This window comes from Rhamphochromis sp. 'chilingali' (genome assembly GCF_963969265.1).
Source record: "Rhamphochromis sp. 'chilingali' genome assembly, chromosome: 12".
Lineage (NCBI taxonomy): Eukaryota > Metazoa > Chordata > Actinopteri > Cichliformes > Cichlidae > Rhamphochromis > Rhamphochromis sp. 'chilingali'.
This window is the reverse complement of record NC_137939.1, coordinates 5,610,684-5,860,110: the sequence shown is the minus strand read 5'-3', so window position 1 is coordinate 5,860,110 and position 249,427 is coordinate 5,610,684. Positions and strand designations below refer to the sequence as shown.

General features: G+C 40.5%; 2 protein-coding genes and 2 long non-coding RNA genes across 16 annotated transcripts; 1 reads left to right on the top strand and 3 right to left on the bottom strand.

Annotated features, from left to right (window-relative positions):
• Window positions 1–56,019: 56,019 nt before the first annotated feature.
• chl1a (cell adhesion molecule L1-like a) lies at window positions 56,020–107,513 on the bottom strand. Of its 13 annotated transcripts, none has more exons than XM_080898166.1 (30): window positions 92,771–93,029; window positions 89,492–89,654; window positions 89,019–89,127; window positions 88,732–88,919; window positions 88,507–88,629; window positions 86,370–86,540; window positions 85,991–86,029; window positions 85,732–85,843; window positions 85,445–85,626; window positions 85,173–85,307; window positions 84,507–84,647; window positions 82,699–82,810; window positions 81,503–81,666; window positions 81,021–81,186; window positions 80,550–80,674; window positions 80,277–80,381; window positions 78,048–78,245; window positions 77,838–77,908; window positions 77,506–77,728; window positions 76,568–76,683; window positions 75,941–76,145; window positions 75,616–75,738; window positions 73,662–73,847; window positions 67,780–67,842; window positions 67,217–67,330; window positions 66,772–66,933; window positions 66,272–66,448; window positions 65,227–65,299; window positions 64,974–65,043; window positions 59,468–59,600 (listed from the first exon to the last, which is right to left on the bottom strand). In XM_080898166.1, the coding sequence occupies exons 2-29, from the start codon at window positions 89,571–89,573 to the stop codon at window positions 64,974–64,976; spliced, it is 3,735 nt and encodes a 1,244-aa protein (XP_080754292.1). In that variant the 5' UTR covers window positions 89,574–89,654; window positions 92,771–93,029; the 3' UTR covers window positions 59,468–59,600. The 13 variants fall into 13 exon arrangements, with proteins under 13 accessions (XP_080754287.1, XP_080754288.1, XP_080754289.1 ...); XM_080898168.1 differs by having other exon boundaries at window positions 66,317–66,448; window positions 92,771–93,028; XM_080898161.1 differs by lacking the exons at window positions 64,974–65,043; window positions 92,771–93,029 and adding an exon at window positions 107,313–107,513 and having other exon boundaries at window positions 56,020–59,600.
• A 14,913-nt stretch (window positions 107,514–122,426) lies between these two features.
• Window positions 122,427–245,877, top strand: cntn3a.2 (contactin 3a, tandem duplicate 2). Its single transcript, XM_080899718.1, has 23 exons — window positions 122,427–122,940; window positions 125,542–125,681; window positions 126,413–126,548; window positions 216,546–216,721; window positions 218,539–218,634; window positions 218,796–218,999; window positions 219,848–219,950; window positions 220,627–220,811; window positions 221,681–221,817; window positions 222,832–222,961; window positions 223,434–223,584; window positions 223,870–223,997; window positions 225,271–225,440; window positions 226,798–226,915; window positions 232,617–232,775; window positions 237,697–237,846; window positions 237,950–238,020; window positions 238,659–238,893; window positions 239,374–239,483; window positions 240,910–241,096; window positions 244,008–244,120; window positions 244,248–244,416; window positions 245,274–245,877. Exons 2-23 carry the CDS (start codon window positions 125,627–125,629, stop codon window positions 245,369–245,371), a joined length of 3,081 nt encoding a protein of 1,026 aa, XP_080755844.1. The 5' UTR covers window positions 122,427–122,940; window positions 125,542–125,626; the 3' UTR covers window positions 245,372–245,877.
• LOC308407821 lies at window positions 189,142–191,123 on the bottom strand. Its single transcript, XR_013973730.1, has 3 exons — window positions 190,894–191,123; window positions 189,904–189,990; window positions 189,142–189,545 (listed from the first exon to the last, which is right to left on the bottom strand). It is a non-coding gene; the product is annotated as an uncharacterized lncRNA (long non-coding RNA).
• Window positions 193,160–195,399, bottom strand: LOC308407822. Its single transcript, XR_013973731.1, has 3 exons — window positions 194,747–195,399; window positions 193,757–193,843; window positions 193,160–193,398 (listed from the first exon to the last, which is right to left on the bottom strand). It is a non-coding gene; the product is annotated as an uncharacterized lncRNA (long non-coding RNA).
• Window positions 245,878–249,427: the final 3,550 nt, after the last annotated feature.

Below are 249,427 nucleotides of genomic sequence, written 5' to 3'. Positions count from 1 at the left end.
CTCTATCTTTTCTTCCAGACAAATAAAAAGAGAAACAACGCTTAAATAAAATACTGTCTTGAATCATAAGCAATGATACTTACTAGTATGTACCGTATTGTTAATGTTGTTAGTATATTTTGCAATAACAGGAACATAGTGGTGCAGCTGTTTTGCCAATTTATGCATTGTGATGACTGGGAAGGTGTGAGGTATAGATTTGTTTCATAATTTTCACTTCCCAAATAAACCAATTAAAAAAACAACATTTAATTTATCTAAATTCTTGTATCTTGTATCTGCTTGATCTCTGAGATTTAATTTGTTTGTTTTCTTGTTTTAAAAAAAGGCAGTAAGATAAGATAACCTTTATTCGTCCGACACGTGGGAAATTTGTTTTGTCACAGCAGGAAGTGGAGAGTGCAAAAGTTATGAAGCAAAAATTAGAATACAATAAGAATAAATACAGTAAACAACTGTACAGAATAGAATAAAATAAAATGCTATGTACAGTAGAATAAAATAGAATAAAATATACAATAAAATAAAAATAGAATACAAATGCTATATACAACTGAGTAAAAATACAACGATGCCAGAAAAGATTATTGCACATTAGTGTTATCGCACATTTGTGGATGTGTGTGTTTGATCAGTTAAAGTTAGTACTTTCATCATTAGCAAGTACTGCCTGTTTCACAACATACCATTTGTTACTTGAACATAAAAGCAACAAAGAGAAAAGAAATCATGTGTGTAGGCTGTAATCTAATTTATGTCTCTTGCTGTTACTTCAGAATTCTGCTTATTTCACAATCTTGTTAAATTGCATTTTGTTCAGACTTTTTGTGCTTGTGTGAAATGTTACTGAGGTGAAAGCAGATTTGAAGTCTCTGTTAGAACAATATTACTGCAACAGATGGTGGATTGGGTGTGCAGTACTGACTTAGGGCAATCCTCCTTGCCCTTGTCTCGGCATGATGTCACTCAGTTTGAATCAAATGCAGGACAGCCAGCATCTCAAGCAGCTGCTCAGCAATGCAGACAACACACTGGAGTTTTTTTCTTAAGGCCAAAGGATGTACAGCTAAAACCAAGACATATACCTTGTGTCAAGGTACTCTCTCATACTTACCCCCAAGTTGTTGTAATGCATTACAGTGCTTGTAAGGCATTTTACTACAATGGGTAGAATATCCTACTTGATCTGTTTAGATTTTCATCTTTATTTTATGCTGGTGACAGCAGAAACCTGAAAGGCATCAAGTTTCTATAGTTATGTATGGAGTAAAAGCTACAAAGTGATAATTGGATATGATAGAAAAGGCTGTAGGCACTGGACAAGCATTTTGGTACTAGAAGCTTTCCATTTGTCAGCTGACTTCTATTAATCAATCACATTTAATCAAACTGTCTGCGCAGGCCTTTAAACCTTTGGCTATCATCTGATGTTGACTGAAGTTCATGTTTGGATGTTTAAATCTCCATCTGACTGCACTCAAACTCACCAGATAGTCCACATCTGCCTTCCAAATAACCTGGCTACACGTAAAACCATAAAAAAATGGACTGTTGTCCCTACAGGCTTAATAGTTAGCAGTTAGTGTAGTATGTGTCTGCATGTGTGTATTCATATTAATTGTATTTTAAGTTTATATTATATTTTATTGTAGTTATCCCTAGCTTTGAAAGCTTTAACCCGCAGTGATCAGGCTTTTTAATTCTTATACAAATAGCAGATGAGCCATGTCAGACATATGAATTTCCATCTGGGATCAATAATTATTTTTATTATTATTTTGATTATTCAGTGCTTTGTGACTGCATGTCTGTGAAAAGTGCTTTGTAGATCACCTGTACTTACTCACTTGCAGCAGATAGCATGCAAGAGTGCATTTGAAACAGCAGGTTGGTTGCTAGAAAACACTGTAATGCAAAGTGCTGAAACAACCAGTTAACTACACAATTTTTACTATACAAAAAAAGTTAAAGTGTTTTTTAAACAGAAAAATTGCCCATTTCAGCTTCTTAGATACGAAAATTGGTTGCTCTGCTGCTTCTGCTGTAGACCAGCTTACAGAGGATGAATCATGAAAACTGGGGAAATGAAAACAAATGGTGAACACTCACTAGTCATTAGTTACAGGCATAAAATTCTCTTATTTATAGTTCAAGTCAAAGACACAGTGTACTCATCTTGACTTTTCAGACTTTTTAGTTTTTTTGGAGCTGACACCCATTGTTCATAAAACTGTTTATTAACAGAAGAAGCTGGATGGACACACTAGGACATATATGCGCTGATGTACAGTTTGAGAGCAAGAAAACACACATGGCTGTTCATCTGTTCTTGTAGCCTGGAGTTTGACAGGTAGCTGCCTTCAAACTGTCAGATAGTCCTATAACCGCCCACTCATTGAGGGAGCAATGCACAGCTGCAACACATTGCCGTGGAGCATATTCAGGGTAATGCTGTTGAAAGCACAGGTCCACAGATGGGATTCTGGCAGAGAAACAAGGAGCAAAAAAATATAGGCTGGTGTTGACTGTATTATTCAGCTGGGAGATGTAGGAAAAGATGGGCTTGGAAACACAGATCTATATCAGGCTTTGTTCTGAAAAAGGTGAACGCCAGGGGTCCGTAGTCACAGAGGTACAGAATGAGAGTGTCCTTCATGTGTACGCAGCAATAGCAAAAAATACACTTTATTTTAAAGTAAAAATTGATTATGGGCAAATGCAGATACTACAATCAACACGTGTTCAGGAGACAGCACAGTTGCTGTTTGGCCTCCGTCGCGTGCTGATGCTTTAAACCTAATCCAACACATTTTGAGTCTTGAGTGCTGCTTTGACTTGTTTCAAGGGGGGCGTCATTGATTTGCAACATCAAAGTGTTTACACATTTTGAGGGGAAAAGAACCACACGTGGACTACAAAAGACATTGACTGTGCACTCTTGCATTGACTTTCGAAAAAATGTCAATTGTGAGGGAAATAATATAGGTGTGTGCTGCTGTAATGAACATGAAATGTAAAAGTAGTGCTTATACATTCACTATTAAGAATGTTTCTTTATTATATTGTAAATGAGCAAAAGATGGTTGATTTTTATATTTTAGAAAGCACGCACCTGTCAAAGAGGACACGCCCCTAATAATGAAATCTTCTTTTTCAGTTTGTGGGGATTCATTTGCTTTTGGAGCCAGCATCAAGTTGCCAATCTCGTACCTGAAGTTTTTGAAACTTTTTTTTTGCCTTCATTCTTTAACCCTGGAGATTTCAGGGTTGGAATCTCCCATTCATTGCCTAGCACCACAAGTTTAAAATGACTCCAGCTTATTCAATCAACCTGAAACTTGACACTTAGCTTGCTCTGCCACATAAATAAACTCCCTTCATCCAGGTGGATTGGATAAAGGGTTATTGAGAAACATGAAGAACACACAGACACATGTACTGAGATTCCTTGACTTATAGCTGAGATGCACCTGACGTAGATCATGTGATAAGCAAACCTAAAGGAGTCACATTATTTATTAGTTTGTAATTTGCTCATAACTATTGAGTTAACACGCTGAAAGAGTACACCTGAGCTCCGTGGCAGTCTTTATGAATGCAGCCTGACTAAAATGATCTTAGTTTGGCAACATTAGTCTTCTGACAGGCATACTTGTTATCTAATATAGTACCAAGCAAGTACTTAGAAATAAGTCAATGAATGCACTTGACTCTTATTCTGTAATTAGTCCTGTTAGTTTGAAATGGTTTAAGGGCTTTCAGATTGACTTGTGACTTGGCTCCATGGGCCAAATTGTCTGTGTGGGAGTTATCTCGTAGAAAATCAAGAGGTAGAGGCTTTCTCTCTGGCCACCAGCCTTCGGTTGCTGCACACTAATGACCATCTTGCCAAAGCATTTAACCTTGAGCCAATCTGTCTTCTCACTTAGAAAAGCTGAGTTCTTGAACCATGAAATAGAGGTAGTTGTCCCTGTGAAAGGAGGTTACAACCCAGACTACTTCAAGATTAATCAATTATTGCCATTGCAAATGTCACGAAGGATAGAATCATTATCAGAGTTTAGTTTTGGTTTTTTTTTTTATACCGTAAATGTCGGGCTATAAGCCGCTACTTTTTGCACAAGCTTTGAACCCTGCGGCTTTTAGTCAGGTGCGGCTTTTCTATGGATTGTCCATGATTTTTGTCATATCGTAAGACGATTTGTTTTGTGTGTTCCGCTGTTGTACGGCACTACGTTGCCTGGCGGAAGGATCGGGGTTCAAGAGTGGTATGTTAGTCACATGTCCGTCCGCCAGGCAACGTAGTGCCGTACGAAGTAGCGCGAAAAACAAACTTCAAAGTAGCGCTACGCATTCAGCGGGAGGCGTGGATGATGAGCGGCGATAAACTTGCAAGTTATGCCCAAAAAGCAAGTTATGCCCAACTCCACCGGTGGATTCTGACAGCGTGGAAAAGTGTGAAAACATCCACGATCACCAACGGATTTTGAAGGGCTGGACTGCTGCATGATGGAGAGGAGGACACCGCCACGGCCCTTCTGAGGGTGTTCGACTCTGACACTGACAATGAGGATTTCTTTGGTTTTGAAAGTGACAACGAAGGAGAGAAGAAGAGTGGATGACGAAGCCATCCTGAGCCTGTTTGTATCCGACACTGGAGAAGAGGACTTTGGTGGTTTTAGTGCGCAGGAAGAAGAGAAAGATGGTGAATGACTGACTTTTCTTCTTGTTAAAGCTGTGTCACTGCACCTGAGCCTAAAAGGTAGTCCGAATCTATTTTTCTGGTGTGCTGTAGGCTACTGTTATGTACTACATGTGCAAATATGTACCCATAACTTGTTTTTCAAAATATTAATAAAAGTGATGTCTCCAAACAGCCATCTCTTTCCTGACAATTCCCTTTGTGCATATTCTCTTACATATGATAAGTCAACATTGAAACACCTGCGGCTTTTGGTCAGGTGCGGCTAATGTATGTACAAAACAGGATTTTCCCCTGATTTTAGCTTGTGCGGCTAATATTTAGGTGCGCTTTGTAGTCCGGGAAATACGGTAGTTGTTGTTTAAGTTTTTTGTTTTTTTAAGGTTTACTTTCAAAACTGTATCCTTACATGAAGAAAACACTAGGCGGAGCTAACTGTGATTTAAAGAACTTTAAATGAAATGTCCCGAAGCTGTTGAAACACAGTTGATGCAGTGACAAATTAACAGTTTAGTTCATTTTACTTTAGTCGTAAAATAGTGGGAGCATGAGATAGCTGGAAATATGAAATGTGGCAAATCACTGATGGTAACTCAAAGTGAACCTGCATGAAGACGTTCTCTTAAAATTTTGAAGTGTGCAAATTAAACACATTGCCCTCAGTTTGCATATGGATTTACATGATACCCATCCCCTTGAGGTTTTTGTCACTCTGGTAGGTAAGTAATACAGATTTGAAGTGACAGATACCATTTCAAAGAACAAACTGACACTGACAGAATGACAACTTCAACCTTTACTGAGCATAAAAAATGTGTGAGTGATTCCCTTGAGGTGTTTTTACTGATCTGTAAGTATTTGCTATATATGTTTTTGGATATATGCCAATCTCTTGGAGCATACAAAGGGCACCCACTTCCTGGAACATTTTGTATAGGAGCAGCATGAATAATATGTTCACACACTGTATTTAGCCTGAACTTAATGAGCTTAGGTGACTTCAAACTGAATACAAAATAGATTTGTCTGCTGTTGTAGTGAATTAGCTACATGCTCTGTTTTTGATTAGATTTCTTCTTCTCATCTCTGAGCTTAAAATGGAGCTATTGGCAGGGCAAATTAAAAACTGCTGTGATAACACCTAGATTCAAGCAGAAATTATGTCAGTCAACATAATTACGTTAAATAATGCTATTTGATGAGATTCAAAGTTATATTTTATTTTTTGTTTTGTTTTGGGGGCTTTTTTGCATTACGTTACCCACATTAAGTCAGTATACTCTTCAGGAGTGCAGCTGAAGAGGATGTTTTATTTCCAACATCCTCAGAAACTCTGCCCTCACACTAAGCAAGCAGGACAAAACCCAAAACACCAGGAATTACAATATTCTGGTGATTTAGGGAGTCACATGGCTAAGCTAATTCGTATTGTCTAGTATAGCTCTGCAATGGCAGAAGTCGCAAGTGTCTCTCTTCTGTCTAATGAATAATGCACAATAAGACACCCGGAGTTATCCAAAACCAAGTCCTTGTTATCCCTGTTTGAGTGGATTGATTTCCTGGCTCTCACGAGCATCTGCGGAGGCTCAAAGACTGCCCTTGTGTGTGGAATAGGGGAATAGGGGAATAAAAGAACAACAGCAACAAGGCAAGCATCAAGCTTGTAGTGCTCTCGTGGATACTCGGGAGTTCATTACCTGCTGTTCAGATGAAAGCAGAGGCCACGTCATCAATGCGCTTATGGTATCTCTAATTAGAAATTCAGCTGTACAGATCTTGATCCTGGCTAAGCCCCAGTTTTGCTGTGATCATTTTCAAAACAGCTAGCTGACCCATGGCCCTGCTGTGGCTTAAGATATTTAAGTTGAAGGCTTGCAGTAAATCCTGTGTAATATTCTACTGGCACCCGGAGAGAGCTTTTAATGAGCTTTGGACAAGAGCGCTGAAACAGCAGATGAAACCAATTCTCATTTTTCCACAATCAGTTACGTTGCTCACCCAGGAGAAATCATTACATGTAACATCTATTGCAATCATAGCACCATATTAGTGAGAATAAGAGCAGCTTGTTTGTTTATTTGCGAGATATTAGAGCTACAAAACTCTATTTGGTCAGAAATGTGTTTAAAGATAATGAAATCTTATATCTTCTACTCTAGGTCAGCAATTTCTAGCAATATCATTTATTGTTGATTTAGTTCAGTACTCTGGGAACCCTGAATATTGTCCACAGTTTCAATATGTGACAGAAATGTACATAAAAAGGACAAAGTAGTGCACAATTACACCTTGTCTACGACTGCTCCTGGTCTCTGTGTCACATCGCTGTCTGAGGAATGCACTTTAATAGTCTACAGAAGCCTTGCCTCTGTGCAAAAAGGCAGACACCAATGTATTGTAACAGACAATGCTGTCAGAATTCAAGGTCTTTCTACTGTCACCGTGTGCCCTATATTTAACAATTTTAGATTAAATCAATAATAATCTTCTGCTGACCAAAAGGGACGTCACTGCTATTCAAATAAACCAATCCAATTTGATAAGAAGCCAGACTATTTGGATAAGCATTGCAAGAAAATCAGAATGAGATACCCTCTTGGAGATTGTCTATTTTCTCCTTATCCTTGATTGCTTTAAAGGACTTTTTGCTCTGGGAAGTAAGTTTAGTGAAGTTTCATCTCTACTAAAGGGACAAGTCATAAAAGAAAGGCTTGCTGAATACTGAAATAACTGAAATGTTAAAACAGAGTATAGGGTATATTCTAACCTCTCGAGTCAAATTACAGGAATCAGAAAAATGATGAGTGGCCTCCAGTAACGCCCCATATAATCCAACTCGAGAGAACATTTTTCACTGTGTTCCAAAATGTATAGAAATCAATATTTAATCAGCACCAAATATTGGACAATGCACAAAAGAGCCTGAGATGCTAAATGCAAGACAGTTACAGCGGTTTGCTGTCAATGGAATGACTAATCTTTTAGAAAGGATTAGAAATAAACATTGCGCCTGGAAATGCATCACTGTAATATTAAGTGGATTTCTGGAATACCACCATTTGCGTTTACAGTAACTCAAGATCTCCAGAGCCCCACACCCTCTGTAGTAAGCAGAACAATGGGCCTGCCAGTGAAAATCCCATAGATTCCTCGCAGTTAACAAGAAATACATTTTCCAAGTTGTACAAAGAATCACAATTGCAGACAGCCTAATACCACATCCAGACTTGGCTTGATGAAGGTGACCCCAGCATTAGACAGAACAATAAGTTTGCGTGACATAACGACTGCCGTGGGTATGATCAGGATGGTAATTCATGCCTGCTTTGTACAACGTCTTGTCTCCCTAAAATAGGTTTGGGTGTGTTTGTGTATGTGCATGTGTGTGTGTGTGTGTTCTCAGTTCACAGACTGAGGGATATGTCTTATGCTTGTTCTAATAGGCTTTGCACCAGTGAGTGCAGGGCTTACAGGTGTACTTCCTCCTAAATACACACATGCATGTGCGCACACACACACACGGTCACATTAGCTTTCATGAGTCACCTCGCTTTTCTAATTTGCATGTCACTTAGTTTTTCCCTGCCTCTAAGAGGAAAGTTGTTTTTACATTCCACAATATGCTTTATTTTGAAATACACATTCTTTTCAGGAAACAAATGGCGTGTTGTTTACGGTTTCCATGAAGTGTTACTAGTGATATGATTCCACATGAATGATTACATATGTATTAAATATTTTTTTTAAAAATAGCGCACAGTGCTAGCATGATGCTGCACTGGTGACCGCTTCTCTGTTTGACCTATTCAGATCTTCAAAGACACAAAAAAATAGGTAGGCGATAACTCACCTTGAGCACACAAAAGCGCGCCCACCAACCAGGCCACATGGCAATCCACCTGTCACAAATATCTCTCACGCCTCCTGGACGCAGTAACAGAGTGAGCAGGTGAACCCAGACCACAGAGCTACCAAGGCCCTGCATGGGCTTCCATTTCTGACAACACATAAATCTGTTCCTGAGCATTTTTTTCCATTAAAGAGCAGGCAAAACAACATTTAATGGCACAAATAAAAATGTGCTGTTCTTACAGCGAGCAACGTCAGCATAAGCAAGATTATGCTTCCGTGAAACCACAGTGTGATCTTCATTCTTCAGATTAATAAAACAGCTGCTTTATCTTGGCAAGAAAGATGTTGTCATGGAAATGCATTGGTGAACCCTTTCAGATATTCTTCCTCTGAATAAAGGAATGTGCTGGCAACATTTCCAGGCCTGTCACCTACAGACACAGACCCAGTGAGAGACAGACAGCCGGCCACACAGTTGGCCATAGCATCATCTAGCCAAGGTTAGCAAAGGTCAAAGTCACCACATGCTTCTTAACCAGAGCCATATCAATGACGCACCTCCAAAATTCCACATTATGCATAAGTAGGCCATTGCATATTGTTCTATTGTTTCTGTCCTTGATTTTAGCAAACTTAATGTGACTATTTATGTTGCTATGTCAATGTTCAAGATGGATATGTAATTATAGGCTGTATGTCATTTGGTGGAATAATACTTTTAGTATATATCGACGTCTGCCCAAAGCCATGCCTGACTTTTCTTGGAAGATCATCATTATGAAAAAATCACAGAAGACCCAAAGCGTTAATTTTTGAAATCTGCAGGAGACTTTCTCAAAGCCCAGTACTGCTAATGAACACTTAAGCCCCCAACAGACTCTGTGACAGTGTGTCTCTGATTGCCCATGGTTTAATATTTCATGCATATTAGTCCCTTACATTTTAGAAGGTACTAATTTACATTAAGCAGCAGGCCAATACGTGTGTAACACTCAGGTTTTTTTTAAGGATTAGTTATTCATGCACTTTAAACTATAGCTGCTGCATATATAATAGAAATATGTATCACAATATCATTTGATTTAAATAGTGGAAAAGCACTTGCCTCTTATCTGGTAGTTTATTTTGTCACAAAAATGACGAGAAAAGATCTCCACTGGACAAATTTGCAGCAGATTTGTAAGGTGTACCTGAGATTTATTTATCTATTTGTTTATCTTTACAAGGTAAGTTATTAAAAATGCCACTGCACCACACTCTAACCTTTTTGTTCTGTTCATACGCGACTGTACAAATAAGCTGTGTAATTCTCAAAATATTTGTTCTTAATCATATTTTAAGCATCGTTCTTGCGTCGTTGTTAGTTGTATCTTAGGGTTTAATGTTTGCTTCAATGGCTGACTTAGATAAAGGAAGCGCTAATAGCAGTAATACTCTTAATTCTTAATTTTCATCTTTCTGGTAGTCATTTTGACCTCGGCATATTATTAAAAACTATTTTGCACTTTTAAGTAGTTTATGTTCCTTAAAAGCTTCCCAAAAAAGTCTAAAAGAAACAGAAGGGGGGTGGGGGTTCACTGGAGTGGACAATCAAAACGCAAGCGCGGGTCAGCACAAAGATCCTCCCGTCGGCTACAACATTCAGCTAAAGGTGGAGCACTCATTGAGGAACATTATGTCAGTGCCAATGATTCTGCTTGAGTTGAGAACAAGAGGGGCGAGAGTGGCTTTAGACTCAATAGAGCAGAAGAATGGCTGACAGAAATGGTGGTGGTGGTGGGTGAAAGAGGCACACTTGTGTCGTGGTGCTGTACTCTAAGTGAGGCTGTATTGAAAGGGAAGTCAGTGTGTGGTCGAGGGGAAAGGTGTGTGTTGGGCAGAACATCCCTGTTGATGACCTCATTACGTGAACATCAGCTAATGATTTAATGGTATGTAATTAAACAGATGTTGTTTGGGGATTGTGTAACACTTTAGCTCGCATCGATGAAGCTGTGGTGGTTGCTGTGGTGGCAACTGTTACTGGGATGGATTCATATTATCATTGTCTGGGCGTAAAATGTCAGATGCATCCTGTTTTGTTTTCATTTCAGCTGGAGCCACAAAGAAGTCATAAGATGTGCTTGAGTGCATAGCAAAGGCACAGATTTGGTGTTTATCCCAATAACCTTCCTATTTGACCCCATTCAGTCCGATCAGCTGTTAGTTAAACCAGGCATGGGGCGGAATAGCCTGAAGGCTCTGCTGTGGGATCACTAAATTGACCTTGCAAAAACATTACAGTGAACAATATTTTTTGAATTTCTGAAAATATCCGAACCAGGCATTTAAACTGAAGTCTGCAACATATGTAGACAGCAGTGTTTTTTAACATGTAACAAACATTTGCCTTTTCACATGTCCAGCAGTTGTTTTTGCTACTTGGATAGGTATTCATATTTTTTTGCTCTGTTTTTAGCCATTGCTAACTCTGAAAGGACCTATCTGGATCTTTTACAAACACCCCTCCCCATCTCCACTGACACAGCAAGAAATATCTTATTGTAAATTGTCCTGAGCGAGAAGGAAAAGTAAAAGTCTCTTGGATGTCAGTGTGACTGCTACAGTTGGTCACAACATTTCAAAGAAGAAAAATTGGATAGCTGATTTGATGTTTTCAGTCCTGCAATGTGAAAAGGCAGAATAATTTGTTGCATATGATTGTGGTGTTGGAGGGCTGTTGTGTTAGCTACTCTGAAGAGGTTGCACCTGGCCACTTGAATTGGCCAGGCTTAAAGTTAGACACACAGTCAAGGAAAGTGGGATCAAACAGTGAATGATAAAAACATCCAAGAAGGATGCGGAGGTGTTTCCTTTGAGTGGATTGCGTCTATGCATGTGCACACGGCACGAGTGTTCATGAGTCTAAGAGTGTGAAATTGTATGTTACTCTTGGTGTTCTTGTTTCATGTAACCCGCGGTGCAGATGTAAATTGTTGCCACACCTCAGCAGCTGTTTTGGTGTCATTTGGTTTACTTGTCTCAAACATCTTGCCCCAACAGCTCCATTAGTTTTCAAATGCAAAGCTGTAGGACGCATGTTGTTTTGCTGTTCAGCAGAGATTGACCAGCATGTCTCTTGAAAATTACTTTGCAGCAGTAGCAGCAGTGGCCACCGGTTTCCGTCTGTTCTTTTGTGCAGTTAAAACCAGTGAGGCATGGCTAATGTAGAATTTGTAATTTACATTTGTTCTCCTGCTTGCAAAAAATTGCCAGTCTTCACATCATCTAAATGAGGTGAAGCTCTGTTGTTAAGGTGAAGTGAGTTATTCCAGGATTTTAACCTTGTCTTTCACAGCAATGAGCTTAATCAAGAATAATTTAGCAGAACAATCTTATTGAGAACTGCTAATAAGGTGCTGATGTTTTGGCAGTTTTCTAAATTTGCAGCATTCAGAGATGTCTTAACATAATGCCACAATCTTCCCAGGAGTGAACTTTCCAGCAAATTGACCCTAAGGTCAGACAATGCTCAGACAAATTGCAAAAACCCTAAGAGCCACATCTCAGACTCTACAGATCTTACATTTAGCATGTCAAATGTTAAAATTCAACTCTTCCAAAAAAAATGTGGCTTTTTTTTGGAAGGGTTTCCAGCACATGTCAGACCAAAACCATGGCAGCGCAGCTTAAGTTTGCAAAGCTGCATATGAACAAAACCTTCTGGAACTATTTCCCGTCAGCAAACAAGACCAAAGTGGATAATGCACCGTTCCATATTTGGGCAAAACACAACACAGTATACTGGCACCAGCAACCGTTAACTGATAAAGCCCAGTGGTGGAGGAGGTGTTAATCATGGCTTGTTTTGCAGCCACAGCACCTGGGTTCCTCACAGCTATTAAGTCAAAGATGAACCTTTCTGTATACCAAAGTATTCTCGAGTCAAATGTGAGGCCATCTGTCCCATAGATGAAATTCAGCCCACATTAGATCATGCAACAGGACCCTGATCCCAAGCACAGAAGTAAATGCCGACAAAATGGCTTAAAAAGGCAAGTCAAGATGCTGCAATATGACCGAGTCAAAGTCCAGACTTCAACCTGATTGAAATGGTGTACAGGGACCTTATAGGTTAACAAATGAACTCCAAACCTCAGCGAAATGAAGCAACAAGAAGAGTGGGCCAAAATTCCTCGACAGTGATGTGAGAGCCTGATAAAGTCATACAAAAAGAATTACTTCAAGTAACTGCTGCAATAGGTGGTTCTACTGAATCATGGGGTGTATTTAGTTTTTTATGGGACTGCAGAGTCAATGGCACTACAGTAAGCTACATCAATAAACCCCAATAACAGTACAATTAAATTGGGGAAAAGATATTTTCTAGTAGCCTTTTAACCTATTCTTCAGCCTCTCATAGAAAATTTAAGATCTTTTCATGGTAAACAGTGTAAGATGCCAAGACTGAAAGCCTTTGAAATCTACATAGGTATCCAATCTGGTTCACTCCTGTGCAATCATCTGTTGCATAGGAATGACAGGAACTGTATTAAACAGAAATTTGTTACCCAATAAGGAGGTTAAAGTTTCAGTGTTATAATCTTAAACATTTTGTGGAAGAACACAAGATGGAAGAAATTTTACATTCCTTTTTTCAGTCTACCCAGAGTCAGTTAGGTTTATGGAGAGAGACACTAGTCATGTAAGCACTAACTGTTATTATGAGATGAGAGGTGATCTAGCTGTCTTGAAGGCAAATGGTTATAGGCCTTCCATCACCCTGTCCTTCACACCCTTATTTTCGCTGCGCTACAAATGTCACATTACTTCCCACACTGGATTTGACAGTTGGCACTGAACATAAATAACTAATGTACAATATCTGCATATTTGGAGCCTTTGGTAGAGTCTTTATACAGTGCAGCACATGCTGCTTTTTCTTTACTTTGAATATTCTTTATAGAGAACTCTTATAAGCAAATAAAAATAGATCAATTTCTGAAATATAATTACTGCATGGAATTCAAGTGCCTATCAAGTGCAAGTAAATAACCTTAGATGATTGTTGATGTCAACTATGAAATCTATTTGGAAGGAGCAGGGCATTTTTTTTATTTGGATGAGGGCCTGATATATAAAGCTAAACTACAAATATATTCATTAAAAAGGCTGGAATGGAGCTTTTTTTGAAGTATCTTTTTCTTTTCTTTTTTTGCTTCGTGGATTACTCGGAAAGATGGTAGGAAAAAATTGTAGTGGAAAAAATTGTTTCAGGTCACAAAAAAGGAAGCACTGACAGAAAGCAAAAAGGAGCAAAGTAAAAGTCAGAAATGCACCCACAGGCGATATTACACAGACTCAGCCGTGGCAGTTCCAACAGAGCTTGGAATGGCTAAAATGTTCAAAACACAGTGGTGACACCACTTCAGCAAAAGTCATCTCCGCCTGTCAGAGTTAATGATAGTCATCATGTCACAGAGTCGCTAAACAACTTTGAGAACGACATTTGAGAAATGAAAATGTGTATTTTCGTTGATGAGCGAGAGAAATATCTGGCAGTGCTAATTTTCTACAACAAGCTGAACACTAGCATGAATGGATAAAAATGATGGAAGTATGCGTAGCATTTATGCTTGTTTTATGTAGTATTTTAATACAATATGCGCTCTCTTCTTTCGAGCCTTATGCGCTGAGCTACAGCATATGATATGATAAACTGACAAAGAGGAGAAGCCAGTTACTGTTTGTTTCTTTCGTAAGTCGAAGATTTTTGTAAGTTGAAGCACCCATCGCGCCTTTTGAGTGAACGATAGGCTATAGGTTAATTGCTAACTGCAACAACAATACGTTGTTGTTCCAATGCACAAGGCACAAGGCATTGTGGCCATTGTAGGCTCAGCCAATCAGAGCCAGCGGATTTCATACGTGGGCATTTTGCCGTAACACGGGCAGAAATATTGCTGTTAAGTGCCTTCGTAACTTGAATTTTTTGTTAAATGGGGTATTCGTAAGTCGGGGTTCCACTGTATTTACAACCCCCCCCCCCCCCCCCTTTTTCTTTTTTAGTTTTAGAAATACAATATTGATTATATGTCTGAAATTAAATACAATGAGAACATGATAATAATAATAATAATGGATTGGATTTAATTTAACACTCAACAGTGTTTTATTTAACACTCAGAGGTGTGGACCCATATAGACACTCTCTAGTGTTAATTTAACACTGGAGATTTTGCTGTGTAGAATTATTCTCGTGTTACTCAAAAATTGGGAAAATGGTGATTCAGCTGAAGCCAAATCACATCCTGGATAAATACTAACCTAAAAAAAAGACCACAAATATTACATTTACAGAAGTCTCTTAGATCTGTCTGGTTATGACTCATATGAGTCTGACAGTACATTCCCAGTGCAGGTTTAAGGCTGGTGAAATGTCTCAGAGTTCTGACAAGCTCATAGACCCTCATGTGCAGAACCAGAGGAGTCCCCCTACAAGCCAGAACAAACAAACCTGCAACAGCCCCACCAATGGCAGGAGTGACATAATGAGGACAATGAGAGCACTTCTCTTACAAGTTCTCTTCTCTTATCTGCACCCGTGAAACATGGTTGGAGTATTGAAATCCCATCAGCTGACCTTCACTGTTTTCAAAAACAATTGAAGTGCAAATCAGACACCATTTGTGCTAAAGTGTGAGTAGTAAAGTACTGGCTTGAGCCTCTGTCTGCTTTTGAAATATGACTCCTACAAATGCTCAAAACATCTGAGGTTCAAGATTTGAGAAATTACAGGCATTGCGGTCATAGCTGCCAGTGGGTTTGCACCTGTCCCAACAGTTTAAAAGACTGGAAAAAGAACTTTTGTGGGGCTGCTGGGACTTAAAATATATGACAATTAAGGGACTAGAACTATCAGTTTTGGGGTCAGTTATTAAAAAACAAAACAACAAAGGTACAAATTACACACTCATTACTTCAAAATAAAATCATACGTTATACTATTTAACTACTCAGTGGGGAAAATAATATACTTGTTATATTACTTTGCTTTGTAACACCGACTGAAATTCACAGGTACATAATCAGCAGCAAACCTTGGGCTAGAGTGCCACTAGCTCACACAAATCCCTACACTAATGAAGAAATACTTTCTTTTAGTGTTAAAGGTTGAAATCAAAGCCAACAACACAAAGTAGAGTTGAAAACCAACCAAAGAGACTTCAACGAATCATCCCTGCAATTCTACTGTAGAAACAAGTGCAAATAGAAAAATGGAGGTTAAAATGCTATAAAAATGCATCTATTAAGGCTGTTGTCATTTTAACTTGTGGAAATGCTTCTTTTTTTGTTTGTTTAATATAAACACACCCCCTAACAATAATCAGTGGTCACTGTAGCCCTCTCTGGCTTTTTATTAGCACTATTCATGTGCAACACATCTTTCAGCTCAGTTTTTAAAACAACTTACAGTAGACTATGTGCACCTCAGCATATGCTACTTCCGGTGGGGAAATTCCTGTAGGGCGCTTTGTTTCCGGTGTGATATTCGCGTCTTGTTTACGGTTGGGTTTTCAAAAAAAAAGTCAACCAAATTGACGAATCAAGTGGCGAATTACATTTCTCAAGATGCCTTGGGCATTTACCGAATATATCTGTAGATGATGTTCATCATTTTTCCCTCGCGCCTCAGAGCAAAAGAGAGAGAGGGTTGACATTTCTCAGTATTTGTATATAGATTTCCCGCGTTTATCGCGGGTGTTATGTTCTAAAAATAACCAGTGATAGGTAAAATCTGCGAAGTAGCCAGCTTTACTTTTTAAAAATATTTTAAGGCTGTAAAACTCGTCACTAAACACTTTATACACTTTTCTCAGACAGGCATGAACAGTTTCACACTTTTCTGTCTTGTTTAAACACTCTCAAAGTTCAAACCTTCGTAAAAAAAACTCTCAGTATATTTGTTTTTCTATAAATAATAATGACAGATTTTAGAACTAATGAATTTAACTTTAAGCTTAATTGCTTAATTTAAGCTTAATGCACCTTATAATCCAGTGCGCGGTATGGTAAAAAAAAAAAAATACGGTAACTTCTACCTTCCTTTGGCATGTCCAGAAGTCCAAGTTTTTGTGCATGGTGCTACCGCAGGTGCCTTTGACGGTGTAAAACGTTTCGTTGACATTGTTGCGTTTGTTGGGGAGAAAACTTACAAATAGGGCTGGGCCATATTATACCGTTCACAGTAATACCGGTATAATGTTAGGCAACGATAGGAAAATGAAATATCGCGATAGAATGGGAGTAAAACGCGCGTGCGCAGTGCCTTTGTTTTCATACGCACATGGCCGATTGTTGAGTGAAACAGATGAACCAGAATTGGTTTGTAAAAATGGTGCAACTTCCGTGATGTGGAACTGGTTTGGTGTTTGTCCGTCAGATACACAACAAAGCACATTTTTTTGCAGAACATGCAAGCGGCCGTTGTTATTGTCATATTTGTCGGACTAAGATGCTCTTAAATCTGGGAGTAATCTGGGTCCTAAACTCCGTATGCTTCAGGTCAAACAACACTGCAGCATCACTTAGAGTTAAAAACTGTCTAAATTCTTTGATCTTTAATAAAACGATCAGCATTGCTGCTTTACCAGGTGTAACTATGAAGTTTAACTTCCAGGCATCCATGAAAACAAAAGTTATTACATTTAACGGAGTTAGAAGTTAGCAGGAAGCTAGCGGAAGTTAGCTCGCTAGTTTCGCTAGTTACCTAAGCATGATATAGCATGTTCTGACTGAGAGATTTCTGAAAAAAATCAAACGTACAGCTCTGCTATCACTTCCAACATAAATGAAGACAGGAAACTAAACAGCAGTGACGTTTGTAGGGTTACTGAAGTTGGGCTAGCTGGTATATAATGATGTGCTACGTGATCGCTAGCGACACAGCTATGTTAGCATAACATAAACAGTGAAGCTGGAGGACGAACACTAACACTTTTCCACTTATAAAAGTTAACGTGAAGGTTCTTCATGGTTAGAGACAAATGCAATCGCATGGCAGGATGCTGTAAACGGACCAAACTTCAGTCAGGAGAACAACTGAGATAATCCATCCACAATACGAGGTTAGTCATTAATATACTGCAGCAACATGGGAATAGAGCAGCTGCCAGAGAATTCAACATTAATGAATCAATGGTACAGAAGTGGAGGAAGCAAGAAGAATGAGTTTAATAAAGTTTGATTTATCTGACTGCTTTGTTTCACTTAATGTGCCTTATAATCCCGTGCACCTTATGGTCCGAAAAATGTGTACTGCACACTGCAGTTTAATGTTGCAAAGCACCTCTTTTTAACTTCAGTGGATATTATACATGGTTATGCTCAGGATATGTCAGCCCATTTCTACTGGAAATGCCTTTTGGTTAAACTTTCAGCAAGGAATTTGCATTTGCACTGTTATATTTTTATAAAGCTTTAATGTACATAAAAACCAGCTTCTTGTTTAAGTGAAAATAAATGGAAGGTTGTCTTTTTGCGCTAGTAATGTTGTGGAGTTGTATTTTGTCTCGCATCAATTATATCGTCGGTTATATCGTTATCGCAAATTTTCAAATATATATCGTGATGAATATTTTTGGCCATATCGCCCTGCTCTACTTACAAACATACAGTACAGCACTTCAGAGTCACACTGCTAGTGATCGATGTAGCGATTCTGTACTGTACAGGAGAGCACGGCATGGAGGAGATCGACAATGATCTACAGCCGATCGGGATGCAGAACACAAGGCGCTTTAAAAACAAACAAACATGCAAACTTGCACTAAAATAATCCGCAAAACAGCGAAGCTGCAAAAGATGAACCGAGTTATAGCGAGGGACCACTGTAATTGTGAAGATAAGTCACAACATACCCTTCGTAAATACTAACATATAGAGACCCTTACCCGCAATCATTCATTTTATTTTTTTTTAACCTTTTTTTCACGGTTTGTTGACATGCTGTGTAGGTGTGTACTGATATCGACATAACGGGGAAACATCTGGCTTTGACTATTTTTCACCTGTAGTTTGAATGCTGGACATTTTCCTGCTTAAATCATAACAGCTGTCACTATACAGAGATGTGCTTCTGAATGTGGACGATGTGTCTTCTGCATGCAGTGATGCAGTTCTGCTTGTGTTGAGTGATATAAACAAACAATCGATCTACGCTCTTCAAACATCAAAATTGATCATTTGATTTTTTTATGACACAGCAATGGTGAGTGTTCCCACCCTCTGCTGTTTTTAACTCAACGTAATCTTTCCGTTTTTGTATTTTGGACATGATGTTTGAGTCCACCTTCGCAGTAGCAATTGACTGCAAAATAAAGCTACCGGAAATGTACAACCCTACATCCAGTCTTTAAACAGGAAGTTAGCGTTTTCTCGTGCACAGGGTCTAATTGAAATTTTTTTGATAACATCCTATTTCATAGTGCAATCTTCATGTGCTTTAAGTACCCGCTAATTGTTTTCACAGTATTCATTCACTGTGTCTTTAGAGATTTGCTATCTTTTCTTAGCTAGTAGCTGCCTCTCTAGCAACACGGCCTCTTCACCTGTTCCTCTTGCACTTTCTTGTTCATTGTGTCAGATGTTTAGTTACTCCTCGGCCTCCTTTAGCAAAAATGATACTTGTAATAAATGTAGTCTATTCACAGCTCTGGAGGCCAAGATCACTGAATTGGAGACTGACAAAAAGTTAGCTCTCTGTTGAGCCAACCATTCCTTTAACATTAACCAATAATGACTTCATGAATTTCTTCACAAATAAGATTTTAACCACTAGAGAAAACATTACTCATAATGATCTCACAGGTGTAACATTATGTCGGCTACTTTCAGTACCACTGACATATCGTAAAACAGCTAGCTAATCATCTGCAGAGAAATGGCTTATTTGAAGAGTGCAGCATTCAATACTGTTGACCATAATATTTTATTAGAGCGATTAGAACATGCTGTAGGTATTACAGCTACTGCGCTGCAGTGGTTTGAATCATATCTACCTAATAGACTCCAATACGTTCATGTAAATGGAGAGTCCTCTTCACACACTAAGGTTAATTATGGAGTTCCACGGGGTTCTGCGCTCCTTTAGGCAGCATCATCAGAAGGTATAGCATATATTTTCACTGCTATCCAGATGACACATAATTTTATCTGCCCGTGCAGTCTGCTAAAACATACTAATTAGTTAACTTGCAGAAATATCTTATAGATATAAAGACCTGGGTCTAATTTTCTGCTTCTAAATTAGATAATACTAAGGTTATTGTACTTGGTCCTAAAAATCTCAGAAATATGGTCTATAACCAGATTCTTACTCTGGATGGGATTACCTTGGCCTCCAGAAACAGGAATCTTGGAGTCATTTTTGACCAGGATATGTCCTTCAATGCACATATCAAACAAATACTTTTATTTGCGCAATGTCTCTAAAATTCTAAATATCCTGTCTCAGAGTGACATTCAAAAACTAGTTCATGCATCTATTACTTCTAGGCTGGACTACTGTAATTCATTATTATCAGGATGTCCCAAAAACTCCCTGAAAAGCCTTCATTTGATCCAAAATGCTGCAGCAAGAGTACTGACAGAGACTAGAAAAAGATATTTCTCCAATATTGGCTTCTCTTCACAGGCTCTGTGTTAAATCCAGAATCTAATTCAAAATCCCAGCAGTGCTAATATGCTGTGCAGATAGTAAGTATTGACAACCTACAGAGCAAGAGGTGACATGATAGTAGGAGCTTAGTGATTTTGTTTGTGTTGGTTGAAAGGATGTTGGTATAGTTCAAAAGTTCAGATGCTTGCCCTGTTCCCAAACCTGATGGCAAAATTCAGGCTGACAGCATCAGTTCAGAGTTGGGACTCTAATGCACCTGGCAATATTTTTAACCTTTCTCTTGAACTCGTGGGCATAGAATTTCTCCATTGCTAACAATCTAGACTTCATGTTGGCCAGGTTGTCCTGTTCTTACGTCTGCATTTTAATTTTGCTGCTGAGGTGCAATGCCATTGCATTACAAGGTGGTCAAACATTCTGTAAGTATCTTCCTAATGGTGCATCAGTAAAAGTTGCACAGTGTGATTTGTTCATTTAAACAGGGACCACTGACTCATTATCGTGCAGACGATGAAATGAGTGAGGAAAGGACCCCACTAACATGAAGTCAGGATTCTGAAGCTGCTGACTTGTTCCTCTAAAATCCAAAATAAGGGTGTGCCATCCTCTATGTAAGAGTGTGTGTGTGTGTGTGTGTGTGTGTGTGTGTGTGTGTGTGTGTGTGTGTGTGTGTGTGTGTGTGTGTGTGTGCGCGCGCGCGTGTGTCATTTAACTGCAGCCCTCAATAAGCACCTTGGAGGTTGTTGTCATGGCACATTGAAGTCTAGGGTTTAAGTTGTAGAATATCTGTTTTTCAAGGTCGTGACAGTGCATTTAATCATGGCATGTGAGTTGCGCATGTCTGTGCAGTCATGTGTGAACGGTGAGTACAAGATGGGGCTGAGGACCCATTCCCAAAGGGGATCCAGCATTGAGAGGCAGCGCTGAGCCAGTGGAGCTGATCAGGGAGGACCTGAGTCCCACATGTTTAAAATTTTTTGGTGTCGCCTATCATAATTTTCTGTGTGTGTGTGTGTGTGGGGGGGGGGGGTAGTAGATTAGGGTTCCTACGTTATAAGTTATGTAAATGAAAATCCACTTATTACTGACCTCTGGTGCTTATGCAACAACCAATTCAAACATGCGTCAATACATTTGACATCACAATGACTATGTGGCTGCTGTGGTAATGTTTCAAGAATAGATGCTACTGAATAGTGGGGCTCTTAAGCCTTTTGTAAAGTTTTTCTTTAGGGTGAACTTTCCAGATTGAAATGATGGTTTAGTTTGTCATTGATGACAAAGTGGTCTAAGAGTATAAAGAACGACTGAAAAAACGATGTGATTATAATCTAATAGAGGAATATATCTGTGAAATCTTTACATATTACAGAACAGGCAACTCTTCTCATCTTCCCACACTTATTGGAAATGCTATTAACAACAATAGATTTCTTATTGCCGGAGGGTTCTTATTCTTATCTTTTTTTTCCAGTTCGTTAAATTTAATGTAATTTTGCATAAAACAAGAAAAAAAATCATTAACTTCCTAGACTGTTTTCCAATAATTTATAAAACATCCCTGTGCAAAGTTTTGTATTTTTGATGAGATTACAGCCAGTCTGTTCACACAGCAGATATATTCACAAGACATTAAAGTACAACATATCTCATACTGATAAATCGTGCTCAATTTACAAACTGCAAGAAAAATATACTCCTGATGCATAATGTATTTGTGCTGCCTTGTATCAACAAAATGCCATGGACCTGCCTTTAAAATCCACATATTTTTTGTGTCAATCCTGTAATGTTCTGCAAAAAAAAGCCTGCAACATAGCCAAAAAGAAGATACTGTTGGATCAGGCAGTGGTGTGCACACAGAGGAAAATCAAACACTCATCTAAAGCATGGCTACTTTCTTCCGCACTTTGCTCTCAGTATGTTTATGAGCTTCTGAAGTGAGTGAAATGCACAAGGCTGTGCAGGTTAAAGCTCGACAAGGCAGGATTTCATGTGGGGTTACAGGAGGGAGGAGAGGAAGCAGCAGGGTGAAAGTTATGTTGTCAGGGAGGAGAACAATGGGAGAGGACAAGAGAGGCACAGAAGGTAAGAAGCACAACAAAAAGCATCATCTGTTTGTGAGGATGCCTTGCTGTATTGGTTTTTTCATTTCTTCAGGCAGAGCTAAGGCAGCAGAGAGTGAGCACACAACAGAGCAAGTGAACAGCCTTTCTGTGATGTTTGCACCTATAAATAACTTTTTTTTCAATCTTGACATCTTTGTTTTTATCTCTAAATCCTCCCCACGGTGCAAAAAATCTATGAGATGTAACCTAAACATAATTTACACTGCTAATTATCATATCCTCAATATACTGAAAATGTGCCTGCCTGTGTGCGAACTCTGATTTAGTATCCAGCACATCTAACCTTTAATGCACAATTGCCATCATTAAAGTCTCCAACCAAGCCCACATGAGACCATTTGAATGGGATTAAAGTGGCGATGTCAGTTTTGGTTTCAAGGGAGGATGCCTTGACTTTGTGTGGGGCAAATTGATGTCAGGAATGGTGGGGAGGAGAGGCAGTGGGGGGGTCTCCTGATGCATTCTAAAGTGGCAGTGAGTGGACCAGCATCTATTATTTATCCCCCCTACCCACCATTAAGCCTGTAATGAGCTGGTTTAATTCACTGGGCAAACAGGCTTACAGCAGTCATGTATCAATAAATGTTAATTATCCTGGCTCCTGGTCGCATCTTCGAGTGCCCCAACACTGCAGTCTTGGCCTGATTGCTCCAGCATGGAATCCAATATGTTAGATGTCAATGCGGTATCAACTGAGGAATGTGGGGTGTGTTGTTTAGACAATTACTGCTGCCCTCCCAAGTCTTGGGTTTAGCATAATGGAGCAGGCCCTGTACTGTTAGGGCAATGCTGGCTCATCTGGATTCTCTGTCAACAAAGCTATTGATCCAGCATTGGAACAGTGTCAAATCATTGTCTGTCTTACAGCACTAAATCATCATCATCATTTGCAACCCATAACAATGATCTAGGTAAAGTAAGTGGGAAGCAATGGAGATTTGATTCAAATGGATAGGAATGGTTTTTTTTTTTTTACTAATCAGATGAGAAATTACAATTAAAATTACCAACTTGCAAGTGCTGTTTTTAATGCCTGTGGATCTTAATTGGGAATACAGTCTTATACTTTAAGAGGTGTTCAGTGCTTGAACAAATGAATTCTTAAAACAGGCCTATCTAAATCATTGTAACTGTAGCTTTAAGGAGTAAAGTGTCTCTGGTGAACCAGGCCAAGCCACCTGTCAGCTCATGGTTTAACCAGTGTAAGCCGACCCTCCTTTGTGACTTGTCTCTAAAAAAGAGTATGGAGTGAAACCCGCTTGAACTGGAATCCCAAACAAAAATGCAGATGAAACATCATGAAATTTAACCCAACTTCAGAAAAAGATTTAAATAATAATACGAGCATTAATTTACTTTCATCCATGAAACAACAGCGCAATAACCTCATGCCAGGAAACCAAGAAATTGACGTTTAGTCAGAATTCTGACTTTTTTCTCAGAATTCTGGGGAAAAAAAGACGTCCTCACTTCTTTTTTTTTCCCAGTGGCCCTTATCCTCTTCCATACATTCTTGATGCTGTTCAGTTGATCACTTTTTCGATGACCAGCAAAAATAATGTGATATGTCTGTGCCCACTTTGCCTCTGTGAAACAGAATCAGCAAGGGTGGCCACAGTGAGGAAAAAACTCTTTGGGATTAAGAAAGCACTTCAGAAGGAATGACATTACTAAAAGCCAAGCATATCCATTTGGACAGTACTGCTAGTTAAGCCAGCATCACAGCACTTTAATGTCTCTCTTGTCCCCCTCCACACACACACACGCACACACACACACACACGCACACACACACACACACACACACACACACACACACACATACATAATTTTCTTAAGACACGATTTGGTTCATCTGCTTGAACTGCTTTATTACGTTTTTTTTCCAGTTCAAGTACAGTTCAGTCCTCTGATCCCCTCAGCAATCCCTGGGGTACAGCCGGAGAAGGACGCATGACATGATTAATGGGCAGCAGAGGTGGCTGATGGGACATTGGGAGAGGGTATTTGTGTGGTAGGGGGATGTCAGTGGGCACGCCAATATTGAATCATTGCAAGCAATTGTAACATTTCATTTTAAATGAAATGGATCTCTGAGTGCATTTGATGCTATCACCTGTAGAAAACAGTGACATCATGCAGATGGATTTGCTTCTATAATCATGAAATGCCTAAGTCTCAAAATAAGATGCATTGTAGGAACCAGGTATGACAAGTTGTCTCTGGTTCTTCGGCCTAGATTTGACCATTTCCAAAAAGCTGTCCTTTATTATAATGGTACAGAAATACAAAAGTGGCTGAAAAATGTATAAAGCACTTGGTTGAGGTAGGTAAAAGTTAGCAGTATGTGAAAATGAGATTCTGAGGTTAAACACTGATATCCAGACACTCTGACACTAAACCACTTTGGCCTTATTTTCTGCTGTTCCACGTTTAGTATGGGCAGAAATCTGTGCCATCAGAAACTGAATTTGAATAAGTTCAATTTGAATTTGAATTGCTCCGATTGAATCTGAATTGTAACTTGAATAAATGCTTTTGAAAACTGAATTTGAATTAGTCTAATTTGAAATTGAATTTATGGTTTGAAAATGATCATCACTAAATTGAAATTGAATTTATATTTTGAAAATGAATTGATTTGCTTTGAAACTGCATTTTATCCTTTAAAAATTCAGCTCTCGAATAATTTCAGTTTCACTTCTCACCATTCAGTTTCAGTTCTACAATTCAATTTCAGTTCCAAAATTCAGTTTTTTGGAACTTACATCCGGTTCCGGTTCAAGCGCAGATTAATAGAACTACGTTTTACTAGTGGACCGAAAGTGTTACCGACGGGAATCTACAGCGTCTTGAGCTGAATTAAGACTTCAGAAGTCATTCGTCATGTCGAATGACCAGCGGATAAACTCTCAGGTTGGTAATAAATGTATTACATGTATAAGAACAAGCGTCATGTTAACAAAAGATAGCCGTAAGGTAACTGTTATGCTTATTGTAGCTGTTAGCTAAAAACGCTAATTTAGCGTAGTTTGCCCTGAATTCAGCTTTGACAACAAATATGATCGACTGTTTCTAGTAGAATTCCAAAGTTGTCATCTTGTACCCTCTCAGAGTGCCCCTCTGTATGCTTGCAGAGACCCCTACAGTAGGGAAACATGCAAAACGGTGTCCAAACCTTTGTGTTTTAGCTTTATTTATGTCTTACACAGCATCCCAACTCTTTAGCTAACTTAATAACTTTAGCTAAAGTGAATAGTTAGTCTAATTCATTAGTGCAGCATTACTGGATCATCTCTGTTTGAAGTGATATAATATGATATACAACTATCACTGTGTTTAACTACCATAATAATTCTTAGGGTACTGAGTGCATGCTTAATTAGATATATTTTTTAAACATGCTGCTCCATTACTATGTTTGACAGGCTGAAGTTGTCGGGTCACCTCCTAAATCGACCATCTTTTACAGGTGTTTTGTGCCAGAAATGGAGTGTCCACTGAAGACTGAAGATACTGAATCTCTACGCCTTGCCATTGATCCCTATTGTGCCTTCATCTAGACAAGAGACATTAACTTAACCACTCTCATATGCTCTGTACCTACATCACATTCCCTGACAGTCGTAGCTTGGCTTATCTGAGGGTGAAATTATAAGAATGTGTTATTTTGCAAAGTGCTCTCTAGTGTTCCTAAATAAAATATGGCATTGAGGTCATTTCTTTTGAATTAATCCCTTCTTCTGAAATATAAGAACCTCTTCTGGTTTTAATGGCACTTTGGATTTCCTGACTTTCCGTTCCACTTCCAAACCCAAATAGATGCTGACAAGCTGACACAGTAACATGGAAGAGGGAAAGACGTTGGAAAGGACTACTACAAATAAACCTAATGCCTAACCATGAAAAGTGTAAAATAAGAACAACAATAATAATAATAATAAAGATAAAAGATGAAGTAACAAGTTTTTAGTTTATTCCAAATGATCATCCAGATGTCTGTGACATGTGATGACAAACACCATAATGGAAGGCCTTAGTCATCACATGCTTAAACTCATCATATATTTTTGCATATGCTGAGCAGGCAGTCAGACATGCTGTAACTGTGGGGTAGAAAACAGCATGAACACCATACGGCAGGGGTCTCAAACTCCAGTCCTCGAGGGCATGGAAAAGTTGCATGACTCCAGTCCACCCTTGAGGACTGGAGTTTGAGACCCCTGTCATATGGAATATGACAGGTGTGGTTGAACTGCATGAAGACTCTGAAGTTTGTCTTCTCTTCTGGCAGGACAGGAATGTGGCCTTGTCCTGTGAGCCACAGTAAGGATGTACTTAGAGTAGAACTGGACTGTCACCGGCCTCAGGCTCTTCACCCTTTTCAAAGACAAAGCAGTCATTTAGATAAAATATTAGATATTGTTTACCTGTAAATGCACAAAGAGAATTTAGAAATGTAATTATTGTCAAGAGTGAACAAGCACTGATAGTGTAATCTACAGCTGTGGCCAAACGTTTAGAGAATGAGAAGTGTTGTTTGCTTATTTACAAAGTTTGCTGTTTCAGTGATAGTTGTATATCATATTATATCACTTCAAACAGAGGTGATCCAGTAATGCTGCACTAATGAATTAGACTAACTATTCACTTTAGCTAAAGTTATTAAGTCAGCTAAAGAGTTGGGATGCTGTGTAAGACATAAATAAAGCTAAAACACAAAGGTTTGGGCACCGTTTTGCATGTTTCCCTACTGTAGGGGTCTCTGCAAGCATACAGAGGGGGTACTCTGAGAGGGTCCAAGATGACAACTTTGGAATTCTACTAGAAATGGTTGCTCGTTTTCCTTTTGTTTGCTTTGTTCATTTGTCTCTTTTAATTCTATTTTTTTTTTATACTTTTTCAACATGTTCAAAATAAAGATTCAATCAATCAATCAATCAAAACAGTCGATCATATTTGTTGTCAAAGCTGAATTCAGGGCAAACTACGCTAAATTAGCGTTTTCAATTCAAATTCAAATTTAACTTATTCAAATTCAGTTTCTGATGGCACAGATTTCTGCCCATAGTTTAGGGCTCATTTTTTTCTAATGGCACTAAATGTAATCTGACTGTTGATGCACGACTGGTTTGAGGTTTCTCTGTTTCAGACAAAACATAACATCATTGTTGGCTTGGACCTGCCAGTTTTATAATCTTGCTGTCATTTAGCTCCATTATGACAGTAAATACAAGAGCAGAAGCAGATACTTCCAGGGTAAAAATTCGATGACCTAACTTTTCAAAGCCTGACATGAAATGAGGCCATTTCCTCTAAAATGTCATGATATGGCATATTTTACCAGTGCCTCCTGAAACAAGCAAAAGCAAACAACAACAAGCAGGTATTATGGTGGAACTGGAGTTAAAGGTAATTTCAGTGTCTACCTGTGAACGCTGCACAGTGTTCCTCCTGACATGTCACTGTTGCTTTTGTGTGCGTGTGTGCACGCATGCCTGCTCGTGCGCGTGTGTTATATGACAGAGAGAAAGAGACAAGGGTAGACAAAATGTGCCCCTCTAGCCTTTGTAATTATGTGCCAATTTTCTCCCCGTCAGTTGCCTTTATCATCCCTCTTAGATCTCACCTAGGGGTCGGAGACTGTCACACTCTGGCACCTCCATCTCTCAATGTGTACCGGATGAAATGTAGAAGTCCTCCCATTGACCTCTGCCTGCCAGCTCCCGCTTCCCTCTCCCCCTTATTTGTTTCCTCGTAACAGGAGACATTTGGAGATAAGAATAATTATCAATCAGCAATCTCAGCAGCTTTTTATGCAGCCACTGAAGAGGAGACAGTGGATGGGTGTTACTTTCTGACACTGACTTGAGATGCCATGATAGATAGTCGCTGTCATGGCTGCACATCTCCTGCTCTCAGAAAATGATCTGTAAGAGATTTCAACATGAGGACAAACAACATTAAACTTATTTTTTTATTAAAATTGACTAAAATGCATGCTATAGGAAGTAATTTTATATTTATATTTTAATGACTGTGAAATATGTAAAAGAAAAAAAAATAACATTTAGGCTTCAAATCACCAAGAAACCTGACATTTTGCAAGCAGACCCTTGGGTTAAATTGATGTCAGTGGCCTTAGTGTACACTCATGTGACATGATGCTTCACCCTAGCATGGAAAGAAAACTAGTAATAACAATCCCCCATCATATGTGACATTTGGGCAAGCAAAACTATAGGATAGGAGACAAGAATAAAGAGCATATCACTGGGCTGCACACAGCCTTCCACCCTAACATGCAAGTTACGGTTGCACAAGAGAAGGTAATCCCACTTAAGCCTTAATTGTCTGGCATTCCTCATTTTTAAAATGTCACAACTCTATTGCTCAGAGAACATTTCTGTCAGCCCAAGGGGACAAGGCATAATTAGAAAATATGTTCAACTCAAGGAAAACATGATTGAGCTTAGATGCCTCTCAAGGTTTTCAGCATCACTTGTTTTCTAAGCCACGCGCGAGGAACATTGTGTTTTATACAGCAGTGAATTTCCATGTTGGAGGCGGCTCTGGTTAGTTCACTTTCTCATTTGATTCTAATATAAAATAATAAAATAACTTGCCAACGTTTTGGAACCGTGAGGCTTTCTCTCGGCTTAAAGTGAGACAAATTGTGGTTTTCTGATAATAGACATTGACATGCCAATTAGGTCGGCCCCACTGCGTGGTCAACCAAATGGACCCCAGCTGTCCCTATTAAAGCAGATTGATTCCTGCTTTAGCTGAGTAGAAACACCAATTGAGTTTAACAGTTTGTTGTTGTTGTTTTGGATTCCAAAAGCAGCAATCCATGTGAGATAATAACCACTGGTCTCATCTTTCTTTTCAGCAGACAGTAAAATATCACATTTAATCAAACTGTATGCAATCTGCCAACTGCAGATGTCAAATTAGGCCAGTGTGTCTGCATGGTCCACCTTCTCATTTACTGAGTCTTACAACATGGTGAATAACAGATATTTTCCAGTTTTCTGCAATCTTCTAACTTTCTCATGCAAGCTGAATGATTGATTAGCCATGTTTAAGTATAGATGTGGTTATTAAAAACCTACCTCGCTGCCTTTCAGGTAGAATTGCCTGTCTTGACACTGAGACTCAGCTGGACATTTGACAGGTCGGTGTAGTTCATGCATGGGGGTGTTATTTCTCCCAGAAGTTAGAGCTGCATCCACCTACGCCATTTCAAGTCAGGGTGACAATAGACTCGATCCTGGTGGCAGAATTCTGTTTTTTAATTTCGTCTACAGAGTTTGTTGAAAGAAGGAAGTTCACAACTTTCAGCTTTAGGGACCTGGTGTCAAGATGTTTCAAAGCACTGAAAAAACAAGTTTTTAAAAAGCCTCTAAATGTCTGTAATCACAACACAGTAAATGAGTAAGTCTGTACAGTAAGCAGTAATTGTTTGCTTCTCTCTCTTTTTTTAATTCTTAATCTAGCACCTCATTGCTTTGTTTTCGAAACTGCTCAACTAATGATTATGAACCTTTTTTTTAAAAAACAGACTAGCAAAACACATTGCTTAATTGTGTTTTTGCCTTAATTGCCAAACAAAGAAGTGCTTAGCATGTGAGTAAAGATGTTTTTAAACTACGCTACAATGACCCTGAATTTTGAGGGTCTATTAAAACATGATTCCGTACCCCCGGTGTACAGCTACAGCCTGAAGAGCTCTGTTGTCTCCACATTGTGTCATCACCATCTGTTTTTACATCTGGGACCCCATTTCCCCACAGAAAAGCTGTCGAACATCATCTCATCTATATTTAGTGAGGCTAATATCAACTGGTGTTGACATTCCCTTCTCTCATTACACTGTTATCACAACCTTGCAACCTTTGAATTAATTAGCTGCTGCAAGTCAATTAGCCTCCCCAGCAAATGCACCCTTCAAAACCTTGAGACTCCAAGAGTTTTAAAATAACTGCTTGGGGTTGAATCTCGCTTGTTGGCAATTGTCAGCTCGGCTTGCATCAAATAAAGAGTAAAGCTAATAGCTTTTTATCTTTGATGAACCTTCACGCAAGCTCAAAAACTGTTTAATGACTTTAAATTGAATTTAGGTCAGATACCATTTTGCTCACAGTTGTTTTGCAGGCTATATTTTGGGGCATTATGCCCTCTAATTTTTTCTCTCTCTACAATATGACAGCATGCCAACCAGAGCATGAGAATGAATGCTTTATTACTCACTGGTACTTTTACTTTGCCTAAATCCAAAAGCATATCATTGCAGCATACATGTACTGCACAAATGTAATTTACTCACAAATCACATTACACATTAAATCATAAATGAATACATATAGTCTCGTGTGTAAATGTTCAATTCATGTTAAATTCATTTTAGATGATAGCTTCCAGCTGGCATTTTTGTCCGTTTAGTTTGTTATTTATATCATGTCCGTTGTTCCACTTTTATTTATAGTACACCAATATTACAATCAAGCCAAAACCTCCGAGACTGAAAACTGCAGCAAGAATGTAAGTGCCAAAAACATGTGTTTGATTGGCCACCTGAGGTTGGCTCCAAACGTGAGTCAGTTGATTTTAAGATACCCATTTTAAAAATAAATACATTTAAAGGTTGGTAGAAAAAGTAAACATCCTGAGGTTAGTTGGTAACTTAGCATCCTCCTGTCCAAATATGATCACCTTTTCTTCCACATGACCAAGATGTCACTGCCTCAAAACAGGACTTTACAGACTAATGGCTTATGCTGGGTTGTTGCATCTCTTATTAACATATGTAAATGTATTTTTTCTATATTTCACTGTGTAAACTCATTGAAGTTTGCAGACATTTGTTCCTGCCACAGCATTTCAGTCTGGTTGAGAACTAGACTTTGACTGGGCCACTGCATCACTTCAGCCATTCTGTTGTAGATTTGCTGCTCTGCTTAGGAACATTGTCTGGTTTCTAAACCGAGAAGGATAATTGTGTTAGACGGATGGATACAATACTTTGGTATACAGAGAAGGTCATCTCAATAACAGGAAAGTGCCCAGGTCCTGTGGCTGCAACAAAAGCCCAAATCATCACCCCTCCATCAACATGCTTGACAGCTGGTGTAATGTGTTTGTGCTGATATGCTGTGTTTGGTTTTCTCCAAATGTTGTGCTGTGAATTATGGTCAAACATCTCCACTTTGGTCTGATCTATCAAAGGTTACAGAAGTCTTGTGCTTTACTCAGATTCAAGTTTGCAAACTTAATCCATAGTAACATGTTTTTTTCTAAGTAAGAAGGTTTCCTCTTGGAAACCATTCCAAACCAGCCATACTTGTTCAGTCTTTTTCAGTTGTGCAGTCATGAACTTTAGCATTAAAGTTGCAAACTGTGGGCTGTAGAGTTGTTTTTTGGAGTTTCTTTGAGCACTTCATGCTCTGGCCTTGGGATGAATTTGCTGGAACGTCCACTCCTGGGAAGATTGCGGCATTGTATTATCATCAACCTGAATGCTCCAGGCCAGCAAGCTGGCACAACTTCTGCTTTTAGAGGTGATGATACTACTACCTACCCTCTCATTACTGTGTAGGCAGTAAGAGTTTTCCACAAGACTTTATCCATTCCTGGGAAAACTTTTTTTTTCACAGGAGTGTAAATTATACTCTAAGAATATTTGCTGTGCTCTGGATCTTAATGAATAATGAAACAAAACAAAAAGTAGTTGTGGTCGTGGTCGACATAGTGATGAATATAAAATGTAGCCTCACATTTTGATGTTTCCACATGGGCTCTTGTTCCTGCTGTGAGCCAAATTTTATCAGGTACTTGCTCCTGAAGTGAAACAGAGGACTCTATTGATTAACTGTGCCCTTAAAGGCACATTTAAAAATAACTATTAAAAATGCATATTAAAAATGGTGCTCAGCAATCACCTAGTTTCTCTGTTGTTAAAAATAAATAAATAAATAATAAAATAAAAAAAGAGAAAGCTTCCATTTTGTTTTATTTATTTATTTTTGGTTTGCTTTGTTTTGTTTTTCAACTGACTAGACTGTGATTTATGCTGCTTGTATAGAATGACCTCAAAAACTCTCTTTGAAAAGGTTTTCAGTGAGTCATTTATAAATATAATGATGTCAAGGGCGTGTGTCTGCTGTGGGCACGTTTTTTGTTTGAACTCCTATTTGTTTGTGTTTATATATTCATATATATTCACATTAACCCCTTCTGCTGGGATTACATGCGCAGGAGCGTTCCAACATTATATAAGGAGACACTGTCCAGCCACATTATTAGGTACACCTTGCTAGTACTGTTTGCTAGTTTGCAATTTGCATCATAACTGCCTTAATTCTTCGTAGCATAGATTTAACAAGGTGCTGAAAAGATTCTTCAGAGATTTTGGTCCATATTGACACGATAGCGTCACAGTTGCTCCAAATTTGCCGCTTGCACATCCATGATGGGACTCTCCCATTCCACCATATCCCAAAGGATCCTCATTAGATTGAGCTCTTGTAACTCTGGAGGCCATTTGAGTACAGTGAACTCATTTTCATGGTCAAGAAACTCGTTTGAGATGATTTGAGTTTTGTGACATGGTGCATTATCCTGCTGGAATCAGAAAAGGGTTCATTGTGGTCATATACGGATTTACACAGTTAGCAATAACAATGCTGGTAGGCTGTGGTGTTTTATTTGAGTTACTGTTGCCTTCCTATCAGCTCGTCTGGTCAACCATTCTCCTCTGACCTCAGACATCAAGAAGGCATTTTTACCCAGAGAACTGCCATTCACTGGTTATTTTCTTCTCTTTTTTGGGACCTTTCTCTGTAAACCCTGCAGATGGTTTTTTGAGAAACTGTGCCACATTCAGAGTCATCAAATCACCTTTGTCCCCCATTCGGAAGCTTAGATTGAATTTCAGCATGTGTAATCATGACTACATGCCATGTGACTGGATTAGATGACAATCAGTTGAACAGGTGTACCTAGTAAAGTGACTAATTAAATAAGTCTGTGGTAAATAAATGGCAGAGGTGTTGGGGTGGGAATAAAACCAACCAGGGAGCTGAAACTCAAACCATGAACTCCAAATGCAGGCAAGGTTCCTCCCAGATCTTTTAGGGGCACTGAGTGGCTGCTCTGGGTTTCAGGTCATGCTTGAAATGGATTTTTCTGGCTGTTACAGTCACTGAGAATATGCCTCAACTGCCAAGAGGTAGATGAGAAATAGAGTTGTTAGACCTACAACAGAAACAATTATTTATGTCCCTGTGAGTTTCGTGGCTGGATTTATGATTCTTTTACCCGTCTCTTGAAAATGCAATGCTATCTAAAACTAAGATATTATAAAAACACTCTGCACTCTGTCTGAAGTCCCAGATCAAAGTTATACACACACACTTTTTAGTGATGTAAAATTGCAAATCAAGTTTTTTAATTGTAACTTTTTCTTTTTCCTTTCATGCACCTTTACATTACATCTTGTTTTCATTACATTCTACTCTGTACTACTTCGATTTATTTTTTTCACAGAGAATTGAGTAGAACATGTTTGTTGTTCTGGATCCCTTCTACTCGGTAACGCAGTTTAACTTGCCTTTGTGCTTTTGTGTTTGAAAGATGCGGTACAAATAAACTTGCAGTGTTTTGCCTTGGCATACAGATAGTTTATCACTTAGAGTAAAGGGAAATATAGTGTGAAAAACAACAGAGGGAGTGACAGACAGTTAGAGGTATTGATGCATTTCGGCAAAAGCTACAATAAATCTTGACCTGCTGTCTACCTGTCAAAACAGTGGTGCTTTTTCTGAGAATCGCTTCTGTAAAGATGTGAAATTCAATTTAAAGCAAACCGTTTTGTTTGAGCAAATTCAGTGTTTGTGTGGTGTATGATTTGTGGGATTTCAGAAATGATATACCGACTGGCGTAGCCTTGCATATCCAGGTTTTATTTTTCCATGCAGCTTTTTCCCAAGCACGTGCCTCGTGTTGCTTTTAATCAAAAGCATTGTCATGTAGGATTCATATTCATTCCTTTTCCACACTAGCGGATGCAATCGAAACGGCGCCTGTGTATAAACAGCAAATCTCTATCCTGGAATATAGATCAACACGGGGAAAATGCAAAAGCACATGGATGAAAAAATGGCGGGGGAAAAGAGATAGATTGAGTCATGAATTTGAATAAGTGTGGAGGGAAATGGCACAGGTTAATAACAGGGATAAATCATATCTTTCTCACGGCTTGAGGCTGTGGCTTGTCAATCCTTCTTTGTCGTTAGTCATCCTCTCTCAAAGACCTGACAGAAATACAAACGCATAAATAGAGGAGACAGAAATCTCTAGCAGCAATTCTGACCTTGCTTCTCAGAAAAATCAAATGAACAAAGTGACTTAGATTCAAAAGCAGACAGTGCAAAAGCGCTTTGCTCATATCTTTACACCAGTTTCGTCTGTTTTCAAAACTCAAGAACACACACTTTTTAATTAATTATTATGGGGATGCTCAGAATGAATACAATGCATTCAACCACCCCCCCCCAAAAAAAGAAACGTATCTATGAGACAATTCTATTCTTGTGAAAACGGTGTATGAAATACATCTTTACATATAGTATGATGTTCCAAACTTAGCCACTACCTAGGTCAATATTCAAGTCGCCTATTAATTTTTCATGACCAAGGATTCACAGGTAGCAAATTTCACAGCTCGTCATTGGAACGATTGTGTTTCGAGCAGGAGTTAGCCTGAAACACAATAGCTCCGAGGATACCCGAGCTCCTCTGGGGTAAACTGAGGTTAATAACAATAATATGCAGTGGCTTTCTTGGGTCTTGAGGTCAGACATTGTGTTCTCACAATGTTAGGTTCCGCTAAACATTCATAAGCCCAGTGAAAATTGATTGATACGGGCATATAGCCAATAGTTCTCCTGTGGCTGATGCAAAGAAAAGCTTGGCTCATCCATTAATGAAAAAGGAAAAGCATGAACAAAATGTTAAAATCCAATGTAATGATTTCAGATAGTTAGTGTTTCTTTGGTGAGGTTTAGCGCTGTTTTCGCTAAGATTTTCCCACTCGATAATTAAGTGAGATGTTGATATTTTTGAAATGTCAACATTACTGCTGTAGTTAAAGGAAAAGAAGAATGAAGCCAGGTAATGGCGCATCAGTCAGCACAGGAAATGTAAGAAATTTCTATCAAAGATAACAAAGCAAGAGCGTGAATTACACAACCTGGGGAACGTGTTAAATAACATGCGCCGTTGCAAAACGTGTGCGTGTCTGTAGAATTTGCACTCGGGCTAGAAGGAAATCAGGAACGCTGATTGGTAGCGAGAAGAAGAATGGAGATGAGGCACAAAAGTAGCTGAAACTTTTAACAAGCGAGCAGTGTGATAAGATGGGACTCCAGAATGATGTTTGAGCCATTATGCCTGTGAGACAGACTTTCAGTCACACACACTGATATGCACAGTTTCCATAGCGACACACGTTTTTTTTGTGCCGAAAATATTACTTTTTTGTCCGATAAAATAAAACATAAAGGTTCAGTCAATGGGAAGGATTGCTGAATTTTAAATGTGTGAGTGTCAAAAAGGAAGTATCAGTCCAACTTTTTAACTCAGATGGATTTGCCAGATGTCTCACTTTGTGGCTCTGAGTGTTAGCTTTGTTTTCTCAACTTGCAACACATCACAGTTAATGTGACAGAAAAATATTCAATTATGCAGCAGGTATATATTTTCTGAAATGTTTTTGTATATGGACTATATTTTCTTCTGCACTCACAGGTTGGGACACATCCTGCACTTCTCTTGCCTCTGATTTTTGGCAGTTAAGAGGAGCTTAACAAAATTTATTTTGAGTGTTTATGAGGGAACCATGATAACTGGTTTGAGAGTAACTGGCTTAACTATTAAAACAAGTGTAAAACCAGACAGGAGTGTAAATAGTACAAAAATAAAATTAATCTACATAAAATTGACCCTTTAATGAATCAGATATCAGTTGTGTGACTTCTGTTATGTTGCCTGGTTTGTGAGTGCACACGATTTTACACACTTTCGCCCAAAAGTGTCATCTCCAACTAACAAACACACAGAGACCCGACTCTGCAGATGTTCCTCCAGAGAAGCTGCTTGTCTGTTTGTGCTGCTCAAATATAAACTGTGTGAAGGCTGACAGCGACTGGGAACATCCACGGCGCCACAGTGAAAGTATTTTATTGCCACTTTAACTTGCTGGACAGTTGGCCCTTCTGCTTTGGCTTCTTTTAGTGATCACTAGAGCTAATATTTCTACAGATACTTAATTTTTGATCATGGGGTTGCACAAAGACAGCTATCATGTTATTAGAGGAGATGGCAAAAGTACACAAGTAGAAATACTTGTGTTTAAAAAATACTCTAGTTAAAGTTGAAGTGCTGATTCAACATATTTATTCAAGTAAAAGAGGAAAAAGTATAGGCTCTGAAATTTAGCAGACACATTTAGTAAGAAAGTTGCTCTCTGAAGGGCATTTCTACCAGCTAGTTTTATCCAAAGCTAATCCAACCTGATGCTAAATTAATATAATAATAAAATAATATTAGTAAAAAACTTTTTTTCTCTTTCTTTTTACTGTGCCTCCACACTTCAACAGTACAGGCTGTGATCAGCTGACCTGCTCTTACTGCTGCTCTGAGGTTTACTGCTCTTTATTGATTTACACAGCTGAATTTAGCAAGATGTAACCCACTATTTCAATTAGTATCAAGCTCGGCTTGCCAAAAAATATATCCAGCAAAATTACATGGTCGGTGTAAATGGCTGCATTAATAATAAATGAGTCTGGAAAATAATACACAAAATTCACAAAATATTCACATAAATAAATAAAGTGTCCCGGGTACTTAAATTTAATAATCGAAATTTTAATCATATACGTAGTAGCTTAAATATGAATGTTGCAAAAACTTATTTTTACTCAATGATTATTTCTCATATAGATTATTGTTTGACATCTTGGTCACTTGCTTGTCCAACAACACTTAAAATTATTGAAAATATTTATAAAAGAAGTTTAAAATTACTTAACAAAAAATTGACTTCCTATCCCCACTGTCATGTGTTAAAAAACATAAATTATTGAACTTCAATAATTTAGTGAAACTTAAAAGAGTGTGCTTAATATATAAAGTTTTACACTCCCTTGCTCCACCACCACTAAAGGAGTTCATTAGGCGTAAAGAAAGCTTAGAAAGGACCACTCGAGCCACAACCTGCTGAGACTTGTTTATACCCCACAGACGGACAGCATTTGGGCAGAACGTCCTCTCTATCCAGGGTGGCCACTGGTGGAACAGTCTTCCTCAATCCATTAGAGAATGCTCTACATTCAAATTGTTTAAGATACAGGTTAAAAATTGGTTATGGACAAATCAAGTGTGTGATCATGTATAAGTTGTATAGTTTTAATGTTTTACTTGGGAATAGAATGGTATGTATGTGTGAGTTTGGTGATGGAGTTCTTATTATGTATAAATTATGAACTTTTTTATGAATTAATATGTCCATTTTCTGGACAACAGATGGAAATTAGCCTTTGGCTATAATCTGGTATGTTTACATTCATGTAACTTCTTTTTTACATGTATGTTCATTAACATCCACTGTCCCAAATAAATAAATTAAATTTTATGTGTCCTGTGTGTAAAGGCCTTAAGAATTAGCCAGCTATTGTGACTAGCTATGCTAACCTGCTGCACTCAGTTTATTATGGTGCTTTAAAGCCACACTGCTGCAGAGACAAAGGAAATAAACAACCACAAATATTTTCATCACCTCCAAAAGTAGGAAGAATAAAATACACATGAGCAAAGACAACATTTTAGGCACTAACAACAGATACTCAGCACCACTGTAGTTAGCATCTGAGGGTAGTTGTTACAATAGTAATAGCCTACATAATCAACAGTGTTGGGGTCTTTACTTTAAAAAGTTGTGTATTACGTATTGCTTGTTGCCTTATTATTATAATACAAAACGTAAAACACATTGCAAAATAATTTATTACACTACTTTCATGTTACTCTGTAACACTTCATATCAATTACCACTTTAATTGTACAAACAAGTACAGATACTGCTCATCGTTGCCTTTGTTGAACATCATGCTGAGCTGGGGTTGGCATGCATTCACCTTTAACATCACTCTGGATTCTTGGTCAGGTTTGTTTTAGCATCCTGTCTGTGCAAATGCAAATAGCTGATCCTGTATTTGCAGTGTAATGCAGTTGTTTCTGTCTTGGACTTGGTTTGCACTTCACTGTCACAGCAACAAGGTAATGTTCATATATCCATGATTCAAATGTTACAGACTGCTCCTTTTTCCTCCTACCTGGCAACACACTGAACTCTGCTGAATAGAAAAAGCATGGCTGATGTTATTTTTGTTAGTTTTTTTATTTCTATATGCCCAATCCTGCAGATAAATGGATAACCTGTGTAACACAAGTAATGACATAATAACTGTATACTATATAATTACTGACATAATAACGGTAATCTGATTGCTAAATTTAGTACAATTATCTGTTACAGTACTGCATTACTGAAAAGTAATCTATTGTTGTAACATATTGTAGCATATTACACTCCACACCGCTAATCAAAACTTGCTTCCAACCACTGACCCATCACTGTCAGTCTGAGTTACTCTGCAATTAAAGGGATCATTGCAATCTGGCCCACACACCAGTGCTAGGTTCGGTTTTGAAGTAGTGTATTTGCATGCAGCGACATACTCTAATTTTGACAGCAGCTGTGAACAAACAGAGTGGCTAGTCGTTCATGCAACGTGCTGAATTCATATTGCATTTGGGCGAGACAGACCTTACAAAGCTAACTGGCAGACAGAGTAAGAAAACCTTGTATTGCCCACTAAGTCGGTGCTCCTAAAAGGACGTAACCTCATGTCAAAAACCATGAATAGCCTGATATTTAGCATGCAGACATGAGCGTGATATCCATCTAACAACTCTTAGCAAGAACACAAATCATCATATCAAAGTGGTCCCTTTCTAAAAAGCATTCAAAGACATCAACAGGTACAGTTTGAATTTTCCAGAGTGAACAAGCTATGAAGCGTGACAACGTGAGTGACAAGGATGTGATAAATTCTGTGCAGTGATGTTTGATTAAACAAATGAGAGGAATAAGACTGCAAACAGAGTGGCGGTTCTTTTCCAAGCTGCTATTTCACCTCATGAATGTCAATGAGGAGGTGGTGCGAGGTTATATATAGTCGAAGATTGAATGCTGGGTCTATCCCTCTGCCTGATAATGCCCCTCTGTTTGTCTTCATGTGTAGATGGAGAGATGTTTACGCTTACAGCTACAGAGCCCTAGCATCACGCTCAGCTCTCCCATACAGAAAGAGGCAGAAAGAGTAAAGAGAACGAAAGGAAGGTTTAGAAATAGAAGGACAACGAGCCTGAGTTATATTTGTAGAAAATGCCTGTAGCAGGCACGCAGACACAAATACACTCACATGCAGATAACTCAGTAGACAGTGTGTGGGCCATGCCCTTCCTGTGACGCCAGCTCAGTGGACACACACAGCATGCAGGAGTCATCCCTGGCTGCCATGGATAATTACCATAATGACTGTAAAGGCCCAGACCTCCAGACCACTGTAAAAATAGCCCACGAGCATATACAATACCAAAATACTAACTGATGTCTTATTGAAATAAAAATTAGACAAGTGAGGCATTGATGTGTGGCATCTCACTAATCCCGCCATCTTTTTGACATTGTGAATATTATTCATGGTCAGCAGTCAGAATTAATGATGATGAAAAAGCCTTCCATAAACTGTATATAGTACAGGCTCATATACACAAAAACTTGTATTTCTTCACAAATGCTGAGATATTACCTCAGTGCTCTCTAGGACATACCTGCAATTGCCCTGCCAACGTTTTTCAAAGGGTAAATAATCTTGAAGCTTCACAGATCATACAGAGCTGCTGAATAATGCATGCTCAAAATTACAGTTGCCGCGATAGCCGCCTCAGTTGTATCACCGCACCCTCTCTCTCTCCTATTGATCACGGCCCATAATTCCCTCTGTCTAAAAAGCGGGATGTCACAGGAAAGACTCCGATAGGATATTCTGCTTTGTCATCCTTGGGAGAAAAAAAATGAGTCCCCCTGTCTGCAGTCGCACTGCAAGTGAGCCTGTGGTGGGAGTGGGAGTGAGCCTTCAAGAGAGTGAACACCAGGAAAGCAGCAGGACCAGACGGCATCCCAGGTCGTATCCTAAGAGACTGCGCATACCAGCTAGCTCCTGTGTTCACTGAGATATTCAACATCTCTTTATCTCAGTCGGTGATCCCCACATGCTTCAAAGAGTCCATCATTGTTCCTGTCCCGAAGAAACCCCACCCTGCTTCTCTCAATGACTATCGCCCTGTAGCCCTCACCTCAGTAGTGATGAAGTGCTTTGAACGCCTGGTCAGAGACTTCATCATTTCTTCACTACCAGACACACTGGACCCACTACAGTTCGCTTACCGTCCAAATCGTTCCACAGACGATGCCATCTCTCATCTCCTCCACACATCACTCACTCACTTGGACACTAGAAGGGGGAATTATGTTAAAATGCTCTTCATAGACTACAGCTCTGCATTTAACACCATAATTCCCTCCACACTCACCACCAAGCTGGAGCATCTGGGACTCAGCTCATCTATGTGTCAGTGGATCTCCAACTTCCTAACTGGCAGACCACAGGCAGTAAGGATGGGCGGACATGTCTCAGCCTCCACCACTCTCAGCACTGGAGCCCCCCAGGGGTGTGTTCTGAGCCCCCTGCTGTACTCTTTGTACACATATGACTGTGTGGCCACTACCAGCTCCACCACCATCATCAAGTTTGCTGACGACACCGTCGTGGTGGGCCTGATCTCTGATAACAACGAGACGGCCTACCTGAAGGAGATTAGGAATCTGGAGAACTGGTGCCAGAGGAACAACCTCCTTCTAAACGTCAGTAAGACAAAGGAGCTGATAGTGGACTTCAGCACTAAGCAGGAGAGGAACTACCAGACCCCCGTCATCAACGAGTGCCCAGTGGAGAGAGTGGACAGCTTCAAATACCTCGGAGTTCACATCACGCAGGACCTGTCATGGTCCTGTCACATCAACACCGTGGTGAAAAAGGCCCGACAGCGTCTCTACCACCTCAGACGCTTGAGAGACTTCCAACTGCCCTCCAAGGTGCTCAGGAACTTTTACTCGTGCACCATAGAGAGCATCCTGGCGGGAAACATCTTAACCTGGTTCGGGAACAGCACCATGCAGGACAGACGAGCTCTACAGAGGGTTGTGCGGTCAGCTGAGCGCACCATCCGCTCCGAGCTCCCTGACCTGCACTCAATCTACAGCAGGCGGTGCTGGACCAAGGCCAGGAAGATCGTGAAGGACCTCAGCCATCCCAACAACAGACTGTTCTCTCTGTTGAGGTCAGGAAAGCGATTCCACTCCCTGAAGACCAACACAGAGAGACTGAGGAGGAGCTTCTTCCCGCAGGCGATACGGTCTCTCAATCACACCACCACACAGTACTGACCCACACATATGGTTCTTACACACACTGGACTTTCTGGACTTTGGTTTTGCACAACACTGGTCACTATATTCTTCATTTCCGGTTAATACTTGTACAGCTGCTGTTATTGTGTATATATTTATTTATATTTAGATTTCTTCATACATTCTTATATAGTTCTATATTGTGTATTGTGTATTTTGTTGTACAGTTATTTTATTTTCAACTTTAATTTATATATTTATCTTTATCTTATTCTTCCCAGTTAAATTTACCCTTCATTCTAATTTGTGTTGTACAGTTATTTCATTTTTAACCTTAATTTATATTTTATTCCTTCCTAGTTAAATTTACCCTTTTTAATTTTTCATATTTATTTCCTATCTTATTCATAGCCTTTTCCTTTTTTGTTCTCTTTAGGTCACGAGCAGTTGTCCAAGCATTTCACTACATATCGTACTGTGTATGACTGTGTACGTGACAAATAAAATTTGAATTTGAATTTGAATTTGAAAATTGCACACTCCACCAACCCAAGGATACGAGCTTTGGAAATAATGCCCGTGGAAAAGCCTGAAATAACACTCGGAATACATACGTACCTCTGCTTTGGTGATTCTCTGTGTTGAACCATCCTCATTGCTTGGTTTACTACACATTACTTGTGTCCACGGTTTTCTATAACCCTCAGCAGGATGAAGTCCATAAACAAAGCCATTATTTATGACTGTGGGCAGCTCACGACCAGTTCAAGTGAACATGGAAACTCCCCAGTTTATTTAAAAAGACCAACTGATGATGATATAGCTTGAAAAATAGCTCAAATCCAACTAATTCCCATAAAATATAAATTATTTTCATGATGTTTGACCTTGTTTTTATTTGTTTGTGTCAAAAACGTTTCAATAACATGTATTTTGCACTTTTTTTTAAATGCACAGTAAGCTTCCTCTTGAAATGCCTGAAATTAAAAGGACTGTGTGGTAAAACATGGGGTGGCTTTTATTGTTAAGCATTCACTGCAGAAGCAGTGGGGTTTTTTGTTGTTTGTTTGGGGGAGATTAGCAGTGAAAGGTATTTGACCAAACTGAAAAGAAAAAAATTGCAACCATTTTCAGAATCTTTTTATTTATCTTTAATAAATGTTTTAATAATAATTGTAGGAAACTGCATGAAGGATTGGAACTCCTCAGCAAAATAACCAACCCCCTTCACTGTGCTCTGCTGTTGTGTGGAAATCGGCTTGCACTGCGCAGCAATTATTGATCGACTTCTTTACTAATACTGTGAGTTTGTTCGGTTGTCTTGTAAACCGATACAGTACTAGTTCTTCTGTTGTATTCTGACAAATCAACTGCTTGCAGGGATTGTTTTCTGCCTCCAGAATTGCCTTCTGTTGTAGCTACCACAAACCACCGGTACTGCTAAGGGATTATTTTAACTATGACTTTGACTGTGCTTAGACATTTCAAGTTGCTAATAAAAGAAACTTATTTATGTACTGTCATTTCTGATACAATTACCAAAAAAAATAAAGAAGTCTTTTGATTTAAGCCTTTCAACTATTACATCAGATTTTTAAAATTGCTTTTTTCTCAGTAACAATGCTGGAGATTTACAAACCTACCTACCTGTTGACAACACATGTAATACTTCGTCTTCTTCTTTTGGCCTTTAGGAGTCGCCAAAGTGGATCAGCTGCCCCCATCTCAGCCTATCTCTAGCATCTTCTTCTGCCACAACAGTCCTCTACATGTCCTCCTTCACAACATCCTCAAGTCTTTCTCTGCGATGGTCCTATTTTCCTCCTGTCTAGTAGCTCCATCTTCAGTATTCTTTGTCCAGCATGTCCAGTATCCCTCCTCTGCACATGTCCAAACCATACATCACATCAGGTCTCACTTCAATCTTGTAAACCTTCCCTTTCACTCTTGCTGCTATCCTTCAGACACAAATCGCTCTTTGCACTTGTCTTCATCCACTCCACCCTGCCTCCACCCTCTTCTTCATCTCTTTCGTACACTATCACTTCTTTCGAAGGCGTCCATTTTTTTCACTCTCCCTGTGTTTATACACCACTTTGCATTTAATCATTTGTTACTATTAATTTCTGTTTCCCTTTTAAAAGGGAGTTTGTCCGTCCCACTATTCCTTCACCAAGTTATTGCAATTTGGTGCCATATAAATAAAACTGAAGCAAATTGAATTGAGTCCACCTCCCTCCCTCTCATTCACATATATTCTGTCTTTCTACGTCTGACTTTAATTCCTGAACATACCTCCACCTCCACAAAGACTCCTGCCGGCTCTCGTCTGTTAACCTGTACCCACGTTTAATTTAGGTAACATTTTATGCCGTATGTTCTTCCAGACACAACCATTCCCATATATCCCAATTCAGATATAGTACTACAGGTGCTGAATCCACTGAAAAGTTTTCCCTTTACTCTGCAGAACACAAGAGAGCACGACATCAAGTTTCTCCCTGATAGAATTGTGATTTTACGATCTGCTGTGTTGTTTTCTGATTACACTCCCCACTGTGTCATGGATGCCTTCCAAAAACTTTATATACCACTGAGCTACCTACTGTCTGGGGAGACAGAAACACATGGTCCTTCAATAAAAGATAATAGAAGTGACAATAAGATTTACCATCTTCATTCATCTTGTTCATTACCATCTTCAGGATACTGGAAAAAAGCCAAACCACAAACCCTCAAAGCCCACCAGGTATTCTGGAATAACGCTTATGTGAGGCAGCTGGTAATTCATTACATGTAATAGGATGCTACAGTGTAGTTGTGCTTCAGGGCTACTACTTATTCAGTCTTTGATAAGAGATATAAAACCTATTCCTTATAAGTTTCTCTGTGAAAGAAGCTTAAAGTAAAAACTCTGAAGAAGGGCTTCTATAACAAATACACCAGATGGACAATAAATCCAGTATAGAGGATGCTTACACAATAAAATAAAAATACTTCCATATAAATATATACTTTCATTCTCTGTGTGTGGTGCCTGAGATCAGTGTCACCATAGAAGCTCTTTTTTCTCTCAGACTGCAGTGAAAGGCGAAAATTGGTCTCTAAGGACAAAAGTAGTATTAATATACTGTAACTTTAAAAAGGTGTCGAGGTACGGTGAAGTAACTTTTTTGAATGCGTGGCCCCGTTGAGGTGTTATTAGCCACATAAATGTCAAGCAAGTGCCTTACCGTGGAGCTTTGATCCATGTCTGAACATGCTGCCTCCTTGCAGGAATCATAACAAATTAATGATTACACCACGTAGATGTGAGAGTGGGGCTCTTTACTGGGGCGAGAAGAGCTCACAGGGCAATGAGATCAATAATAGTCTATGAACAGCTCATGACCCTTCATTCCCTTTTAAGCTTCACTCCCTTGATAGGGTCTGTTGGCTTCCTATCATTACTTTGCATGCTGTTATCAATGTGGAGTCACCAAAACAGCGTGGTCATTAGATGTTTATACACATTTTACTTTTTTCCTTTGCGGGAACAAATATAGAGGAGGAAAAAAAATGACTGACTGGCTGAAAATTGCTGTCCCAATGAGCAAAGTTCCATCCAAATACAGCAAACGACATATAGAAAAGAGTGAATTTCACACTCCGCCTTCTATAGAGGCGAATTAGGCTCCATCACAGCTGAATAAGTATGATGGGAAAGCACAGTGAGAGGCTTTCTAGTAATCGTGCATGTCAGGAGAGATTTCTCTCAGGCAGAAAATATGGAGTTAAGAAGAAGAGTGAAGTGCAGATAAATGAGGTAGGCAAGGCTTGATGGATTCCAGAGGAGGATGACTGACCACTAATTGAGGAAGAGGCGCCCCTGTTGTGTCTTACTGCATGTCGCTGAGACAATGTAGGGCAAATTAGGTTTCTCTGAAGACATACAGGAGATATAAGGCGTGATGGAGTATAATGGAGGCAAATGAAATGAGGTGATTTAGACTGAAAGATGCAGAGGATGCAGCTCCTTAGGGGAGCTTGCAACCACTGGAGTGTAAAACGTTATAAGAACTTAGGCATTATGAGTGCCGACAAGTCAAACTTCTTATCATAGGCTGTAGAGATGTCAAATCCAACAGCGCAGGTAAAGTTTGACATGGAGGCCGATTTCACCAAGTTCACGCTATGTGAACATCGGAGGATGAGCCATGAATATGTCATTGAATGTGTACGCTTGTATGTGTATGGAGTGAATGTCAGAAAGTCAGGTTTATTTCTGTTGTCTCCAAAACAAATGTGGGATTCTGTCACAGTTTGAGGGGTTTTGTAATCCTCTTGTTAGCCATTTTTGGTTCCAAACACTGCTTCGGTTTCTAAAATGAACCAAACGCTGAGGGACCACTGATTGTTAAAAATGTTTTAAATTCTACCAGCTCCATTAAAATGATCAGTATCCATGAAAAAGAGGATTTATGAGGTTTAGTGGAATTAGATGTTAGCAGGAAATTAGCAACCTAGCTTCCACTTAAAGATAATATATAGTGTTTTTACTGAATAATTTCTAAAAAAAAAAAACCAAAACAAAAAATACAAATCTGCTGTAACTTTGCAAGTAAACAAGGAAGAAAAAAATGAAATAGCAGCAAAATATGAAGAGCTAGGGAAGTTGGATTAGCTGACATACCAACTCCGGAAGACGATCAAAGCAGCCAAACGTGAGTACAGGGACAGGGTGGAGCAACAGTTTGACAACCCTCGGAGTATGTGGCAGGGACTAAACACGATCACAGACTTTAGAGGGAAAACCAGCACACCGCAGACCACGGCCTCTCTATGTGAGGATCTAAACGTATTCTACGCTAGATTCGACACAGCGAACACCATGAGACCGGACAGTGTGCGCACCGCGGATGACGTCAGTGCGCACACTGTGTCTGAGGAGGATGTGCGGAAGTGCTTCAGGAAGGTGAACGCACGCAAAGCTACTGGTCCGGACGGGATTCCCGGCCGCGTCCTCAGGTCATGCGCGGCTCAGCTGGCTGGAGTGTTCACGCACATCTTCAACCTTTCCCTCTCTCTGTCTGTAGTCCCAGCCTGCTTCAAAATGGCCACCGTCGTCCCTGTACCCAAATCCTCCACCATCTCCTCATTGAACGACTGGCGACCTGTAGCCCTGACCCCCATCGTAAGCAAATGCTTCGAGAAGCTGGTCAGGGACTTCATCTGCTCTGCACTACCCGACTCACTGGACCCTCTACAGTTTGCATACTGCCACAACAGGTCCACTGATGATGCCATAGCCCTGACACTACACACTGCCCTGTCACACCTGGAGAAGAGAGACACGTATGTGAGGATGCTGTTTGTAGATTACAGCTCAGCATTCAATACCATCGTTCCCTCGAAGCTGGACAGGAAACTGCAGGATCTAGGACTGAGCAGCTCCCTCTGCAGCTGGATCCTTAGCTTCCTGTCTGACAGACGCCAGGTGGTCAGACTGGGCAGCATCACCTCATCCCCCATCACACTGAACACTGGTGCTCCACAGGGGTGTGTACTGAGCCCTCTCCTGTACTCACTCTACACCTACGACTGCACAGCCACTAACAGCTCCAACATCATTGTGAAGTTTGCGGACGACACTACAGTGGTGGGTCTTATCACCAACGGTGATGAGACGGCTTACAGGGAGGAGGTCAGCGCCCTGACCCACTGGTGTCAAGACAACCATCTCACCCTCAACGTCGCAAAGACAAAGGAGTTGATAGTGGACTTCCGGAGGTGCAGAGAAGTACACACCCCCATCACCATCAACGGCGCTGCTGTGGAGAGAGTGAGCAGCTTCCGGTTCCTTGGAGTACATCTGGCTGAGGATCTTACATGGTCAGTACACACAAACAAAACAGTGAAGAAGGCGCAGCAGCGCCTCTTCTTTCTCAGGAGACTGAAAAGATTCGGCATGAGCCCCCGCATCCTCAGGACCTTCTATCACTGTGCCATTGAGAGCATCCTCACTGGATGCATCACCACCTGGTATGGCAACAGCACCGCCTACAACTGCAAAGCTCTCCAGCGAGTAGTGCGGTGCTCTGAACGGATAATTGGAGGTGAGCTTCCCTCCCTCCAAGACATCTACAGGAAGCGGTGCCTGAGGAAAGCGGGGAGGATCATCAAGGACTCCAGTCACCCCAGCCATAAACTGTTCAGACTGCTTCCATCAGGAAGGAGGTTCTGCAGCATCCGGTCCCGTACCAGCAGACTGAGAGACAGCTTTTTCCATCAGGCCATCAGACTGCTGAACACGTCATAGACACCTCAGCTTCACTACTGGAACTTCAACATTATGCACTCCACACTGTATATAAATGCCACTTGTTTTGCACATATTCAACTCTGTATATTTTATATATTTTATTATTATTATTATTATTATTATTATTATTGTTTTTTTTTTGTTTTTTTTTACTATTTAATTTGTAAAAATGTGTATACACACACACACACACACACACACACACACACACACACACACACACACACACGTAGGAAAATATTTAGTATACACATCCAGAAATGCATACACTATTATATATTGTACATATATTTATTAGTTTCAGGTTGGCCATTCTTGTATTTTGCTCGTTTGTGTTGTTGTGTTTGCACATCTCTGTTGCTTGTGGGGCTCGCACACAAGAATTTCACTCGCATGTGCTGTGCCAGTGTGCCTGCACATGTGATGTGACAATAAAAGTGATTTGATTTGATTTGATTTGATATAATGATGTGCTATCTGGTGGCTAGCTACGTAGCTGTGATTATGCTAATGTGAACGCATTTGCACAGAGATGTTATGAGTTACCGGTCAATGACCATTGATGGTCCCTGATGGGCACAGCCAGATGCCATCACATAGCAGGAAGAAGACGCTGAAAATAAACCAAACCTCAGCCAAGAGAACATCTGAGATGATCCATCCACAACCAGAGTTAGGTGTGATGTATTACAAAGTAATCCCGTAGTGTAATCACAGCATATTTTTCAGTAATACAGTAATGTAATGTGATACTGTACTAAACTGAGTAATTACATTACATTTACAATTATGCCATTGCTTCCATTACAAAGGCTCTTCAGTTATAGAAAACTAACAAGCTCTTTTTACATCCTGCTAGCTTGTGCAACAATCAGCTGATTTCAGTTTGTGTGCCTGGAGGAGAAAAACAGTGGAGTGGCTACAGATTCTGTAATTCATTTTATTACATTACTTTTATTTTTATTGCATACAAGGATAAGAATGTGATGGTAAAGTGCAAACTAGATCCAGGACAGAAACTATTGAATTATACTGCTAACACAACTTTAGGTCTCAGTAAGCATCTGCACACATCGCATGCTAACAAAAATAACCCAGAGTGATGTTAGAGCTGAGTGCATGCCAACTCCAGCCTAGCAGCCAGTGCCCGATCTTCAACAGGTAACAGAGACAATTAGAAGCAGTCAGGCTTGCAAGATTTTTGCCTCAATTTCTGCCTGTTTCTGCGGTAGAATCACTGTGTCTCTTTGGGCTTGTTTCTATCTTTGCTCTGTTTTGCTAGTTTTGTGTTTATATGCAAAAACTAAAAGAAAGATCCTATTGGATGGATTTGCGTTGGTGTGTTTAGCTATAGCGTTATGTTTACTTTGTTAATTGGTAGTTATGTGTATGCCTTTGAGATCATTTTAATAAGTAATGCGCAAGTATTGCAACAGCTATTGTAACAAATTACCTTCTCCAGCGTGTAATTAAATAACATAGTGCATTCCTTTTAAGAAAAGTAAATTACTTTTTTTAGTAACAACCCTGACACGGTCCACAACACGAGGCTAGTCATCAGTATGTTGCTGCTGCCATATTTTTGTGGGGCTCGTTTGTATTAACTAAAACGAAAGCACAAGACACATTAAAACGATGACAGCCTCAATGAACACAGTAATCACTTAGACCCAGGATCATCACATATCCAGCAGATAATTTTGATTGTTTTTTTATATGTCACAATCATCATTTCCTTTATGTTTCACTCTGTGCTTTCTGTTTTCTGTGCCTTCCTCTGTTGTCTGGGTATGGCTCTGTGCTCCATATCTATCCATTTCTTCCTGAAGAGTCTTTTCTTGTGTGGCTTGTGTTTTCCTTTCCTCCTTTTGTTCTTTTTCCAGCCCTCATTAATGTCTGATTGAGTTCACCTGTTCCTGATTACCCTTCTCTCCCAGATGAGTATTCAGGCTGTGTACCTTCCTCTAGTCTTTTTCAGTTCACCAAAATGCCATTCTTCTGCCTAGTGTTTCCCTTTATGTTCCCACAATCTATCAGTGATTACCATAAAATATTATCAGTATCAAATACATGATCTGTAAGTATACCAGAGCATACTGACACCTGGCTTATGTCCTCCACATCAAAAAGTGTTTTGCTAAACAATAAATCTTTTTCTGGATGGTTTGCTCTAATTCCCATTCTGAAGATGCATGCTGCTGTCATTTCGAGCTCTGTTACATCCAAAACATTACAAATTATCCGCAAGAAGCAAGGTAAACAGAAGGCGCAAGTTTGTCAAAGCAATAACACTGTCACTGCCACTGTCACTGACAGTGGCAGAGAAAAGGACATTAAAGAAACTGATGGACATTATGGACAATGCTGGGCATCCTCTGCACACGGCCATAAACAACCAGAAGAGTCTGTTCAGTGACAGGTTGCTTCTCCCCAAGACAAGAACTAACAGACTTAAAAACTCCTTTGTCCCACACGCCATCAGACTGTTTAACTCCTCTCTGGAGGGGAGAGGGAGGGGAAACAGGAGGACAAAGGAGGGGGGAACAACTAAGCTGTAGTGCCTCTGCACCTCACTGTACAATACCTTGTGCAATACTTTTTGTAAATAGTCAACAGTGCAATAGACTCAATACTTGAAATGTGCAATTCACTTGTATTTTTATTTTTTATTCCTATTTATTCTATTTATCCCCTTTGTATATTTTATTTATATTTGTCTCTGTATTTATGTGTGTGTGTGTGTGTGTGTGTGTGTGTGTGTGTGTGTGTGTGTGTGTGTGTGTGTATATATATATATATATAACAGTTCTGTAACTGTAACTTTGGTCGTTGCTGTGCTTTTTTTGGAAGTCGAATTTCCCAGAGGAACCCACCCGAGGGATTAATAAAGTTCTATCTTATCTTATCTTATCTTATCTTATCTTATCTTATCTTATCTTATCTTATCTTAACATCTAGTACCACTGAGCTTGTATCCTAGAAGTGTTTGAAAGGTGCCTTCAAGGGAGATCACATCATTATAATAAATGTTGTAATAATGAAAAACACATTAAAAAGAATAGAAAACCCAGTAAACACATAGTACCCATCTGTGCTCATTGCACCAGTATGTGACTGTGTGTGTACGGGCATGCGGTTGAATTCTCAGTGGTAAACATAGCATGCAAAAGGATCAAGTAGTTTCATGGTGTAGTGCTGAAGTGTTGAAGGGAATTGAAGGAACCGAACATGCAGCCTTTTCTGTTCGTGCTCCAGCAGGATTTGGAGTCGATTGTGTGATTATGTCTGGCCAAATGATGCCTTTTGCACCAGTTTTATTTGCCATTTTCATTCATTGTGATGTTTCTCAGTTTCACAGTGAATTGAGATATTAAAGAGCAGCACAACTGGGAGGGTGAAATGGAAATCACACATGTATATTGGGCATTACCCCTGGGATGTAACTTTAATACACGTAACATGAATGGATAGGTCGAATCCACAATTGAATAGTTCTCTGTCTCTCTGTGTTAGCTTTGCAGCGGACTGGTAACTGTCCAGGGTGTACCCCACCTCTCGCCCTACATCTGCTACCCACACACAAAAAGCTCAAACTCAGCAGATTAGAAATAACTAATATGAACACAGTATCAGCTATTAATAAATAAAAACAAGATAATGTTTTTTATTCATTTGAGCATTGGGCCTTTTAGATGTTGTTTTCCTATTAGATCAGATCTTAGATGGAAGTATATGGTTCTAAATATTTTACTTAATGAAAACCTTATTTATTATTATGTGTGAATTTGTTCATATGTCTGTCCTGATTTTTGGGGCAGCACAGTGATGTGTTAATTATTTTTGTTACTTCAGGCAGAGCACAAAAGCTCATTATCGGTGTGTGTTTGAAAGGAGCAATAACAATGAATGGGGCCATTGTGCAGAAGTCGGCTTTCACTGCGTGTATGCATGCATATTTTATTTAACTTCTATGACTCTTCAGATTTGCCTATATGGAAGTATCTCACTATTTTGAAAACATGGAAAATAAATTTAGGTCTGAGCAGAAGGAACAGCCATTGTTAGCACGCTATGTACTAAGGACAAATTAAAGGAGAATGTAACATAAAGCAGTGCAGTAAGGTTTTAGGTCACCATGATATACCAGAAGAACTACAGTGTTCTTTGGCATTTACTATACAAATCTCTCTGTAAGGGATAAAATCCACTATTTCTAAAGATAATTTGGCATTTTATTCATAATAGTGCTAATAAAAGTGTTGGATTGAAAGTGTAATTGTGAAGATCATAGCATGTGATTCACATCATTTTCATATGCCTGGAACACACCACCTTCGCAAGGATAAAAATGTTTCCTCACAGAGCACCATAACAACTTGATTAGTGCTGATTAGTGACCTTTCGCTTCCTGGAAGAAAGTGGACCTAAACATGCTAGCAAATTACCGAGCTTGCAGCTCCTATCACTAAAGAAATCAAGTATTCATTTGCTATGCTGTTGGTGTACGTTACAAATCCACGCATCCACTTGTCAAGAACAGGGTGAAGCTTGACTCATATATTATATACTCCATATCGCCAAAAGTATTAATTCATCCACCCAGATGTTCCAATCACTTGCCATCAGTCGCGTTGAAATATTCCTCAATCGACTGTTAGTGTGTCCCTCAGATTAGCCTACGAACAGTGAGTAGAGATCTTCATGGAATGGGTTCCCATGGTCAAGCAGATGCATCCAAGCCTTACAACACCAAGCGCAATGCTAAGTGTCGGATGCAGTGGTCACTCAACTCTAGAGCAGTGGAGACGAGTTCTTTGTAGTGACAAATCACGCACAAAGCCAAATCCAAAAAGACATGAATGAGCGAGTTTGGTGTGGAAGAACTTGACTGGTCTACACAGAGTCCTCACCTCAACTCAATAGAAGACCTGCGGGATGTGGGAAGACTAAGTCAGGCATCCTTATCCAGCATCAGTCTCTGATCTCATAAATGCCCTTCTGGAAGAATAGTAAAAAATTCCCATGAACAAATCCCTAACCCTTGTAGAAAGCCTCCCCAAAAGAAACTGAAATTAAAACTGTTATAGCTGCAAAGGGTTCGCTGACATCCTCTTAAATCCTGTGGATTAAGAATGGGATATCACTCAAATTCGTATCTGTGCACTTTTGGAAAAATACTCTATATAAGCTATTGTCATTATGTTGAAGTAAATGTTAACAAATGTTCTTGCTGACAGTATGCTCAACATGTCACTTTAATCACTATTCATGCTGAAATACAAGCCAGCTGAGCGGTGTTTGTGGCTGAAGCTCCTGCCATCTGCGCCACAACAATGTATCCTCTTCCAAAGTCACTAAAGAGCTTTTCCCCCTTGCCACAATTTAATTCCTGCCACAGAGCGTGATTTGATGTTAACTGTTTAATTGTACCGTGGCGTGCACCTGTGTGGCAGAACCTGCAATTATTGTTTCTTCACTCATTTATTCAGGATTTTCTTTTAATTTTCCTCCACCATCAGCAAGTTGTTTTAGCACTGTTGCTAAAGCTTGTTTTCAAGTACAATATGTGACATTACTTTAAATTAGCAAGGCGAACCTAATGCACCCACAGAAACATTTCCCCAGTTAGACACAGTATTAATGAAGTTCATCTGTAACTGTGTTTTGGGCTCAAAGAAAAGTACTTACACCTGTCTTTCGTGCATCTTTCCACAATTCAGTCTGTGCTCATTAGATTTATTGTCGCAACCAGAGACCAAATGCAAGCAGCAGACTTAAAATGTGATGGGTAGGTGGCAGTCAGGTCAGGTCGACATGGGATTGAGGAAAATTTGCACAGTCATTCGCAACACATCTGGAAAAACACATTTGCCAGACAACAGTCACTGCCTCCATCAAAATAGTTAAGAAAAATAAATGCTACAGCTCCTCCAGTGAGACGGTAATGTCCCCACGACTCATCACTTCTTTATCATAGTTATTACACCACAGGGATCTTCACTGACCCACTTACATCTCATCGTTCAAACTTTAAGCCCAATAACGTTTATTATGAGATTGCTTTTTTCTTTTTCCTTTTCTTTTTTGAGACATTTAAAGACTTCCATGTTAGTGGTCCAGTTAAATTACTTGACATGTACAACAGGATCAAAAGCCCTAATGCATCTTACGCGGCCCCGGTGTGTTATGCAAATAGAAGTGTTTTAATGAAGGCATCATGAATAATTCAGGAGTGGTGTTCCACAACAAATACACCACAGGAGCAAATTCTCAGGAAAAAAAAAAAAGGATTGCTTTGGAAAAATAAAAAGTGAAGTATCTCTGGCTTTTGCTTCATATCCACAACTGCTCATCACTTTCTTATTAACAAATGTCAGCAAATGGAAATAACTCATTTAACTGCTTTGTAAAGTGCAACAGATGCACTCGCTGCATCCACTCAATTTTTCTCTCGCTGCCACCTGCCTTTTTGAGCATTAATTTTAAAAAAATGAATGTAAGGGCAAAGCTTCAGACTCAATTTGTCTTTTCGCAGTGTTGCTTGTATAATACCAGAGTGTGATTACTGCCTGCAAAGCAAAGAAAAGAGGGACGCTCTCCAAGCGAACTGAATGATTATTAACAAGCTGCTGGCGTCCTAAATATAACACCAAAAACATCAACATTCAAACAAGAACAAATTTTTAAAAAAGACACGTTTGTTTTACCTGTGCTAGTTAACGGCTTGGCTTAGCTGGACAACACATGCTTCAACCATGTGACGTGGCTGTGTCACATGGTTCCAGCAGGCTATTGTGTACGGATTGTCTTTGATGCCAAGTTGTTGCCTTGACAGCCCTGAGCTAAGCAAGAAAGGTGAGAATTATTCTCCACCCACACAGCACTTAGAAGTCTCTTATCTAATACTCCAGCAGTAATCAAGATGAAATCCTTCTCTGGATCAAACTCAGGACATGTTGACCTAAAATGACCGGGGCCGCGTTCTTTAATTTCAAATTCCGCTTCGTCATGCTTCGTTGTTTTTTTTAATGTGTTTTCATTATCTAAACGACAGCCAGCGTGAGCATCATTTTCTGCATCTCCACCCACTGCCACTTCGCTGTCGCTCACAGTGATGCGGACGCACCGCAAATGAATATCTCAATGTCCACTATGACCTGTGCAGATGTCTCCGCCAAAGCGCCCCCCTGGTCAGTGACATAGCCAGGCTGACTTTGTAATCATATTACTAATGCATGTCTCATTAGTTTGTGCCAAGGCTGAGTGTCTCTGCTTCCTCCTGCTCTTCTCATCCTCTCTCTCTCTCTCTCTCTCTCTCTCTCACACACACACACACACACACACACACACACACACACACACACACACACACACACACACACACACACACAAAACCACACACAACCATCTAGTCAATTGCTGGCTGGCATTTGAGAGTGTCTGGGCTTGCATCTAAAGCAGTTTACTGGGGAAATAATAGCCCTCTAAATGGATTCTCTGTATGCAGAATCATCCCATTCTATTTGAATTCTGGTGAGACAAATTAAATTTTGCCAGGTGAGTCTTGCACCATGTTGAGACGACAAAAGAATGAGAGGCAGGGGAGGAAAAGCTAAATTAGACGAGAGTTCTGGGTGCGACTGTGACAGATCTTGTTTGAGATATCGATGCATTTAGATTTGATTTATTTTCGTTCTTTCAAAAGTGAAATCAATAGAAGGTATGCGTTAGGAAACTTAATGAAAGACTGAGAGAGAGACAGACAAAATGCATCTTCAACTATTCCCATTAGTTTCTTGAAAGCGTGTCGAAACGATGACTTGCTCCACAGCTGTTCTTTTTGTCTCCTGTTAGTTTGCATTGGATTTTGGTAAAACAGTAAGCATCCCACATCCTCCTTAAAAAAAAATTCCGACCTGGGGAAGGCCATTACAGAAAATATTACGCTGTCATTTGTCATGAGCTGCCTATCTTAGCTACTTTTCTCCCCCTGCACTGTTGCTGAAAGATGCTTGAGTGAAAGTAATGTTGCCAAGGAACCTTCAACGCTCGCCCACCTTTCTTTACTTTTAACCATTTTCTCAAGCAAACCTCTCACAGATTGAACATGCAAACTTTTATGTGTTGCTTTAAATAGGTCCGACTGGATCTAATGCTGAGTTAACTCCTGATATTGATCCCATGGAAAAAGCTTTAAGTGCATTCCTTCAAAACAAAAAAGATCTTCCTTAAGAGCATCTTCAGAAACAACTGTCACTACTGCCCTTTCCATGAACCACACAGCGTTCAATATTGATGAGATCATTCTTTTTCACTTGGTTTTTGTAGCATAACTGCAATATGTGGCACCCCGAGAAAACGACTTGTTTTCGCACAGCATCCTGTCCTTGCAGCGTCAGTCGGTTTAAAGTTGGTACCATGCCGAGGCAAACACGCAGCATGCATGAGCATACTATCAATTTCCTCCCACCAGGCAGTTTCCAAGGCACTTGGCCTAAATATCAACTCCAGTCAAATCGACTGAAAGGGAGTGATCTGCTTCGGGCTGTGATCTATAAGTTTGTGTGTGAGTGTGCTGCACTCTCCAGTGATAACAACAGCAAAATGCTTTACAACAAGTACTGGCAGTCCTTTGAACGAGGATTTGAATGATACTAACGGCCTGACCTGTAATCGTTCCAAAACAGAGCTAACATAACTTTATTTGCAAGGGTCACTTATAGGTCCTCAAAATAGATTTAGTAAAGCCCAAAAAAAGGAAAAAAAAGCTGGCTGTGTGACACTCGGAAGAGCTTTGACTAGAATAATCTTCTGTTGTTGTTTAGAGGCTTTAACGTTTCACTGAGAAAGCAATTTTAAAACGGATGAGGGCGTAATCCCTGACAATACTGGGATTATCTCTTTAAATGACCTTTATCTTGCCATGAGCATAGAGTGCTTTTCAACTCCACTATCCCAAGTCTGGTTTGATTACAACATGAATGCCTCTTTAAAATCACAAGGCTGTGGACAGGCTATATAGCTGCATGGAACCTGTGCATTCAAAAGGAAAGATAAGGGCATCAGGTGTATTTCAGAGATATGGAACAAGCCAAGTGGAGCGCTGCTCCAAAATAATAATAATAGAAAAGTTTACTAAATGCTCAGATTGTGACTTACAAAAATGTGTTACTACTACCCATCTCGCTGTCTTGTGAATTTTAAACTCACATTTGAAGCTGTTGATTTTTTTTTTAGTTACTTATTTTTTGATTTTGAAACAAACAAATATGGTAAATACAGAAGAAAGCTGTTGGCTGTTTTTTTTTTTTTGTTTTTTTTTGAACAGCTCAAAAATAACAGAGTGAAGCAGAGGGGTAGCTGGGCTGAGTGATTTAAAGAGGCTCCCACCAAATGACAGATTAGTCGATCATCTCCCATCTTCGTTAGTTGGAATTTCTGCCTCATCAAAGGTGCAACATTTTCCCCTCAGAACTTGAAGGGAAGTGCAAGTATCGCTTTGGTTCAGATAATTGGAGCCTTGGGACCTGGTACAGTAATGGGAAAGAGATTGACTAAAAAGTTGACTATATTTCACAACTTGTGTTGTTTTTAAGTCTAAGGCTCTCTTTATTATCCACTGTTCTTTTCTCATGTTCTTTAGTACGTGTGCAAATGTTTGTCTTTAATATATTTGAAATAGTTGCAGTTCTATAAGTATAGGTATGTAAGTGATATGCTTTCCACAAGGATCTCCTTTAGTTTTCAAATGGTCTTTGTACCTTAAGAGGGTTCAAAGGTTAATCTTGCACCTAAAAACGAGCATCTAACCAAAGAAACCTTTAGCACTGCTGTATCCCAGTTTTCTTAGTTCTGCTTATCGAATAGGTCAAATTTCAACTTTGAGTTATATTCCTAATGAATATTTTAGCAACATGCATTATGCATGTGGCGATTTGCAGCACGTACTGCAGAGATAACGGGAAAAATATTGTGGGGATTTAGAGTGTGTTTGACCTTTCATAAAGTCGAGCTTAATTCAGCCGTGAGTGTATCATTTTTCAGTGTTGCTTTGTGAACGAAATTTCACAAAGAATGGGTTTCCATCATGTATTTCCATCCCTCGTCCAATGAGAGGACATCTCTCTTCAACTTCAACGGGATTTTTTCTAAGTTGCCAAAAATGAACTGATGCTGATGAGTCACCAAGTGGAAAAAGAAGAGAACGTACCCGACATTAAGAATTTGACAGGGAAAAAAAAGTCTTGCTTCCCGGTAATTCTTCGAGGATGTAGAGTGATTCATCCTGTTATATCCTGGATATTTAAGGCACATAACTGAAAAAGTCCCAAAAAATTACAAATAGGTTTATGACAAATTGTTGTGAGTGCTGAGGGCTTGAGGTGAAACCTTTTTTTTTTTTCATGATTGCACTCCACTGCAAATGCAAGAAGATAACTCATCTGTCTTTCTAAAAACTAATAACTGCTGCTGAAACATTTGTCTGTTTGATATGTAAAAGCAAGAAAGCACACGTTTGATATATTGACACAAAAAGAACATCAACATTTTGATTATAAAAAAATTACAAATGATCAACTTTGACATTTGCATATTAACAACCAAACTGTACAGTAAAAGAACATTATTGTAATCATAAGAGTGATTCTGTCTTCAATAAATATGACACCCTGCGTTGAACTATACGGCATGAATATGTAAACATGCTGCAAACACATAAGCATATCTACTGTATGTGTTAGTTTCATCTGCTGTGTAAAAAAATGTTTTGACGTTTAAATGCACACTTACTCTGTGGAAAGTGATTTATCTTATGCCTTTGTTACAGTAAAAAACAAAAAAAAATTAACAATGTAGATGTAAAACTGTGGCTGAAAGGTTAAAAACACTTCATCATTAATAAAATTATCAAACTTTAAAATCTTACATTAATCACTTTTCATACAGGATGTACAAAAACACACTTTCCCCCCTTTTTTCTTACCATTAAAGGCTGTGGGCAAAACTTCTACCCGCTTTTTTTTTTTTGCTTGAGTCAGTTCCCTTATTTGGGTGTTTGAGCTTTACTGAATGTTGGGAATCTGAATGAAAAAGTATCCTGAAAGGATCTCAAGTAGAAGTCAGTTCAGTTGGAGCTCGGCTTTTATACGTTCACAAGACTGGGTCCGTTGGGCTCGCTAACAGAGCCTCTATGCCTGTGTCCAGAGTACTCCCCAATAAATGAGCCGTCCTCATTGAACTCTCTTCCACCGTCTGCATAGTCGCCTAGGGTGTATCTGCTGACACTGTCCCCAGTTGCATCATCTCCTTTCAGGGAACACAGGCTACCGCCCTTCAGTGGCTTTTCATCGCTGTCGCTGTCATTAAGAAGAACAGAGAAGGATGGCTGAGGTCAGCGGTGCAGTGGGTAAAATAAACTCGTGGTATAGCACATCAAACAGTTTTGAGCGCAAAACATGTCGCCTTAAGAGGCCGTCTTTGACACGAGCACACTGCACACTATGTATTTCACACGAAATTAAAAGCTACACACACAAACACCAGCAAACAGAGAATAATCAGCACATATAGCCTGCCAAATACTTGCTAAGAGAAACACGGGCTCATGAAGCAAGTTCTTATGGTTTCAATACATCACTAGAGGCAGTAGGCAGGGGTGGATCCAGCGGCTGCACAGCAGGAAAGGGAGCACAAGGGAGGCAGGAACGGGTTGGTACAATCACTTCACTAATTGCTAATTGCCAGGGCTTCAGGACCGAAGGCAATTTCAAATCTATTTAGAGCCAGCAATGGAAATTGCCAGAGAGCAGTGAGAAAGAAGCCGAGAGGGAGGTGTGTGTGTGTGTTTGTGTATTGGGGTGGAGGGCGGAGTGGAGGGTAAAGGCTGAGAAAGGGAGAAGGAAGAGAGGAGTGGAGGTGGGGCATATGCAATCCCAGACAAACAGCCTGTCATTCGTAGTATTCCCATGGGCCCACACTCCGGCTGAGGAGATTAGATGCCAATTTAAGGCTGGGCAACTGGCCAACTTGCAGGTGTCTTGCTACAAGACGTGGGGGTCACCTCAAAGCACTGAGGATATTTTTCCTCCCTGTCTTTCTTTTCAAATTCCCTAAACGATCAGTGTTTGGCAACACCTCTATCCCTCTCTCACGCGCGCGCCCGCTCTCTCTCTCTTTGTATTCATAACACAGAGCGTCTGCGTTGCTCAGGTGGCACATGCATGATAGCGCCATTTGAGGCATATTGCAGTTGACACCTGTGTCAAACAAAAGCTCAACATTTTGAGCAGGATTTTAGCACAGAGACCCGGTTCAAGCTGAGATTTTAAAATGGCTCTCCTTCGCAGGGATTTTTTAATAACAAATCTTATCTGCCCGTTTTCATGAGGCCGTTTACAATGCAAGCCACATAAGGTCCACATTTCAGCCCTTATCAAACCTTCTTTCTCTGACGACTCTAGAGTGCTGCAGATAAGTGGCTGTTATCTAAGAGCAGTGGAATGCCACCGCCGCTGCAGCCCGCCCACAGTGACTTTGAATGCCATGATAAATTGGGGCTGAGTGCTTTTGAGCCCCTCACTCAAAAGCTACAGGTGGAAAGGGGGGGGAGGTAATTAAATTTGTCTTCCTGTTGACCTATGTTGACTTGGTTTTTTGGGGTTGGGTAGAGTGGGGGCAGCAAAACTTCAGGTGCAAGGTGTATTTTTCCCGATCGTGAAGCTGAAGTTGTTTGTATTCTAGTTTCAAGGTGTCTGGAGAAATAACTTCCCTGCATCTGCTGCCTTCTCCCAAATTGCACATAAAAATATGAGCAGTATGAGAACATGAGAGCTTTCACCAGGCTAGGAAGGGGAAAAAAAGAAAAAGAAACACATAAACCGGCTGAGGAAAAAATTGCATCACACGCTTGGCTAACGGCCTGCTCCAGCCATGACACCTGCTGTTCTTGCAGTGGACAGAGGGGCAAAGCAATAGAGGGCTGTCTACAAAGAGAAATCATCTGAAGCATAATTACCACTTGTCAGCTCCCCAGACACGTGGCATACCGGTGGGTGGTCTATTGCCTTTAGAGATTCAAAGGGCACTTCAGAGCCCTGAATCCAGCTCTAAAGCCAGGAAAACAACATCATAGTAAGGCTAAGGGCACTCTGGGGGACAGTAGTCAGAACAGACTCATGAAACTAACCATGAGAAGCATTCTAAACAGATAGTTGCAGCAAAGCATCTGCACTGGCTCACAAACAAACACCAGGGTTTCTCCTGCCCTGCGAGCTCCGAAATAAAGTTTGTCAGAAAGAAATTCAATATCACAGCATTCTCCGTTTTTTGCCAGTTCTTCACATGTGGAAAAAAATAAAAAATAAAACTTGGGCACATTCTTGAGACTTTCTCTACCATTTCATCAACCTTGCAGAAAATAGTACTTTACCAAAAGGATGCCTGGAAGTCTTGCAGCACCTATGCAGAATCGTAGCCACCACTTCATTTTTTCTTTTTTTTTAAAGCATGCAGCCCTAAATGAATACATGTAACCTATATTGAGCCAATTAATGCATAATACAGTCGCAAAACTACTAGAAATGAGTCACTCAGAGGGTGTGGACACAGTTATTTCTTGCTTGCCCTCACTGTGTGAGCGTTTCTCTTTCAGAATACAAAATCTTCAGAGTACAGAATCACACAAATGTGATTTATTAAAGTTTGTGGCTAGCAGTTTACTGCACGTTGCACCATTTCTTATCTGGCAGCTGATTTGGCTGCGATAGTTGCTGCTAAGAGTGTTAATTTATTTGGAAAGTCAGGGGGAGAAGTTATGAGAATGAGCATATAAATAGGACTGGTGGATGGCCCAAAGCTGTGAGTGCTGTGCCAAAGCTTTGGCTCTGTCCTCTACCACTTCACCGTGATTATTTGGAGCTGTGCCCCAACATATTTGTGGTCGTCAGTAATACTGCTACTTTGATTCAACAGAGCAGAACTTCATGTGGAGCATCAGGAGGAGAACAGCTGTCCAGGAAAAAAAAAAGAAATTTAATTAAATTTTAAAAACGCATATGTGCCAGGTACCTTTACAACTGTTTATACTGACCCTGTAATAGAGGTGACGTGTCCACTGCATACCTTGTCTCTTGCCCTATGATGGCCAAGAAAGGCCCCAGTCTCCCATGAACTGGATAGCAGGTGAACCAGGGCTGTTAAACATAAGGCCCGGGAGCCAGAATCGGCCCACCAAAGTCTCCAATCCAGCATGTTAAAGAGCTTTAGAAAATGTGAAGGAGTGCATAGATTTAGCACTTTTAAGTATATTTTTTACAGTTTTAAGTTTTACAGTGTTTCCTGACAAAGACTGCTCCCTTACACCAAACACTAACAGATAAACACTGAAATAACAGGGACGTTCTTGTTTTCCTACTATTACAGTAAAATGAATTTTTACTCGTTTTTATAATGAATTTTCTGTGAATTAATGAAAACTTTATATTTTATAATTTTTATAATTACAGGCCAGCTGTGGAAATGGAGTAACATAGTTTTCTGTAAATTTACACATTTATCATAAGTGGGTCCCATATGTGGCGCACGTTGTAAATTGAGTTTGACAGCACTGGGTTAAAAATAAATAAATGGATGGATAGTATCAAAAATGTCTCTAGATGCTCAGACCTGGAGCAGGTTAGAATATGTCCTTGTAATTTTAACTGTAATCTTACAGAAAGTGATTGTTCCCACAGCTGGCTGAGAGTAAGATTCCTTGATTTGACTTAATAAATAGCTGCAGCTTCACACGGCATGCACGAAAAAACAAAAAACAAAACAGGGATGCCTACTCTGGATAAACACTCCGACTGAGCGATTGGATTTACCAAGAGAACAGCTGCCACAGCCTCTGAGACCCCACAGGCGTTTCCCCTTGCTCCAGAACGAACAGCTTTCTCAGGAAACGCATGGATGGCATTTTTTCTTAGTCAATTTCTTGCTCTATCATCAGGTCCGCTCATTTTTGACCTGCTAATTTACACGTCTCTTGCTAATTTGTTTTCATTACTGAAACGAACCGACTGCATCTGTTCATTTAGTAGATTTCCTGCAACACTTTTCACTCCCATTGGCACTTTTTATCACAATTGCGACATCAAGCAAATCTGAGCCACAAAGTAACTGTGGTCCGTAATACAAAAACAGGGTCATGGACACTGGACAATCCATTCTTTCCTGTTTAACAGAATTACAGTCTTGGCAAGAAGCACAGGAACGCAATTGGCAGCAACCACACAATTGTGAGTAATCATGTTCTGAATAATACGATGACAAGAAGAATCAAAGCAGGCAGAAGAGGCTATTTTAGGTGCTTTCTGCACAAACAAACACACCATTGTCACACAGTTGCCGCAATGCTGTCAAGCAAAATAGGATTCGCTCGATTCCCCAAAATTATCACCGTAGCAGCTAAACAATGCAAATTCAACAGCTATTATAAAGTACAACAGCTGCCTGCCTCGGGCTCAAAGGCCTGGTTTTTCACCGTATATTTTCCATCAGCAATTATCGTGTATCCAGAATCTGTGCGTGTGCAGTAGGAGCTTCCTCTTTTTTAAAACTACTTAAAATTATTTAAGTAAATCTGCATCTATTAAGTTCCCAAGTAAGCTGAGGCACTACAGACAGGAACTAGTTATGTTTCAATAACCTTTATTATCCCTAAAGTCATCTTTCCATGTTAAAGTTTGCTAAACTATTTTATATATACATATGAGCAAGCACTTGGCAACAGTGGGAAGGAAGAACTCCCTTTAAACAGGAAGAACTATTAGTGGGTCTAAGACTTAAAGCTAAACTGAAATTAAAACTTCCTTTTGTAAAAACAAGAAGCATGAAAGAGAACAAGACTTGCAAACTAAACGAGCTTCCTGTTTCTAAGTGGAATCCAGTCTTAACAGTATGGCGTGTCTTTCACTATGCGGCCGACTGCAAATGTCTAACTTTTTACGCAACACAACTGTATTTGAAAGGAGAACTTTGTCAGTAACACAGGCTCATGTCAGTAGTGTGAGACTGCAGTGAAATCACAGTTTAATTGTTGTCTAGATTTACCAAAAAAAAAAAACAGTTTAAATAGCTGGTATCAGAGCTGTTGTCTGAAAAAGATCTTTTAAAGACTGATCATATCTATAAATATTTTCTCTGTTGGATTTTGAAGCCGTGCAAATGCCAAGTAAACAAATGCATTTCGAGGTTTGTTGATGCCTCCAGCCTGCCCCAGCTGCAGTCAAGGGTGTTTGTTAACTTTTTACCTGAGAATTTTCATAAGGGAGGGCAAAAACTATGGACATTAGAAGTCTATGGAATAATTGTAATATTTAGACCTTTTGACTAAAATTTGCAGCATTTATCTCAAAGAAATATATGCAGTAAGTTGCGTTACATAGAATGACAGCAAGTTAAAAAAAAAAAACACCAATAAAACACTCAAACGCACACACAAAAGGAGGCAAGCAGTGCACAAATATCCCCCCCCCCCCCCCCAAAAAAAAATATTAATGTCTATATAAAAGCATACACAGACTAGCACACAAATGGCCTACTGATGCCTAAAGCAACTACGTGACTTAAGCACTTTGCAGAACAGACACATGCACGTCATCAGGAGTAAAAGAACATAATTCCAACTAAAAGGGAACAAAGCTTGTGCTGTGTGTTAACCACTACTTTTAACTACACCGTGTGATTACCTAGCCCATTAAATGACGAGAACACTGGCTTCTAGGTTCATCCTGGTAAAGCTCATGAATGCGTGGTTTGCTTTTAGGTTGGGAGGGAAAGACATCACAGTGATACATGACAAAAAAATTATTTTTCAGCCAGAAAACATTTAACATATGCACAACATATTAATTACAGCATAGTGATTTTTGAGATAATAAAAAATAGATATTTCTCATCAATCTTTGGTACTGCAGCGTGCAGAAAAGGGGTATAGCTCACCTGTAGTCACAGAAGGTGTCATCATTCATTTTCTGTGACTCCGTGTCAGAGTGGGGCTCTTCCTTTTCTTTCACTGCAGAGAGGGCAAGACAGGCACTTCAGCACCATTGTTAGTGCAGCACTTTCACACAAAGATGCAATCACATTTTACTCGTGTGTGCATCCATAAGTCTCCAGATTCAGATTTATTTTAGAAGATCTTGTCTTTACCATCCTACAAAGGGAAAATAACTCAAACAGCAGTATTTCTGGAAACTGCAGAAATGTCAAAACTGGACATATCTAAGCTTAAAAGATCCACTTAGCGATACGCAATCTCAACACTGTAAGATTAGAAATTGAGAAGTCACGACCAAAAGCATCTGAGAACAGCTAAATCTGTGTAAACATTACATTAAGTCTTTACATGGAAACCCTCTCTTCTGCGTGTCTAGCACAAAGTGCTAGATGTCAGCTCTTTGTGCAAACAACACTTTGAAAAGACCAGTTGCGTTTGAGAAAGCTAAAAGAGGGGTTCCTTGAAAAGAACTGGATGGGCAAAAGGGGGGAATCCAAAGGAGCTGATGAAAAATTCAGTACTTTTTGTCTACAGCTACAGCAGGCAAAGAAGTGGAGTAGGCAGAAGATGGGGAAGCATAAAGGTTCAGAGGAAAGAAACAGAGTGAACAGACACTTTGCAGGCAGGCCCATTGTGAGACTGAATTTGACTCTGATACATGGCAGCACAATAGTGAGATGGAAGAGCTCGGAAGGTCTCCTCAGGTGAGCAGTGGAGAGGAGTGCAACAAAGGCAGCTGATTCCCGCTTGTCTGTCTTGACAAGTATGAAATCAGCGGTACTAAGACAACTAACACGGCCGCACCAATTGTTTGCAGCTTGTAGCTGCTGTGCAAAGGTGACCCACATGCATAAACAGGTTTGAGCTCAGGGTTGAGGCCCAAGTTATAAAAAAAGCATCATCCTGATAAATTGGTAGTAGTTTTAGGATTTCAATTTTAGCTCAAAATGACTTAGGGGACTCAACCCTGGCTAAGGACTAACTGACCTTTTTCCATGGCGAGATTTTCTTGTCGCTGTGGCGATGGCGTACCTGCATACTTGCCACCTTTGTTTTTCCGCAGAAAGCAGGCAATGACCACAACAAGGGTGAGCAGTGCCACAGCGCACATGGTCCCAATCATCCAGCCGTGGGTTGAAAAGCTGCTCTCCTGACTTGCAGCACCTGAAAACAAGTGAAAGAGAGCTCAAGAACCAGCTTTACACACCGACTCTATTAGGTGGGCCCAACCACTCGAGCACTCTCAAACAACTTGATCTTTGATTGAAAAAAAAATGTGATGAGCTCAGGTTTGATGTCACACTGACTCTTTACTCAGATGTTAGACAGGAAGAAGACAAAAGCAAATGTGCATGGATTCATAAGAAAGAAATGAATAAATTCACACGTTCAGCACAGTCAGTCACTCACTCAGTCAGTTTGATAATGATATGCTGGTGTTGTTATCACTAAAATCTACTGACGCTGACAGTCTTTGCTTCTCTCACCTTTGGTGCGTGTCTCGATAACGTCTTCGAAAATACTAGCGTTATCGAGCAGCCTCTTAGCCATGAGGCGCACAGTGTACACCGTCCCCGGTTCGAGCCCGTCAATTATGTGGAAACTTTGAGAAGCGTTTACAGCCTCTGAAATCCGCCAGTTCCCATCACCTACACAGCCAAGCACAGGAAGTGCACAAGCAGCAAGTCTGTATTAGCAGAAGAGGATGTGCTGTTGGCGACTAATAAATGGTTCTCCAGTATTATGGTTACACTAAATATAACTTAAACACATCTGAATCCATTTTTAAAGGGAAGGGATTGAAGCAACCAAGGAGGCTTACGCTATATTTTTTAGGTGTTAATATAAAACATCCCTAGGTGTACCTGAACATGATACAACCTTAAATTCCTATCAATTTTTAGCAAGGCGGGGACAGGAAAAGTAGCTTACGGTTATTCATATAAGCCACATAAAGCTGCAAGCTCCGCTGCTCTTCTCTGGCAGTCCAGCTGATTTTGGCAAAGGTGTCACTCACGTAAGAGCTTATGTTCAACAGGGCTGGAACTGATAAAGAAAGAAGAAATAGGGGGAAGTAAATAAGGAGGAAATGAAAACACAGACAGGCAGAGAGAAAAGGAGAGAGAAGGCAGGAAAAGAGGATTAGCAGAGGCAAATAGGATCCCCTGCAGCTTGAGAACAATCCGTCTAGCAGAAACCCTTCAAAAAGACAGTTCAAAAGGCATTTCCCGGCCCCAGACTTAATTGAGTGGAGTTGGATTTGGGCTCATAAAGGGTAGATATATAGATCGTGGGCGGGAGTGACATCTAGTTTTCCCTCTACGTTAAATAAAGATGGCATTTCGTGGCGCACCCCCCACCACCACGAGTAGATATCAGAGCAGATTGAAACAACTCCATGCCTCGAATACTGTTGTTACTTGAAAGTTCAAGTACATCAAGACGAGCTCACAGGCTTAATATTGGCTGTGCATGTGTGAGTGTGAGCTATATACCTAAAGGAGGATGAGTAGAATTGCCTGAGATAGAGCTGGGAACAGAGAGAGAGCAGTTGTAGCCTGGAATGAAAGAGAAACCTCAGATGTTAGATTCCTTCTACAAAAGCTGTCAAGTCTAATATATTGTGCAACAAGCGAGACTACATAAAGGCGGAATTTGTTAGAGCGACTGGGAAAACTGCATTAATGGCAGTAACTGCACAAGCACAGCACAACTTATACCGCGGTAGACACCCTGTAACTGCAGCACAACAATAAATCTGACTTGCAAATTTAAACCACAACTGTCACTTTCCGGCAAATGATTTGCACAAAGAAATGTCTTTCTGTCTCTCCCGAAGTGGTATACAGGACTCACCCAAATTATATTTGTACAACTATAAAGGACATGTTTTTGCTGAGGCTATGGAAAGCTACTTGCTACACCAACACGCCTACAACCTCGTCTGTCTCTACCACCACTTCTATGTTGGCTAGCTACACCAGCTGCAGGCGGTGATACATACTGCTCTGAGCAGGGGCCACAGCTGGAGTCTGGGACAAATCTTCAGAGGGATAAAAAGAAATCGAAGAAGCAGAAGATTACATGTTTATGAAAATCCCGCTTTAAGGTTTATAGACCAGGCACACAAACACATGCTGACACATTTGCAGGGCCACCGGAGAACAAAAGTGCATTCTCACAAACATATACAAGCTCTGTGTGTGTAGCTGCATCAAGTGCTGTTTGGATTTGAAGTCTGGTTGACATCTGCACCACTAGAGGGCACTGTGCAACCAAAAGATGACACCTATGTTTTTTTTCTGACAGTTACCTACGGAAAATTACTAATAACCTTATTCTAGTGATGATACGTGCATATATAGCAAATAAAAACAAGAAAACACAAATATTTTTCGTTTTTTAAAAATGACTGAATTCCTGTTTTTTGTCTAAATTTGATCTGGTTTCTCTAATTCGTCATTTTAAACAAAGCGCTTGCACATACAAACATAAAAAATTATTTTGGTAATAACCAGTGTTATAATTTAGTCCCTTATATTGAGGGCTGGTCTTCATACGATGAAGCTAAACATGTGCTACAGAGGTGTTTCCATGGAGAACAGAGAAGAGGATAACATCTGGAGAGGTGAAAAGCACCAGCAACAATACCAGCAAAGTATATAATTATAGCTAGCAATATAGTTATTGGTTAATTGAGGTTATTTAACAATTTTGACATTTTTCACCCTTTTATGTCTGAAATGCTGCATTGTTTATTTCAGAGCTGTTTCTTTAAATATATGGAATACACAGATGCAGATGCTCAGCCTCAATTAAAATGACCTGTCTTTATTTATAGCCAGCTAAACTCTTCATGTGTTTAGTGAAGCAATTAAGTATTAAATGTAGGATATAACCTCAAACTAAGCTACAAAGAAAACGAAGCTGCGCCTTGTGTTTGTGGGGTAATTCAAACTCCTCATCATCAGCTGTCAGGTAATGAGTGATGTGTCGGCATGTATGATGGGATAGTCGACAGCCGCACATCACCTCAGCAGGAGAATAACAGTGATTGCTGAATGGCATCGAAAGGGTTTATCCCGATTCAGCTTGAGCCCAAAAATTTAAAAAGGAGGGAAATGAAGATGAGTAATGTGTACAGGGTAAAGGTAAGGCATTTGTTAACAATGTAGATTCGCTTGTGAGGTGGAAAGGGGAGCTAGTGTTTGAGCCGCCTTGCTAAAAAAATGTCAGCAAGCAGACATGTTGTGGATGATAAAGGCTGTGTTCACAGTTACACGCGGTTCCTTTTAAACTGCAACATAAACACTGCTCTGCCTGTGGTTTTACTACTTGCACTTCAAAACAGATGCTCGTTTATTGCATTTTAATATGCTATTTTGTTTTCATCTTGTGTTGCCGTCCGCACATTTGCAAGAACGCTGGTTACATTTTCATTCCAAGTAATGGTTTCATTTAGTTTGTGTTCATCTGGACCACAGCCCAGTTTATTTACTTATTGTTTTATTGTTTTCTCATGTTGAAGAATTTCGTTTCTTAAATTTAAAAGAATAACAATAATTTTTCTGATTAAAATGCAGCACCTGGAGCCTCACAGTTTACCTTTTATTATCATTTTCTCGGTCAACCGGAGATCGTTGAATTTAGATTTACCAATCTAGCCGCACCCCCCCCCCCCCCCCCCCCCACACACACACACACACACACATCTTGCATTGGGCCCACCAAACAGCTAGAACCAGCCCTGCATGTTTACATTATTCATAGTTATATGAATTTAAACAAGGTTTGAATTTCTAACTGGGGAGGAAAAAAGGTATCTTTACCTGTGGCACACATATTACCTCATTTGTGAATGCGGTGAATTCCTGAATGTATTATCTCTCACATCATTTGGTGCGAATTAAGTGTGCCGCTACCTGAGCTTACATTAAAATATCCAGGATCCAAAAACAGAGCGCAGCATGCAAGCAAAAGATTAAATAACAAGAAAATCTGCAGACTGAACACTGGATAGCCGGGGGGGGGGGGGTGTACATAGATATCCGAGGTATAAGTTCAGACTGTGATTGTTTTTCTAAAGAAACTCAAAGTAAATAAATAGATGCGTTCGAGCCATTAGCAAATTTGTTGCCGATAACAACTTAGGTGTTCAAGTGCTGTGTCGGGGAGCAATAATTTAATCTCCAGAGAAACTGGTTATTTTTGTGTGACTTTTGAGGCATGTGCTCCTCTGTGCTTTTTGTCAAGTTTGCAGCCTGCTTTATCTTTGCTCCTTTGTTATCTCCTGAGACCTGATGGAGAAAAATAGATATTTCTCCTACTGTGTGCCACGCTGTTCTCTGTGGCTGTTAGCTTTGTTTTTTTCTCCCGTTTTTTTTCCTGCTCGTGTTTCTCATGTTTCAACACATTCTTTTACCCTTTTTTCCCCCCTTTTTTTGGCTTGCCCTCCAGAAACTCACTGGCATTGCAAACTTTTCAAGCACAGACATGTGGACGCGTGCACGGGTCTGCGTAATTGTTGTAGTTCAGACATGTCACTCTGTGATTTGTCCAGAATATTTTCAAGGCAGGCAGCTGTTTATCCTAGCTAAATGGTGAGAGGCATTAAAAGCTTATTCAGTCAAAAAGGTGAACTATAAAAGGACTACTTCAGCGCCTGACCTCACTAGCTCCCGTGCATTCATCTTTCTTTTTTGCCCTGCTGTCACTCCATCACTCCCCGTTAACGTCTCTAAATTCACTCTGCCCCTGCTCTGTGCTGTTGGTCTCCATAAATCTCCTCCACTGCATTGTGACTAACGTGCCCCGAGGACAGCTCTCTCAAACAGAGCTATTTTTTCTCCGCATCGAGCCTCTACTCAACCATATTTACAAACAATGCATCTAATGGCTCTCGGGCCGGACATCCACCTACAAGATGCAGAGCTTCTCAAAGGAAGCATAAAAGCTCAGGAAGACTGAATAACTTTTATCAAAATATGCAGAGCCAGCAAATGGATGCTAAGCACTAGAAGGAGGAGCTCGTGGAGAGGATTTTATTCAAGATATAAATTAAAGCCACCACCATCTGTGTAGTTATTTGTGAATTAGTGAGCATTTTTTGTCAAATATAAGCTTTATTATGCTCTCATGTGACTGATTTGCTTCTACCTGACATCAAGGCTAAGCAAGTGATCTGCTCCAAGTCTACAACTTCTGGCTCCTCTGATAAATTCATTTGGTATAACATGAGTCAAGTTAGCCCTTAATTCTAAGACTTTTGTGAGGGTGCAGGCATTTCTTAGTTAGCAAAGTGGCACCAGCTTAATTCCTGCTTTCACTTACAGTCTCTTTAATCACATTATTGTAATTTCTCACATCGCTTTATTTAAAAGAGTCTTTAAAGCATAAAATATTTGCACACGTCCGCCGCCAGACTTCAAAACAAAGTCAAAAAGAGGAACCACAGCGCTCCGGTTTTAAATGAGCTGCACTCAATATGCTCAGCGTATCCTTTCAAAATTTCCAAATCGTCGTTTTGCTTTTAAACTCTAACTGGCTCAAGACTAAACCGCAGACTTGGAGGTTCACTCGGATCCTCTGCTCGCAGGTTTGTTGAATATTCACAGCCGCTGTCACACGAAAACTGGAGATGTACCTTTTTATATGCAAACTGCGGAAAGCATTTACAAGGACATTAGGGAGGCAATTTCACCGAGCTTTTTAAGGCAGCAGCTTGACACTTAATTTGCCCGTTTCGGTTACAGTAGCTCCCTCATCTTATATATATAATTTACAGTCTGAGGGGGCTTGTGAAGATACTTCTATTTTGCATTTGCTTCGCGTTCAATATAGCTTTTCTCATTAAAAAATGATATGAGCTTATAAATTTGGGTAAAAAGTTTAATCTTCAAAACATGTACATAAATTCTAGAATTCTGTAATATACTCAATGCTCTGCCCAGCTTTTGCTTTAATGGCATTGTGCACTTGAGCTGGAATGGACAAGCTGGTGCAAAGCCTGATAACCTGGTATGATTCGATGCTCCATGGCTTTTGAGCTTCTTTTAGTATTCAAGTAGTTCTACAAAGCTTTGAGTTGTGTTGGGCTCATTATCCTTCAGTGGTATGAAGCCTTCTCCACAAAGATGCAAACCACAGAGTACAGCATGTCATGCTGGAGTGCTACGTCATCTGGAGTTGATGCAATGCAGGTGCGGGTTTGATAAACTGCTTTTTCATCCTCTCTTCTCTTCATACATACACATTTCTGATTGAAGTGGGATTCATTAGCAAATAGGATTTGTTTCCAGTCATCCTCTGTGCAGTGCTGGCACATCTTAGCCCACCCCAAGTATTTGGCTTCGTTTCCCCTCCTGAGAATTGGTTTAGAGACGCATTAATGATCCACTAAGACCACAACAAGACAGATGTTTTTGATAGGACTTTTCTGATAGGGGTCTCGCTTTCTTTAGTTAGCAAATGTATTAATTCTCATTTTCTCAGTGAACAAAGCGTCGTGTATTGATCCTCTGATGGTGTGGTCTCTTTTGGTCTGCCTGATTGTGTTTTGGATACATCTGAGTTCAAGCAGTGTTTTAGCCCCTTTAGAAACATTTGCTCTGAATAACAATCTGACTTCTAACACTTTTAGTTAGTTACAATGTCATGTTTCCCCCTATCAAAATACCAATTAGTCCTTGAGCCACAGACATATTTGTACATTTCTGCCCTAGACAAGCACATCAAACCCACCTTAGTATCTTGAAGGACATTCTCAACTGAAGGATTTGTACAACAGAGCTAAAAATGTTGTAAAATTGCCCTTTCGTTTTATTGCTGACCTTGAAATTGTTACACCTTGTGTTTTTTAATGATTTAAATGTAGTTGTTCTCAGCTTTGCATGAAAATATCACAAATTTCTGATGTGATTTCAAAGTGGATTTTACTACAAATATTACTATATTCTGCTGAACTAAACAAAAACTGGTGCTAGATTGTTAAACAGTGTCTGACAAACACTCCTATTAGAGAGGTTAAGCTGTGATGAGTGAGGCTCTAGAGAGGAAGTAATATTTCAACACACAGGTTTTTTCCAATCTCATCTTTCTTAGATGGTTTCTAAGTTCAGTTAAGTCCAATATCACTATCAGGACAATCCCTTCTTTTAAAACACAGCTTGTATGCACAAAAATGACAGTATGACCTCTTCAAAGTCTGATCTGTACTCACTTGAATTATACAAAGTAGTTTTGGCCTTAATAATGATGTTTCTCCCTTGTATGAATGAATACATCACAGCAGTGCTGTGTTTTATCTGTGGGATTTTCATATATTAATCCAATAAACAGGCACACTACCACCCAAGTTAAATGCATTTCATTAGCTCACCTGGCTCTGGAAAATCAGTTCGGCTCTCTTCGGCCTGTGGAGGCCCACAACCTGCTCGAGTGCACGCTCTGAGGTCGAAGCGGTAAAGGCTGTCCCCCTTTAATCCCTGAAGTGTCCAATGGTTGGTGTCAGCCCCGGTAATGTTGATCTCTTTGGAATCAATCACCTCGAGTGCAGTCTCATTAACTGTAGACGAAGAAGAAAGATGGTCAGGTCGGTTCACGTGCTGAGAGCGAGCCTACGATGTATCGATGCAGAAAAAGTCATCGCAGCTGGGTCGTGTGGGAGGTTAGCGTAACACGGCTATAATGAGGGTCAGCGGTCGAGGGAAGGAAGAGATGAAGAGATTTTATGCTGTCTCATGAAGGAAGTGAATATAGCAGATACATGTTGTGACAGGTAAGCTGAGGAGGAATACATTATGAGGAAAGAAGAGAGAAGATGAAAGAGGGAAATAAAGAGCTCAAGAGGAGGGGGGGGGTGTAAACAAGTGGCAGGGCACGGATGAAAAGAGGAGGTGGAGAAGATGAGAAAAGAGAAAAGTAATAGGAAGTGGTAACCGAGCAGAGACTATGAAGGGATTTTTTTTAACTCTGCGTAAAAGGAAGAAAAAATTACAAAAACAAGTGATGGGAAGGAAGACAATGAGGGGGAAGAATGCATAAGGAAGCAGTAGAAGGAAACCAGAAGAGCTACAATCACAAGTAGCACAACATATCACCAAATATGCATTATAGATCAAAGTACAGTATGTGTGCACTGCTGAAAGCAACACTTCTTTTGAAACCTCCCTCAGTGATGCCATTACTGTGCCAATACCGAACCACAGGTGAGAGCTGATGTGCCAAGCCCATTGTACCACTTTGCAAAAACAATGTTTGGGTTTTTTTTTGGGGGGGGGGGGGGGGGGGGGGGGGGGGGGTTGCAGCGGCAGTAGAGAGCACAGGATATTTTACGTTGTCGACAACAGATCACACAGTGCTGTCAGGAAACCAAAGGATACTGCACATACAGCGCAACATATATTGTTTATTCATAGGAACCAAATTTTCATTTAAGTGATATGGTGAATCAGTTCAACTAAAAAAAAAAAAAAACAACACACCCACAGATTGCAGTGTGTGGGAATAACTGTGTAAAGTCTTACATCTGATATGGGAAAAAAAAAGGCAGAAATAGAGGGACAGAGTGTATTGAAGAGCTGGCCAGACTCTGTGGGTGCTGTTGGAGGCGGCACAGGGCTGTCTCTGCCTTCACATTTTACACAAAAGACTTCAGAAATGTCAGCCAACGAGAGTGTAGGCTTTGAAAACAGAGAGTGTAATGAAAGCCCCTCACTCACTTGTCCATTCTTACTGTACTACAGCATAAAGGTGCTTTTTCTTTTTCTTTTGCAAAAAGAAAAGCTTCTGAGTGATAAATGCAAAAAAAAAAAAATACAAATAAAATAGCACAAGAGGCACATAGAGCACTGGTTTAAATGCTTCTTTTGGGAGGAAACATGCAGGAGGATATGAGATAAGAAACACAGAGGAAAGTGTCAAGCCACGGGCTAAAGTATCTTGAAACAATTAGGCCGTTGCAGACTGGAGGAGGGTTCAGTGTCACACAGTGCCACCTACTGTCTGGGACGACGCCACACGAGATTAGAAGGGAAAAGGTGATGTGCAGATGATAGTGTATGCAACAATGTTTTTTAAATCGAAATTAAACCTCCATATGTGTAAATCGAAGCTGTAGTATCACATATCCACCCCCTCTACACCTCCTTCTCTCTTTAATAATCTTTTCCTCTCTTGCGTCCCCTTTACCGACGCTGCTGTTGAACGACTGTTTACACTTCGCCCACTGTAACACTACAGACAAAGCCCTGAGTTACAGCAGAGACAACTCTGTTATGATGGAAAACCTCATGTAGGTTCAAAGGTCTACAAAGTGTGGTGTGTTTACATACTGAGGTGGTACTGCAGGAGGTAACTGGTGAGGATGCCATTTGACTTTGGCGGCTGTGCCCATTCCAGCCTAACTGAATCTCTCTGGATGATGGAGGAAGTAAGGACGGTAACTTGCTCTGGAACTACACAAACAACAACAGTGGTAAGATAAGCACACATTTTTTTAAAAACTGGGATGAAAAACACACTGATCTAAAACCGATCTTGTCACAAGGATGCAATTCATTTTAAAGCTGAATTCATAGTTTGTACAGTTTTCAGCACGTGTGCATAAACGCCTGAAACATGGATTGTTTAGCGTGTGTGATCACAGTATCACCTCACCTCCCTCTGGTGTATTAAAGGTCACCGGATCACTCTTGGGTCCATTGCCCTTCTTGTTGAAAACATAAACAGTGAGTTTGTATTCAGAAAAAGGTTCGAGTCCTGGCACAATGACATGACTTCTGTTTCCAGAAAAGGACATGGAGTGACTCAAATCTAAAATCTTGTCGGGATTCAGGAGACTTCTTCTCCTCACCCAGTGAACCTGTGAGAGGGTGGAATATAAAACAACAAGAAGGACAGTAAGATAATGAAAGAGCTCCTTTACACACACATCTTTTTGTCACTCTTTTACTTTGCCACTGTGCATCCTTCAAACTTTCAACACAAGTACAGCATTAAAACTCATTAAATGATAAATTTGGGTATAATTTTTTAAAAAATGTTTAAAAATTATATCCAACCAAAAGTAAAACTCTCAAAATGTGCTGTCACGATGAGAGTACATGCAGAGATCTCATTTTAGAGTTTGTCCTCCAAATGACAAAAATCATTCCACCAGAAAAAGCGCGCTATTCAGAAAGCAGACATTGGAGGATTTTCAAATACCGAGAAAAACACGCTGCTGTTTGAAGTTCCTTTGCTGGAATTGAAAATGCAGAGATGTTTGAGAAGCTGACAACTTACATTATAACCACCCAGGCGACCTCGCACCGTGGCAGGCGGAACTGGGGTCCAGCTAACCCTCAGAACAGTGGTGTTGATCACCTCCACAGCAATGTCCCGTGGTGCCGCAGTAGGAACTAAAGACGGTGGGAGGAAGTTGAGAAACACAGAAAGTCTGTGAACAGCAGACCTTTATTCCGACTTTTTTCCCAACATATTGAAAATAAAATGTTTGTAGTTGCAGAAAGTTACAAAATACATCAACCTTGTTAGATTAATACAGTGTTTTAAGCTGAGGAATGGTGTTCTGTTGCTTGATGAATTGATGAGTCAAAACATTGGTGCTGGTATAAAAAGCCAAGAAAGTGCACAGAAAATATGCTGAGCTACATGCAAAATGAAGCAAATTAGCTACTGAAAGCAGGGGGAAAATCCACACCAGACACAAAATGGCACTGTAAATATTTTCTACTCTACGCGTTACTGTAACGACAGGAGCACGGCAGACACTGGAAAGTGAAGCAGCCCTCGTGCCTCAGTAGGCCTACAGCGCAAAGCGTGTCGTGATCTATCAAATCCCCAACAGCTTCTGAGACAGAAGTGGAAATTTGACATCCCTCTCCTCTACAAAGGTTATCTGCCACCTGCTAGCAGTGGTGTTTTTTTGTTTTTCCTTTTACAAAAGGAAGGAAAAGTCACTACTGCACCACCTGCACAGGGTTAAAACCTTGGGTAAGTGGAGGGGGGGAGAAAAAGAAAAGAACTTAACCTGACACATTTTCCCGCAGACAATGCCAAAAGACAACTGAGAACACGGTAAAGAATCATAACACGAGAAGTTCAGAGTTAAAAGAAAACCAACAGACAAATATGCCAGTTCAGCTTTGGGGTATGTTGTAATGAAGTCAGTTGCAGGTAATTATATCGTACGCTGAAATATATTAATACATACTACTCACCATCTTCCCCAGAGTAACCTGTAACAGGCTTAGGCTCTGGCCCCCAGCCGTAGCTGTTTCTGCTCAGGATTTTAATCTCGTAGGGGACAAAGGTGGGCGTGTTGTTCACGAGAAACACAGATCTGTTGACCATGTGCTCCGTGAAGCTATCTTCCACCCCGAGTTGGCGGTACTTCACTTTGTACTCAAAGCCTGGGCCGTTGCGCTCAACAGGTGACAGCGGCTACAATATGACAGTGCAGAGAAATTGTTACAATCCTATAACAACTTCTAGTGAAAATTCTTACAGATAACAAGTCTTTTAAATTTAAATGAATAAACAATTCTCATACCTCCCAACTGATTTCCATTTGATGAGGATGATGGCCTTGAATTTTGATGTTTTCTGGGTTCCTATCGGGTGCTTTGGAGACATGTGTGCATTGGTATAAATCATTTTTTGCAGAATAAAAAAGATGCCATTTTTAATACTAAAACTTGCATGCTTTGACATGTTACACATAACCAGAGAGACATTTTTAATAAATAGGAGCTGGTCTCACCAGCAGGGGGTGTTTTGTGTCGTTCAGTCGGCTCACTCGGGGGTCCGGGTCCAATGGCATTAACAGCATACACTCTGAACTGGTAGTTAAGGTTCCCGTATAGTTTTAGCTCAGCTGTTGCTTGGTTACCGGTGACTCTCTGTAGCTCCTTCCACCTTCCAGGCTCCCAGCGGTTCTCTTCATACTCCACTACAAATTCTGTGCTCACAAAGAGAGAGGACACACGCAGTTGTGACAATGACACTGATTATTAAAAGCATATATTAGGCTTTTATACTTTTGCTTAGATTATATCATATAGAGAGGTTATCTACACCGCCGATCAGTATCTATGAGTGCTGATTTACCCCTTCCTTGATAAATGAATAATTCAACATTATCTTATATGAGTGTTAAATGAGATTACCAATACCACTCATGCATTTCTAATTATGAACCTGGAGGCAGGGACCATTAGTGTAGTACAATGTGAGTAAGAAAAAAAGTACCAGGGAGAAAAGGATTTCTGGTGGTATTATGAATTCTCAGATAGACGATTCATATTAACCCCTTTTATCACCCTTTCTGTGCCACGAAACTTCTAGGATTAAGGGTTGTGCTACCTTCTCTAATTTGAATTTATTAAATTAAGAACTGACAGTGGTATTAACGCTAGGGCCAGAGCTGAAGGGGATAGTGAGAAGGCGCTTTACCACGCTGTCATTAACAGCGATCAGAAGGACAAATTGGCACATCACAGAAAGAGCTAAAAGCCTCCTGTCCATTGTATATTTTTGCGCTTCTGATTTTGTTATCTTCCTAAAGACTAATTATGTTCATTACTTTACAGTTTTCTTTCAATCCTATATTTTTGGTTATGATGTTCATTAGCATGCACTTAAATAAACTCTGTATAGATATGTAGTATATAGGTTTTTTTTACTGCTAATGTTTTGTGTGTCTTTTGAAAGCGCCCCCATGAGCCTGTGGGTGACTTTGTAAATAATCTGGGGGTTTTTTGTTTTGTTAAAAAAAAGGCGTTATGTTGTTCCTGATCAACAGGTGGTGATTATGTGCCAAAAAACCTAGAAATGATACAAAAAAAGAAAGAAAGGAAGAATGAAACTAGTAAAAATGGCTATAATGAAAGATTCTTCTAAGAAAAAATGCTGTCATCCTTGTTAAATATTAACACTTATTGATGAGTATCACGGGATTGAAAATGCTTTTTGTTCTAAAAGATTTATCTGATTTCCGTCACAAAAAACAGCCATTTTTTCCCCACTGTAACAACCATCACAGCTAAGAATATTAATAACACAACACTGATGAACCCATACAAGTTCTTACCACCAAAAATAATTTCACCCTCCCTTTTGAAGCCTAAATGAGAGACAAGCTCCCCTGCTGGGATTCTCAGCGCTTTGCAGCTTTCTTCACTTGTTTAAGTGATCACAGCATCAACTAAATCTCTTTTTCACACGGGAAGCATGAAAACGCTCAGTGATTTGCAGTAAATCACTTGAAAGTTGCATCGAAAAAACAATTTCAGTTTTTAATAATAACCTGCAGACTTTTTTCCAACTGTGAAGCAGCTTTAGTCCGCATACTCGGGCTCTGGTCAGTGCATGCACGTACAGCACAGGTGTGCCTGAATGCTAATTTCAGTTGCTCCCTTGTCACAAGGGGTCGCAACATCGAATCGCCCTGGATGTTTTGATTTGGCAGAGCTCTACACTGGAGGTGTTCCTGACGCAATACCAAAGGGTTTTGTGTCTTCAGCTAGAATCAAACAAGTGACCTTTCTCTTACCAAGCAAAAGTGCAAACTACTACACTATGGAGGCACTACAGCTGTGTGCATGCATTTTATATGCTTTGTTTACTGATTATGCATTATACGATTCTTTTTCCCAGTGGCGAGGCTAAAGAACTGCAGAACTAGACAATGATATTGGACTCTCATCTGATGGTTGGGGTTGTGTTCTAACATTGCAGGGTCTTTACTTTAGAGCATGAAGTGCCTTGAGGTGACTCTTATTGTGAATTGGTGCTATGTAAATGAATAGTATTGAACTGAATTGAATACTCTGTTCAGTTAGGGTGTGTCTTACATGTAAAAGTAACTAATAAATGAAAAGTATTCAGTCACGTTCCATTTTTTTGTTATCCTATCTTTATTAACAAGTATTTACAACAATACACAAAAACCTTCTTCCAGGCTTTCTGCTTTTTGCCCATTAACTTTTACCTGTTACGGTGCTGTTATGATCGCTTCCAGGTATCCAAGACAAAACAACATTCCTTGGACTGTCAAGTTCGGACAGGTCTAACTTTATCGGAGCATCAGGAACATCTGCCGTGCAGAACAAAAGAGCCGTCAACCGTCAACGTGATAACTAAAACATCTAGAGAATCTCAAATGTGTTAATGAACAAATACCAGAATATTTATTTAACTGTTTGAAGCCAAATCATTTCCAAAAATGTGCGATAAATATTTAACCATACATAATTCATCTTACCCCGTACAGTGAGTACTGCAGTGGCAGAGTCCTCATCTAGGCTTGTTCTAGCAGTGCATGTATATGTTCCCTGATCACTCAGGTTTACATTCATGATCTCCAGCATGGCACCTTTCACAGAGTATCTGAACATAAGTGAAGATTTGTCAGAGTAAGTAATTTCAATCCACCTCTCAAGCAGAGGCCCCTCCACCAAAGCTGCATAATAAAAGAGAATTTAAAGCCATGCATAATTTAGTCATGCTAGCCTTTTATTATCCAGTAAGTGCACTGGTTGATGCTACAGCCTAACTTTCTAATGTCTGTAACTAAAACCGTAGCATGTTAAACGATAAATAGAGATGAGCAGACAATATGTCAGCAAAATGCATCCTCCGATCAAGATACACATAAAAGTTTATATTGATGAATTTATTATTCTACTCAGTAAGAGCATCAGCATAAAAGCACCATCAAAGCAAAACCAGTTACCTGGAATTTTTCTCAGAGGAAAGTGGGATCTCCTTGTTTTCCTTTCTCCACACCAGCTCAAACGTGTCCTGCAGACTTGCATCATATTCAGTCTTGCACATCAATTTGGCCAACTTCCCACTGTCAACCTGCGTGTTCTGAGGTGGACCTACAATTTTTGTAGCGTCTAAAGATAACACAAAAACCAGGGGGGAAAAACACAAGTGAAATAATCCTCACAAGCCCAGCTTGATTTAAATAGCAATGTGAGTCTCTGAAATTGAGCCAAATCATTGATTTCATAAATGACTGTTTATGGCTGGAACTTCCTTCAACATACATTCAACATATATATATGAGAGAGACTGCCTAGCTTTATTAAACTACTTAAAGCACAGAATATTCAAAAGAAATACATTCCTTCTTTTCTTCTTTTTACCTTTGTGCGCAGCGACTACGAATATCCCTGCCTACAAAAAGCAGTAATTATGTTGCTGAGATACCTTTCACATCCAGCACAGCAGTGACAGCCGACGAGCCCTCCATGTTACTCGCAACGCAGATGTATTTCCCGCTGTCACCTTTTTCCGCGTTAATGATTTTCAATGATTGTCCGCTCTCAAAAGCAAGGAAACCTTCCCCCTCGATGGCTTTTTCATCTTTGGTCCTAGGAGAGAAAGTTTTCAACTTTACTTGGCGCTTCCACACAACTTATCCAACACCTCAAATGCAAATCAAAAGGTGCCGATTTGCTGCAAGTTCAGAGTTTGAAAGCGTCTGGTGTTTTCACTTTTGCGACTTTAAAGAATGTCATATATTATTCCGTGTTTTATTTTTAAGGGCTTGAAAAATAGGAGGCAACTAGATCCTATCATGTGACCTATTGAGGTCACCTGAGACAAGGTGTGAGTGGGGGTTGAAGTATTCAAAGGACTGCGTTGTAGGTGGCTGATGTAGGTCAACGATGGTCATTCACAGCAGACAAAGATGGCCTCCTTTACTCCTTTTTCAAACCATCTTGATGCAAAAATGAGAACTTTGCCATCCTCAAAATATTTTTTGTCCTTTAGGTGTAAATGTACAGGTGAGTCTCATCCTGTGGAGGTGGCTCTTCTATGTTGTTTGTGGAGTGGCTGTTTGATTTCTCCAGTGTAGAGCTCCAAGCACTCCTTTATCCTTGGGATGAAGAAGTTTTTCAAGCTCCCAAGACCACCACTAAACTTTAACAGATGGGCTACACAGTTTACTTAATTAAAGCAACACACAGGGTTGCTGATTAGAAATGAAGCGCAGGTTTTCTACAATGACAAGTTCTATCTTAATATTTGGCATTTGTGGCATCGTCTGTGTCTTGCCTCGGACTGTCTGTTTCTCTTTTGAGCAGCAGTGATAGTAAATGGGATTCATGTTGCCCAATTTCAAGGAACAGAAGATGATTATCTCATTAACCAGACATAAGTGTCAACATCACAGCGTGTCATACAGACACCTGAAGCAGTGTGGGAGTGATAGCATGACTCACTGCTGTGATAGTGCTCTCGGGTTCATTCTTTAGACTGCTTCTCTTTACACTCTTCCACATTAATATGTAAAAGTGGCTATTTCTTATATTTTAAAAGGCAGGCAAGTGTAAATTACTAATGACGCTTTTAACTTGCTTGCTTGTCTTACTTGTTAAGACAAACCCAGCTCTACTTACCAAGAGATGCTGGATGGTGGAGAGCTGAAAACACTGCAGTTCATGGTGATTTCCTTTCCTACTACTGCAGCATACTCCTGGTTGTTCTCTGTCAGTATAAGCGGAGCCATATCTAAAAGCAAGAGGAAGGAGCTGACTCAAATGCCAAAGAAAATACAGATAATCACAGGCTCTGGTAACACTGCACAATTCTACTGATCCAAGAACATGATCTTTCTCAGTCCTGTGCCCTAATCCATAGATACACACCAGTTAGTTATGTCAAGTCCCCACAGCTGGATCAAACACGACTGTAGAGATAAAACTATTTGCCTGTTAAACAATACTTTAATGGACACAAACTAAACGGACGTGATCTTCATCATCAGTAAATTTAGTTCCATCTTTCGAATGACTTTTCTAATTTTCACATATTCGTGATTGATAATTGATCATGAAAGTAATTTGCACATATAAGATCACCGCATTTTGGTCATTTGAGGCAGCTAAGATAATAGCTAAAAGGAACAAAATGCTGTTGGTGTCCTGCGGTCTTGAAACCAGATGTGAAGATAGAGACACAAGGCAGGTCCACTCTAACACATATGCTGTTTTATCATTGTTTTTGATGTTGTATCAGACCAAAACTTACAAAGATCATTCAGTGAGTCCGGGAACTAGCAACTGAAAATTGTAGAAAACTAGATCAGATCCCTAAACCCTAACCAAGGAAGGTAAAAAAAAAAAAAGGCAGATTAGCTTGGGTAAAAGACCGAAACACGTGTGAAGTTGAGGCACACAACGATGTGTTTCGCTGGTAAAGTTTCTGGGCTGCCTTTCCTCATAACAGCCATCCCTCAAGATTTTCTCCATTTGAAGCAAAGCATTATCAGGGATTCTAACACGTAGTCCTTTTACTGAATAAGTATAATAAGTATTAGAATAATCTTAATTTATTTTATGTATTTATTTGGCTGAAATCTACAAATTCCTCCTAAAGTGTTGCTAAATTTTTCACACTGGTCCTTTAATGTCTCCTGGTGACTCATGCCTTAGAAGTAATATTAACAACTAACATTAACCAAGTGTTAAAATGTAGTAAATTAGTTACTCAACCTTAAAAACTGGATAATCTAAGAAAGGAGTTTTTATTCAAGGCTGTCCAACCTAAGCAATTCTTGCTGCTAAGACTGGCACAGACCAGTAGTTGCTTTTTCCTCCAGGTATCTTTGAAGAACTTTTTAAAATGATCATTTGAAAACTACATTTGTATTTACTGGGGTTATCTTTGTGTAATATTAAAATGTGCTTAATGATCTAAACCATTTAAGCATAACAAATACTCAAATAACTAAGAAATCAGTTACACTGCAGTTAGTCAATACGCTGAACCCTGAAATTGCTCCTGATGATCAGGCTACGCTTGCATTAGAGCTCCTTGCCACCACTGTGTGAATGAGAGGAAAGAAAGAAAAGAGGTGCTTTGGATAAAGGCTCCATTATCATTTCTAAAGAATACTACAGCAAATGGAAGTCCACTCAGACTTCAGCTGAAAGAAAACTCTACATTCACCCTAATAGGCAAATAATGATTAGATGTGGATCTTAGATGTACAATGATAAGATACTGGAGAAAATCTCAGGGCTATGAAGCAGTGGGTGTAAGTGTTTCTTCTTATGAATCATACCAGGAAAACAATCTCTATCAGCAAAAATAATGAGACTGGCTAAAGAAAACTGGCTTCCAGTACAGTTCCTTATAGCATATTATTATAAGATGTTATATTATGAGCTACTTTTTAGGTAAAGCACTACAACACAGAACTTACTCATGATCACGATGTTAACGTTGGCTAGAATATTTCCGTGTCTATTGGAGGCTTCACACTGGTAGACGCCACTGTCCTCTGCTTTGGCATTGAAAAGTATCACAGTGTCATCAAACACTTGCATCCTCTTATCTGGGTCATCTGACAGCAACACAGACATAAATAAATTACCAATTTTATCATCATAAAAGCAACTCAATATATCAACATGTTCTTTTCAGGATAGCACCAGCATCAGTGTTGGATAAATCTGTAAAAAATCTAGATGTTTTGAATACAACTTAAATATATAAGAGTCAGATAGCAGCTTCTCTTTAATATAACCTTTTAAAAACCCACATAATTATGTGTATATTGCCACATTGCCACAACACATTTCCTTTTGAGAAATTTAATAAAATTCAAAACAAATGATTCCTACTCAGACACTGTACAAGAGAAGGCACCAACTACTTTTAATTAGCGCATGCTTCTGTTCAGCATACCTTGCCTTTCAACTTCTGAAGGAGAAAAATAAAATCTGTTATCTCATCATTTCAAACACTAAGCAGACTGTTGCCTGTCACATTACTCCAGCTTGACGTCAGGGATAGCTGCTCATTGCACTGCCCTCCTGCCCGGAGGCGCAATAGGAATTAAACCACATCAACAATTATTCTCACTCACCTCTGAACATTACTCCATTCCTCCTCCACGTTATTGCTGGTTGTGGTTTTCCACTGACGGAGCACTTGATGTGCACATCAGACCCAATCACAGTGAGCTGGCTCTGAGGAGGCTCTGTCAGCCACTTTGGTGGCTCTGGGAGATGTTAAGAGGAGTCATGATGATTTCAGATAAAACAAACAGCCATCCACGTGTCAAGAGCTTTCTCTTTGATGCAAATAAACAAATGTGCCCACAAATAGAAGCGTAATTAGCTCCTGATGTTGACTAACCTTCCACTATTACATCAAAGTAGTGGACAGCCTTCCCAGCAGAGTTCTCAGCTGTGCACATGTACTTCCCCTCATCACTCTCTTCCACTGCTGATAAGCTCAACAGCTTGTTGTAGTTGTTAAATTTTACCCGAGGACTCATGACTTCTCCCATTTTTATCCACTTCACAGATGGTGTAGGGCTAGATTGTGAGACAATAGCATGTTAACACCATAATGAACAAAAGGGTTATTTATATATGGTGACAACATGACTGCAGAAGCGATGATACAGAATGTGCACTTACAATCCCTCGGGTATACATTCGAGCTGTAGATCCTCTCCCTTCAACAACACCTTCTCAGTCTGAACACCAGAGGGCAGCAAAAGGCTGGGTATTCTCGCTGGGGGGGCCACAGCTGCATCGAAAGCAGACAATATCATTTCTTGCTCTGATGTATAATTTTATCCACTTATTTTCTAAACTGCACACACACTTTATTGTCAATTTCTAGTGGCTGTTCAGATAATATGAAAGAAAGCTTTGATGTGTGGTTATCACTCACGAGTGTGGCTGCTCTCTGAAGAGTCATTGGCAGGTTTTACTGGAACATAAAAAAACATAATAAAATACAGGAGCAATTTTACTGGAAGTAAGAGTGTTGGCTTGTTTTCACCAACAAAAGTTACACAATCAGCAATATCAGTCATCAGTCTGAGTCATAACAAAAACTTCCTTCAGCATTAACATGACAAGGCAAGCCCCGCTTCATTACAAGATCAAAAGTTGCTTTGAAGAAGTCGTAGTGATTTGGTCATCTTCGATTGTGTGATAAGATGAGATGTACCACACGTAACATTTTTGCAGGTCTGATATTGACAAAATGCTAAACAAGTGAGCTACAGTGCAGTTTCCAAGCCAGAGAGATTTTGTCATAAACCTACAGCGTTTGACCACGACAGCCATGGCGTTTTTCTGGACAATTGTGCGTATCCTGTTGAAGGCAGCAAAGCAACCGTAATCCTGGCGACTGTCATTCTTTAAGGCATTAGAGAAGTACAGGTTGCCATCAGTTCCCATGGAAACCCTCTCATTCTGCTCAATGTGCTGGAGATCTGGAAAACAACATAGTTGTATAAATAATGTGAAATCACTGTTACAACAATTGTAACTCTTCATAGCATGTGCCTAGGAAATTCATGTTGGCTGATAAGAAGGCACCAATTGGACAGAAACTTTTAAAGGGTGCATCAGAGGGACTTTTTTTAGATGATAACACGTCAAATCAGCCATGCCTGAAAATTAACTGCAGTGTGGCCTAATATCTTATATGGAAGTTATTCTCTAAAGAGTGTTCTTGCAAAGACCTGGTGAACTCATAAGTGCACTGCAACAGAATATAAGGTATATATAGCCAGTATTTCAATAATGGATCGGTGACACGCACAACTGTGGACGCAAAGCAGACACAGAGATGTCACCAGATGGACAACATCTGTTTAGTTTTTTAAGCTTAATGGCAGCCTTTCGATTCCACATTGCATCTTGTATCAAGAAACTAATAAAAAAAAACAGATTGAAACATAATATAAAACAACAGCTCTGCACAAGTGTTTTCATTCATTCTGCCCTATGGCTTTGGATCTATCCTTCTGAGCAGCTGAAAGCCTCTTAACTTTTTCTTCCTGACATCAGTCAGGTTTGTTGGAGGAGGTTGAGGATCTTCAGTGAAGTACTTCAGACACAACTGAGGTGACCTTATACACAGTGAATCACTTTCTCTGGCGGTGGTGGAGGGAAAAGAACCCCGATGTGCAATAAACACTTGGACCTCAAGTGTGTACCTTTACCTGAACTGTCTTTACTGTCACTGCTAACTTTGCTGATAGCCGGAGGATACAATGTGTCACCAGCCACATTCATCTGTGGGGATTTTCTGGTGCAGTCAGATAGAGATTCACACTATCTAAAACTACCCCAGCTTTGAGCGCTCCACAGTGCAAGTCCAATAACAAACTCAGGAACAGCGAAGGCATGGCTTAAACTAAGTACTTTTTGTTACGTCAAACACCTTCCAAACTACTAGATGCAACATGTCAATCATAGACAGTAATAGACTGCAGTAGTCATTTGACCACACTGACAATTATGCTGTAATTGACCGGATATGTGGAAAATTAGGAAGCCAGGAATCTTTATATTATGTGGTTGGCACATTTATGCCCCAAGTGTGCAAAGCAGATCAAAGCATGTGGTTAAGCTCTTCCTGAGACACTACTCCTTTTTCCTGAATTTCTGGGTGCCTATTTGAACAATTTCAATAGCACTCATTAGAACATATGACCAACTTTACTAAAAAGTGGGGCTTTATCATGTAAAAATACAATAGTTAGTGTGCCTTTTTCCTTTTTCATCTACAAACCATTGAGGAAAAATTAAAACACTAGCTTGAGTGTTGCTGTGATCTTTTAAGCAGTGCTTTTAAAGACTTTCCTGGAAAAATGTTCATTGATAGACTATCATTAGGCAGGTCAGCCTACTGATGAAGCACTGCTGCAATAATAATCCAGTTCAGTATGAGAGAAATTGTAGATTTAGACATCTAGTTTATGCACTCAGCTGGCGCCCCAATGTTGAGGAGCTACCATTATGACTGAATGCTTCAATATCACAATCCTGCCTAGACGCAGTGATACTGTAGTGTTGTGGACCTTTGGTTGGTCTTGCATAGCCAGCTCCACCCGGTGAAGGAGAGCTATGACTGGACTGAAGGACAGCTGAACAGTCACCCCTCTCCAATCTTACACTCCTGTTTGTGGAGACCCTGGTGATCAATACAGCTCCAAGTTCCTGTGGAGAAGCTGGGGCTGTATTTATTACTGCATTAAATACAGCATCTGGTTCACCACAAACATGAGTGCGAGCCTGGAGTGGGGTAATAATCGTTCAGCTGTCCCCCAGTCACTTTTAGAAAAACTGCTTTGAAGCAGTAATAAGAGTTGTTTTTTCTTTTTAACAAATTAATAAACTGGAATACGCAATATATAAATCACAAAAATGATAAACCGCCTCATGGCTTACCAACAGTCATCCAGTAGATAAGACGTGGGGCCACACCTTCTGGTGGGTTGCATTTCAGGGTGATTGGTTCTCCCTCAGTAACAACAATGGGACTGAGGGTTTCCTTTGGAAACTTAGGGATACCTAGTTGAAAAGCAAATGTTCAACAACATGAAAAACAAAACAGTGATGACATTGAAATGCAAAATTCTGGGTTTTGATCTTTTTTATCTAAAGATTACTTACTGAAAGCTTTAATCTCGATCTCATTTGTCATAGCAGTTCCCAACTTGTTCGATGCGTAGCATCTGTATTTTCCCTCGAACTTGGACATGTCCTCACTGTGAAGCACAAGTAAGCCCTTTGTCTGGTTTGCTCTGATTGTTTGGAAGTTTGGGGGGACAAATGCTTGGCCATCCTTTTCCCATCTGTACCTGTTAGAGCAAAATACGATTCACATCCATGCAACTGATCAAGGCTTCAATGTTTGGCTTGTTTGTTTTTTTCAACTCATGTCACTTGACAACACTTACTCTGGTGGTGGATTGCCCCGGGCTTTACACTTGACAGTAATGGCCATGTCAAAATGAAGTACAATTATGGGACCTGATGTATACGTTATTATGGTCGGAGGCTGTTCCACTATGAAATAAAGCCACATACAAAAATCGTTACTGAACGGTGACAGGTAACACTAAAGTTGTTGAAGTAAATAAGATATAATACACACAAGTGTATGCCAGCCATACTGCACAAATAAAGCCTTGAACGGTCAAACACAATGATAATAATAATAATAATAATAAACACAAACTTACTCTTACTCAGTTTATGTCAATTAGCTTTAAAAAGCCGTAAAAATGAGTGTTGATTCTGTGGATCTTACGGTATTCACATGAAGCAGAGCACAGGCATTCCATGTGAATTTAACTGTGTTAAATGACTCTTCATATTTCAGCACAGCACAAGTAAGAACTAGTAAGCACTTGTGTCATGACACTCATACCTTCTAGAGGGATATTAAGGCCTGAGGCCATGGTGGTCAAGGCCAAAAGCAGACGAAGCGACAGGCTCCCTGCCAAAGTCATCACCCTCCACTGGAGACAACAGAGATCAGGAGAATGTGTTGGTCAACTGCTGTCACTTGTAATTTGGAAGGCAAAGAGGACCTGTAAGAGTCAGAAAACAGAAGTCCTACGCTCAGTAATTCAACCATAAAAGCCCTACAAAGAGTTTTCAATGACCTTCTTCTAATCGCTGACTCTGGGCGCTTAGTTCTATTGGATTTGACTTCAGCCTTTGACACGGTTGACCATGATATCCTTTTGGCAAGGTTGGAACAAGTAGTAGGCCTTAAAGGAAATGTTCTATCATGGTTTAAATCATATTTCTTTGAGAGGTCGTTCTCTGTCATGATGAGAAAATATTCCTCTTCTTCTGCCCTTTTTCGCTGTGGTGTGCCCCAGGGCTCGGCATTGGGTCCTGTGTTGTTTTCTCTGTACATGCTGCCCTTGGGCTCCATTTTTGAAAAACATAATGTCTCTTTTCACTGCTAAGCTGATGATATTCAAATCTACCTCCACCTGACTGGGGATGTTTCATCTTCACTACATCCTCTGTTTGATTGTCTGAGGGATGTCAAAGACTGGTTATCGCGTAACTTTCTTACTTTAAATGATAGAAATATGCCTCTGGGACAACTGACTGGCACACTCGGGCCTGTTGCTAACCACCTCACTGATGCTGCTAGGAATCGTGGAGTTTTCATGGATAGTTCCTTCAAACTAGATAAACAGGTTTCTACTGTGGTAAAAACCAGCTTTCACCAACTACGCCTAATTTCTAAGGCTAAACCTTATATACCACGCAAAGATCTGGAGAAACTCATTCATGCTTTCATCACTTCAAGACTGGATTATTGTAATTCTCTCTACGTGGGCCTACAATCTTCTCTTCTTCAGCGATTGCAGCTGGTCCAAAATGCTGCAGCACGTCTCTTGACCGGCACTAGAAAGTATGATCCTATCACCCCTGTTCTGGACAACGTACATTGGCTCCCTATTAAATATCGAATTGATTTTTAAAATGTTATTGTTTACTTATAAAATCCTAAACAATATGGCACCTGTCTACCTAGCTTATCTCCTCTGTCTGTATAGCCCTCAGAGAGCACTAAGATCGGGCCAACTGCTCTTAGTGCAACCTGGTCTTGGCTGAAGACCAGATGAGACCGTGCCTTTGCCGTTGCCACACCCAGGTTATGGAATACTCTTAAACTCTTCATATTCGCGCATCAGATTCCATTCAGTCTTTTAAATCACGTCTAAAAACTATTTGTTTAACCTGGCATTCAAGGCTAATTAGGGTAATTTACATCTGGCTTTGCATTTAGATTATGTAATTATTTTATATTTTATTTATATCTGTAATTTATATTTTATATTGTGATTTTTATCTGTATCATGATTTTACTGGAAAGCACTTTGGTGTACTTCGGTCTTTAAAATGTGCTATATAAATAAATTTTGATTGATTGATAAAGCACAGACAGGCTCATTTCTGAAAGTCATCAAAGGTGTTGTTGAAAACACATAATGCAATAATAATCCCAGTTAAAAATATATTAAATGTTCTTCCTTAGTTTGTTATTTTAAATATGCTGAATGATTTCTGAACAGGCTCCATGATAAATATCAATGGATTACAAAACAAAGCAAACTTAATATTCTGAAAACGGTCAGTTTAAAGAAGCTGTGACTGCTTGATACAAGATATCCTATTGAAGACAACAGCCATTTCATGTCCTTCATTGTTGTGAAGTTGTGGCAGAGCACTTGTTTTGTGATTACCCTTTGAACTGTAAAGCCTGGCTGGTGGCATCGCATGACATGCTTACAGTAAACCCGACTGGCACAAAAGCTAAGCTGATGTCTGCAACGATCGCTAGATCCAAGATGGCAGTTTATAAATTGGTCTAAGCCCGTCACTGTTTCACGGCTTAGCTCTCACAGTGTTGAGACTGTGGCAGCAGCACCGGCAATGCCAAATGGGTTCACCCTCCAGTTAATCCTGCTATCAGTAGAATGAAGTCGGTGAGCTCCAGCAGTCATACAGTACGCTGCTTAACAATGGCTGAGCGCTACTCTGGGTTCTTCTAAGGACACATGGCTGCATGTGCTGCTCCCACTTAGTGAGCAAGGTTAATGTGGTGATTGTTATAGACTTGATTTAGGATTAAGCCACTCGAATTTAGAACCAATTAAACAAATTAAGAGAGATTGCTGCAAAGTATTGTTTGCAATAAGGTCTTATTGTGATTATCTTTCCTGAGTTGGAACAGTTACAAAGCTTGTTAGATGTTTGTTCCAGTGGAGTGAACAAACATTTTCATGCTGCAGTGAAGCTGGAAGCCACGCTTATTCTAGTCTGGTACAACAGTAGTGTGTATTTCAAGCCCAGAGGAAAACACACACTCGCACACCGGCACACACAGATAAAGTTTTTCCACTGGAGACCACCCAGAGTACCACTGCACTGGCATTAAAAACAACTTTAGTGACAGTGTTGAGATTTATGTGACAGGAAGAAAACTCCATCAGCCAAACAGACTCTGCAAAGTCGTCTTCAGGCAAGAGGCCCGCAAGTCCTCAAGTGACACAGGAGGGGGGGAAAAGGAAGCTCGAGCTTTTGAAAAGATTTTCAGTTATCCTAACAACACGACAACAGATTTTAGGCCAATTTCATTCATGTGGTACAAATGCACTGTTGGTTGCTTTGTTGGTCAGGCAAATTACTCAACTCTGCACACACGTCGAGATCTGCAAACCTGCCACTTCACTGAGAACTCAAACAAAGCTGACATAGTCCATTTCAAAAATCCTTGGAGCATAAATGGGGTGGAGTCACTATGTAAACACATAACAAAGGAGCTGAGAGATGCATTACCTGACACATGACAGCTCATAGCCACAAATCCACAGGGATTGTGTAACCCAGGCTAATACCAGGCCAGAAGAGAGTGTGTCTTCTACATGACTAATCCTTGTCAGCCCACACTGTATACAATGATCTCCTCTACTTCCTTAAAAGCAAACTTAGTACAGCCTTTCCTCGGACAGACCAGAAGCTCTGCAGACTGTGCATGTGCAGCTGCAGAGTACAGGCTGCAAACTTACAGACAACTGATTTTATGTCATTCCACTCAAATACAGAGGGAGTAAGCACAGAAACCAACCATTTCCCAAGGACTACAAATTAGCCTGTTCATGAAGTAACCAATACTTACAGTTTTTTGAGTCATTTGACATCTTATGTCCACCTCTAGCAGAGGCTCAAGGCAGCAGCCCTACAAGTCCGCATAAAAAGTACAGGACCTCCAGGGGATCATTCCAACAACTCTCTCTGAATCAACATCTCTGACATGTCCTTTCCTCCTCCACCTCACGTTGCTCCCCTCCTGGTACACAGACACGCCTCCCTGCCCGCCCCTCTACTCAAGCAGCTCAAGGAGCGACAGGAGACTCACTGAAGTGACATATGTCGCCAAAGCCTCTCACTTGGCAAAGAAGCTCTCTAAGCCTGTGACAATAACTGGGACAAAGGGTGCACTGCGGGGCTACTCAGTAAGCATTAAAGAATGGGTGGAGAGGAAGCGCAGGCATGTCTGTCCCCCTCTCCAGCTCACTCTCTCTCACCCTTTTTCCTTGATCTTTCCATCCTGCCCTCTACAAACTATGCACGCCCATTTACACCGGGCTCGGTCTCAATGATTTTAATGCAGTGTGTCTTAGCTCCATTGAAAAGAGAATGGAGTCATCTTCTCTCAGAAGGCCAGATCTTTTGTGGAAGTGTACTTTCATTCCCATGCAGTGCTCCAGGGTATTGATAGACGGAGGCATGGAAAAACATGTCTGAAACAGACTCGATGGCACTGATAAAAGGCATGACTTGGCTTTACCTTCCTGTATTTTCTCAAGGTAGTTTCTTATCTGGAGATATGTTACGAAGGTTGCATTTCTCATTCAGCTATTCAAACAAATATTTCTCATATGTAGAGCCTCTGATGTTATCTAACTGTAGTTCCCTCATCAGGTCTTGTTTATATTCCAAGTAAAAAAAAAAAAAAAAGCAGGGATTTGCAATATGGGCAAGACATATTAAATTGGTCTTGAGTTTGTTCCAGATTTGTTTTACAATACTCTACCTTAGACATCATTTTTTTTATTCTAATGGAGACATAATGACTGAACTAAGAGGGTGAAGAATTCTCATGGTGCCTTGTAGGGTCATCCAAGCAGGAAAAAGAGCTGACATTTACTCTCTAGTATATTAAAGTCTGAAGACTGCTAGTGTAAGCTCCTTGCTTGGCTTACACAATATTCTCTCACTTTTAGGACATCTATAACCCCAATTAAAAAGTAAAAATAAGCAATTAAAGAAAAAAAAGAAAAGCATTTGCACTAAAATTAGAAGTCTAAATATCTTAACAATCTGTCTACAATTACAATTACAAAAGCTGCACTTTTTAGTTTTACTGTTCAGCTTTTTTACTTTTAAATCAAAGCGTTTTATTCACTTGACTACAGTTTAACCTAAAGTCGCTTTTAGCACTGAAGGGCTGGACATAATTATGCACTTCATTTAAGAGAGCTGTCATCGCTTTAAATGAACCTATTCCATGTTTAGAAGAGCACAGTTCCTGTAAACACATAAAAACTTAAAAGGCCAAGCCTCTTACAGACTTCCGAATTCAGTCATCGTTTGACATGCTATTAGGCTGAATGGGCATTCAGATTAACGTGAATAAAAAGACAATCGCTGTAGCACGACCACTTATCTGATCTAAGTAAATACATCCAGTATAGAGTTACCTCGTTAAAGGTGGCTGCAGCAGGCACGAATTACAGCCCGATGAAAAAGGAGAGAGGAGAGACTGTGTACGTTTGTGAGTGTGTGTGCGTGTGTGTCTGTGTGTGTGTGTATACGGATATTAACATTTTTGTGGGGACCAAAATTGGAAGTTTACTATACTTGTGGGGACCAACAGCCCTTATGAAGACCAAAATCCTGGTCCCCCACAAGTTTGAAGGCGTTTTTGAGACTCAAAATGTGGTTTTAGTGTCAGGGTTATGGTTAGGGTTAGGGTAAGGGACTAGCAAGGCATTATGTCAATTAGATGTCCCCACAAGATATGAATACCCGACATGTGTGTGCATGCGTGTGTGTGTGTGTGTGTCTCTCAGCATGTGTGTGTCCATGAAATAAGGCAGGTTGCCCGCCGATTGCTTAAAAATTCTCCTGAGAATTTTATGTTTTGTGGCATTGACCTAATATATTGTCCACTGTGTTTTAGTCTTTCGGCTATTTGCTAACTAAACCCCATCAAATTCTTGTGATTGGGACAGTCACCCGCACCTTCCCAACTCTAAGTCTAACAGCCTTGCTCTTTCTTAAACTAGACAGGACCAAATATTTGCTATTAAACTGTGTTAACTGACAAAAAGAAAAGAAATGATATACTCCAGATTCACAATATCATTATTCTAATTATAGCCCACTCCATAAATGACTCAGCTTAGCAAAGCTCCTACACAAATAAATAAAGAGCGTTCCAGGAGAATGGACAAAAAAAGTGTTTTCAGAGTCTCTGCTCATGACCAGCTTCACTGTGTTTGTTAAATCCACGCATAGCTTTTAAAACAAACGACAGAAACACGTCATTTGCAAATTTCACCCTTTCATGTTTTAAGGAGACTTTCGGTTCCCTGCAGCGTAGCCCTCCCCAGTACCTTTGTCATAATGCATGTCCTCTCTAACCTTCTTGGTACTTTCTGATAATTACAAGGCTTCTTTCTACAGACTTCATGGTAATTGCAAAATATCTACCAAACAAACTTGCCTTCAAAAAAGCTTGACATACAATAATGGAGCAGGGCGCGTAGTACGAGATGACTAGGTTAAAACAACAATACATGTCTGTGACGTGCATACAATGAGTATCATCGAAGAGAGGCACACCTATGCTTTAAGTCGCAACGGCAGCTAAGATTGTAACTCATTCTTTCACATTCTTAGATGTTGAGTTACAATTTCAGTGTGTCAGGTGACAAAAGCGCACAGGAAAGCATGACTAGTTTTGCTGTCAGCATTGAAATGGCAGCTATCGGGTTTCTGACAAACATCTGCTGGCAAACAACTTCTTCAGAAAACAATATAATCATGAAGAATATTTGTTTGTAAATCAGAACTACTATGTTACAGAGTACCTTTGATTTCATAGTAAATAATAGTTATTTGGTTAGATTAACTATTATAAGTAATCCAAGCTGCCGTTCTATTCAGATTGTTTAGAGTTTGATCTACAAAATTGGAGAAAAAAAACTAACACCCAGACAAAATAAGTGTAACCAATGTTTTGTGGAAGTGGAAGTGATATTTCAACTGTCCACAATTATGACAAACCCTGAGATCTCTTCAGATAATGACTGGTTTCTTTCTATGATTTCTTTACCTACTCAGTCTCGCTGATGGGTAAGTATCGGTAGGCCACTCATTCCGGCTGTAATAGTACTAAAAAACAAAAAAATGTATTCAAAAATACAGAGCCATCTTAAAAACTACCTGTACTCACCAGTAAACTGGTACAGTTCCAGCTCAAAGTGGCTGTAATACAATATTAGCATTAGTGATATGTAATGTGGCCTTAACTGACCTGTTTCCCCTGTCAACAGCAACAACGTGCCTGCTCCTACCTCCACATTCAAAGCGTTGATCTGTAGTAACTTGTTGGTTTCATCGTTTCACTTTAAGTCCTTCAAGCAATTAAACATGCCGGTAATCATCTATGCCCGGAATTCACACAAACAGCTCCCTGACATACATCAAACATTTCCACATCAAACCTGTGCTGCCGGTGTTATGTAAAGAGGCCGGAGCTCTCCGCTTTACACTCTATACAGGCATAACAGGTTTAAAACCACAGATGTGCAGCAGCTCACATTCGAAACTAGAAAAAGCTACAAAAAAAGCATTGTAATGCATACAAAGGCACGTGGCAAGTTACACATAAAAATGCTCCTTGTGCTATTAATCACTCTCCTGAAAACACACTTGTCTTTGTGCTCGTTTCCTGAAATTCATCTCCTCCGCAGATTTGTTATGAAATTTCAAACACCACACAGATTTTCAGTCATTAACACATGCTCATTCAGTTTAGCACCACAACAGAGGTTTCCTTGCGTCACTGCCTAATGTGAATGTAACTTGCAAAGCACATGTGCTTTGCGCAGGCCTGATGAGTGTGTGTTGCTCATGAAAGTGCTGCCAAGCTCACTCAGTTGTGCTTTAAGTGCTTCCCGCTGTGGAACACAGTGATTTGTGGAGTGACATGTGAAGAGCTGCCTCAATAAACAAGAGCTAGCCTGGCACGCAAATGGCACGCATTCCACGCACGCTATAAGGATTATAAATTCCTAATGCTCAACCCACAGTCTTTAAATTTCACTATGCGCAGGATAGTTCATTTGCAGATCTTTCATCTCAGTAGAAATGATGTGTTTTCTTTAAAAAACTGCTAGATAAACTGAATTTCCATTCATAGAAAAAGTCAAAGTCCTCTGAGTGAGACAGCCTATAAAAGAACATGAATCACTATTGAAATATGTCCCTTGCAGTTGTAGGGTGACAAAGGGTGGCATTCAGAAGCTTAATCAGTTTCCATAGCTAGCAGCAAAGAGACAGACAGTTTGGAGACAAGCTGTCACACTCAACTTCCTCCCTTCAGACAGTCAGGCCACAAGAAGACCTCATCAAACCTGCCTTCATCTCAAAACATTGTTCATCACCGTTGCAGAGAGGCAGATAAAGGAGCAGTGTTGTGCTCTGTTGTCTGAACTAAGCCGGTAATTAGTTTATGGGATCATCTCGAAGGCCTAAAGTGGTATTTAGCTGGGTTAGTAAAGTCTTGTAAGAGTTTTTGCTTCAAAACAGTCATCTGTGCAGCAGCTGTCCTTCGTTAGTTTGCTTAACCCTCCTGTTATGTTGCGGGTCAGATTGACCCAGAACAGAAGAGATGTCACACGTCATCTGCATCACTACAGAAAACAAAAAAAATAAAAAATTATAAAAGAAAATTGTAAAATAATCAATGCCAGTGTTTCTGACACTTTTGGATGAGTAAATTTGCCCCGGGTCAAATTAATCCAGGACCATAAATGGTGTTCCAGGAAACCAACATAACAGGAGGGTTAACAAACTTGCAAAAGTTGTCAGTTAAAGCACAATGTTTACATTCTGACCAACTTTTGACATTATATGTTTCTATATTACAACAGAATTACTATTATTGAAGACATTAGAAGGAAATCATTTAATATGCCCCTATTGGCTTCTGTTTGTAATGTACTAAAAATGATCAACTCAGTTTTAGGTGTCAGTGTGGCTTTTTTTAGCTATTGGGAGAACACATAATTCACATTGGCAGCAAATTTTATTTCATTCAAAGCAATGTTTCCAGTGACCCATAAACACATTGCTGCCACTGTTTGTGAAAGAAAGTAACAAATAAGAATGTGGTTTTCAGTCATAATTAATTCTTTTTGAAATGCCAGAGAATATGTGTATTCAATCTGTAGTTTTGTCATAGTGCATCAAGTATTTTGTGATGGATCCATATGGATCCACTGTTTGTAAGTGTAAAAAGAAATCAGTTCCACAGACAAAGTAATAAATCCTCACAGAAGAATGAAACTTGCCTCATCTTGTAGGATGAACACATAATTGCGGACACTCTCACTCTACTCAACATCACCTCTCACCTCGCCTTTTAAAGACTCAAAACACAGTTTCTGGCTGTTAAAACAGCAATCTTTGTATCATTTTAAAAAACATAAATTATTCTATCTCGCTTCAAACAAATTCAGCCCGCAGCCTCCTCAGTTAAGAAAAGCATTCACAGACGCAGTTCAGGTCACTTTCATATGTGTGTGAGAATAAGAAGTGACATGAGTAACCAGCACAGAACGTGGATTATATCTATAACAGCCAAAAAATAAACAAATACCACAAGCAAAGGTAATTTATTATGTATCAACTAATTTAAAAAAGAATTCACTCGTGAGAAACTCATCAGAAATAAATTAGTTGTCTGCCTATTGTTGATGAGCTGGAAATAAATGAGTTTCAAAGCATCTGCTGCAACATGTCAAGAGAATAAGGCTCATGAGTCACTTCGAAGTTTTCCCTCAAACCTATACCGCAGAAATCTGCGGATCCCAGTAACTCAGTTAGATAACTACAAAGCTATTTAGAAACCAACCGAAAAAGATGTTATCGTCGTCTACTTCACGTGGTGATCACTTTCAGTCAAATGCAATCTGATTTTGAAAATCGAGGTTTGTACTTGTCCAAGTAAAATGCTGGGTAAAATGTAAATAATGTGCATTTGGTGACTGTTGAGGGCATTTCAGTACACTCAATGCTCTGTCATGTTTAGGAAACCAGTTTGAGGTAATCTGAGCTTTGCAACATGGTCAGCTATCCTGCTGGAAGCAGCCATCATTGGACTGATACACTGTGATCATAAAGGGATGGTTATGGACTACAACAACTCAGGTAGACTGTGGCGTTTAAATGATGCTCATTTAGTACTAAGGGGTCTAAAGTGAGCCAAGACTTTCCCCCACACCACTGCACAACCAGCATCAGCTTGAACCATTAATACAAGGCAGGATGGATCCATGATTTCATGTTGTTTATGTCAAACTCTGACCCTACCATCAAAATGCAGAAGTCCATTAATTTTGGGTGAGCCTGCGTGATTTGCAGCTTCAGTTCTTAGCTTAGGGCACACAGTGTGGTCTTCTGCTGTCATAGTCCATTTGTGTTTGGAGATGCTCTTCTGCATAGCTTGGCTGTTATTTGAGTTACTGTTCCCTCAAAGCCATCTTTTCACCAAGCGAACTTTTCTCTTTTGGGCCCTTCTCTGTAAACTCTAGGATAATTAATTATATGGGGAAATCACCTTAGTTGTAATGTAGCTCAGGAGGTAGAGCAGGTCACCTACTGATCAGATGGTTAGTGGTTCGATCTCTGGCTCAAGTTGCATGAGTGCAGCCATCGGAGTGTTTGTGAATGGTAGTTAGTAAGCACTTAAAAAGCATAGAAGACAGTGCTTGTGTGAATGGGTGAATGTGGCATGTTGCATAGCGTGCTTTGAGTACTCCGGAAGAGTAGAAAAGCACTACATGTGAATATAAAGTTACTTAAATTACCTTTGTTCCCCTTTCTGATGCTCAGTTTGAGCTACAGCAGATTATCTTGACGATGTCTACATGGCTTAATGCATAAAGTTGCTGTCATATGATTGAGTGATTCGATATTTGTGTTAATGAACAGGTGTACCTAATAATGTGTCCGGTTAGTGTATATCATCGATTAAATGATGATAAGTCTCTCAACCTGCAGATTAATGGACTTTGACCACACTTGGGAATCCATGGTCTTCTCTGCAGCTTGGTGAGTGCAGCACAGCAGCACATGCAGTTATCTGCTGAGGTATGAAGATCATCACCAAATGTTGGCTGTCACTTGCATACAGCGATTCCCTGGAAAATGTTACGTATCTCAACTATGACATATAGAAATTCTTGGCACTGTCCACATCGTTGACAGCGTAAAAGGCAACTGGGGAATTTCAAGAATTGTTTGAGAAAAGGCGACAATTAGTTCTTCAGAATTTCAATCTGGTTTTTCCCCTGATTTCTTCCATATATGCCATGGCTCAGAGCCAGGTGCACTTGAGAAGATCGTTTGCCTTGGTAGGTTTAAGTTACTGTTGGGACAACTACCATAAGAGCTGTACCTTGCATCTCTCTGTCTGAGCAAAAGCATCACTGCTGTCTAACACAGGCTCATGACAGGGGTACCCCTGTGAAAGTGTCAGGGCCTTGCTTCATTAGCATTTTTGGAACACCATGAATGAAAGTGTTTGTTCTGGTTTGTGCGTCCAATTGAAAGGGTCCATTAAAGAGTGTTTTAGGGGCTCTTCTGTGTTAGGTCGGAAGTTTGGGAGCTGGTGTGTAGAGGAAAGCGCCAGAAGATAGACGAAAAAGAACAGACAGACACGACGCTACCTTTACCCTCCACCCACATTAGTTTATATGAAGACGACACACTGCTTTGCGTCTTTCAGTCACGAACAGGTGCACCGCGTAACATGTGACAACAGCAATCAGAATAGTAAATGTTTCAACAAAGACTCAACAAGCTGGCAAGCTGTGATTAAAACCAGGGCGGCTCGTCCCACATTCAGAGCCAAGTATCAAGTGAAGTCTCATAACTGCACCTCAGAGATTGCAACATCCCCCCAAGCGACTCTGCTAGCTTGCAATTAGCAAATACCTCCACTTCTCACACAAGGTTACTACTAGGACTGAGGAAGCACTCTGGTAGCTTAGCAGTGAAAAATGAGACTTCAAGGTAGCACAAAATATTGCCATGAAGAAAGAAGTCTGACAGTTTTAATAGTTTTTTTAAGTAGTTACAAGTACACATTTTAAAACACATGTTACTGCTACAATTACAGTTAGATGGAGCCCATGGACAGTAGTCATATGGTTACTAGTGCTGTTTATTCAGTTTTGGCAATAGCTCATGATGAAAAAGTCAAACAGTGAATAACTGTGGAGGATACACAATCACCATTTTCATACAATTAAACAGGTCTAAAAGAAATTTATTGCTATAACTGTCATTTTTTTAAGTAGCAAATGTGAGCCACAGTCTTTTTGCACTGGAGTTTTAGGGGATTTCTCCACCATAAATAAATAAATTATGTCCCCCAAAAGAAAAATTTTATCTGAATAGAAATATTAAGCCATCTTATCTTCATGGGAAAGTAGCATCTCTGGCAAGAAGGAAAATAGCAGTTGATTTTTCAGAGCCGCTGCATGACCTGATGGTGATGCATATGCATATTAATACCTGCTGGAAAGGTAGTGCTGGGTACTACCAGTTTAGTGCCAGATTGCTGTGAGCAAGGTTTCGACCCTGACAAAGAATGAAAGTTAGAGAGTACGAGAGAGACAAAAACAGAAAGAAAGCGGGGGGGGGGCTGTGTTGTTGAGTTTTGTGGAGGTGATATCTATGGCACAGGAGAGAGAAATCCATGGGAATTCTGCTCATTAGCATTTGAATTGAATTCCAGCAGGCAGAAAAGACAGACACTGAGTTCAGGACTGTTGTTAGTGAAATTATTGCACTGAATGTTATGGTCAAAGCTAATCTTTGCAACAAATGGAGAGCTTAATATTTCAGAAACCTGGGAAAGATAACAATTATTGTAAAAAAGTATTATTATTGCATACTGTGGTATTACTGTTGTAATGTGCACAGAGCAGTTAAACTCTGAAAGGCATCACTGCTTTTGAATATTAAAGAAGCCCCTGAGTTTAATTTTAATATATGGTAATAACATTAATTAGCAATAATGACATTAGGCGTTTACTGCAATCAACTGAACAGTTAGTTGGGACAAACAGTCACTGGCCTCTGTTACTGGTTATCCTCACTAGCTCTTTCAGTGCAAACATTGACTATTTTCATCATCTAAAAATGCTTTAATTACCTTTAATTACCTTACCTTAGATTTGAAAATGTTGAAATGGTTGTAGATTTGTAGATTTCCCACTTTAAATAAAATGGGCCCCATGCTGACCAGCTACAACTATGTGATTATAATCAAATGATAATTATTTTAACACATAAATAAGAAATAGTAATCAAATGATATAGAGTTACTACTAATTGGAGGGAAACCTGATAAAACAGTGGCTTTTATTTACACACAATCTTTAATATAGAGCATTGTAAATATTCCTTTCACAAAAGTCTATCCTTTTTGTGAACATCAAGGAATACTGCCAACTAAATGAGTCATGTGAGCAGAGAAGAATGAAGTCTAAAAGAATTGCTTTCAGCCTTCTTGTTGTGTAGTGTGAACTTGTCCTGGCTCATGTAAATCAGTCTCAAAGCAGGGCAACATGTAAGAACACAGAAGGTATGTGTCATAGGCAAATTTTCTTGACTCCTGTTCAACAAAAGCACTCTACATTTTCACATTTGTGACCCAAGTGCAATCTCAGACTTTGTTTTGGTTTTGTGATATGCCCTAACTTTGCTGAAGTCTATCTAAAGGTGCACATCTCTCTCCAGGTTCCAGGAAAACAACAAAACTCCAATGATATATTTTGCTAGAGAGGATGTTTACTTCATAGCCGGGAACAGGAACACGCTGTCCCAGTCAACAGGGCGATGTGCTGAAGATGGCGCATCTTATTTCTGTCCCTTCTGTCTAAAAGTATGTTTTTGTCCTGGAAAAGGGGTTTAACAGTGAGGGCAGTGTTCAAAAGCGAGAGTCCAACAGAATGCTGTGAAGAGCATTTCAAGTGCCAACACACCATGCTCCCCACTCACTGGAAGGAATTCATCCTATTGTCAACTGAACTTGTCGAAAAACTCTTGAAGGTGTGGCATGGGGGGTTAAAGTAGGCTGAGCACAGCCTTCGTGACCGCTCTCAAAGCCAGATCATCCCAACCTTCTCGTGTAGAAGTATCAGTTGCTCCAATTTAGACGGGGTCCAAAGTTATCTGTGCCCCCTGCGTGAGGCGTTGATTTCACCCAACATTTGTCGGCTGGAGCAGTCATGACCTTTGCTCCTGGTAGTTAGGAACTGCCAGAGCTGAAAGGCAGAAAGCCAAACAACCATGGTAACAGAAATACTGGTATCTATGTCGGGAAGATTTACTGGGAATTTGTAAGGGATTTCCAGAGAATAAAAGCTTTATCCCATGATGAGTGAAAGTTTGATGCCTGCAAAAGCTGTCACCAATTGTTTAAATAGATGGCAAGATAGACAATCTGAAGACACAATCAGTTTCTCACGCTGCAGTGCCCCCGCTATTTTAAACCACTGTGTTGATGCGCAGTGACTCCCTGTGTCAGTGCCTGCTGTAAATATTTTACAAGCATTCCAAAGGTGGACTGACTGTCCTTGGAGCAAAGCAATAAATTCCCCCACCAAATACGCACAGAGCTGTAGTGCATCTTCAGTGGTCATCTTCTAATTAACACGGACCAACGAAGCAGAACTAAATTATCGACCAAGTTTAAAGGCAACGTCTTGGAGCAAAAAGAGCCACCTTTGTCGAACTTTAAAAACCTCTTTCAGAGGTTTTCTTTCATTTTCTTTGGTCGATTTGTTTTGTATCAAAGGCTGTGCACAGATCGCGTATGGCGCCGTGGTACTCGATAGTGAATCAAATGCAAGAAAAATATACAAATACAGTTTGCACAAAGCATTAGTTAAACCTGCCAAGATCAATCAAGACACTATTCTCACAGCTGTTATCTTCATTCTCTACTCTAAAGAACAAGTTCAGAAGCACACAGACACACACATGCTCCTCTTAATTTATTCATATGTGTGGTATTCTCAGATTACCAGTTAATCCACACAAACGTGTTCTCTGAGTCTACTAATATGCAAAAGATGTGATCGCTGTGCTTCTCTAGGATAGTAATCATCCCTGTTTCGTTCACATTCCTTTTTGCTGCAGTATCCTGCTGCCTTTGCCGTCTACTTTAAAACACTAACTTTAATTTGTTCCCCTCAAACAGATGAATTGTTTGAAGCCTTCTGTGAATTATCTGTAACTTAACTTATGCAGCAAAGAATTTATTAGTTTACAATTTACTGTGGCTGCATAGCTGTGCACACAAAACCATTTAACATCTTCTGCCCATTAAGTCACAAAGACCATTATGATAAACAGCTAATCGCAGATCTGAAAATTTTATTTGACTTTGTTCTTTCACTTTCTCACAATGGCAATCTCCAACCGCCTCATCAGCAGCTTCAAAACAGAAATCAATTTCTGTTGAAAACAAGAAACGCGCACATTAAACTGCCTGAAATGTCTCTGGAAGCGACAGAAAAGCAAAGCCATTAGTAATCAGGTCTGTTCTACCATTAAATTTGATTATTGGGTTATGTTATAGTCATTCAAGCAGTGGCCTCATGTTGATACCATAATTTTGTTGACTATAAGTGACTGGCATGGAGTTTTACTCTTCCCCATGCATCACTGATTAAGTGGCTGAGAAATTCACCCCCTGCCTGGTAAGGCTCTTACATTAAACTATCTGCTTCTAATGGATAACCATGAGCTGCTCAAATGCTGACGGCAGCTAAATATACTCTGTTCTGTCACAACACATTTGGCAAGATATTAAATCCACGCGATCTATAAAGCAACAGCTGACTGTTGGAAACATATGCCATGTACAACAGGATATTAGAGTGTAACATTAAGTCAATAAAATGTGTATGTTACAGAGTTATGGAGGTGTCTCTGTCAAGTTTCAGCCTCTGAATAGAAGGACATGATTTACTAATGCAGCAGGCTCCAATTATATAATGCAGTAGAGTATATGTATGCAGTAGAGGGTTATGTAGGTTGCCAAAAAGCAATTATCTCGTCTTTTGCCTCAAAAGGTAGCTGAGATAGGTGGAGACAACATGCCTAGCATGTTACAACACATGCTGAAATGCCGGTACCGGGGTGACAATGTATTGTACAACCTGTGAAGTGAAAAGCAGGAGCAGGAGGTGCTTTCCTGGCACTCCGTTTCATTTATGGTGTCTCATTGGTGCCACTGTGGAGCTCCCGTGTTTGCTTTTGAAAGTTTTGATTTTTATTTCACAGTGTCAAAGTGTTATGACATTTCCTGCATGAATCCACCATCAGTTTGCATTCAGTCACTTGCTTCACAATAAGTGCACTCAGAAAAACCACTCACCATCTGACATTTCAAATTTACCATCCTTTCTGTGCCTGTAATAAACCAGAAAATGCCGGTGAGTCATGAATGTGGAAGGTTCAATTCATGTTGTTCTGGAAGCATTTATTTAAAACAACCTGGATGATAAAAAAAAAAAAAAAACTAAACTGGGAAGAGCCAAAATAACTGAGTGTTTCTGTGCACTGTTTGAGCCAACAATAGAAAATTGAACTGACTAGTTTGATCAGCGTATTGTTTGCAGTCGTTTCTTCACCAAAATTCTATCCTGAACTGAGGATCTTTGACTTTGATTGCATAAAAAACATCAAATGCAAGCTTCAGTTTGGATTCAGGGAAACTGCAGTGGGTGTTTGAAATTTTTTATGTTTCTAAATGTGAGAAAATCGAATGTCTGGTTTTGTTTGACCAGTAAATATTTTTTCAGTATAAACTGCTTACCCTACTGTTGAAGGTTAAAAATCTGCAGCTGGACTTGAGGATGTAGAGCACCGGAGGCTGAATTCTGTCATTAGTCATAAGGTAACCAGTCATGGGTGATTTCTACATCTTGGAAAATGTTGTCCTATCTGCGGTGGTCATCAAAATTATGATTTGTCCTTTAAAGATGGTCTTCATTAAAAAAGAGAGATATATAGTAGTTGCTACTGTACACATAAATATGTCTCCTTATGATTGATTGCAGGCCACCCATCAGACAGACCAAACAACATTGTTGTCACATTCGTGTGTGCGTGTGCGCGTGTGCGTGTGTCTCACATATCCAAACAAAAACAGTAAAGACATCTGCAAAGAGCATCTGTATGCACATATTCACAGCGTGTGTTTCCATCGGCTGAGACTACAGGACCCTTGACACGCGAGAAAAATCTGAAAAAGCTGACAACAATCGCAACACAGGATGTTTTTTTAAAATTAAAAGCTGACCCTGTTCTCGTGCCACAGCCTGTTCTACTGTAAATTACTTTATTGAAAGCTTTGTACAAACATCACCACAGGGAGTGAGGACCGCAGAATTCCCCAATTACCACATTTCAGTCATGTTGGGTCACGCAAAGAAAGAGATGCGACCCATTTCACCATGACAAAGCTGCAGAGTCCTGAATAGGCCAGCTTCACAGGACTAAGCCTGGCTAATGCTCTGGGCGACTCACCCACTAACCCACCACTGCTCCTCACCCTCTCAGAGGCGTAGTAACCGAGTAACAGAGAGTGAAACGCACTATTAGTGCTGGGCCATACTATAAATTTTAGTACGGATCTGATTGTAATATTTTTAACATATAAAGGCAGCTTATTTAGGGGGTGCCATGATTTATGAGATGAATCAACATCAATTTGCGCATTTTAAACATTTAATGACCACTAAATGGCTTAATTTCCACAATAAATAGATAAATGATACAACCCAACACACCTTTCACTATTTCATGTATTCTGAACCTTTTTTTTTCTTCTTCTACGTTTTTTTTGTGGGGAGAGATGGAATTTAAATGTATCTGTCTCTAAAGCACTTTAGGTGTGACAGGTGACACTAAAAGGCTTGTGCATGTATATAGCAAGGGATAGAAACAAAATACGGATCAGATACCAGTACCAGTGCTGGATCTTTTGCCCCCTTTATTGGCTATGAACCGTTTGCACGTAAAGCTTCCTCCATTTGGAAGAGATGTAAGGAAAGTGAGCAGGTGACTTTAACATTAAAGTAAGAAGGTAAGAGTCTAATGAGAACCTTTGCAGGGATTTGTGGCTCTCTATCTTCACTACATGATTTGGCACTTGAGCTCCGGTATCATGCTGAGGTAAAAGTGCAGGTTTTTAAAAGTCTGCCTCTGTATATAAACACTGATAAATAGCCCATCCACTCTTCTCGCATTATATCCCTCTATTACAAAGCTGAACGCCTCTTTCTTCCGCAAGTCAGACTAAAATAACATAAGGCAGTCACATTTTTTGTTCTACTACTCACCCCTACGAAGAAGAGCAGCTGGAGTGATGAATCAATCTATCAGGGATTTGCCCTCAGCTTTCACGGTAGGCGCTTCTGTTATTTAACATTTTAAGTGGATGACAACTTTTTAGTCCACGCTATGATTAAGCGCTGACGGTATGACAAACATCTCCCTCTGGAAGACTTTACGTCAAGTTAGCTGCATGCACACTTTTTTTCCTCCACCTCATCCTCCGCTTGTGAGAAACTTTTTTTTTTTTTGAACGACAGCCAAGAAGTGCGGAGTCAACAACTGCAACAAGTCTCCACAAGGTCTTTCTTCTATTTTGGAAGCTTCAGAGGTCAAAGGACAAGCAGTGAGTCTGTGCGTGCGTGCGTGTGTGTGTGTGTGTGTGTGTGTGTGTGTGTGTGTGTGTGTGTGTGTGTGTGTGTGTGTGTGTGTGTGTGTGTGTGTGTGTGTGTGGACTGCTGTCTGTCATATATCGGCACCTGGGCTTGGAGTTAAATATGCGCGTATAGAAAACCTTGGGAAATATTTTTGTCCGCATGTGCGTGCACGCGAGTCTGTGGCATGTCAATCAATCGAGGCAAAAAGCCCAAGCCCACAGGTTCGTCACTCCCACGCATACTGTACCTGCACACACACAGGGCGCCCATTTCTAATATTCAAAACAGTTGAGCCTCTTTATTGATGAATTCAAAGCACAATTACTGCTCATTCATGCACGTAATTGCCCTTTCCCGATATATAAAGAGGGTGAATGGCTGCTGAGTGGACCTTACTTTCCCCATCGACGCATATCAACCATTTTACCTGCTTGAATTTGAAGTCGATACCGCTAGAGAATACAGTTGCCCAGTCCTGCTCTTTTTATGCCCACAGAGAGGATGTAGGTTAAAAAGTTTGTACAGTATGTAAAACTGAGTCCACACCCACGTGCAACTGATATCAGCGTAATAAGTGAATAATACGGGTTACAAATGCAAATAAAGATGGGCTGTGTGTGTCAACTGTCTGCAACCATACACTTGACAGACACTGTCGCCTGAAGTTATTTTTCATGAGCATGAACAAGAATGTGAAGTGCAGATAGACACTGAAAAACAAAAACATGCTGTTTACCCTCTGCAAACATGAAGCAGTAGTTTTGAGTTAAGTCCAAATGAAATGTATGAAAACAATGTTTGTTTGTTTGTTTGTTTTTTAAGTCATATAATAAAACCATTAAGGAAAATGTGCCTGGTATAAACTGAATGTCAAGTAAATTTCATCTGACCAGGATCCATTAGAGGCAACATTTTAGACTGTACCTATGTGACAAAATGACATATAAAATTTACATGCAATTAAATTAGTCAAATTCAGCATTTTGGACAGATTTATTTATTTATTTATTTATTGAGTGTGTGGAATATTCTTTGACATAAACACAAGTGGACAAAGGCTATTATAAGTACTAAACTGCAGACTGTGTTTAGATGTTTTTGTTTGTTTAATTTAAAGTTTCCTCAAATTATTAAACTTTTGGATTCTGAGTATTTTAATCTATCAGTTACTTTGATTTAGGCAAATTCTAGCATAAAACATGATTATTGTGACGACGCTGGGCTAAGTCATTTGAGTCCTGTTGCATAACAATAAATGAAATAATTTCAAAGTGTGCTAAAAGGACATTTTATTTTAGTTCCTTACACTTTAACACAAAAAACTGATCAAAGCAGTGTATACATGTAGTTCAAGCTGTGCATCGGAATAGCATAGAAAGGAGATTTAAGTGGCATTGCTTGTACCAGAGTTGGTCTGAGTATCTCTACGGTTTACAGAGAATGGTCCAAAAAACAGAAAACATCCAGTAGGCTGCAGTTCCCTGAGAGGAAATGTGTTGTTGATCCCAGAGGTCAGAGGAGAATGGCCAGACTGCTTCAATCTGATAGGCAATATTAACTCAAATAACCACTTGTTACAACCGAGGTATGATGAAGAGCCTCTCTGAACTTAAAGGGCATCAAACCTTGAAGCAGATAAGCTACAGCATCTACACAAACTGTCATAAACAGTATGAAAGCATGGATCCATCCTGTCTTGTATAAGTGTTTCAGTGGTGTGGGGGATATTTTCTTGGTACACTTTGGACTTTTCAGTACCAACTGAGCATAATTTTAATGCCACAGCCTACCTGAGTTTTGCTGCTGATCGCGTCCATCTTTTTATAACCACAGTGTACCCATCTTCTGATGGCTGCTTCCAGCAGGATGTCACAAAGTGCAGATCGTATCAAACCTGTTTCTTGAACATGACTGAGTTCACTGTACTCAAACGGTCTCCACAGATTTGAGTCCAACAGAACACCGTGGGGATGTGGTGAAACAGGAGATTCACATCACTGATGTGCAAGCCCACAAATCTGCTTCAACTGTGTGATGCCATGGACCCAAATCTCTGAGGAATGTTTCCAGCAGCTTGCTGAATCTATGACACAAAGAATTACGGCAGTTCTTAAGGCAAAACCAGGTCCCTGTTGGTACTAGCAAGGTGCACATGGTGAGTGTATGTTGCATTATACAACACATGGCATAGTATATGCTTATGTCAAGGCTGGGCTGGTGTGAAGGTATCAAAAGCTGACTGTCACATCACACAGTTCATGTCATCTTTTTTTTTTTAGTTTTGAGGAAGCAAAGACTTTCTTGGATATTTGTATAAAAGATGAGCACCCAGTGCCAGATTTAATAATCTGATTGATTTGTTGATTGCCAAGCATGTTGCGTGACCGTGCACACAGAAGGTTTTGAAGACACCTGGAACATTTAACCAAACCTAAAGAGACAATAAATCAGTTTGTTCATTGTGCTCATTTTGCCATGCACATGCTAAAAAACCCCCACTATACAATAAAAGTGTTACTATATGCAATCTGCATAGTGTTGATGCATCATTATTGCCTCTCTCACATCTGTTAACTCTTACTCAGAATCAGGTTTAAGAAGTTTCATATTTGCAGGTACCTCACTGTGTCCTTGTGACAAAACCAAAGTTTACACTTCTAATGGAAACACGAATAAGCATGTTATAATTTTAAAACATTGATCTCAATCTAGTGCCCTTCATGAAGTAAAAATAGAGAATAAAAAAGACAAAACAGCACCCCGATCAATAAGAAGAGAAGAAAATGGAGCTCTTCACTTTCAAGTTTGTGCCACTCTCTGTTCCCATAAGGACTAAGCTCAATCGTAGAGCTATAGAGAAGTAGCTTACATTCCAATTACCACTCAAACCAGCAGTGAACACTGAGTCCTGAACCTTGACATCAGCCCCAATTGAGAGAGGCACCAGAACACTGCCAGGACATCACACATTTTCACCCATTATGGGGCCATTGTGCTGCACTGACCTGCAATCTTGACCTCGAGTTGTGTTTCTCTCCATCTCAAAACACTTCACTGCAAATAAGCGAGGGCTGTTGATACCTCTCCACATCTGAGACCCAAGTACTAATAATAACATTATTTCCAATGTATATTAAAAAAAAACAAAAAACAACGCTTCACCCAAGTTGAATGCTGATTATTCAAAGTGATAAATCTGATCATTTTGCATTCTTTTAAAGGATGTTCACAATGGTAGTTCACACTGTACTCTGTCTTAAGGTTTTGACTTACAGTGGAAACACACGGAATATATTCGACAGATAAAGGAGTGTAGAAAATGTAGTTGCCATGGAAATCTACTTATATTTGATTGGCGGCCTTTCCTGCGGTGTAACAATGCCCCCTAGTGATATCTTAGATGGCTCTGCACACCAGGGAAGCAGAGGCACAATCCGAAGTCGTCTTATTCAGTAAGTTCGGAAAGCTTTGAAATCGTTTAACCAGACCTCTTTGTGCATGCGTGTTTCTGTGTGTCTGTGTGCGGGATACAAGCATTACTCCTTGATGCCATCTGCGGCGACGGGCAGGGAGACGCAAACTGGTTAATTAAGCTGAAATCTGAATGATATCTAAATGAGATTTAACGCTCTTTCACAGGCTCGCTGCACCTCACTGGGTGGACTTTATGTTAGTAGAAAACCATGTTTTCCAGAAGCTGCAAAAGCCCTTCCGTTCCCGCTGTTTTAGCCTTTGATAGCTGGGAAATTCTGGGTTTCGTTCTGTTTCCACTGGTCTGCTATGGAAATATTTTATGTATTAACACCAGAGGGAGCTCCTGAGTTCTTTTTTCTTTGCCACACTGCTCTGTGTGTAGTCACAGCACAGACATCCAGGTGTTAAAGCAGCTCTCCAAACTACTCTTCTTATCATTAATTACTAATAAGGAAGATATTTTGCTGCTCATCCATCTATTTAAAGAGGTGAACTCAAAGATAAGGAATTTAGAGATATATAAAATATATACAATGTTATCAAAAAGCAAAAAATAAACAAATAATAAAATAAAAAAAAGATGTTGGTGCAGTAAAATCACAGACACTACAGCTGCAAACACACTGGCTAGTCCTTTGGGCAGGCTGTCATACAGACTGGGAATAATAACAGTGTTTCAGTGGTTATTCAAACCAAAGCGGTATTGTTGCATACATTATAAACTCTTCAGGTTATTAATTTCTTTGTGTTGCAGATCACGCTGACCTGCAGATGTCAGGGATTTTTCTGATATACTATAATGCAGAAGCCGAGGGGTTCCAACGTGTCAGGTGACTGAGAAAAGAGAGCCACAGTGGAAGACAAAGGTGTCGGAAAAAAGAGAGATGTGTCTCATACCTACAAAGAATGCCTGCGCTGTGTGGGTATTTTAATGACTGCTCCTTTTGTATACTACACTGTGAGCATCATGCACAGAAAAAAAGAAAGAAATTGAGATAACAACCATGCAGTGGGAGCTACATGGAGACGGACCGGGAATAAATGTTGACTGATAAGTGCAGTCAGAGGCAGCTGCCTTCATTTATTGACTCAATACCCAGGAGTGTGAATGTGTGCGAGAGTGCTGTAATATCAGTGTTGCTGTGCAATACGAGAACTTACATCATCACCACTTAACAATATTACAGGCAGTTCATAAGATTATTGGTCCCCAGGGGAAAAATTAAATTTGATACGTTTATCAATATGAACCAATACAACAGAACGGCATTTATACGTTGTTTTCATATATATTTATAACTAGCGTGTTGTCAGTGCACCAGAGTTTAATCCTAATACTCGTTCAGCACAGACCTTACACTTATTATCCAGCATGTTAGCGTCATCGTACCCTTTATGTTAATTAAGATGCTTGAATAATTCATGGGTTTGACACCAAGATGTCAAGCTAGACAAAAGCATCAGGAAACAGATGTGTTCACCCTTAACCGGCTAATGGCTGTCCATAAAAATTGGAGAGCCAAGCAGAAATGCCATTCACAGTGGCTGTAATGATCAAACTTTGCAAGTTTTTTTTTAACTTATTTCTGGCTCATTTGTCTCCAATGTGCAACTTAACACTTGAGAATTGCATCGTAGTCACTTGTTACCAGCTGTTTGAGGTTAATTGTAACTCCTCATTTTCTCGAGCATGCTGAAGAGACTGTTTCGAGCGCCACATGTTGTGTGTCGATGTTGGTGTTTAATTGCGACCAAAGTACATCTCTGAAAAATTTGGTTTTATGCTCAAGCTGTTAATGCTCCCAGCTTCTTAAATGTGCTAAATGCAGGGGATCATCGTGTCGCTGGGAAGTACCGAGTGAAAACACGCGCTGAGAAGAGACTATTGAAAATCCATGAAGCTGCCTGCTGCATGGATCTTTACATATCTGAATCTCAGTCACCCGGGGTAGATCTTTTCATTGAACACTTGAGAGCAATGTGTGAAGGCAAACAGCGGGAGCGTATGGGTGTGTGTTAGGTGAACACTCGTGATGTGTGTTTCTGTGTCGGAGATCTCTCCAAAGAGGAAATGGATGGTATAGATACCTCGCTTGGGTGACATTCCCACTGTTTGCTCCATTATATAGCGGGGTTCACATACATATAAGCCCGTAATGCTCTCAAAATGAAAGCAAACACAACTCCAAACTGCCTTGTTTTCTCATGAAGGAGGCAAACATTTCATTTAAGGAGGCACGCTACGGGACCAAGGCAGCACATGCTCGGTTAAGCAAGTTGGATGAAGCTGGAGACAAAAATCTTGTAACATTACATTGCCTGCAAATAGGTCTTGCTTCATTTTCATAGCACTGAGCCTTCTTCTCTGTGGATCCAAAAATAAACAATTTGCTTGTAAGTTTTATGTAAGTACAAAACAATAAATATTAATGCATCAATTTGCTCTTTTCATTGACCTCGTTGCATGAGCGAAGTAAATATTGACTCTCTACATAAATGTAAACATGCACACAACCAAAGAACGTGTAATTGTGCGCAATTTTTTTTCTTTGTGAGAGGAAACCTGACAGCATCATGTGAGGAAGCCTTACTTTACTGATTGCAGATATCAGGCAGCACAAAGTGAACACTGAAAACATCATCTTCATAGGTATTAACACATACACGCATGCGAACACACCCATATAAGATGAGTCAATGGAAAGCTGGTGAAATGAGAGCTAAAATATTTATAGGTCATGAATATTCAGCTGAGACTGCTTGCGTATAATGCCTTCACAACAGAATACATTTTAAAATATTTATGGCTGCCTAAATAAATGGGACTGCCGTACAACCTAAGCGCTGAGGATGTATACATGAGTATATACATGCGGTTTATGAGACTTGTCAATCGCTATGGATACAAAGAGTTTCATTGTCTTAAAAAAATTTGTTAGATCTGTATATCCCATTCTTAATGTCACATAAAGTCGGAAAGTAGAACAGACTGCCTCTCTGAAAATTCCTAACACGTGGCGAGTTGTCCCATTTAACAATTTTCTCTTCTCACCCGTTACCACACTTAACACCTCCCTTCTCGTCCCCTCCCCTCTCTCAACTGAAACGAAAGCATTAAGGCAATTTTGACACGGCTATCACTTCATGTGTTGCCATTGGCAGAGTTTATATCTAAATCAGCTGCACTGGAAATGCCTGTTCAGACTAGCATGAGGACGTGGGCAGTGATGTCTCCTGCCACCTGCTCTTTTCCCAGTGTTGCTGCACAGCAGTGAGAGGCTACAGGCGTTAAGTCTAACTCCGTCTGCACCACGAGTTTAGGATTTAGGGACCTCTTACCAGGATCGTAAAGATACCAAGAGATGACGATAATGATGTCAGCGCAGTTTAATCTTGTCAAAACTTCAAGGTTGGCGTAGAGATAGAGATACTGACTATCAATAAACTACTGTAAGATACTGTGCTGGCTTCATCTCTGGCACTGGGAAAGGAGTGTAGGCTATTAACTGTGCAAGCTATCAACTGCAAGGTGTCAGTTGTTACAGACCACAAACACTGCGAAAGGGCCCTTGAGTAAGGCACTAAACCCCAAATTACTGCAGGGGTAATGTACTGCTTAAGAGACTTTTCGGCGTCTTTGTGCCTCTTTAAGCTGCCTTATGCTGATTGAAAACTTACTATAAAAACTGAGATTATCAGAACACTGTTACACTACACCAGGCAACACTCTTGCTTGGTTGGTATTCAGCTTAAAAATGACTCACTTGTGTGAAGCTGGCTTTTTTTTTGTTTTGTTTTGTTTTAGCAGTTGTCACTGCTAAAATTTCTGGGCATCATTCGAGCCGTGAAATTATATAATACACCAAATGGAACGTCACAATAAACATATTGAACGCTATAGTAAGGTGCACCAGCAGTCACAAGTACACCCTCAGCAACAACCGACTGAAAACACTTAACAGGACAGTTGCTTAATGACACTACAAACCGTATCCTCTGAATGACCATTGAGCTGAAACAACACCTCCCATGGTCTCTGGCACATCTAATCATTATGAATTTTCCCAAATTTGTCTTTACTCTGCCTTTGGTGTGTAAAAGGAAAATAAATGTCATCTAGAGCTGCAACTAAACAGCAGTGGTATCGATATTGAATATAGTTATACTTCATACACTTACCTTGACATCTTTAACGAGGCAGTGTTATGTACAATAGTAGCAATTTATGGTACAAAACAGTATCTCTTCTAAGTGGTGCAAAATGTCTGTCTATGTGATTATCCCTTTTCTATAAGCCGTATTTCTTCTTGCTGTTTACCATAAGATATTAAATTTATTTCTGCTGCCTTGTAATAAATGAATTGCCTTCATATGCATTTCCATAGATAAACAGATGCATTGCCTTTTTTTCTCGGTACACCCCGTGTCAGACCTCACAAGCTGGTTTCTAATTGCAGGTGTTTTCTGTAGGCAAGTGAATTTCTTATTGAATAAAAGGCGGATTTATCTCAAAGTGGATCTTTCCCTTCTTGATCCTCCACAGCCGTGGAACTGCTGTATGCAATAAAAGGTATGCTGGCCAATTAGTCTTCTATGTAAGGCTCTTGAAAGGAGCCTAGCTAGCTAATGAACTAAAGCTACCAGAAATGCTAAAAAAAAAAGAAAGCAAAAAAATCCTGTGTTAGTTGATAGCAGAGAGAGAAAGAGCGAGCCCTCCCTCCCACAAAGTGGCTGTGTGATATACGTTTAAGTGATGTGAAGAAAACACCCAAGTTGCTTTAGATTGACTGCTGTAAAGGCGAGAGATGTTTTTTGTGTCTGGATGTATTACCACACAGAACAAATGGATGAAAAAAAAAGAAAACAGGAGAGGATTTATGTTTTTTGTGAAAAATGATTACATAAAAAAGGTGAAGATGATATAGGTTTACATATTTGCAGCAATAGCTGTTAAATTTTTCATGAAATAATAAAGTATGCTATAGTGTTGCCTCCACTCCCGACAAATGACAAATTGTCAAATTAAATTCCATTTACGAGTGACAAATTGCCTTCCTTTCTACCTCTATGTGTGTGTGTGTGTGTGTGTGTGTGTGTGTCCCATTCATGCAAGAGCCTTTACTTCCCAATCTTTGAATGCATGCATTTTCCCCCTCACTGCCTTAAGAGATTCTGTCAGGTGTGCAGTCAGGATTTGAGCAATGTTCTATGATCAAGAAACATCATAATTAACATCTTAAATCCCATTTCAAGTGTGTGCGTGCATGCGCCGGTGTGTGTGTGTGCATTTGAGATTTCCTGCTCTACTTTGTGGGAAATTGCTGTGTTTCGCTGTCTGTTAACCAACCTGCAGAGTGAGCAAATTAAGCAGTGATGTTTTTCCTCCGCAAAAACTGGGTTAAACATGGGGGTCGCTGCATTGTGCGATAAGCGCACATCTTGCAACCGTTTGCTCTTTTCTTTATGCTCTCGCGCAAAATTAGACAAGACAGGAGTTATAAGAGAGAATTTACTGAGTCTCCTGAATGGTTGAGAAATAAGACCTAATGACTTTTTGCAGCTTAACATACGCATTCAAGGCACAATCCTCATTGCCATCATACGCACACACACACACGCACGCATACAGACAGAGAAGAAAGTAATACCTTTAGGGGTTTGCTATTAAGATGGTTAATCCACGAGCCTCCAGAGGAGCAGGATAAAATATTCCTCAAGGAAGCTTTTCACAACAAGCTCCTAGGATCAAGTGCATGAATAAATTACAGGCCTAATTAAAGGAAATGTCAAATGGCTGCTGTATGGAACATTATTAACGATGTTCTGGACATGTTAAAGAAACCTGGGCCTGGAATGAGGATGATCAATGTAAGTTTAATGGGGTTCCTATTAGACTGAGGGTTCTACGAGACTTAAATAATATAGTTAGACTTCACTGAAGTTCAGCGAAGATATTGACCCATGTGTTTGTGTTTTGGAGGAAGATTGGTAACGTCCAAAAGGGTAACCTGATTACAGTAGTATAAGGAAGAGGGCGTTCAGTGTTTTTGTCTGAGAGAAAGACACAGACAGATAGAAAAGAAGAGACTGACAGAGGCAGGGAAGTTGTTTATCTGTAAGAGCGGGAGAATGTGACTAGAAAGAGAAGCCGAGAGAGCTGGAACTGGAAGAGAAAGCAGTTTTCCTGCAGTCTTTGTCATGGGAAATGCATCCTTTCACAATGAACCAAAGCTGTCAGCGGATGCTTATCAAGAACACTCAAACATCAGCCTTCTGCAACTCAGTACCTACAACAGGCCTTTTCAGTCGGTGAAACAAACTTGAATCATAGTCTAATAAGTTTTCTTTCTGCAGCTCAAAATTTCTTTCAGACGACTTTAGAATCAGTGCAGTTTAAACTTTCATTTTATCCATAGATTTGGATAAAGCAAAGAGAAAAAATAATGAGTGGAAAAAGTAAAACTTACTAAGGAGCAGTGAGCAATAAATCCTGTTTTAGAGGTTGGCCAGTTTTAAAACTAGTAGCAAAGGCTGCTGGGAGTTAACCAGTGCCTGAGTGCAATTATATGTTAAAACCTACAGACTGTTTAAATCAGCAGAGCTGCAATTGAATTTTGTATTCTCTACCACGAACTATGAATTATCTCTGTTTTTCTGTGTTCTGTTATATTAAATTTATATATGCAGGTCAGAGTTTAACTCTCTGTGGGTCGGCACTTGTGAGAGTTGGGCAGTGAGAGCACAGGTTTTTCCTGGTGCTAGAATTCAGTGAGAAAGACAATAAACCGCTAAGTCACAATGACAGTATTAAGTAAATTAAGTAAAATAAACATGAGTAAATTTTTTTTGTCCCATGTGACCATAATGTCTTTTATTCGTGGGTGAAAGGATCGGTTGAGTTTTTCCTCCTGTGTGTCTGAGGAATAGACTATATTTAAAGGATAGACATAGCCTTGGGCGCTGTTGAAAGATAAATAAATAAGTCAATGCAGTCCATGAACAAGTGCCAGCAGGGGATGACTCCTATGATTGCAAAATCAAGTGTGATCGTATAGAGGTCTATGAGGCCATTTATTCTACTTTTTAGTTGATTTTAATGCCTCATTTAACATCTTACTAAGAAGCTTATAGTCTGAGTTGATACGTTCAAGTACTCTTCAATACAGCATGATGTTCATCCTGGAAATTATGTTCATATTTACAGTATGAACAGGGTTGGTTTTCTTTGGTAGGGTGACCATATTTTGATTTCCAGAAAAGAGGACACTTGCCCCAGTCATGAAGAACTTTAATAATACTGTTTGCTTAAAGAAAATTTTAACATATTTAAACGCTGCCTTCTCTGTGCGGTTAACGAATGGTGAAATACAAAATGTCATAAAGGCTTTTACAAGTTAACAAGTGCAAAAAATAACTTATAACCCTCTGGAATTAAATAATGATACAGAAATAATGCCTCATCTGTATTAAAAAAATTACCAGTACTGGGATGGTACGAGGGAAATTTCTTTTGTAGTTCATCTGAAAAGATGTACTTGCGCTTTGGCATCTTTTAAACATCATCAGGCGCGTTGCTTCATGCTGTCTGTCCCATCTGTGAGCACAGAACCACTCACAAAGCAGCAACTACGGGATAACGCCTTCGATGCTTATTCCCTTCCGATGCTGACGGTGGATCAAGGAGACCAGCGCACAGGCTGCAGGCCCGGATGTATTGTCTAAATCGGCTGTCTCTCACCCTTTACCCACCCCTGTTGCTTGTCATGTGTTTCTTTGGTGTATTAAGAGTTTTTTCATGTGCTATGTGCAGAGGTGTTTTTTTTCTCCTTATCTTTCCTCATGTGGTGCATTTTCCATTGTTATACCTCTCTGACCTGTCTTCCCCATGTGATGTTTTGTGTAATGTATGTATGGTCGGAGGGTAAGATGGCGCCGCCATTGCGTGCAATAGATCGGCAGCCTTATGAAATTTCCCCTTGTGGGACTAATAAAGGTATATCAAATCAAATCAAATAACGTCACACATATAGGTCCTCTTTAGGCCTATAGGAAAACCCAGACATTTCCATCAATCTTGAAAATCCCCCTGGACACACGGACAGAATGTTTTTAGACATACTTTGAAACACATTTAGTTGTCGACCTTCTCCTCCGGAGAAAAGAGGACGGTTAGTCACCCTATCTTTGCGTCATACTCAGCATGTCTCTTCCTCCAAACACAGTGGTTCAAGTTGATGCCAAAGAGCATTTTTTTGTTTCATCTGACACTGAGCACTGTCTCTGAGGCCTTCTCTGAATCATTTAGATGTTCACTGGGAAACCTAAAAGAGATCTGTACGTGTGCCATCTTGAGCAGGGGGACTTTGTGGATGTTGTACGATTACTGCCCACTACAGCATAGTGTGCTACCAGTGCTGTTGTTAGTGACTTTGGTAGTTTTGAACAAATCCACAACCTTTCTCATGATCATCATCATTACCCCATTGGGCAAGATGCTGTATAGAGCTCCAGACCGAAGGTCAAGGTCAATTTATGTTTCTTCCACCAACAGTTAGCAGGTTCTCACCAAGCTTCTTGCTGCTAATCTTTTAGCCCATTCCACCATTGTGCAAGTCTACAGTCTTGTCCCTGACGTCCTTTGACAGCTCTTAGGTGGTGAATATTAAAATGGAAATTGATTACATGGAGAGGTGTGTAGTTTAGTCAATATCTATAATTGATTGATTGATTGATTGGAATCTCTGTGCCACATGGGCACACAGCCAATCTGCCAGAGCCAGAATTCTGGCTGGGTTGCAGTGAACCAAAAGCTTATTTCATTCAATGAGATGCAAATCAATTTATAACTTTTGTCGTGTTTTTTCTCTATTTTTGGTTGATATTATGTCTCTCTGCATTAAAATAAAACTACCATAAATAGAGAGTTCATTTCTTGAGCAAACTTTAAAAAGTCAGCAGGGGATCAAATAATTACTTTGGCCAACTTTGCAGCTTTTAGTTTATGGAGTCTGTCTTCCATCCAGATCTTCAGAGTGTAGTGGAAGTTGCATGTCTGAGGGTGTGGAAGATTCGCTGTCTCTATATTTTATCTATGCTGTCCATACTGTATCTCCACAAAAGCTCAGGTGAACTATCATATTGTTTTTAATAGCTTTTAACCACGGGTTAGGGCTCCATTACATTTCCATGACAACCAGGTGCTTTTTCTGTACCGTGATTGGTACTGTGGGAAAAAGAGAGGTTCAGTTGTACCCACACCACTCCAATCTCATCCCATCAGAAACTAGTTTGAGGGATGTCACTCGGCCTCCATGCATGCCCCAACTGCACACAAAGGAGAAGCCACATCGACATATTTTGGAGTAATTTGAACACCCCACTCTGCCATGTTTTCAGCCACTTACAGCTCATTACATTGGTTTTCTGGTACATGTATACTTGAGTCCTAATGGCTCTCACCAACCCCACATATTATGACAGGTAGCCACTCCTATCTCAAAAGCTTGCACAAGTCCACCCACCTTTATGCCGCCTGTTTAGCGTAAAATGGAGGCTTGTTGAAATAAACAAGTAAATGATAAAGAAAGTTAAAAACAAGGCAGAGCAGAACTAATTTTCTTTTTCTTCTTTAACACTTTGTGACCCCTGGTGGTAGAAAATCTGTTCTTCCTTAAAGAAAATAAATATCAAGAACAAAGAAAAACAAATAAGTCATAAATAGAAGTAATAAATAGCATAAGTTCGGTCCTATTAGGGTCTTTGAACATTTGAAGTTTGCTGAAAATAGGACAAGTAAAGTCAATTATTAGGCAGGCTAATAGCACAAATTTTCTTGAAAGACATTTAATTCACTGTCTTCTCCCTGCAGACCTTGATTTGGAAGTGAAATCGCTCCTCCTCAGAGAAAGAAAGGAAACAGACCCGAGGAAAGGCAACTGACGAGTAATTCCTATTAGACAAACATGCAATGTTACAGAGCAAAAGAGCAAAATTGCAGATTATCCCCTGATGTTTGACAAAGTAATTATTCTCTTTAACAGAGGGTCTCTGGGGTATTATATACTGTTTCTATATTTAGATGCATTAAGCTTTTCTTTTTATATTAACCTATAAAAATCAAATGACAGAGAGAGCACAGGTGGAACTAATAACATTACCAAGTGCTACTGCAATAAATCACTCCAACATGATGCAAAGTAACTACACAAATAAAATCAACCATTTTTTTTATAACTGCACCTGTGCGCTACCTATTACAACATGTCAAAATATCTGTTCTGAGACAAAGGTGGACATATATTTTCACTACTGGTGTGAGAACAAAAATTCTGTTTTGGACATTGTTAAGCGAATAGTTCGGCACGGTTTTCAAAAACTCTTTCAGAAAAGATGTGAATACTGGATGAATGAGTAGAGAGAGCCAGCAGCTTTTAAGCTCGTTTAACACAAAAACAGAAGTGACATGTTTAAAGCTCAGTAATTAACACTTTGTCGTCTCCTTTGTTTAATCTGCACAAAAACGGCAGTGTAAAAAAACACAAGTTGCTGCTCCTGCCTCGTTTCAATCTCATTGTGGTTTAGGAGGTTTGGTGCACTGTGTTACCCCGAACCAGAGGCTCTCTGCCTCCTCACTGTAGCTTCATTGTTAATGGATAGATATGTTTCAGAACCTTCTTATCTATCTATCTATCTATCTATCTATCTATCTATCTATCTATCTATCTATCTATCTATCTATCTATCTATCTATCTATCTATCATTTTTGGCTTTTTGTATTTGTACACTTTTACACATTTTTTCCTTATTTATTTGTCTAATATGTCTCTAATTCACTCTTTCTTGCAGACCCCTGTGCTTCTGTAACATGTGAATTTCTCCCATTGGAATTAATAACGTCTGTTTTGTGTCTTTATCTATCATTCTCAAATTAAAGTTTTCCTATGCAGCGGTATAAATTAAAGAAGTCTGGCCCAAAATAAAATAAACTTCCTGATACTTGTACAAAGCTACTTGTCATTTTAACTGTTTATCCAAGTTTTGTGTTTGTTTTCTGATTAATGTTTTCTGTCATTTCTAAACACTACACAAACAGGCACTGTGGGAGAATTAGCTTAATTTAAACTAATGTCTGTAGGCTGCACGTGTGCCAGGAGGACTGTACCAAATGAAGACGCAGGGGGGCGCAGTTCCCCGCCAGGTGCGCCTTCTTCCCTGCCTCCCTCCCCGCACCACCTTCCCATCCCATCGCTGCACGTTCTGGCTGCTTTATCGACCTTCTCCCCGCCGTGCAGCCCACTCCTCCTTCCTTCGCGGGGAGAGCGGGACTCTGACGCGCACAATAAATCATCCTCGCGAGGTTCCTTTTTCAAGCCCCATTTCATACTTACTCGCACTGGAGCGCAGACACGGGCGAGAGTCAAGCCTCGTAACTGTGGATGTAGCAAATGTGATTCAGCACAGCAAACAACGTGGGTGTTGTGCGTGCGAGCGCGCGCGCGCGCGTGTGTGCTTTTTCTTTTTTTCTTTTCTTTTCTTTTTTTGGTGGGGAGTGGAGGAAACGGAGGAGGAGGTGGGTGAGAGGGGCGATATGAAACGCGTGTGTTTATGTCTCCTTCGTTACCCGTTATCTGTGACTGACCACCGGCTCAGTTTCACCTGTACGAACGACCTTGCAATTGCGACCGAAATTCTTCTAACGAGGTTTCCATGGAGGAGCAGTTTGTCGTTTTATCCGTGAGGGCTGAATTTGGTTCCTATTGGTGTCAAGATATTTCGGGATAACAGGTAAGACTGTGTAATTTATATAAATAGCGACGGGCATGCTGTTGCCACCACGTCGGCCTGTTTTTATGCTGTTCCCGACAGCACCGTCCGCTCCTAATGCCTTTTATTTGAGAATAATTGTTTGTTTTAGACTCGAGCAACGTGACGTGACCTCCCAACTGCGGCCAATTCCTGCACACTGAGCAGGCTGATTTTTTTTTTTTTTTTTTTTAAAGAGGCAATCTAGAAAGAGGAGACTTCTTTTTCTTTTCTTTTTTTTTTTTATTAAGGAGTTGGCTCCAACATGCCTGCCTTTCTTTGTCAAAGTGATGTAAGGGGTGCAGTTAGTCACAGCCTGGCATTTCAGCCCCCTAACTGCTCCTGTGGTACTTACCTGGTGTGGTGCCACACTGCAGCTCACCCCGTGAAATAGAGCTAACCTACAGGCCAAAGACCAGTACATTTTTTAAGGGCTGAATGGGGCTTGGGTGGACTTGCATGCACTAAAACATAGAAGAAAGAAAAGTAAGAAACGTGTAATTACGGTTCTTTTGGCTGCATTTTAAGTAAAAAAAAAACAAACAGAAAAACTTCAGAAGTAGCAGTAATTATGGGCTTTATCCTTTATGCGATCCACTGAGTGCAAAGGTGTACACACACACACACACACACACACACACACACACACACACACACACACACACACACACACACACAGTTTCTACCTTGCAGCGTTCACAAGGTAATTGCATACTTTAATGCCACAATGTCAGCTGAACAATCTGTGATGAATGCAGCTCAGGCCTTCAAACTAAGTACACTCCTACTCTTTCCAGCTGGGCTGTTTGTTCAGTCAGCATGTTACTTGGATGCAGGCAGAGTGTGATGTAGGTGGTAGATATGTGTTTATACATTTATTCTTTTTTTAAGTGTCAGTTAAGCCAGTGGTGTATTGGTTCCAGAAAGTACCCTTCTTGATTGAGACCGATCCCCCCCAAAGCTTTCTCACCACCTTCTGTCACCATCCTGTTAGCACCATTATTGCAAGCAGTGTGAATGTGTGCTTATGTGTGTGTGTGTGTGTGTGTGTGTGTGTGTGTGTGTGTGTGTGTGTGTGTGTGTGTGTGTGAGTGGGTGGGTGGGTCAGCTTGCATCTGTGTGTGGACAGCTCTATACAGCATGTGTTACGCTGGTGTAATTCTCTAATCCTCCAATTTGCATTTTTAAACGATTTATTGGATGTGTAGGGGGAAAAAAGGAACACATGTAACTCAGAGCCATCCCTGTAAAACCCCGCTGCAAATGCAAACCATGCAACATGCGAAGTTGACTGTACTGTAATACCCTCCATACCTTTTACACACACCAATTTTCAGTCTTGAGATGCCAGCACTTTACACTGTGGGCCTATTACTGAGGTAAGGCATGCAGGAGTCTTCTAGAGAGGAGGCATACCAATCCAATTTAGCAGACTTTGGGAAGGGGGGGGGGAGAAAACATGAAAGGTAGGAAATAAAATCTTGGCTGAGACCCCAACGTGTCTGATTTGACATGCAGGCAGCTAACAAACAATTAGACCCTCCATAAGTAGCACTCTGAACCAGACTCGCCTTGGGATTAGACCACAAATGAGCCGCACGTCACAGCTTATGTCTTCTAAATGGAAAGTGAGGGTGTGTGTGTGTGTGTGTGTGTGTGTGTGTGTGTGTGTGTGTGTGTAAGCTGGCTGGCTGTTACATGTGTTTCGTACATGGTGAGAAAGCAACTTTAGTGTGTAGGTGTGTGTGGGCTGTGTGACATTTAGCAGATTGATGTTATTATCTGCCCCTGCCCTTAATACGGCCGCAACACCTCTTGAAGAAACTTGTATTTTCAGACCCGACTTATTCATATACGCTTCCCTTTTATGCGTGCGCAGAGTAATGTACACAAATCTTCCCATACGCTGCGCACTCGTAATATGTGTATGTGTGTGTGTATGAGACCGTTCCCTTATTTGCTGTGTTATTGCCTGCTCTTCATTGTGTGTATGTTTGACATTTTGTAATTGCATCATTACGCGCTCAGTCCCCTCCTGCAAGAAGCGCGCGCATCGCAATTTGCAACACATGCTACAAGCAGTCAGACTCTTGCCCTTGATTACGGACCTGGGTGGAATGGCTTCCTCATCAGGCTGTCTTGATTCACCCCAGCATGTGGGAAGACACATGCTGGGGTGGGTGAATCTAATTGATTGGATGGCACCCAATTCCCAGGTCCAAGTCTCCTCAGGCAGCCAGAGAGTGAATCTGTCCAAGTGAAGGATGAGCCTAGGCGTTGGTTGCTCCCCTAATAGATTGGCGTGGACTTCCTCCCATATGCCTCTGGTATCACCCTCAGACATCTCCGGGTTCAAGTTGGCCACACTACAGGGCGCAAAGTGACATTGCCTGGATCATTGCTGATTAGAGATGTGAGGGCTATCCGGCACCAAACTGTTCCTCCAGTTTTACAGTGATTATGTTTCCGCTGACAGAAAAATTCTGACACTTCCCCTGTCTTAGCTTGATAGGTGATTAAAAGATGTTACGCTGTCAGTGGTGGAGTTTTTGGTATTTTACAAGGAGATTCTCGTTTCAACAGGTCAAGCTCCTCTCTCTCTCGGAGAACACAAGTGCCATTTCAAAGCTTATTGGATGAAAGTCTCATTTACCCCTGGCTGCCAAATATGACGTTGCCATGGAAACAGCTTCTACTGTTATCAATCATCGACTGTTTGACAGGTAAACTACCTTTTTTTTTTTTTTTACGAGTGATGGATTTTTGGGGGGGTTTCTGGTGCGTGCGCACGTGTGTGTGTGTGTGTGTGTGTGTCTTCACGTTTGGACATTTACAGCTGTGGAATGAGACAAAAATAGTGTCAGAGAGGATGATGGCTCAGGTTTATAGGAGCACTCTGCAGTATTGGCTTCCACTCACAATCCAGACACAATACTCTCAATCTTCGTCATCACTTTCACCTGATGATGAGGCGTTTTACTTTTCTTTTCCTTTTTCACTTAGACAAAAACACTTAAGTAACATAAAAAGAGAGTAAAGATTTCCCCTTCTGCTGGGAATGATTTTCTTTGAATAATAATCATGTAATGTTTGTATTTACCAAGCATAGACAAAAAGTTTGTTAGTAAATGATTAAAAAAGTTTTCTTGTGAATTTGTTAAACTAGAGGTGTGTATTTTATTTTTTTTAATGCTGGAGCAGTGACACTTTTAAAATGACAGAAATGGCTTCCTGGTACTGGGGAACGCTGTGAGAAGTTCATTTTTTAAAAATCTATTTGTTTGCAAGAACACTTTGCAACACCCGCAAAGATATGAGACTCGCTTCCCTGTTTTAAAAGCCTCTTTATGACACTTTTCCATCTAAGAAAAATCAGGTAATAATGGAGTCCCGACTCCATTACAGTGATTTCTATTCTGTCTTCATGCTCACGCTGGAACTGTGTCTCTGTCAGATTGCCTGGACAGTGGATCATTCCATGGTCCGAGATGGAGAATGGAGCCGGGTGATTTGTTCATTCCCATTGACTCCATAGAAGAGGAAGCTACTCTGACTTGTGACGCAAAGGGAACACCATCTCCTCAGTACAGGTAGGAGCACATTCACGTTTAGGTTTTTATTCTTCAGGTTTTCAAAAATGTTAGTTTGGGGTTATTAAAATGGGTGAAAGACTGATTTAGAAATCATTATTTGCAAGATTTCGTTGGGTTTAACGTAGCAGTCATTTATAAGAAGTCGAGCTCAGCAGAATCCCAGCAGCTCAGCTGATCTCAACGTTCGCCAACATCAGCTGACAGCCTTGCCGATGCTCTTCCATACATTTAACTGGCAAATCTCACTTAGGACTAGAGCTGGGCGATATGAGATTTTTTCATATCACGATATGTTTTTTTCATTTCAGGCGATAACGATATCTATCACGATATAAGCCAAATAACTATATTTGTAAGATTTAAATGTGCCGTTGCTCACAAGTAAAATGTGAAATAATCAGCAGCTTGTTTTTATTTAAATATTTATTTCCCATAATAAGTTCAACAGGGTAGATGTACTTAAGGAACATGAGACTTTTTCAGATAAATAAAGGCAAATATTACAAACTACACAAAAGGCAGCCGCTAAAGCGTTTAAGTTTCAAAATAGAACAAATGAAACAGACTAAATTGTCAATTCCACTTAGAAACAAAATATTAATTCTAAAAATAAATCTTAGTTTGTTTTACAGAAGAACAGACAAAACTGACTAACTTTTGTCAATATCAAATAAACTGAGAACTAAAAGGAAATTCTCAATCTGTCCTTGTTGTATAGCTGAGCTTTTCAAACAGTTTTAACAGTTACTTTAGTCTGACAAAAGCCGAATGACGAATTAGCGCTTCCAGTCAGAGACTGACACGTACACGGGTATTTTTGAAAACGGAGATTTTCCGTTTTCGTTTTAAAAAATAATCTCGTCCACACAATAAAGGCAGAAATGAAGGAAAACGCTGCTATGAACATGCCAAAGCAGCAGGTGGCGCTAGATTCCTAACCGTGCCAATCAGAAGTCTAGAAGCCTTGGTGGGAAAAAGTAAACAAAGCTGGGGCATAGAAGCAGAACCGAGTCGTATGTGTGGAGGGACAGTAACTGTGTGTATATGTAAGCATTTAAACACTGCAGAGAGTAGAATTAACAGTAACAGTCTTGTAGAAATTCATTTCACCGAAACAATAACGTGGCGCACAGTGTGACGCATGCACCAGTTTATTGTATTTCCAGACTTGCTTTCGGCACAATTTACAGTGCACGCTACTCTGTTTTTTGTCAGACTTGAAATAGCCGAAATACCTTCAAACTACGGAACTTCTATGGCTCTTCCGTTCGACAATCTCTCCGGCATTGGAACCATCATCTGTTTTCTCTTCGGTCACGCTCGGTTGATTTTTCTAGTCGGCACACTCATTTCCTCCATTACGCGCTGGCTCCATTACCCGCTGGCTGCTTCCCAAACAAACACACGTGCGGCTTGGCACTTGTGCTGTATGTAACAAGTCACGCGACGTGACGCTGCGGCTGTGATTGGTTCGGCTCTGCGCTACTGAATTTGGATTGGCTGACCTTTTTTTTTTTTTTTTTTTAAGAGGACAAGAGCGGCGAGGTCTATCGCGATAGCTTAATTTCTCTATCGAGTAAAAGTTATATCGCGATACATATCGTTATCGTTCTATCGCCCAGCTCTACTTAGGACACACTATTAAAGCTGCTTTAGCCAGCCCACGTTTGCCTCATTCCCCAATGTTTGCACCTGCAAGGCGCTTTGCAACCCACCTGCACCCCATCACTTCGTCTTGTGCTGTACCTGACTTATTAAATGTCCCATCTATAGTCACTGATGCATGACTCTGTGTTGGGTCCCGCTTGTGCTCACTTCCAGATTAGTACATTCATTCACTCATGGGAGTGAGATGCCAGAACACAGCTTTCAAATATAAACTGATGGAAATAAAGATCCAGCGTCCTAACTGAACTGCAGTTCAGTTAGCACATTATCAACGCCGTATTGCTCTTTTGTTTAAAATAACACAGACGGACTCGTTCTCCACCTCATAAGCAGTTACTTGCACTTTCTCCACTCTTTCGCGTTCATCACCGACGGTATTTTCTCAACTGTCAACGTCAAAAGAGGAGCTTGTTTAAAGTAAATGATTAGTTGAGCAAACATAAAAGCTGCATTGAGACATGATCGCAATCTAAATGGAAAAAGAAGATGAGGGAAAGGAAGAAGTGATGTACTCATCTGGATATTCTCAGTGACTTTTTACCCCAGAAAAGAAAAGTAATACAGATGCAGACACCTTTTTATACTCCTGGCTGCTCCCAGCTTGCCATTCTTGCAAAGCCAATTTAGATTATAGTTTTCATGCAAGCCGCTTTCCTTTCTATTAATTTTCTTCAAATTAGACTGAAATGCACATAGACACTCTGTGCAGCAGTGTCATTATGGCTTTACTAATTCATATTGACTAACACACCACCAATCTGCCTCTTGTCTTACCAGATAGTATCTTAGTGACACATGTGTAGCATCTTAATGATCGTCTCCTCTTATAAAACACAATGAGGCCGATGCAGGTTGCTAGACACCGGTTGGCACCAACAGACATTGATTACAAGTGTCTTTGGCGTTCGACGTTGGAATTACTGCAGCACAGCCGGCGCAGATGAAATGAATGACAGTGGTGTGGAGTATGTACATTCATTATTTCAGGCTCTTCACATTCCCCATCTAAGACCAGGTATTTCCATGTACTGATTAAAGGTGAGATGAGCATGTTTAACGGGGTGTCTTGTCACGCTGGCTGTGCTAGGCTCTGTATGCCCTCAGCACCTCTCTGGCTCCTCTCTTGAAGTGTAAATGGGCTCACACTGCTCTCTCCCATCCCCCTTCTTCTCTTTTCCCCCTTTTCCCTTTCCTCTGCCACTCCTGTCACTCACAGAGATATGAGACTTTCATACTATGCGCACAGCACTGATTTAAAAACTCGTGGGAGAAAATCAGATCTTCTATAGAAAAGCATCGTTGCTGCTGCAGGCTATAAAAGTTACACTGTGTGAGTGTCTTAAACGTAAACAGAAGGTGACTTGTCTACCAGGGATAGCTCAGTAGGTAAAGTGGTCGCCCCATGATCGGAAGGTCGGCGGTTCGAATCCACTTAACGGCTACCCTGAGGTACCCCTGAGCAAGGTACCGTCCCTACACACTGCTCCCCGGGCGCCTGCTTAGTGGGCTGCCCACTGCTTCACAGAGTGAATGGGTCAAATGCAGAGAAAAACAAGTAATTTCCCCATGGGGATCAATAAAGTATCCATTATTATTATTATTATTATTATTACCCTTTACTTGACCTGAGGTTTGAAGTCTGTGGCTCTAGACCGGTAGATCATCCAGAATACTCGGATTTCTCTGTGGTCAGACAACATGTGTTCACAAAATGAGTTTCAAGCGGAGTAATTCAGTTTTCCAGTTGCCATTCAATCACCTGCCCTATGTTCGTGGCACCACTGAACAGCAGAGGCACTTCAGAGCAGGTCAAAAAGAGGTGAAAACGGTGGCTAAGGGATTAAGAGCTGAATGCAAGAGTGGACATGGACACCTACACAAACATGCAGGCATGTACTAGTCATTCCAGCCCTTTAGGTGTTCATCGTAAGCCACAAGAGTAATAGGGTTAACCTCATTGCATACAGTGACCAAGCTGCATGTGTATTGATCGGCCACAACATTAAAACCACCTGCCTGATCTTGTGTAGGTCTGCCTCGTGGCGTCAAAGCAACACGGTCCCCTCAGAGCATGGACGTGGGATTTCTGGGGAAGTCCTGGCATCAGGACATTTGTAGTCGAGTCTTTCTTCGCCTTTCCGTCTCCAGCGACTTCATCATCTTGTTTATGTCTGTCTTTTCGCACAAATGTTTCTGTTATGCTTCCCTTTCTTGGCAAAGGAGATATTTTGCTTTATTTTTCAAAGTTATTTGAGTTATTTCTGAAACCAGTGGGCAGTTTTGCCTGCCACTTCAAGTTTCTGCCCTTTTTATTGCTTTGTTTCTGCAGCACAGACGGTTCATGAAGAGTCATATTTCATTAGTTTAAAAAACAAAGGTGTTATCGAGCGCTTGCTTTTTTTTTTGCTCAAGTTGGTGGGAAAGCTGTCAATCAGGCTGTGGTGTCAAATAAACAACCACTCTCTCCTTTCCAGGATGTCCACATACACATATACCATAGATGTGAGAGCAAATTGATCTGCCAGTCTGCATTCTGTGTAAGCAATCTATGTGCAGCGCTGTGGAAAGATTTCAGGCAGAGAGGCATTGGTTAAGTCACAAACTCCTTGTACAGCATGATAAACGTGCACTGATCAGCCATTAAAACCTCCTCTATTGTTTAGATGCATCAAAACAGCACTGACCTTTTTGGGCATGGATTCAGGACCTCTGAGTCTAGCTCATTGGTAGCAGATCCTCGAGGTCCGCTGGGTTAAGAGCTCTTATTGGATTGGGCATCCCACAGATGCTTGAACAGATTGGGATATGAGCCCTCAACTTTTCGAAATATTACCTGACGGAGGTGCATGTGAGAATGCAAATGTCCCACGCAGTGGGTTCTGGTTTGCACAGATTGTGAGAACAGCACAGATAATACCCTGGTGAATGCACAGCTAGCGAGCCCTATGTGCTGCTTTGTGGACGCTCTGCACAGGAAGATCTCTACTGTAAACCAAACTGAATATTTCCAGCATCGAGAACATGGCTGGCACGAGCGATCTCCATGTGTACTGCATGTGAGAGAAGACGGCATCTTCCCAAGTACTGCCAACTTTTTCCAGAGTTAATGTGTGAAAACGATTTTTGTAATACTCCCAAAATGTTCCCACCACCTTTTTTTTTAAATGCAGTGGAGCGCATTGCTCTACTGAGGCTGGAGGAAGCCACTGCAATTGTCATGAGTCTGCAACCATGTAAAACATTAAAGTAAAATCCACATGAATTCAGTGGTGCATTTTAATGACCAGTGTTATTCCAATGTTGATATTGTTGCACCTGATCGCTAATTATTCTTTAAGAATGTTTTCTTTTTCTTCTCTCTTTTACTGGGAAGCGAAACATATATGCTTTTGAAAAGTCATCCATTGTGTTTCCCACATGTCTGTTGCCACTTGTTGCCACTTAAGTAAAGCAAGAAAGGAAGTGTTTTGCTAAGTGAAAGAAAGGGTTATGTTTTTTTCTTAAACACAAACAATGGAACATTCTTGAAAAGTGCTCTGTCCTTGAACCCATCAATGCTCAGCTTTTGAATAGCATTTAAAAGGAGATAGAGTTTTTGCGGTGGCGGGGAATGAAAATGAATAATGAGACTTGCTTGAATCAATGAATTAACCTTAAGTTTTTAAGAGTTCTTTTAGGTGCTTCATTTATTTGATAGCACCGTCGTAACCTGCTTCACAGAGCTTCTTCTTTTTTAAATTCTTCCTCCTGCTAAGTGTTGGAAAGATATAATAAAGGGTGAAAAGGAGTTTAAAAGGCCTCCTTTGATACATTGAGCCATTGTTACCTCTTGCCAGGTGGTAATGTTTAGTCCTGATGGGGAGTCAAAGGTGGAATAATATCACATTATGTAAATCTAATGTGACAGAGACGAGGTGATTATGGTTAGACTGATGATCATTGTCCAGAATGGCTTCTAAAACCTTTGTCCTCCGCTCCCCTTAAATAGCGAAGGACAGCTTTGTGTATGATACCCCTAGATTAAACTTTAATGATCCCTGTGGGGAAAATGGGATAACTGCAGCAGCAAGTAGTAGCAGAGCTAAATAAAGAAAAATGGAAAAAATACAACACCGTAAAGAAATTTGCACTTCAAGGTTTATACAGACACAAAGGACATCTGTTAGGTGAGTAAATTAATGATATATAGACATGGCAGCATGATTACGGTACTGTTAGACTGCAGGTACAAAAAAATATGATTCGCTCAAGCAGCATACAGTCTCGAAAAACAAAGTACACTCTCTTTTAATCCTAAGGTGGTAAATTTCAGCAGATAATAAACTCATCGGGTCCTTATCAGCTTCGAAAGTTACTTAAATACAACCTCAGATGTAGAACAATATATGATATATTGTTTATTTATTTTAACAAAAATAAGCTAAAATGCAGAAACATTTTGGTTTCTGCAAAATGTTTCTGCATTTTGGTAATAACTATAACCACAATAACATGAATGAATAGTTTTTTGCGTGACTTTATCAGTCTCTCACATTGTTGTGGAGGAATTTTGATTCACTCTTCTTTACAGCATTGATTCAGTTCATCAAAGTTTGTAGACTGTTGTTTATGCACAGCTCTCTTAAGGTCCCACCACAGGGTTTCAGTCAGCTTGAAGTCTGGAAGAGTTCATTGTCGACTCACTGACAGCTGGTTTGAGGTGTTTGTGCTGATATTCGGCGTTTGGTTTTCTCCAAATGTGGCACAGTGCAATGTGGCCAAACAACGGTCTTGCCTGTCCACAGGACATTGTTTCAGAAGTCTTCTGGTTTCTGCAGATGCAGCTTTGCAAACTTTAGCTGAGCAGCCGTGTTATTTTTAGAGAGAAGAGGGTTTTCTCCTGGCAGCTCTTCCAACCAAGCCATACTTGCCTTTTTCTAATTGAGTTGTCATGAACTTTAAATTTTAATGCTAACTCAGATGTTGCTTTGAGGTTTTTGCAGGTCACCTGTCTGACCTTGGGTGAATTTGCTGGCATTCCCACTCCTGGGAAGACTAGCAGCTGTCTTGAGTTTTTTCCACTTGTGAATAATCATTCTTACTGTAGAATGATGGACTTAAAATTGTGGGGGAATGTCCTTTAGACCCTTCCTAGTTTAATGGTCAGCAGCTTCTCCCAGATCACTGCTGATGTCTTTCCTCCTTGGCATTTTGCTAACACACACCTGAACTTTACAGACCAACAGACTGCCAAAAATCTTTCTTTTATAGAGGTGCTTACACTTGCTGATCATCACTTAATCAAGTGGACTGGATTAGCAGCACTTGGCTGTTTCTCATCCTCTTAATTCCTGGGGAATCAGTAAGGGTGTACTTAGTTTTTTCATGCTTCTGCATTTTGCTGGGGTGGGGATTTGTTTGTTTTTTTCAATATATAATGGCATGGCATAATATGTCGTCATCTGTTTGTCTGAGCCTGTAGTAACCTTGTATCAACTTTGAATCAATTAATTAGGGCCCGAGCACTGACAGTGCGAAGGCCCTATTGTAATTGCTCTGTTTATTATTAGGGCCCGAGCACCGAGAGTGCGAAGGCCCTATTGTATCTGCTCCGTTTCTTATTATTATTATTATTATTATTATTATTATTATTCAGGCGAAACAAGGGCCTTTTTGAGGGCCTAAACATGCTCAAAAACTCATGAAATTTTGCACACATGCCAGGTCTGGTGAAAAATTTTGTATTTTAATGGTTTTACATATGAGCACTGGGAAATGGCTCTAGAGCGCCACCTATGCCTTGTTAAATGCAGCCCTACGACCACATCGTTTCAGCTACATGTATGAAATTTGGCACACATGTGTATCATGCCAAGACGAACAAAAAAGTCTGGGGGCCCATTGACGCAAACCCAACAGGAAGTCCGCCATTTGGAAGAGAAGGTGACATTTTGGCTCTAATTTTGCCATTTCCATGCCTCGAACTTTTGCGAACTCCTCCTTGGGGTTTGATTTCATAACCTTCATATTTGGTCAGTGTCAACTACACCCTTGTGCCATGTTAAATTGCGGAGCTTTTGAGTTTTCACAATACTATGAGGCCGTGGCGCCATGGCGAATTTCGATGACTCGCCATGAAAATCTTATTGCCTCTCATTTTGTCATACATTTTCTGACCTTGACCAAAGTGAACACATATGATAAGGCTCCACCCCTGAACATATTTCAACTGCCATATTTGACATCAGGGACAGCGCCACCTAGTGGGAACAGGAAATGTCATGTTTTACACTTTGGGGTACAGTATAGTGATGGGTGACATCTGCAGCCTCAAATTTCTCCAGGAAAGCCTTAAGGAGTTGGTCTTGGGTTACAGTGAAAACTGTGACTTTTCGCAAAAGGGTGTGACCCCAGCAGCATGGCGAACTTTGATGTCACGCCATGAAGAAACAAATTAGTATAACTCAATGAAATCCAGTCTGATCAGTACCAGACTTTACAGGCATGATGTCAGACCCGCCCTGAACAGATTGATGTGCCCATTGTCGGAAATACGGACAGCGCCACCTAGTGGCAACAGGAAATGTCATGGCTTTAATTTTGTTGTACTGATTTTCACAGGTTCATCGTGGCCACCTCAAAAGCGGTGAATATCAACATCAGTCCCTCGTGATGCTTCAGAGCAAAAATTGTGACTTTAAACTGAACGGCGCACCCTGGTGGCAACGCGGTTCACCATGAAAGATGAAGTGGCTTTTGAGGGGCTTGGAAAGTTTATAGAGGCTTGAAATTTAGCACACTCCTCCAAATGTATGAAGGCTTTGTTGTCATGTGATCATTTTCATTGAATAGCGTGAAATTGCTCCACAGCGCCCCCTTCAAAATTTCAAAACATCAGCCCCAGCTCTGTGTTTCATCTATGAGTCTGAAACCTGGTAAGCTTATGGAAAATATCAAGATGTACAAAAAAGTCTCTTGGAGCAATATCCCAAATCCAACAGGAAGTCAGCCATTTTAAAATTAATGTGTAATTTTGGCGACATTTTCCCCTCTTTTCAGGCTTCATACTTTGACGAACTCCTCCAAGGGATTTCATCATATTGAACCATTCTCCAGTGTGTGGAATCTAAAGACCTTTGTGATGTTAAATTGCGAAGCTTTTTACGTTCAAGGAAACGGGGTGGTCATGGCGGCACGTGGAGTTTCAATCACTCGCCAAAAAGCAGTAATATGCTGTCACTCAAAGACACAAAGTCCAATCTCTCCCAAAGGTCGCAGGCGTGATGAGACTCGAGCTCGGAAATGTTTGTTATGCCCTTTGTCTATAATGGTTAGAGCGCCACCTAGTGGGACGACTATACTCATGGTTGAACCAAATGAAATGTTAACTGGTGGTTAAATGCATGAATTCCATCAATGTGACATCAGATCGGATGTGCTGGTTTCAGGTGTTGGGCATGGCTCGACACGCCGGGGGTGCGAGGGCCCTCATAACGCTGCTTGCAGCTTTAATTATTATTATTATTATTATTAGGGCCCGAGCACTGAGAGTGCGAAGGCCCTATTGTATCTGCTCCGTTTCTTATTAGGGCCCGAGCACTGAGAGTGCGAAGGCCCTATTGTATCTGCTCCGTTTCTTATTAGGGCCCGAGCACCGAGAGTGCGAAGGCCCTATTGTATCTGCTCCGTTTCTTTTTAGGGCCCGAGCACTGACAGTGCGAAGGCCCTATTGTAATTGCTCTGTTTATTATTATTATTATTATTATTCCGGCAAATGAATCGGCCTTTTGAGGGCCTAAACATGCTCGAAAACTCTGGAAATTTTGCGCACGCGTCAGGTCTGGTGAAAATTTACGTATTTTAATGGTTTTACATATGAGCACTGGGAAATGGCTCTAGAGCGCCACCTATGCCTTGTTAAATGCAGCCCTACGACCACATCGTTTCAGCTACATGTATGAAATTTGGCACACATGTGTATCATGCCAAGACGAACAAAAAAGTCTGTGGGCCCATTGACGCAAACCCAACAGGAAGTCCGCCATTTTGGATTGAAGGTGACATTTTGGCTCTGATTTTACCGTTTCCATGCCTTGTACTTTAACGAACTCCTCCTTGGGATTTGGTCGTATAAGCTTCAAATTTGGACAGTGTCAACTACACCCTTGTGCCATGTTAAATTGCGGAGCTTTTGAGTTTTCACAATACTATGAGGCCGTGGCGCCATGGCGAATTTCGATGACTCGCCATGAAAATCTTATTGCCTCTCATTCTGTCATACATGTTCCAATCTGGACCAAAGAGCACACATATGATAAGGCTCCACCCCTGAACATATTTCAACTGCCATATTTGACCTCAAGGACAGCGCCACCTAGTGGGAACAGGAAATGTCATGTTTTACACTTTGGGGTACAGTATAGTGAAGGGTGACATCTGCAGCCTCAAATTTCTCCAGGAAAGCCTTAAGGAGTTGGTCTTGGGTTACAGTGAAAACTGTGAGTTTTCGCGAAAGGGTGTGACCCCAGCAGCATGGCGAACTTTGATGTCACGCCATGAAGAAACAAATTAGTATAACTCAATGAAATCCAGTCTGATCAGTACCAGACTTTACAGGCATGATGTCAGACCCGCCCTGAACAGATTGATGTGCCCATTGTCGGAAATACGGACAGCGCCACCTAGTGGCAACAGGAAATGTCATGGCTTTAATTTTGTTGTACTGATTTTCACAGGTTCATCTTGGCCACCTCAAAAGCGGTGAATATCACCATCAGTCCCTCGTGATGCTTCAGTGCAAAAATTGTGACTTTAAACTGAACGGCGCACCCTGGTGGCAACGCTGTTCAACATGAAAGATGAAGTGGCTTTTGAGGGTCTTGGCAAGTTTATAGAGGCTTGAAATTTGGCACACACCTCCAAATGGATGAAGGCTTTGTTGGCATGTGATCATTTTCATTGAATAGCGCGAAATTGCTCCACAGCGCCCCCTACAAAATTTCAAAACCACAGCCCCTGCTCTGTGTTCTATGTATGATTCTGAAACCTGGTAAGCTTATAGGAGATATCAAGATGTACAAAAAAGTCTCTTGGTGCAATATCCCAAATCCAACAGGAAGTCAGCCATTTTAATATTAATGTGTAATTTTGGCAACATTTTCCCCTCTTTCCAGGCACCGTTCTTTGACGAACTCCTCCAAGGGATTTCATCATATTGAACCAATCTCCAGTGTGTGGAATCTAAAGACCTTTGTGATGTTAAATTGCGAAGCTTTTTACGTTCAGTGAAACGGGGTGGTTATGGTGGCACTTAGAGTTTGAATCACTCGCCAAAAAGCAGTAATCTGCTGTCACTCAAAAACACAATGTCCAATCTCTCCCAAACGTCTCAGGTGTGATGAGACTCGAGCTAGGAAATGTTTGTTATGCCATTTGTCAGTAATGGTTAGAGCTCCACCTAGTGGGACAACTATAATCATGATTGAATGAGATGAATTGTTAGCTGGTGGTTAAATGCATGAATTCCATCAATGTGACATCAGATCGGAGGTGCTGGTTTTAGGTGTTGGGCGTGGCTCGACGCGCCGGGGGTGCGAGGGCCCTCATAACGCTGCTTGCAGCTTTAATTATTATTATTATTCACCCCAAACAAGGGCCTTTTTGAGGGCCTAAACATGCTCAAAAACTCATGAAATTTTGCACACATGCCAGGTCTGGTGAAAAATTTTGTTTTTTAATGGTTTTACATATGAGCACTGGGAAATGGCTCTAGAGCGCCACCTATGCCTTGTTAAATGCAGCCCTACGACCACATCGTTTGGGCTACATGTATGAAATTTGGCACACATGTGTATCATGCCAAGACGAACAAAAAAGTCAGTGGGCCCATTGACGCAAACCCAACAGGAAGTCCGCCATTTGGAAGAGAAGGTGACATTTTGGCTCTAATTTTGCCATTTCCATGCCTCGAACTTTTGCGAACTCCTCCTTGGGGTTTGATTTCATAACCTTCATATTTGGTCAGTGTCAACTACACCCTTGTGCCATGTTAAATTGCGGAGCTTTTGAGTTTTCACAATACCATGAGGCCGTGGCGCCACGGCGAATTTCGATGACTCGCCATGAAAATCTTATTGCCTCTCATTCTGTCATAGATTTTCTGACCTTGACCAAAGTGAACACATATGATAAGGCTCCACCCATGAACATATTTCAACTGCCATATTTTACATCAGGGACAGCGCCACCTAGTGGGAACAGGAAATGTCATGTTTTACACTTTGGGGTACAGTATTGTGATGGGTGACATCTGCAGCCTCAAATTTCTCCAGGAAAGCCTTAAGGAGTTGGTCTTGGGTTACAGTGAAAACTGTGACTTTTCGCAAAAGGGTGTGACCCCAGCGGCATGGCGAACTTTGATGTCACGCCATGAAGAAACAAATTAGTATAACTCAATGAAATCCAGTCTGATCAGTACCAGACTTTACAGGCATGATGTCAGACCCACCCTGAACAGATTGATGTGCCCATTGTCGGAAATACGGACAGCGCCACCTAGTGGCAACAGGAAATGTCATGGCTTTAATTTTGTTGTACTGATTTTCACAGGTTCATCGTGGCCACCTCAAAAGCGGTGAATATCAACATCAGTCCCTCGTGATGCTTCAGTGCAAAAATTGTGACTTTAAACTGAACGGCGCACCCTGGTGGCAACGCGGTTCACCATGAAAGATGAAGTGGCTTTTGAGGGGCTTGGAAAGTTTATAGAGGCTTGAAATTTGGCACACACCTCCAAATGGATGTAGGCTTTGTTGTCATGTGATCATTTTCATTGAATAGCGCGAAATTGCTCCACAGCGCCCCCTTCAAAATTTCAAAACAACAGCCCCTGCTCTGTGTTTCATCTATGAGTCTGAAACCTGGTAAGCTTATGGAAAATATCAAGATGTACAAAAAAGTCTCTTGGAGCAATATCCCAAATCCAACAGGAAGTCAGCCATTTTAAAATTAATGTGTAATTTTGGCAACATTTTCCCCTCTTTTCAGGCATCGTTCTTTGACGAACTCCTCCAAGGGATTTAATCATATTGAACCATTCTCCAGTGTGTGGAATCTAAAGACCTTTGTGATGTTAAATTGCGAAGCTTTTTACGTTCAAGGAAACGGGGTGGTCATGGCGGCACGTGGAGTTTCAATCACTGGCCAAAAAGCAGTAATATGCTGTCACTCAAAGACACAAAGTCCAATCTCTCCCAAAGGTCGCAGGCGTGATGAGACTCGAGCTCGGAAATGTTTGTTATGCCCTTTGTCTATAATGGTTAGAGCGCCACCTAGTGGGACGACTATACTCATGGTTGAACCAAATGAAATGTTAGCTGGTGGTTAAATGCATGAATTCCATCAATGTGACATCACATCGGACGTGCTGGTTTTAGGTGTTGGGCGTGGCTCGACACGCCAGGGTGCGAGGGCCCTCATAACGCTGCTTGCAGCTTTAATTATTATTATTATTCACCCCAAACAAGGGCCTTTTTGAGGGCCTAAACATGCTCAAAAACTCATGAAATTTTGCACACATGCCAGGTCTGGTGAAAAATTTTGTATTTTAATGGTTTTACATATGAGCACTGGGAAATGGCTCTACAGCGCCACCTATGCCTTGTTAAATGCAGCCCTACGACCACATCGTTTGAGCTACATGTATGAAATTTGGCACACATGTGTATCATGCCAAGACGAACAAAAAAGTCAGTGGGCCCATTGACGCAAACCCAACAGGAAGTCCGCCATTTGGAAGAGAAGGTGACATTTTGGCTCTAATTTTGCCATTTCCATGCCTCGAACTTTTTCGAACTCCTCCTTGGGATTTGGTTGTATAAGCTTCATCTTTGGACAGTGTCAACTACACACCTGGGCCATGTTAAATTGCGGAGCTTTTGAGTTTTCACAATACGGTGACGCCGTGGCGCCATGGCGAATTTCGATGACTCGCCATGAAAATCTTATTGCCTCTCATTTTGTCATACATTTTCTGACCTTGACCAAAGAGCACACATATGATAAGGCTCCACCCCTGAACATATTTCAAGTGCCATATTTGACATAAGGGCCAGCGCCACCTAGTGGGAACAGGAAATGTCATGTTTTACACTTTGGGGTACAGTATTGTGATGGGTGACATCTGCAGCCTCATATTTCTCCAGGAAAGCCTTAAGGAGTTGGTCTTGGGGTACAGTGAAAACTGTGAGTTTTCGCGAAAGGGTGTGACCCCAGCAGCATGGCGAACTTTGATGTCACGCCATGAAGAAACAAATTAGTATAACTCAATGAAATCCAGTCTGATCAGTACCAGACTTTACAGGCGTGATGTCAGACCCGCCCTGAACAGATTGATGTGCCCATTGTCAGGAATATGAAGAGCGCCACCTAGTGGGAACAGGAAATGTCATGTCTTACACTTTGTTGTACTGATTTTCACAGGTTCATCGTGGCCACCTCAAAAGCGGTGAATATCAACATCAGTCCCTCGTGATGTTTTAGTGCAAAAATTGTGACTTTAAACTGAACGGCGCACCCTGGTGGCAACGCGGTCCACCATGAAAGATGAAGTGGCTTTTGAGGGGCTTGGAAAGTATATAGAGGCCTTAAATTTAGCACACACCTCCAAACGGATGAAGGCTTTGTTGTCATGTGATCATTTTCATTGAATAGCGCGAAATGGCTCCACAGCGCCCCCTACAAAATTTCAAAACCACAGCCCCTGCTCTGTGTTCTATGTATGAGTCTGAAACCTGGTAAGCTTATAGGAGATATCAAGATGTACAAAAAAGTCTCTTGGTGCAATATCCCAAATCCAACAGGAAGTCAGCCATTTTAAAATTAATGTGCAATTTTGGCAACATTTTACCCTCTTTTCAGGCACGGTTCTTTGACGTACTTCTCCAAGGGATTTCATCAGATTGATGCAATCTCCTGTGTGTGGAATCTAAAGACCTTTGTGATGTTAAATTGCGAAGCTTTTTACATTCAGGGAAACGGGATGGTCATGGCGGCACGTGGAGTTTCAATCACTCGCCAAAAAGCAGTAATCTGCTGTCACTCAAAAACACAATGTCCAATCTCTCCCAAAGCTCATAGGCGGGATGAGACTCGAGCTCGGAAATGTTTGTTATGCCATTTGTACATAATGGTTAGAGCGCCACCTAGTGGAACGACTAACTAATCACGAATGAATGAGTTGAAATGTTAGCTGGTGGTTAAATGCATGAATTCCATCAATGTGACATCAGATCGGAGGTGCTGGTTTTAGGTGTTGGGCGTGGCTCGACGCGCCGGGGTTGCGAGGGCCCTCATAACGCTGCTTGCAGCTTTAATTATTATTATTATTAGGGCCCGAGCACTGACAGTGCGAAGGCCCTATTGTAATTGCTCTGTTTATTATTATTATTAGGGCCCGAGCACTGACAGTGCGAAGGCCCTATTGTAATTGCTCTGTTTATTATTAGGGCCCGAGCACTGAGAGTGCGAAGGCCCTATTGTATCTGCTCCGTTTCTTATTATTATTATTATTATTATTATTATTATTCACCCCAAACAAGGGCCTTTTTGAGGGCCTAAACATGCTCAAAAACTCATGAAATTTTGCACACATGCCAGGTCTGGTGAAAAATTTTGTATTTTAATGGTTTTACATATGAGCACTGGGAAATGGCTCTACAGCGCCACCTATGCCTTGTTAAATGCAGCCCTACGACCACATCGTTTGAGCTACATGTATGAAATTTGGCACACATGTGTATCATGCCAAGACGAACAAAAAAGTCTGTGGGCCCATTGACGCAAACCCAACAGGAAGTCCGCCATTTGGAAGAGAAGGTGACATTTTGGCTCTAATTTTGCCATTTCCATGCCTCGAACTTTTGCGAACTCCTCCTTGGGGTTTCATTTCATAACCTTCAAATTTGGACAGTGTCAACTACACCCTTGTGCCATGTTAAATTGCGGAGCTTTTGAGTTTTCACAATACTATGAGGCCGTGGCGCCATGGCGAATTTCGATGACTCGCCATGAAAATCTTATTGCCTCTCATTTTGTCATACATTTTCTGACCTTGACCAAAGTGAACACATATGATAAGGCTCCACCCCTGAACATATTTCAACTGCCATATTTGACCTCAAGGACAGCGCCACCTAGTGGGAACAGGAAATGTTATGTTTTACACTTTGGGGTACAGTATAGTGATGGGTGACATCTGCAGCCTCAAATTTCTCCAGGAAAGCCTTAAGGAGTTGGTCTTGGGTTACAGTGAAAACTGTGAGTTTTCGCGAAAGGGTGTGACCCCAGCAGCATGGCGAACTTTGATGTCACGCCATGAAGAAACAAATTAGTATAACTCAATGAAATCCAGTCTGATCAGTACCAGACTTTACAGGCATGATGTCAGACCCGCCCTGAACAGATTGATGTGCCCATTGTCGGAAATACGGACAGCGCCACCTAGTGGCAACAGGAAATGTCATGGCTTTAACTTTGTTGTACTGATTTTCACAGGTTGATCGTGGCCACCTCAAAAGCGGTGAATATCACCATCAGTCCCTTGTGATGCTTCAGTGCAAAAATTGTGACTTTAAACTGAACGGCGCACCCTGGTGGCAACGCGGTTCATCATGAAAGATGAAGTGGCTTTTGAGGGGCTTGGAAAGTATATAGAGGCTTGAAATTTGGCACACACCTCCAAATGGATGAAGGCATTGTTGTTATGTAACCATTTTCCTTGAATAGCGCAAAATGGCTCCACAGCGCCCCCTACAATATTTCAAAACATCAGCCCCTGCTCTGTGTTTCATCTATGAGTCTTACACTTGGTAAGCTTGTGTAAGATATCAAGATGTACAAAAAAGTCTCTTGGAGCAATATCCCAAATCCAACAGGAAGTCAGCCATTATAAAATTAATGTGTAATTTTGATGACATTTTCCCCCCTTTTCAGGCCTCATACTTTGACGAACTCCTCCAAGGGATTTCATCATATTGAAGCATTCTTCAGTGTGTAGAATCTAAAGACCTTTGTGATGTTAAATTGCGAAGATTTTTCCGTTCAGGGAAACGGGGTGGTCATGGCGGCACGTAGAGTTTCAATCACTCGCAAAAAGCAGTAATCTGCTGTCACTAAAAAACACAATGTCCAATCTCTCCCAAAGGTCGCAGGTGTGATGAGACTCGAGCTTGGAAATGTTTGTTATGCTATTTGTCAATAATGGTTAGAGCGCCACCTAGTGGCATGACTATAATCCTGGTTGAATAAGATGAAATGTTAGCTGGTGATTAAAAGCATGAAATCCATCAATGTGACATCATATCGGACGTGCTGGTTTGAGGTGTTGGCAGTGGCTCGACGTGCCGGGGGTGCGAGGGCCCTCATAACGCTGCTTGCAGCTTTAATTATTATTATTATTATTATTTCGGCAAATGAATTGGCCGTTTGAGGGCCTAAACATGCTCGAAAACTCATGAAATTTTGCACACGCGTCAGGTCTGGTGAAAATTTACGTATTTTAATGTTCTCAGACATGGCCTGGGAAAATTAGCTCAGTAGCGCCACCTAGAAAAATGAAAAACGCGAGCCCCCGGTATGGGTATGACCTACATGTTTGAAAGTCGGTACACCTATATAACGTTCAGAGTCGAACAAAAAAGTCTATTATGGCAATGTCCTAAACCCAACAGGAAGTCCGCCATTTTGGATTGAATGTGACATTTTGGCTCTGATTTTACCGTTTCGATGCCTCGAACTTTAACGAACTCCTCCTTGGCATTTGGTTCTATAAGCTTCAAATTTGGACAGTGTCAACTACACCCTTGTGCCATGTTAAATTGCGGAGCTTTTGAGTTTTCACAATACTATGAGGCCGTGGCGCCATGGCGAATTTCGATGACTCGCCATGAAAATCTTATTGCCTCTCATTTTGTCAAACATTTTCTGACCTTGACCAAAGTGAACACATATGATAAGGCTCCACCCCTGAACATATTTCAACTGCCATATTTGACATCAAGGACAGCGCCACCTAGTGGGAACAGGAAATGTCATGTTTTACACTTTGGGGTACAGTATTGTGATGGGTGACATCTGCAGCCTCAAATTTCTCCAGGAAAGCCTTAAGGAGGTGGTCTTGGGTTACAGTGAAAACTGTGACTTTTCGCCAAAGGGTGTGACACCAGCAGCATGGCGAACTTTGATGTCACGCCATGAAGAAACAAATTAGTATAACTCAATGAAATCCAGTCTGATTAGTACCAGACTTTACAGGCATGATGTCACACCCGCCCTGAACAGATTGATGTGCCCATTGTCAGGAATATGAAGAGCGCCACCTAGTGGGAAGAGGAAATGTCATGTCTTACACTTTGTTGTACTGATTTTCACAGGTTCATCGTGGCCACCTCAAAAGCGGTGAATATCACCATCAGTCCTTGATGATGCTTTAGTGCAAAAATTTTGACTTTAAACTGAACGGCGCACCCTGGTGGCAACGCTGTTCACCGTGAAAAATGAAGTGGCTTTTGAGGGGCTTGGAAAGTTTATAGAGGCTTGAAATTTGGCGCACACCTCCATTGTGCGTAAGGCTTTGTTGTTATGTGATCATTTTCATTGAATAGCGCAAAATGGCTCCACAGCGCCCCCTACAAAATTTCAAAACAACAGCCCCAGCTCTGTGTTTTATCTATGAGTCTGAAACCTGGTAAGCTTATAGGAGATATCAAGATGTACAAAAAAGTCTCTTGGAGCAATATCCCAAATCCAACAGGAAGTCAGCCATTTTAAAATTAATGTGTAATTTTTGTGATATTTTCCACTCTTTCCAGGCACCGTTCTTTGACGAACTCCTCCAAGGGATTTCATCATATTGAAGCATTCTTCAGTGTGTAGAATCTAAAGACCTTTGTGATGTTAAATTGCGAAGCTTTTTCCGTTCAGGGAAACGGGGTTGTCATGGCGGCACGTAGAGTTTCAATCACTCGCAAAAAGCAGTAATCTGCTGTCACTAAAAAACACAATGTCCAATCTCTCCCAAAGGTCGCAGGTGTGATGAGACTCGAGCTTGGAAATGTTTGTTATGCTATTTGTCAATAATGGTTAGAGCGCCACCTAGTGGCATGACTATAATCCTGGTTGAATAAGATGAAATGTTAGCTGGTGATTAAAAGCATGAAATCCATCAATGTGACATCACATCGGACGTGCCGGTTTGAGGTGTTGGCAGTGGCTCGACGTGCCGGGGGTGCGAGGGCCCTCATAACGCTGCTTGCAGCTTTAATTATTATTATTATTATTATTTCGGCAAATGAATCGGCCTTTTGAGGACCTAAACATGCTCGAAAACTCATGAAATTTTGCACACGCGTCAGGTCTGGTGAAAATTTACGTATTTTAATGTTCTCAGACATGGCCAGGGAAAATTAGCTCAGTAGCGCCACCTAGAAAAATGAAAAACGCGAGCCCCCGGTATGGGTATCACCTACATGTTTGAAAGTCGGTACACCTATATAACGTTCAGAGTCGAACAAAAAAGTCTATTATGGCAATGTCCTAAACCCAACAGGAAGTCCGCCATTTTGGATTGAATGTGACATTTTGGCTCTGATTTTACCGTTTCCATGCCTCGAACTTTAACGAACTCCTCCTTGGGGTTTGATTTCATAACCTTCATATTTGGTCAGTGCCAACTACACCCTTATGCCATGTTAAATTGCGGAGCTTTTGAGTTTTCACAATACCATGAGGCCGTGGCGCCACGGCGAATTTCGATGACTCGCCATGAAAATCTTATTGCCTCTCATTTTGTCATAGATTTTCTGACCTTGACCAAAGTGAACACATATGATAAGGCTCCACCCCTGAACATATTACAACTGCCATATTTTACATCAGGGACAGCGCCACCTAGTGGGAACAGGAAATGTCATGTTTTACACTTTGGGGTACAGTATAGTGATGGGTGACATCTGCAGCCTCAAATTTCTCCAGGAAAGCCTTAAGGAGTTGGTCTTGGGGTACAGTGAAAACTGTGGCTTTTCACAAAAGGGTGTGACCTCAGCAGCATGGCGAACTTTGATATCTCGCCATGAAGAAACAAATTAGTATAACTCCATGAAATCCAGTCTGATTAGTACCAGACTTTACAGGCATGATGTCACACCCGCCCTGAACAGATTGATGTGCCCATTGTCAGGAATATGAAGAGCGCCACCTAGTGGGAACAGGAAATGTCATGTCTTACACTTTGTTGTACTGATTTTCACAGGTTCATAGTGGCCACCTCAAAAGCGGTGAATATCACCATCAGTCCCTCGTGATGCTTTAGTGCAAAAATTGTGAGTTTAAACTGAACGGCGCACCCTGGTGGCAACGCTGTTCAACATGAAAGATGAAGTGGCTTTTGAGGGTCTTGGCAAGTTTATAGAGGCTTGAAATTTGGCACACACCTCCAAATGGATGAAGGCTTTGTTGGCATGTGATCATTTTCATTGAATAGCGCGAAATGGCTCCACAGCGCCCCCTACAAAATTTCAAAACCACAGCCCCTGCTCTGTGTTCTATGTATGATTCTGAAACCTGGTAAGCTTATAGGAGATATCAAGATGTACAAAAAAGTCTCTTGGTGCAATATCCCAAATCCAACAGGAAGTCAGCCATTTTAAAATTAATGTGTAATTTTGGCAACATTTTCCCCTCTTTCCAGGCACCGTTCTTTGACGAACTCCTCCAAGGGATTTCATCATATTGAACCAATCTCCAGTGTGTGGAATCTAAAGACCTTTGTGATGTTAAATTGCGAAGCTTTTTACGTTCAGTGAAACGGGGTGGTTATGGTGGCACTTAGAGTTTGAATCACTCGCCAAAAAGCAGTAATCTGCTGTCACTCAAAAACACAATGTCCAATCTCTCCCAAACGTCTAAGGTGTGATGAGACTCGAGCTCGGAAGTGTTTGTTATGCCATTTGTACATAATGGTTAGAGCGCCACCTAGTGGAACGACTAACTAATCATGAATGAATGAGTTGAAATGTTAGCTGGTGGTTAAATGCATGAATTCCATCAATGTGACATCACATCGGACGTGCTGGTTGTAGGTGTTGGGCGTGGCTCGACGCGCCGGGGGTGCGAGGGCCCTCATAACGCTGCTTGCAGCTTTAATTATTATTATTATTATTATTATTATTATTATTCCGGCAAATGAATTGGCCTTTTGAGGGCCTAAACATGCTCGAAAACTCATGAAATTTTGCACACGCGTCAGGTCTGGTGAAAATTTACGTATTTTAATGTTCTCAGACATGGCCAGGGAAAATTAGCTCAGTAGCGCCACCTAGAAAAATGAAAAATGCGAGCCCCCGGTATGGGTATGACCTACATATTTGAAAGTCGGTACACCTATATAACGTTGAGAGTCGAACAAAAAAGTCTATTATGGCAATGTCCTAAACCCAACAGGAAGTCCGCCATTTTGGATTGAAGGTGACATTTTGGCTCTGATTTTACCGTTTCCATGCCTCGAACTTTAACGAACTCCTCCTTGGGGTTTGATTTCATAACCTTCATATTTGGTCAGTGCCAACTACACCCTTGTGCCATGTTAAATTGCGGAGCTTTTGAGTTTTCACAATACTATGAGGCCGTGGCGCCATGGCGAATTTCGATGACTCGCCATGAAAATCTTATTGCCTCTCATTTTGTCATACATTTTCTGACCTTGACCAAAGTGAACACATATGATAAGGCTCCACCCCTGAACATATTTCAACTGCCATATTTGACGTCAGCGACAGCGCCACCTAGTGGGAACAGGAAATGTCATGTTTTACACTTTGGGGTACAGTATTGTGATGGGTGACATCTGCAGCCTCAAATTTCTCCAGGAAAGGCGTAAGGAGTTGGTCTTGGGGTACAGTGAAAACTGTGACTTTTCACGAAAGGGTGTGACCTCAGCAGCATGGCGAACTTTGATATCTCGCCATGAAGAAACAAATTAGTATAACTCCATGAAATCCAGTCTGATTAGTACCAGACTTTACAGGCATGATATCAGACCCGCCCTGAACAAATTGATGTGCCCATTGTCAGGAATATGAAGAGCGCCACCTAGTGGGAACAGGAAATGTCATGTCTTACACTTTGTTGTACTGATTTTCACAGGTTCATTGTGGATACCTCAAAAGCGGTGAATGTCACCGTCAGTCCTTCATGATGCTGCAGTGCGAAAATTGTGACTTTATACTGAACGGTGCACCCTGGTGGCAACGCTGTTCACCATGAAAAATGAAGTGGTTTTTGAGGGGCTTGGAAAGTTTAAAAAGTCTTGAAATTTGGCCCACACCTCCAATGTCCTTAAGGCTTTGTTGTTATGTGATCATTTTCATTGAATATCCCAAAATGGCTCCACAGCGCCCCCTACAAAATTTCAAAACCACAGCCCCAGCTCTGTGTTTTATGTATGAGTCTGAAACCTGGTAAGCTTATAGGAGATATCAAGATGTACAAAAAAGTCTCTTGGAGCAATATCCCAAATACAACAGGAAGTCAGCCATTTTAAAATTAATGTGCAATTTTGGCAACATTTTCCCCTCTTTCCAGGCACCGTTCTTTGACGAACTCCTCCAAGGGATTTCATCATATTGAACCAATCTCCAGTGTGTGGAATCTAAAGACCTTTGTGATGTTAAATTGCGAAGCTTTTTACGTTCAGGGAAACGGGGTTGTCATGGCGGCACGTGGAGTTTCAATCACTCGCCAAAAAGCAGTAATCTGCTGTCACTCAAAATCAAAATGTCCAAACTCTCCCAAAGGTCGCAGGCGTGATGAGACTCGAGCTAGGAAATGTTTGTTATGCCATTTGTCAGTAATGGTTAGAGCGCCACCTAGTGGGACGACTATAATGATGATTGAATGAGATGAAATGTTAGCTGGTGGTTAAATGCATGAATTCCATCAATGTGACATCAGATTGGAGGTGCTGGTTGTAGGTGTTGGGCGTGGCTCGACGCGATGGGGTGCGAGGGCCCTCATAACGCTGCTTGCAGCTTTAATTAGGGCCCGAGCACCGAGAGTGCGAAGGCCCTATTGTATCTGCTCCGTTTCTTATTAGGGCCCGAGCACTGAGAGTGCGAAGGCCCTATTGTATCTGCTCCGTTTCTTATTATTATTATTATTATTATTATTATTATTATTATTATTATTATTATTCACCCCAAACAAGGGCCTTTTTGAGGGCCTAAACATGCTCAAAAACTCATGAAATTTTGCACACATGCCAGGTCTGGTGAAAAATTTTGTATTTTAATGGTTTTACATATGAGCACTGGGAAATGGCTCTACAGCGCCACCTATGCCTTGTTAAATGCAGCCCTACGACCACATGGTTTGAGCTACATGTATGAAATTTGGCACACATGTGTATCATTCCAAGACGAACAAAAAAGTCTGTGGGCCCATTGACGCAAACCCAACAGGAAGTCCGCCATTTGGAAGAGAATGTGACATTTTGGCTCTAATTTTGCCATTTCCATGCCTCGAACTTTAACGAACTCCTCCTTGGGATTTGGTCCTATAAACTTCAAATTTGGACAGTGTCAACTACACCCTTGTGCCATGTTAAATTGCGGAGCTTTTGAGTTTTCACAATACTATGAGGCCGTGGCGCCATGGCGAATTTCGATGACTCGCCAAGAAAATCTTATTGCCTCTCATTTTGTCATACATTTTCTGACCTTGAAAAAAGAGCACACATATGATAAGGCTCCACCCCTGAACATATTTCAAGTGCCATATTTGACCTCAAGGACAGCGCCACCTAGTGGGAACAGGAAATGTCATGTTTTACACTTTGGGGTACAGTATTGTGATGGGTGACATCTGCAGCCTCATATTTCTCCAGGAAAGCCTTAAGGAGTTGGTCTTGGGGTACAGTGAAAACTGTGAGTTTTCGCGAAAGGGTGTGACCCCAGCAGCATGGCGAACTTTGATGTCACGCCATGAAGAAACAAATTAGTATAACTCAATGAAATCCAGTCTGATCTGTACCAGACTTTACAGGCGTGATGTCAGACCCGCCCTGAACAGATTGATGTGCCCATTGTCAGGAATATGAAGAGCGCCACCTAGTGGGAACAGGAAATGTCATGTCTTACACTTTGTTGTACTGATTTTCACAGGTTCATCGTGGCCACCTCAAAAGCGGTGAATATCAACATCAGTCCCTCGTGATGTTTCAGTGCAAAAATTGTGACTTTAAACTGAACGGCGCACCCTGGTGGCAACGCTGTTCACCATGAAAGATGAAGTGGCTTTTGAGGGTCTTGGCAAGTTTATAGAGGCTTGAAATTTGGCACACACCTCCAATGTGATGAAGGCTTTGTTGTCATGTGATCATTTTCATTGAATATCCCAAAATGGCTCCACAGCGCCCCCTACAAAATTTCAAAACCACAGCCCCAGCTCTGTGTTTTATGTATGAATCTGAAACATGGTAGGCTTATAGGAGATATCAAGATGTACAAAAAAGTCTCTTGGAGCAATATCCCAAATCCAACAGGAAGTCAGCCATTTTAAAATTAATGTGCAATTTTGGCAACATTTTCCCCTCTTTTCAGGCACCGTGCTTTGACGTACTCCTCCAAGGGATTTCATCAGATTGATGCAATCTCCTGTGTGTGGAATCTAAAGACCTTTGTGATGTTAAATTGCGAAGCTTTTTACATTCAGGGAAACGGGGTGGTCATGGCGGCACGTAGAGTTTCAGTCACTCGCCAAAAAGCACTAATCTGCTGTCACTCAAAAACACAATGTCCAATCTCTCCCAAAGCTCATAGGCGTGATGAGACTCGAGCTCGGAAATGTTTGTTATGCCATTTGTACATAATGGTTAGAGCGCCACCTAGTGGAATGACTAACTAATCACGAATGAATGAGTTGAAATGTTAGCTGGTGGTTAAATGCATGAATTCCATCAATGTGACATCAGATCGGACGTGCTGGTTTTAGGTGTTGGGCGTGGCTCGACGCGCCGGGGGTGCGAGGGCCCTCATAACGCTGCTTGCAGCTTTAATTATTATTATTATTATTATTCACCCCAAACAAGGGCCTTTTTGAGGGCCTAAACATGCTCAAAAACTCATGAAATTTTGCACACATGCCAGGTCTGGTGAAAAATTTTGTATTTTAATGGTTTTACATATGAGCACTGGGAAATGGCTCTACAGCGCCACCTATGCCTTGTTAAATGCAGCCCTACGACCACATCGTTTGAGCTACATGTATGAAATTTGGCACACATGTGTATCATGCCAAGACGAACAAAAAAGTCTGTGGGCCCATTGACGCAAACCCAACAGGAAGTCCGCCATTTGGAAGAGAAGGTGACATTTTGGCTCTAATTTTGCCATTTCCATGCCTCGAACTTTTGCGAACTCCTCCTTGGGGTTTCATTTCATAACCTTCAAATTTGGACAGTGTCAACTACACCCTTGTGCCATGTTAAATTGCGGAGCTTTTGAGTTTTCACAATACTATGAGGCCGTGGCGCCATGGCGAATTTCGATGACTCGCCATGAAAATCTTATTGCCTCTCATTTTGTCATACATTTTCTGACCTTGACCAAAGTGAACACATATGATAAGGCTCCACCCCTGAACATATTTCAACTGCCATATTTGACACCAGGGACAGCGCCACCTAGTGGGAACAGGAAATGTCATGTTTTACACTTTGGGGTACAGTATAGTGATGGGTGACACCTGCAGCCTCAAATTTCTCCAGGAAAGCCTTAAGGAGTTGGTCTTGGGTTACAGTGAAAACTGTGACTTTTCGCAAAAGGGTGTGACCCCAGCAGCATGGCGAACTTTGATGTCACGCCATGAAGAAACAAATTAGTATAACTCAATGAAATCCAGTCTGTTCAGTACCAGACTTTACAGGCATGATGTCAGACCCGCCCTGAACAGATTGATGTGCCCATTGTCGGGAATACGTACAGCGCCACCTAGTGGCAACAGGAAATGTCATGGCTTTAATTTTGTTGTACTGATTTTCACAGGTTCATCGTGGCCACCTCAAAAGCAGTGAATATCAACATCAGTCCCTCGTGATGCTTCAGTGCAAAAATTGTGACTTTAAACTGAACGGCGCACCCTGGTGGCAACGCGGTCCACCAGGAAAGATGAAGTGGCTTTTGAGGGGCTTGGAAAGTATATAGAGGCTTTAAATTTAGCACACCCCTCCAAGTGGATGAAGGCTTTGTTGTCATGTGATCATTTTTATTGAATAGCGCGAAATGGCTCCACAGCGCCCCCTACAAAATTTCAAAACCACAGCCCCAGCTCTGTGTTTTATGTATGAGTCTGAAACCTGGTAAGCTTATAGGAGATATCAAGATGTACAAAAAAGTCTCTTGGAGCAATATCCAAAATCCAACAGGAAGTCAGCCATTTTAAAATTAATGTTTAATTTTGGCAACATTTTCCCCTCTTTCCAGGCATCGTTCTTTGACGTACTCCTGCAAGGGATTTCATCAGATTGATGCGATCTCCTGTGTGTGGAATCTAAAGACCTTTGTGATGTTAAATTGCGAAGCTTTTTACATTCAGGGAAACGGGGTGGTCATGGCGGCACGTGGAGTTTCAATCACTCGCCAAAAAGCAGTAATCTGCTGTCACTCAAAAACACAATGTCCAATCTCTCCCAAAGCTCATAGGCGTGATGAGACTCGAGCTCGGAAATGTTTGTTATGCCATTTGTGCATAAGGGTTAGAGCGCCACCTAGTGGAACGACTAACAAATCATGAATGAATGAGTTGAAATGTTAGCTGGTGGTTAAATGCATGAATTCCATCAATGTGACATGAGATCGGACGTGCTGGTTTTAGGTGTTGGGCGTGGCTCGACGCGCCGGGGGTGCGAGGGCCCTCATAACGCTGCTTGCAGCTTTAATTATTATTATTATTATTATTCAGGCGAAACAAGGGCCTTTTTGAGGGCCTAAACATGCTCAAAAACTCATGAAATTTTGCACACATGCCAGGTCTGGTGAAAAATTTTGTATTTTAATGGTTTTACATATGAGCACTGGGAAATGGCTCTAGAGCGCCACCTATGCCTTGTTAAATGCAGCCCTACGACCACATGGTTTGAGCTACATGTATGAAATTTGGCACACATGTGTATCATGCCAAGACGAACAAAAAAGTCAGTGGGCCCATTGACGCAAACCCAACAGGAAGTCCGCCATTTGGAAGAGAAGGTGACATTTTGGCTCTAATTTTGCCATTTCCATGCCTCGAACTTTTGCGAACTCCTCCTTGGGGTTTGATTTCATAACCTTCATATTTGGTCAGTGTCAACTACACCCTTGTGCCATGTTAAATTGCGGAGCTTTTGAGTTTTCACAATACTATGAGGCCGTGGCGCCATGGCGAATTTCGATGACTCGCCATGAAAATCTTATTGCCTCTCATTTTGTCATACATTTTCTGACCTTGACCAAAGTGAACACATATGATAAGGCTCCACCCCTGAACATATTTCAACTGCCATATTTGACCTCAAGGACAGCGCCACCTAGTGGGAACAGGAAATGTTATGTTTTACACTTTGGGGTACAGTATAGTGATGGGTGACATCTGCAGCCTCAAATTTCTCCAGAAAAGCCTTAAGGAGTTGGTCTTGGGTTACAGTGAAAACTGTGAGTTTTCGCGAAAGGGTGTGACCCCAGCAGCATGGCGAACTTTGATGTCACGCCATGAAGAAACAAATTAGTATAACTCAATGAAATCCAGTCTGATCAGTACCAGACTTTACAGGCATGATGTCAGACCCGCCCTGAACAGATTGATGTGCCCATTGTCGGAAATACGGACAGCGCCACCTAGTGGCAACAGGAAATGTCATGGCTTTAATTTTGTTGTACTGATTTTCACAGGTTCATCGTGGCCACCTCAAAAGCGGTGAATATCACCATCAGTCCCTCGTGATGCTTCAGTGCAAAAATTGTGACTTTAAACTGAACGGCGCACCCTGGTGGCAACACGGTTCAACATGAAAGATGAAGTGGCTTTTGAGGGGCTTGGAAAGTTTATAGAGGCTTTAAATTTGGCACACACCTCCAATGTGATGAAGGCTTTGCTGTCATGTGATCATTTTCATTGAATAGCGCGAAATGGCTCCACAGCGCCCCCTACAATATTTCAAAATATCAGCCCCTGCTCTGTGTTTTATGTATGAGTCTGACACTTGGTAAGCTTGTGTAAGATATCAAGATGTACAAAAAAGTCTCTTGGAGCAATATCCCAAATCCAACAGGAAGTCAGCCATTTTAAAATTAATGTGTAATTTTGATGACATTTTCCCCCCTTTTCAGGCCTCATACTTTGACGAACTCCTCCAAGGGATTTCATCATATTGAAGCATTCTTCAGTGTGTAGAATCTAAAGACCTTTGTGATGTTAAATTGCGAAGCTTTTTCCGTTCAGGGAAACGGGGTGGTCATGGCGGCACGTAGAGTTTCAATCACTCGCAAAAAGCAGTAATCTGCTGTCACTAAAAAACACAATGTCCAATCTCTCCCAAAGGTCGCAGGTGTGATGAGACTCGAGCTTGGAAATGTTTGTTATGCTATTTGTCAATAATGGTTAGAGCGCCACCTAGTGGCATGACTATAATCCTGGTTGAATAAGATGAAATGTTAGCTGGTGATTAAAAGCATGAAATCCATCAATGTGACATCACATCGGACGTGCCGGTTTGAGGTGTTGGCAGTGGCTCGACGTGCCGGGGGTGCGAGGGCCCTCATAACGCTGCTTGCAGCTTTAATTAGGGCCCGAGCACTGACAGTGCGAAGGCCCTATTGTAATTGCTCTGTTTATTATTAGGGCCCGAGCACTGACAGTGCGAAGGCCCTATTGTAATTGCTCTGTTTATTATTATTATTATTATTATTATTTCGGCAAATGAATTGGCCGTTTGAGGGCCTAAACATGCTCGAAAACTCATGAAATTTTGCACACGCGTCCGGTCTGGTGAAAATTTACGTATTTTAATGTTCTCAGACATGGCCAGGGAAAATTAGCTCAATAGCGCCACCTAGAAAATTGAAAAACGCGAGCCCCCGGTATGGGTATGGCCTACAAGTTTGAAAGTCGGTACACCGTTATAACGTTCAGAGTCGAACAAAAAAGTCTATTATGGCAATGTCTTAAACCCAACAGGAAGTCCGCCATTTTGGATTGAAGGTGACATTTTGGCTCTGATTTTACCGTTTCCATGCCTTGTACTTTAACGAACTCCTCCTTGGGATTTAGTCCTATATACTTCAAATTTAGACAGTGTCAACTACACCCTTGTGCCATGTTAAATTGCGGAGCTTTTGAGTTTTCACAATACTATGAGGCCGTGGCGCCATGGCGAATTTCGATGACTCGCCATGAAAATCTTATTGCCTCTCATTTTGTCATACATTTTCTGACCTTGACCAAAGTGAACACATATGATAAGGCTCCACCCCTGAACATATTTCAACTGCCATATTTGACATCAAGGACAGCGCCACCTAGTGGGAACAGGAAATGTCATGTTTTACACTTTGGGGTACAGTATAGTGATGGGTGACATCTGCAGCCTCAAATTTCTCCAGGAAAGCCTTAAGGAGTTGGTCTTGGGTTACAGTGAAAACTGTGAGTTTTCGCGAAAGGGTGTGACCCCAGCAGCATGGCGAACTTTGATGTCACGCCATGAAGAAACAAATTAGTATAACTCAATGAAATCCAGTCTGATCAGTACCAGACTTTACAGGCATGATGTCAGACCCACCCTGAACAGATTGATGTGCCCATTGTCGGAAATACGGACAGCGCCACCTAGTGGCAACAGGAAATGTCATGGCTTTAATTTTGTTGTACTGATTTTCACAGGTTCATCGTGGCCACCTCAAAAGCGGTGAATATCCCCATCAGTCCCTCGTGATGCTTCAGTGCAAAAATTGTGACTTTAAACTGAACGGCGCACCCTGGTGGCAACGCTGTTCAACATGAAAGATGAAGTGGCTTTTGAGGGGCTTGGAAAGAATATAGAGGCTTTAAATTTAGCACACACCTCCAAATGGATGAAGGCTTTGTTGTCATGTGATCATTTTCCTTGAATAGCGCAAAATGGCTCCACAGCGCCCCCTACAAACTTTCAAAACCACAGCCCCTGCTCTGTGTTTTATGTATGAGTCTGAAACCTGGTAAGCTTATAGGAGATATCAAGATGTACAAAAAAGTCTCTTGGAGCAATATCCCAAATCCAACAGGAAGTCAGCCATTTTAAAATGAATGTGCAATTTTGGCAACATTTTGCCCTCTTTCCAGGCACCCTTCTTTGACGAACTCCTCCAAGGGATTTCATCAGATTGAACCAATCTCCAGTGTGAGGAATCTAAAGACCTTTGTGATGTTAAATTGCGAAGGTTTTTACGTTCAGGGAAACGGGGTTGTCATGGCGGCACGTGGAGTTTCAATCACTCGCCAAAAAGCAGTAATCTGCTGTCACTCAAAGACACAATGTCCAATCTCTCCCAAAGCTCATAGGAGTGATGAGACTCGAGCTCAGAAATGTTTATTATGTCATTTGTACATAATGGTTAGAGCGCCACCTAGTGGAACGACTAACTAATCATGAATGAATGAGTTGAAATGTTAGCTGGTGGTTAAATGCATGAATTCCATCAATGTGACATCAGATCGGACGTGCTGGTTGTAGGTGTTGGGCGTAGCTCGACGCGATGGGGTGCGAGGGCCCTCATAACGCTGCTTGCAGCTTTAATTATTATTATTATTATTATTATTATTATTATTATTATTCCGGCAAATGAATTGGCCTTTTGAGGGCCTAAACATGCTCGAAAACTCATGAAATTTTGCACACGCGTCAGGTCTGGTGAAAATTTACGTATTTTAATGTTCTCAGACATGGCCAGGGAAAATTAGCTCAGTAGCGCCACCTAGAAAAATGAAAAATGCGAGCCCCCGGTATGGGTATGACCTACATATTTGAAAGTCGGTACACCTATATAACGTTGCGAGTCGAACAAAAAAGTCTATTATGGCAATGTCCTAAACCCAACAGGAAGTCCGCCATTTTGGATTGAAGGTGACATTTTGGGTCTGATTTTACCGTTTCCATGCCTTGTACTTTAACGAACTCCTCCTTGGGATTTGGTCCTATAAACTTCAAATTTGGACAGTGTCAACTACACCCTTGTGCCATGTTAAATTGCGGAGCTTTTGAGTTTTCACAATAGTATGAGGCCGTGGCGCCATGGCGAATTTTGATGACTCGCCATGAAAATCTTATTGCCTCTCATTCTGTCATACATGTTCCGATCTGGACCAAACAGCACACATATGATAAGGCTCCACCCCTGAACATATTTCAACTGCCATATTTGACATCAAGGACAGCGCCACCTAGTGGGAACAGGAAATGTCATGTTTTACACTTTGGGGTACAGTATAGTGATGGGTGACATCTGCAGCCTCAAATTTCTCCAGGAAAGCCTTAAGGAGTTGGTCTTGGGTTACAGTGAAAACTGTGACTTTTCGCAAAAGGGTGTGACCCCAGCAGCATGGCGAATTTTGATGTCACGCCATGAAGAAACAAATTAGTATAACTCAATGAAATCCAGTCTGATCAGTACCAGACTTTACAGGCATGATGTCAGACCCGCCCTGAACAGATTGATGTGCCCATTGTCAGGAATATGAAGAGCGCCACCTAGTGGGAACAGGAAATGTCATGTCTTACACTTTGTTGTACTGATTTTCACAGGTTCATAGTGGCCACCTCAAAAGCGGTGAATATCACCATCAGTCCTTGATGATGCTTTAGTGCAAAAATTGTGACTTTAAACTGAACGGCGCACCCTGGTGGCAACGCTGTTCACCATGAAAAATGAAGTGGCTTTTGAGGGGCTTGGAAAGTTTATAGAGGCTTGAAATTTGGCGCACACCTCCATTGTGCTTAAGGCTTTGTTGTTATGTGATCATTTTCATTGAATAGCGCAAAATGGCTCCACAGCGCACCCTACAAAATTTCAAAACATCAGCCCCAGCTCTGTGTTTTATGTATGAGTCTGAAACCTGGTAAGCTTATAGGAGATATCAAGATGTACAAAAAAGTCTCTTGGAGCAATATCCCAAATCTAACAGGAAGTCAGCCATTTTAAAATTAATGTGTAATTTTGGCAACATTTTCCCCTCTTTCCAGGCACCGTTCTTTGACGAACTCCTCCAAGGGATTTCATCATATTGAACCAATCTCCAGTGTGTGGAATCTAAAGACCTTTGTGATGTTAAATTGCGAAGGTTTTTACATTCAGGAAACGGGGTGGTCATGGCGGCATGTGGAGTTTCAGTCACTCGCCAAAAAGCAGTAATCTGCTGTCACTCAAAATCAAAATGTCCAATATGTCCCAAAGGTCGCAGGCGTGATGAGACTCGAGCTCGGAAATGTTTGTTATGCCATTTGTCAGTAATGGTTAGAGCGCCATCTAGTGGGACTACTATAATCATGATTGAATGAGATGAAATGTTAGCTGGTGGTTGAATGCATGAATTCCATCAATGTGACATCAGATCGGAGGTGCTGGTTGTAGGTGTTGGGTGTAGCTCGACGCGATGGGGTGCGAGGGCCCTCATAACGCTGCTTGCAGCTTTAATTAGGGCCCGAGCACTGACAGTGCGAAGGCCCTATTGTAATTGCTCTGTTTATTAGGGCCCGAGCACTGACAGTGCGAAGGCCCTATTGTAATTGCTCTGTTTATTATTATTATTATTATTATTCCGGCAAATGAATCGGCCTTTTGAGGGCCTAAACATGCTCGAAAACTCATGAAATTTTGCGCACGCGTCAGGTCTGGTGAAAATTTACGTATTTTAATGGTTTTACATATGAGCACTGGGAAATGGCTCTAGAGCGCCACCTATGCCTTGTTAAATGCAGCCCTACGACCACATCGTTTCAGCTACATGTATGAAATTTGGCACACATGTGTATCATGCCAAGACGAACAAAAAAGTCTGTGGGCCCATTGACGCAAACCCAACAGGAAGTCCGCCATTTTGGATTGAAGGTGACATTTTGGCTCTGATTTTACCGTTTCCATGCCTTGTACTTTAACGAACTCCTCCTTGGGATTTGGTCGTATAAGCTTCAAATTTGGACAGTCTCAACTACACCCTTGTGCCATGTTAAATTGCGGAGCTTTTGAGTTTTCACAATACTATGAGGCCGTGGCGCCATGGCGAATTTCAATGACTCGCCATGAAAATCTTATTGCCTCTCATTCTGTCATACATGTTCCAATCTGGACCAAAGAGCACACATATGATAAGGCTCCACCCCTGAACATATTTCAACTGCCATATTTGACCTCAAGGACAGCGCCACCTAGTGGGAACAGGAAATGTCATGTTTTACACTTTGGGGTACAGTATAGTGAAGGGTGACATCTGCAGCCTCAAATTTCTCCAGGAAAGCCTTAAGGAGTTGGTCTTGGGTTACAGTGAAAACTGTGAGTTTTCGCGAAAGGGTGTGACCCCAGCAGCATGGCGAACTTTGATGTCACGCCATGAAGAAACAAATTAGTATAACTCAATGAAATCCAGTCTGATCAGTACCAGACTTTACAGGCATGATGTCAGACCCGCCCTGAACAGATTGATGTGCCCATTGTCGGAAATACGGACAGCGCCACCTAGTGGCAACAGGAAATGTCATGGCTTTAATTTTGTTGTACTGATTTTCACAGGTTCATCTTGGCCACCTCAAAAGCGGTGAATATCACCATCAGTCCCTCGTGATGCTTCAGTGCAAAAATTGTGAGTTTAAACTGAACGGCGCACCCTGGTGGCAACGCTGTTCAACATGAAAGATGAAGTGGCTTTTGAGGGTCTTGGCAAGTTTATAGAGGCTTGAAATTTGGCACACACCTCCAAATGGATGAAGGCTTTGTTGGCATGTGATCATTTTCATTGAATAGCGCGAAATTGCTCCACAGCGCCCCCTACAAAATTTCAAAACCACAGCCCCTGCTCTGTGTTCTATGTATGATTCTGAAACCTGGTAAGCTTATAGGAGATATCAAGATGTACAAAAAAGTCTCTTGGTGCAATATCCCAAATCCAACAGGAAGTCAGCCATTTTAATATTAATGTGTAATTTTGGCAACATTTTCCCCTCTTTCCAGGCACCGTTCTTTGACGAACTCCTCCAAGGGATTTCATCATATTGAACCAATCTCCAGTGTGTGGAATCTAAAGACCTTTGTGATGTTAAATTGCGAAGCTTTTTACGTTCAGTGAAACGGGGTGGTTATGGTGGCACTTAGAGTTTGAATCACTCGCCAAAAAGCAGTAATCTGCTGTCACTCAAAAACACAATGTCCAATCTCTCCCAAACGTCTCAGGTGTGATGAGACTCGAGCTAGGAAATGTTTGTTATGCCATTTGTCAGTAATGGTTAGAGCTCCACCTAGTGGGACAACTATAATCATGATTGAATGAGATGAATTGTTAGCTGGTGGTTAAATGCATGAATTCCATCAATGTGACATCAGATCGGAGGTGCTGGTTTTAGGTGTTGGGCGTGGCTCGACGCGCCGGGGGTGCGAGGGCCCTCATAACGCTGCTTGCAGCTTTAATTATTATTAGGGCCCGAGCACTGACAGTGCGAAGGCCCTATTGTAATTGCTCCGTTTATTATTATTATTATTATTAGGGCCCGAGCACTGACAGTGCGAAGGCCCTATTGTAATTGCTCTGTTTATTAGGGCCCGAGCACTGACAGTGCGAAGGCCCTATTGTAATTGCTCTGTTTATTATTATTATTATTATTATTATTTCGGCAAATGAATTGGCCGTTTGAGGGCCTAAACATGCTCGAAAACTCATGAAATTTTGCACACGCGTCAGGTCTGGTGAAAATTTACGTATTTTAATGTTCTCAGACATGGCCAGGGAAAATTAGCTCAGTAGCGCCACCTAGAAAAATGAAAAACGCGAGCCCCCGATATGGGTATGACCTACATGTTTGAAAGTCGGTACACCTATATAACGTTCAGAGTCGAACAAAAAAGTCTATTATGGCAATGTCCTAAACCCAACAGGAAGTCCGCCATTTTGGATTGAAGGTGACATTTTGGCTCTGATTTTACCGTTTCCATGCCTCGAACTTTAACGAACTCCTCCTTGGGGTTTGATTTCATAACCTTCATATTTGGTCAATGCCAACTACACCCTTGTGCCATGTTAAATTGCGGAGCTTTTGAGTTTTCACAATACCATGAGGCCGTGGCGCCACGGCGAATTTCGATGACTCGCCATGAAAATCTTATTGCCTCTCATTTTGTCATACATTTTCTGACCTTGACCAAAGTGAACACATATGATAAGGCTCCACCCCTGAACATACTTCAACTGCCATATTTGACATCAAGGACAGCGCCACCTAGTGGGAACAGGAAATGTCATGTTTTACACTTTGGGGTACAGTATAGTGATGAGTGACATCTGCAGCCTCAAATTTCTCCAGGAAAGCCTTAAGGAGTTGGTCTTGGGGTACAGTGAAAACTGTGGCTTTTCACGAAAGGGTGTGACCTCAGCAGCATGGCGAACTTTGATATCTCGCCATGAAGAAACAAATTAGTATAACTCCATGAAATCCAGTCTGATTAGTACCAGACTTTACAGGCATGATGTCACACCCGCCCTGAACAGATTGATGTGCCCATTGTCAGGAATATGAAGAGCGCCACCTAGTGGGAACAGGAAATGTCATGTCTTACACTTTGTTGTACTGATTTTCACAGGTTCATAGTGGCCACCTCAAAAGCGGTGAATATCACCATCAGTCCTTGATGATGCTTTAGTGCAAAAATTGTGACTTTAAACTGAACGGCGCACCCTGGTGGCAACGCTGTTCACCATGAAAAATGAAGTGGCTTTTGAGGGGCTTGGAAAGTTTATAGAGGCTTGAAATTTGGCGCACACCTCCATTGTGATGAAGGCTTTGTTGTTATGTGATCATTTTCATTAAATAGCGCAAAATGGCTCCACAGCGCCCCCTACAAAATTTCAAAACATCAGCCCCAGCTCTGTGTTTTATGTCCAATATGTCCCAAAGGTCGCAGGTGTGATGAGACTCGAGCTCGGAAATGTTTGTTATGTCATTTGTCAGTAATGGTTAGAGCGCCACCTAGTGGGACGACTATAATCATGATTGAATGAGATGAAATGTTAGCTGGTGGTTGAATGCATGAATTTCATCAATGTGACATCAGATCGGAGGTGCTGGTTGTAGGTGTTGGGCGTAGCTCGACGCGATGGGGTGCGAGGGCCCTCATAACGCTGCTTGCAGCTTTAATTATTATTATTATTATTATTATTATTATTATTCACCCCAAACAAGGGCCTTTTTGAGGGCCTAAACATGCTCAAAAACTCATGAAATTTTGCACACATGCCAGGTCTGGTGAAAAATTTTGTATTTTTATGGTTTTACATATGAGCACTGGGAAATGGCTCTACAGCGCCACCTATGCCTTGTTAAATGCAGCCCTACGACCACATCGTTTGAGCTACATGTATGAAATTTGGCACACATGTGTATCATGCCGAGTCAAACAAAAAAGTCTTTGGGCCCATTGATGCAAACCCAACAGGAAGTCCGCCATTTTGGATTGAATGTGACATTTTGGCTCTGATTTTACCGTTTCGATGCCTCGAACTTTAACGAACTCCTCCTTGGCATTTGGTCCTATAAGCTTCAAATTTGGACAGTGTCAACTATACCCTTGTGCCATGTTAAATTGCGGAGCTTTTGAGTTTTCACAATACTATGAGGCCGTGGCGCCATGGCGAATTTCGATGACTCGCCATGAAAATCTTATTGCCTCTCATTTTGTCATACATTTTCTGACCTTGACCAAAGTGAACACATATGATAAGGCTCCACCCCTGAACATATTTCAACTGCCATATTTGACATCAAGGATAGCGCCACCTAGTGGGAACAGGAAATGTCATGTTTTACACTTTGGGGTACAGTATAGTGATGGGTGACATCTGCAGCCTCAAATTTCTCCAGGAAAGCCTTAAGGAGTTGGTCTTGGGTTACAGTGAAAACTGTGACTTTTCGCGAAAGGGTGTGACCCCAGCAGCATGGCGAACTTTGATGTCACGCCATGAAGAAACAAATTAGTATAACTCAATGAAATCCAGTCTGATTAGTACCAGACTTTACAGGCATGATGTCACACCCGCCCTGAACAGATTGATGTGCCCATTGTCAGGAATATGAAGAGCGCCACCTAGTGGGAAGAGGAAATGTCATGTCTTACACTTTGTTGTACTGATTTTCACAGGTTCATAGTGGCCACCTCAAAAGCGGTGAATATCACCATCAGTCCTTGATGATGCTTTAGTGCAAAAATTGTGACTTTAAACTGAACGGCGCACCCTGGTGGCAACGCTGTTCACCATGAAAGATGAAGTGGCTTTTGAGGGTCTTGGCAAGTTTATAGAGGCTTGAAATTTGGCACACACCTCCAATGTGACGATGGCTTTGTTGTCATGTGATCATTTTCATTGAATATCCCAAAATGGCTCCACAGCGCCCCCTACAAAATTTCAAAACCACAGCCCCAGCTCTGTGTTTTATGTATGAATCTGAAACCTGGTAGGCTTATAGGAGATATCAAGATGTACAAAAAAGTCTCTTGGAGCAATATCCCAAATCCAACAGGAAGTCAGCCATTTTAAAATTAATGTGCAATTTTGGCAACATTTTCCCCTCTTTTCAGGCATCGTTCTTTGACGAACTCCTCCAAGGGATTTCATCATATTGAACCAATCTCCAGTGTGTGGAATCTAAAGACCTTTGTGATGTTAAATTGCGAAGCTTTTTACGTCCAGGGAAACGGGGTGGTTATGGCGGCACTTAGAGTTTGAATCACTCGCCAAAAAGCAGTAATCTGCTGTCACTCAAAAACACAATGTCCAATCTCTCCCAAACGTCTCAGGTGTGATTAGACTCGAGCTCGGAAGTGTTTGTTATGCCATTTGTACATAATGGTGAGAGCGCCACCTAGTGGAACGACTAACTAATCATGAATGAATGAGTTGAAATGTTAGCTGGTGGTTAAATGCATGAATTCCATCAATGTGACATCAGATCGGACGTGCTGGTTTTAGGTGTTGGGCGTGGCTCGACGCGCCGGGGGTGCGAGGGCCCTCATAACGCTGCTTGCAGCTTTAATTATTATTATTATTATTATTTCGGCAAATGAATCGGCCTTTTGAGGGCCTAAACATGCTCGAAAACTCTGGAAATTTTGCGCACGCGTCAGGTCTGGTGAAAATTTACGTATTTTAATGGTTTTACATATGAGCACTGGGAAATGGCTCTAGAGCGCCACCTATGCCTTGTTAAATGCAGCCCTACGACCACATCGTTTCAGCTACATGTATGAAATTTGGCACACATGTGTATCATGCCAAGACGAACAAAAAAGTCTGTGGGCCCATTGACGCAAACCCAACAGGAAGTCCGCCATTTTGGATTGAAGGTGACATTTTGGCTCTGATTTTACCGTTTCCATGCCTTGTACTTTAACGAACTCCTCCTTGGGATTTGGTCGTATAAGCTTCAAATTTGGACAGTGTCAACTACACCCTTGTGCCATGTTAAATTGCGGAGCTTTTGAGTTTTCACAATACTATGAGGCCGTGGCGCCATGGCGAATTTCGATGACTCGCCATGAAAATCTTATTGCCTCTCATTCTGTCATACATGTTCCAATCTGGACCAAAGAGCACACATATGATAAGGCTCCACCCCTGAACATATTTCAACTGCCATATTTGACCTCAAGGACAGCGCCACCTAGTGGGAACAGGAAATGTCATGTTTTACACTTTGGGGTACAGTATAGTGAAGGGTGACATCTGCAGCCTCAAATTTCTCCAGGAAAGCCTTAAGGAGTTGGTCTTGGGTAACAGTGAAAACTGTGAGTTTTCGCGAAAGGGTGTGACCCCAGCAGCATGGCGAACTTTGATGTCACGCCATGAAGAAACAAATTAGTATAACTCAATGAAATCCAGTCTGATCAGTACCAGACTTTACAGGCATGATGTCAGACCCGCCCTGAACAGATTGATGTGCCCATTGTCGGAAATACGGACAGCGCCACCTAGTGGCAACAGGAAATGTCATGGCTTTAATTTTGTTGTACTGATTTTCACAGGTTCATCTTGGCCACCTCAAAAGCGGTGAATATCACCATCAGTCCCTCGTGATGCTTCAGTGCAAAAATTGTGAGTTTAAACTGAACGGCGCACCCTGGTGGCAACGCTGTTCAACATGAAAGATGAAGTGGCTTTTGAGGGTCTTGGCAAGTTTATAGAGGCTTGAAATTTGGCACACACCTCCAAATGGATGAAGGCTTTGTTGGCATGTGATCATTTTCATTGAATAGCGCGAAATTGCTCCACAGCGCCCCCTACAAAATTTCAAAACCACAGCCCCTGCTCTGTGTTTTATGTATGAATCTGAAACCTGGTAGGCTTATAGGAGATATCAAGATGTACAAAAAAGTCTCTTGGAGCAATATCCCAAATCCAACAGGAAGTCAGCCATTTTAAAATTAATGTGTAATTTTGGCAACATTTTCCCCTCTTTTCAGGCTTCATACTTTGACGAACTCCTCCAAGGGATTTCATCATATTGAACCATTCTCCAGTGTGTGGAATCTAAAGACCTTTGTGATGTTAAATTGCGAAGCTTTTTACGTTCAAGGAAACGGGGTGGTCATGGCGGCACGTGGAGTTTCAATCACTCGCCAAAAAGCAGTAATATGCTGTCACTCAAAGACACAAAGTCCAATCTCTCCCAAAGGTCACAGGCGTGATGAGACTCGAGCTCGGAAATGTTTGTTATGCCCTTTGTCTATAATGGTTAGAGAGCCACCTAGTGGGACGACTATACTCATGGTTGAACCAAATGAAATGTTAACTGGTGGTTAAATGCATGAATTCCATCAATGTGACATCAGATCGGACATGCTGGTTTCAGGTGTTGGGCATGGCTCGACACGCCGGGGGTGCGAGGGCCCTCATAACGCTGCTTGCAGCTTTAATTATTATTATTATTATTATTTCGGCAAATGAATTGGCCGTTTGAGGGCCTAAACATGCTCGAAAACTCATGAAATTTTGCACACGCGTCAGGTCTGGTGAAAATTTACGTATTTTAATGTTCTCAGACATGGCCAGGGAAAATTAGCTCAGTAGCGCCACCTAGAAAAATGAAAAACGCGAGCCCCCGATATGGGTATGACCTACATGTTTGAAAGTCGGTACACCTATATAACGTTCAGAGTCGAACAAAAAAGTCTATTATGGCAATGTCCTAAACCCAACAGGAAGTCCGCCATTTTGGATTGAAGGTGACATTTTGGCTCTGATTTTACCGTTTCCATGCCTCGAACTTTAACGAACTCCTCCTTGGGGTTTGATTTCATAACCTTCATATTTGGTCAGTGCCAACTACACCCTTGTGCCATGTTAAATTGCGGAGCTTTTGAGTTTTCACAATACTATGAGGCCGTGGCGCCATGGCGAATTTCGATGACTCGCCATGAAAATCTTATTGCCTCTCATTTTGTCATACATTTTCTGACCTTGACCAAAGTGAACACATATGATAAGGCTCCACCCCTGAACATATTTCAAATGCCATATTTGACATCAAGGACAGCGCCACCTAGTGGGAACAGGAAATGTCATGTTTTACACTTTGGGGTACAGTATAGTGATGGGTGACATCTGCAGCCTCAAATTTCTCCAGGAAAGCCTTAAGGAGTTGGTCTTGAGGTACAGTGAAAACTGTGGCTTTTCACGAAAGGGTGTGACCTCAGCAGCATGGCGAACTTTGATATCTCGCCATGAAGAAACAAATTAGTATAACTCCATGAAATCCAGTCTGATTAGTACCAGACTTTACAGGCATGATGTCACACCCGCCCTGAACAGATCGATGTGCCCATTGTCAGGAATATGAAGAGCGCCACCTAGTGGGAACAGGAAATGTCATGTCTTACACTTTGTTGTACTGATTTTCACAGGTTCATAGTGGCCACCTCAAAAGCGGTGAATATCACCATCAGTCCTTGATGATGCTTTAGTGCAAAAATTGTGACTTTAAACTGAACGGCGCACCCTGGTGGCAACGCTGTTCACCATGAAAAATGAAGTGGCTTTTGAGGGGCTTGGAAAGTTTATAGAGGCTTGAAATTTGGCGCACACCTCCATTGTGCTTAAGGCTTTGTTGTTATGTGATCATTTTCATTGAATAGCGCAAAATGGCTCCACAGCGCCCCCTACAATATTTCAAAACATCAGCCCCAGCTCTGTGTTTTATGTATGAGTCTGAAACCTGGTAAGCTTATAGGAGATATCAAGATGTACAAAAAAGTCTCTTGGAGCAATATCCCAAATCCAACAGGAAGTCAGCCATTTTAAAATTAATGTGTAATTTTTGTGACATTTTCCCCTCTTTCCAGGCACCGTTCTTTGACGAACTCCTCCAAGGGATTTCATCATATTGAACCAATCTCCAGTGTGTGGAATTTAAAGACCTTTGTGATGTTAAATTGCGAAGGTTTTTACGTTCAGGGAAACGGGGTGGTCATGGCGGCATGTGGAGTTTCAGTCACTCGCCAAAAAGCAGTAATCTGCTGTCACTCAAAGACACAATGTCCAATCTCTCCCAAACATCGCAGGCATGAGTCGAGAGTCAAGCTCAGAAATATTTGATATGCCATTTGTCAGTAATGTTAGAGCGCCACCTAGTGGGACAAAAATAATCATTGTTGAATGAGATTAAATGTTAGCTAGTGGTTTGGCCATGGTGCCACAGTGAGTTTTGATATATTGCCATAAAAATTATCTGTTTTCCTATTTTATTCATGTTTTATGGTCAATGTCATGGATCAATGCAAACATTTTTGCATGTTTTTGACTTTAAATTGTGATTCTTGCAGCATTCTGTTTCACATTTTAGGCCTTCCATTTGGAATTATTTTGGTCATTATGACACATTTTTGCAATTTCCAGGTTGTATACTTTTGTACTCATTGTAGAGGTCTGCGAGTCACATGGAATTCCTTTCCCTTTCAGCTGTGGCTTCTACAAGAATTGGGTGAAAAACATAAAAACAAATAAAAAACAAATTAATTAATAGCCTTGAAACATAATATAATCTGTGCCACAGGTTCAATGTGGTAGAGAAGACAAGGACAACCTCTCTTTGTGTGGTGTTTGCACATTAGCGAGTGAGAGTTTGCAGTTAAAGTTTACAGAGAGTGACAAAAAGAAAAGGTACTGTAGAGTTTCTCAAGAGCCCGTTTTGGGTGAAATATTAGTGTTCAGCTGTATATTGTGTTCACTGCCTCCAGAGGAATAAAGTTCTGCTGGTGCATTCTTACGTCATCCCTCTCCATCTGTCTGCTAAGGTTCGCAATTCGATGATATGGGCGATTTATTTATTTGCCCATAAGTAAGTTTGCTAATAATGATGGAGCTAATAGAAGCAGTTAAGAGGATAGAAATTACAGCACTGTTTGAACACCACCTTTTTTGCACTCTCCTCAGAGTGTGCCGAAGTGCAGTGATTCAATTACTGAAATTCAAAACAGACACAAAGAAAGGCACGAGCCTATGTTAGAAAAAATGTTTGGATGGTGGACACATACATGCTCATGCAAGTTAGTCGTGTTTGATTCCTTTGCTTGCATTATACATCTGCACAAGTAGCACACTGTTTTGGTAGTCAAATAAAATCCTAAATTGGTGACTTTATTTTTTATGGCAATTAGTTTGGACTTCTTTGTTGTAAACGTTCAAATCAGTCTGTGCATGATTACATTGCCCCGCCCATCAAAAAGTATGCACATGCATGTATATATATTTTATATTGTTGATTGTTGGACTTAAAATTGTTGGTTGGCAAATCTTTACATATCACTTAACCCTACTTTACACTTTGCTATTAGACTTTATTTGCCCAGACCAGAAAGCTAATTACAAGCTACAAACCAAACTCGAAGCACTAATCATCAATCAGAAGCACCCTCGATATAGATGTAACTGGATCGACATGGTTGTTTATTACTTTAATGTAAATGTAATGGTCAATAGCATGTATTAGTCCGTTATAGCCATAAGCAAGGACACCACAGGGAGTCGAACCCTATCCCAGTAAACCAGGAGTACCATTACCAGTGTCTTTTTGCTTTTTAAGGCTAAGTGGATAAAGCAAAACCTGCATTAACAACATGTGAGCATGACTACTCTGTTTGATAGCACAACTGTACTATGTGCTATTTAAAAGTGAATACTTACTGCTATCTTTAGCAAATTGTACATTTTATTTTTCTATGTGTGATGCATACATTGTATCTGAAAGATGAATGAAAAAACAGTTACAGTTATTTAGAAGTCTATGGACAGAATTTCCTCATGTGCACAAGAACCCAGTAAATTATTGTGAAATACCCAAAGATATCTACAAAAAACTTTAAAATATTGCGTTTATTAATTAATGGTAAAGTCACTTAATGCAGGAAAAAAAAACCACTGTAATAGCAATTGGCTGAGGTTAGTCATTAAGAATGAGTGTGCACAGAATTGGGCTGACTAACATATAAAGCATAGCTAGAAGTGAGGTGTAACCTTTCCACTTCCCTCCCTTACTCAGCCATTGTGATTCAGTTAAAGGACTAGATATTACAGTCCCTGATAATGCATTGCTTTAGGATAGGAGAGAGCAGAGAGGAGAGCTAGAAGGGGGGCTGCACCAAGACACCAGACGTTCAACCTCCCTCCTGTAGGCAGACTCGTCCCCGTCCGAGATGAGTCCAATAACGGTGGTGTCATCTGCAAACTTGATTAGCTTGACAGACTGGTGGGTGGAGGTGCAGCAGTTGGTGTACAGGGAGAAGAGCAGAGGAGAAAGAACACAGCCCTGAGGGGAGCCGGTGCTGATGGTCCGGGAGTCCGAGACATTCTTTCCCAGCCTCACATGCTGCTTCCTGTCCGTCAGGAAGTCAGTGATCCACCGGCAGATGGGATCAGGCACATTCATCTGGGAAAGCTTGTCTCGGAGATGGTCTGGAAGGATGGTGTTGAAGGCAGAGCTGAAGTCCACAAACAGGATCCTGGCGTAGGTTCCTGGGGAGTCCAGATGCTGCAGGATGAAGTGTAGGGCCATGTTGATGGCGTCGTCTACAGACCTGTTGGCTCTATATGCAAACTGCAGGGGGTCCAGGAGGGGGGCCGTGAGGGTCTTGAGATGGGAGAGAACTAGGCGCTCAAATGACTTCATGACCACAGATGTCAGAGCCACGGGTCTGTAGTCATTTAGTCCAGTGATCCTAGGTTTCTTGGGGACAGGGATTATGGTAGAGGACTTGAAGCAGGCAGGCACATGACATGCCTGCAGTGAGGAGTTGAAGATGCCATGAGTCCACAGAGGTGATGGGGGTGTCAGTCAGGATGATGGGGGGGAGTGGGGCTGTGTGCTTCCTGAAGTCCACAATAATCTCCACTGTCTTCTGGGCATTCAGCACCAGGTTGTTGTGGCTGCACCAAGACACCAGACGTTCAACCTCCCTCCTGTAGGCAGACTCGTCCCCGTCCGAGATGAGTCCAATAACGGTGGTGTCATCTGCAAACTTGATTAGCTTGACAGACTGGTGGGTGGTGGTGTCATCTGCAAACTTGATTAGCTTGACAGACTGGTGGGTGGAGGTGCAGCAGTTGGTGTACAGGGAGAAGAGCAGAGGAGAAAGAACACAGCCCTGAGGGGAGCCGGTGCTGATGGTCCGGGAGTCCGAGACATTCTTTCCCAGCCTCACATGCTGCTTCCTGTCCGTCAGGAAGTCAGTGATCCACCGGCAGATGGGATCAGGCACATTCATCTGGGAAAGCTTGTCTCGGAGATGGTCTGGAAGGATGGTGTTGAAGGCAGAGCTGAAGTCCACAAACAGGATCCTGGCGTAGGTTCCTGGGGAGTCCAGATGCTGCAGGATGAAGTGTAGGGCCATGTTGATGGCGTCGTCTACAGACCTGTTGGCTCTATATGCAAACTGCAGGGGGTCCAGGAGGGGGGCGTCCGAGATGAGTCCAATAACGGTGGTGTCATCTGCAAACTTGATTAGCTTGACAGACTGGTGGGTGGTGGTGTCATCTGCAAACTTGATTAGCTTGACAGACTGGTGGGTGGAGGTGCAGCAGTTGGTGTACAGGGAGAAGAGCAGAGGAGAAAGAACACAGCCCTGAGGGGAGCCGGTGCTGATGGTCCGGGAGTCCGAGACATTCTTTCCCAGCCTCACATGCTGCTTCCTGTCCGTCAGGAAGTCAGTGATCCACCGGCAGATGGGATCAGGCACATTCATCTGGGAAAGCTTGTCTCGGAGATGGTCTGGAAGGATGGTGTTGAAGGCAGAGCTGAAGTCCACAAACAGGATCCTGGCGTAGGTTCCTGGGGAGTCCAGATGCTGCAGGATGAAGTGTAGGGCCATGTTGATGGCGTCGTCTACAGACCTGTTGGCTCTATATGCAAACTGCAGGGGGTCCAGGAGGGGGGCGTCCGAGATGAGTCCAATAACGGTGGTGTCATCTGCAAACTTGATTAGCTTGACAGACTGGTGGGTGGTGGTGTCATCTGCAAACTTGATTAGCTTGACAGACTGGTGGGTGGAGGTGCAGCAGTTGGTGTACAGGGAGAAGAGCAGAGGAGAAAGAACACAGCCCTGAGGGGAGCCGGTGCTGATGGTCCGGGAGTCCGAGACATTCTTTCCCAGCCTCACATGCTGCTTCCTGTCCGTCAGGAAGTCAGTGATCCACCGGCAGATGGGATCAGGCACATTCATCTGGGAAAGCTTGTCTCGGAGATGGTCTCGAAGGATGGTGTTGAAGGCAGAGCTGAAGTCCACAAACAGGATCCTGGCGTAGGTTCCTGGGGAGTCCAGATGCTGCAGGATGAAGTGTAGGGCCATGTTGATGGCGTCGTCTACAGACCTGTTGGCTCTATATGCAAACTGCAGGGGGTCCAGGAGGGGGGCCGTGAGGGTCTTGAGATGGGAGAGAACTAGGCGCTCAAATGACTTCATGACCACAGATGTCAGAGCCACGGGTCTGTAGTCATTTAGTCCAGTGATCCTAGGTTTCTTGGGGACAGGGATTATGGTAGAGGACTTGAAGCAGGCAGGCACATGACATGCCTGCAGTGAGGAGTTGAAGATGCCAGAAAACACTGGGGCCAGCTCGTTTGCACAGTGTCTGAGGGTGGCAGGAGACACACCGTCTGGGCCGGGAGCTTTCCGAGCATTCAGACTCTTAAACTGCTTCCTCACATCTGCTTCATGATTTACGGAGGATTTACGGAGGATAACTTCTTCAACGGGATAGAATAGGTGATAGAGAGAAGTAAGACAAAAGGGACAAGATAGGAGAGAGCAGAGAGGAGAGCTAGAAGGGGGGCGCCTGGTCTGGCTTCCCACACCTCCCCGCCGGTTTAGGCTGTACGCTCTACCTCCCCACTGCGTTCCAGAAAAGGGAAGAAGAGTAGAGGGGAGAAGAGCGGAATATTTCTTTTCTCTTTAGCATTTACGGAGGATAACTTCTTCAACGGGATAGAATAGGTGATAGAGAGAAGTAAGACAAAAGGGACAAGATAGGAGAGAGCAGAGAGGAGAGCTAGAAGGGGGGCGCCTGGTCTGGCTTCCCACACCTCCCCGCCGGTTTAGGCTGTACGCTCTACCTCCCCACTGCGTTCCAGAAAAGGGAAGAAGAGAAGAGAGGAGAAGAGCGGAATATTTCTTTTCTCTCATGGTTAGCTGTGCTTTTTGTACTTTTAGGTCATTATTTACATAAATTTACACACACACACACACACACACACACACACACACACACACACACACACACACACACACACACTGCTGCTCACTGCCCTTTTGTCATGTAGGAGTCTTGGATTTAAACGTACAAAAAATCCCTTCATGGTCACTAAAATATGTTGGAAAGACTACAGCTTTTACATTATAATGTGTTGTTTTAACATACACATGATCAATTAATGTGCCCTTCTCTGTGGTGGGCTGTGTTACATGTTGAATGAATCCTTTGTCTGTGACAAACTTGCAAATACTTGAAGATTTTAGAACATTGTCATTAAAATCTCCCATTACTACTACTGTATTACTTTTTTTATCTAGCCAATCAAGTAACTTTCCTAGGTTTTGTTTAAACAGTGCCATGGTATAAGAAGGAGGCCGATAAATAACTGCTATTAAAATGTTCAATGTACAATAGTTGCAAAGTAAACATTCTAAATTGGCATCTGGTATAGCTATAATTTCAGATGTCAAACTGTCTGCAGTATACATGCCAACGCCACCATGCTGTTGGCTTTGTATTTCAATAAATGTTGGGTTACTTCTAGTGTAAGATGCACTTCGTGGATTATGCTGAAACCCATAACCGTCAATTTTTACAGTGTCTAATGAAGAATCGGCAGACATCCATGTCTCTGTAACAGCAATACAGTTAGGCTGCAAATGCTGTGTGCACAATACCAGATCAGCTACATGTAGAGTTAAATTCTGCACATTCATTAACACTACTGTGAAATCACGTGTCTTAGTACATGCTGTATTTTCAGACAAAAATTGGGGCATTCTTTCGATTACATCCTTTACACCACCTTTAGAGTAAATAGCTTTTTCATTGAAATCTTGAATTATTAAACCTGACAGACTCCTAACACGACTTAAGGCAACATATGCCTGTCCTGGAGCAAACACATTTTTAAGAGACACTACTGCATCATCAACAGTAACTCCTTGTACCTTATGTACTGTACAAGCCCATGCAAGTTTCAGTGGAAACTGCCGTCGCAATCCACCTTTCTCAGTTACCTTTTCTTCTTCTGCTTCAATACCTGTAGAGCCTATTTCAACTGCTGGGTAATACACACAGTTTTTCCTCCTTTGTGCACCTATATGATTGTCATCAAATTTTACATAAATGGTTTTGGGAAGCTTCTTGTCCTCAGTAACATAAACTATGTGTGTTACCGTACCACATACACCATTAACAAGACCATCCATTACATCTACATTTTTACACAACATTACACGGGCACCTTTCCCCAAGAGAAGCTTTTCATTCAAACACGTGTTATATGTTTTGGCATGATGTCCAGTTTTTAACTCCAGTTTCCCTGTTTTCTTACTATTGACAAAATCCTGAGCAGGTATCTCAACATAATCAGGACACAACTTAAACAACTGCTGCATATTATGCTCATTTACTTGTTTGTTTGTTGGAAAAATGTGTAAAGCTGAGCTAACTTCACCAGTTTCACAATGCTTCAAGCTTTTAATGTCCTTTTCTAATAATGGAGCCCCTTTAATGTGAGTTCTTAACCTGTTTAATAATTCTGCAAACCCAACATCGCTCTGCCTTACTATTTTATTTAGTTCAACAACCCTAAATAGACTAGACCACAAGTTCATACCAACATCCTCAACATACAGGGGTTTTCCTTTTACTGGAGGCAACTGAAAAAAGTCTCCAACAGTAATAACACTAACATTTCCAAAAGGCGAAAAATCTCCAATTTGTTTAATCTGTCTTAATCTACCATGGATGTAAGCCATTAGTCTCTGATCAACCATGGAGATTTCATCAATTATCAGGATCTGCAGATCACAATATTTAGCACGTAGGCAATTTAACTTTTCTTCACCCAGAGGGGTGTAAGGTAAGCGGACATCTTTACCAATGCTAAATGTGTTGTGGATTGTTGTTGCATGTAAGTTATATGCAGCAATCCCAGTAGGCGCAGTTAATAAAACACAAACATTTTCAGGATGACGACACATTGGTGACAATAACCTTGCTGCTTCATAGTGAATTGCTTTAATCAAATGGCTTTTCCCTGTTCCTGCACCTCCAGTAATAAATACATGCAATGGATCTGGGTTTTTGCCTACTGTCTTATCCAAGCACCACTGCCTAATCTGATAAAAGACTGAAAGCTGTGTCTCATTTAGAGATCTAATTAAAGCCAAACCGTCTCTTCTGGGCATAATGTCATTTCTCTTTTCTAAATGTGAAACCTGTTGGCTGCACACAGCTAAATCTGGAATATTCTCATTGTCTTCTTCCCCTATTTGCTCTTTATCTTTCCATTCCTGCTCACACTCTAAACGCTCCAACTCCTGTTCTGGACAAAGCTCACACCAGGCATCTTCTGTTACACCATCCAAATCAATTGTATTTTGAATGTTATCCAGTTTATCTGCGTTTATTTCAAACTTACGTCTATTTGCATCAACAACTGATTTCACTGAATGCAGAAATCCATCGCTAAACTTCACAATGCCATTCTTGTAAAACTGTTCAAATGTTGTATAGTTTGAAGGCTTTAGTTCCTGATCTACACGATATGGCAAAAACAACTGCATGATACTATGATAAAACAATTCAGCATTTTTAGTCTCTGAAAATCGCGCATAACGAACAACTGCAGGTTGTGATCGTGTTCTCTTAGTAACAAAACCACATCTATTGTTCAACTGTATTGGCTTAGTGGATTTTTCACTTTTACTCAAAACACGATATTCGGAGGCAAATGTGGCCATACACATATCATTAAAATCAATGTTTTTTGGTCTATTCTTATACCGGTCTACAATACTAGTCATCCACATGTCCTCTGCTGTTAAATCCTGTGATGTTGCTTTTTGTCTTAACACTTTTAAGGGCAAACTCATTTTAACTACATTGTCCCCTGTTGGCACAAACACAACTTTCCTAGAACATTCTTTTAGATGCATATTTGTTAATCTATACACAGCCTCCTGAGCACTAACATCTCTGTTATGAAGGTATACACTGCCTAATGACTTCAAAGCCTCCCTTGCACTAACATTTCCATCTTTATATGCTTCCTTCTGAGTATTACTTAACAACAAACCCATCTCTTTTTCAGATTTTGACATGTAAGAAATTATATAAACACAGCAGGCATAAGCATCAATTACAAATTGAATATCCAAATTAGCATTGTAACATTTCAACAGTGGCTTATTATATTGATTTATCCAAACCTCGTTTAACTTCCTTTTCAACACAACATGTGTATTTCGACTAAAGCATTTGTATGCCTCCTCAAAAGTTGCCTGATTCATACCTAAACTCTGAAACAAATGCTCCACACTTTCAAAACTCCTACTCTCATCTGAAAGAGCCTTCTTGATTGTTGTTAAGATATCACTTGCCTGCTTTCTTCTCATCTTAATAGAGTCTTGCTGACGCTGACTTTCACAGGCACATTGTTGTAAATCATCTTCTCTCTTATCCACTTGACACTTGCATTTTTGCTCGGAAACATCACTTTTCCTACGACATATAAATGTTCGACTAGATGGTGGCCTGGGAAAATTAAACCGGCAAACTGTGTTCTTTTTTTTGCAAGTTTTAGAATGCCGCTTTGAATGCTGTTGTACAGATGAGACAATGTCCAATAAAGTCTCATCTTGTGAAGGCAATTCACAAGTTACATATTCATCTATAAACTGAATCACCTCTTCATCTGTATTTTTATCAATCTGTGGAGCATTCTCAATCCAAAACAGACAGTGCACATGTGGTGAACCTCGCTGTTGAAATTCCACTCTGTAAAAGTAATCCTTAATCTTACCAATCGGATGCAATGGAGACATGAGTACCTCCTTCAGAAAACAATGCCACCGAAAGTCAAACATCCTTGCTGCAGTCACAGGATTTCGACGCAGCAAATCACACCTGTCTGCCCACTCTAACTGTTCAACTGTTTCTGTTCTACCTTGCTGATTCAAAATACTATAAAGAAGATTTGTCCATCGCATGTCAGCTGACGAAAATGAACAAAACCAAGTGGGTATACCAAGCTGACGAACACAAGCTAAGAGGTCACGCTGTGCTGCCTGCCAAAAAGCTGGAGTACCTCTAATAGGCTTAAGAAAACGGTACCCATCATCAAACTCCAACAACTTCTTCAAAGACTCTTCATCTTTCAACAACTCATGGCTAACATTCTGATATGTACAATCACCTTTTCCTTTTCGCAATGCTATTGAAACATTTGAGATAACCTGTTCAATCTCAGACATATACTGAGCAAAAAAGATATATTCGACATTTTGTGCAAACCTACCATCAGCATGTAAAATCCGGTTATTAAAATAACGGGACAATGTCAAACGCTTCTCTCTGTTTTCATGATACGCATTCAACCCATTTGGAAACAACACTGGGAAACATTTGGCTTCATTTGCATGATCTGAAAGTAATTTTACAGGATTATTCCCTTCTGCTGGAGCTAGATTTAATATGTTAGTAAAATATTGATCTAGTGCTTCCTGTCCAATATCAACAGGCATGAGACATGTGTCCTGAAACATACAGTGCTGCTGTCTGTCATGCAAAAGCTCATCATCAACATTTGAAGATGCAACACCGCTTACTGCATTTTTATCACTCTCCTCTTCCACAGCTTCCTCTTGCTGCATACAAAACTGATTTTGCCAACTTTCATTGAACTCTACATCTTTATAATGCACATTTGACCCTTTTAAATATTGCAAAGCCTGTCTTATGTGGATAGTGTCAACAAACTGGTATTGATAATGGCCTTTATAAGTTAACTTGCGCTTTAGTTTTACTGGTAATAAAGAGCCTTCCATGCTAGAACGGGGTAAGACATTGGTGGTTTCTACAATGTTTGCTGGAACACATGTCACGGGTCCATGTACTCCATTTTGTCCACCCTTAGGTAAGGCTAGCATTTTCATAAATGGTATGTGTAAAGCTATTAAATGTTGTTCTAAGCTATTTAAACATGCCAATTCAGGTGGAATTGGATGCAATTCTAAATTATTTTTTACAGACTCTGGAGGCACTTCATTTTTATTAATTTTATAATGGCATGTATAACAGATCCACAGTTTAGCTTTAGCTGTGTCCAACCAGTGACATGGATTTATACAATCTTTATTACATTTGTGTAAATAGTCTTCAGTTATACATTTTTCTGCAATCATTACTGCAGTTTTAGTTTTGTTATAATAGTTTTTTTGACAATGTAACACCTGATGTCTAAATAACAACCTATGGCAGACACAGCAAACAAAATCTGGTCCATCTTTTACTTTATCTAAAAAAAATTCCATCACAAAATCAGACTGCTCTGCCTTTTCTTTCATTTGCTGCCTTTTTAATTTGACACCAGCAATAACACGCATCTTATGTTCTGGATTTCCATGATACTTTCTAGCTGCCATTGCATTTATTTTTTTCCTGTGCAACTCATTTGATCTGTATTTACTAATGCTCATTTGTTTTACCTTTTCTTTATGCGACACATTTTGTTGATATTTACTAATGCTCATTTGCCTTACCTTTTCTTTATGCGACACATTTTGTTGATATTTACTAATGCTCATTTGCCTTACCTTTTCTTTATGCGACACATTTTGTTGATATTTACTAATGCTCATTTGCCTTACCTTTTCTTTATGCGACACATTTTGTTGATATTTACTAATGCTCATTTGCCTTACCTTTTCTTTATGCGACATGTTTTGTTGATATTTACTAATGCTCATTTGTTTGACCTTTTCTTTATGCGACACATTTTGTTGATATTTACTAATGCTCATTTGTTTGACCTTTTCTTTATGCGACACATTTTGTTGATATTTACTAATGCTCATTTGTTTGACCTTTTCTTTATGCGACACATTTTGTTGATATTTACTAATGCTCATTTGCCTTACCTTTTCTTTATGCGACATGTTTTGTTGATATTTACTAATGCTCATTTGTTTGACCTTTTCTTTATGCGACATGTTTTGTTTATATTTACTAATGCTTATTTGTTTTAATCTTGCTTTACGCATGACATGTTCATTATAGGTCATTTGACTGTGTAAACATCGTTTAGTTTTTAAATACTTTGAAAAACAATAGTTAGTATTTGAACTAAAGGTATCTGAATTATCCTTTGCTTGTTCTTTTGTTTTTATTCTACACATATTCTGTTGTGCAGATGAATTAGTCTTGCTACATAAACCAAAACAAACAGCCTTATGAACATCTTGCACACAAATTACTGGCTCAAAATGACCATTTTGACACGTTAAATATATCCCTTCATTTATGACAACAGGAGTCGTGCAGCTGTACTTTTTCCATTTGTCACCATTATATATTAATATGTCCAATCCACAAGCATTTGCTGCAGCCTGAAATTCTGTGTCAGTAGCAGAATGTCCAACATACTTTATCTTTGACTTTAAAATATACTCTGATATTGAAGCATAATCTTTTCCCACAAACTTCATGTACTTTTCACCATTATTCTCTATATACTTTACAACAGCAAGCCTTATCTTCCTGTGACTCTTCTGAGAACCACTGATTATATGAGACAAAGCCCTGAAGAAACTATTTCCATCCTCTACAACCTTATCTGTTTCACAAACAACACCTAAAGGACCATACACAGAATGAACGTTTTTATCCTGCTTCTCAAATTCAACATTAAATTTGCAGCATAAAGTATGTGCAACTCCATTAGAAAGAGGACTAAAGCTAATCTTTTTCTGACCTTCATCATTCAAAACCTCAACATCAGCATCTGTATCTAGTACTACTGCATCTGCACAAAATGTGTGATCCTGTGTTTTCTCAAAAGTACTTTTATCCTTACTATGAGACCTAGTGCTGTATCTTCCGATAACAGATGGACTGGTTTTGCAGTAGCCATAACAGGTCTGCTCTTCGGGCTTAAGAACACAAACCACCGTCTCATAATGATTCCCATGACGATTTTCTAAATAGATTCCCTTTTCTGACAAAAGCTTGCCATTACAGCCGTATTTTAGCCAACGCTCATCATGAAATGTAAATACATCAACTCCTAAACAATTAGCAGTTGCTTGGATTTCAACTTCTGTAGCCCAGCTGTTAACATTTCTCATTTTAGATTTCTGAATGTAGTCTGCAACTGTTGAATACTCTGATCTTAAAATATTTCTATATATTGCAGCATTCCTCTCCAACTCTTTCACAATGGCAAGTCTTATCTTGCGATGGTGCTTTTGTGTGCCAGTCACAACCTGAGAAATAGCTCTGAAGAAACAGTTCCCATCAGCCACTATACTTTCATTTTTGCATGGAACACCTAACAAACCAACACATGTAGACGCTGGTACACTAATTTTTTCAAACTCCACATTTAACTGTGTGCACAAAGCCTGACAAACCCACTCAGAAATGGGACTAAACACCAGCTTGTTGTTTGTCACTTCACTAACAAATTCAACATCTGAATTCACCTGAGACACATCATACTGTTTTAACTTCTTAGCTTCACTGTGACCCACTGAAATCTTGCGCTTTCTTGTTGCATCATTACATAATAACCCCAAATTATACTCAGAACAACTCAAGGTCTTTCCAGACATTTTGCAACTCTCTGCCTCTATTAAAGACTCCACGATGATAACATCTCTGATGTTTGGTTCATTCTGGATTGAATCACAACTTGATTCTGGTGTAAAGGTTTTGCACGTTTTTTCACAACTGTCTTTGGGTGTGGCACTATCAGACACCATAAGGTACCTAACACAAACACCAGCTACTTCAAAAGGCTTTTGCTTCTGACTCAGGCCCGTTGCCAGCTGGCAGATGTGTCTGACCACATCTTCAAGTGACCTGAAGCACAAAACAACACTTCTTCCCTGCTCACTGACCAAACCCACAGCACTGCGTGCATGAGAATCAACTAGTGCATATTGTCCATTCTCAGAAATGACTGCACATGTACTGCCACACAATGTCAGAAGACATGTATTATACATGGCACAGATCTTTTGCAGCCCAGTCTGCAGGGTAGTGTAGACACCACTCTCAATGAGTTCCCCTTCAAGCACATCAATATCCCCACTGACAAAATCTCCATACTCAAACTCAAAGTTTTGCCCATCAATACAATACTTTTTAGGCAAATCAGGGACACACAACACACTGGATGAGTTGCTTATCATGTTGCAGTCTCTCAAATTGGTGTACAAAAGGTCACCTAAAACTACAACTCTGTCAAGAACTTTTGTCTCCCATGAAAAGACGCTATCAACTTTATGTTTTGCCAGGCTAACCAGACCTATAGCCATACACTGAACTCCTCCATATTTAAATCGATCATCAGCCTGGTGAAATGATCCTCTCACACTCTTTATAATGCAACAGCTATCCTCTGCTCCAACTCCTGTGACAGCATTAACAGTTTCAAGGTTGACAGAAGTGTTATCAACTTTAGCTGTAAGATTCGTGTCAACATCCCTGTCCACAAACACTGCACTGCTCTCCACGTCAACATCAACTTGACCTGCCTGCACAGAAATGCTGCTAACAGCATACCATTGTGCATCTAAAGACGTCTGTAAATTTCTGATGTGAAGCATCAGGTCGTCAAGGCATGTGTTAAAAACAGCCACAGCTGTGCCAATCTCAGATGCCAGCCCAGCTGCATTACGTGTGCCACAATCAACAACAACAAAATAATTCTTGTGATGAATGATGACACTAACTGCAGTGTGAAGATCCAACAGACACATGCCATCCCTCAACAGATGTTCCTGCAGCTTTTCATACAACACAGCCTCCCCTTCCAACAGCCCAAAATCTATGTAAACTGGCGGGCCAATATCAACTTTCCATTTTTGGCCAAACACAGTGTGCTGTCCAATCAGCCTGCAAACGCTATGCTTGCTGCCAATGTCCTGTCTTGCCTTAGCTATATACCTACCTAACTGGCACCCCTCTACACATATATCATCAACATCCTCTGGTTTCCATGTACACACTGGAGCTATCATATGCTTGATTGCAGCCACAACACTGCAGGCAATTAAGGCATTCACATCTGAAGTGGATGGTGCACATTGAACAGCAGTCCCAGCAACAATGGATGCTTGCAACTTCTCTGCACAAATGCAAACATTTGGGTTAGCATTGGACTTACCAGAGGTGATTCTTGGTGTGCGCCGCATGCGAAAACCCTTTTTTCTTGGCATCTACAATAAAAAGAGAAAAAAAATATATTAAACAAACATCCACACTCCAGCTCACATGTTAGTTTGCTCCAAGCATTTACACAAAGGTCAGTGTTTTGTAGTAGCTAATATGTCATTCTTCATAACAGAATTGTTGATATAGGTTACAAGCAAGTCTGGCGCTGAACAGAAATTGTCGCGCTATGCGCCTGTGTTTATTGTGCATAAATACTGAATTGTCCTGACACAATATTGCGTTTCGTTTCTTTTATTACCATGGTACATTAACAAAAACATATACTTTTATTCACAGGATAAAACTTTTTTTTTGTATCACTAATTGCGCAGTACGATTACAGCATACAATATTATTGTCACTGCTACATTTCTGTAATGAACCAGAAAATATTTCCACTACTAATTAATTACCGTTGAGCTTAAAGGTCCTATTAATAAATGGTTAACGAATGTGTATTTATGAAGACGATTTGTGAGACTGGTAAACTTATGATAGGTACGATGGTCTTTCATTCTACACGGTGCATTTCAAGGTCCTGTACCCATCTGTCGGTAAACTAGACCTGGGCTTGTTAAAGTGACCTGAAGTTACTAAAAACTTCATGAGTGTATGCACTCACTCCAAGAACCGTATGATTATCAATTTGAGCGTGGTGAAAGTTGGGCTCTCGCTAACTCTTTTGTCCACTCTGTGTGCTCGTAAGGGTCTAACCCTTTCACTCTTTTGATTTTTTTCCTCGTATCTTTTCTTTGACTTTTCATCAAGTTTGTCTTTGTACGGAGCGGTATTGTTCTCCTTCGTTTTTGTACATACCTCTTTTGGGGGGCAAAGTAAAAGCAAGAAGGTATTAGAACCGGAGAATGAACGTTTTGCGGTGCTGCAAATGCTTGCATTTGATGCATTGCTTTAATTGTTTTGCCACTAGTGCCCGGCATGCAATGCATGAAAGTCATGTGGTCTGTCAATCTCTATTATGACTACGAACACTAAAGTAAGGGGGTGGAACATGACCTTCCAGTCATGTTCAAATCAAACCTGACCATTTTAAAACTTAAGACACTCATAAATATTGTCATTTACATTTGATTGCCTAAAGGCTTTATGAGATTCTCCACACTATTAACTTATACAAGTGATGTGGGGGGGGGGGGGGTGAGTGCATTGAGATTAGAATCTCACCCCCCCTGCCATTGACTGAACAAACGACTGAATAGCCCACTGAACGACTACTTAACGACCCACTGAACAATACTGGAGAACATTTTTTAAACCTTCTCTTTCCACTTTTTGCTCTTAACAGGAAGCATCAAAAAACGTCAAAAAACCCTTGTTAAAACCTCAAGCATGTAAGGCTATAGTCAGCATTTTTAATAACTTACCTTGGTTCACACCAAATCCAGCTGTTCTGCTGAAAGTTCACAGCAAGCCTTCTGAAGTATCTGTACGTGATGTCCCTTAGGAAGTTTGATCTCCTAATACAAAAAAGATATTGTACAATTAAACATTATTGACATAAGATCAGAAAAAGGTCATTTTCAGACTGAAACAGAAATAAAGAAACCTTAACCCTAGCAATTAAAATTGTGACAAAGACAAAACCCCACCCATAAATGGCATGGTTTTTTTAATGACCAGTTATGCTCAGGTTAAAATCTATACCTGTGCACCTACCAAAAATAATTAAACATCAGATTCACAAGGCTAAAATAAATGTGAGACAATAACAAAATTTTCTCAATACCTGCATAATTAGCATGATGCAAATTTAACAACTCACAATGAACGCACAACAAATCACAGCTATGTGAAAAATTACAATTATCCTCTTACGCTCTATAGCCACCAGTACTGTGGCTCAAGAGTTATGCAAAAACCTCCATGTATCACACCTTTCATGCAAATATCACGTAGTATCCACAGAAGCCTTATAATTTTAGCTAAATGGTCATATAAACCATTTCTAAAACTACCAAAGACAGCAGAAACAAGCATGATTGAAATAGCAGTTACTAAATTGCTTAAAATCTGCTAAACACACATAAACCAGCCAAAAATGTTCCACACTTCATGTATTTCATTATATTCATGTTGTGCTTTACTTGAAATAAGAAATCAGTGGCTAATTACCCGGCCTAGCTTTCACAGATTTCAGTCTTTCAAAAAAGACCACAAAATGGCTTAATGGCCCAAATTCACTAAAACAGAAAACCAAACCAAAGACTTTTCACGGGTAACCCTCCCACAAACAATAAAAAAATAACTTAAATACAAAGTAAATTCTGTTACTGAAATTTAAAATGTGGTTTTACACCAAAAATAAAATTCAATTTACAACAAATAAAACTTACCAAGAATTGCACAAGGGCAGGGTTTTTCAAAAATAATCTCTTGTGATGTTTGTTATAGTGGTCTAAAATGATGTCCTCGAATCCTCAGAATGTTAAAATCCAAAGCTCTCCTCTTCTCGTTTGCTAAAAGCAAAGTGGCTTAAAAACCAGTAGCACAGGTATTTATTGAAATCATGAGGGACATTCAAAAAACTTCAAATGATCCAATCACAGAAGCCAACAGGGGAGGGACTGTCACAAAGTAACCAGTGAAGTTACAATGCAATAAACAGTACTCAACACCTTTTTTCCCTTGACTAGTTAAAACCTTTATTCAGCAGTACACTAATTTCCATAGCTGTTGTCCACACCCTTGGCTTTGCCAAAAGACACAATCCAATCTTTTGTCTCAGACTCAGTCTCACCTTCGTTTCACAGCCTTACAACTTATTCATTTCAACAGTGTGACCTCAAGTTTGCCCCCCGCTTCCCCTTCACACATGAAAACAAAAGACAGCCATTGATAGTCTCTACCACTAACTGTCTCACCACACCTATTTCTGAATTAAAAATTACCCAAAGTGACCTAAAACATGCCACTTTGGGTCAAATGTGAAAAAATATATTAATCTAAGAAAACTTAGCATTATTATAAAACATCTGTCACAAGTCTTCGTCTGTCTGAGTGGTGGCCTCTGTCACATCTGAACAACACAAAAACAAAGGGGGAAAGGTGAGGGGTTATACTTTTCTACATCACTGGTTGTTTGTTGTTGGCTTTAAACAAAATAACCAATAATTATTACAACAATTAAGCAGCATTACTCAATTTCTTCCTATTATATAAAAATGAAGCCAATATCTGGATGAGCTCTAATTACATGAATTAGCCGTGATATATGCCAATATGTCAATATGTATGAGAAATACAATATGTCAACATAATTTAAAAAACACAATCAATGAAGATTATTCCAGAGTCTCGGGCATGCCAGGGCATGTCAGGGTAAACTTCATTCAACTACAGAGGATACTTGCAGTCAAACTAAAAGAAGCTGTCAAAATGGACAGCAAAGTTGCTTTCATGTTTTAATTAAAAACAGTCTGGAAACACAACAAACAGTAGTCAAGACCTTTTTTCCCCTTTAGTAGTTAAAAGCTTTAATCGGCAGGGCACTAATTTCCACATCTGTAGTCCACATCTTGACCTTCTCAATAGACAGTTTTAACAGCTTCTCCCCCCCCCCCCCCGCTTCCCCTTCACACATGAAAACAAAAGACAGCCATTGATAGTCTCTACCACTAACTGTCTCACCACACCTATTTCTGAATTAAAAATTACCCAAAGTGACCTAAAACATGCCACTTTGGGTCAAATGTGAAAAAATATATTAATCTAAGAAAACTTAGCATTATTATAAAACATCTGTCACAAGTCTTCGTCTGTCTGAGTGGTGGCCTCTGTCACATCTGAACAAAACAAAAACAAATAATATTTTTTGACAGTTAGTATTTATAAACAACTTTAACAAATATACATGGGTAAAACAGACATTTGCATATATCTAATCCTTATAAAATCACAAATGAAGAAAACAAAACATGATACTAATCATGGATTTAATATTTTCTCCAAATGATTTATCATAAACTAAAATAAATAATTCGCATTCATGTTTATTTGTATGTAGACAGTCGTTCAATAGTAATTCATAGAGTATTTTTTCTAAGTCCCATTTCTTAAAATAAGACACTGAAGCCAACATTCACTGTTTATACCATCCAAACAATACATTAAGACTTACCATCACGTGCGAATGTAATCGAAGCTTGCAATGCATCCAGCTCCTGGGCAGTGTTATTCAGCATTTCTTTTTCAGCATCCAGCTGTTCTTTTAAAACAGAAATCTTTCTTTCGGCTGCACGCCTGAGCCGCACCTGCCGAACCAAGAGGTCCATTGCCTTGGCATGAAGTTGCAAGCACCTTGTATATAGATCCTCTCTGCTGACCCCTGGGTCCAAGCAGGCATACTGAAATTACAAAATATTTTGGATCATAACAAAATTAGAAAACAGTTATTCGCTTCAATCTATGCTGCCGCTACAATGTAATGTTTGTAGTGCCAGATCACAACAACAGCTGTATAAAAGTCTCAGCTTAACCTTGTGCCATCCTTTAAAAAACTTACGTTGATCACCCTGGGGACCCAAAAAGGCCCCAGTATGGCACAAGGGTTAACAGTGACTTATATGAAAGAGCAAACAAACAAACAAACAAACACAAGAAACACTAAACACAGCATCCTGCCCAGCTCTGTAACAGGTAATGTAGCGTAAAAACAAATTTTTCTACACTATAAATAAAATTTAAGAAATATTTGTTACTTACAGTTGATAGTTGAAATTCTTGACGCAATGATTCAACTTCAGGATCATTAATCCCAGCAAACTTCGTTGGGGAAGCATATGCCATTCTCTATTTATGATAAAGTATGAGGTTAATTAGTTACATTTTACACAACATTCAAACAATATACAAACATGAGAGCATCAAAGAGACTTTACTTACACATAAACATGTAGTTAGTTCACAATAATGATCAGTAATGCAATTACATTCATTCAAAAAACACAAAACATATATATAAATGGTAAATGGCCTGTATTTCTATATCGCTTTACTAGTCCCTAAGGACCCCAAAGCGTTTTACACATCCAGAATGAAGGTGTAAATTAATCAATGTATGACATTAAGATAATGCTCACCAACTCTTGCTGTCTGCTGCTCAAATTTGCTTAAAGAAAAGGATTGAACGCACAACAAATCACAGCTATGTGAAAAATTACAATTATCCTCTTACGCTCTATAGCCACCAGTACTGTGGCTCAAGAGGTATTTATTGAAATCATGAGGGACATTCAAAAAACTTCAAATGATCCAATCACAGAAGCCAACAGGGGAGGGACTGTCACAAAGTAACCAGTGAAGTTACAATGCAATAAACAGTACTCAACACCTTTTTTCCCTTGACTAGTTAAAACCTTTATTCAGCAGTACACTAATTTTCATAGCTGTTGTCCACACCCTTGGCTTTGCCAAAAGACACAATTCAATCTTTTGCCTCAGACTCAGTCTCACCTTCGTTTCACAGCCTTACAACTTATTCATTTCAACAGTGTGACCTCAAGTTTGCCCCCCGCTTCCCCTTCACACATGAAAACAAAAGACAGCCATTGATAGTCTCTACCACTAACTGTCTCACCACACCTATTTCTGAATTAAAAATTACCCAAAGTGACCTAAAACATGCCACTTTGGGTCAAATGTGAAAAAATATATTAATCTAAGAAAACTTAGCATTATTATAAAACATCTGTCACAAGTCTTCGTCTGTCTGAGTGGTGGCCTCTGTCACATCTGAACAACACAAAAACAAAGGGGGAAAGGTGAGGGGTTATACTTTTCTACATCACTGGTTGTTTGTTGTTGGCTTTAAACAAAATAACCAATAATTATTACAACAATTAAGCAGCATTACTCAATTTCTTCCTATTATATAAAAATGAAGCCAATATCTGGATGAGCTCTAATTACATGGATTAGCCGTGATATATGCCAATATGTCAATATGTATGAGAAATACAATATGTCAACATAATTTAAAAAACACAATCAATGAAGATTATTCCAGAGTCTCGGGCATGCCAGGGCATGTCAGGGTAAACTTCATTCAACTACAGAGGATACTTGCAGTCAAACTAAAAGAAGCTGTCAAAATGGACAGCAAAGTTGCTTTCATGTTTTAATTAAAAACAGTCTGGAAACACAACAAACAGTAGTCAAGACCTTTTTTCCCCTTTAGTAGTTAAAAGCTTTAATCGGCAGGGCACTAATTTCCACATCTGTAGTCCACATCTTGACCTTCTCAATAGACAGTTTTAACAGCTTCTCCCCCCCCCCGCTTCCCCTTCACACATGAAAACAAAAGACAGCCATTGATAGTCTCTACCACTAACTGTCTCACCACACCTATTTCTGAATTAAAAATTACCCAAAGTGACCTAAAACATGCCACTTTGGGTCAAATGTGAAAAAATATATTAATCTAAGAAAACTTAGCATTATTATAAAACATCTGTCACAAGTCTTCGTCTGTCTGAGTGGTGGCCTCTGTCACATCTGAACAAAACAAAAACAAATAATATTTTTTGACAGTTAGTATTTATAAACAACTTTAACAAATATACATGGGTAAAACAGACATTTGCATATATCTAATCCTTATAAAATCACAAATGAAGAAAACAAAACATGATACTAATCATGGATTTAATATTTTCTCCAAATGATTTATCATAAACTAAAATAAATAATTCGCATTCATGTTTATTTGTATGTAGACAGTCGTTCAATAGTAATTCATAGAGTATTTTTTCTAAGTCCCATTTCTTAAAATAAGACACTGAAGCCAACATTCACTGTTTATACCATCCAAACAATACATTAAGACTTACCATCACGTGCGAATGTAATCGAAGCTTGCAATGCATCCAGCTCCTGGGCAGTGTTATTCAGCATTTCTTTTTCAGCATCCAGCTGTTCTTTTAAAACAGAAATCTTTCTTTCGGCTGCACGCCTGAGCCGCACCTGCCGAACCAAGAGGTCCATTGCCTTGGCATGAAGTTGCAAGCACCTTGTATATAGATCCTCTCTGCTGACCCCTGGGTCCAAGCAGGCATACTGAAATTACAAAATATTTTGGATCATAACAAAATTAGAAAACAGTTATTCGCTTCAATCTATGCTGCCGCTACAATGTAATGTTTGTAGTGCCAGATCACAACAACAGCTGTATAAAAGTCTCAGCTTAACCTTGTGCCATCCTTTAAAAAACTTACGTTGATCACCCTGGGGACCCAAAAAGGCCCCAGTATGGCACAAGGGTTAACAGTGACTTATATGAAAGAGCAAACAAACAAACAAACAAACACAAGAAACACTAAACACAGCATCCTGCCCAGCTCTGTAACAGGTAATGTAGCGTAAAAACAAATTTTTCTACACTATAAATAAAATTTAAGAAATATTTGTTACTTACAGTTGATAGTTGAAATTCTTGACGCAATGATTCAACTTCAGGATCATTAATCCCAGCAAACTTCGTTGGGGAAGCATATGCCATTCTCTATTTATGATAAAGTATGAGGTTAATTAGTTACATTTTACACAACATTCAAACAATATACAAACATGAGAGCATCAAAGAGACTTTACTTACACATAAACATGTAGTTAGTTCACAATAATGATCAGTAATGCAATTACATTCATTCAAAAAACACAAAACATATATATAAATGGTAAATGGCCTGTATTTCTATATCGCTTTACTAGTCCCTAAGGACCCCAAAGCGCTTTACACATCCAGAATGAAGGTGTAAATTAGTCAATGTATGACATTAAGATAATGCTCACCAACTCTTGCTGTCTGCTGCTCAAATTTGCTTAAAGAAAAGGATTGAACGCACAACAAATCACAGCTATGTGAAAAATTACAATTATCCTCTTACGCTCTATAGCCACCAGTACTGTGGCTCAAGAGTTATGCAAAAACCTCCATGTATCACACCTTTCATGCAAATATCACGTAGTATCCACAGAAGCCTTATAATTTTAGCTAAATGGTCATATAAACCATTTCTAAAACTACCAAAGACAGCAGAAACAAGCATGATTGAAATAGCAGTTACTAAACTGCTTAAAATCTGCTAAACACACATAAACCAGCCAAAAATGTTCCACACTTCATGTATTTCATTATATTCATGTTGTGCTTTACTTGTAATAAGAAATCAGTGGCTAATTACCCGGCCTAGCTTTCACAGATTTCAGTCTTTCAAAAAAGACCACAAAATGGCTTAATGGCCCAAATTCACTAAAACAGAAAACCAAACCAAAGACTTTTCACCAGTACCCCTCCCACAAACAATAAAAAAATAACTTAAATACAAAGTAAATTCTGTTACTGAAATTTAAAATGTGGTTTTACACCAAAAATAAAATTCAATTTACAACAAATAAAACTTACCAAGAATTGCACAAGGGCAGGGTTTTTCAAAAATAATCTCTTGTGATGTTTGTTATAGTGGTCTAAAATAATGTCCTCGAATCCTCAGAATGTTAAAATCCAAAGCTCTCCTCTTCTCGTTTGCTAAAAGCAAAGTGGCTTAAAAACCAGTAGCACAGGTATTTATTGAAATCATGAGGGACATTCAAAAAACTTCAAATGATCTTTTGTCTCAGTCTAACCTTTTCAACAGTGTCACTTGCCCCCCCCTTGCTTGCCCTTCACACATGAAAACAAAAGACAGCCATTGATAGTCTCTGCCACCAACTGTCTCACCACACCTAATTCTGAATTAACAATTACCCAAAGTGACCTAAAACATGCCACTTTTGGGTCACTTTAGGTCACAGTCCCAGTGGGTGACAGCATATAAAAGTAAGAAAGCTTAGCAAGTACCTGATGCTGTCAAATCATAAGAAATTAGCAGAAATATCGTAAAACCAAAACAGTCAAATGAAAAAGCAGCATAAGCCAAAGTTCCTTCAGAAGTACAGTATCAGAGAATGGTGAAAGACTGTTGGAATAATTGGCAGTGGAGTTTATCGTGTGGTCTCTGTGTTTTTCTGTCAGTTAATCAGGCTGAATCTGCCAAACTGCGAGATCATTGAAAGGCCCACAACGAATAGACACAACGAAGGTTAAATCAATTTGGTAGCAAAAGACTGTTATTTAGCATCTTCATTGATGTCAATGACAAACAAAGAAGAATAGTTCATTCTGGTGAAAAACCAGCACGAGTTATCTACACAAATCTTCCATAGCTCTAAGGATTAACGGCAAGTCTTGTTCCTTACTGTTCATATTGAGCTTCTGTTTAATACATTGGCAGTGCAATAGCATAGTGTTTAGGTTTATATCAACAAAATACAGGAATCTTAATAGAACAACTAGAGAATGAGAAGAATACATAAATATGAAAAAATATATTTCAGCTTCTCCTCTCTGTTGTGTTGCAACATAGCCATTCGACATGGAAAATGAAGTAGCTTTCAAGAAAGAGAAAGCTTGAAAAACTTACAAACACTGACAATCAACTAGTGTACAGCTTTCAAGTGTAATTTATACATTTTAATAGTAATGTCTTTAAAACTATCAGTGACATTGAAAGGAGTTATTAGTTATTATCAAAACATCAAATTGTTCATAAAACATAAGTTCGCTTTTTTTTATTTTAAAGCCAAAATGACACCAGTGACACCACTAGTGTTTTATAAATCTTGATTCATAAACAATTATGTTAGAAACTTATTTCCTATTCACAATACTTGTTATTATTAAACATTTAATGTGAAAAAGTTTCATCCTCCTCTTAGTCTTCATACATCTCTTTTTTTAAACTTGTAGAGTTGTAGAATTTAAACTAATAACACATATACCATAAGGATGAATAAACAGTCAAAGAAAACCAAAATTTAAAACAGGAACATTTATTATAAAATATTTACACATCTGTCACAACTCTTTGTCTGTCTGACTGGAGTCCTCTGTCACATATGTACAAAACAAACCAAAACAATATTTTTCACAGTTGAGTATTCACAGTATTTATAAAGCAATTGTAAAAAAATTGAGTAGTTAAAATCTTTATTCAGCAGTACACTAATTTCCATAGCTGTTGTCACCTTGGTTTCACAGCCTTACAACTTATTCATTTCAACAGTGTGACCTCAAGTTTGCCCCCCCCCCGCTTCCCCTTCACACATGAAAACAAAAGACAGCCATTGATAGTCTCTACCACTAACTGTCTCACCACACCTATTTCTGAATTAAAAATTACCCAAAGTGACCTAAAACATGCCACTTTGGGTCAAATGTGAAAAAATATATTAATCTAAGAAAACTTAGCATTATTATAAAACATCTGTCACAAGTCTTCGTCTGTCTGAGTGGTGGCCTCTGTCACATCTGAACAAAACAAAAACAAATAATATTTTTTGACAGTTAGTATTTATAAACAACTTTAACAAATATACATGGGTAAAACAGACATTTGCATATATCTAATCCTTATAAAATCACAAATGAAGAAAACAAAACATGATACTAATCATGGATTTAATATTTTCTCCAAATGATTCATCATAAACTAAAATAAATAATTCGCATTCATGTTTATTTGTATGTAGACAGTCGTTCAATAGTAATTCATAGAGTATTTTTTCTAAGTCCCATTTCTTAAAATAAGACACTGAAGCCAACATTCACTGTTTATACCATCCAAACAATACATTAAGACTTACCATCACGTGCGAATGTAATCGAAGCTTGCAATGCATCCAGCTCCTGGGCAGTGTTATTCAGCATTTCTTTTTCAGCATCCAGCTGTTCTTTTAAAACAGAAATCTTTCTTTCGGCTGCACGCCTGAGCCGCACCTGCCGAACCAAGAGGTCCATTGCCTTGGCATGAAGTTGCAAGCACCTTGTATATAGATCCTCTCTGCTGACCCCTGGGTCCAAGCAGGCATACTGAAATTACAAAATATTTTGGATCATAACAAAATTAGAAAACAGTTATTCGCTTCAATCTATGCTGCCGCTACAATGTAATGTTTGTAGTGCCAGATCACAACAACAGCTGTATAAAAGTCTCAGCTTAACCTTGTGCCATCCTTTAAAAAACTTACGTTGATCACCCTGGGGACCCAAAAAGGCCGCAGTATGGCACAAGGGTTAACAGTGACTTATATGAAAGAGCAAACAAACAAACAAACAAACACAAGAAACACTAAACACAGCATCCTGCCCAGCTCTGTAACAGGTAATGTAGCGTAAAAACAAATTTTTCTACACTATAAATAAAATTTAAGAAATATTTGTTACTTACAGTTGATAGTTGAAATTCTTGACGCAATGATTCAACTTCAGGATCATTAATCCCAGCAAACTTCGTTGGGGAAGCATATGCCATTCTCTATTTATGATAAAGTATGAGGTTAATTAGTTACATTTTACACAACATTCAAACAATATACAAACATGAGAGCATCAAAGAGACTTTACTTACACATAAACATGTAGTTAGTTCACAATAATGATCAGTAATGCAATTACATTCATTCAAAAAACACAAAACATATATATAAATGGTAAATGGCCTGTATTTCTATATCGCTTTACTAGTCCCTAAGGACCCCAAAGCGCTTTACACATCCAGAATGAAGGTGTAAATTAGTCAATGTATGACATTAAGATAATGCTCACCAACTCTTGCTGTCTGCTGCTCAAATTTGCTTAAAGAAAAGGATTGAACGCACAACAAATCACAGCTATGTGAAAAATTACAATTATCCTCTTACGCTCTATAGCCACCAGTACTGTGGCTCAAGAGTTATGCAAAAACCTCCATGTATCACACCTTTCATGCAAATATCACGTAGTATCCACAGAAGCCTTATAATTTTAGCTAAATGGTCATATAAACCATTTCTAAAACTACCAAAGACAGCAGAAACAAGCATGATTGAAATAGCAGTTACTAAATTGCTTAAAATCTGCTAAACACACATAAACCAGCCAAAAATGTTCCACACTTCATGTATTTCATTATATTCATGTTGTGCTTTACTTGAAATAAGAAATCAGTGGCTAATTACCCGGCCTAGCTTTCACAGATTTCAGTCTTTCAAAAAAGACCACAAAATGGCTTAATGGCCCAAATTCACTAAAACAGAAAACCAAACCAAAGACTTTTCACGGGTAACCCTCCCACAAACAATAAAAAAATAACTTAAATACAAAGTAAATTCTGTTACTGAAATTTAAAATGTGGTTTTACACCAAAAATAAAATTCAATTTACAACAAATAAAACTTACCAAGAATTGCACAAGGGCAGGGTTTTTCAAAAATAATCTCTTGTGATGTTTGTTATAGTGGTCTAAAATGATGTCCTCGAATCCTCAGAATGTTAAAATCCAAAGCTCTCCTCTTCTCGTTTGCTAAAAGCAAAGTGGCTTAAAAACCAGTAGCACAGGTATTTATTGAAATCATGAGGGACATTCAAAAAACTTCAAATGATCCAATCACAGAAGCCAACAGGGGAGGGACTGTCACAAAGTAACCAGTGAAGTTACAATGCAATAAACAGTACTCAACACCTTTTTTCCCTTGACTAGTTAAAACCTTTATTCAGCAGTACACTAATTTCCATAGCTGTTGTCCACACCCTTGGCCTTGCCAAAAGACACAATCCAATCTTTTGTCTCAGACTCAGTCTCACCTTCGTTTCACAGCCTTACAACTTATTCATTTCAACAGTGTGACCTCAAGTTTGCCCCCCGCTTCCCCTTCACACATGAAAACAAAAGACAGCCATTGATAGTCTCTACCACTAACTGTCTCACCACACCTATTTCTGAATTAAAAATTACCCAAAGTGACCTAAAACATGCCACTTTGGGTCAAATGTGAAAAAATATATTAATCTAAGAAAACTTAGCATTATTATAAAACATCTGTCACAAGTCTTCGTCTGTCTGAGTGGTGGCCTCTGTCACATCTGAACAAAACAAAAACAAAGGGGGAAAGGTGAGGGGTTATACTTTTCTACATCACTGGTTGTTTGTTGTTGGCTTTAAACAAAATAACCAATAATTATTACAACAATTAAGCAGCATTACTCAATTTCTTCCTATTATATAAAAATGAAGCCAATATCTGGATGAGCTCTAATTACATGAATTAGCCGTGATATATGCCAATATGTCAATATGTATGAGAAATACAATATGTCAACATAATTTAAAAAACACAATCAATGAAGATTATTCCAGAGTCTCGGGCATGCCAGGGCATGTCAGGGTAAACTTCATTCAACTACAGAGGATACTTGCAGTCAAACTAAAAGAAGCTGTCAAAATGGACAGCAAAGTTGCTTTCATGTTTTAATTAAAAACAGTCTGGAAACACAACAAACAGTAGTCAAGACCTTTTTTCCCCTTTAGTAGTTAAAAGCTTTAATCGGCAGGGCACTAATTTCCACATCTGTAGTCCACATCTTGACCTTCTCAATAGACAGTTTTAACAGCTTCCCCCCCCCCCGCTTCCCCTTCACACATGAAAACAAAAGACAGCCATTGATAGTCTCTACCACTAACTGTCTCACCACACCTATTTCTGAATTAAAAATTACCCAAAGTGACCTAAAACATGCCACTTTGGGTCAAATGTGAAAAAATATATTAATCTAAGAAAACTTAGCATTATTATAAAACATCTGTCACAAGTCTTCGTCTGTCTGAGTGGTGGCCTCTGTCACATCTGAACAAAACAAAAACAAATAATATTTTTTGACAGTTAGTATTTATAAACAACTTTAACAAATATACATGGGTAAAACAGACATTTGCATATATCTAATCCTTATAAAATCACAAATGAAGAAAACAAAACATGATACTAATCATGGATTTAATATTTTCTCCAAATGATTTATCATAAACTAAAATAAATAATTCGCATTCATGTTTATTTGTATGTAGACAGTCGTTCAATAGTAATTCATAGAGTATTTTTTCTAAGTCCCATTTCTTAAAATAAGACACTGAAGCCAACATTCACTGTTTATACCATCCAAACAATACATTAAGACTTACCATCACGTGCGAATGTAATCGAAGCTTGCAATGCATCCAGCTCCTGGGCAGTGTTATTCAGCATTTCTTTTTCAGCATCCAGCTGTTCTTTTAAAACAGAAATCTTTCTTTCGGCTGCACGCCTGAGCCGCACCTGCCGAACCAAGAGGTCCATTGCCTTGGCATGAAGTTGCAAGCACCTTGTATATAGATCCTCTCTGCTGACCCCTGGGTCCAAGCAGGCATACTGAAATTACAAAATATTTTGGATCATAACAAAATTAGAAAACAGTTATTCGCTTCAATCTATGCTGCCGCTACAATGTAATGTTTGTAGTGCCAGATCACAACAACAGCTGTATAAAAGTCTCAGCTTAACCTTGTGCCATCCTTTAAAAAACTTACGTTGATCACCCTGGGGACCCAAAAAGGCCCCAGTATGGCACAAGGGTTAACAGTGACTTATATGAAAGAGCAAACAAACAAACAAACAAACACAAGAAACACTAAACACAGCATCCTGCCCAGCTCTGTAACAGGTAATGTAGCGTAAAAACAAATTTTTCTACACTATAAATAAAATTTAAAAAATATTTGTTACTTACAGTTGATAGTTGAAATTCTTGACGCAATGATTCAACTTCAGGATCATTAATCCCAGCAAACTTCGTTGGGGAAGCATATGCCATTCTCTATTTATGATAAAGTATGAGGTTAATTAGTTACATTTTACACAACATTCAAACAATATACAAACATGAGAGCATCAAAGAGACTTTACTTACACATAAACATGTAGTTAGTTCACAATAATGATCAGTAATGCAATTACATTCATTCAAAAAACACAAAACATATATATAAATGGTAAATGGCCTGTATTTCTATATCGCTTTACTAGTCCCTAAGGACCCCAAAGCGTTTTACACATCCAGAATGAAGGTGTAAATTAATCAATGTATGACATTAAGATAATGCTCACCAACTCTTGCTGTCTGCTGCTCAAATTTGCTTAAAGAAAAGGATTGAACGCACAACAAATCACAGCTATGTGAAAAATTACAATTATCCTCTTACGCTCTATAGCCACCAGTACTGTGGCTCAAGAGGTATTTATTGAAATCATGAGGGACATTCAAAAAACTTCAAATGATCCAATCACAGAAGCCAACAGGGGAGGGACTGTCACAAAGTAACCAGTGAAGTTACAATGCAATAAACAGTACTCAACACCTTTTTTCCCTTGACTAGTTAAAACCTTTATTCAGCAGTACACTAATTTTCATAGCTGTTGTCCACACCCTTGGCTTTGCCAAAAGACACAATTCAATCTTTTGCCTCAGACTCAGTCTCACCTTCGTTTCACAGCCTTACAACTTATTCATTTCAACAGTGTGACCTCAAGTTTGCCCCCCGCTTCCCCTTCACACATGAAAACAAAAGACAGCCATTGATAGTCTCTACCACTAACTGTCTCACCACACCTATTTCTGAATTAAAAATTACCCAAAGTGACCTAAAACATGCCACTTTGGGTCAAATGTGAAAAAATATATTAATCTAAGAAAACTTAGCATTATTATAAAACATCTGTCACAAGTCTTCGTCTGTCTGAGTGGTGGCCTCTGTCACATCTGAACAACACAAAAACAAAGGGGGAAAGGTGAGGGGTTATACTTTTCTACATCACTGGTTGTTTGTTGTTGGCTTTAAACAAAATAACCAATAATTATTACAACAATTAAGCAGCATTACTCAATTTCTTCCTATTATATAAAAATGAAGCCAATATCTGGATGAGCTCTAATTACATGGATTAGCCGTGATATATGCCAATATGTCAATATGTATGAGAAATACAATATGTCAACATAATTTAAAAAACACAATCAATGAAGATTATTCCAGAGTCTCGGGCATGCCAGGGCATGTCAGGGTAAACTTCATTCAACTACAGAGGATACTTGCAGTCAAACTAAAAGAAGCTGTCAAAATGGACAGCAAAGTTGCTTTCATGTTTTAATTAAAAACAGTCTGGAAACACAACAAACAGTAGTCAAGACCTTTTTTCCCCTTTAGTAGTTAAAAGCTTTAATCGGCAGGGCACTAATTTCCACATCTGTAGTCCACATCTTGACCTTCTCAATAGACAGTTTTAACAGCTTCTCCCCCCCCCCCCCCGCTTCCCCTTCACACATGAAAACAAAAGACAGCCATTGATAGTCTCTACCACTAACTGTCTCACCACACCTATTTCTGAATTAAAAATTACCCAAAGTGACCTAAAACATGCCACTTTGGGTCAAATGTGAAAAAATATATTAATCTAAGAAAACTTAGCATTATTATAAAACATCTGTCACAAGTCTTCGTCTGTCTGAGTGGTGGCCTCTGTCACATCTGAACAAAACAAAAACAAATAATATTTTTTGACAGTTAGTATTTATAAACAACTTTAACAAATATACATGGGTAAAACAGACATTTGCATATATCTAATCCTTATAAAATCACAAATGAAGAAAACAAAACATGATACTAATCATGGATTTAATATTTTCTCCAAATGATTTATCATAAACTAAAATAAATAATTCGCATTCATGTTTATTTGTATGTAGACAGTCGTTCAATAGTAATTCATAGAGTATTTTTTCTAAGTCCCATTTCTTAAAATAAGACACTGAAGCCAACATTCACTGTTTATACCATCCAAACAATACATTAAGACTTACCATCACGTGCGAATGTAATCGAAGCTTGCAATGCATCCAGCTCCTGGGCAGTGTTATTCAGCATTTCTTTTTCAGCATCCAGCTGTTCTTTTAAAACAGAAATCTTTCTTTCGGCTGCACGCCTGAGCCGCACCTGCCGAACCAAGAGGTCCATTGCCTTGGCATGAAGTTGCAAGCACCTTGTATATAGATCCTCTCTGCTGACCCCTGGGTCCAAGCAGGCATACTGAAATTACAAAATATTTTGGATCATAACAAAATTAGAAAACAGTTATTCGCTTCAATCTATGCTGCCGCTACAATGTAATGTTTGTAGTGCCAGATCACAACAACAGCTGTATAAAAGTCTCAGCTTAACCTTGTGCCATCCTTTAAAAAACTTACGTTGATCACCCTGGGGACCCAAAAAGGCCCCAGTATGGCACAAGGGTTAACAGTGACTTATATGAAAGAGCAAACAAACAAACAAACAAACACAAGAAACACTAAACACAGCATCCTGCCCAGCTCTGTAACAGGTAATGTAGCGTAAAAACAAATTTTTCTACACTATAAATAAAATTTAAGAAATATTTGTTACTTACAGTTGATAGTTGAAATTCTTGACGCAATGATTCAACTTCAGGATCATTAATCCCAGCAAACTTCGTTGGGGAAGCATATGCCATTCTCTATTTATGATAAAGTATGAGGTTAATTAGTTACATTTTACACAACATTCAAACAATATACAAACATGAGAGCATCAAAGAGACTTTACTTACACATAAACATGTAGTTAGTTCACAATAATGATCAGTAATGCAATTACATTCATTCAAAAAACACAAAACATATATATAAATGGTAAATGGCCTGTATTTCTATATCGCTTTACTAGTCCCTAAGGACCCCAAAGCGCTTTACACATCCAGAATGAAGGTGTAAATTAGTCAATGTATGACATTAAGATAATGCTCACCAACTCTTGCTGTCTGCTGCTCAAATTTGCTTAAAGAAAAGGATTGAACGCACAACAAATCACAGCTATGTGAAAAATTACAATTATCCTCTTACGCTCTATAGCCACCAGTACTGTGGCTCAAGAGTTATGCAATATTTATTGAAATCATGAGGGACATTCAAAAAACTTCAAATGATCTTTTGTCTCAGTCTAACCTTTTCAACAGTGTCACTTGCCCCCCCCGTTCAGGGAAACGGGGTTGTCATGGTGGCACGTGGAGTTTCAATCACTCGCCAAAAAGCAGTAATCTGCTGTCACTCAAAATCAAAATGTCCAATATGTCCCAAAGGTCGCAGGCGTGATGAGACTCGAGCTCGGAAATGTTTGTTATGCCATTTGTCAGTAATGGTTAGAGTGCCACCTAGTGGAACGACTATAATCATGATTGAATGAGATGAAATGTTAGCTGGTGGTTGAATGCATGAATTCCATCAATGTGACATCAGATCGGACGTGCTGGTTGTAGGTGTTGGGCGTAGCTCGACGCGATGGGGTGCGAGGGCCCTCATAACGCTGCTTGCAGCTTTAATTAGGGCCCGAGCACTGACTGTGCGAAGGCCCTATTGTATCTGCTCCGTTTCTTATTATTATTATTATTCACCCCAAACAAGGGCCTTTTTGAGGGCCTAAACATGCTCAAAAACTCATGAAATTTTGCAGACATGCCAGGTCTGGTGAAAAATTTTGTATTTTAATGGTTTTAGTTATGAGCACTGGGAAATGGCTCTAGAGCGCCACCTATGCCTTGTTAAATGCAGCCCTACGACCACATGGTTTGAGCTACATGTATGAAATTTGGCACACATGTGTATCATTCCAAGACGAACAAAAAAGTCTGTGGGCCCATTGACGCAAACCCAACAGGAAGTCCGCCATTTGGAAGAGAAGGTGACATTTTGGCTCTAATTTTGCCATTTCCATGCCTCGAACTTTTGCGAACTCCTCCTTGGGGTTTCATTTCATAACCTTCATATTTGGACAGTGTCAACTACACCCTTGTGCCATGTTAAATTGCGGAGCTTTTGAGTTTTCACAATACTATGAGGCCGTGGCGCCATGGCGAATTTCGATGACTCGCCATGAAAATCTTATAGCCTCTCATTTTGTCATACATTTTCTGACCTTGACCAAACAGCACACATATGATAAGGCTCCACACCTGAACATATTTCAACTGCCATATTTGACATCAAGGACAGCGCCACCTAGTGGGAACAGGAAATGTCATGTTTTACACTTTGGGGTACAGTATAGTGATGGGTGACATCTGCAGCCTCAAATTTCTCCAGGAAAGCCTTAAGGAGTTGGTCTTGGGTTACAGTGAAAACTGTGACTTTTCGCAAAAGGGTGTGACCCCAGCGGCATGGCGAACTTTGATGTCTCGCCATGAAGAAACAAATTAGTATAACTCCATGAAATCCAGTCTGATTAGTACCAGACTTTACAGGCATGATGTCAGACCCGCCCTGAACAGATTGATGTGCCCATTGTCGGAAATACGGACAGCGCCACCTAGTGGCCACAGGAAATGTCATGGCTTTAATTTTGTTGTACTGATTTTCACAGGTTCATCGTGGCCACCTCAAAAGCGGTGAATATCAACATCAGTCCCTCGTGATGCTTCAGTGCAAAAATTGTGACTTTAAACTGAACGGCGCACCCTGGTGGCAACGCGGTTCACCATGAAAGATGAAGTGGCTTTTGAGGGACTTGGAAAGTTTATAGAGGCTTGAAATTTGGCACACACCTCCAAATGGATGTAGGCTTTGTTGTCATGTGATCATTTTCATTGAATAGCTCGAAATTGCTCCACAGCGCCCCCTACAAAATTTCAAAACAACAGCCCCTGCTCTGTGTTTCATCTATGAGTCTGAAACCTGGTAAGCTTATGGAAAATATCAAGATGTACAAAAAAGTCTCTTGGAGCAATATCCCAAATCCAACAGGAAGTCAGCCATTTTAAAATTAATGTGTAATTTTGGCAACATTTTCCCCTCTTTTCAGGCTTCATACTTTGACGAACTCCTCCAAGGGATTTCATCATATTGAACCATTCTCCAGTGTGTGGAATCTAAAGACCTTTGTGATGTTAAATTGCGAAGCTTTTTACGTTCAAGGAAACGGGGTGGTCATGGCGGCACGTGGAGTTTCAATCACTGGCCACAAAGCAGTAATCTGCTGTCACTCAAAGACACAATGTCCAATCTCTCCCAAAGGTCGCAGGCGTGATGAGACTCGAGCTCGGAAATGTTTGTTATGCCCTTTGTCTATAATGGTTAGAGCGCCACCTAGTGGGACGACTATACTCATGGTTGAACCAAATGAAATGTTAACTGGTGGTTAAATGCATGAATTCCATCAATGTGACATCAGATCGGAGGTGCTGGTTTCAGGTGTTGGGCATGGCTCGACACGCCGGGGGTGCGAGGGCCCTCATAACGCTGCTTGCAGCTTTAATTAGGGCCCGAGCACTGACAGTGCGAAGGCCCTATTGTAATTGCTCTGTTTATTATTATTATTATTATTATTATTATTATTATTATTTCGGCAAATGAATTGGCCGTTTGAGAGCCTAAACATGCTCGAAAACTCATGAAATTTTGCACACGCGTCAGGTCTGGTGAAAATTTACGTATTTTAATGTTCTCAGACATGGCCAGGGAAAATTAGCTCAGTAGCGCCACCTAGAAAAATGAAAAACGCGAGCCCCCGGTATGGGTATGACCTACACGTTTGAAAGTCGGTACACCTATATAACGTTCAGAGTCGAACAAAAAAGTCTATTATGGCAATGTCCTAAACCCAACAGGAAGTCCGCCATTTTGGATTGAAGGTGACATTTTGGGTCTGATTTTACCGTTTCCATGCCTTGTACTTTAACGAACTCCTCCTTGGGATTTGGTCCTATAAACTTCAAATTTGGACAGTGTCAACTACACCGTTGTGCCATGTTAAATTGCGGAGCTTTTGAGTTTTCACAATACTATGAGGCCGTGGCGCCATGGCGAATTTCGATGACTCGCCATCAAAATCTTATTGCCTCTCATTCTGTCATACATGTTCCGATCTGGACCAAAGAGCACACATATGATAAGGCTCCACCCCTGAACATATTTCAACTGCCATATTTGACATCAAGGACAGCGCCACCTAGTGGGAACAGGAAATGTCATGTTTTACACTTTGGGGTACAGTATAGTGATGGGTGACATCTGCAGCCTCAAATTTCTCCAGGAAAGCCTTAAGGAGTTGGTCTTGGGTTACAGTGAAAACTGTGACTTTTCGCAAAAGGGTGTGACCCCAGCAGCATGGCGAACTTTGATGTCACGCCATGAAGAAACAAATTAGTATAACTCAATGAAATCCAGTCTGATCAGTACCAGACTTTACAGGCATGATATCAGACCCACCCTGAACAGATTGATGTGCCCATTGTCGGAAATACGGACAGCGCCACCTAGTGGCAACAGGAAATGTCATGGCTTTAATTTTGTTGTACTGATTTTCACAGGTTCATCGTGGCCACCTCAAAAGCGGTGAATATCAACATCAGTCCCTCGTGATGCTTCAGTGCGAAAATTGTGACTTTAAACTGAACGGCGCACCCTGGTGGCAACGCGGTTCACCATGAAAGATGAAGTGGCTTTTGAGGGACTTGGAAAGTTTATAGAGGCTTGAAATTTGGCACACACCTCCAAATGGATGTAGGCTTTGTTGTCATGTGATCATTTTCATTGAATAGCTCGAAATTGCTCCACAGCGCCCCCTACAAAATTTCAAAACAACAGCCCCTGCTCTGTGTTTCATCTATGAGTCTGAAACCTGGTAAGCTTATGGAAAATATCAAGATGTACAAAAAAGTCTCTTGGAGCAATATCCCAAATCCAACAGGAAGTCAGCCATTTTAAAGTTAATGTGTAATTTTGGCGACATTTTCCCCTCTTTTCAGGCTTCATACTTTGACGAACTCCTCCAAGGGATTTCATCATATTGAACCATTCTCCAGTGTGTGGAATCTAAAGACCTTTGTGATGTTAAATTGCGAAGCTTTTTACGTCCAGGGAAACGGGGTGGTTATGGCGGCACTTAGAGTTTCAATCACTCGCCAAAAAGCAGTAATCTGCTGTCACTCAAAAACACAATGTCCAATCTCTCCCAAACGTGTCAGGTGTGATGAGACTCGAGCTTGGAAGTGTTTGTTATGCCATTTGTACATAATGGTTAGAGCGCCACCTAGTGGAACGACTAACTAATCATGAATGAATGAGTTGAAATGTTAGCTGGTGGTTAAATGCATGAATTCCATCAATGTGACATCAGATCGGACGTGCTGGTTTTAGGTGTTGGGCGTGGCTCGACGCGCCGGGGGTGCGAGGGCCCTCATAACGCTGCTTGCAGCTTTAATTAGGGCCCGAGCACTGACAGTGCGAAGGCCCTATTGTAATTGCTCTGTTTATTATTATTATTATTATTATTTCGGCAAATGAATTGGCCGTTTGAGGGCCTAAACATGCTCGAAAACTCATGAAATTTTGCACACGCGTCAGGTCTGGTGAAAATTTACGTATTTTAATGTTCCCAGACATGGCCAGGGAAAATTAGCTCAGTAGCGCCACCTAGAAAAATGAAAAACGCGAGCCCCCGGTATGGGTATGACCTACACGTTTGAAAGTCGGTACACCTATATAACGTTCAGAGTCGAACAAAAAAGTCTATTATGGCAATGTCCTAAACCCAACAGGAAGTCCGCCATTTTGGATTGAAGGTGACATTTTGGGTCTGATTTTACCGTTTCCATGCCTTATACTTTAACGAACTCCTCCTTGGGATTTGGTCCTATAAACTTCAAATTTGGACAGTGTCAACTACACCCTTGTGCCATGTTAAATTGCGGAGCTTTTGAGTTTTCACAATACTATGAGGCCGTGGCGCCATGGCGAATTTCGATGACTCGCCATGAAAATCTTATTGCCTCTCATTCTGTCATACATGTTCCGATCTGGACCAAAGAGCACACATATGATAAGGCTCCACCCCTGAACATATTTCAACTGCCATATTTGACATCAAGGACAGCGCCACCTAGTGGGAACAGGAAATGTCATGTTTTACACTTTGGGGTACAGTATAGTGATGGGTGACATCTGCAGCCTCAAATTTCTCCAGGAAAGCCTTAAGGAGTTGGTCTTGGGTTACAGTGAAAACTGTGACTTTTCGCAAAAGGGTGTGACCCCAGCAGCATGGCGAACTTTGATGTCACGCCATGAAGAAACAAATTAGTATAACTCAATGAAATCCAGTCTGATCAGTACCAGACTTTACAGGCATGATTTCAGACCCGCCCTGAACAGATTGATGTGCCCATTGTCGGAAATACGGACAGCGCCACCTAGTGGCAACAGGAAATGTCATGGCTTTAATTTTGTTGTACTGATTTTCACAGGTTCATCGTGGCCACCTCAAAAGCGGTGAATATCAACATCAGTCCCTCGTGATGCTTCAGTGCAAAAATTGTGAGTTTAAACTGAACGGCGCACCCTGGTGGCAACGCTGTTCAACATGAAAGATGAAGTGGCTTTTGAGGGTCTTGGCAAGTTTATAGAGGCTTGAAATTTGGCACACACCTCCAAATGGATGAACGCTTTGTTGGCATGTGATCATTTTCATTGAATAGCGCGAAGTGGCTCCACAGCGCCCCCTACAAAATTTCAAAACCACAGCCCCTGCTCTGTGTTCTATGTATGAGTCTGAAACTTGGTAAGCTTATGGAAGATCTTAAGATGTACAAAAAAGTCTCTTGGAGCAATATCCCAAATCCAACAGGAAGTCAGCCATTTTAAAGTTAATGTGTAATTTTGGCGACATTTTCCCATTTTTTCAGGCACCGTACTTTGACGAACTCCTCCAAGGGATTTCATCAGATTGGACCGATCTGCAGTTTGTGGAATCTAAAGACCTTTGTGATGTTAAATTGCGAAGCTTTTTACGTCCAGGGAAACGGGGTGGTTATGGCGGCACTTAGAGTTTGAATCACTCGCCAAAAAGCAGTAATCTGCTGTCACTCAAAAACACAATGTCCAATATCTCCCAAACGTCTCAGGTGTGATGAGACTCGAGCTTGGAAGTGTTTGTTATGCCATTTGTACATAATGGTTAGAGCGCCACCTAGTGGAACGACTAACTAATCATGAATGAATGAGTTGAAATGTTAGCTGGTGGTTAAATGCATGAATTCCATCAATGTGACATCAGATCGGACGTGCTGGTTTTAGGTGTTGGGCGTGGCTCGACGCGCCGGGGGTGCGAGGGCCCTCATAACGCTGCTTGCAGCTTTAATTATTATTATTATTATTATTCACCCCAAACAAGGGCCTTTTTGAGGGCCTAAACATGCTCAAAAACTCATGAAATTTTGCACACATGCCAGGTCTGGTGAAAAATTTTGTATTTTAATGGTTTTACATATGAGCACTGGGAAATGGCTCTACAGCGCCACCTATGCCTTGTTAAATGCAGCCCTACGACCACATCGTTTGAGCTACATGTATGAAATTTGGCACACATGTGTATCATGCCAAGACGAACAAAAAAGTCTGTGGGCCCATTGACGCAAACCCAACAGGAAGTCCGCCATTTGGAAGAGAAGGTGACATTTTGGCTCTAATTTTGCCATTTCCATGCCTCGAACTTTAACGAACTCCTCCTTGGGATTTGGTCCTATAAACTTCAAATTTGGACAGTGTCAACTACACCCTTGTGCCATGTTAAATTGCGGAGCTTTTGAGTTTTCACAATACCATGAGGCCGTGGCGCCATGGCGAATTTCGATGACTCGCCAAGAAAATCTTATTGCCTCTCATTTTGTCATACATTTTCTGACCTTGACCAAAGAGCACACATATGATAAGGCTCCACCCCTGAACATATTTCAAGTGCCATATTTGACATAAGGGCCAGCGCCACCTAGTGGGAACAGGAAATGTCATGTTTTACACTTTGGGGTACAGTATTGTGATGGGTGACATCTGCAGCCTCATATTTCTCCAGGAAAGCCTTAAGGAGTTGGTCTTGGGGTACAGTGAAAACTGTGAGTTTTCACGAAAGGGTGTGACCCCAGCAGCATGGCGAACTTTGATGTCTCGCCATGAAGAAACAAATTAGTATAACTCAATGAAATCCAGTCTGATCAGTACCAGACTTTACAGGCGTGATGTCAGACCCGCCCTGAACAGATTGATGTGCCCATTGTCAGGAATATGAAGAGCGCCACCTAGTGGGAACAGGAAATGTCATGTCTTACACTTTGTTGTACTGATTTTCACAGGTTCATCGTGGCCACCTCAAAAGCGGTGAATATCAACATCAGTCCCTCGTGATGTTTCAGTGCAAAAATTGTGACTTTAAACTGAACGGCGCACCCTGGTGGCAACGCTGTTCACCATGAAAGATGAAGTGGCTTTTGAGGGTCTTGGCAAGTTTATAGAGGCTTGAAATTTGGCACACACCTCCAATGTGATGAAGGCTTTGTTGTCATGTGATCATTTTCATTGAATATCCCAAAATGGCTCCACAGCGCCCCCTCCAAAATTTAAAACCACAGCCCCAGCTCTGTGTTTTATGTATGAATCTGAAACCTGGTAGGCTTATAGGAGATATCAAGATGTACAAAAAAGTCTCTTGGAGCAATATCCCAAATCCAACAGGAAGTCAGCCATTTTAAAATTAATGTGCAATTTTGGCAACATTTTCCCCTCTTTTCAGGCACCGTGCTTTGACGTACTCATCCAAGGGATTTCATCAGATCGATGCAATCTCCTGTGTGTGGAATCTAAAGACCTTTGTGATGTTAAATTGCGAAGCTTTTTACAGTCAGGGAAACGGGGTGGTCATGGCGGCACGCAGAGTTTCAGTCACTCGCCAAAAAGCAGTAATCTGCTGTTACTCAAAAACACAATGTCCAATCTCTCCCAAAGCTCATAGGCGTGATGAGACTCGAGCTCGGAAATGTTTGTTATGCCATTTGTACATAATGGTGAGAGCGCCACCTAGTGGAACGACTAACTAATCATGAATGAATGAGTTGAAATGTTAGCTGGTGGTTAAATGCATGAATTCCATCAATGTGACATCACATCGGACGTGCTGGTTTTAGGTGTTGGGCGTGGCTCGACGCGCCGGGGGTGCGAGGGCCCTCATAACGCTGCTTGCAGCTTTAATTATTATTATTATTATTATTTCGGCAAATGAATTGGCCGTTTGAGGGCCTAAACATGCTCGAAAACTCATGAAATTTTGCACACGCGTCAGGTCTGGTGAAAATTTACGTATTTTAATGTTCTCAGACATGGCCAGGGAAAATTAGCTCAGTAGCGCCACCTAGAAAAATGAAACACGCGAGCCCCCGGTATGGGTATGACCTACATGTTTGAAAGTCGGTACACCTATATAATGTTCAGAGTCGAACAAAAAAGTCTATTATGGCAATGTCCTAAACCCAACAGGAAGTCCGCCATTTTGGATTGAAGGTGACATTTTGGCTCTGATTTTACCATTTCCATGCCACGAACTTTGACGAACTCCTCCTTGGGGTTTGATTTCATAACCTTCATATTTGGTCAGTGCCAACTACACCCTTGTGCCATGTTAAATTGCGGAGCTTTTGAGTTTTCACAATACTATGAGGCCGTGGCGCCATGGCGAATTTCGATGACTCGCCATGAAAATCTTATTGCCTCTCATTTTGTCATACATGTTCCGATCTGGACCAAAGAGCACACATATGATAAGGCTCCACCCCTGAACATATTTCAACTGCCATATTTGACATCAAGGACAGCGCCACCTAGTGGGAACAGGAAATGTCATGTTTTACACTTTGGGGTACAGTATAGTGATGGGTGACATCTGCAGCCTCAAATTTCTCCAGGAAAGCCTTAAGGAGTTGGTCTTGGGTTACAGTGAAAACTGTGACTTTTCGCAAAAGGGTGTGACCCCAGCAGCATGGCGAACTTTGATGTCACGCCATGAATAAACAAATTAGTATAACTCAATGAAATCCAGTCTGATCAGTACCAGACTTTACAGGCATGATGGCAGACCCGCCCTGAACAGATTGATGTGCCCATTGTCGGAAATACGGACAGCGCCACCTAATGGCAACAGGAAATGTCATGGCTTTAATTTTGTTGTACTGATTTTCACAGGTTGATCGTGGCCACCTCAAAAGCGGTGAATATCAACATCAGTCCCTCGTGATGCTTCAGTGCAAAAATTGTGACTTTAAACTGAACGGCGCACCCTGGTGGCAACGCGGTTCACCATGAAAGATGAAGTGGCTTTTGAGGGGCTTGGAAAGTTTATAGAGGCTTGAAATTTGGCACACACCTCCAAATGGATGAAGGCATTGTTGTTATGTAACCATTTTCCTTGAATAGCGCAAAATGGCTCCACAGCGCCCCCTACAATATTTCAAAACATCAGCCCCTGCTCTGTGTTTCATCTATGAGTCTGACACTTGGTAAGCTTGTGTAAGATCTCAAGATGTACAAAAAAGTCTCTTGGAGCAATATCCCAAATCCAACAGGAAGTCAGCCATTTTAAAATTAATGTGTAATTTTGATGACATTTTCCCCCCTTTTCAGGCCTCATACTTTGACGAACTCCTCCAAGGGATTTCATCATATTGAAGCATTCTTCAGTGTGTAGAATCTAAAGACCTTTGTGATGTTAAATTGCGAAGCTTTTTCCGTTCAGGGAAACGGGGTGGTTATGGCGGCACGTAGAGTTTCAATCACTCGCAAAAAGCAGTAATCTGCTGTCACTAAAAAACACAATGTCCAATCTCTCCCAAAGGTCGCAGGTGTGATGAGACTCGAGCTTGGAAATGTTTGTTATGCTATTTGTCAATAATGGTTAGAGCGCCACCTAGTGGCATGACTATAATCCTGGTTGAATAAGATGAAATGTTAGCTGGTGATTAAAAGCATGAATTCCATCAATGTGACATCAGATCGGACGTGCTGGTTTTAGGTGTTGGGCGTGGCTCGACGTGCCGGGGGTGCGAGGGCCCTCATAACGCTGCTTGCAGCTTTAATTAGGGCCCGAGCACTGACAGTGCGAAGGCCCTATTGTAATTGCTCTGTTTATTATTATTATTATTATTATTATTATTATTATTATTTCGGCAAATGAATTGGCCGTTTGAGAGCCTAAACATGCTCGAAAACTCATGAAATTTTGCACACGCGTCAGGTCTGGTGAAAATTTACGTATTTTAATGTTCTCAGACATGGCCAGGGAAAATTAGCTCAGTAGCGCCACCTAGAAAAATGAAAAACGCGAGCCCCCGGTATGGGTATGACCTACACGTTTGAAAGTCGGTACACCTATATAACGTTCAGAGTCGAACAAAAAAGTCTATTATGGCAATGTCCTAAACCCAACAGGAAGTCCGCCATTTTGGATTGAAGGTGACATTTTGGGTCTGATTTTACCGTTTCCATGCCTTGTACTTTAACGAACTCCTCCTTGGGATTTGGTCCTATAAACTTCAAATTTGGACAGTGTCAACTACACCGTTGTGCCATGTTAAATTGCGGAGCTTTTGAGTTTTCACAATACTATGAGGCCGTGGCGCCATGGCGAATTTCGATGACTCGCCATCAAAATCTTATTGCCTCTCATTCTGTCATACATGTTCCGATCTGGACCAAAGAGCACACATATGATAAGGCTCCACCCCTGAACATATTTCAACTGCCATATTTGACATCAAGGACAGCGCCACCTAGTGGGAACAGGAAATGTCATGTTTTACACTTTGGGGTACAGTATAGTGATGGGTGACATCTGCAGCCTCAAATTTCTCCAGGAAAGCCTTAAGGAGTTGGTCTTGGGTTACAGTGAAAACTGTGACTTTTCGCAAAAGGGTGTGACCCCAGCAGCATGGCGAACTTTGATGTCACGCCATGAAGAAACAAATTAGTATAACTCAATGAAATCCAGTCTGATCAGTACCAGACTTTACAGGCATGATATCAGACCCACCCTGAACAGATTGATGTGCCCATTGTCGGAAATACGGACAGCGCCACCTAGTGGCAACAGGAAATGTCATGGCTTTAATTTTGTTGTACTGATTTTCACAGGTTCATCGTGGCCACCTCAAAAGCGGTGAATATCAACATCAGTCCCTCGTGATGCTTCAGTGCGAAAATTGTGACTTTAAACTGAACGGCGCACCCTGGTGGCAACGCGGTTCACCATGAAAGATGAAGTGGCTTTTGAGGGACTTGGAAAGTTTATAGAGGCTTGAAATTTGGCACACACCTCCAAATGGATGTAGGCTTTGTTGTCATGTGATCATTTTCATTGAATAGCTCGAAATTGCTCCACAGCGCCCCCTACAAAATTTCAAAACAACAGCCCCTGCTCTGTGTTTCATCTATGAGTCTGAAACCTGGTAAGCTTATGGAAAATATCAAGATGTACAAAAAAGTCTCTTGGAGCAATATCCCAAATCCAACAGGAAGTCAGCCATTTTAAAGTTAATGTGTAATTTTGGCGACATTTTCCCCTCTTTTCAGGCTTCATACTTTGACGAACTCCTCCAAGGGATTTCATCATATTGAACCATTCTCCAGTGTGTGGAATCTAAAGACCTTTGTGATGTTAAATTGCGAAGCTTTTTACGTCCAGGGAAACGGGGTGGTTATGGCGGCACTTAGAGTTTCAATCACTCGCCAAAAAGCAGTAATCTGCTGTCACTCAAAAACACAATGTCCAATCTCTCCCAAACGTGTCAGGTGTGATGAGACTCGAGCTTGGAAGTGTTTGTTATGCCATTTGTACATAATGGTTAGAGCGCCACCTAGTGGAACGACTAACTAATCATGAATGAATGAGTTGAAATGTTAGCTGGTGGTTAAATGCATGAATTCCATCAATGTGACATCAGATCGGACGTGCTGGTTTTAGGTGTTGGGCGTGGCTCGACGCGCCGGGGGTGCGAGGGCCCTCATAACGCTGCTTGCAGCTTTAATTATTATTAGGGCCCGAGCACTGAGAGTGCGAAGGCCCTATTGTATCTGCTCCGTTTCTTATTATTATTATTATTATTATTATTATTATTCACCCCAAACAAGGGCCTTTTTGAGGGCCTAAACATGCTCAAAAACTCATGAAATTTTGCACACATGCCAGGTCTGGTGAAAAATTTTGTATTTTAATGGTTTTACATATGAGCACTGGGAAATGGCTCTACAGCGCCACCTATGCCTTGTTAAATGCAGCCCTACGACCACATCGTTTGAGCTACATGTATGAAATTTGGCACACATGTGTATCATGCCAAGACGAACAAAAAAGTCTGTGGGCCCATTGACGCAAACCCAACAGGAAGTCCGCCATTTGGAAGAGAAGGTGACATTTTGGCTCTAATTTTGCCATTTCCATGCCTCGAACTTTTGCGAACTCCTCCTTGGGGTTTCATTTCATAACCTTCAAATTTGGACAGTGTCAACTACACCCTTGTGCCATGTTAAATTGCGGAGCTTTTGAGTTTTCACAATACTATGAGGCCGTGGCGCCATGGCGAATTTCGATGACTCGCCATGAAAATCTTATTGCCTCTCATTTTGTCATACATTTTCTGACCTTGACCAAAGTGAACACATATGATAAGGCTCCACCCCTGAACATATTTCAACTGCCATATTTGACCTCAAGGACAGCGCCACCTAGTGGGAACAGGAAATGTTATGTTTTACACTTTGGGGTACAGTATAGTGATGGGTGACATCTGCAGCCTCAAATTTCTCCAGGAAAGCCTTAAGGAGTTGGTCTTGGGTTACAGTGAAAACTGTGAGTTTTCGCGAAAGGGTGTGACCCCAGCAGCATGGCGAACTTTGATGTCACGCCATGAAGAAACAAATTAGTATAACTCAATGAAATCCAGTCTGATCAGTACCAGACTTTACAGGCATGATGTCAGACCCGCCCTGAACAGATTGATGTGCCCATTGTCGGAAATACGGACAGCGCCACCTAGTGGCAACAGGAAATGTCATGGCTTTAACTTTGTTGTACTGATTTTCACAGGTTGATCGTGGCCACCTCAAAAGCGGTGAATATCACCATCAGTCCCTTGTGATGCTTCAGTGCAAAAATTGTGACTTTAAACTGAACGGCGCACCCTGGTGGCAACGCGGTTCATCATGAAAGATGAAGTGGCTTTTGAGGGGCTTGGAAAGTATATAGAGGCTTGAAATTTGGCACACACCTCCAAATGGATGAAGGCATTGTTGTTATGTAACCATTTTCCTTGAATAGCGCAAAATGGCTCCACAGCGCCCCCTACAATATTTCAAAACATCAGCCCCTGCTCTGTGTTTCATCTATGAGTCTTACACTTGGTAAGCTTGTGTAAGATATCAAGATGTACAAAAAAGTCTCTTGGAGCAATATCCCAAATCCAACAGGAAGTCAGCCATTATAAAATTAATGTGTAATTTTGATGACATTTTCCCCCCTTTTCAGGCCTCATACTTTGACGAACTCCTCCAAGGGATTTCATCATATTGAAGCATTCTTCAGTGTGTAGAATCTAAAGACCTTTGTGATGTTAAATTGCGAAGATTTTTCCGTTCAGGGAAACGGGGTGGTCATGGCGGCACGTAGAGTTTCAATCACTCGCAAAAAGCAGTAATCTGCTGTCACTAAAAAACACAATGTCCAATCTCTCCCAAAGGTCGCAGGTGTGATGAGACTCGAGCTTGGAAATGTTTGTTATGCTATTTGTCAATAATGGTTAGAGCGCCACCTAGTGGCATGACTATAATCCTGGTTGAATAAGATGAAATGTTAGCTGGTGATTAAAAGCATGAAATCCATCAATGTGACATCATATCGGACGTGCTGGTTTGAGGTGTTGGCAGTGGCTCGACGTGCCGGGGGTGCGAGGGCCCTCATAACGCTGCTTGCAGCTTTAATTATTATTATTATTCCGGCAAATGAATTGGCCTTTTGAGGGCCTAAACATGCTCGAAAACTCATGAAATTTTGCACACGCGTCAGGTCTGGTGAAAATTTACGTATTTTAATGTTCTCAGACATGGCCAGGGAAAATTAGCTCAGTAGCGCCACCTAGAAAAATGAAAAATGCGAGCCCCCGGTATGGGTATGACCTACATATTTGAAAGTCGGTACACCTATATAACGTTGAGAGTCGAACAAAAAAGTCTATTATGGCAATGTCCTAAACCCAACAGGAAGTCCGCCATTTTGGATTGAAGGTGACATTTTGGCTCTGATTTTACCGTTTCCATGCCTCGAACTTTAACGAACTCCTCCTTGGGGTTTGATTTCATAACCTTCATATTTGGTCAGTGCCAACTACACCCTTGTGCCATGTTAAATTGCGGAGCTTTTGAGTTTTCACAATACTATGAGGCCGTGGCGCCATGGCGAATTTCGATGACTCGCCATGAAAATCTTATTGCCTCTCATTTTGTCATACATTTTCTGACCTTGACCAAAGTGAACACATATGATAAGGCTCCACCCCTGAACATATTTCAACTGCCATATTTGACGTCAGCGACAGCGCCACCTAGTGGGAACAGGAAATGTCATGTTTTACACTTTGGGGTACAGTATTGTGATGGGTGACATCTGCAGCCTCAAATTTCTCCAGGAAAGGCGTAAGGAGTTGGTCTTGGGGTACAGTGAAAACTGTGACTTTTCACGAAAGGGTGTGACCTCAGCAGCATGGCGAACTTTGATATCTCGCCATGAAGAAACAAATTAGTATAACTCAATGAAATCCAGTCTGATTAGTACCAGACTTTACAGGCATGATATCAGACCCGCCCTGAACAAATTGATGTGCCCATTGTCAGGAATATGAAGAGCGCCACCTAGTGGGAACAGGAAATGTCATGTCTTACACTTTGTTGTACTGATTTTCACAGGTTCATTGTGGATACCTCAAAAGCGGTGAATGTCACCGTCAGTCCTTCATGATGCTGCAGTGCGAAAATTGTGACTTTATACTGAACGGTGCACCCTGGTGGCAACGCTGTTCACCATGAAAAATGAAGTGGTTTTTGAGGGGCTTGGAAAGTTTAAAAAGTCTTGAAATTTGGCCCACACCTCCAATGTCCTTAAGGCTTTGTTGTTATGTGATCATTTTCATTGAATATCCCAAAATGGCTCCACAGCGCCCCCTACAAAATTTCAAAACCACAGCCCCAGCTCTGTGTTTTATGTATGAGTCTGAAACCTGGTAAGCTTATAGGAGATATCAAGATGTACAAAAAAGTCTCTTGGAGCAATATCCCAAATACAACAGGAAGTCAGCCATTTTAAAATTAATGTGCAATTTTGGCAACATTTTCCCCTCTTTCCAGGCACCGTTCTTTGACGAACTCCTCCAAGGGATTTCATCATATTGAACCAATCTCCAGTGTGTGGAATCTAAAGACCTTTGTGATGTTAAATTGCGAAGCTTTTTACGTTCAGGGAAACGGGGTTGTCATGGCGGCACGTGGAGTTTCAATCACTCGCCAAAAAGCAGTAATCTGCTGTCACTCAAAATCAAAATGTCCAAACTCTCCCAAAGGTCGCAGGCGTGATGAGACTCGAGCTAGGAAATGTTTGTTATGCCATTTGTCAGTAATGGTTAGAGCGCCACCTAGTGGGACGACTATAATGATGATTGAATGAGATGAAATGTTAGCTGGTGGTTAAATGCATGAATTCCATCAATGTGACATCAGATTGGAGGTGCTGGTTGTAGGTGTTGGGCGTGGCTCGACGCGATGGGGTGCGAGGGCCCTCATAACGCTGCTTGCAGCTTTAATTTTCATTGTGTCCTGATGCACGAGCCTTAGAATTTAAAGAGGGTGTACTTTCTTTTCAAATGACTGCAAGCATAGTTTATCAAGTTGATGCACAGAACTGTCCATAATTTGCTGGCAGTCACACATGTATCAACTCCATTGTCCTTAACCCTGAACACAACACAGTTGTGTTTGCAGATTTGTTTGTTTTTAAGGAAGTTTAATCACAGCCGAAAAGAATCGTTGGCCAAAGTCCTAACCACAAGAGTTCATTTCAACTAGCAACCTTTTAAAATCCTCGGCACCATCGCAAATCACACCACATAAAGTGTATTATTCTTATTCCAAGTGAGTTACCACAGTGAATTGTGTTTTCCACTCACCTCCTGTCAGACCACCTTGGTTGGAAGGAAGAAGGGGACTGCGTGTTTTGCCAGGGACTGATGGTGTCTTTGCCCTCACAGATGGTCACAGAATGGGACTCTCGTAAATCTGGGTCTGGATCGTCGGCGGCGTCTGTCTGGGGGCAACCTCATTATAAGCAGCCTGGACCGATACCAGGATGTAGGGATGTACCAGTGTATGGCCTACAACACAGTAGGAGCTATCCTCAGCAGAAGAGCAAGTCTTCAGTTTGCCTGTAAGTTACAGTCAGAGTTTTAACTACAAAAAACCACGGGTGTGTAAATGCTCTTAACTACAAATAATGCAGACGTACACTAAAATGGAAGCGCTTTATTTGCAGTATTTATCAGCACGCAGCAAGTTCAGTGGGGAGCCGCATTAAATATTAACGTAACATGGGAAGAATCTGAGTGCGATGACGCTTCCTTACTTATGGTCATGCAGACTAAGAGTTGCTATTTCACTTTGTGTTGTTTGCTTCAATCAGAAGTCATTCCAGTTTCGTTGGATGCACTCTGGGGTAAAGTAGTCTACCAAATTGCACAAGTAGTGTTTGAAGAATAACTTAATAAGGACTGGAGCCAGAAAAAAAAAAAAAAGAACAGAACACAGCATACCTGCACTTTTATGAAAAAGGAAGAACAAAGCAAATGAATATAAGCTGCAGTGCAAACTATACTACAATGCATTGCTACAAAAATAATAATTTAGGCAGTAAAAAAAATGTACTTTCACATCACGTTCCTGCTGGTGAAGCAGGTAAACAACTCAAATGAATAACCAAATGAATACTTATTACTTCTATACTATTCATTAAGGCTTCCTTTCATGCAGATCGCAACAAAGCGCCTTTTCACACCTTCACTCGGTGGTGGTATCTTGCCGTGCAGATGTTTTGGGTCTTTTTTGACAAGCTTTTAAGATATGGGATGGTCAGAAAAAATGGAATAATGACATTTTAATAACTTAACAACAATGACTTGAGAATAATGACCGGATAATGGATAATCTAACCTCTCTGAAAAAAGTTTGAGTCATTTTATTAACCTTCAAAGGAGTCTCCAATGAAAAACTATAGTTCTTTTTCTTTTTCAGATTCTCTTAGCAATATTTGGATGCAACACGAAAGAATAATAACAAGAAAAAAATATTACTAGGTACATATACCTTAAGGTGTAGCTCAATAAAAAAAGTTTTCAGTCGTTTCAACTTTTTTCTTATAGTGTTATGAGCTCTTGCAGCATATCTCGTCATGGTATATTAATGTCTTGGTCCCCCTCAGGCAGTTTTTGGGCAGCTATTTTGAAACCACTATAAAATGAATAGAGAGAGATCCAAAAGTTCATTCTTACAATGGACAAACTCTACCTTGTAAAGCACTGATTTAAGAAAAAACTGTAAAGGTTGAAGTATGAAGTTTATAAAGCCTCAAATTGTAATTCTGCTTGGCACATGCAAAGTTGCACAGCCTTACAGACTTCATCACGACTCAATTCAGAATGCAGATGTAGCGAATGGCTCTCGCTCCTCCCACCAGAGCCTTGAACATATGCCAGGCTAATTTACACGATTCATACAGAGGCTATGAACCGTCATGAACCTCTTCTGTGCACGAGCCGCAGTTCAGCAACACGATTGGCTCGTGTGTTTACCTGTTCGGCCATCTCTGCTGCTGCGGGATAGATTTCTATTTGAGATTCTGTGCTAAGTCAAGTCTTGTGATTTCAGCGCTTACACAAACATGTACATAAATTAAGTTAGTGGCGGGTTTTCACATCCAAGTTCCTTTTTTTCACAAAATGGCATATCGCTCATATCTCATTCAGGCCCTGGGTTCAGCAGTCTGTCTAAACTCTTCTGTTTCAGAGCCTCACTTGTCTCAGTTGCTTTTGTTCTCCCTCAGGCCTTGCAGAAGTGCAATTTTCATTACAGCTTTCTTATGGGTTTGTGTCAGTGTCTTGCAGAAAGCTTTTACTCAGCCTCTTTTCCACTCCCCTGATATGTGACATCCTACAGTAAGCTTCCTTTTCATTTCCCCCCCCCCCCTGTCAGACTTAGATCATTTCAAAGTTCACACCAGAAGCGCAGTGTCCGTCCGAGAGGGACAAGGAGTGGTGTTGCTTTGTGGATCGCCCACTTCCTCAGGAGGTAAACTCTGCTGTTGTTTTGAGTCCTGCTGAAGTGTGATTAAAACATAATCTTGCTGCCACTGATTAGCCCCTTTTCTAATCACAGTTAATTCTCTTAATCACATTTAATATCAGAGAGCATCCAGGATCGTCTCATGCGCTTCCTTGTTTGCCTTCCAGACCTTACTTATGCATGGATCTTCAATGAGTACCCGTACTTCGTTCAGCAAGACAATCGGCGCTTCGTCTCCCAGCAGACGGGAAACCTTTACATTGCCAAGGTGGAGCCCTCTGATGTGGGCAACTACACGTGTGTAGTGATGAACAGCATCACAAAGGGCAAGGTTCAGAGCTCCCCCACGTCTCTGATCCTCAGGACAGATGGTAAGACACAGCTTGTGCCTTTGACGTGACAAGTATTGCCTTTCAGCCTCGCATTATGGGCCTTTCATTTTAAGGTGGCTTTAATCATTACCCCAGCGAGAGTGCTCTTTATCTCGTTGTACCTCACTGAAGTTGAGTCACAGAGGGCTAATGCGTGTAAGTAAATAGTTGCTCCTCAATGTAGGCCAGCAAACAAAGCACCCAAATCTCTTCTTTGCTGACTTAGCTTCTCTTATAATTCGCAGTCCCTTTAAAAGCTTTCTCTTTGCTTTCACATGAATTCTCGGGCCTGTTCTCAGCGGCGTGTTGTTCTGTTCTCTGTTATGCTTTCATAGAACGAGTGAATAAAGATTGCCTTGGGAATGAATTAAACATAAGTCATACGTCAGTGGACCATTACATTGAGTGTTCTGGTGGTTCAGCCAGTTTCTACTCAGTGTACTGTACATGTAACTGCATAAATTTAAATCCCCTTGCATCACTTTCTGGTCGCGATCTTGAGTGCCTTTCCTGAATGCTGATATTAACAATGAAACACAACAGAGGTTAGGAACTGCCTACTCAAGCTTTGAAATAGCAGATTAAAAAAAAATCTCTAGATGAAAAATAATGCTCGGTGTATTTAAATTATTCCTCGCTGGGTTTTGGCTACACTCTGGTGACTGTACTCTTAAGCGATGCACGATTTTGAGTTTAGTTTACCCATGAGAGAGCGTTTGCTCATGTGCATTTCATTTTTTCCTCTGTTAGCTTTCCAGTGCTATTGTTTGGTCCATAATGCCAGCCGTAATGCTTGTAACTCATGCATAATGGAATACTGAGCAAGTTCTTGTGCTTGGTCCTCATAGGAGTGATGGGTGAATACGAGCCGAAAATAGAAGTTAATTTCCCAGACAATGTACCCGCCGCGAAAGGATCAACAGTTACGCTGGAATGTTTCGCCCTTGGGAAGTAAGCTGGATTTCCTCAAGCATGTTTTTAATCTTTCACTGTCTTTTCTTTCCATACAAGGAACATCTGGATTTCTAAGCAATTATGGTTCTTAGAGCGTGGCATCAAGCCACGATTGGTCTGAAAGCAACGTGTCGTTGGAATGGGTTAAGTCCAGACCAGGGATGTCAAACTCATTTTATATCCTGGGGGCACATACAGCCCACAGGAAATCTGTCAACATGACTCTTTGGGCTTAAATTGTAAGAAATAGGTGTGTAAAATTATCATAAATTATAAAACAAAGGTTTTGTCAAGAGAATGTCTTTTTTTTCTACTCACCCATTGTAAATAAAGACATTTCTGTAGTAGATTAGATCATTTAATTGTTTATCTGTTACTTCATTACTTGTTTTAGTATGAATGACAGTGGGGGAGGTCTTCATCAGTGGGAAAAGCTGTAAAATGTATAAAAATAAAGTTAAAGGTCCCCAAAAGTTATTTTCCAAAACCACTCAGTGGGCCAGATTGGAGTCTTTGCTGAGCCAATCTGTTTTGACACCCGTGGTCTTGACCATTTATCAGCAAAACGAAAAAAATAAGTACTGCAGTCCATCTGACGCTTTATTGCTACAGATTGTTACAGACACCTGCACCTGATTCCCCGCTGAGCTCTTCCTTCGCATGTGTCTCACAGCCCCGTCCCAGAAATCACCTGGAGGAGGGCCAACGGCGTTCCCTTCCCCAGCAAAGTCAAAATGAAGTACTCGAACGCCGTGCTGGAGATTCCCAGCTTTCAGCAGGACGACACGGGCGGTTACGAGTGCGTGGCCGAGAACAAGATGGGGAAGAACACAGTCACCGGTCGGCTGGCTTTTTATGGTACTGCGACTTTTGTTTGAGTTTTGAGACGACGCCACAGACAATTGAGTTAGACAAAATGGGTAAACAATCAATATCTCTGCTTCTTTCAGCAACGTCGACAATTGTCACGTCGTTAGACTTTGTAAATGGCAACAATTGTAATGCGATCGTTTAAAAGCTATAAGTAATTTTATAATAGCAAGAGCTCATTGTTATACACGCTACTTTAATGCACACACAAATCTCTGCCTTCTTCCTGCATTTTAAGCGTTTCACTGCAGCTATTACATTTTGGGTTCTTGGCTTGCTTCAGCCGCTGTGTTTTCCTGTGAATCTGTGAAAGAGGGAAAAATGACACTTGTGAAATTGGAAGTGACAGTATGTACAGTGCCACCGAAGTGAGCTGTGCTTATTATGAGCATTGCACTCATGAAACCCATGAAATTTCCTGAAAGCTGTAAATATATGAGAGACTTAGGGGGGGTTGTGTGCTGGATGGGAAACAAGCAGGACCTGACATTTATTATACGCAGAATTAAGGTGACAGTTTGGGGGGGTGAGTGCTGGTATCGGGTGCTGTTCGCCGGTCATGAGAGCTTCTTCCTTTGTGGTTCGGGGTTTTAATGTTAATCTTTGGGTTGCCTCGGGCTGCTGACACATTTAAGAGATGTAACTGATAGACTGAATTAAATTTTCTCTCCTCTAGCCTCTTAAAGGAAAACCCATTGACGACCCCCCCCCCCCCTTAATTTGGGCTGCCAATCTGCACACGCTTTCCTTTGAACTTATTTAGATGCAGCTTATTTAATACGATAATGCTCCTTCCTCGAAATCTGCCCTCTGGTTCTTGTCAGATAATTCACTCGAGGATAATTCTGTGTCCTCAGCAAAGCCTCAGTGGGTCCAGACAATGAAAGACACGGCTCTAGCCATTGAGGAGAGACTTTACTGGGAGTGTCGAGCCAACGGCAGGCCCAAACCCTCCTACACGTGGCTGAAGAACGGCCAACAGCTCCTCTCAGAGGTAAATTACCGGCTGTCGTCTGCCACCTACAAGTGTTTCATTTTAAAGACTTAATCTTCAGCTTCAGCTCTTCCTTTCATTTCCGAGAGCCTGGCATAAAACACACCTTGTTTTCCCGAGTGTAATTCAGAGTGCGATGAGAGGAGAGGGTAAACATCTTACTAAGGTGTGCCAGTGATGAGACATGGATGTAACTGTCTCGTATTCTGCTTTACCTTGGCAGATTACAGAGTCTTAGAAAGTGGATGTGCACGGCTCCCGAGAGATTGCTCTATTTTATCTGAATGGAGTCAGTGCTTGTTTTTCATTATTCATGGTGCATGTTTAAGCTCCTTCATATTGAGGGACAATGGGTTTAATCTTCTGTGAAATATACTGTATATAGCACTACACCTAACTCTAGACCACCAGAGAAATACATGTGGTCTTGCATATTTTGAGATTTTTAAATTTGGCTGACCTCGATATGCCTCTGACACTTAATTTCTTACCTCTTACATGCATTATACTGTAGCAATAACCATCCTGATATTGTTCAAAACTAATGTTTAAATATCCTTCTTTTATTTGAGGTTTATTGTTTTTACTGTTGTACGATTCAGAATATGATTTTCACCATGAAAGTTGCATTTTTATCTAATTTGTTTCATATTTATAGTACAGAATATAGCTAATGATTAAAAAAAACACTAGTAGGTGCTGTACTGTATATGGTTAATACTGAGAAAATAAATTAAAAAGTGCAGATATAATACAAAAAGCTCAAATATTGCATAGACTGGACCAAAAGTGCACAGGATAGGGAAAAAAAAATGAATGTTCCATACTTAGAAAACAAAATTGTGCTTTGTGCTCATAGCGATAAATTATTTTGCAACAGCATCCTGATTTGATCCGCGTCCATTGACAGCACCTCTAAACAAATCCAGCACTTGCCAGAGCGCGCCGCAGAAAGCAAAAGCAACCTGTAAGTGTAAGGAGAATAATTGCTTTCTTTCAACCTTTTCTTCACAGGACAGGATCCATGTGGAGGACGGAGTCCTGTCAGTGTCTGCGCTGACCCTGTCTGACGCTGGCATGTACCAGTGTGTGGCCGAGAATAAACACGGTGTCATATATCTTGCTGCTGAACTAATGGTTTTAGGTAGGATGGCATTTATCTCTCTTCTAAATCCTCAAATCTTTGTTGCCAAAAGGATCTTAAAGGTCATCTTTCTGTCATTCTTAAAGGTTGTCTGGATTAGCAGATAATGGGGTCAATGTGGATGTTTTTGTGGGGTCAGACACATTTAGATATATATATATTTTTCCCCCTTTACTTTGATGTGGGGATGAAGATGGTGTAATAGATGCCAAACTCATAGCTGAATAGTAAACATGAACTTTTACTGCAAAACCAATTAAAAGTTATAACAATATTTTCTGCTTCTTCTTTTATTAATACATAAAACTGGCTAAAAAACACCGTTACAGCGTCGATTTTTATGCCGGTTTGATTCGTCAGTTTTAAAAAACGATGTGTTTCAATTACTGTAAGATTTGAAAACTGGTGCTTGAAATGCTCAGTGAGATTTGCTGCAGTCTTGCACTAACGCCAGTTTGCTGTTTCCCACCAGCTTCTCCTCCAGACTTCACAGGGAACCTCCTCAGAGCTTTGCTCAAAGCCAAGACAGGAACTACAGTGACTTTAGAATGTAAACCCCAGGCCTATCCCATCGCTAGCATTTTATGGAAGAAAGGCAACCTGCCAATCCACACAAATGACAGGTAGTAACAGGGTTAACGTTATTCTGAAAAAGTCAATGTACACAGTTTTATAGGCTTGTTTTTTTCCGTATATAAGCCAGTTATCTATCCCAGCTACACTCCTCTTTAGCCATCTTTGGTCTAATCAATATTCACCACACACACACACATGCTGCCTAACTGGAAGATGTCCATTATGTAGAATGCTGAAAAATCCAGAAGTCGGTGTTTATCTGATGGTAAAATGAGTCTTTGTTCTTGGCAGTCGGATTGTAAACTGCTCTCACTGTTTGTGTACTCCTATAGGATCACACTGTCCCCAGATGGAACGCTGAGGCTTGCCAACGTGAGCAAGTCTGATGCAGGCAGCTATACGTGCTTTGCTAGGAATAGATTTGGCATGTCAAGTACAACTGGAAGGCTCCTTGTTACCGGTAAGCTCTCCTGTTAAATAGCAGATTGTTTGTGCGCTCCACTTAGTAAGCAGAATTTTATGCACACTATGGATTAACACACGAGAGCTAGCGTACTGCAAGGACCCGAGTCAATAACTTGTAGTTAAATTTAAAAAAAGTAATAAATAAACTTTGAGGTTTTGTGCTGAGGTGTGTGTCTATACTTTGTAAGGTCTCTAGTCTTGCGATTAAGTAGACTAAATATTTCAGATAATCATTTGATTGTTTTGTTTTTATTTGAAGGGATGTAATAAAAACAAAAAAACTTTACGCGTGCATTATTGAGTCGTTTTGTCCGGACGCATTTTGCAGCGGCTGCAGTAATGCGCTTGGAAGGCGTTTGACGAAACACTCGATCATTGTTTTCCTCAAAGCAGTTGAGGCAACCAATTTAGTGCAATAAATGAAAGTGCCCTGAGTGGAAGCGGTGAGCACATTAGTGAGGTGGTGTTACAGATGCTGTTATTGTTGAGCGTGTTGTTGTTTTTTTCATTGGAGTTGAATGTTCTGTGAGTTTGTTATTGGTTTTTATTAATGTGCTGAATGATATTGTCTGCCGCTGTAACTGCCAAGGCCAGTTATTTTTTTTGAAATTACCAGAGTATTTTTTCACAGCCGTAAAGCATTCGGAGGCACAGAGCCATGACCCACACATTGATTATTAGTAGCTTGAGAACTGAGGGGACGCTTTTTTTATCCCTTGACAGCTTCTCCAAGGTAAGATATGAGAGTACAAATCCACTTGCTTTGTGTTGTATCTTCTTGATTTGATTCCTGCCGTTCATTATCTTGACTTTTTGAAGCACAGGAGGCCAAATGATTGCTATAGCAGACTTTAAAGCAGCGCTCTTCATTTTTTATGTTTTTTCGTTGTTGTACTGGTTGTGCAGAGCAGCTCATTACATGAAGTTTTATCTGATCCATGGTGTATTGTAATTGCTATCAGGATTTCTGAAGATTATGTGAGCCATTTTAGTGGTGGCAAGGCTGCATGTTATCACACATTATTTGACTGAGTTTTTCATGAGACCTTCCTTTATATACACAGACTGCTCTGCCTGTGACTCACTGTATTGCGGAGCATGATTTTTGTGTCTCGGGAAGTGTTGTGTCACTACTCTGCTCCTATTTCCTGAAAATCAACAAAAGGGCTGCTCATCTGCTGGAAGTGAAATGTCTCATGTCTCACATAAGATTGCCACCCTCCCCTTTAGAAATGGCTGGCTCTCACGTTTTTATTTTTCCTGGGTAGATCCAACCAGAATCATCCAGGGGCCAGTGGACACAGAGATCATTGTGGGCGAGAGCATTGTGTTACCCTGCCAGGTCACCAGCGATCCCGTCCTTGATGTTTCTTTCTCCTGGGCCTTCAATGGACAGCTCATCGCCAAGGGAGACGGTCACTTTGAATTTGTGGGTGGGGTGAGTGACCCACAGCCGTAGTTTTTTTGTTTTTGTTTTTTCTTATGTGCGAATGGGCACTTGGCACCTCTCCCCATCTTGCTTCACTTCATCCCTGCCATTAGTTTAAAGAGACAGCTTGTGGTTTGACACCCTGGTATTTCTTGGAGAGATAGAGCATGGCAAGTTTTGCTGCACTTGCTGTTATACCATCCTTTTTCTTTTGCTATTTTAAATTTCTCTCTGGTGGCAAAGAAGGCTGGGGAAAAGTCTTTGGCATGAAGCGTTATTAGATCATTTAAGACCTCTTAGCTTCTAATTGTATTCTTGTGAATGGAAACATGGCAGCCGTCGTGTCAAAATACACTTCCTACATAGAAATCATCATGTAGGTAATGCGCTAGTTGCTCAGCCATTGTGACAGGTTGTCTTCTATTTGAGCACACTTCTCTTACTCTTGCTCAGTCTTCTGAAGTCATCTATTTTTTAATACGTTGGCTGGTCTCTTCAAATTCTGCTTTGACATGGCCTGCTGCACAGCCTCTTCATAACGGGAAGGAATACGTATTATTAGAGGTGCCTTGTAAAGGAATCAAAGCATGGCAGAGACCCAAACGACAAAACACTTTGAGAACATCCTCGCACCCTTTGAGATTAACCATTCTTCTTGGGTGTGTGTGTGTATGCGTTTGACTGACAATGTTCTTATCTGAAAAGAGACTCCTTCCCCAGAAATGCTCAAATGTCCCCAGTCCAAAGAGATTATCAACTTAACTTTGCTGCTTCAGGGAATTTAATTTCCATAATTAAACCACATTGGCTGTGCTGCCACGTTTTCCTGCCAAAGCCAAGAGAACGATTTCACCACTAATTTACCATTTTCTGCTTACGGGTGTCCTCTTAGATGAGAGCCTTTTCTTTTCTTTTTTTTGTTTTCTTCTCCAAATGAGCAAAAGCTGCCTGCTGTACTCAGTAGTAAAAGCTTATTTATGTAGTTGCTTGCAACAGGTCTTGAAGGTCACAGCACTGACCTCTGCAAAAGGCGGGTAAAGCAGTCGAGACCTTGTCAGACACAAAAACTCAATTTACTCTCTGTTGTTTTTGTGAATTTTGGCCTTTTTCTTTTCCATTCGAGCTCATGTTGAACAGCTGTTTGTGACCTGATACTGTATATACACAGAATTTCTCCCAGAAACACTGTGCAGCCACTTTTCCTCAGCAATTTCCAAGCTAAGTACTGTAACTAAAGGATATGCAAACGGTTTTTAGAGCTGCTATTTACTGTGTCTTTATATATGCTTTGCTACCTTTTTTAATAAGCTGTCACGAGGTCCATTATCTTTCATGCTACATAAAGCTCTCTTTCCTCCTTCGATAGAGAACAGCAGGAGATCTTATGATCAGGAACATTCAGCTTTACCATGCTGGCAAATACATCTGTGTGGTGGACACGGACGTGGAGAGTCTATCAGCCGTGGCTGTATTGATTGTGAAAGGTAAGAAAAGCTCGTCTCTGCTCTGCAGTTACCAATTAAAATAGGGCTTACAGCCAGGGATGTTTAATGGGTAAAAAAAAAAGGGAGAGAGAGAAATTAAAAAAAGTAGACTCAACGTAAAGTGGATGATGGATGCAGCCTCAGTAAAAAGAAGTCAGTAGTCTTTAAGTGTTACTGAGCAGAGCAGTGTTAAAGAGATTTCAGAGAGATTACATCGCTATGCTTTGCTGAGAATTAAAATAAAAAATCTTTTGAGGCGTGCAGTTTTCGATAGGGTTTTTAAACTCAAATAGGTTTGTTTTAGATTGAGATTGCAGTGCAACCAAAGTGTCCATATTCTCATCAGAATCACCCTGGATATCATCAGAGTGTTTATTTCTACTACAAGGCGCTTCATTACATCAAACAGAGGAAGGCGCTTTCCTTTTCTCTGGCGCTCAGAGATGTTTTTGGAAGAAAACTTCACAAAACTGTGTGAAATTCTAAGAGTACGAGCCATACATTTTTTAGGATGTGTTCCTTTTTCTCTCTCTCCCTGTCTTTTAATGACCAGTTTTCAATATTGTTGCAGTGTACTTGACAGCAGAATGCTTACATGCCTGTCTGCGCTCACTCATGCAGTATGTATAGCTCCTGAGAGACATTATTGTCGAGAGCTACATTTGGCAGAACAAAATAACTTTTGTTATTTATTTCAGGGAGGGGTGTGTTTGTGTTGCTCGTGGAATTGGAGGAGGGATGTTTCGGGGTGGAATCAATACACCAAATAGCCCAGCAAATTGACACCACCCAAATATGCTAAATGTCAGATGAGGTGAGGGATGATTTTAGTGTCAGGATTTGAAAAGGTTGAATCCATAGCTTTATCTTGCAAGGATAACAAGTTGCTATTTAACTTGAGGCGCAGAAGCTCTTCTTAATAAGCATTTCTTTACGAATGACTGCGGACAAAGAAAAATAGGAAGTAATGCTGTTTATCCAGCTGGAGCAATATCAAGTCCAGGGAAATGGATTGGCCTCCTGACTGGAGACAGGAGACAGGAGTGTGACTCAAGATTGTGCATTATTTACACTTCCTGCTCGTGGCGGCTGTCACAGATGTCTCAAAGTTTGGATCGAATAGCTTCAAATTCTGGGTGGAAAACACCACATAAACCATTCAGCAAGCAAACGTTGACATCCCAAAATACAAAATATTAACGCAACACGTGGAGTAGAAACCAACAGATAAGAGCCGGTTTTCAAATGCACCTTTTACATGGGTGAAAGCAGCAATGCAGTGATGATAAAATAGTCAATTTAAGAAAAATATCAAAACTAACAAATAAAAAACAGTTGCTTGACAGAAAAATGGATTAATGACAGTTTTACTATCAAAGCACCAACGTGTAAACAGCGGTTTGCATATAAAGTAGATGTATTTGAAGTCATTTTCATGGTAACATGGGGCATTAAATTCATTTTCATTTTCCAAAAACAGTGTATTTCATACAGGTAAGACTCACCAGATATCTCATGGCACAATCAAATATTATTATTGCAGTATGAGCATTGCAATAACATATATTGTGAGTTATCAACATCTTTTTGAACTGCAAATGATGTCCTCAAAGTTAAACTTTGTCAATATCTGTTTTTCCAAGAAGATAAAGTTATCACGCTGCAATTTTGATTTTGTTTTTGTTTGTTTTTTTAAGGCAAAATTAGATCAAGCATACCAATCAAAGTACAACATTCAACTCTTTGACAGAGACTCATTCAGACTGATGGCAACATGTTACCAATAAGACAGCAATTAATTGCAAACCTTCGACATTCTTTCTGAGAGTGATTGCAGTCACTCCAAATCAGACTACAACTGTTTGTCATGGTCCTGGGTCTTTTGACCCAGCGTTTTAAGTTTGAGTTTATTTTGTTCATTAGATTATCTAAGTTCATTTGGTTATTAGACTCCTTGTGTTTTCTTCCCCTGTATTTAAGCGTCCCCTCACCCTTCGTGTTTCATGCTGCGTGTCCTATGTTATCAAGTTTGTATTATCATGCCTAAGTGTTTCTAGTTCTTATTATTTCCCCCTCCGTTTCCAACCATGTTAAATCTCCCCTGCTCTTCATGCTTTTCATGTCTGTGTCTTACGTTGTCAAGTTCTGGTTGTCGTGTCTAAGTCTGCATGTTTCCTGTTTTATTTTGAAAAGGGGTCTTGTGTTCTGTGCTCATGCGGTTAGTTTTACTCTTGCCTGTGCATCATTATGTTTATCCTAGTCAGCTGTTTCCTCATGTGTCTCCACTTCCCCTAATCACCTCCTGTGTATTTAAGTCCTCTGTTTTCAGTGTGTGATTGTCAGGTCGTCTGTTGTCCACGCCATGTTTCCGATGCCATGCCATGCTTCCAAGTTTCTTGTCTAGGTTTTTCTTATTGTTTGTTTAGATTCCCCAGTTTAGGTTTGTGTTAATTTTGCTTCAGTTTGCCTTGCCCTTTGTTTGTACCTTTTCTACCAGCCATATTAAACGGCTCGCCTTTTGTTAACATTTCAAGTTCTGTTCCCTGTTCCTTGGAGTCTGCGTTTTGGGTCCTTTTCTCAATTCATACAGTCTGCCCTCGCCAGATTGTGACACTGTTTGCAGAAAGGTTACCTCCTATCAGGCAACCTGTGCAATCACTTTGCAATCAAAATGTGTAGTGAGTGTGCAACATTGCTCTGTGCAACCATTTAGTCACCGGAAGCTGAAATCAGTCCCAGAATGTGAAGAAAATTCAAAACAAACAGCTGGCGGCTGCTTTTGTTAATTTTTAGATGTAAGCATGACTAACTCAAGATTTTAGTGCATGAAATTAGCCCTTTTGTATATAGTATTCACAGAATATTCAGATTTATGTAATAAAATATTGATATTTAGTGTCCCTGTATCGATAGAGTATCATAATACATGTCTATGCTAGTACTTGAGATTTTTTCTAGTCTTTGTTTTTTGGGGGGAAATATAGGATAACATGCCTTTCTGGATGTCCTGCAGTTTAGGTGTTTGTCTTCAAACTGTTGTAGCTTGTAGCTACGTGTTATTAAATGAAAAGAGGTCATTTGGAAGGAAAGGAAATGTAGCTCACAGGTGTAAGTATTTACAGTTTGATCAAATCTAATAAGAACTTTAGAGCGGAGGCTCAGATGAAAGTAGAAGATAGTGACAGGACTAAACCCTGATGATGGTGGAGCAGAGTAATCAGATGAGTTCAGTTAAGATACCCTGGACAACTTGTGGAAATGGAAGAAGCATTTGTGATAGACAGGCTGCTGACAGGCAGAGTGAGAACAGTGTCTCCGGGCTAATTGGGCAAAAGTAGTGAGTTGAAATTGAGAAAGAGCTGAGTTTGACAGCGTGGGAAAATGAAAGTGACAAAAAAAATAGTAGTAATAGTCCAAATCAGTAAGGAGGAGCAGAGGCTCCCTTATTGAACTTATAAAAAAGATTATTTCGCATTACATTTGAAATGTAGCACAGTTCTTTTCTTTTTTTAATCATTCAAAGAGGCAATTAAAGAATAAGAACCTCATTATTTAAATAAAATTCACAACTAAATGCACTGTCTGCCACCTCTCATCTTCCCAGAGAAATTGTCCTTGTCTGTCCCTGATTTTAATTGAACTAATTTGTCTAAAGACACTGTCCCATGTTGTGAGCAATATTTAAAGCAAAGACTGAATCTGCTGTTTGGTTTAGTTTTTATGTTTTTTTAAAGAGTTTTTTCTTCCAATTTAAATTCACTCCCCTTTCTTTTGCGAAGGGTGCCGAAATGTTAGAGATAAATAGCTCAAAACCTTGACAAATAAGATCAAACCATTCTGCGTGGCTGTATAATTTAAGAGGAAGGTGAGGAAACATGAAAGCACAGCCAGCTTCCCCCAGTGGCTGCATTTGCATGTTCTTAAAAAAAAAAAGAAAAATCTATTTTAATGTTAAGACAAACAACAGCAAGACGTCTCCTTTCACCGGGATTCTGCAGCAGCACGTTTACGATCGTGGTAACAGTGATCGTTGGCGTTACTGGCATCAAACATATTGTTACAATCATGTATATTAGTCAGCTCGATAATTTTGCAGGGTGTTATTTACAATGGGGTTTCGCTCCTTTCCTCTCACAGCGCTGAAGGTCAATGATAATCGCTCCTGACACAAAGACTCTTTGAGTGATCATCTGGGTTCTTGTTTTTCACAATGGGTGTGGAAAAAAAACCCGTTTTAGATGCCTCACAAACACTCCACTGGGTGGTGATGGTGGCTCTGGAGAAGGTCACAATATAAGGATAATATCACAGTCATTAGCATTCGAACCACTTGGGGAACACTTGTGCTTGTTTGACAGCTGCACCACCACCATCATCATCATTATCCCGAGAGATAGTTTTTAGGGAAATACAACTCATGACAGTCAATGTAACACTTCAGAACGATGTGTTTTCACACTGGTATTTCGACCCGCTTATGATATGCTCTTGTTTAGTTCTGGCACGTGTTGCAGCACATTTTGAGAATTTGGGAAATATTTGGTTGAGATCGGAATAATATCGCCAGTGTCAGTAAATACAGCCGGTTATTAATTTTCCCTCAGACAAGTTCACAATGAAAGCTCAGATAGTCTGTCCATATTAATAACAGATTATTTGAACACCCTCGAGACACTGACAGCCTCTTGCCTCAGCCAATGAAATGTAATTAAGAGGATAAGGAATTGATCTTTGATTGTGTGTCCTATTAATATGTATTAATGAGGCCAGTGTATTAAAGTTGCTTTTTTTTTCATCAATAGCCACTAATGAGTTTTACAGAGATCAATATCTCTAAAGCCACGGTTTTAAGGCCAAATGTATGAGGGCAGTAACGTCCAAGGCTTCAGTAAACAAAAGGATGTCGCTCAGCAGTTACTTGCTCAGCTTAATCCAATATATCCTTGCATGCATACATAGACATATACATACATGCTGCAGGAGATATGAAAACAAAAGGATTTGTGCTTCCAGACAATTGATTGTTTACTAAAATAATCATGCTACACTTTAATAATTAGTATATTTTGCTTCAGATTAGAAACCACTTCAGAGCTGGTAGGGAGTGCGAGAAGAGCAAGGGGCGTTATTATTCTGCGGTCTATCTCACAGCTCTCTAGTGGTCTATTATTTCTGATGAGCTGACACCTTCATTAGAATAGGAACCCGCAGATGAAACTAAAGTAAAACATCACACCGCTTAATTGGTGGGATAATAAAAATAAATGATAAAACTCTGTTTCCTTGGGGCTGTGAGGCCCCTTTTTCAACTTTTACCTTTTAATTTGACTCCCTGCATCCACTTAGGTCTGCTGTTTCATCGATCAATTACCGGGAGGATTACGGGGAAAGGGAAGGATTACAAGTTGGGTGAATATTGGAGAATAAATCTTGAATTAACTTTTAATACTTTGTGAAGGGCATTACATCTTCTCAGCTGAAAGCTTTTTTCAGAATGTTCTCTCGCTGATGTTGATTGAAAGATATGAAGGCTATATAGCGATATCATTTTGGCCGACGCATGTGTGTGTGTGCTTTTCCTTTATATGCCACTAAATGTCATGTTTTCCTTGCAAAACGTGCGAGTATACTATTCTGTAGCGTCGTCTGTGCCTCTGCATGTGCGAATACCTCACAATATCTGTTCTTGTGATTGAGCCAGGCCCTCCCAGCCCTCCAGACTCAGTGACGGTGGAGGAGGTGACAGACAGTACAGCCCAGCTAGCGTGGAGCCCCGGCAGAGACAACGGCAGCCCCATCACCAATTACCTCATTCAAACCCGAACTCCCTTCACTGTGGGCTGGCAGAGGGTTAACACAGGTGACGCAGTACTTGACGATAAATTTTCATCTTATAGCACATGAGATATTATTCAGATAATTCACAGATGTCCACAGGGAAATGCTGTTATTTCTCTTCCCCAGTTGGCAGGTGGGTCAGTGTATGGGGTCAGCTAGAAAAAAGGGTAGAGATTCATGTTCTTACTCAAGACAGTGAAAGGTCCTTCTTGCTGCTGTACTGTGCAAAAGTGTTGAGCGATCACTGATTCTTTCATATGTTGTTGAGAAAATTGGAAACATAAAATATAAGTGTCATATTTCGGCTGTTTGCAGGCAGGAGAAGGACCCAAACGCAAAACTCACCACACAGGAATTAAACCCAAAAAGCTGCTTTATTGCAGCATGGCACAAAAACTATAACAAAACTAAACAGGGACATGGATGACAAAAATACAGCCATGAGGAAGACTACAACACTGACAAAGACACAGGGCTTAAATATACTGAGGGATAACGAGGGAATGAGACACAGAAGGAGAGCACAGCTGGGAGTAATCAGGCTGGACGAGACAAGGGAAGCAAAACTAGAAACACTGACATGAGACACGGACCTTCAAAGTAAAACAGGAAACACACTGACTGAACTCTAGACATGTAAACTTAACAGCAACTGGGGAGACAGAACATAGGAACCTGAAACATGGTACAGAAAGGCACAGTAGACACAACATGGAACACAGGGAAGCCATATTACAAAACCTAAGAAATAAACTATGATAACCATAACTGAAACCTGGGGAAATAACAAACACAGTACAACAAAGGACTCAAAACATAAACCATAATATAAAAACACAAGAACTCAAAAAGCTGGGTCAGAACAACCCAGAACCGTGACAATAAAACAGTTTGTACAACTCTAATGAGCTTAAAAGTTGATATCTGGTATGATCGCCTCTCATAGGCAAACCTTCTTGTCATTTCTTTAAGTAGTCTCCAGGAATAGCTCTTCCGGCTTCTTGAAGGACATTCAAAGCTCTTCTTTGCATGTTAGATACCTTTAGATGATCCCACACTTGCTTCACTGTTGGGGTTCTGAGGAGACCAGTCCATAAATGATATTGTTTCATTGTGTGTTTTTCAATCCAGGTATGATTTTTCCTGCAATGGCAACTGCAAAAAGCCAATCAGCTTTCCAAGTGGTATTACATGGTGACTCAAAATTTTACTTTTCTCTGTTCATAATTCAATTAATTTTTGACAAGATCGCCAACCCCACTGGCTAAAATAAAGCCCCAAACCGTGACAGAGCGTCTGCTGTGTTTTGCAGATGGCTATAGACACTCACTGTTGACCTCCTTCTTACCCATCGATGACAATTTGAACCTAAAATGTCAAATTTGGACCTGCAGAGTCTCAATAATACCTGTAGGGACGCCTCCAGATTTTTTTCATAGGAGTGGCCATATGGGAGCCATTAAAAATATTGGGGTGGCACACCAAAAACAAAATTTCCAGTTTTATTATGCTGTTGTCAAATATAGAGAAAGGAAGAATTATATACCTGGTTAGTTTCCTGCTGTTAAAGTTGATATCACTGAAAATAGGTACATAAGAAACCCATATAAGATTTTGAAGTCCATAATAATCTGTTTTAACTGATTGATTGATTTACTGACTAGAAGTCCCAACCACTGCTTTAATGATTCTCAACAGAGCTGAGCAGATGCAGATTAAGATTCACACTCCAAGAATGGAGTTAAGTTTAGGAGCAAACTTGTTCAGGAAAGACAAATAAGTATTAGATCACGTAAGAGTGTGAACTGTTGTTGATGTACCAGTGATCTGTGCAGGGATTGGCACCAGCTTTGCTGCAACCTGATATCATCATCATCATCATAGTTTATTTATATAGCACTTTAAAAACACACAAGGCTGACCAAAGTGCTGAACAGTAGAAATATAAGAGATACAATAAGAATAATATCTCAATGAATCAAATACCTGCAAATATTATTTTAAACAATTACTATTATACTATTACTATCACACAGTCACTTAGGTCACTAGTTCTTTCTCTAGAAATAAGACTTTCAAACACCACACAGAGACCTTCATGTGTTTGAAAACCAACTATTTACTGGTACAAAACAAAATCATCTGGACTAATCAGATGGATCAGCTGAGGGCAGAATGCATCTCTCAGGTCTATCAGCTGGTGGATTTTTTTTCCTATTTCTTAAGGGCATGATTTTCAGATACTGTTCGTCTGCTGTAGATAGTTTCTTAGGCCTGTCACTTCTTCTGTCTTCCACCTGTCCTTTTAAGGACACTGCACACCACGTTGAGATATGTCAAGTTTTCAGCTAATAGCACTTTGGGAATCACCTTGTTGCTGCAAAAAATATGATTTGATGCCTGTCAAACTGTTATCTTTGGCATTTTTTGGAGATTCAACTAAAGAAATGAGAACAACTTATGTGTTCTTATGACAGTTTGTTGGTAACAAACTATCTAACGATAAAAAATTTCCAATTTGTCTGTAGAACACTGGTTCATCCCCTGATTTAGGTGGCTTTTTATGCTAGTGATAAGTGTCTTAACAAACAAAAAAACATATATATGATCAGGTGCAAGGTCTGAACTAAAAAAGAGTGAAAAATCTGTCAGTGTCCAGTGGAGAACTTTGAAATCCTGGGGAACTGTTGTTCAAGGCCACTTTAAAAATGACAAGAAAATCTGGCTACTTAGGAAATATATAAAGAGATGAGGCTTGTTTTGGTGGCTCCATATTTTTTTTCATTATTACTTTTTCATTTTAGCCACTTCGATGACCTTCTGTGTACTCATGCTAAGTCAACACCAGCGTCCTTTTCATCTTTTCAAGTCAAGTCTGTTTTTGTCACAGCTTGGTCCTGAAGCATCTACACAAGCCTAATTTCTACTCCCATCCACAGCCATGAATGGATGAAAACATCATTTGCATATAAAATTGCCATTTCCACCAGAAGTTATTGGACATAGCAAAGAAACAAAACAGCAAACAAGCAATTTCACTGAATGTGAAACTGAGACACTCATCTGAGAAGTGGAGAAAAGGGAATGTGTTTTATTTGGTACCCTCAGCTTTGGAAATACAAACAGAATCAAACCCACTGAATGGGAAAAAAGAACTGAAGCTATCAACTCTGTTAAGTTCAGAGTAAAAGAACCCTAGCAGAAAATAAACAAAGAAAGAAAAGGACCAGAGGCAAGAGGAGTTTGGAGAAAGACAGACAGTCATTACGCACAGCTGCAGCTTTTTCCTAAGGTTTTCAAAATGTAACACTCAAAAAATGTTTTTCACCCTCAGTAGACATGAAGCAATAATTTTGATTAAAATGCAACTGAGATGCACAAAACGAAAGGTTTATTCATTCAAGTAATTAATCATTAAGGTATAAACTCAATGCATTGCAATCAAGTAAATTTCATTAATCCATTAAATGAAACATTTTACATTGTACTTATGTGGGAAAACTTAAACATAGGTGCACATGCTGTCATTTTTTATTCGTCTCTTATAAATGTGAGTTTATATGAAAAAGGCAAATACCAGGCTTTTTCTGCATTCTTAATGATCTGGGTCCAGGTGTCTAGAAAAGGTTGAATGCATATACTGCAGTTGTTTTTATTAGTTTACTTAAAAAGGGTAAGGCTTATAATAATAAACAGTATAAATAATAACAGTTATAATGACAATAAATCAGCTGGGGTGAGCATAAAGGCAGATTTTTACCAGTCATGGCAGATGGCCGGCCCTTCCTGCGCCTGGGTCGGCTGGAGGTTTCTTCCTGTTAAAAGGCAGTTCTTCCTTCCCACTGTCAACTAGTGCTTGCTCATAGGGGATCGTCGCATGTGTGAGGCTTTTTTTGAGACAATTGAGTTTAACTTAAAAGTATATTGTACAGATTTTATATAGAAAAGTTTGACCTAAATGAGAAAGTAGGAGTTGCTTCACGGTAAAATTCCTGTAATCAAATTTTTACCAATCCTGCAACTGTTTGTAACAAAAAAGGGGCATGATGAATTGACAAAGTCAAATGCTGATCACAGAACTTTCTGAGCACTACAGAGCTTGTTCTGGTTTTCTGGACTGCACCTGTTTTGCTTCCCTGTTATTGGTTTTATCCAATCTCATTATGGCTAAAACAGTCCTGTATTTTAAGTAAAAACGGTGTAAAGGCTGCATTTCACAAAAAAACAACTGCTTGGTTAATTCGGTGGGGGAAAAAAATCACATCTAAAAAGCTTAGATGTTTCCCTCCGGAATTAGCTGAGAGCAAAGCAAAGCTGAAAGGAGAGAAAACACTGGAGATCAACACAACTGAGAAATCACTTATGATATCTAACATTGGCCTGTATGTGCTGGAGGTGTACATTGGCAGCTGTTTGCTGAGAAGCTGCGTCAGGCTGGCGACCTGTCCAGAATGTACCCCGCCTCTCGCCCTAGCGTAGCTCAGATAGGCTCCAGACCCCTGACAAGGATAAGACGAAGAGAATGAATGGATAGATGGACATTTGAGAACACCACAACGAGTCAGCTTTTTCACTGTAGCTGTTTGTGCTGTACCGAAGTAGCGAACAAATGTCATTGCACGTTTCAAGCCAATGGCTGTAGGTTTTTTATTGGCATTTCATTGGATCCCTCAGTGTTACTATCAAGGAAGACGCCGCTGTGCACAGCAGGGCTGACAGTTAAACCATTTACTGTCCTTTGTCCGAAATCCGCTATCCTCCAGCCACCTTCTACAGTCATGACTCAAAACCAGCTTGCATTCAACACTTTATTGACCAGGCTACGCTGCTTAAACAGTGTATGTGTGCATAATTGTTCTCTTGCTTTAGTTGTAGCTGTTCACTTGTATACATGTAGGCTCTTGCAAAGACCTTCCGTCTGCAATGTTTTCTTTTATTCTTAGTCCCGGAGATAATCGATGGGAACACACTGACAGCCACCGTGGTGGACCTCAATGCCTGGGTTGAATATGACTTTCGGGTACTGGCAAAAAACAGCGTTGGTGTCGGAGAACCCAGCCCAGTGTCCGTGAAGACCAGGACAGAGGATGCAGGTACTGCGTATTGATTTCCCTTTTTGTGCTATAACTTGCCTTTATGCGGCTTTATATATATGTGTTTTTATACTGAAATGTGATCATGGTCTGTGTTTTGTAGTTCCAGATGCAGTGCCAGGTGATGTGGGTGGAGGTGGTGGAAGCAGATATGAACTGGTTATCACGTGGGAGGTAAATCATCAGTCTTATGCTCTAGTCTGTTATTCAAAGTGCCCGGAGTCAGTGTCGTTTTCATCTTAAACGAGGTTCTAAATATTCCTCGCTAAACCAAAGCACCTGCTCTGTTTTGCTTGTGGGTGTCATAAATTTGGGGTCAATGGGAGTCTGTCGTTGCTGTAATTTCTCAAATTGCTTGCATGTAAGGCAGCAGCAGCGTATACAACAGAGAAGTAAATCTGACAGATATTCTCATTTGTGAGTCTCGGATCTGTGATGAATTACTGTTCAGACTAATCTACAATGCTCAAATATAGCAGTAAGGAGTCGAATGGAAGAATAACAGTGCTGGCATTGTACAAGTCATTACTTTCTGTGTTATCTCATCATTGGAGATTTCCCATTTCATTATATACAGAATAACTTTTCATTTTAAAAGCTGCACGGATGCTCGGTAATGAGCGCAGGTTTTTAAAATGGCATTTTTACTGCTCCTTTTATTTCATCAGGTGGGTTGCAAAAGCAATTTGTGGGTCATGCACTTTTTTTGACATTATGAGAGACGGTGGTGACTGCGTGAGCCCGGCGGTGGTGTGAACGTGAGTGGTTTGTATATGTTTTAATATCACTATAGTTTTGTGTTTCACTCTCAGCCTGTTCCCGAAGAACTACAGAATGGTGAGAGCTTTGGTTACATCATCGCTTTCCGCGCCTTCGGAGAAGCTAGCTGGACTCACGTGGCCACCTCCGCCCCTGGCGCGTCGCGCTACGTGTACCGCAACGACAGCATCGCGCCCTTCTCTCCGTTTCACGTTAAGGTTGGCACTTACAACAGCAAAGGACAGGGTCCCTTCAGCCCCGTGGTCACCATCTACTCTGCGGAGACAGGTAAAAGGGTGGACGTGAGTGGAATCTGAGCAAAGCCCCCAAAGTAGATTTTTTTGTTTTTTTATCGGATTGGATTAAAACTGCTCGGTAGATAAAAACACACGCAGAAAAATAAATCTGCAGAAATATCTTTATATGGACGAGGTACAAAATCATGGGAACACATATATGTACGAACCAGCAGATTGCCTTCAAATATCACCGCTGTATTAAAATGCTGCGCCACAGTAAAAACTGGTTGGCATTTAGATCTGTGCTACCTCTCAGTATGCTGAAGGGTGTGGGGTGGGGGGGGGTGTCTCTGTGTGTAGTGTAGTGTTAGTCAATTTACCAGCAGCACCTGTGTGTGATGATTCATCTGAGTAGAGATCAAAAGAATGCGCACAGTTATAAATGTAAAAATTGAAGAGATTTGTTCTGCTCGTTTCTGTGCTTTTGGAAGACGGCGGCACAGCTCAGTCTCCCGTTGTCTGTTTTCAGAGCCAAGTGAGAAGCCAGCGGGAGTTAGGGCCAGAAGTGTCTCAGCCTCTGAGATTGAGGTGAATTGGCAGGCTCTCTCCTTCATCCCTGAAAGGGTTCTGGGCTATGAGGTACATTTTACTCTTTTAAATGGAAATAGAAATCACACACACATTCTCACAAGCAACACGATTCAAATGCTCACCATCAACCCCTGTTGTACCTCAAAACCATCACTTCCAAACTCTGCGTCGCCATGGAAATGGCTGTTTCACTTGGCCGACTGTTATTGCCAAAATTATACAGCTCTTTGTGGCAACACAACAGGAAAACATGTCAGAGCGTTTTCAAGAGAACAAAAGAAAATTGCCTGGCCACATGCCTTTTCATGTTGCTGTCATTCATGGGATATCATGATAGCAATATTGGGCCTTGTGTCACGGCACTGGGAAATGCTACACTGGAAATGCATGGAGCACAGCAGCAACACGGGTCTAGATGTGATGTGTTTTTACTTTCCTCTGAGTAAAACATTAAACTGTTACACTTCAAACCAGGAACTGCTGATTTCATCCCTTCTTACCTTTAAAAACTAGGACACCCTGATTGCCTCGTCCACATACCTCTGATGGAATAATCAGGATGATCAAAGGGCTTTAATGAAAGATGTTGTTATTCTTTTGCTCAATAAAGTCAAAGTTGTTTCCATAACTCCATCTGCGAAAGTAGATTTCTTTTTTTACTCTTTTTTTTTTGTTTGTTGCTGTTTATATCTGAGCTGCTTCTATGATATTAGACACTGAATAATGATGACGGAAAAGTGAATGACTGCTTAAAAAGGATTTCATTTGGGATCATTTATTTCCAGGCTAATGGTTTGGATAATAACAAAAATCTCTTACGTTTATTTTAAATACATTTTGCTGGCACTCGATCTGTAGCATAACTGTTTAAAAGCCATTTTTAATCAGGCAGCTTTCCATTAAAGAAAAAAATATTGCCACATTACAAAGCCATGAGGTATTGTTGAAACAATTAGATAGTCAAGCAACAATCAAAAGAATTGATTGGCAATTTAATATCAATGAATAGTTTCAGTCATTAAGTACAGAGGCTTTATAGTTCCCTGCTCCACACTTGGGAGTATTTGCTGCTTTTCTCTTTTTGGTGTTTGTTGGAAAAACACTTTTACACTGAATATTTTTATTATTTTTTGGCAATTAATATATGTTAATTAATCAGCGAGGAGACTAATCATTCATCTATGTTCGAATGTATGTACATTTTAAACCATTTCTAGGAGCTGTAAGGATTTGTAATGTGAGATATCAAATATCCAGCTGGAAAGGTAAAAGAAAACCGTGATCTTTCTTCAGAGAATACAATCAAAGCCTTTTATTTAAAATTCCACAGTTCTTTCAAGACATCAAATGTAGCGTATTTGCAAGCATCCTTTTATGCCACATGGGCTAGAAAGCACATAAAGAATAGATGTACACATTTTGCTCCAATCCAGAGCCTTCTATCCCGAATGACGTGCTCTCTTTCTGAAAATAGGTGGCTTACTGGGAAGATGACACTAAACCAGAGACCATGGGGAAAGTTAGAGTGCCTTGGAACCAAACCTCGGCCACAGTGAGTGGCTTGGCAGGAAATACACAGTATTTCCTAACAGTCAGCGCCTTCAATACAGCAGGCACTAGCCCATTCCTCCCTGCAATCAATGTCACCACAAAAAAGCCACGTAAGTTGCGGCACACAATACTGCTGCTCAAGGGTTTGATTTTTGTGACTACACTGCTTAGAATTCAGAGGTGGAAACAGTTAGTGGTTTAATTGAAGTCTATTCTTAGCTTTTCCAATAATGCTGGGGAAATCTAGCATGTGTTGAAACGTGTCTGCATCCAAGTCCAGTAACGCAGTGCAGCGTTACAAAAACAGAATGCATGTAAAGGATAACTATGCAAATATAATAGGCTAAATCTGAGAGATTGTATTGTTGTGAAAAAATATGGTCTTTTTCACAGGAACACATGCCAAAAAAGTTAGATCAAAAAAATATAAAAGGAAAGTCCCAGAGAGGATGTAAAGATAGGGAGGGTTTTATCACTCTGTGTAAAATTGTAAAGCCTTTGGGGATTTTATCATCGACAGGACAAAATATTAAAAGATTAAGAGAACCCAGAGAAATCTTTGTGTGCAGGGGAAGAGGGCTGAAAACCAGTTTGGATAGCACCATGCTCTGCAGGCCCTCGGGTATCACTGCATTCAAAATAGACATGGTTCTTCACTGCATGCAAAAAATGCATGTCCACGTACATAGCGTGAGTAGCTTGTACTTCTCTATGAGCACTTAAATTCATCATGTAAATATTCCAGATTTAGCCACATAGACTAATTTTAATATGTGGTGCCTCCCAGGTTGATGGCATATTTTATCACATAGCAAATAATCGAGGCGCAGAGCTGTCGAGCAGTTGATTTCTATTTAATGCAAAAAATATAAAAAATATATCTTTCTTAGGACTGCCGCCTCCCTTTATTCCCAAATGCTTGCAAAGTCTTCTTAAAAGGAGATGAAGTAGCAAACGTTTCCCTGTTGCGAACCTTTAAAAACACATTAAGTTCATAATGATCGCATATTATTCAAAAACATTAAGTCATCTCATTTACCACATTTGACATAGTAGTTTCAATTTAAAGCGGAGTATGAAGATTTGTTGAGCAGTGGTTAGAGACGTGCTGGAACACAGACTAGCAACAGTTCATGTAACAAACACAGAGTCTTCATCTCAATGCCGACAATTTCAAGTCAGCAGCAGGAGGCAGATTAGCGTGCTTAACCCGAATAAAGCTGTTTTATACACCATTAGTTTGCTTTGTACAAGAGCTGAAGCAGGTCTGATTTAATGCCCTGTGAGCAAAAGTTGCCTCCAAAAACCCCCCGAAGGAATAGCCAACATGGTTTTGTTAGCCTTTAGCTTAGTCATCAGCCTGACCCGCTTATATCTTTTCTGCTTCCAAGCACACTGCTTCCACTTGACTCTGTGCAACCGGACCTTGATCTGTCAGTCCCCTGACGAGGGCCTTGTGTCCTCAGTAGTCACAATCTGCAGGGCTTTGCCTTTATTATCCTTGGCAACTTGCATTTCCCAGGAGGTGTTACCCTCTCACTGAATTTACTAACTGCCAAAATGGGCAATGTAGTCGGGGAGTGGGGATTAAACAGATGCCACCTGCCATTTAACAGATCAGTGTAGCGTCAAAATGATTTTGAAGCTGCAAAGCAAATCACCTTAAAGTGAACGGGTTCCATTCTGCTTTTATCCACACTTTATTTGTACTTCCAAACTGGGCAAAGATTAGTGTCATATAATAATAGTATTTAATTCAATCTTTTTAAAGTTGTGTTATCCTTTAAGTGAAATAAAATCTTTCTTGTTCAATCTCACCAAGTTGGGGTGCTGTGTAAAATGCAAATAAAAGCAGAATGCAATGGTTAGCTAATTCCAATAAACTCATATTTAGTACAAAGCAGAACATAGAAGTCATTTCAAAAGTTTAAACTGAAAAAATATTAGCTCATTTTGAAGCAGAAATAAGTCTCAAAAAAGTTGTAACAGGGCCATGTTTACTACTGTGTAGCATCCAGTCTTCTTTTAACAGCAGTCCATAAATTTTTTGGGAGCTGAGGAGAGAAGCTGCTGGACTGATGTTGTCCTATTCTTGTCTGATATAAGATTCGTGGTGCTCAACACTTCTGGGTCTTGTTTGTCGCATATTTCATTTCCGGTTGTACTAGATGGGCACTAAACACAGCTCCATACCATCACTGATCATGCTTCTCCTTTTTAATCTGGGGACGTAGTGTCCGTGTTTTGCAGAAAGATTTTCGGGTTTCAATTTGTCTCACCACAGAACAGTTTTCCAGGGAAGATGCTTCTGGATCGTGTTCACATACAGCTTCTTTGCACGATAAAGCTTTAACCTGCACAGCAAACTGTGCTCACAGACAATTTCTGGAAGTGTTCCTGAGCCCATGCTGTGATTTCCATGACTAAATCATGCCTGATTTTAGTGCAGCGTTGCCTGAGGGCACGAAGATCACGTGCATGCAGCGTTGATTTTTGTCCTTATCCTTTGCGCACAGAGATTTCTTCAGATTCCCCGAATCTTTCATGACATCATGTACTGCAGATGATGAGATTTTCAAAGTCCTAACAATTTGACAAACATCATTCTGAAATTGTTCCACAATTTGCAGACACACTTTTTTCCCAGATCAATGAACCTCTGTCCATCTTTACTTTAGAGGAGCTCCGCCTCTTTAAAATGCTCCTTTTATACCCGGTCATGTCACTGACCTGTTGCTCATAAACCTGTTTATTAGTTTCTTTTTAATATCACTTACTTTCCCAACTTTGATGTGATGTGTTGTTGCCATCAAATTCAAAATGAGCTATTATATTTTATGAAATATTAAAATGTCTCAGTTTAATTATCTGTTGTTTTCCTTGTTTTATTGTGAATACACTATTGGTTTTTATTTATATTTTACACAGTGTCCCAAATTTTTGAAATTGGGATTATACACCAATGTGACACTAATGTTTCTGCAGTGATATAAAATTGTTAATAATTTTTATATCACGCAGCACCTTCCCAGCCGCCAATGAATGTGGGATGGAACCTAATGGGCTCTCAGCTGTCTGTTTACTGGGAACCTGTGGTGGCAATGGAATCAGAATCAGAAGTTTTGGGCTATCAAGTGAGTTTTACTTTCTCAGTTGCTTTCACGGGAACTTGGTACACTAGGTAACCACGAAGCTTATGCATTTGAAGTTGTTATGGTGTTAGAAAACATATTTGCAACCTTGTTTGTGTTCCCCTTTCAGCTGTCATACCATAGGCAGCGACACAAAGAGGTAATCACACTCACAACGGTCAATGCAACAGCAGAGCTGACCCTCCCTGAGGACGATGAGGAGTACATCATCTTTGTGCAGACACTGAGTGAAGGAGGATTAGGGCCGGCATCAGATCCCATACGAATCCACCAGCTAAGTAAGCTCGGTGTTCATGTTTTGTGAAGTTGCAGTGGTTAAATGGTCAAAAACGGAAGGCTGGAAGAATAATTTGAGTTTTCCTCGTGCCCTTCCCTTTAAAATATGCTGCTCTCATACTCCAGAGGAACATAGACAAATGCCAAAATTTGACATATGAATTCACTGGGACCTTTTTCTTTCTTTTTTGCCCATTTTTGTAAATAAAGTCACTTAACACTGTAAATCTGACAGGGACATTTTGTCCTCCCCTGACCCACCCTTAGTCAAGGCCCCATCCCACCTCCCCTGCGCTCTTCTGCGCTTATAGTTTGCTGAAATATGCAACACAATCCATCTCTGTCACAGACTCGCTTTGGCTAGATGCTATTGGTGTCCTGTGGGACTCCAGCGGGGGCTATTCCCCTGCCCTAAATGCTACTTTGCATTGTTGAACTTTTGTGTCGTATCCCTGAAAACAGAAAGAGGTAGAATTCAACATGGGTTTTTTTGTTAAATGGGCTCATCATTCCCGGAGGAGCAGGAAACGCGCTGTCTGGCAGAGTCATTTTTATCAAGTATATTATGTAGTGAGAAAGCAGCGATTGAAGCAAACTGCATCAGTGTTCTGGGTCCTTTACACTCACTTCCTCTAATACATTTTTTTACCCATGCACTTAAAAGCCAGCACACAAATGAGTTTGCACCACATTTTAAGTAACCCCATGAAACGTCAGCATGCATATTTTATGTTTTGACAACCTAAGCGTGTTATTCTCAGCAGCTGACAGAGCAGAGAATTGAAACTTTGGGTTAGAAATGTGTGTTTCAGACGGATGTCAGCCACGGTGCTTTTACCTTGTTTTTCTTGTTTCCCAGGTATGAGCGCCCGTGGCTCCAGAGCCTGGAGTGTGGAGATCTCCCCCCTCTCCCTGTTCCTCACCATCGCAATATCCTCATTCAGGTCATCGTTGTGACACAAACAGACTCTGCTCTGTTTTTCAGCATTCACTATTGGCTCTTGTTTTGTTTTGTTTTCTTTAATTTGTGAAAGTGGTCAAGGTTTTTTCTTTTCTTGCATTTTTTTAAGGTACCGCATATTTTTCTCCCAGTGTTATTTTGCAAGTATGCAGCAGCACAAGAGAAGAGTGTGCTGTCAGACACTTAATTAACAGTAAACGCTTGCTTTTTTTTTTCTTACATAAGTCTGTTTTGACATTTTTGCTGGTTGGGAACAATGCTCCATTTCTACTCTTTTTTGACTCTAGAATGATACAGATGCCTTACTTCCATTCATGTGCCAAAGTAGTTGCAGCCTTCTCGTTGTTATTGCTAAGATAGCTACATGCTTTCCTCAACATTTTATTCCTCACTTTTCTTATCACGAAGGTCTCAGTGAACCTTGCAGAAAGCCCTGCAGAGAAGTTTATGATTGTTTGTTTGTTTCCTTGTATTTCTGAGTTTTCAGTTCTCCTCTCCAAAATCAGAAAGTAGAGACATGTTCATTCACCTGTGCCCGTGCCTTGGAGATTCTTGTATCGGCGTCACTTATAGACACTGGTTAGTGGTACTTAGCGTTTCAGAACATACTGCAGCCATCTCCATCTTTACGTGATCCTTTAAAAGTCGGTTGTGTCCCAGATGAAACTCATAAAACACCTCATAGTGCCGTTGTCCTCCATTTACCTTTTATCTTTTGATTGTGCGGAGCTGAATGTACCATGAAAGCTCCTAAAAATTTTAATGCCTCACGCTAGTTATAGTTATAGCCTGCCGAATGATGGATTTGACTTTGCTCTGCGTTCACAAATTTTACATTTGCTTGTATACAGTAGTACCGGCAGAGGTGTGTAACTGCCAATGTAATTCCGTTTTTTTGCAGCACCAGTGCTTCAGCGAACTTAAACAGCAGTCATTGAAGTCATTTATCAAAGGAAAATGACAAATGTTCACCGGCTTCAGCTTCTCAGATGTGAGACTTTGTTGTTTAAGATGTAAAACACAGCAAGGTGTACCTTTTATTATATTTCCCTCCACAGTATTCAACTTTGAATGGGATTGCAATGATCTGCCAACAAACCACTATATGAAATCAAAATTAGAGGGTGATCTAGTTACTTTTGTATCGATTTTCTAATCTCACTTTCCTGTTTTCACATTAATTTTTGAAATATGCAGTATTTCCTTTATCTCGCTAGGCTAAAGGTTTTGCCTGGACCCTGTACTACAAAGTGAGTTCAGCATACTCCGGGTATTTCTCCAGTATCAGAATTCAGCTACCCTTACGCTTGGTAAGCTGGTCATCAACTTGATAAGTCAACCCAGGGTTTGACCGGCACGTTCTCGCAAAATGTTCTGCACATTTGACCAATCACAGAGAAAAGAAGATAAAACTATGCAATGGGATAAAATGAAGAGGTTAAAAATGAAACAGTCTGAAACCAACACAGCTGCTGCAGCGTGAGGAAAAGCGCTGTACAGTCGTTTAGTATTAAACGCGCTGTATGAAAGCGTGAGCGTTTAGCCTGTTTGAAGCCAGGAGTGAAAAAATGCCCACTGTTTAACTTCACTGAATTATCGATATCACAGCTCTATCGTTAAAACACAGGAGAATCTGATGGATTATAATCGAATATTCCCTTTAATTAATGTTTAAAAGACAGTTTTAGGTTTTATTCTTTCTGCTGCAGGGCTGGTGGTGTTTAACGGTCTGAGAGTTAAGAATAAATATAAAAAATAGTCAAGTAGCTCCTCTGTTTTAGGATTTTAGGATTACATATTAATGCTTTCAGAACAATAAAATTGTTGTTCAATTTATTCCTGATGCTGATCAGGGAAATTCAAAGATTTCCCTTTAGACCCTCCTGCTATCCACAGATGTGAGGGATGTTTCAGGAATCATGATGCTGTTTTTGGAGAATTGATCAATCAGTAGGAGGTGACTTCATACCTGTTGGTTGCTAAAATGGAACAAAAGCTTCTTTAGCTTCACAGCATGAGTTACTGTGACGATAAAAAGCGAACCACCTTCATAGTAAAGAAAACTCAGGGTTAACCTGAAGTTACCTGGATAGAAATCCCCTGCTTTGTAGTACAGGCCGCTGGTTACTGACCTTTGATAGCACGGAGCAAAGCAAAATGTCATTGAGTCTAATGTCACATTCAAATTGATATTTCCACGGTTGGTTAAAAGAGAAGACTGATACCACTCTCATGTTAGCACATTGACAATGGGACCAGCGCGTAAGCATAGCTTAGCAAACCGTCAGCTTGACTTTGTCCAGTATTCACAGCCAGCACCTCTAAAGCTTACTTATTTGTTTACTTCATCAGATGGGGCACGTCAGATAGTCGAAACAAACAAATTTCTCTATCTGACTAAACTGACAATATCAACAATCTCTTCACACCCACTTCACACTGATTTGCCAGCCGTGTGGAGGTGAGAAAGTAAGCTGGGTTTGAACTTCTCTGTCGCATTTTTTATTTGTTAAACACCTGGTTTTTACACTGAAACATTACCAGTACTTTCAGTTAAAGACTCAAAGTCTCTCTTGGACAATTATTGCATTTTACACCTCACTGCGGTGTCAAAGACAAATTCTTATGCTTCCGACATGGTTGAATTTGCTCTTTCCTAACAGAGCCTGGCACTGGTTCTGTTGTGAATGCACGCACAAGGGTGGTATAGCATCTCTATGATAGAGTTATATAGGTAAGGCAATACAGTTTAAAGAAATGACACAAATAATCTGAACTAAGGAGTCTCTTTGCTTGTTTGGAAGATTTCAGCTGTATTTCTCTCCTCATGTCGACTGAAAGCTCCATAGGTGAAGCTTATTTTGTCAAACCAGTTTAATGCTGATGAGCTAATTTAAAATAAAGCAGCTGCCTGGTTACCAGACACGAAGACACACCTAGTGGCCAATCACAATCCAGAACTCTCATGTCTTTAATGTATGGCATGAAAAAGAAAATCCAATATGTTTGAGCTTTGAAACAAACAAAATGAGCAATCTTTGGATGTTGCCTCGAGCTCTGAGTAAGAGGGATATACATTGTTCACAGTTTTCTGAGTGATTAATGGGAAATACAACTGACTGATTAATCAATAGCGAAAATAATCATCAGTTGCAGCCCCAGTCTACATCCATCTGGGACCACACAGCCAGTGCCAGTCAGCGTATATTCACAGCCATTGCCGTCGGGACGAGAGGTTTAAAGCGCTGCCAATTGTGCCAGTCTGATAATTGAAATCTAGCCACCAGCTTAGACATTATTTGGCTAAATGTGTGGTCAGCTGTGTTTTTAATACTCTGTGAATTTGTCCTTTGTTGTCAGTCGTATTGGTTGTTTTTTTTTTTTTATGTGGTCCGTGTTGTCATTGTTTATTTATGTATTTCAGCGAAACCCCGCAGCTCAGGTATTCAGACCTGCTTCACTTCATCTTTCAATAGCTCTGAGATGGCAGAAGCGGATAGATCTGAAATGTGTCAGCGCAGGACACAGGGGTCTATTTAACAGTCTGACTTGATGAACGGAAAGCCTGATGTGTGCCAAGATTTAGCAGACATTAAAACATCTTAATAAATTAGAGCAGCCCTGCGGGGTTTCTGTGGGGAAAGGGCATAGGAGTAATGGTACTAATGACACTCACAGAAGGCGAATATATCAGGATTTAGGGAAGACTAAATCAGGACAATCTCATCAAGATGACACGATGAAAGGTGCGTGCGTAAATGTGTACGAGCATGATTGTGCACGGTTATTACCTTAGTCTGCCACATCATGGACAAGTGCTTTCAGACAACCATTTATCTATTTGGAGGGAGGAGGGGGGTTAAACTCATTTCTTGTGCTATGGTTCAAAGCTTTGTGCGACTGAAGCATTGCGGACATTGAACGAGAGCAAAACAAGGTCAATGTGGGAGGTAGAGATTTTTAAAAAGTGAGTTTGACTCAGGGAGGAGTTGAAATGTCTGTCCACTTAACGCAGATTCCTGGAGCGAAGGACTAAGTAAGATTTAAAAACC

What these genes read in the sequence shown, in the direction of transcription:
- cntn3a.2 (XM_080899718.1), top strand. Translation starts at nt 125,627, where the DNA reads ATGACGTTGCCATGGAAACAGCTTCTACTGTTATCAATCATCGACTGT. An exon ending in ATCGCCCACTTCCTCAGGAG is followed by an intron (nt 218,635 to 218,795) that starts GTAAACTCTGCT and finishes TTTGCCTTCCAG; the next exon opens with ACCTTACTTATGCATGGATC. An exon ending in CCAATCCACACAAATGACAG is followed by an intron (nt 223,585 to 223,869) that starts GTAGTAACAGGG and finishes GTACTCCTATAG; the next exon opens with GATCACACTGTCCCCAGATG.
- chl1a (XM_080898161.1), bottom strand. Translation starts at nt 89,573, where the DNA reads ATGACTTTGGCAGGGAGCCTGTCGCTTCGTCTGCTTTTGGCCTTGACC. An exon ending in TCATAACAGCACCGTAACAG is followed by an intron (nt 78,246 to 80,276) that starts GTAAAAGTTAAT and finishes TTGTGAGCACAG; the next exon opens with AATTTGTAGTGGAGTATGAA. An exon ending in GTCGCCTGGGTGGTTATAAT is followed by an intron (nt 76,146 to 76,567) that starts GTAAGTTGTCAG and finishes ACCCTCTCACAG; the next exon opens with GTTCACTGGGTGAGGAGAAG.